Raw genomic sequence first — 288,358 nt, 5'->3', positions numbered from 1 at the left:
TGCATTCATTTAAGGACCAGTTGATGTGTGGTAGGTTGAGGTCTCCGAGGAAGATAATGGGGTATGGGCAGTTGGTTGCCCACGTTAGTAATGTGGATAATTTGTTAGTATGTTCGATGTCGTAGTCCGGGGCTCTGTAGCAGAGTAAGAAGCGAATTGTGGTATTTAGGGATAAATCACACACAATAGTTTCCAGTACTAATAAATCCTGTGCAACTTTGAGGATTTTTAGGTTCAGCGATTTTTTGTAAAATATAGCTACTCTGCCTCCTCTGCGGGATTCATGGTCTGAGCGGAAAACATGGTAGTTTTTTGATGTGATAATGGAGTCTGGGTAGGAAGCATTTAACCATGTTTCGCATATAAAAATTATATCAAAATTGGAGGTGTCAAGTAGAAGGAGGAATTCAGATATCTTGTTGACTAAACTTCTAGCATTTAATAGTTTACATTTGAGATTGGTCTTGTGTTGGGGATTGGTTTTGGGGTGGTCAGAGGAAGTAAGGGGCATGCTTTCCTATTCTTGGTTTGAGTTGCTAGGGTTGGAGAATAGGCTCCTTCTTCTCTGTGGCGATATTGGAACACTGCTATCATGTCTCTGCTGGTCCTTTTTTTCATTAAACTAGCCATGCCCAGTTCTTGCAACCATTTTTCATATGTTTTAGCTTCTAGTCCTCTAATACTCTTTGTCGCTCTCCTCTGCACTCTTTCTAGAGTGTCAACATCTGCCACACAAACTGCCATGTGAACTTCCTTTACAAGGGAGTGACTGCATTACAAGACCATCAGGGGAATCTTTTCAGATCTCGTGTGACCTTTTCATCATGTATCCCAAACTCCACCCTTAAGAAATTAGCATAGTATCTATCATATTGTTTAATGTTCTTCTAGAACAAAAAGGCATGAAGAACAAATAGAGAAATAAATATTGAAACAGCTCTTCACAATATCTATATCAGTGGTGAAATCCTCTGTGGGTTGCCACCAATTCGCTGCCCACACATGCATGGTGCACGAATGCGCATGGGCAACAAATGCCAAATGCATTTGCACACATGCATAGTACACACCACACACACAATGCACAAGCATGCACAATCCACACAGCAAAAAAACTCCATATGCTTTGGAATAGTTAGTAAAAATGCTTAAAAGTTTTTTTTAAAAAGTTCTAAAGATAGCTGTGCAATGCGCAATCGTCAGGACTTAAAAAAAACACCTTTTAAAGCATTTTTTAAAAAACTACTGGTTAAAGAGAATGGGCCCAAACCGGTAGCATTTCATCCTTGATCTATATCCTTTCAGATACAATGTTTTCCCATTGTCTGCTCTTCTCCAACTGTTCTTCATCATTTTTCCCTGTGAGACCCATTATCATCTTAACTGTTCTTTGGACTTGTTCCAATTTGTCATTGCCCTTTCTAAAATGTTATGTGCAGAATTTAATGCTATATTCTAAGCTCAATCTGACCAATGCAGAATACAAAAAAGGGGGACTATATTTAATAATTCTGCTGATGCTGTAAAGGATTGTATTTGCTTTAAAAAAAGATCTGATAAAAGAAATGTTTAATTTGATGTAAGGCAGCATCTTATGTTTGATCTAATATAAAGCAATATCTTATGTTTGCATAAAGGCCTGACTTCAGTTACTAGCCTGACAACATTTATCAAGACTAGCACAGAGACAGATTGCTAATGCTTTGAAAAGATTCCTTATCAGAGTTGTTTCATTGCTCTCCTTTTCATGAAACCAAAGATAATATTACAATTACCCTCTTAAAGAGAGATTGAAGTGATAGAGTTATAACTGTAGTAATTCAGTTAGGAATTAATTTTCCCTGAAATTTTTCTATTTTTGTTTTCTTCATAACTTGTAAGTGAATTTATTAAATAATCAGGGCAGATTTGTGCCAGCTCTGTTCTGCATACATATAAAGAAAAGTCCATTTCCTTCATTACCATGAAAATCTTACCACAAGGAATGCCAGGCATCAGCAGCATTGTCTTACCTTGGATAAAGTTCAGAGTCATGATTCCACCATCAGAAAAGTACAGAGTAAACTTGAGGTTCATGGGACATTAGCAAGATTCAAGCCATTGCTCCACAAGAACAAGCCAATCAAGTCAAATTTGCTACAAAGCATTACATTTATTGTATTTATTATTGACCAAATTTATACACCATCCCCATCTCACTATTGAAGTGATTCTCTTTAATTTAAGGTATAGGGTCTCCTGCTTGATCTGAAAGAAAGAAGACTCTACATTTATGGGAAATTGTTAGGAAGAAAAAAAATACAGCCATGAATAACAGAGATCTGGTCTGCTGTCCTAGGAATCCAGGCAATGTTTGAAGATGACCAAGACAATGTCTAGAACAGGGGTAGGCAAAATTGCTCTTCTGTGACATGTGGACTTCAACTTCCAGAATTCCTGAGCTAGCATGATTGGCTCAGAAATTCTGGGAGTTGAAGTCCACAAGTCAAAGAAGAGCCAACTTTGCCTAACCCTGGTCTAGAACTATATTCCAGTTGCGGCAGGACCTGAAACAAACATTTCATTTTAGAAAACCATCCAGTGTTATTGAACTGGAGTGTTATTATTATAATATGAACTTATAATTCATATTATAAACAATGGGTCAAGATTAATAGCACAGATTATCACCAATTGCAGAATATTTGGTGACAGGTATCACAACTAATGATGGCGCAATCAGCCACTGAATTTGTGATTATCTTTTAACATGGCACAATCACAATTTATTGGATAATTTTCTTTATGAAATAAGTGAAAGAAACCCCAATTTTTGGTGCTATTTCTTCACTCATACCACTAGGACTCATGTAAAACTGTTAAATCTCAGTGGCAAGTACAGTATATGAAAAAAAAATACATTAAACAATCGAGCACTTTTTGGAAAATGCAAAAGTTTTCAAGAAAAAGAAAGAATATTTTTTCTTATACCTGCCAGTACATATGCACATGTTTAATTGTGTGTGAAGGTCTATGTATGGTTCTGTATTTTGTCATACCAGTTTCCCTCCCTCCCTCCCTCCCTCCCTCCCTTCCTTCCTTCATTTTACATAGTCAACCATCTCACATCTATTATATTCATGACTAGGCAAAGAAGATTTGATTTGCCTATATAACAAGGGAAAGGGGAGAAAGTATAAGTACTGAAAAAATAAAAAGTGACATCTGGACTTTAAAGGACAAACAAGGATACTTGAAGAAATCAAGCAAGATTTAGTCAAGTTAGAACTCCACTATGGAGGAAGCTGTGGAAAGAAAGAAAATGCAGATAGTTTTAAGATCAGCTGCCATATTCCACCTTATCCTTCTTCTGAGATGCTTAGAACAGACATTCATTTCACCATGATCCAAACAAGTAGATTAGAGATAGTGATCATATTTATTTATTTATTTATTTATTCATTCATTCATTCATTCATTTATTTGTTTGTTTAGTTGAACAAGTATAGTATTGTAGTTTGTGTAAGCATAACATAAGTAGTAAGTAATGATAAAAGAAGACAATAGGACAGTAGGACAGGGACAGTAGGCACAATGGTGCGCACACTTGGACCAACATGATCTTTCCCATTAAGTAGAAACTGCTGTACACACCCACATTTAGGCATTTTACTTCCTTATTCAGCTTAAATCTATATAGGCAGTCTGGCTAAGAAAATAAATGCTGATATCCTACAATAAACATGGGATTATTTAGAGTCATCACTAATCTAATAGTCTTCCTTTTGCAGCATTTCATGGTTTGGTCATACATTATTTCATTGATTGCATCACATATATGTTATAGGGCCATGATGGCAAACCTGTGGCATGTGGAGTACATTGGTGGGCACACAAACTCAGGTCCCGCGTGCTGTACACGTGCATGATGGACAGCTGATATTTTTTTTATAAAAGTAAAATTTATTTAAGCATACAAAACACAAACAAACTCACACAGAAAAGAAACAGAAAACATTAAAATAAAAGTTGGACCTTTTTGTGATGTGCCTACAGTACAAATCTAATGGCACTTATTTACTATTACATAAATTATATTTGCATATGTACATCGAGTTTTAGCAAATATCTTATTCAGGTATATCTTTTGGTTTTCCTTTTGTGACCGATTCTCTGACATTTACTTCCCATATTATCTAATATTTATTAATTCCCAGATTTTATTTTCATTTTCATTTTCTCCATCCAGTGATAAAACCTACTCCGATAGTTAATGTACTCTTGCTCATCTATATTTTGTATTTCTTTGGTTAAACTATCCATTTCTGCACACAATGTGATTTTTTTCAATTATATCTTCTCAATAGGAACATTTCTGTTTTTCCAATGTTATCCAGCTGATTTTTAGACCTTCTGGGCCCATGGAGTTGGGAAAGAGTCTGTTTTCAGCCTCCAAAGTGTTGTGTATACTCCCTTGCAGCTTGAGGAATTTTCAGATTCGGATGATGAGTGGGATTTAGAGATCATAAGTTTCCATGTTCTACCAAAAGTTAGCAATGTTAGTGAAGACCACTGAGCTAATGACATAGACATGAGTTTGGGTGACTCAAATGGGGGAGATAATAGATGGAGGGATGCTTGTTTCAGACACTTTCAGAGACACTTGGAAGAAAGAGGGAGAAGATATTAGAGAGTAATTAATTAATTAATTACCTCACATCTGGGTGTAAAATGGAAGAGAAGCTACATTTGTTCAATCTTACAATCTAAAGATGGTTGTGTCCAGGACTTTCTCCGGAGCATAAGCTATCATTTGTGATTTATTAGTTGTTTTTTTATGACTCCTGACTAGCCCTGATTTGCCCATAAATTTTAGAATGACTTGTGGAATGTTTTTTATGTTACTGCCAAGCTTATCTACTTAATTGCTGAGATAGAGATGAAGAGAGAAGAAAACTGTGGGCAAAGTTGATGTGTTAAAAGGAGAAATAAAGAAACAATGAGACACATTGAGAAACCATTTATTCCAAGTATTATCTGTATGAGACAGAAATCAGAACACAAAGTAGGTGGAGAAGGCCCAGGCTTTTTTACTCTCCCCAACCTCCAGAGCCTTTCTGGGATCCTGGGGAAGCCAAAATTGACCTTACCCATTCCTCCAAAGGTTTTCTGGAGTCCCTCCAGAAATGTTCCATTTGTCATTCCCCAACTTGAAATGATCCATTTCCCATCTTGAAATGGGCCATTTCTTGTCTCCGGAGGGCCTACAGAGGTGGGGTGGGAAGGCCATTTTCGGTCTTCCCAGGATCCTAGAAAGGCTCTGAAGCCTGGGGAGAGCAAAAAAACCAGAACTTCCGGTTCAACCAGAACTTGGCAAATGGAACATTTCTGGCCTCTGGAGGACCACCGGGAAGGTGGGAAAGGCTGTTTCTACCTTCCCCAGGCTCCTAGAAAGCCTCTGAACCCTCAGGAGAGTGAAAAATGGGTGTGCCATCATGTGCCAGGAGTGTGTGTTTGTGTGGGGTTACGCATAAATGTGGTGGGGTGGGTGCATGGAGTTATGGTGTGGCCACGCATGCATATGACCTCCCCTACATACATTTCCTCTCTTTTGACATGCGAACCAAAAATAGTTCACCATCACTGTTATAGGGAAATGACTCTATTGAGTATACAATTAATAAACCTACCAAATCAATATTCTCAGCAGTTTGTTGGAGGACTGGCTGAAAATATAAAAATATGTACTTCATAAACTAGAGGTTGTCCTTGGTTTACACCCATTGCTTATTGACCGTTCAAAGTTGCAACAGCACTGCAAAAAGTGACTTATAAACAATTTTCACACTTATGTATTTATGAGGGTTGCAGCATCCTGTGCTTTTATGTTTGTGATTTGCAAACTTCAATGGGGGAAACCAGATTCACTTCATGGCTGTATGTTTCACTGAACTACTCCAGTGATTCACTCAACAACTATGATGAAGTAATACATAACATGGAGTGTGAACCACTTAAGAACTATCTTACTTAGCAATGGAAATTTGGGACTCAGGTTTAATTGTAAGTCAATGACTACCTATACACAATGTACATTTTTGGGTATTTACTAAGTGTCACATAAAAGCAGCTGTTCTTTATAAGTCAATGCTTGTTTATTGAGCAAAAAAAAATCCAAATGTGATTGATGAAAAAGCAATAATATCAATCTGGTCAACTGGTTTCCATCAAAGTCATGTGATTTACTTCATATCCAACTACATATTTTAACAAAGATATTATTCATATCAAGCATCCATTAAAACTGGATATTTTGGCAGGTATGCAGTATTGTTACATGTGTATGAGAGATGGAAGGACGCATGTTCTGCTACTGCATGGAAAGCATGTAAAACACTAAGAATTTATATACATTTAAATAAGCTTTCTTTAGTTCTGTGGCTTTCACAATTTATGCGGACACACCTGTCACTGATTTCATCCAACTGTCACCAGCACCAGCTTTATTGTTAGGCTGTTTTGCATCTTCTCATTTTTTCTTATTTTATTCATAAAAAGATTGTTTCAAAATGCATTTCGAATCATTTGTTTCTCTTACAGGAAAACCATTACAAAAGAACCCACTAACCTACATACTATATCCCATCGAGCATTTCATAATTGACTTCCAGTTTTTAAGAGCAGTGCAATTTAAAGAAGCAACTAGTAAGAGCTCTCATTTAAAAATCCACCACATCATAATGAGTATTACAAGGTCTTCTGCAGCCACTTGGAATAATGGCACAAGCCATAACATTTGCATATAAAACATAATGGCATAGCATAAACATCCTTAAGATGAATTCATATTACTGAATCAATTCTCTATTACTAGAGAGAATTAAATAAATAGTCTACTATTAATTACTTAGATAAAGACTAATTATTTAGGCTGAAATGTTGTGAGTATTTCAGAGTAACAGATAACTGTCAACTCTAGGGCTTATTATTTGCTGTCCTTGAAAGCTGGATAGCTAGTCGAAAAGGAACCTATATATCAATGATGGTTAACCTTTTCTGGACCAAGTGCCCAAAGTGTGCACTTGAATGCAAAGTGTGTGCAATACAATGCATGCACGGCCCCTGGGCATGTGCCCCCCTGCATGCCCACTACCCCCCGCATGCACGGCTGAGACCCAAAGACCAGCTCACCATGGGACGCATATGCGCATGCATGGCAGAGCTGAGCTGGCATTTATTTATTTATTTATTTATTAGATTTGTATGCTGCCCCTCTCCGTAGACCATGCCCATAGAGAGGGCGCTGCGTGACATCTCTGGCATGCGTATGCCATTCATGTATGTTTATGAATCTACATTTTTTTCCTCAATGTTAGTGGCATTAGATGGATGCCAACATGCTGCCTTAGAATATTTTATTTTTTTATTTATTGTTAGAGTTGAAAGGGACCATGCAGGTCATCAAGTCCAACCCGGTCACAATTCAAAATGTTTGTCATCACCTCTAAAGCCCTTCATTGCACTGGACCAGGGTATCTATGAGACTGCCTTCTGCTGCACGAATCCCAGAGACCGGTTAGGTCCCACAGAGTGGGCCTTCTCCGGGTCCCGTCAACAAAACAATGTCGTTTGGCGGGGCCCAGGGGAAAAGCCTTCTCTGTGGCGGCCCCGGCCTTCTGGAACCAAATCCCCCTGGAGATTAGAATTGCCCCCACCCTCCTCGCCTTTTGTAAGCTCCTTAAAACCCACCTCTGCTGTCAGGCATGGGGGAACTGAGATATTCTTTCCCCCTAGGCCTTTACAATTTTTGCATGGTATGTTTGTTTGTATGGATGTTTGGTTTTACAATAAGGGTTTTTTAGTTGTTTTTTATTACTTTTGTTAGCCGCCCCGAGTCTACGGAGAGGGGCGGCATACAAATCCAATAAATAAATAAATAAAATAAATAAACAAACCACCTGCCTGAGCAGGAATCTTAAAGCACCCCAGCCAGTTGGCAGTCCAATCTCCTCTTGAAAGTGTCCAGAGTTGGGGAGTTCACCACCTCCGCAGGCAGATTGTTCCAATAACATGAGAAGAAATTAATTGAAATAGCAAATCCATCCACATTGCTGCTCTCATATTTCTAAGACATTTACGCCTGTGAGGAAGGCAAAGTCATATGATGAAATCATATTTTTCTCATAACAACTTTCTACATTCTTTAAAAGTCCATGTCATGGAGAGCATTTGGCTATTTAATGAACATTATAGACTGAACATTAAAGTGCAGAAGATCCAACCTGAAATATAAATGGACAGCAGACTCGGAGCTTCAGCTAGGAAAGGAGGCACATAGTATAATTATAAATAAATATCCTTGGTATTTATGTACTGAACAGGCTTTTAATGAGACATACTCTGTTGACAGAGAATGGAGAAAAACACCCATACACAAAAACTCTCTCATATATAAATATCTTTCTCTCTCCTTCTCTCATCTCCCCCCACTCTCTCTCTGTGTACATATTACGTTCAGATTGCTTACCTTTTCCTACCAGTGTGTTCCTTGTGCCCAGTGCAGAACACCACCACCTATTACCCCCACCAGACCCAAACCCACACCCACCCTACAGACCAAATACAACCACCACCCAGAAGCCAAACCACATCAGCGCCCTAACTGCTGCATCCCCCTCTGACATTATTATTATTTTTATTATTATTATTATTTATTAGATTTGTATGCCACTCCTCTCCGCAGACTCAGGGCGGCTCACACAATTGTAAAAACAATATACAATAGCAAATCTAATAATTAAAATATCTAAAAAGCCCCTTATTTAAAAACAAGACATGCACACAAAACAAACTGACAAACACCATAAACACATGACCAGACCACAAACTTGCAGCCAAACCAAAACCCAAGATGTTACACCACAGAGACGCATTACAAAACAGCTGAGTAGTCTGTAGGCTCCAACTACTCAGGATATCACCCCCAATCCACAAACATCAACTGATCAGCATACATCAATTACATAAATGACCCCAGGTGTTACCCCACTAACTCACCAGGAAGTTTCAACACAGCGTGCAGCTGCTGAACCAGCACTCCACACCCACCCACCAGTATTTATAGAGGGAAGGCAGCTCAGATTACGCTATGTTCACCCTAGAACAAGGCCAAAAGCACCAGCCTGAAGATGACGAGTGGGATTTGTCGAAACGTCACCAGGAATCTTTGAAACTTACATGTGAAGAAACCCAAATATGCCAAGACCTTCATACCTGTACCCATTAAAAACTATAAGCACACACACACACACACACACACACACACACTGATAAAAAAATAAAGGGAATACTTAAACAACACAATATAGCTCCAAGTAAATCAAACCTTTGTGAAATCAAACTGTTCACTTAGGAAGCAACACTGATTGACAATCAATTTCACAGGCTGTTGTGCACATTCAGCTTTGTACAGAGCAAAGTATTCAATGAGAATATTTCATTCATTCAGATCTAGGATGTGTTATTTGAGTGTTCCTTTTATTTATTTTTTAGCAGTATATATAGTTTTGTATATGGAGTTTATATTTACAAATTTATAAATATAAAATCAATCCACTTTTATATGAAATAATCCTGTATTGTGATTGGCACTGATAAGAATGAAAGCCATTAAATCTCACACTTTTCTTGGTTTCCATCTGATCTATGAGTAGATTGTTACTAATATAGACGTTCTGGGCCTCAGCAACCATTCCAGCTAAAATGCAACATTCCCAATTATTTGTTTAGTTACGTCTACTCAAATGACACTTATTACAACTTAATTAACTGCTTGACCACACTAGTCATTTTTCTATGACTAAGTAGACATTATCTCAAATTATAAATTATTGTAAACATCTCTGGAATTCTGTGGTCTTAAAGAAAATACAATTCAGTAAAGGCTGTAAACTTCTTTTCTGTTGCTTGGAATTTTAATCAAACCTTTATCAGGACATCAGCAGCACCCTTAATGTAGTCTAACATCTAAAATAAAATCAGCATCATTGGACTGTCTTCATTCCTCAAAGTTATATTAATAATACTTTATAGCAATTACTATTTTTGACATTTATTTATCCTTTATGAATGGGTGTCAGAGTGCAACTTTTATCTATTAATAGATGACAAGAGATGAACTATTCTGTAGAATATTATGCATAGCTACATAACAATAGCTTAGTAATTTGAATTTCTTCTTTATGTTTTTAATTCTTTAACTTTTTATCTGTCCCACTTTTGGTCTGAATCTCTAACAGAATTTCAATGTACATGATGAAATTTTATGGCCTATTGCTTTCCGGTTCAGCATTTCCATGACTAGGAAGCATAGAAGTGTTTAACCTTGCTAGAAACAGAGCGTGAATGAAAGAGAAAGTGATGGAATCAGTGGATCACTGTAATGCGAAGAGTCCAAAATAATTTGAGGCCCTTTGTGTTATGAAAATAGGTTGCACATTGTCCTAACATAAAATTGACCTTTAAAAAATTTCTACTGAGCATATGTCAGCATGGCTTCTGTTATTGATCACCATGTAACAATTTTCAAAAAAAAATTGTTCCCAGTTGTTAAGTGTGTTTTCCTGATTGTTTGTACCATAAATGAATAGAAAAAAGTTATTCCCTGTAAACTTTGCTTTTGTGGTCAGCACAATGATATTTTGAAATTGATCTATTTTTAAGGATATTCGCAATATTTCAAGATACTTAAGAAGCTTCTGTATTTGTGAGAACTATCAAGAAGTTTCCAGAACTGTCCAGAATTATCTAGAACTTTCTGGGACTGTACAGAATTGTAGGTAGCTGTATAAATACAGTTATATAGGGCCACTATAGCCCTTCCTGAGAGACAGGATCTAATTGATTGGGATTGCATAGTAAGTGGGCAATGGCCATCACAGACAAAGGGGAATTGACCTAGACAGACAGGTGTGAATTCAATATCTATTCAGATTCTGATAATGACAGTATTCACACTTCAACACACACCCATTATAGAAGGAGCTTAGGAATGTAAATGTATATATTGTGTGTTACTCTGGTACCGGGTGATCAATCTTGCTCTGCTGAATCCTCAGTACACTCTTGTATTTTAATGCTGCATGGAATAAAGACCATTTTTATCAAGTGTGGAGAGACATTCTTTTTCCTTACAGTACACAGCAACTTAGTCAATTTAGATGGCATCAAGAGGTTGCATACATCCAGCAAACACATTTTGCTATGAATGTAGCCAGTTTATAAAGACAAGAGCAAAAAAGTACTCTGTGGAAGCATCTGCTAAGATGTGTGAGGCCTACAAAGCATTCTTCGGCATGCCTGTTGGTGACCAAGACAAACCATGGGCTCCTCATTTCACATGTGAGCACTGCAAGAAAACTCTTGAAGGTAAGTGGATAAATGCTAGCAGATTAACTGTGTTAATATTGTAAATATCACTAGTCATTAGTGTGAAATAGGCCTAAATCAAATTCTCAATCAGGTCAGACACCGAGGAAGACGTTGAAGATCATGATTTCTCTTCATATGCAGATGAGGAGCAGAAGCCATACTACCCTAACCAAAAAGACCTCAACGATCTGATCAGAAACCTTGGTCTCACCAAGTCCGATGCTGAGCATCTGACATCAAGGCTCAAGCAATGGAAATTATTAGATGAAAGCATCCAAGTCACAGATCAGAGGAAATGAAAACATGATGGGCGACTATATTTGGGGATTGATTCGTGAAACTGATTTTCACTATAGTGATAAATCTTGAAAAACCGCACACTTCTGAACAGTTTTTGGTAATCTGTGTAAATTAGCAATGCATATAGTGTTCTTAGTCTGACTGTATAAATGAGAAGATGCAAAATTGTCTGTTTCTATAGTAAAAATACATAATTTTCATTGCTGTGGTCACAAAAGCAAAGTTTATGATGAATGTAAGTAATTTTTAATTTGTTTTAGACATAAGCAATTGGAATATAACATTTAAAAGCTGGGAACAAAATTTGTGTTACATAGTTTGTGTATTATGGTATAATTAACCATGGTTTATCAAATAGGTCATAATTGGCTGGTTTCAGACAATTAAATATGGACAGTGGTGTGTACATATCAGTGGTGGGTTGCTTCCGGTTCAGTCCGGTTCTTAGAACTGATAGCGCTGGCGGTGGGAGGCTCCATCCACCTATGCAGGACACTTCTGTGCATGTGCATAAGTGTTGCGCATATGCACATGCACAAACCAGTTGTAAAGGGTTTGAACCCACTACTTTTATGTGTGTGTGTGTGTGTGTGTGTGTATGTATGCATGCATGTGGCCTGTTAAGACACCAAGACTTGTTGCTTATATCCTTAAGATTTTTATTAATATGGATTGTTTCTTCATTGCTTATTTGACCCCTATGACAATCAATAAGTGTTGTACCTAATGATTCTTGACAAATGTATATTTTCTTTTACGTACACTGACAAAATATGCACCAAAGACAAATTCCTTGTGTGTCCAATCACACTTGCCCAATAAAAAATTATATTGTATTGTATTGTATTGTATTCTATTCTATTCTAAAGACAACACCCAACAAGTCACATCATGCCTTAGTGCAATTCTTAGTAATGCATAATATGTTAAATTACCCAAGAAACTAAATTCTTGGAAGCCTAGAGATTGTAGTTGTAGACATAGGGAAGGAAGAATAGGTTTGCCTCATTTAAATTTCAAGCAGCTGCTCTCACAGGATATGGATCAATTCTTGGAATACACTGAGATTAAATAATATAGCATTTAATTAATAGAATGGGATATAATCATTTAAACTCATTTTCAGATGCATAGAATCTGAAGTTGCAAACAGAGTAAATAGCAACATCAGCTATGAACAGTTATGATCCTAAGGCATGCTAAAGAAAGATATATATTTCTTTATATCTCTAGTGCTCTAATGCTATATACATTGGGACTATAAGTACCAAAATTCCCAGCCTATTATGGGGAAACTGTAATCTAAATGTCAATGGATTACAAAATGTTGGACCAATAAAATCATGAATATTTGGAAATTCAATGGAAAGGAATTTGGATGAAGCAATCTCTCAGCTAATTTTGTTCTTACTCAGAATATTACATGATTGGCTACTTTTCACAGAATGAGGCATGAAATTGGTTTTTCATGGAACCGTGGACTTCAAGAGACCTGAAAATTACTTAGATCAGCTTCTTGCATTTACCATGTGAATTCTTGATGAAAGACTAATGCTCATGATTATCATCTAACTTATAATGGATTTTAGATATAAATTATTATCATAGAGACAAAACATGAAAGATAACCTAAATCCTTCAAAGGTATGGTAGATCTATAAAGTAGATTTTCTTTTTTCTCCTTCCTCCCTCCCTCTCTCTCTCCCTCCCTCCTTTTTTTCCTTTTCTTTTCCTTTCTTTCCTTTCCTTTCTGCAGAAGTGGAGAATAATATTTTCTTTAGAGTCTATGTGGCAGCTATTTGTTCTATAAATATGAATGAATAGAGCGTTAATTCCAAAATAGCTATTTGATTAAATTATATGCTAGAAAAATATCCCCCCCCCCAAAAAAAAGAGTGGTTATCATACTTATTTAATTTATTTATAAAAACACATCACGTGTAATACTCCAACTAAAGTTATAGCTTATGGTTGATAAATGCATACAGACCCATGCAAAACTTTATTGGATTTCGGAAAAGTATAAAATACAAAAAACACAGAAAAAGATTTAAAGGGAGAAGGTATGGAAAATGGTAACTTCAGACTTTCTTTGATGCAGATAAAAGCAGAAAAAATAAGAATCCTTTGAACTAGAATAAACCATAACACTCATTACTTCTAGACTAATAAACAGTTCTGTTCATTAAATCCCAAGGTTTCTTTCAGTTTCAAGCTAAAAGTCCAAAATGGTTTCCATGTAGTTGTGAAATTAGACAAAGTCATTTCTTTGTAATTTATGAACATTATGAACACCGTTGGAACACACAGTATTCCAAGTGTGGCTTCACTAGTGCAGTATAAAGCAGTATCTTGTGATTTTAATGCTATCCCTTTGTTGATGCAGCATAGGACTGTACTGGCTAGCTCATAATTAAGTGGCAGTCCACTAGGTTCAGGATATCTATTTCACTCTTACAGTTCTTACTATTGAGCCAACTACTGCCTATTTTATACACATGCATTTGAATTTCCTTCTATAGTTGTAGGATCACCCCTCAACTGCATCTCGTTAACTAAGGCCCAATTTAATTTAATTTAACTTATTACATTTGTATTATTATTATTATTATTATTATTATTATTATTATTATTATTATTATTAATTAGATTTGTATGCCGCCCCTCTCCGTAGACTCGGGGCAGTTCACAGCAATGATAAAAACAATATATAATGACAAATCTAATAGTTAAACTCTAAAATAACAATAATACATTTTAAAAAGTCTAAAAAACAAGAAACCCCAATATATTAAAAAACATACATATAGTCATATCATACACAGAAAACTACTTAGGCAGACTCGGAGCGGCTCACAACAATCACAACAATATACAAATCCAATATTTAAAAAGAAAACACAACATTTAAAAAACCCATCATTAAGAACCATACAATACAATCATACCATTCATAAAAGCAATATGAGCTCAGGGGTATCTCAGTTACCCCATGCCTGGCGACAAAGGTAGGTCTTGAGTAACTTTCAAAAGGCAAGGAGGGTGGGGGGCATTCTAATCTCTGGGGGGAGTTGATTCCAGAGGGCCAGGGCCACCACAGAGAAGGCTCTTCTCCTGGGGCCTGCCAGACAACATTGCTTAGTCGACGGGACCCGGAGAAGGCCTCTGTGACACCTTATTGGTCACTGGGATTCGTGCGGCAGAAGGCGGTTCTGAAGGTATTCTAGTCCAATGCCATGTAGGGCTTTATAGGTCATTACCAACACTTTGAATTGTGACCAGAAACTGATCGGCAGCCCGTGCAGTGTTCAATGATTCCTTGAATCTTTGAATCTTGAGTCTATCCTCCAAAGTGTTAGCAATTGTGCCATCTGAAAATTTGATAGCAGCCTCCTGGGATCAAAAATGGGCAGGCGGGGGTGGGTGGGTGGGTGCTGCATCACCATGTCCCATTTTGGGCCTAGTAAGTCTCTCTGTTGTTGCAGGGGTTATGTCTTTCTTGTATGCAGCTTTATTCCTCTTTAGCATTCATCTTCATTGTTTTGTGATGCATTCCTTGTTTTTTTTTGCTCCTGTTCCTGTTGTATATATGTATTTATATTCTCAATGGCTAATGTAGTATTTTAACTGCATTTTGAAACTACTTCAAACACCTGCAGCCTCCTGAGACCAAAAACGTACCATGGAAGGTACTTTCCCCCTCCCCTATCCTCTGAGCATGCATGTGCATCTTCTGCATGCGCCTCATCCCATCCTGAAAATTAGCTGGCTGATGGGAGGCCCACCCCACATGAGCAGTGGGGCTAAGCTGGGTGCCAGTGTGCCAGCAGTATTACATGTAGCCATTACATGGGGCTACCTCTGAAGAGTGTTCGGAAACTTCAGATCATGCAGAATGCAGCCGTGAGAGCAATCATGGGCTTCCCCAGGTATGCCCATTTCACACCAACACTCCGCAGTCTGCATTGGTTGCCGATCAGTTTCCGGTCACAATTCAAAGTGTTGGTTATGACCTATAAAGCCCTTCATGGCATCAGATCAGAATATCTCCGGGACCGCCTTCTGCCGCATGAATCCCAGCGACCAGTTAGGTCCTACAGAGTTGGCTTTCTCCGGGTCCTATTGATGAAACAATGTCATCTGATGGGACCCAGGGGAAGAGTCTTCTCTGTGGAAGCCCCGACCCTCTGGAATCACTCCCCATGGAGATTAGGATTGCCCCCACCCTCCTCGCCTTTTGCAAACTCCTTAAAACCCACCTGTGCCATCAGGCATGGGGAAATTGATTCCCCTGGACCGTTTCTGTTTTATGTATGGTTTGTCTCAGATGTATGACTGTTTTTATATTAAGATATTTTTAAATTGTTTTTAACTATTGGATTTGTGATGTTTTCTTGTTGTGAGCCGCTCCGAGTCTACGGAGAGGGGCAGCATACAAATCTAATAAATAAATAAATAAATAAGTTAACCATCACAGGTATAGTATAATATACTATTATAGTAATAATATAGTCATAAAATATTCTATTATAATAATATAAATGATTCTGTGTGTGCTTCAATGCTTAGATGGCATAGAAATTATTACTTGAACATAGATCTTTTTAAAATTTATATTTTATTGTGTTTTATTAATCTAGATGAAATATTGCTAATCCATGTATGATCTGCCATATACTAAATAAATAAATAGAGCAATAGTTCTCCAAATTCAAAATATGCAATAGTTTAAAATGATAGAGTAATATGTAGTAAAATGTATCTCCTTGTAAAGAAAAGTAATTCATTTTAGGCTGATAGTGTTAGACAAGAAAAGTTATTTTAGTCATTATATTTTGAGCATGAAACTGCAGTCCTTGGGTTTTGCAGTATGGCAACTGCCACACCGACAAGCTAATTGAAAGCCTAGACTGAGTTTTGATAGTTCACCTATCTTGCCTATCCAAGCTGGATCAGGATTAAAGAATAATGTAACCCCTTCTATGCTGTCACATCCTTGTAGGGCAGGGATGCCAAACTCGCAGTGCCATGGTGGCATCATATGATGCATCAGAACTCCCCCCTCTTGCTAAACTGGGCAGGGCTGGGGCCAGCACATGACACACCTGGCCTGTACATCATGAATTTGACCCCTCCCCCATTCCCAGCCAAAAGTTACAAATCATGGATTAGAGAAACTGACTATGAATACAATTTAACAGAGGCAAAGTCTGTACAAGTTCTCCATTTAAGAAATAACAATTGAATACACAAAAATAAAATGGAGAATACCTTATATGATTATTATTTTATAATGAAGGTATATGTGGTATGTTATATGGTTGTAACAGTGGAGAAAAATAAAAAATATTTTGGAAAGAAAAAAGATAGACTGGAATGAGGAAAGGCAACAGAGGTGACCAAAGACTAGGAACTAAGTCCAATGAAGACAGACAGAAGAAACGGAGAATGTTGGATGGGTTGGTCAGGAAATATCCCTGAAAAGATGTTGCATGGAAGACATCATGTCTCTCTATCATTCTAGTGTGCAGGTCATGGAAGACAAATTCCTGCTGAATGTTAGGGAACAAAGTCCTGACAATCAAAACAGTTTGCCAGTGAAATAAATTACTAAGGAAAAGGGAAAGTTCCACTTCACTGGATGCATGCCAGCAAAGGCTGGAGAAACATCTGTCATGGATTTTTCATCTACTTCCTACATTGAACCCAGTGACCTAAATAACCTCTTTCAATTCTGTGATTCTACAATCTTCAGGGTCACAGAATCTCCAGTCTTGTGGTTGACCAAGGGCCGATGTGTCAAACTGAAATGTTATTGAATTTTTACATGTTCCCTGAAAGTATAAAGTATCTATAAAGACATTCTCCAGCTTTGAGATTTTCATTTCTATAACACCCACCAAGACTAATTGTACTGTGCACAGACATTCTTTCCTTCATTATTCAATTCCTCCATAAAATGTTCCACTTCTCCTGAGTTTATCTAAAAGCCATTGCTAACACTCGTTTTTAGGTTGGGGATGGGGAGATACCTTACTTTTAGTTTTGGCACCTGTTGTGGAGAATGCTGCACTATACACATTTTATGAATCTGGCTGCACATCAAATTGTCAGTCTACAGCAGCATATCAAAAAAGAAGAAGAAGAAGAAGAGGAGGAGGAGGAGCAGGAAGAGGAAGAGGAAGAAGAAGAAGAAGAAGAAGAAGAAGAAGAAGAAGAAGAAGAAGAAGAAGAAGAAGAAGAAGAAGAAGAAGAGCAGCAAGTGAAGCAGTCTCTCAAGCTTTTAAGCTAGGTGTCACATAGTATTCAGTTCATAAAACATGCTTTAGATAGAGTTATGGTGATTATGCCTTATCTCTTTCAACAGATTCAGTGTTTAATGTCAGCATTATAGTGGGGAATAATTTCAAAAAATGTTTTCTACTTACAAAACTCATTGTTTTTAATCAATGTTCTCCAGCCTGAATGCCAAACATGTATAGATGCTACAGGTCAATATGATATTATATTTCCTCTAATAAATGTAGAAGGTATCAGAGCTTTCCTTCTAAACCAGTTCAAAGGCTAGACCATCCAAATTCTCATCTGCCAATCTGATAAATAAAGTTATGTTGTCTCTCTACAATCATAGTTCATGATCTAATAAAGAGTATATTTGCTAGTTTCAGATTATCACTGATGATGTTATCTAGTGTTGAAAGAAATATTCATTTGGTTCAGTTCCAAGACACTGAAAACATGGAGGCTGTTTGGAAAGAGGGTTTAATGGTGAACATAACCAGCAAGCACATGGTCCTGCTGCACCTGACCACATGGAGTGGAGAGTAAGGGTTATTTATACTCTCCCTTTGGCCATGGCCTTCATCTTCCTGTTCCTGTGCAACAAATTTATTTCATTGGTTGCAGTCACTCCCATGGTGCTAAGTGAGGTCATGTTTATCTGAATCAAGTTTGGTTGAAGCCTGGAGGGTAATGCAATGCCCCCAGATGATCTTGTAATGCAGTGAGTCCTGCTGCTAGATAATCCTATCATGTCCTGGAGGGTCTTGTCTTCATCCCATCACCGTGGAGCTGAAAGTCTTTTGTTTTGTAAATAGACTGGCCCAGTCCTTCTCAAAGGGCACAAAATATCTGCTGTGGGAAGGGTACCGAACCTCTAAGTTTCTGTCTTTAGAAATGTTTCTACTTTAGGGAAAATACAATATTCTGCCTTTTAAAATATTTTTTCAAAATATTTCATTCTTCTACGATGGGTAAATCCCCACACTAGTTGGATAATGAAATATCTGCAAGAAAACAAGCAAGCCCAGAGAGTACCAAGGATCCCTCAGTCATGCTGGTATCACATACCATATTTTTTAGAGTATAAGATGTGCCTTTTTATCCCTAAAAGAGGGTCAAAAACAGGGTGTGTCTTATATTCTGAATGTAGCCCCACTCACCCATCAGCTCCCACCCTTTGGAGGTTTTCGGCCTCTGCATTTTTTATTGGTTCCAGGTGGCAGGGATTCTAACTTCCACTCAAGGCCAGTGGAAGATAGGAACTTATTTTGGAGAAGTTGGTGCTGTACAGGAGGTATAAGGCAAGGTGACTCACCACTTGGTCTGGGGAAAAAAAGCATTTTCAGGCAGCAGCACTGTGATCCCCTCTCCGATTCCAAAATGGAGCACGTGGAGACCAAAAAAGAGCATTGTGTTTCAGGCAGCAGGCAGTTCTGGCCATGACCACTTCCCAAAAATTACAAAAATGGGGCATGCAACCAGAGTTGCCCCCCGCCCAAAATGCAATGCTCTGTTTGGTCTCCGCATGCTCCCTTTTTGGAATCAGGGAGGGGATCGTGACATTTCTGCCTGGAAACACTTTCCTTCTCAATTCTAAAAGTGGAGTGAGAGCGTTTTGGGTGGCAGGCAGCGCCGACTGTATGCCTCGATTTTGGAATCAGGGAGGAAAGTGTTCTAGAGCTGCAGCTCTGATTGGAACCACCCATGCCTAAAATGCAATGCTGTTTTTTTGCCTCCTCATGCCCCGTTTTTGGAATGGGGATGGGTAGGCAGTGGGTGGTTCTGGCCAGCACTACAGCCGTTAAACACTTTTCTCCCCATTCCAAAAACAGGGCGTGAGGAAGCAAAAAAAATAGCATCACGTTTCAGGCAGTGAGTCTGACCAGGGCTGTAGCCCAAAAACACTTTCCTTCCCGATTCCAAAATGGGGCATGCAGCTGGCACTGCCTGTGCCCAAAATGCAATGCTCTTTGTGCATCTCCACATGCTCTGTTTTTGGAATAGGGAGGGAAATGATTGACCTGAGTACACAAACCCTGAAATAGTAATCAAGATATTGAAATAACTTGGGTGTTCCGGCACAAACTGCCCAGCAGTTCATCACACATCATCAGCAAAATCAATAAATAAAAATCTCCAAATCAAGGTCTCAAGAAAACCAATTTGAGGAATCAGGTGGGAGAATCGTGAATCTCTGTGGCTCTTGTGTCACTTGGGAGTTGCTCTCTGCAAAGGTGCAAGCAGCTTGCCCAGAAGTCCGGCAGTGTGTTCATGAGATGGCAGCATTTGGAAGGACTGAAATGTTGCCTCTCTATCAGACCTTGCTGCAAAGAAAGGCCAGAATTATAGGAAGGAAGATGGTGAGGGGGCATCTCGGGAATGGAGCCTTTACTCCACTCACTCCAATTAAACGCCCATAATTGTTTTATTTCCTTGTTTTGCTCCTCCAAGGGGTGTCCTATATTCCAATGCATCTTATACTCCAAAAAACACGGTAACTAATTTGCATTCCTCTTTCCTCTAACATTTAAAAACCTCCATGCTTAGTGAGCAACCCTAGATCAACTTTTCCATTTCAGATAGTACCAGGAAGCTGAACTAGAAAATACCATACATATTTATAGAGATTAAGGAAGATGACCTCAATAAATATCTGTTATCAAAATGAAACATGTGGATTAGGTCCAAACAAGAAGGTATGTGCCTACAACTGAGGAAGATGCCACCCTAATTCCCATGAATATTAACAGGTGTGTGAGATAGGGGAAGTAAAATACAGTGGGGCATGCAAGATTCTGTCATTATATTCCATATTAATAAAAGTAGTTTTAGCTTTCTTATGGGGTTGATTTCTTGGTTTAGTCTACAAAATAGGGCTTAAAAATTGCTAGTCTCTTTGAGTGGATTTTAGCTAAAATATTGCAGGGATAGACAACTTAGGCAAAAAGTTTAAAATCAAGCAAAAATCGTTATCTATCCTAGATGAGAACTGAAATTTGTTATTTTTTCATAGTAGTTAATGCATCCTATACTATTTCAATTTTCTTTGGATCTATATTATTTTATTGGGATTATACTATAATCCCAAGAAAATACTGTAGACCCAAAGAAAATTATTAATTTGTGGGGAGAAATGCGGGAAGTGTTTCAATAATGCTTTCTTGACGGTGGAATATAAAGGTATTTCATTAGAAATTCTAAACTTCAGTTTAGCAGATGGACTTGAATCTGGGGTTGCCTAGTCCTATTCCAAGAATTTAATTTATTTCACAGGAAAGTTTATATGCACTTAATATAATAGTAATGGAAATGTACAACATAGAAGTAATTATTTGGGTATGATTGTCTCAGTCACCTTATGCTCTTTCTCTGATACTGTCCTGATTTAGACCCTAATTATGTACAAAGGCATAAATGGATCACTGTTATCATTTGGAAAGGATAAAAGATTAGAATAGCCCATTTTTTCTCATTTTCACTCTTCTCAAAATTGAATGGATAAAAGTGGATATTCTGGGGAGTCAATGACATTGTTGCCATTTGCAATCAATTTAGAGAAGATACTTCACCTCACAGTACTACTGCTTTCTTTCAGAAGATTGCTTCATTCATACCTTATAATGCTAAAGTGGTTTATAATTAAGCACAGTTTTACCCATTTGATAGTTCTTTTTCAAAGTCATTATATATTCAAAAGGTTCACACAGCCAGTGCACAAGTGCAATGATACCAATGGCTCCCATCCTTATGGTCAGCTAAGTTTACAAGCCTTTTGTCCTGCCTTTCTACTAGTATTAATCTTCTCAGGCTGACTAGGTGAATATTGTTTAATTTTATAACATGCTATTGCACTGCGCTAATTTGTTATGCATGTTTCATTCTGCGTAATTTCCATTCCTTCTGTCAGGCTTAATTTCTCCTTAATTGTAGTCAAGAATCTATTTTCTCCAAGATAATCTCAGCAGTGTGGTCAGAAGTTCTTCACATCCCATCACCTCATCTCATATCAGGGATGAAATAGAACATATTATGCATGCCAAACATATGTTCTACCAATGTACATATTGTATTCCTTTCTTATTAATGTCTCTCTGATCCATACTAGTTGCTTTGAAATTTCAAAAGTCTTGTTTTATTTATGAGAGAAAATGTGTAGGAATTAGAGGTGGGATTCAGCCAGTTCAGACCGGTTGAATGGTGAACCAGTAATTGCGACCGGAAGGTGGGCCCACCTATGCCCAACCATGTCCACCATCACCCCACACCCACCCATCCAGGCTCAATCCCATCCTATATCACTTTGTTTTTTGGTGCGCGTGAGTGAATTGCAGTTGCCATTTGTTGATGCTGAATGCCTGCATGGATGGTGTGCATGAGTAAATTGCCATGTTTTTTGACACAACGTGCATGTGTGTAAGGTGTGAGTGATTCTGGGTGAACCGGTTGTTAAATTATGTGAAGCCCACCTCTGATATGAATGAAGTTTGTGTTCGGTCTCAGAAATATAAACTTCTTAGTTGAAGTTTCTAGGAATAAAAACTAATCTGGAGCTGATTATTTTCTGACTTGTCTCGTTCTGGCTAATGATTAGAACAAAATGTTTAGATGTTGCTGTTAAGAATGAACTATAATTAAATGCTCACTTGAGACTGAGGTACAAGAATTCATTGGCCTGCAAATAAGAGGCTTTGAACCATTTCTTCCCATCTAATCATTATTATCACATTATTGTCTGTTCTTTTCAGGTAAAATTATCTCAGGGAATGAACGGATCTTGGAAACAGAAAAAGGCAGAAGCCAATTGTTAAAGCCCAAGTAAAGAACCCAAGTAAAGAAGTAGAGAACAAGAATTCTGAATGGTCAGATTGTAGATATTTATGATACAGGAAAGATCTAAGAGATGCAGAATAATAATTCCCAAGAAGTCCCATATTAGAGAACCTTCCCAAACCTACATTCCACACTCAAGTCTTTGGTGGATGATCGCAATCCTAAATTTCTATACCAGTTATGATATAAGAAAGAACAATGGGAACTACCTTTTTTCTTAACTTTTCTGCATTTTCTTTCAATTCCGCATTCTTTAAGAAAACTGAAAATTCCTTAGCTCTAACTGAGATTACATGGGCTTTAAATAAAACTTTGTCAGCAATCTTCTTTAAAATATTACATCTATTCAATGGATACGGGACTAAGAAGACATCTTCTGCAATTAAGATTTGAACAGCTAATAATTTTATTTCCTAGAATTTAATAATACAGACATTCCCATTGCCAGCAGTTTTTTTAAGTTCACAATTATTTGATGAATGTTCATTATGTCATCAAAGAAAGCTTTCTCAGTGATGTAAAAAATCTAATTCTATTTCAAAGTAGTTTACTCTGAGGTACAATTCCCATTAATCCTACAGAATGATTGATTTTCTATTTTTATTACTATTAGCAATTCAGGACATAATTCAATGCTCATAAAGAATTATGATGCTATTATAAATTGAAAAATCTACCTTGATATTTTTTAATTTGACATACTTGGAACACCTGAAGTTAGAAACCACCTTCCAAAAATAATTCAGTATGTTGCGAAAAAAGATGTATTTTTTTCAGTTGAAAATTAAAGACTCTGGACTTTTAGGAAAGATTTGGTGAACTGTAGATGGTTCATAAAAGTGGAAGAGATGGTTGTGGAAAAGTCCAAGGAACTGGTCAGGGAGACCAGTTGCTATCTGGAACTTTTCCAGATAAGGAAAAGATGGGAACACAAAGTGCTTTTTCAAAAGGCAACTGCACTTTGAAAAAGCACCTTTGGGACAACCATCACCTGGATGACTAAGAATCTCCACAGACAAAAAGAAATTGCCTACATGTAGTCTAGGTAGCTGCTCCTCATGAGGAGACAACAAGACAGCAATTTGAGCATCAGGAAATGATGCAAACAGCCAACTTGCCTGAAAACTGAGCACTAGAGAGAATTAAATATTTTAAATAGAAAAAAATATAAAGCCTGGTGCCAATTAATCAATGCCAATTAATACTGGATCTTACAAAATGACATAAACATTATAACTTCAGAAATATAAAAAGAGATCTTTGAAGAAGCCATAAATTTGTGACTATTGTGTCAGCACTATTGGTAATAATTTCTGCTTCTAGGTATGGACCAGGGGTGTCAAACTAGCTCACTCCAGCTCCACAGAAAAAAAAATCATGAAACTTCATATGATGGCAACCACAAATTTTACATTAACATCAAAAAGATATTAATGGAGAATGACAAATGTGGAACAAAGACAAGGCAAAGAAAGTGCTAAAATTGGAAGTATATATGACAGCCCAAGAAAATGATTTGGAGAAAGATATCCCAAAGGTGCCTTTTTTAAAGAGGCATCTGGAGATGGTTCTATAGATGAGGGTTATAAAGCCTAAAATAATCTGTGCTATGGCATAAAGTAGAATTAAAGAGAAATCAAATCCTACAAAATATTTGACTGAATTAAAGATTAAGATTGACATTTAACAATGTTCTGGTAACATTTATGGATTTTTTTTGCTGAAACCAGGATTCAAAAATTGTTGTTTTATAGATTTGCTTATAAAAAAGGGATGGGATGAATCATGCCTGAAGACCTTACTGAGGACGAGCGATGAATTACTTAATTTGCTTTTAGGTGGGACTAAACTGTTATACATTTCTTTTTTTTGTTATATTCTTTCTTTTCTTTTCCTTCTTTCACTTTTTCCTGTACTCTTATCCTTTTTAAATTCTGTTTTCCTTCTGTAAGCATAACTTGTATAAGTTTTTACTATTGTAATTATAATTATTATAACATTACATTTAAAACAAAGGTCCATGTTCTGGAACATCCATACAAATTGGCCTTCCCAAATGCCCCTTTCAGTATGTTGTGCAATTGATTTTAAAAAATCACTTGGGCTTTTAAGAAACCACATTAAAATTTAAGCATGGGAACTCTCAACTTATGTGAAAAATATTTTGGTAATGGCCATACCTTCCTGGCGGAATCCTAATAAAAATTCTTCAGCTTTTCATTCAAATGTACTATAGCCTTAAAGAGCTACTTAAATATATTGCTTTCCATCTGGTATATAAAGCTGTCTTTTTCATATTTTCTAAGGAGTCAGGTGCAACATATCAAACTATTGAAATCGAATGTTATGGATTCCCATTGGCTTCAGGCACAAGGGAGGCCAATCAGAATACTGCTTGGCATTGGTGCGATACAGGGATATAACGATATATCATTCAGAGCTCATTCAGATCTTTGACATATGTTCTGTGTTTCTTCCAAAGCTGTTGTTGATATATACTTCAATTTTATTGTTTCCATATATTGCAGAACATCACAGTTAGAAACATAGAAACATAGAAGTCTGACGGCAGAAAAAGACCTCCTGGTCCATCTAGTCTGCCCTTATACTATTTTCTGTATTTTATCTTAGGATGGATATATGTTTATCCCAGGCATGTTTAAATTCAGTTACTGTGGATTTATCTACCACGTCTGCTGGAAGTTTGTTCCAAGGATCTACTACTCTTTCAGTAAAATAATATTTTCTCATGTTGCTTTTGATCTTTCCCTCAACTAACTTCAGATTGTGTCCCCTTGTTCTTGTGTTCACTTTCCTATTAAAAACACTTCCCTCCTGGACCTTATTTAACCCTTTAACATATTTTAATGTTTTGATCATGTCCCCCCAGTAATAGAAGATAATTTCATTTTGTTAATACAAACCAACATTTCTCTTGTAGCCAGCTGAATTTAGGTACTATAGGAAGTTGGTTATGAAATTTTCCTGACACATTGTCAAAATAATATTATAATGTGTGCTGCTGTCCCATTGTCCCCTGGTTTCAAGTGATGTGAATTTAGTAGGTGTCAATTCCTACTAGTGGAGCAGTATATAGTAACTTTTCTTAATGGGTTTAGAATTATTGTGGCTACTTGGTGAATGTATGGTAGGAAAAATAATATGTTCGTATCAGAGGTGGGCTGCTCCTGGTTTGTAGCAGTTCTTTAGAATCAGTAGCGGGAATTTCCCTCTGGTTGCTGAACTGGGAGTGATTGCCAGTTGGCCATTCTTCCAAACCAGCTTTAATGTCTTGTTTTTTGCTTCTGCGCATACACAAAAGTTTGGTTTTCAGTACTGGGCATATGTGCACATTCATGTGGTATGGCCGTGTGGCAGGCAATGTGTGCATGCCCACATGGGGAAGGAGGAAGCAAACCGGTGGCAAGGTAACTTAGAACCCACCCCTGGCTCATATGATCCTCGTTGCTTACAAGTTATCATTTCAAACAAAGGAAAAATGTTACTTTTAGTAAATTAAGAAAGACTACAGAAAAAAAGCAGAAATTGACAAACCAGAGAAAACCAGAGACTGGCAATCCACTTCTAATTCAATTCATCTCTTAGGGACCTTTTATCATCTATGTTGGACATGTGCTAAAGGGGAAAAAATTAAAATGGAATATGATTCATATTGTAATATAAATTTTGTTTTGAAAATTGAGATAAAAATGAAATCAGAATTTTTTCCCTTTGGGTTTAATGGAAAAAGAACTAGAGAAAAAATAGGAACTTTGTTATTACCATATATATGTTGAACAGCAGCAAAATTATTGTGTGCACAAAAATGGAAGGGCATTTTGATTTCTGCTATGGAGGACTGGTTGCAGAAATTGATGGAGATGGCTGAAGTGGCAAAACTTTGAGAAAATATTATTTTACTGAAAGAGTAGTAGATCCTTGGAACAAACTTCCAGCAGACGTCATTGGTAAATCCACAGTAACTGAATTTAAACATGCCTGGGATAAACATATATCCATTGTAAGATTAAATGCAGGAAATTGTATAAGGGCAGACTAGATGGACCATGAGGTCTTTTTCTGCTGTCAGTCTTCTATGTTTCTATGTTTCTTTGATTAAAGAAAAGAACATAAGCACTTCTGAACTTTGTGCTTCATGTGGAGAAGAATGAAACACAGGCTTTGGGCTTTACCAATTAGACCAATAGATCTTTATAGAAATGGTTTGCTCATATTATTGTTCATATGAAAAAGCAAGAAGTTGTGATTTGACGTTAATGCCTTATTTTACTGTAATAGAGACTGTCTGCTTCTCTTTTTAAAAATCTTTCCTCACCTCTTCTTCCCCTTCCCCTCTCCCTGCTTTCCTATTTACTTTGTATTTTGTATTTTACATTACTTTATAAGTCAATAAAAATGTTAATTTATAGAAATGAAAATAGATTAATTTTACCAGAGAATTAATTGGCTCCAGTTTCCAAGATACAGCTTCAGGTCAAAATTGCATCAAAATAATTCAAAATTACAAGGGTGATTTGCAATTATGTTCTATAACTTTTGTAGAAAATATGATATAGCAGTGAGAATAGTGCCACACCAATCATTATAAATGTATCTTTTTAGTTATACCAATAACACAACTTTCCATTCATTTATTGGTTTTTCATGTAACATTTTCATGCTTTTTGCATGAAAAACTGACAAACACTAACATCAGATTAAACAACAAGGTTCCATCTTTATTTGGTTTGTAAACTGCGCTATTTGATTTTTTTTCTTGTGAACTTCAATAAGATCATTCCTGGGGAGATTGCAGCAGTAATCGCCAAGTGGGGTGGACTCCATGTCCCTTGGTATCTTTTCTCCATGCCTGAAATATCCTGATGGAATCTTTCCCCACATAAATCACTCCCTGCCCCACAGTTTAAAGGGAAATGGTTTAAATGCTAGTGTAAGAAATGAATTTTTTGTGACATGTTTTACACAAAGTACTTTATGGGACCTATAAGCAAATTTTCCAGGCTGTTTTCCTAGTTATCTGCCTGGCTGTTCTCAAAGTGAAGATAAATTTATATATTTCCATGTGGTACCATTTTCATTGTTCTATTATAGTTTATCAAGAAGTTACAAGGCATCATGATCGTGTAGATACCTCCCTCCCTTATAGGCAAATATGCTTGCCTTTCTATAAATCTTTATTGTGAAATATCTTAAGAACTTTAGCCAACCAGCATTTTTTATTACCTGTTTTCTAATGCATCTAATCAAAATATGTAAAATTAACACATTTTATCTCAGAGGTATATTTCTATATCTGTAGATCAGTGTATACTGTATATACTGATAAACATATCCCTTTGTCCCATTAGATCTTGTTGTAAGTGACAAAGGTGTGACGAAGCCATCACGACCCCATGGACAACATTCATCCAGACCTTCCTGTTCTCTAACATCCCCCACAATCCATTTAAGCTCATGCCAATTGCCTCAGTGACTCCATCCAGCCACCTTATTCTCTGTTGTCCCCTTCTTCTTTTGCCCTCACTCATTTAGACTCTTCTCCAGTGATTACTTCCTCCTCATTTGGTGGCCAAAATATTTCAGTTTCATCTTCAGGATCTGGCCTTCTAATGAGCAGTTAGAGCTGATCTCCTCTAGGCAGTGAAGGGCTGCCGTTTTTGTAACTACCCCACTGTGGGTATGGCTTATGCAGGATCCCCTGCATTTTCTTTCAACATCTTTCAGTGGAAATTGGGTGCTCTGGGGTGGAGCTCCATTTTTGCTACCCCAGTGCGTTCGCCACTATCTGGGCAATAGCCCACCCCTGCCTCTAGGGCTGACCGGTTTGATCACCTTGCAGTCCAAGGGACTCACAGGAATCTTCTCCAGCACCCTAGTTCAAAGGCCTCAATTCTTTGGCACTCAGCCTTTCTTATGGTCCAACTTTCACAGGCATACATTGCAACTAAGAAAACTATACACATTTTGTTGGTAGGGTGATGTCTCTGCTTTTTAGCATTAGATAGTTAGGTACTTCTATCTAATATCCATTAGAAAAAAGTGGCTAATTATTTAAAATATGGTGGAATCATCATCATCATCATCATCATCATCATCATTATTATTATTATTATTATTATTATTATTATTATTATTATTATTATTATTAATTAGATTTGTATGCCACCCCTCTCCGAAGACTTGGGGTGGTGGAATCATTGCTGGGGGGGGGGGGTGTTTAATGCTTTAAACAACTGCTTTGCTTTGTATTTACAGCTTGAGCAACTTTTCTACCTGTTAGTGTTCTTTTTTTCTTTTCGGTTAGCCACTAGAGCTTTAACAACCTGCAGCACATGTATTGAATGGAATCACACTGAACAATTTTAATAGATTTTACATCATGAAATATATGTCACAAAGGTCATTACTGTGTGCTGTGCAGGCTGCACTGGACAGTTTACTATCAAATGTGTAGATTGATATGGAAGGAGATAGCTCTAGTGAGTCCCACTGAGCCTTTAACAGTGTCATTTTTCTGTGAGATTTCCGAGACAGAAACTTTGTAAATGAAAATGGAAGTGACTAAGGCTGTGAATGAACTCATGCTGGGCACAGTTTGACCTTGATGCAATTTCTGTCATTTTATACAATACTCACAGACCAATCCAAGAAAGAGTTAAGATACTCCAAGATTTCTTCTCCCATTGATTAGAACTGAGTTTGAATTCAAGCAGTGAAGCTTAAATGAATGGCACTACCAATACAATTGTTATTTTTCTGAGGTAGGTTTGGTTTTGTGCATCATATCTCTTATTGGCAATTTATTATACTGCTACACCAATTCGCTATCAGTCAGTAGATTATATATATTATATATGAAGATATCATGATCTCTGGAACTTTCATAAATTTATTTCCTTAGCTTTCGTTAGCCCCTGTTAACATCATCAGTGTAAAATCACCACTGAAGATATTTTTATGTGTTGCTTTTATGTGTTGCTGATCAATTTAGTCATTGAGTGCATGAAGGGCCCACACCCTTGTCTCCCCCGCCCCGGTAATTAGCATTGTTGTTTTTGCCATAGTCATGCTGACTGATGGTGGTGCAGTTTCTGTAGCCTCCTTCCCTATTGTGTATTGCTTGGGTTTTCTCTCTTTCATCGTCAGAGTGTAAAATCACTGTTGAAGAAATTTTTATGTGTTGCTTTTATGTGCTCCTGGTCAATTTAGTCATTGCGGGCATGATGGGCCCAAACCTTTGTCTTTTCCCTGTAATTAGCTTTGTTGTTTTTGCTGTAGCCATGCTGATAGATAGAGGTGCAGTTTCTATTGTGTATTGCTTGGGTTTTCTCTCCATGGGGCCGGGGGGGGGGGGAGAGGAGGGTTGATTCCGATTTGTCAGGTTACTTTGAAGGTAGGAAGGGTTTAGTAGAGACTGATAGCTATGAAGGAATGAAAATTAATCAACAAACCTGTTACAAGATCATGGGCTAGACAAATGAATTTAGGGGATGCAATGAATGTGCCTTAGAGGGAGAGGACTAGAGATGAGGGTAAGGGAGCTGGGAAAAATGCCTTCAAAGTAATAACTGACAGATAGGCATCAAACCCCTTCTGGAGAGAAAACCCAAGCAATGCACAATAGGGAAGGAGGCTACAGAAACTGCACCTTCATCAATTCAGCATGACTATGGCAAAAACAACAAAGCTAATTACCAGGGGGGGAGAGAGAGACAAAGGTGTGGGCCCTTCATGCACTCAATGACTAAATTGATCAGCAACACATAAAAATTTCTTCAGTGGTGATTTTACACTCTGATGATGTTAACAGGGGCTAACAAAAGTTAAGGAAATAAATTTCTGAAAGTTCCACACTCTTATCTTTTTAAGAATTTCAAGAATTTAAATAATAAAAAAATAATTTATATAAAAAAGGTTTATTATTGTTATGTATTTTTTTAATTGTACGTCATAATGAATTGTTTTGAAAAGGTGCCTATATAAATTGTTTCAATTAATTAAATAATCTGAGTTTTTCCTCAAGCTTAATGGATTTACAACCTGTCTTTATCACTTATATCCATCTGTGAAGTTCCATTACATCATGTGTTCAATTACCTTGATAGATGCATATATTTAGATGTATTTCCACTTATCCATGACAGGCTTCCTATACTGATGGAACTTGCTTAGTTATTCAAAGAATAAATTTGGATTTGGAAGGGTAGAGATTTTTTTCATTATGATTGTCCCTGTGATCAAGCACTAGGTCTTGGTGGGAGGAATGGTGTAGTTTGATTTTTTGTGGGGTGGAGGGGGAAGAATAGAACTGGGTTGAACTGCAAAGGCCACTTAGCATGTTAGGGAGATGAAAGCTTGCATGCATCTGTGACTTCACATTTTGCCAGTATCCTTCTACAAATGGCTGTATGACTGTAACTTTGTTGCTTGTATCCTTACAATTTATACTGACTGGTTCCTAATATGATTTGATTTCTTATTTGTATCTGGACTATCGTTAACTGTTGTATCTTATGATTCTTGACAAACTTATGTTTTCTTTTATGTACACTGAAAGCATGTGCACCAAGACAAATTCTTTGCGTGTCCAATCACACATGGACAATAAAATTCTATTTTTCTATTATTCTTCTGTTTTTTTTAAAAAAGTCCAAAAATTGCTGTCAAGTATTCAGAAAGGATGAAGGATGACACAATTCAGACAGACAGATGCATCAGTTTTTATGCAAAGCACAAAAGGAGCCTTGCCTTTTAGAAAGGAAAGCATTCTTACTAACCTTTTTTATTCTCTGAACGAATCAGCTATTCACATCATTAAGTTGTAGACAAAGAAGCACCAATGGTAAGAATAGTCTCCATCCCACTCTGGCTATATTGATTTTTTTTCCGCCCAGAGAAAGGTGACGTCCAATATTTCGTATAATCTCACAACAGAAAAGTAGCTAGAATAACTTGATTAAAGTTAGGGACATTTTGTGCAACGCTCCTTACCTGGAGACAAAGCAGCTGCCTTTGATTGAAAAGGAAGTAGTTAGTACAGATGATAGGTAAAAATATATCTCAGTTAGGAAAACCATTCCTGGAAACTGGAACTGCTGTAATTTCTGTTTGTAGCCATACAAACCAGGCATTTATAAAATATAGGGAAAACAATGACTTACAACATCTGGTAAATCTTTCAAAATGTCCATTCTGTTCCTTCTTGTTTTGGAATAGCTCCCAAATTATAATGAATGCACCAAGTTTAGTACTATGTTTGGGATGTGTGAAATTTGTTGCTGAATACCCTTAATATCTCAAGCTTATTGTTCAGTAACTTCTAGAAGTAGACTTAATATAAGCTGTAAATGCTGGTCTGCTCGCCATCTGCACCATAGTTATATTTGTAAATAAAGAGAAATTAAAACAGGCATTTGAAATCTCCAGTGCAAAATCAACCTTGTTAAATGGTGCCCCTAAACTTCCAAAGTTGATTATGGGAAACTGCATGTGATATTTGCATGCATAGAATTAACCAAGGCTGGATAGAAGATCTGTCTTTCTAACTGTTTTCCATCAGTACATTTCTACTTCATTCACAGTGTTTGAGCAGTCAAAGTAAATCAAGTTCATGTCTACATTACTTAATGAAGCTGGCAGAATAATCATGGCACACATACAACGACTAATAACCTATGAGCTCATTTCGAGTATTTTAAATGAAGCGTCTCTCTTTAATGTAAAGAATTTGTGGAAAGCTATGGAAATTGTTTGGACAGATGACTAATGATAATAGGACTTCCTCCCTTAACATCAAATTACTTGCCTATTAGAATAGCAGCAGGGGTTAGTTTGGATATAGGTATAGATTGCAACAACAGAAAATAACATCTTTGCATTCCTGGGAGAAACAGTTAACCCAAGTTGCACCTAAGTAGGAAAAGATGTAAAATCTACCTAAAACATTATTTTGGTCCAAAAGCAAATTAACATTTTTTTTCCTCCTGCTCATAACAGTCAGTCACCACATAACCTTTCTTTACAGACTTATACTTCCTCGAGGCTCAGCAATTAACTTTAAATGATAATTACATGGGATAGAAAAGTGGATGAAACACGAGACGTATTTGTGTTTTAACCCATTTATAACTTACTCAAGGGGTGCCTGATGTATATATTTCCTTCCTACGTTTTTTTGTGTTTGGTTAATTGTTTTCAGTAAAGCTGCACGTGTATTTCCTTTGGATGATACATAGAGTGTATAGTTAGATATCCTAAACATTTTATTTATTTATCTATTTATTTATCTATTTATTTATTTATCTATTTATTTAGAAACATAGAAACATAGAAGACTGACGGCAGAAAAAGACCTCATGGTCCATCTAGTCTGCCCTTATACTATTTCCTGTATTTTATCTTACAATGGATATATGTTTATCCCAGGCATGTTTAAATTCAGTTACTGTGGATTTACCAACCACATCTGCTGGAAGTTTGTTCCAAGGATCTACTACTCTTTCAGTAAAATAATATTTTCTCATGTTGCTTTTGATCTTTCCCCCAACTAACTTCAGATTGTGTGCCCTTGTTCTTGTGTTCACTTTCCTATTAAAAACACTTCCCTCCTGAACCTTATTTAACCCTTTAACATATTGAAATGTTTCGATCATGTCCACCCTTTTCCTTCTGTCCTCCAAACTATACAGATTGTGTTCATTAAGTCTTTCCTGATATGTTTTATGCTTAAGACCTTCTATCATTCTTGTAGCCCGTCTTTGGACCCATTCAATTTTGTCAATATCTTTTTGTAGGTGAAGTTTCCAGAACTGAACACATTCATTCATTCATTCATTCATTCATTTATTTATTTATTTATTTATTTATTTAATTTGTATGCCGCCCCTCTCCGCAGACTTATTTATTTGTCAAACATATATTGGATAGTAGTAGTTTGTATAAACATAAATAAAAAGTAACAATAAAAGAAAACAATAGGACAGTAGGACAGGGATGGTAGGCACGCCCCTTACAGACCTCTCCACATCTTAAAAATGGAGAGAGGTTGGTTGTAGACAATCTAAGGTTAAAGTTTTTGGTGTTTGGGGAAGAAACCACAGTCAGGTAGTGCATCCCAGGCATTGATCACTCTATTGCTGAAGTCATATTTTCTGCAGTCGAGTTTGGAGCGATTTACATTTAGTTTGAATCTATTACGTGCTCATGTATTGCTGTGCATGAAGGTGAAGTAATCATTAACAGGAAGGACATTTTAGTATATGATTTTATGAACTACATTTAGATCAGATTGGAGGCGACATAGTTGTAAATTGTCTAATTCCAGTATTTCAAGTCTGGTGGAATAACATGGGAGAAAGAAACTTTTTCCATCAGAAAGTGGGTCTTAGGATGGCAAGAGGCAATAGATAATAATTAGTATCAGTCTTAGATCTTGCTGACTTTCTGCTTCAAACAACTACTAAAATTAATGGGCAGATTTGCTAATCCAGTCCATTATGTTCAGTGAAGGGCTACCAAAAATTTTACAACCACACTGTGGGCGTGGCTTATGCAAGATGCTCTGGGGTGGAGCTCCATTTTCACTACCCCATTGAGTTCCTCCCCCCCCCCATCCAGGCAGTAGCCCATCCCTGATTGTGTTTCACTTTTTGTTTCTCTCTTTGTTTCTGTGCTGTAGTTAGAATTGAGTAACCATTAGTACATTATCAAAGATACTGTATAGAGAAAAATCCATTGTTGATGCTTGTGGTAATACAACTTGAAGTCTATTTCATACTTGAAATGTTCTCAGTTAATCACACTTCTTAAACCTGACTGTCAGAAGAATAATTCCAACTCAAGCCAGGGCTGTGCAAGAAAAAATAAAAATGATATCCAGACAAAACATTTATTCCTAAAAGTAAAATAGTCTGCCTTTAGGGGAAGGCAGCAGAGAAAATGGGATATAGCAACAGATTTTTATAGGGGGAGCTTGTCTGGGATGAAGTGACTACATGCTGATTCCATAATGCCACTTGGTGTGTGTGTGTGTATTCCTGTGAATATGCAATTCCTCTGGGATATTTAATTTAATTAACTCTATTTTTCCAGACCTTAATCCTTTGATATGTGGATTAGGTCTAGGTAATTTATTTGGGGGGTTGGTAATTTTAGTTGATTAACTTAATTTCATTTTAACTGTCAATTATCTAGTGGAGATACTGACTCAGACCATTGTGGATTATATTAGTATTTAAGGGAAGAAGGAAACAGTGTAAAGAATAAAATAAATTTGGATATAAAACTTCGCAAATGACTTCCTCCTCTGTCATAACTCAGTTCACCACAGTTCAATATCTATCTGAAGAAGAATTCTATTGCATACAAAAGTTTGATTTTACATTTCACTTTATATCAATAAAATTATTGTCCCTTTTAGAACTTTTGAAATTGCTTTTTTTAAAAAAAGTTTATTAAATATTTACACTAAAATCATACAACTACAATACATATAATACAACACAACGTACACAAAAATTTAAATAGAGAAAAGAAAAAGGATGAAAAAAGAGAAATAGATGTAAAAGAAATTAAGAAAAAAAGAAAAAGAATAAAGCACTCTGCTTTATCAATTACATTTTTGATATCGCTATTTACATTTGAACTACTCTATGAGTAGTAAATTCAATGTGCAGCTTAAGTCTAGTACATTTCCAGTTCTTCATAACATTTTATCACTCATATATCTATCCTTCAATGGTATAATGGTGCAATGATATCTTAGTATGTGTAGATATTGTTTAAATTTATTACTTTTAAGTTTAGTATTGAGGTTCCTAATTTGGATTTAAATAAGTTAAAATTTTGTTCTAGTTTGTTATTTTTTTTTTGGCAACCCAGATATACCACCTGTCCCAGCTTTTATGGAAGTCTTCCATGTCCTTGTCTTGTAACTCGTAGGTCAGCTTTGTCATTTCGACCACCTGGTAAATTTTATTTATCACACTATAGATTGTGGGTGGGAGCTCCTCCTTCCATGATTGGGCATACATGATTCTGGCCGCTGTAGTGATGTGTAGTATTAGATGTCTATCGTGTTTTAAGAAGTGTTGTCTGAATATTCCTAATAAAAAAAGTCCTGGTGTTATTTTTATTTCCTTTTTGGTGATTTCTTCAATCATATTTTGGATTTCCCCCCAAAATTGTTTGACTACTGGGCACGTCCACCACATATGATAATAAGTGCCTGGTTTTCCCTGGCACTTCCAACAGATGGGGGAGATTTTTGGGTACATTTTAGACAGACGGGCTGGGGGAAGGTGCCATCTGTATAACATCTTATATATGTTCTCCTTATATGGGATTGAAAGTGTCATTTTATAATTATTTACCCAAATTTTTTCCCATTCTGGTAAATTTATCGTATACCCGAAATTTTGCCCCCAGGCTATCATATTACCTTTTACTTCCTCCTCAGCAAGTTCTTGGTAAAGCAAATATTTGTATATTTTAGAGATTTGTTTATCATCTGTGCCCAATAAAATTTTATCAAATATGCCAATTTTTTGGAATCCTTGCCTTTCCCTGTCCTCTTTATATTTAGATCTAATTTGCTAATATTGGATCCAGTCCAATTTGATCCCTTTATCCTGAAGGTCCGATTTGGAAATTAGTGTGTCATTTTCATTTAATAATTGGTCATAAGTTATCTTATTCTTTAAAATCATTGTTTTGGGATAAGTTATGGCCTCATTCGGTGAGAGCCACTTTGGTGTTTGCAGGTATTGGGACTTTTGCACTGATTGCCACATTTCTATTAGGTTTTTTCTCATAAAATGCTGCTTAAAATGTGTAATTTACCCTTTTTCCCAATTAGGTAGGAGTGCCAACCAAATTCCAGGTTATAGCCTTCCAAGGCTAGTATTCTTTTGTCCCTTAAGATGATCCATTCTCTTATCCAATTCAATGATGCAACTTTGTAATATAGCTTCCAATCCGGCACTCCCATCCCTCCTCTGCTCCTATGGTCCTGTAGGTGTTTGTATTTTAGTCTGGCTTTTTTTTTTTGCTCCAGATAAATTGATGGGTGAACTTCTTTAGTGAATCAAAAAATTTCCTGGGTAATTTTATTGGTATTGTCTGATAGAGAAAGAGAATCTTAGGGAGTATATTCATTTTTATCACTGCGATTTTTCCAAGGAATGAAAGTGGGCCCACTTATCCAAATTTGTTTTTGTCGTTTCCAGAATTTTTTCATAATTGTCTTTGTATATGGTACTACATTTGGCTGTGAGAACTATTCCCAGATATCTTACCTTTGGAGCAATTTGGATTTCCATTTCCTTTTCTAGTTCTAGTCTTTGATTTAAAGTCATATTTTTAACTATTATCTTAGTCTTATTTTTATTTAGTTTTAACCCTGCCACTGCTCCAAAGTTATCTATTTCTTTTAATAAGTGTTTGCCCGATACCAATGGGTCTTCCAGAATGAATACCATATCATCCGCATAAGCTTGTAATTTGTATTCTTCGTTTTTAGTTTTTAATCCTTTTATTTTCGAATTGTTTCTTATCTTAATCAACAGTGCTTCTAATGCTGTTATAAAAATCAGTGGTGCCAATGGGCATCCTTGCCTTACCCCTTTTCTAATTTGTATTTCCTCGGTCATTTCTTTATTAATTATTATTTTGGCTTTTTGCTGAGTATATATTGTATTAATTAAACCCACTAATTGATCTCCAAAGTTCATTCTTTGTAACTGCAGTGTGAAATATCTCCAATTAATTTTATCGAATGCTTTTTCCGCGTCCACAAAGACAAATGCAGCTTGTCTTCCAATCTGTACATCATAATATTTGGTTACATTCAGTATTGTTCTAGTGTTATTTTTGATTTGTCTGTATGGGAGAAAACCGCTTTGGTCAGTGTGGATAAGTTGATTTAAGATTGGTTTCAATCTTTCAGAGATTATTGCAGCTAAAATTTTATAGTCAGTATTAAGGAGGGTAATTGGCCTATAGTTTTGGATTAGGGATTTCTCAGATTCACTTTTGGGAATTAAAGTAATGTATGCGTGCTTCCAGGAGTCTGGTATTTTCCCGCCCATTAAGATGTCATTAAATAATTCTAACATGTATGTCTCTAATATTCCTTGTAGAGTCTTGTATAACTCAAAAGGTATCCCATCCGGTCCGGGGATTTGTTGTTTTTTTGTTTGCCAAGAATTTGCCTGAGTTCAGTTATTGTAATTTTTTCATTTAGTTTTGTTTTTTGGTCTTCAGTAACTTTTGGTAGTTCTATTTGTCCTAAATAGTCATTAATTTTACTTTCCTCCACCTGTTCTTGGTCATATAGGTTGGAAAAAAATTGTTCAACTATAATTTTTTTGTGTGATTCCTCTGTTTGTCTTTCCCCCTGTGAGTCAATTAAACCTTCAATGTATCTATCTGATTGTTGAGAGGCTAGCTTCCACGCCAGCCATCTCCCAGGCTTGTTGGCATTTTCGAAAAAGTTTTGTTTTTGGGTCCTAATTTTTTGTGCCAATTCCTCCTGGTTATGCAAATTCACCTTGTGTTTTATCAGATTCAGTTCTTTTAATATGTTTTGATCTGATGGGTTTTTATGGAGTTCTTCTTCTAAAGTGGTAATTTTTTGAAAATTTTTTTGCATTTCACTTTTCTTTTGCTTATTTTTGCCCGTTAAGTATGATATCGATAAGCCTCTGATATAGGCCTTCGTAGTGTCCCATAGGTTGGCTTTATTTGTTTCGCCATTATCGTTTATTTCTAGGAAATATTTTAATTCCCTTTCCATCTTTAGTGTATAATCCTTTTCCTTAATAATAGATTGATTTAGTGACCACCTTTTCCTAGTAAATTTTTTCTGCTCCGTCCATTTTAGCCAAATTGGATTATGATCCGCCCAGGTATTAGGGAGGATCTCTGATTCTGTAATATTTTGAATAAATTCTTGGTTAGCCCAGGCCATGTCTATTCTTGACCACGACTTATGTGGGTATGAAAAATATGTGTAGTACCTCTTATTTGGGTGGAAGGATCTCCACGTGTCTTTTAGTAGGAATTCTTCTACCATTTGTTTGAAAGTGTGTGGAAAAAATTTTCTAACTTTTTTCTTATTATTACTTTTGTAATCTTTTTTTCTATCCGCTATCGAGTTGTAATCTCCGACTATTACAAATTTTTTAAAGTCAATATCTAATAAAATTTTGTGTATTTTAGCATAGAATTCAGCCTGTTTTATATTTGGCGCGTATATTGAGATTATTACTGTGGGGGTGTTCCCTTTGTTTATTTGTATTGCCAAGATTCTTCCTTCTTCATCAGAATATAGTAATTTGGGATTTAATCAAGGTTTAACATAGATTACAGTTCCACGTTTCTTAACAGGGGCTAAAGATGCAAAAAGTTTCCCTAGTTTTGGACATTCTAAGACTGAGTGCTGATCTTTCTTGATGTGTACTTCCTGGAGACAGGCTATATCTGGGTTGCTTTTAATTAATTTGTGCCATATTTTATTCCTTTTCTTTGAAGCATTTATACCATTGATGTTTATGGATATTAGTGATAGTTCTTCATCTATAGTTGTTTCCTTAGTTCCGCTCTTTACCTCCTGCTCTGGACCTTGTAGTTGCCCCTTCTTTGCCATTGATTGGTCGTTTGTATCTGATCTCAGGTTCTTGTATATTCTCATCCAATATCGATTCCTCTCTACTCTCCACCTCCTTTCTCACTCTTCCCCCTAAATCCTGTGATTCAATTGTCTTGATATTTTGATCTAAAAAGTTTTGAGCCTCTTCAATTGTGTTAATCCTGTGTTTTTCCCCTAAGAGGGTGACTAGAAGGCCTTCGGGGATAAGCCACCTAAAGGAGATTTTATGTCGGTGTAGTTTAGATGTCAAAATTTGATATTGTCTTCTCTTTTCTCTAATTCGCCTGGGCATTTGCTTTAGAACTACAGTATTACCTCCTTTCCTTTATGTATTATCGGGTCATCTTTGGCCAAGTGGTATATCTCATCCCTCGCTGTTTTTTTAACAAACCTAACATGAACTTCTCAAGGTAATTTATTCCTGTGAGTGTAACCAGTGTACACACGATATATTTCGTCTATTTCCTTCAATACCCTTCTAGCTGTTGAACCCGTTATGCCCGCTATTATCTCCACCATTGTATCTGCTATGTTTTCTTCCTTAGTTTCTGGTATGTTTTGAAATCTTAAGAAAAAAGAGGCTTTTTCAAGCTCCATATTTAATAAGGCCTCTTCCATGTTTTTGATGGCTGACATTGTATTTTCTTCTGTTTCCTGCAATTTTGCTTCCAACTTTTCATTTTTCTGCTCTATCTCCTGTATCTTTTGTGCGTTCTCAGAAAGTGCACTTTGAATAAGCTCAATTTTCCCATCAATCTTACCTACTCTGTCTTCCACTCTCTGTATGTCTTTTTGAATTTCCCCTCTTACATTCTCTATATTCCCCGCCAGTTTTTCACAATTTTGGTCCAAGGATTCTTGCATTTTTAATATTAGCTCTTGCAATGATGCAAGTGTGGAAGACTGGGAAGCCATAGCTGTCACACTTTCTGCCCCTTTAGAGCTCTGGGGGGTTGTAGGTTGGGGTGTTACAGGTTTATTACCACCTTTGAATTGAGAAGTATTTGCTAAAGGCCTTGACATTTTAAATATACTTAATACTCACAATATCACAGGTTGTACTATCAATTTGCCCACCAGGTAATTGAGCAGTCAAGTAGTCAAATAGTCAGTTAATCAGTTTCTATAATTATTCAATATGATTAATAAAAATAGCTAAACAATTAAGTTTGTTAATTAATTAATTGGTGGATTTGAATTAATTGGTTGATTTAAATAACAGTCAATATCTATTCACTCTAATCAGTTCATCAAATGTTATACAGTTATCAATTTACTTAAATTTATAAAATCTTTATAAAATCTTCATAACAATAATTTATTTCCAAAAATGCTTTAAATAGTACTCTGGTATTTGAGTTTATATTCTTAATTAATTAGCAAGTATTAATTGAATCTTAAAAAAACCTTTACACATAAGATTCAGAACTTATATCCAATTTGTCTAATACCAATATTCCTAAATGTATAAATGTATAAATATATAAATATGTAAGTATGTAAATATCAGAATCTTATATTATATTATTATTACTATAATATATTACTAAAGTATAGGAAAGAGTAAAAAAGGTTGAAGTAAAGATCTAAAGTATATTAGAAGAGGATTATAAAGTCTATAATTATATTGGGGACAAGATATTTTAGGACAATTTTAAATAATTTCTTTTTCTTCTGTCTTCTGTCTTCTATCTTCCTTCTTCAATATTTATTTATTAGTCAACTGTTTAATAATAGTCAATTATTTAGAAAGTCTAAGAATATTATAATAGGAAGAGATGAATTAATTCCAATATAGGTAGTCAATAATCAGGAGTATAATAGAAGATCTTCAAAGTTTATGATATAGTCAGAGACAGAGAGAGTCAGAAATATGTATCAAACTTTTGGCCTCTTATATTTATAGTTCCAAAAGCTGTTCAACTATTTTCAACGAATCAAATATTTCAAACTTGTTTATGCTGAGTTACCCTTGTGTCAGCACCGGCTTCCAGTTCACAAAGTTCGTTTTGATGGGCTCCAATAGCCAAGTATCGTTCCTTCTCGCTCCTTCTCGCAACTTTCCAAAACTTTCGCAAACTTTCACCAACCTCCACAAACCACCTTTCACTTTCACTTAATCTGCTTTTCTCCTGCTGCCAATCTAACCAGATGTAATCCTCTCCAACACAAAAGCCGGGTACAGGGGAAAGTTCCAACCAGGTTCCACCATTAACACTAACTCGCCCGATGTGATCCCCCGACCTCTCTTCCTCACTCGGTAATGGCCGCCCCCTTATGATCTTGCTGAGTCACCGAGTTGGTTCTTTTCTTCGCAGCAAGGAAGTACGTTCACCACTGCTCGCCACCGTTCAGTAAAGACCCTTCTCACTCTCACCAACCATCATACCATCCAATGCGATACCCAAATTTCTCGATACTCGATCTATGTTAGCTGCTCTTCTGGCTTCCTACAGGATGTTGGGCAGCCACGTCTCCAGATCGGCACAGGCCGATCTCTTCAGCCCCGGGCCCGGGCGTTTCTCCGCTCCCCCTGCGGGCTGCCTTACCGCTACGGGTGCACGGAGACTTCCCCTAAAAGTTGCTCATCCCTCCAGGCTGCAACTGCCTCAAATGGCGGACTTAGGAGCTGAAATGCAGAGATCGATCTCGAGAGCCCTCGAAGACCGCTCCGCCACGACGTGACGTCAAACCGGAAGTCTCTGAAATTGCTTTTTTTAATAGCCCAGACAGACATATACAGTATCTTCCCTCTTATACTAGTAATCTTCCAATTACACTAGTTCTTGTGATCTAGATATCTTGAAAAGAGAAGTTCTTGTGATCTAGATATCTTGGAAAGAGAAGTAATTAATGTGTATAATGATAGGTAGAATGTATTTTGCAATCCTATTTCCATTCTAAACTCTCGAGTTCAAAAGCCTTTCCCTGAGTTCTCATTTTAATGTCAAATATGAGCAAGATTACTTTGCTGAAATAACATTAAAATGAAAGACAATAACAGTGGAATTATATTGGTCCTTTGGAGCACTCTGATAAATTAAAATCATTGCTGGCAATAGGAAGCCATTCTAAGAGGTGTTTATTGATCTTCTTTGGGAGGGTTTCTCTGACACACTCTCCCTAGCTCATTGTAGGAGATGGTTAAGATCCTCAGCCATTCTAAGCTTGCTCTTTGCCTAATTTTCAAAGTTTTTCCTATGTCAGGAAATTTCATTGATGGAAAAAGCAGGCAAGAAAGTCCTGCCAGATGATCATACTTAAATGCAAAAGCAAAGCTCTCTACATGGGGCTACCTTGGAAAAGTGTTCGTAAACTTCAAATTGTGCAAAATGCAGCCGCGCAAGCTATCATGGGCGCACCAAGATTTGCCCATGTCTCTTCAGCACTCCGCGGACTGCATTAGTTGCCAATTGGTTTCTGGACCCAATTCAAAGTGTTGGTTATTGTTGTGGTTCCGTCTGAGGCCCCTCAGGGAACGGCTGACCTTCTGTCGGTTTCCAGCTCAGAGGGAGAGGCTGAGGAACAGGAGGTGCAGACAGACGAGGAGGAGGAATCCCAGGCTGAAGAAGAGGGAGGACAGCCAGAGTCCCACCAGGGGGAGCTCTCCCCAGCAAGCAGCCTGGATTCCTTAGAGGAAAATGCACAAGCCATAATTGATCTGCGACAAAGAAGAGCTACTCAGAGAAGAAATCAATTGGCTAAGTACTTTCAGCATTAACGAGGCAACAGCTGGGTTTGGGTGTGGTGCTCTTGGGAAAGGCTAAAAGGCAGACCCACCCTTCCTGGCTTGTGGAGTTTTATCTTTGAGAGTCGTGGGACCTGGCTGTGAACTTTGGCGTCTTGGAATCCTGGTTTGTGCCTTTGACTATTGAAACCTTGGGGGGGGGGGGGTGCCAGCAAGAAGCTTGCTGTATTGTCTGGACATCAGGACCCTGCTGTAACGTATTATAGCCTGTCTGTTGGGAAGAACAGGTTTTCCTCTGTGCTTATTTTTTCCAGCTATAAAATACTTTTGGCTTTTACCAGAGTGTCTGGCTGTTTTTTCCAGTTGGTGTTGAGGTCTGGGGGAACCCAGACAGAACAGTTATGACCTATAAAGCTCTACATGGCATAGGACCAGATTACCTGCAGGACCGCCTTCTGCTGCACGAATCCCAGCGCCCAGTCAGGTCCCACAGTGTTGACCTTCTCCAGGTCCCATCAACTAAACAATGTCATTTGGCAGGTCCTAGGGGAAGAGCCGTCTCTGTGGGGGTCCCAGTCCTCTGGAATTAACTCCCCCCAGAGATTTGCACTGCCCCACCCTCCTTGCCTTTTGTAAGAACTTGAAAACTCACCTATATCGGCAGGCTTTTTAGTTGTTTTAGTATTGTATTGTTACATGCTGTTTTTATCACTATTGTTAGCCGCCCCGAGTCCACGGAGAGGGGCGGCATACAAATCCAATAAATAAATAAATAAATAAAATAAATAAGGCTTGCAGCCTCTGCCAAGTAAATGTATTGAATGTGACAGTATGGTTGTGATTGTTTGTTTTTAAATGACTAGTTTTAAGATAATTTTTATAGTAATTATTCTATTAATTGGCTTAGTAATGTTTTATATTGTATCTTTTTATTTGTTGTGAGCTGGCACACAAGCTGTTGCCCTATATCACAGCTCCAACATACATGTATGTGCCAGCCAGCTGATTTTTGGCTTGCACAGAGGTTCTGGGAGGGTTTTTGTTGGCTTCCAGGGAGTCTCCAGGGGGTGGGGAGGGCATTTTTATCCTTCCCCAACTCCAGGAAAGCCATTGGAGCCTGGAGAGGGCAAAACACGAGCCTACTGGGCCCACCGGAAGTTGAGAAAGAGGCCTTTTCTGGCCTCCTGAGGGCTTCTGGTGGGCTGGGGAAGCTGTTTTCGCCTCCCTATGCATTGAATAATGGGTGTGGGCACTTGCACAGGCATAAGAGTGCACACTCAAGCTCTGTCAGCACCAGAAGAAAATAGATTTGCCATCACTGTTCTAGGGAAAGTTATTAAAAGGAAAATGGAGGGAGTGGGCATATGTCAGGCAGTCCACCTCCAGTCTCAGTTCTAGAAGACCTTATTTCTGTTTGTTTCTACTGCCATATATTTTAGCCTGGGAAATTGGGAGGGGTTTTTTTTCTTGGAGCAGTAGAAACCTAGTCATAACAAAATCCTTTACACAAGGACAAATGCTTTCACCTGCATGGAGACTGTATACAGTTGAATGTGAAGATTTGATTGGACCATGTGATGAGCTTGTGGGTTTGGGGCAGGGTTGTGAACTTTCAACTAGGTGGGGAAACCCTGGGAACTTTCAGATTCAGGCTTCTCCAGATGTGCCAACATGACATCTCTGATAATTTGGAACTTTGAGAAACTTCTAGCCTTGGAGTTTTATTTCATTGGGGGTGTTTCCTGGAACACTGACATCTGGTATAATAGCAGTGAAAAAAGCAATGGACACAAAATAAAGAAGAAAAAATTGAAATGAGCTGGAATTGGTTTAAGAATAGCAGAAAGCCTGATTGTGTATTTTCAAGTTAACATTTACATCAACTGAACTTAAATTACTGTAAGTTTAAAGCGATTGAATGAACTATTTAAAAAAAAACTTTATTTAAATTGTTTCTGTCTGAATGAACTATCTAGGGGCACCAGGGAAAAAGTAAATGAATTAAATAATAAGAATAAAATTGGCCATTGTTGTATCCTGAAATGGCTACCTTGTAACTCTGTAAATAGTTTGTTCCTCTTTCCAGCGCTGTCTGAGCCCAAGCAGGAAGTCGCTCCTGATTGGCTCAGACGCGGCCGGCTCTAGCTTTGGCGGGAACCGCAAAAGTATAAAAGAAGCGGTTTCTCCAGGCAGAGTCAGTCGGTACTCGCTGAAGTGTCACTTTACCTTGCTGAGCTGTCACTTGTTCTCTGAGCTGAATAAAAGTACCGATTGCTCAAAACCCTGTCTCTGGGTCTACTTCACTGGCGACGAACGAACGGAAGAAACTTCGCGTGCAACATGGACAAAATCCAGATCGGCCAGGCTCCGGAACTCTTCGATCCCGAGAAAATGACATGGGACGAGTACATGGCCACCTTCGAGATCTTCCTCGAGGCGGCGGGAATGCAGGACGCCGGAGCCGATCGCAGACGGGCTATTTTTCTCAACTACTGCGGCGCAGAGATCCGTAGACTTGCCCAAACTCTCACCGAACCAGAACAAGCAAGAACCACAGCGTGGGACGTACTTCAACAGAAACTAGCGAGCCATTTCAAACCAACCAGACCAGCCATGGTTTACCGGCATCAATTCCACATGATGGCTCAGAGAGAAACCGAGTCGATCAGCCAATTTACAACGCGGCTTCGAACGGTACTTGCTCAATGCAAGTTTAAAGACCCGGAAGCTCGCCTCACCGACGCCTTGGTTTTCGGCATGAAGAGCAACACAGTGAGAAATAAACTCCTCACCGAAGAAGAGCCGACTCTACAAACCGTAATTAAATTAGCGCAGACCGCGGAAGCAGCCGACGCAGCGGCAAGAGAATTAAAAGAGCACGGAAGGCGAGAAATCATTGCCAAAATCGACGCCGAGTCTCCCAGCGCCGTGGGAACAGACGACCTCAGCCAGCCAACTAGCAACGGGGACAACTGCCTCCTCCTGCAAGACCAGCCGAGACACCCTAGAGCTACTCACCCAGCCCCCTGCGCGGGCTGCCGGGGAAATCACCAGCGCCATCGATGCCCCTTCCGAGATGCTACTTGCCGCCGTTGCAACCGGAGAGGCCACATCGCCATCGCATGCAGGGCAACGGCACCAGAAGAAACTTTTGCCACACAACAATACCAGCGACCTCAAAACCAGCCCCCCCAATCGCGAGAAAGGAGACCGTTCCGCAACTCGGTTCAAAGGAACTACTCAACCGCTAACCGCGACTACAATAGAGGTAACTCTCAATTTTCCGTGAATAACACGGCAACCAAAAAGGGGGCTAAAATTGTTATCTCATTGTTACTAAATAACCAGCCTTGCTCAATGGAGCTGGATACGGGCTCGAGATATACCATCATGCCCTGGGAAAAATTTAAACTATATATGCCTAATGTGTCTAAGGCTGACCTAACTCAAACCTCTTTGGTGATCAGAGACTTCCAAGGGGGGGTAATCTCGGTCCTGGGAACAGCAAATGTACCTATTGCATTTAAGAATGTTAAATGTACCCTTCCCATGCTTATTGTGACGGGGGCCAAACACTCCCTGCTGGGTCTAGCGTGGATGGAACCGTTGGGGATCGAAATTTCGGGTGTGTGTAATGTAAACTGTGATAATATGCCTAACTTTGTGAAAGAGTTCCCTGAAGTGTTCAGCCCCACCTTGGGATTGTATAAGGGACCCCCTATATCTTTCTCTATTGACCCCAAGGTCCCACCGGTTAGACTGAAACCTCGCAGGGTCCCCCTTCCGCTTCTCCCCAAGCTAGACATGCAGCTGGACAAACTCATTAGTCAAGGTATTTTGGTCCCTGTGGAACAGGGGCCATGGGAAACTCCCATAGTGACACCCCTGAAGCCAGATGGCTCTTTAAGAGTTTGCGCTGATTACAAATCAACCCTGAATAAGGCACTCCAACACCACCCCTACCCCATCCCGGTTGTGCAACAACTCTTACACTCCCTGGGGGAGGGAAAAAGGTTCGCAAAGATCGACCTGGCACAGGCTTACCAGCAACTTCCGGTCGATGAACAAACAGCAAACGCTCAAACGATTGTAACGCACAGGGGGGCTTTCAAATGCACGAGGTTACAGTTTGGGGTAAGCATAGCCCCAGGAATATTCCAGAGCATCATGGAACGCCTATTGTCAGGGGTAAATGGGGCAATTCCATATTTTGATGACATTTTAATTGCAGGGGAAAACCAGGAACAAGTGAACAAAAGAATAAGGGAAGTACTTAAGAGGCTACAGGACAAAGGGCTACGAATCAAGCCTGATAAATGTGTCTGGGGAACTAACAGTATTGAATTCCTTGGGTATAAAATAGATAAAGAAGGTATCCACCCCACAACAGAGAAGCTGAGAGCAATTAGAGAAGCCCCAGAGCCACGAGATAAGAATGAGTTGCAGGCATTTTTGGGCCTCCTTAATTTTTATTCCGTTTTTTTAAAGCAGAAGGCAACAGTAGCAGAGCCTCTCCATCGTTTACTCCAGAAGGAAGCCCGCTGGACATGGGGGAAAACTGAACGTGAAGCTTTTTCTCAAATAAAAAATTTATTAACTTCGAAAAGTGTAGTAGTCCAATATAGTGCTTCACTACCCATTAGGCTCACCTGCGACGCTTCGCCGTACGGCATAGGAGGAGTCTTAGCTCACGTTCTACCTAATAAGACAGAGGCCCCAATAGCATTTTTTTCAAGAACCATGACCAGCACAGAGAGGAATTATAGCCAGTTAGACAAGGAGGCTCTAGCATTAGTGGCAGGGGTGAAGAAGTTTCACAATTACATTTTTGGAAGAAGCTTTGAGCTAGTCACTGACCACAAACCCCTACTAGGCCTGCTAGCCCCCAACAAGCCCACTCCACCTTTTATGTCTCCAAGACTAATCAGATGGGCTCTTTTCCTCTCAGGGTATCAGTATGAGCTCACCCACAAGGGGGGGAAGGAAATCAATCATGCAGACGGCCTCAGCAGATGCCCCATAGCAGACTTAGTGGAAGACCCTGTTCCTTCCACAGATGTGCTAATGATAGAACTCGAGGAAAACCCACTAACCACAGCAAAAGAGGTAGCTGCACACACGCAGCAAGATCAAATCCTTAAACAAGTGGTGAACTGTGTTCTAAAGGGATGGCAAAATGATATTGTTAAACCTGAATTGTGTGAGTTTAAAAACAAAAGGCTTGAATTATCGTATGTAAAAGGTTGTTTGCTGTGGGGGGATAGAGTGATCATCCCCAAACGCCTAAGGGAAAAGGTACTCAAAATGTTACACGTGGGCCATCCTGGGATTGTCAGGATGAAGAGCCTAGCAAGGGGGCATTTATGGTGGCCAGGGCTAGATGCTGATATTGAAGGTTGGGTTTCAAAGTGTGACCCGTGCCAAGAGTCAAGGCCCAGTCCCCCCAAAACAACTCCGGCTGAGTGGGAACAGCCTGCTGGTCCTTGGTCTAGGATCCACATTGATTTTGCTGGCCCAGTGGGGTCTCAGTATTTTTTAATAGTGGTTGATGCCTTCTCCAAATGGTTGGAAATAATAGCAATGAACAACATAACCACAAGTGCCACTATCAAGGTATTGAGCAGACTGTTTGCATCCCATGGTTGCCCTGATCTCTTAGTGTCTGACAATGGGCCACAGCTAACAGCCAGGCAATTCGAATTATTCCTAGATGGCCTAGGGGTCAGGCATGCCCTCATCTCGCCTTACTCGCCCTGGGCTAACGGGTTGGCAGAACGTTACGTACGGGTGGCAAAGGAGGCATTGCACAGGTCAGGCCCTGGGGATGTGCAACAAAACTTGGACCAATTCTTACTAACCCAGCACATTACCCCTAACTCGCACACACATGTAAGCCCTGCAGAGTTATTGATGGGAAGGAAGTTGAGGTCACCATTAGACAGGTTAAATCCAAGGTTCTGTGTTAATAATAACCAAATGTGTATGAAACCAGAAAGAGAAATGTATTTGGGACAAAATGTATATGTAAAATGTTTTGATGGAAATGTAAACTGGATGAAGGGAATTATTGTTAAGCAAAACGCACCCAAGACTTATGTTGTTAAACTAGAGGATGGTCGTTTGTGGAAACGACACATAGACCACATTCGGAAACGAGCTGAAAATCAATTGCCACAACCCGCTGACATGGACTCTCCCCCTTCAACAGACTTTAGTACATTGCCCGAACTAAGAAACACGCAAAGAGACTTATCGGGCCAGGGGGAACCATCCAGCGACGCCGAGCCATCCTCGTCCTCCGAAGCCTTCGTTGGGCCTGCCAGGCCAAGTCCGCCGCACCGGGAGAACAGCCGCGAGCCATCCTCCACAGTCAGTGGCGAAGGAGAAATTGAACTGCGCAGGTCAGCGCGAGAGCCTCGGAGGCCTCACCGATTGGACGACTTCGTCACATGGCTTTCTTGATGGATGAGTCCAACTATGAGGGGAGGGGTGTTGTATCCTGAAATGGCTACCTTGTAACTCTGTAAATAGTTTGTTCCTCTTTCCAGCGCTGTCTGAGCCCAAGCAGGAAGTCGCTCCTGATTGGCTCAGACGCGGCCGGCTCTAGCTTTGGCGGGAACCGCAAAAGTATAAAAGAAGCGGTTTCTCCAGGCAGAGTCAGTCGGTACTCGCTGAAGTGTCACTTTACCTTGCTGAGCTGTCACTTGTTCTCTGAGCTGAATAAAAGTACCGATTGCTCAAAACCCTGTCTCTGGGTCTACTTCACTGGCGACGAACGAACGGAAGAAACTTCGCGTGCAACATGGACAAAATCCAGATCGGCCAGGCTCCGGAACTCTTCGATCCCGAGAAAATGACATGGGACGAGTACATGGCCACCTTCGAGATCTTCCTCGAGGCGGCGGGAATGCAGGACGCCGGAGCCGATCGCAGACGGGCTATTTTTCTCAACTACTGCGGCGCAGAGATCTGTAGACTTGCCCAAACTCTCACCGAACCAGAACAAGCAAGAACCACAGCGTGGGACGTACTTCAACAGAAACTAGCGAGCCATTTCAAACCAACCAGACCAGCCATGGTTTACCGGCATCAATTCCACATGATGGCTCAGAGAGAAACCGAGTCGATCAGCCAATTTACAACGCGGCTTCGAACGGTACTTGCTCAATGCAAGTTTAAAGACCCGGAAGCTCGCCTCACCGACGCCTTGGTTTTCGGCATGAAGAGCAACACAGTGAGAAATAAACTCCTCACCGAAGAAGAGCCGACTCTACAAACCGTAATTAAATTAGCGCAGACCGCGGAAGCAGCCGACGCAGCGGCAAGAGAATTAAAAGAGCACGGAAGGCGAGAAATCATTGCCAAAATCGACGCCGAGTCTCCCAGCGCCGTGGGAACAGACGACCTCAGCCAGCCAACTAGCAACGGGGACAACTGCCTCCTCCTGCAAGACCAGCCGAGACACCCTAGAGCTACTCACCCAGCCCCCTGCGCGGGCTGCCGGGGAAATCACCAGCGCCATCGATGCCCCTTCCGAGATGCTACTTGCCGCCGTTGCAACCGGAGAGGCCACATCGCCATCGCATGCAGGGCAACGGCACCAGAAGAAACTTTTGCCACACAACAATACCAGCGACCTCAAAACCAGCCCCCCCAATCGCGAGAAAGGAGACCGTTCCGCAACTCGGTTCAAAGGAACTACTCAACCGCTAACCGCGACTACAATAGAGGTAACTCTCAATTTTCCGTGAATAACACGGCAACCAAAAAGGGGGCTAAAATTGTTATCTCATTGTTACTAAATAACCAGCCTTGCTCAATGGAGCTGGATACGGGCTCGAGATATACCATCATGCCCTGGGAAAAATTTAAACTATATATGCCTAATGTGTCTAAGGCTGACCTAACTCAAACCTCTTTGGTGATCAGAGACTTCCAAGGGGGGGTAATCTCGGTCCTGGGAACAGCAAATGTACCTATTGCATTTAAGAATGTTAAATGTACCCTTCCCATGCTTATTGTGACGGGGGCCAAACACTCCCTGCTGGGTCTAGCGTGGATGGAACCGTTGGGGATCGAAATTTCGGGTGTGTGTAATGTAAACTGTGATAATATGCCTAACTTTGTGAAAGAGTTCCCTGAAGTGTTCAGCCCCACCTTGGGATTGTATAAGGGACCCCCTATATCTTTCTCTATTGACCCCAAGGTCCCACCGGTTAGACTGAAACCTCGCAGGGTCCCCCTTCCGCTTCTCCCCAAGCTAGACATGCAGCTGGACAAACTCATTAGTCAAGGTATTTTGGTCCCTGTGGAACAGGGGCCATGGGAAACTCCCATAGTGACACCCCTGAAGCCAGATGGCTCTTTAAGAGTTTGCGCTGATTACAAATCAACCCTGAATAAGGCACTCCAACACCACCCCTACCCCATCCCGGTTGTGCAACAACTCTTACACTCCCTGGGGGAGGGAAAAAGGTTCGCAAAGATCGACCTGGCACAGGCTTACCAGCAACTTCCGGTCGATGAACAAACAGCAAACGCTCAAACGATTGTAACGCACAGGGGGGCTTTCAAATGCACGAGGTTACAGTTTGGGGTAAGCATAGCCCCAGGAATATTCCAGAGCATCATGGAACGCCTATTGTCAGGGGTAAATGGGGCAATTCCATATTTTGATGACATTTTAATTGCAGGGGAAAACCAGGAACAAGTGAACAAAAGAATAAGGGAAGTACTTAAGAGGCTACAGGACAAAGGGCTACGAATCAAGCCTGATAAATGTGTCTGGGGAACTAACAGTATTGAATTCCTTGGGTATAAAATAGATAAAGAAGGTATCCACCCCACAACAGAGAAGCTGAGAGCAATTAGAGAAGCCCCAGAGCCACGAGATAAGAATGAGTTGCAGGCATTTTTGGGCCTCCTTAATTTTTATTCCGTTTTTTTAAAGCAGAAGGCAACAGTAGCAGAGCCTCTCCATCGTTTACTCCAGAAGGAAGCCCGCTGGACATGGGGGAAAACTGAACGTGAAGCTTTTTCTCAAATAAAAAATTTATTAACTTCGAAAAGTGTAGTAGTCCAATATAGTGCTTCACTACCCATTAGGCTCACCTGCGACGCTTCGCCGTACGGCATAGGAGGAGTCTTAGCTCACGTTCTACCTAATAAGACAGAGGCCCCAATAGCATTTTTTTCAAGAACCATGACCAGCACAGAGAGGAATTATAGCCAGTTAGACAAGGAGGCTCTAGCATTAGTGGCAGGGGTGAAGAAGTTTCACAATTACATTTTTGGAAGAAGCTTTGAGCTAGTCACTGACCACAAACCCCTACTAGGCCTGCTAGCCCCCAACAAGCCCACTCCACCTTTTATGTCTCCAAGACTAATCAGATGGGCTCTTTTCCTCTCAGGGTATCAGTATGAGCTCACCCACAAGGGGGGGAAGGAAATCAATCATGCAGACGGCCTCAGCAGATGCCCCATAGCAGACTTAGTGGAAGACCCTGTTCCTTCCACAGATGTGCTAATGATAGAACTCGAGGAAAACCCACTAACCACAGCAAAAGAGGTAGCTGCACACACGCAGCAAGATCAAATCCTTAAACAAGTGGTGAACTGTGTTCTAAAGGGATGGCAAAATGATATTGTTAAACCTGAATTGTGTGAGTTTAAAAACAAAAGGCTTGAATTATCGTATGTAAAAGGTTGTTTGCTGTGGGGGGATAGAGTGATCATCCCCAAACGCCTAAGGGAAAAGGTACTCAAAATGTTACACGTGGGCCATCCTGGGATTGTCAGGATGAAGAGCCTAGCAAGGGGGCATTTATGGTGGCCAGGGCTAGATGCTGATATTGAAGGTTGGGTTTCAAAGTGTGACCCGTGCCAAGAGTCAAGGCCCAGTCCCCCCAAAACAACTCCGGCTGAGTGGGAACAGCCTGCTGGTCCTTGGTCTAGGATCCACATTGATTTTGCTGGCCCAGTGGGGTCTCAGTATTTTTTAATAGTGGTTGATGCCTTCTCCAAATGGTTGGAAATAATAGCAATGAACAACATAACCACAAGTGCCACTATCAAGGTATTGAGCAGACTGTTTGCATCCCATGGTTGCCCTGATCTCTTAGTGTCTGACAATGGGCCACAGCTAACAGCCAGGCAATTCGAATTATTCCTAGATGGCCTAGGGGTCAGGCATGCCCTCATCTCGCCTTACTCGCCCTGGGCTAACGGGTTGGCAGAACGTTACGTACGGGTGGCAAAGGAGGCATTGCACAGGTCAGGCCCTGGGGATGTGCAACAAAACTTGGACCAATTCTTACTAACCCAGCACATTACCCCTAACTCGCACACACATGTAAGCCCTGCAGAGTTATTGATGGGAAGGAAGTTGAGGTCACCATTAGACAGGTTAAATCCAAGGTTCTGTGTTAATAATAACCAAATGTGTATGAAACCAGAAAGAGAAATGTATTTGGGACAAAATGTATATGTAAAATGTTTTGATGGAAATGTAAACTGGATGAAGGGAATTATTGTTAAGCAAAACGCACCCAAGACTTATGTTGTTAAACTAGAGGATGGTCGTTTGTGGAAACGACACATAGACCACATTCGGAAACGAGCTGAAAATCAATTGCCACAACCCGCTGACATGGACTCTCCCCCTTCAACAGACTTTAGTACATTGCCCGAACTAAGAAACACGCAAAGAGACTTATCGGGCCAGGGGGAACCATCCAGCGACGCCGAGCCATCCTCGTCCTCCGAAGCCTTCGTTGGGCCTGCCAGGCCAAGTCCGCCGCACCGGGAGAACAGCCGCGAGCCATCCTCCACAGTCAGTGGCGAAGGAGAAATTGAACTGCGCAGGTCAGCGCGAGAGCCTCGGAGGCCTCACCGATTGGACGACTTCGTCACATGGCTTTCTTGATGGATGAGTCCAACTATGAGGGGAGGGGTGTTGTATCCTGAAATGGCTACCTTGTAACTCTGTAAATAGTTTGTTCCTCTTTCCAGCGCTGTCTGAGCCCAAGCAGGAAGTCGCTCCTGATTGGCTCAGACGCGGCCGGCTCTAGCTTTGGCGGGAACCGCAAAAGTATAAAAGAAGCGGTTTCTCCAGGCAGAGTCAGTCGGTACTCGCTGAAGTGTCACTTTACCTTGCTGAGCTGTCACTTGTTCTCTGAGCTGAATAAAAGTACCGATTGCTCAAAACCCTGTCTCTGGGTCTACTTCACTGGCGACGAACGAACGGAAGAAACTTCGCGTGCAACATGGACAAAATCCAGATCGGCCAGGCTCCGGAACTCTTCGATCCCGAGAAAATGACATGGGACGAGTACATGGCCACCTTCGAGATCTTCCTCGAGGCGGCGGGAATGCAGGACGCCGGAGCCGATCGCAGACGGGCTATTTTTCTCAACTACTGCGGCGCAGAGATCTGTAGACTTGCCCAAACTCTCACCGAACCAGAACAAGCAAGAACCACAGCGTGGGACGTACTTCAACAGAAACTAGCGAGCCATTTCAAACCAACCAGATCAGCCATGGTTTACCGGCATCAATTCCACATGATGGCTCAGAGAGAAACCGAGTCGATCAGCCAATTTACAACGCGGCTTCGAACGGTACTTGCTCAATGCAAGTTTAAAGACCCGGAAGCTCGCCTCACCGACGCCTTGGTTTTCGGCATGAAGAGCAACACAGTGAGAAATAAACTCCTCACCGAAGAAGAGCCGACTCTACAAACCGTAATTAAATTAGCGCAGACCGCGGAAGCAGCCGACGCAGCGGCAAGAGAATTAAAAGAGCACGGAAGGCGAGAAATCATTGCCAAAATCGACGCCGAGTCTCCCAGCGCCGTGGGAACAGACGACCTCAGCCAGCCAACTAGCAACGGGGACAACTGCCTCCTCCTGCAAGACCAGCCGAGACACCCTAGAGCTACTCACCCAGCCCCCTGCGCGGGCTGCCGGGGAAATCACCAGCGCCATCGATGCCCCTTCCGAGATGCTACTTGCCGCCGTTGCAACCGGAGAGGCCACATCGCCATCGCATGCAGGGCAACGGCACCAGAAGAAACTTTTGCCACACAACAATACCAGCGACCTCAAAACCAGCCCCCCCAATCGCGAGAAAGGAGACCGTTCCGCAACTCGGTTCAAAGGAACTACTCAACCGCTAACCGCGACTACAATAGAGGTAACTCTCAATTTTCCGTGAATAACACGGCAACCAAAAAGGGGGCTAAAATTGTTATCTCATTGTTACTAAATAACCAGCCTTGCTCAATGGAGCTGGATACGGGCTCGAGATATACCATCATGCCCTGGGAAAAATTTAAACTATATATGCCTAATGTGTCTAAGGCTGACCTAACTCAAACCTCTTTGGTGATCAGAGACTTCCAAGGGGGGGTAATCTCGGTCCTGGGAACAGCAAATGTACCTATTGCATTTAAGAATGTTAAATGTACCCTTCCCATGCTTATTGTGACGGGGGCCAAACACTCCCTGCTGGGTCTAGCGTGGATGGAACCGTTGGGGATCGAAATTTCGGGTGTGTGTAATGTAAACTGTGATAATATGCCTAACTTTGTGAAAGAGTTCCCTGAAGTGTTCAGCCCCACCTTGGGATTGTATAAGGGACCCCCTATATCTTTCTCTATTGACCCCAAGGTCCCACCGGTTAGACTGAAACCTCGCAGGGTCCCCCTTCCGCTTCTCCCCAAGCTAGACATGCAGCTGGACAAACTCATTAGTCAAGGTATTTTGGTCCCTGTGGAACAGGGGCCATGGGAAACTCCCATAGTGACACCCCTGAAGCCAGATGGCTCTTTAAGAGTTTGCGCTGATTACAAATCAACCCTGAATAAGGCACTCCAACACCACCCCTACCCCATCCCGGTTGTGCAACAACTCTTACACTCCCTGGGGGAGGGAAAAAGGTTCGCAAAGATCGACCTGGCACAGGCTTACCAGCAACTTCCGGTCGATGAACAAACAGCAAACGCTCAAACGATTGTAACGCACAGGGGGGCTTTCAAATGCACGAGGTTACAGTTTGGGGTAAGCATAGCCCCAGGAATATTCCAGAGCATCATGGAACGCCTATTGTCAGGGGTAAATGGGGCAATTCCATATTTTGATGACATTTTAATTGCAGGGGAAAACCAGGAACAAGTGAACAAAAGAATAAGGGAAGTACTTAAGAGGCTACAGGACAAAGGGCTACGAATCAAGCCTGATAAATGTGTCTGGGGAACTAACAGTATTGAATTCCTTGGGTATAAAATAGATAAAGAAGGTATCCACCCCACAACAGAGAAGCTGAGAGCAATTAGAGAAGCCCCAGAGCCACGAGATAAGAATGAGTTGCAGGCATTTTTGGGCCTCCTTAATTTTTATTCCGTTTTTTTAAAGCAGAAGGCAACAGTAGCAGAGCCTCTCCATCGTTTACTCCAGAAGGAAGCCCGCTGGACATGGGGGAAAACTGAACGTGAAGCTTTTTCTCAAATAAAAAATTTATTAACTTCGAAAAGTGTAGTAGTCCAATATAGTGCTTCACTACCCATTAGGCTCACCTGCGACGCTTCGCCGTACGGCATAGGAGGAGTCTTAGCTCACGTTCTACCTAATAAGACAGAGGCCCCAATAGCATTTTTTTCAAGAACCATGACCAGCACAGAGAGGAATTATAGCCAGTTAGACAAGGAGGCTCTAGCATTAGTGGCAGGGGTGAAGAAGTTTCACAATTACATTTTTGGAAGAAGCTTTGAGCTAGTCACTGACCACAAACCCCTACTAGGCCTGCTAGCCCCCAACAAGCCCACTCCACCTTTTATGTCTCCAAGACTAATCAGATGGGCTCTTTTCCTCTCAGGGTATCAGTATGAGCTCACCCACAAGGGGGGGAAGGAAATCAATCATGCAGACGGCCTCAGCAGATGCCCCATAGCAGACTTAGTGGAAGACCCTGTTCCTTCCACAGATGTGCTAATGATAGAACTCGAGGAAAACCCACTAACCACAGCAAAAGAGGTAGCTGCACACACGCAGCAAGATCAAATCCTTAAACAAGTGGTGAACTGTGTTCTAAAGGGATGGCAAAATGATATTGTTAAACCTGAATTGTGTGAGTTTAAAAACAAAAGGCTTGAATTATCGTATGTAAAAGGTTGTTTGCTGTGGGGGGATAGAGTGATCATCCCCAAACGCCTAAGGGAAAAGGTACTCAAAATGTTACACGTGGGCCATCCTGGGATTGTCAGGATGAAGAGCCTAGCAAGGGGGCATTTATGGTGGCCAGGGCTAGATGCTGATATTGAAGGTTGGGTTTCAAAGTGTGACCCGTGCCAAGAGTCAAGGCCCAGTCCCCCCAAAACAACTCCGGCTGAGTGGGAACAGCCTGCTGGTCCTTGGTCTAGGATCCACATTGATTTTGCTGGCCCAGTGGGGTCTCAGTATTTTTTAATAGTGGTTGATGCCTTCTCCAAATGGTTGGAAATAATAGCAATGAACAACATAACCACAAGTGCCACTATCAAGGTATTGAGCAGACTGTTTGCATCCCATGGTTGCCCTGATCTCTTAGTGTCTGACAATGGGCCACAGCTAACAGCCAGGCAATTCGAATTATTCCTAGATGGCCTAGGGGTCAGGCATGCCCTCATCTCGCCTTACTCGCCCTGGGCTAACGGGTTGGCAGAACGTTACGTACGGGTGGCAAAGGAGGCATTGCACAGGTCAGGCCCTGGGGATGTGCAACAAAACTTGGACCAATTCTTACTAACCCAGCACATTACCCCTAACTCGCACACACATGTAAGCCCTGCAGAGTTATTGATGGGAAGGAAGTTGAGGTCACCATTAGACAGGTTAAATCCAAGGTTCTGTGTTAATAATAACCAAATGTGTATGAAACCAGAAAGAGAAATGTATTTGGGACAAAATGTATATGTAAAATGTTTTGATGGAAATGTAAACTGGATGAAGGGAATTATTGTTAAGCAAAACGCACCCAAGACTTATGTTGTTAAACTAGAGGATGGTCGTTTGTGGAAACGACACATAGACCACATTCGGAAACGAGCTGAAAATCAATTGCCACAACCCGCTGACATGGACTCTCCCCCTTCAACAGACTTTAGTACATTGCCCGAACTAAGAAACACGCAAAGAGACTTATCGGGCCAGGGGGAACCATCCAGCGACGCCGAGCCATCCTCGTCCTCCGAAGCCTTCGTTGGGCCTGCCAGGCCAAGTCCGCCGCACCGGGAGAACAGCCGCGAGCCATCCTCCACAGTCAGTGGCGAAGGAGAAATTGAACTGCGCAGGTCAGCGCGAGAGCCTCGGAGGCCTCACCGATTGGACGACTTCGTCACATGGCTTTCTTGATGGATGAGTCCAACTATGAGGGGAGGGGTGTTGTATCCTGAAATGGCTACCTTGTAACTCTGTAAATAGTTTGTTCCTCTTTCCAGCGCTGTCTGAGCCCAAGCAGGAAGTCGCTCCTGATTGGCTCAGACGCGGCCGGCTCTAGCTTTGGCGGGAACCGCAAAAGTATAAAAGAAGCGGTTTCTCCAGGCAGAGTCAGTCGGTACTCGCTGAAGTGTCACTTTACCTTGCTGAGCTGTCACTTGTTCTCTGAGCTGAATAAAAGTACCGATTGCTCAAAACCCTGTCTCTGGGTCTACTTCAGCCATGACAATGTCTGCTGAACTGATTAAAAATGCTTTATTTAATGGAAAGTGGAACTGAGAGCTTTGTTTTTAATACCAGCTGGAACAGTGTACCTTTTAAAGTCTGTAAAGAAGATAAGGAGTTATAGAAATCTTTCATCTTGTTTTAGTGTTAGGATATTTTTTATTTTTTATTATTTTACCTGTCAAGAGAATGATGGGGAAAAATGAACAACAAATACAAAGAATGGAATAAAAAGCAGAATCAACAGAAAAAAGAGTGGGAAAGATGGATTATAGATTTAACATCAGACAAAAACCAGGGAAAAAACAATTATTTATTTAGGAATAGATCGAGCAGATTATTTTTTTAGATTTCAAAATATAGAAGAAGAGAAAGGGGAAAAATGTTGGAACCAATGGAGGATACCAAAGAAAAGATATTAAATGAGATTGAGGGAATATTTAAATTACACACCAGATATGCAATGAGACACAATTTACCAAGAGAGGTTCATGTAAGATTTACAAAGAAAGCAACAAGAATAGAGATCTTACAGATAGCAAGGAATAATCCAATAAAATACAAAGGGAAAGAGATAGTGGTGCAGAAACAAATACCAAGAAGATTTATGAGAAAAGGATATCAGTTTTTGACAAAATGCTTAATTAGAAAAGGGGTGAATTTCAGGTGATTTATACCAGAAGGAATATTGGTGAATTGGCAGGAACAAAGACACAGATTGGATTTGTTAGAGAAAGCTGATTTTTTTTTAATGATCAATATCTAGGGTCACATGAGGAAGAAAGACCGAGGGAGGAAAGAGAGAGTAGGTATTCAGCAGAGAAAGATAAACAAACAAAAGAGATGGCCAAGGAATGAGAAGAAAAAGTAATGAAGCAGTGGTTAGGACAAAGGAGGCTAAAGATCAAAGAGAGGTAAGAATGACCAGATCAGCAAAAACAACTAACACGTAACTATGGAAGAAGAAATAAAAGCAATATAGATAAATATTAGTGGACTAAATTTGGCAATAAAAAGGTGAATGACATTTAACAAATTGGATAAATTAAAAATGGTTATAATATGTTTACAAGAAGTTCATATTAGAAAACAACAACAAAAACTTTTGGAATGTTCAAAATTGGGAGAATTATACACCGCCTTAACACATCAAAATAAGAGAGGAGCAGCAGTGTATATCAAAAAGACAATAGAATCTATTGCCTATTTTGCTGTGAGCCGCGCCGAGTCCGCGGAGAGGGGCGGCATACAAATCTAAATAATAAATAAAGAAATAAAGAAAGAAGATGAAAGTAATAATCAACCATAAAACTAGTACTCTTAGCGGCAATATATGGCCCTAATGACAATCAAGAAAACCTATATAGAAAACTAAACAGAAAAATAATAGAATTTGAATATGAATATATATATATATGTTAGGTAATTTTACTACAATAACAGAATAAGATTTGGATTATAAAACTATAAAGACAGATAAGAAGCCTAGGAAAACTCTTCAAAAAACTTTCTTCACAATGGTGGAAGAATTAAGTATTCAAAATGCTTGGAGAAAAATATATCCAAAGGGAAAAGAATATACATTTTACTCAAATAGACATATGTCATGGTCTAGAATAGATATGATGTGGAGTCAACTGATTTATTAGCTAATATAAAAGATATAAATATTGAATCAAGCACATAGGCAGATCACAATCTGATTATAGTTACATGGAAGGGACAAAAAAAGAGGTTAAGATGGACATTAAATCAAACAATATTAAATGAAAAGGAGTTTCAACAAACTATTGAGAAAGAACTAGTATTCATTTTCAGAGAAAATAAAAAGAAGATACTTCATTACAAAATGTGAGGGACACAACTAAAGCATGTATCCGAGGACTGACAACAACTTATTTGGGAAAAAGAAATAAAGAGACAAACTAAAAAAAAATTGGAAGAGGGATATAAGAAATTATAGATGGAATTACAGAAATATACACAAAATAAGAAGATTAAAAACCAAATGGACTTGAAAAAACATTAACTAGAATTTAATTGAAAAAGAAGATTTGGCAGTTAAAATAAAGACTTCCAAACAAAACTTTTTTTGAAAATGCAAATAAACCAGGAAGATGTTTGGCATATAAAAGGAAAAACGAGAAAGGAAAATAAAAGTTCATGAATCAATTAATGGATGAGGAAGGAATTGTATGTTATCGGAACAAGGAAAAGGAAAAAATAATCCAGAATTACTTCGAGAAGCTTTATCAGCAAGAAAAAGTTGCAGGGGAAAAGATAATACTTAGAAAAAAGCAAAATTACTTAAGAAAATGTATCAACCTTAATATTTGCTGCTAGCTTGTCAGTCAAATCCTCAGGAATAAGGCTGGAGAGAAGTGATGCCTTTTAGTTTTTAGACATAATGTGTGAAATAAAACAACTCGAAGATTTTTCTGACATTGCTGCATTTGACACAGATGGTACTTACTTGATCTATTTGATCAAGTACAACATGAATAAACGTGACAATACCTTCCATTTACCAGACATCTGGAAACTAGGCCTAATCAATAAACGAATCCCAGCCACAAAAACTGATACCAGACCCAGAACAACAGAGGAAGCCACCACCAATCAGCTCACCAGACCCAAACGCATACCCACCGAACACATAGCCAGACCACAAACTCGGAGCCAAACCAAAGTCCAGGATATTACACCACAGACATACATTACAAAACAGTTGACTAGTCTGCAGGCATCAACTGCAACAACTACTTAGGATGTCAACCTTAATTTGCAAACATCAACTAATATGCATACATCAACTGGGTCAACTATTCAAGGTGTTACCCACCAACTAATCAGTTTGTTACAACACAGCCAACCAACCTGCTTGCAGCAGCTGAGCTAGCACTCCACACACACACCACCAATATTTATAGAAGGACGGCAGCTCAGACCGCGCTTTGTTCGCCCAAACACAAAGCTGAAAGCACTAGCCTGAAGATGAAGAGTGGGACCTTGTTGAAACATTGCCAAGATTCTATCAATCTTAAAGACCTGAATACACCAAGACCTACCTAAATACATACATACATACATACATACATACATACATACATACATACATACATACATTTGTTTTCATAGGTTTCAATGGGTATATATATATATATGTAGATTGTTATGAGTTTGGGTTTTTTTCCCATGTAATATTTTGAGTGTCTTTGTGATGTTTTGGCAAAATCACATTTTCCATCATTAGGCTGAAGTTATTGGATTCTGCTGCTCTGAGTATAGTTTGTTTGCAACTGCTGTTTTTTTCCTTTTAAATAGTGATGGGGATGGACTTCTGTTTCAAATGTTTCAAGTAGATTGGGTGGCTGTGTTGTAATGTCCACAGGAAATAAACTGAACTCACAACAATCTATATACGTGTGTGTGTGTGTGTGTGTAAAATAAAAGGAAGCAGTGTGCTCCCTCCCATATTTGGGTATAGAAGAAAAAAATAACTTATAACTTTTCTCTGGTATGTTCTGCCGGGCTCTATGGTATGAGTCTCCAGAAAATTCAAGGGTACAAATTTCAGACACACACACACTTGAAAGTTCAAAAACAATATTCTTTATCACCAAAATTCAAAAGAAACAAAGCACCCTTTTTGTATTGCAAAGAGCACTTGTCCCAAAACAACCTGGTAGTCTGTACAATCCCTTTAATCAGTCCTTAAGTACTTAGCTAGCAGCAGTGAAGGAACATCACAGCCCTCCTTCTGCTTTGGTTTCAAAGTCGTGAAAAATCAACAAAGTCCGGAAACAGCAAGGCACAGTCCTAAAGAACAACGATCAGATAATCTTCCACAATGGCCAAGCCAGCACACTGCTATTTATATCAGCAGGTCTAATTACTGGAGCCCCACCCAAACACAGGTGGCCTCTCTTATCTCCTGCAATATTTCTTCAATTGGTCTCTTTGATGCATAATTCTGCGCATGCGTGGGTCTAACACTTTCTCATCCGAATCAACTGAAGATAATGGACATTGGCTTCCTGGGCTGTGTGCCAAGCCCCCCTCTTCCAAGTCACCCCCTCCTTCTTCTTCGTCCGAGGAAACTGCACTACCTGACTCTGTCAGCAATAAAACAGGCCTATGACATGTTGATGTTTCCTCTGCATCCACCTCCACATTCCTTGGGGCAGGAGCTGGGCCAGAGCCAACATGGTACAAGCTGAGAAGAGGAGGACCTGTGGTCTAGAGGTTAAAGCTACTGCCTTACAGGCAGACTCCCCAGGTTCAAATCCTGGTAAGGGTATGTCTAGCTGATGAGAGCAAAAGAAGCTAAAGGGCATGCATGTGCACCAGCGTGCCTTCCGTCCCCTGTCCTAATGTCCTAATGTCTCTTTTATGTTTATTCCAAATGTTCTTCTTATCTTCTAGTGATGTATATTACTCTAATTTATCCTCTAAAATCTATATTATGTACTAGACAAAATAAATAGAAAGATATATATATAGGTGGGTAGGTAGGTAGATAGATAGATAGACAGACAGACAGACAGACAGACAGACAGACAGACAGACAGACAGACAGACAGACAGATCTATGCTAGTCTCCTTTCCTTTTCATTATCAGCAAAAATATATAACACATATAGAATATAGTTTGTTCGCTATAAAAACTTAATTGCCTTTGATATGGCCCCTGGAGGGGTCAAGAGGCAAAAAGGAAGCAGTATGCTCCCTCCCATATTTGGGTATACCAGGATCATTTGACAGAAAAAATATATTAAAAGGTGATGAGAGTGTCATAAGCTCAAAATAGATCTATACTAGTCTCCCCTCCTTTTCATTAGCAGCAAAAATATGTGACACACACACAAATATAGTTACATATTTTTGCCGATAAGTGAAAAGGAAGGGAGACTATTATAGATCTATTTCGACCTTGTTGGGTCTTATTTTGTACATATTGTACCCCTTACACACACACACACACACACACACACACACACACACACACACACAAACACTACTGTCAATTTTGAATACATAGTGGAAAGAGGAATTTTCTTGTAGTTTCTTCTTGTTGCTGCTTCTGGTTCAGTCAAGTGTAGCCAATCAACCTATTATTGAAGCAGCCTGTCTGTCTTAATCTGCTCTGTTGTTGTCAATAGATCATTGTCAGATCAGAGCAAACAAATAAGATCAGCTTATGCATGAGCATTAGCTTTTAAAATCAAAATTAATCATTAAGCAACATTCGATATTCTAGAGACAAATTTCTTTTTAAATTCAAAGAATTCTATTACAGTACTTCTAACATGAAACAATAAAATAGTCCCCAAAGGGGAAAAACATTAAAAAGCTTCTTCTCTACTGACCCCTACTAGACTTTTCCACTCCTGACTTGAAGGAAATTGCCCATTAAAAATAGCAAGGCAGGGAAACTTGGAGGTTGTCTGCAATTTCTAATGGATGTTTGGCTTTTTCAATGTCATTTTAGACTATGAAGTCAACCTTTTGTTATTAGCCTTGAGGTCTGAAGTTAAAAGTTTCTACAGTTCCAGAGGGCAACTGGGCTTTCTTGGGGGTTTTTCTTCCTTTTGAAAACATTTAGCTTCTCATCTAGGAATCTTCTTCAGAGAACTAAAGAAGCTTCTTGGACGAGAAGTGAAATGTTTTCAAAGGGAAAAAAAAAAAAAACACACCAAGAAAGTCAAGTTGACTCAATCATGACCGGGATGATTGAGAACCTCCATGGTCAAAATTTCTGGAGGAAACTCAGTCTAACCTTGTTTTAATTTGGTTTAAGATGGCAGGTATGCTACCACTGTTCCCAGCAGGGCTTCTCTTGTTCCAAACTTGATGGATACCCATTTAATGCATCCATCAGTCAAATATCTCAGCTAATTAGTTATGCTTCTACTAAACTACAGCTGCATACATTCACAAGTGTAGTCCATTTTCTTTTTTCGATAAGTTTTTATTTTATTTTATAACATACAAAAATGTCAATTTTCATAATCAATTTAAATTTGTGGGCCAACCATATGAACCTAGTGAGCGAATTTAAAAGCCACTGTACAAACATATAGTACAGTATTTCCATTATCAGTTTAAAAAACAACAACCTTAAAATCATGATCAGCAGAAGAATTCATTTTACCTCAGCTCAAAGTTTCCATTTCAAGATCTCCCCAACATTGCCAGACCCCCAGGCATTATTACCGCTAGTATTTCCATGGTATTTTTTGTCACTAACCATACACCAATACTGTCAATTTGTTAAAATTTCAATAATGAAAAACTTTTCTTCAAATGGACTCTGCACCTAACTTGTGAAATTTTGATTTCCATTACATTCAAGATTCCTGAATGCAATCCAAGTTAATGGGGAAAAAAGAGGTAGAAATTTTGCCAACATTTGGTTGCTATATTTCTCAGCTTGAGTTCCATGAAAAGTAGTCTGACACAATTGTCATCAAAAGACTTTGCAAGAAATCAATTTGTATTTTAAGCCTATGATCCACAGCTTCTTGCTATTGTTTCTATAGATGGTTGATAATAGCTATCAGTATGTACTTCCCAATATCATGAAAATAGAAAGACATATAATTTAACTCAACTGCAAAAGAACAAGTCTCCATGTTAATAAAGTACTATTGTACAAGCTCATCTAAGAATGTTATGATTTTTTTCTCTCCATTGATACTTTCTAGAACTGGATATTGAAAAGTCGGAAAACATTTGCAGAAAGGCTACTAGATATGGGCTTCAGATGGACTCTAGCTGGACAATAAATAGTAACTAAGCATTTGTACTTTGTTATATGTTGAGTTCTTGTTTGGATTTTTGTAACTTTGGCAACTTTCCAGTGATAAACAAATAATAAAATGTTAATGTGTTTTATACACAAATAAATCGTATCTGTTCCAAGTATTGTCTCAGGTCCCTGGGGTTTCTTCTAGTATGAATGGCCATGCTAAATTCTTATTGTTCAGTCACTAACAGATATCTGACTCTTTGAAACTCCATAGGCTATTCCTGTAGGTTCAGACCGGTTCTATAGAACTGATAGCAGGAATTTCCCCCGATTCACTGAAATGGTAATGGTGGCCGGCTGGACACACCCCTGAACTGACTCTCTTGGTTGGGCCATAGGCTCCACCATCTTGTTTTTTGCTTCTGAGTGCATGCAGAAACTGTTGTTGTTGTTGTTCTGCTTATGCACAAAAGCTTGGTTTTTAACACTGTACACGAGTGTGTACACATAAGGAAGCACTGGCAGCGAGGTAAGCCAGAACCCACCCCTGCACACAGTGAAGGGCTTCCAAAATTTTTACTACCACACTGTGGGTGTGGCTTATGCAGGACACCCTGCCTTTTCTTTCAACATCTTTCAGTGCAAATTGGGTCCTCTGGGATAGAGCTCAATTTTTTCTACCCCACTGCGTCCCCCCCCCCGGTCTGGGCACCAGCCCACCCCTACCTGCACCATAGTATGTCAGAGGTCCTCCACTAATATTTTGTTCAAAATATTTCCTTTCTTTAAAACCTTAGTTCAAAACATTCATTGGTTTTTGTGATTGATTACTTCAAACAATATTTGAGGCATATTTAGAGTTTCCATGTGCAATTCAGATATCTTATGGACTTATCTAGGCAGAAATTCTATATTATCCAATCATTCCAGGGAATCTCTACTGTGATTTTTATCCATAGTGTGTTTTTCATCACATATTAATTCTGTTGATGGTATAGCATTTTTTTTTGTTTTCTGTTATATCATGATCCCGTAATGCCTTTATTTTAATTTATTAGAAAGAAATAAAGGCAACATGAAATAATGTTTCAATGACAGATAAATAGATTCTATTGGAATGCAAATCATGACAATGGTAGTGCAAATATGATTCAATATTTTTTTAAAAATCCAAATTATTTCTATTCTTGCTCCAAGCAAACACAATGAGCATTATTTCACCATGCAAATCCTTCCACAAATTTATATCACTGAGGTTTAAGGCAAAACAATTTCACTTTATGAATAATATTCTTTTATAGCTGAACAATATCAGTTGAATAATTTATTCATTGAATTGTATTGCATATTTCTAATAGTGAATGATTGCTTATTCATCATAAACATGCTCATACTTAATAAATAACTTAATATCACTGCATATGATTAAATATAAATAATGTATTTATGTTAGACAATATATTTCATACATTGTGTGGATTCTATATTTACTTTGGGCAACCATGAGACAAATACAGATTTAAAATGAATAATAAGCAATTTTTGTAAACAATTGTCTCCACATTTAAATGCTCTGACAAAATGATTTCTTTTTTTAACAAATAATGGAAATATTGCTGCGTCTCTTGAAATTCATTACCCATTTACCCTACTAGAATAATAACCCAGTAGGCAACAGTAATATAGATGTAGTTTTAGGTGACAATATTTAGAAAAAGGCTGGCAAATAAGACCTGGGGGGGAAAAGGTATAAAATAAGACAGTGGGAGTATAAAATAGCAGGTTGTCATGAACGCATAATCAATATTCTTTCTGAAGATCCACTGACAAAGTTACTTTCTTGGAATACAATTATGGTCCATTTCAGCTATTTATGAAGCAATTTGGTTCATACAGGTCTGATTCTGTATTTCCTTACTTCAAACAATACTTGAGGCATATTTAGTGTCTCCACATGTGATATACCCTTTTGTTATAAAGTGGATAATGATAAAATACTCACTTCAGATTCATGATATCTCAGATTTAAAAAAATAGGTTTTAAGTAGAAAGTTTTTCAAAATTATTTACCTCAGTCCTTCTAAGCAGACCTCTTTCTGTTTCTATCTTTCCATGTTACATAACCTTGGGTCACATCTGATGGTGCTCTCTGGGTAACAGTAGCAACATCTTTCCAAGCTGATATGCTGTTACAGAGGCCAGCCATCAGGCAGTAAGAGTAACAGTCTGGAACAACTTAGTCATAGCATCGTATCTTCACTGTAGGAAGTAAAAATGGAAGCAAAATTTAAAAAGGGCCAATAATTGAAAAATTGTAAAGTGGGGCCAATTTACAGGAGGTCCCCAATTTACAACAGTTCATTGACTGACTGTTCAAAATTACTGGAAAAAGTTAACTTATGATTGTTTTTCACAATTACAGTCTTTGTAGCCTCCCCATAGTTACGTGATCAAAATTAAGATGCTTGGCAACTGACTCACAGTCATGACCCTTGCTGTGTCTCAAGGTCACATGATCACCTTTCACCATCTTTTGACAAGCAAAATCAATGAGAAAACCAAGTTTACTTAACAACTGTGTCAAGAAAGGTCCTAAAATAGGGCAAAATTCACTTGACAAATGTTTCACCAGTTGTGGTCATAAATCAAGGACTACCAGTACTTTGGGAAAATAGATTTGGTAGGATCTACCAAAACTCTGTCACTTGTCAAAAGATGGTAACATGGCTGTTTTGTAAAGCTGCTGCTCTATAGTCTATAGAGACTTAAAGCAGTTCAGGAAGGATTGGATATTATATGGTCCTAGCTCTTTAGCAGGTAAAAACAACAGAGTTGGAAGGGGCTTTGGAGTCTTCTAGTCTAGGCACCTGCTTAGGTAGGAAACTCTACACCACTTCATACAAATGGTTAGCCAACATCTTCTTAACTTCCAATGCTGGAGCATTCACAACTTCTGGAGGCAAGCTGTTCCACTGATTACTTATTCTAACTGTCAGGAAATTTCTCCTTAGCTCTAAGTTTATTTTTTTATTTAATTCAATTTCTATGCTGCCCAATCCCAATCCTATTGCTTTTTGTTATATTCTCAAGTACTTTGGAGAATAGGTTGACTTTCTCTTCTTTGTGGCAACCCCTGAGATATTGGAACACTGCTGTCATGTCTACCTCAGTCCTTTTCCTTAAACCAGACATATCCAATACCCGTAACAGTTTTTCACATGTTTTAGCCTCTAGTCTCGTTGAAGTAGACCCAGAGACAGGGTTTTGAGCAATCGGTACTTTTATTCAGCTCAGAGAACAAGTGACAGCTCAGCAAGGTAAAGTGACAATTCAGCGAGTACCGACTGGCTCTGCAGGGAGAAACCGCTTCTTTTATACTTTTGCGGTTCCCGCCAAGCGAGAGCCGGCCGCGTCTGAGCCAATCAGGAGCGACTTCCTGCTTGGGCTCAGACAGCGCTGGAAAAGAGGAACAAACTATTTACAGCGTTACAAGGTAGCCATTCCAGGATACAACACCCCTCCCCTCATAGTTGGTCTCATCCATCAAGAAAGCCACGTGACGAAGTCGTCCAATCGGTGAGGCCTTCGAGGCTCTCGCGCTGACCTGCGCAGTCCAATTTCTCCTTCGCCACTGACTGTGGAGGATGGCTCGCCGCTGCTCTCCCGGTGCGGCGGACTTGGCCTGGCGGGCCCAACGAAGGCCTCGGAGGACGAGGATGGCTCGGCGTCGCTGGATGGTTCCCCCTGGCCCGATAAGTCTCTTTGCGTGTTTCTTAGTTCGGGCAATGTACTAAAGTCTGTTGAAGGGGGAGAGTCCAAGTCAGCGGGTTGTTGCAATTGGTTTTCAGTTCGTTTCCGAATGTGGTCTATGTGTCGTTTCCACAAACGACCATCCTCCAGTTTAACAATATAAGTCTTGGGTGCGTTTTGCTTAACAATAATTCCCTTCATCCAGTTTACATTTCCATCAAAACATTTTACATATACATTTTGACCCAAATACATTTCTCTTTCTGGTTTCATGCACATTTGGTTATTATTCACACAGAACCTTGGATTTAACCTGTCTAATGGTGACCTCAACTTTCTCCCCATTAATAACTCTGCAGGGCTTACATGTGTGTGCGAGTTAGGGGTAATGTGCTGGGTTAATAAGAATTGGTCCAAGTTCTGTTGCACATCTCCAGGGCCTGACCTGTGCAATGCCTCCTTTGCCACCCTTACGTAACGTTCTGCCAACCCGTTAGCCCAGGGCGAGTAAGGCGAGATGAGGGCATGCCTGACCCCTAGGCCATCTAGGAATAATTCGAATTGCCTGGCTGTTAGTTGTGGTCCATTGTCAGACACTAATAGATCAGGGCAACCATGGGATGCAAACAGTCTGCTCAATACCTTGATAGTGGCACTTGTGGTTATGTTGTTCATTGCTATTATTTCCAACCATTTGGAGAAAGCATCAACCACTATTAGGAAGTACTGAGACCCCACTGGGCCAGCAAAATCAATGTGGATCCTAGACCAAGGGCCAGCAGGCTGTTCCCACTCAGCCGGAGTTGTTTTGGGGGGACTGGGCCTTGACTCTTGGCACGGGTCACACTTTGAAACCCAACTTTCAATATCAGCATCTAGCCCTGGCCACCATAAATGCCCCCTTGCTAGGCTCTTCATCCTGACAATCCCAGGATGGCCCACGTGTAACATTCTGAGTACCTTTTCCCTTAGGCGTTTGGGGATGATCACTCTATCCCCCCACAGCAAACAACCTTTTACATATGATAATTCAAGCCTTTTGTTCTTAAAATCACACAATTCAGGTTTAACAATATCATTTTGCCATCCCTTTAGAACACAGTTCACCACTTGTTTAAGGATTTGGTCTTGCTGCGTGTGTGCAGCTACCTCTTTTGCTGTGGTTAGTGGGTTTTCCTCGAGTTCTATCATTAGCACATCTGTGGCAGGAACAGGGTCTTCTACCAAGTCTGCTATGGGGCATCTGCTGAGGCCGTCTGCATGATTGATTTCCTTCCCCCCCTTGTGGGTGAGCTCATACTGATACCCTGAGAGGAAAAGGGCCCATCTGATTAGTCTTGGAGACATAAAAGGTGGAGTGGGCTTGTTGGGGGCTAGCAGGCCTAGTAGGGGTTTGTGGTCAGTGACTAGCTCAAAGCTTCTTCCAAAAATGTAATTGTGAAACTTCTTTACCCCTGCCACTAATGCTAGAGCCTCCTTGTCTAATTGACTATAATTCCTCTCCGTGCTGGTCATGGTTCTTGAAAAGAATGCTATTGGGGCCTCTGTCTTATTGGGTAGAACGTGAGCTAAAACTCCTCCTATGCCGTACGGCGAAGCGTCGCACGTGAGCCTAATGGGTAGTGAAGCACTATATTGGACTACTACACTCTTAGATGTTAATAAATTTTTTATTTGACAAAAAGCTTCACGTTCAGTTTTCCCCCATGTCCAGCGGGCTTCCTTCTGGAGTAAACGATGGAGAGGCTCTGCTACTGTTGCCTTCTGCTTTAAAAAAACGGAATAAAAATTAAGGAGGCCCAAAAATGCCTGCAACTCACTCTTATCTCGTGGCTCTGGGGCTTCTCTAATTGCTCTCAGCTTCTCTGTTGTGGGGTGGATGCCTTCTTTATCTATCTTATACCCAAGGAATTCAATACTGTTAGTTCCCCAGACACATTTATCAGGCTTGATACGTAACCCTTTGTCCTGTAGCCTCTTAAGTACTTCCCTTATTCTTTTGTTCACTTGTTCCTGGTTTTCCCCTGCAATTAAAATGTCATCAAAATATGGAATTGCCCCATTTACCCCTGACAATAGGCGTTCCATGATGCTCTGGAATATTCCTGGGGCTATGCTTACCCCAAACTGTAACCTCGTGCATTTGAAAGCCCCCCTGTGTGTTACAATCGTTTGAGCGTTTGCTGTTTGTTCATCGACCGGAAGTTGCTGGTAAGCCTGCGCCAGGTCGATCTTTGCGAACCTTTTCCCTTCCCCCAGGGAGTGTAAGAGTTGTTGCACAACCGGAATGGGGTAGGGGTGGTGTTGGAGTGCCTTATTCAGGGTTGATTTGTAATCAGCGCAAACTCTTAAGGAGCCATCTGGCTTCAGGGGTGTCACTATGGGAGTTTCCCATGGCCCCTGTTCCACAGGGACCAAGATACCTTGACTAATGAGTTTGTCCAGCTGTATGTCTAGCTTGGGGAGAAGCGGGAGGGGAACCCTGCGAGGTTTCAGTCTAACCGGTGGGACCTTGGGGTCAATAGAGAAAGATATGGGGGGTCCCTTATACAATCCTAAGGTGGGGCTGAACACTTCAGGGAACTCTTTCACAAAGTTAGGCATAATATCACAGTTTACATTACATACACCCGAAATTTCGATCCCCAACGGTTCCATCCACGCTAGCCCTAGCAGGGAGTGTTTGGCCCCCGTCACGATAAGCATGGGAAGGGTACATTTAACATTCTTAAATGCAATAGGTACATTTGCAGTTCCCAGGACCGAGATTACCCCCCCTTGGAAGTCTCTTATCACCAAAGAGGTTTGAATTAGGTCAGCCTTAGACACATTAGGCATATATAGCTTAAATTTTTCCCAGGGCATGATGGTATATCTCGAGCCCATATCCAGCTCCATTGAGCAAGGCTGGTTATTTAGTAACAATGAGATAACAATTTTAGCCCCCTTTTTGGTTGCCGTGTTATTCACGGAAAATTGAGAGTTACCTCTATTGTAGTCTCGGTTAGCGGTGGGGTAATTCCTTTGACCCAAGTTGCGGAACGGTCTCCTTTCTCGCGATTGGGGGTGGTGGTTTTGAGGTCGCTGGTATTGTTGTGTGGCAAAAGTTTCTTCTGGTGCCGTTTCCCTGCATGCGATGGCGATGTGGCCTCTCCGGTTGCAACGGTGGCAAGTAGCGTCACGGAAAGGGCATCGATGGCGCTGGTGATTTCCCCGGCAGCCCGCGCAGGGGGCTGGGTGAGTAGCTCTAGGGTGTCTCGGCTGGTCTTGCAGGAGGAGGCAGTTGTCCCCGTTGCTAGTTGGCTGGCTGCGGTCGTCTGTTCCCATGGCGCTGGGAGACTCGGCGTCGATTTTGGCAATGGTTTCTCGCCTTCCGTGCTCTTTTAATTCTCTTGCCGCTGCGTCGGCTGCTTCCGCGGTTTGCGCTAATTTGATCACGGTTTGTAGAGTCGGCTCTTCTTCGGTGAGGAGTTTATTTCTCACTGTGTTGCTCTTCATGCCGAAAACCAAGGCGTCGGTGAGGCGAGCTTCCGGATCTTGAAACTTGCATTGAGCAAGTACCGTTCGAAGCCGCGTTGTGAATTGGCTTATCGACTCGGTTTCTCTCTGAGCCATCATGTGAAATTGATGCCGGTAAACCATGGCTGGTCTGGTTGGTTTGAAATGGCTCGCTAGTTTCTGTTGAAGGACGTCCCACGCTGTGGCTCTTGCTTGTTCTGGTTCGGTGAGAGTTTGGGCAAGTCTACGGATCTCTGCGCCGCAGTAGTTGAGAAAAATAGCCCGTCTGCGATCGGCTCCGGCGTCCTGCATTCCCGCCGCCTCGAGGAATATCTCGAAGGTGGCCATGTACTCGTCCCATGTCATTTTCTCGGAATCGAAGAGTTCTGGAGCCTGGCCGATCTGGATTTTGTCCATGTTGCACGCGAAGTTCTTCCGTTCGTTCGTCGCCAGTGAAGTAGACCCAGAGACAGGGTTTTGAGCAATCGGTACTTTTATTCAGCTCAGAGAACAAGTGACAGCTCAGCAAGGTAAAGTGACAATTCAGCGAGTACCGACTGGCTCTGCAGGGAGAAACCGCTTCTTTTATACTTTTGCGGTTCCCGCCAAGCGAGAGCCGGCCGCGTCTGAGCCAATCAGGAGCGACTTCCTGCTTGGGCTCAGACAGCGCTGGAAAAGAGGAACAAACTATTTACAGCGTTACAAGGTAGCCATTCCAGGATACAACACTCGTAATCCTCTTTTTTGCTCTTAAGAACATAAGAACATGTTCTTTGCTTTTGTATATGCTGTGAGCCGCCCTGAGTCCTTGGAGAGGGGCGGCATACAAATCCAATTAAATACTCAAAGGAATCCTGCCTGCCTCAACCAACATAGAGGTGGCACATGGACATCCATTTCAATAACCACCAATACACTTGGCATCCATGAATCTGTCTAATCCTGCCTTGAAGCTATCAAGGCTAACAGCTGTCACTAACTCTTCTGGTAGTGAATTCCATAAACCAACGACCCTCTGTGTGAAGAAATATTTCCCTTGATTTGTCCTCACTTTCTTACCTATGAGCTTTAGGGAGTGCCCCCTTGTCCTAGTATTGTGTGATAAAGAAAATATTTTTTCTCTATTCACCTTTTCTATCCCATGCATGATTTTATACACTTTGATCAAGTCACCCCTTAAAGAGTCTTCTCTGGACTCTTTCAAGAATTTCCTTTTTGCATTGTGGCAACCAAAACTGAATGCAGTATTCCAAGTGTGACCATACCAAGGCATTATAAAGTGGTATTAACACTTCACGTGATCTTGATTCTATCCCTCTGTTAATGCAGCCTAGAACTATGTTGGCTTTTATGGCTGCTGTGGCACACTGCTGGCTCATATTTAAATGATTGTCCACTAGGATTCCAAGATCCCTCTCACAGTTACTACTGTTGAGCAAGGTATAATGTACCTGTGCATTTTATTTTTCTTGCCTAATTGTAGAACCTTACTTTCTTTCTCCTTTGAATTTCATTTTATTAGATAGTGCCCAATGTTCAAGTCTGCAACATGCTTCTGCATCTTGAGCCTTTCTTCTGGAGAGTTGGCTATTCCTGCCAATTTGGTGTTATCTGCAAATTTGACGAGTTCCTCATTTATCCCCTCATTCAAGTCATTGATGAAGATGTTGAAGAGTCTAAACAGAGCCTTAGGCTAGTGTACTGCATGTTTCCCTCCACGTAGATGCAGTTCCATTGAGCACTATATGTTGAGTATAGTTGGTCATTCAATTTTGAATCCATCTGTTGGTATAGCGGTCTAACCCATATTTTTCTACTTTATCTAGTAGTTGGTTATGATCTACTTTATCAAATGCCTTACTGAGGTCTAAGTAACTATACTGCTCAAAAAAATAAAGGGAACACTTAAACAACACAATATAACTCCAAATAAATAAAACTTCTGTGAAATCAAACTGTCCACTAAGAAGCAACACTGATTGACAATCAAATCCACATGCTGTTGTGCACATTCAACTTTGTACACAACAAAGTATTCAATGAGAATATTTCATTCATTCAGATCTAGGATGTGTTATTTGAGTGTTCCCTTTATTTTTTTTGAGCAGTATATATTGACAGCATTCCTCTAGTCCACTAATTTTGTCACTTTGTCAAAGAATGCAGTATCATTAGTCTGGCATGATCTGTTTTTGACAAACCCACATTTGCTTTTGGTTATTACTTTGTTTGCTTCTATGTGTTTATTTGATTCATTGCTTGGTTATCTTTTCCAGAATCTCCCCTGGTATTGAGAGAAGATTCTAGAAAAGATAATCAAGCAACAAATCAATACAAGATAACAGACAGTCTAAAAAATACCCTGATAATTAACATAATGTCAGTGTTCCAAGAATAGTTCCGCATCAAGCAACACTCCAAGGCAGGTAGCTTTCTCAAAGAATAACTTTATTGGAAATATCATTTTAGTGAAAACCAACTCCAAAGGGTCCCTTGGTTTTCACCTAATTAAAAGTGAAAAAAATTTCCCTCAACCACAAACAATCAGTCACATGGCCCAGTCAAGGTGCTGTCTGCCAATTTGGTGACTCCCTCTCCCAGCCAGGTGTGAGAATGTCCTTGGGTCCTGATAGAAAGTATATTATTTTCACTGTACAACTCCAGCTATCTCTAATCCCCTCTTCCCATCCCTCAGCTCCAATATGACAGCAATAAAGCTCCAAGATGGCTTTGGCCAGGCCAGCTTCAGAGTTGACACATTGCTAGTGCATAATAAGGTTCAGGAGGGAAGTGTTTTTAATAGGAAAGTGAACATAAGAACAAGGGGACATAATCTGAAGTTAGTTGGGGGAAAGATCAAAAGCAACATGAGAAAATATTATTTTACTGAAAGAGTAGTAGATCCTTGGAACAAACTTCCAGCAGATGTGGTTGGTAAATCCACACTAACTGAATTTAAACATGCCTGGGATAAACATAGATCCATCCTAAGATAAAATACAAAAAATAATATAAGGGCAGACTAGATGGATCACGAGGTATTTTTCTGCTGTCAGTCTTCTATGTTTCTCTCCATCCAGGTATGATTTAATTCTTAAATGTTCATCAGCTTTAAAGGTAAGTTCTCTCTTGTGTTGATTTTATTTCCTTAAAATAAACCAATGCTGTCTGCAGTAGAAGTTACCACTTTGGTTCACCAATTCTTCGTAAGTGAAAACAAAATCCATAGAACATAATTACAGATCTCTGGATTGGAGCAAATGAGTCTAAATTGACTTAAATGCCAGCTTTGGGGCTTAATCAGAATGTGCAACAGGTTAACAAGGCAATTAAATTTATTCAGAGCATCATTTTAATCCAGCTGCCCCCAAAGAAAGGATCCCTCAGAGGAATAAATATATTGTTCTCTTGTTAGGGGCCTATGCTTCATTAAATATAATCATTATTCTTAATTTGCAGCTGACAATGTTGCAGTTATTCGACCAAATCTGTGTTTTTTTTAAATAAAAAATTTGGGTCAAATTCTCTTCCAGGCTATGCTATTGCATGCTTTATAAGTTTTGCAAATTTATTCCTGTTCTTGAATGAATGAATACGCACACAATTACATACACTTCTCTACATTGTCAACTAAAAGAAAAAAAAGTAGTAGAAATATTAAATGAATTACCTTGAATAATAAGTTGATTTACTACATTGGCAATGGGAGATTGACAGTCCAATATCCATCCTAACATGAGATGAAATGACCATTCACATAATATACTGACAGCAATATGCTAAACATTAATTTATTCACAGTGTCCAGGTCACTGTTTAATATAACATTAAAACAAATTTCCAAATTTCATTCCCCCATTATAACAGATAAACTAAGATGTTTGGGGATTAAAAATTGTGTGTTACTACAACTGCTAGATGGAGACAATGTTCTCTATCTAAAACAAATTGCAATGTCACTATTCTTGGATTATCATAAATTATGCCTGAGACATATGAAAAATGAAGTGAGAAATTGCAAATGTGCAGATATAATAATTTTTGGGGGTGGGAAATGAAATCCAGCTTCTACAGCAGTGATGGTGAATCTATGGCACCCATACCACAGATGGAATGTAACATCTGAGGGCACAGAAGGCATTGCCCTATGTCAGCCCCAGAGCACATGGACATTATTATTATTATTTATTAGATTTGTATGCCGCCCCTCTCCGTAGACTTGGGGGGCTTACAGCAATGATAAAAACAATATATAATGACAAATCTAATAGTTAGAATCTAAAATAACAATAATACATTTAAAAAGTCTAAAAAACAAGAAACCCCAATATATAAAAACATACATACAGTCATATCATACACAAAAAACTACATAGGCAAGGGGTGATATTTCAGTTCCCCCACGCTTGATGACAGAGGTGGGTTTAAAGGAGTTTACGAAAGGCAAGGAGGGTGGGGGCAGTTCTAATCTCTGGAGGGAGCTGATTCTAGAGGGTCAGAGCTGCCACAGAGAAGGCTCTTCCCCTGAGTCCCGCCAAACGACATTGTTTAGTTGATGGGACCTGGAGGAGACCAACTCTGTGGGACCTAACCGGTCGCTGGGATTCGTGGGGCAGAAGGCGGTCTCGTAGATACCCTGGTCCAGTGTCATGAAGGGCTTTATAGGTGATGACCAACACTTTGAATTGTGACCAGAAACTGATAGGCAACCAATGCAGACTGCTGAGTGTTGGAGTAACATGGGCATATTTGGGAAAGCCCATGATTGCTCTCACAGCTGCATTCTCACAATCTGAAGTTTCCGAACACTCTTCAAAGGTAGCCCCATGTAGAGAGTGTTACAGTAGTTGAACCTCAAGGTGATGAGGGCATGAGTGACTGTGAGCAGTGACTCCTGGCCCAAATAGGGCTGCAACTGGTGCACCAGGCGAACCTGGGCAAATGCCCCCCTCGCCACAGCTGAAAGATGTTTCTCTAATGTTAGCTGTCGATCGAGGAAGACGCCCAGCTGGCCAGCTGATTTTCAGCATGCTTTTTGGCCATGCTTTGCATCCTGAATCTTGGGGAATGGCAAAAAACAGCCAAATGTGGGGAGAGGATATTGCATTATGGGTATACACTATTGCACATGTGTACACCCTTTTGGCACCTGAGCCAATAAAGGTTCACCATCACTGTTCTACAGTTAGACATTTACTTTTAGGGAGGACATCCTGTTAAAGTTTGTGAGGAAGGCATTTCATCTTTGTATGTGTGGCAATCTACATGATGGAGAAAAGAAATAAAGTGAAAAGATGAAATACTTGGTGGATCAAGAGACTTATGAACTATCTTCCATTTTCCGTTGTCCAGGGGTAACAAGTGTAGATCATGAATTTCTACTTTTCCTAGACTATTTTAACAAATTGGGGCCACCATGTTGTTGTCGTTGTTGTTGTTGTTGTTGTTGTTGTTGTTATTATTATTATTATTATTATTATTATTATTATTATTAATTAGATTTGTATGCCACCCCTCTTCGAAGACTCGGTGTGGCTCACAACAGTAATAAAAACAATATAGTAGTAGAACAAATCTAATATTAAAAAACATATAAAATCCTATCATTATTTAAAAAAACCAAACAGCACATTCATACCAAACATAAAACAAAGTGTAAAAAAGCCTGGAGGAAAGGTGTCTCAACTCCCCCATGCCTGGTGGTATAAGTGAGTCTTGAGTAGTTTATGAAAGACAGGGAGGGTGGAGGCAGTTCTAATCTCCGGGGCCACCACAGAGAAGGCTCTTCCCCTGGGGCCCACCAAACGACATTGTTTAGTCAACGGGACCCAGAGAAGGCCAAGTCTGTGGGACCTTATCGGTCACTGGGATTTGTGCGGTAGCAGGCGGTAATGTTGCAGACATTACTGCATATTTAAAAAATAGCATTCTTTTGCATAAGTCTGCTTGGATAAAGTTAACTATCAGAAGATAGAAGACAGAAAATATATGAATCCGATCCTGTTTGGAAGAAAAATAGATCCACTTCTACCTGACTGCAGGTGGATTGGTGCAATTATATAGTCTTTGTCCTTTGATAATACAATCCAATTGTTCACTATTTTTCAGCCTGTAATTATCTGATATATCTTAACTTGCATTCCTGCAGAATTCAACAAATTCAACTGATAACAAAATTATAATGACTGAGATCTGCCATTTCATTTTATCACCTTCCTTTTTAAAAAGTGTTATTCCTTCAATTCTTAGAAATAATTGCAGAACAGCAAAGATCAGTGTGAAATCTGACAAGCTTCAAATGTAAATGAGTAATTGCATAGGAGATGTTTTGAGCAAGACAGCAGTGATTTACTGCATTGTCTATTCTGACATAAAACTATACACTATAAAGAAAATAAACTGCAATATGTAGGTTCATGAGCAGGAGGAAATGAAGCATAACTAGGGATAAGAAAAAAAGAACTAAAAGTATCTAAAGGAAAAATAGGCAACTGCCAGCATTAATTGCATATATTGCTTATACATAAAAGTCAGAAGCATGATAAATAGTATTTGTAAGATATTAACTCTCATTGATTCTAAATGCAAGTCTGAATTTAATATATTGCTATTAAAGTTGGAGGGCAGAAATATGTTATTGCTATTGCATGCCTGTCCTTAAGGTCAAAGCTGCAAAGTCAATGTGACATTATGATGCTACTAAATATTGACCAAATCCTATTTCAAACTATACATAGTTTTCTCTTCTTAAAAATTCCAGAGAATGAGTAGACATTTGGTAGGAAAAAAATGACATTTTGAATTTTTTTTAGTAAAACAGGGTTCTCCAAGTGGTTGAGGGATGATAATAATAATAATAATAATAATAATAATAATAATAATAATAATTTATTGGATTTGTATGCCGCCTCTCTCCGAAGACTCGGGGTGGCTCACAACACAATACATAATGTACAAATCCAATATTAAAAAACAGATTAAAACCCTTATCATAAAAATTAATCACACAACCCAAGCAAACCATACATAAATCATAGTAGCTACGGAGAATATCAACTTCCCCAAGCCCGGTGACATAGGTGGGTTTTTAAGAGCTTGTGAAAGGCAAGGAGGGTGGGGGGAGTTCTAATCTCCAGGGGGGGAGTTGATTCCAGAGGGCCAGGGCCACCACAGAGAAGGCTCTTCCCCTTAGTCCCTCCAGACAGAATTGCTTAGTTGACGGGACCTGGAGAAGGACAACTCTGTGAGACCTAACCGGTCGCTGGGATTTGTGTGGCAGAAGGTGGTTCCGAAGGTATTCTGGCTGTAATGACTGTTGTTGTTAGTTTAAACAGTATTTATTAGATCATTTTCATATAATTTTATGGGTTGATGAACAATATGAAACTTCATGTAGGATATCAATGAGTTGAAGAGTATGTGAAGAGTATCTCCTGGTATATCAATGGCCTTCAATGGCCTTGAAGGTCAGGAAGAAGACATGCTTCCAGGGCAACATTCAGATAATGAGACTTAAGCCGAAGGCTAGAAAATAATTTGAGAAAAATGTTCAGACAGTTTAATTTATGTCGGAAAGATCTTAGAAAGCTGGGCTAAGAGATACTGCCAAAGGAATGGTCAGAAAAGCATAATTTGCATCTGGATAGTAAGGGGAGAAAGAAGTTCTGAAGAAACTCTTGACCAGGCAGGAAACAAAAATAGATGGGCTAAATTCTATTTAATTGTAAAGCTACAATAAAAAGAATCTTGCAAGGGCTGAAAGCTCAGTCCCTGCCCCATCTCCTTTATAGTCTGAGAAACAAAGGAGCACCTCTTCTTAGTCTCTTGTCCCACCAGCTGCAGGATATGTTTTCTCTTACCTGACTTTCATGGCTCATTCTCCTAAGGTCTATCGTACCATTGGAGACAAGACTCTCCCTTGTTTTCACAAAGATAAATTCAGACGTGAAACATAATGTTAGGGGTGTCAAACTGAAAGCCTGTGGGCCAGATCTGACATATGGGATGCCTAAATATGTCCCGGGATCCGGCCTGGAGATAGCAAAGGAACAGCCTGTGGTGCCTCTGGCAACCAGAATTGTGTGACTCCTGCAGCACTTTGCCCACCCCTCCCTCCGGTGCTTCGCTTACAGCCTGGATAGCTTCCTGTAGCATTTTGCCAGCCAAAATGGGACAGGGGTCCCTTGCACCCCATTTTGGCCAGCAAAGTGCTGCAGGAGGCATCCATTCCATCTCTCCCCCTCCACTGGTCAGCCCGCAGAGGAGAACTACAATGCTGACCTGCCCCACAAAGAAATCCAGTTTGACACCCCTGCTCGAGCTTTTAAAATAAAAGTGCTTCTGACTTACACGATGAGGGGTTTATTTTCCATCTAACCTACCTTATAGGGTTGACAGTCAGGGAGGTCCTGCTTAAAATTCCCCATCATCAGTTTAATTTTATGTAAACATGTGTGCTGCTAGAATTTTGTTGTGTTGATATCTAATTTCTTGGATACAGTCCTGGGGAGATAGAGGTCAATAAATTGGGTATTACGTTACCCAACTCTGTCACAATGCATTCTTTCAATTAACTTTTGTTGAGGGCAGACAGCAAGGAGGAAAACTTGCTAAACATTGTTTTTTGGCTCATTTTAAATTGTAACGCCCTCAAATTGCCTTTGGCCACATTAGCCTTTTGCTAATGCGGCAATTCGACAATTTATTTAGAAGCTAAGGAAGTTAAGGAAGCTTATTCTCCAATAACTCTGATTCAGATATCAGTCTTAATTCCACTTAGATGTTAAAAGATCATACTCTGTGTCTTGCTCCTGGTTTCTGCATATTTGCAATTGAGAGACTTCACTGGGCCTGTAGTTAGTGATATTGATTTTTAGAACATTTGTAATTTACCCGTTTCTCTCTTTCTTGGTAGTATCTAATTGCTCTTTAAATCAGAGAAGTATTTCATAGGGTGTTTTTTTCCCCTAGCAACATAGTAATAGAACTCAACTGAGTTAACTTGAAACTTGACAAGGAATGAACCTGACCTTTTAGAAGAGATCATTTTAATTTATTCCTGCGACAAGGCTTGTACTCCACAAATGTAGATTTCCAGCAGCATGCAATGGAACGTAAAATAACAGAGGAGGGCAAAACATCTAGATAATCCAAACTCTATGAACAGGAAACCAATGTATACACAACAACAACAACAACAACAAAGTGGGTCACTGGAGGAACTGAACCTAACTATATCGAAGTAATGAGATACAAAATGAATGTTTTACAGACAAATTCTAAATACAGAGGCAGCCCTACTGAATTTAGTGTGATTTTCTATAGTACCCGATGTATGTAGAATTATGAGAAGACATACCGGTATATATTGGAAATATAAGCTTATTTTTCCTAGATCAATTTTCTTTTTTAAAAAAACCCCTAAATACAGCTTTTAACATATGATAATTGCCATAGCATTTATACACATTTGCTTGAATTATTATTTTATCTATTTCCCATTCCACATGAAATGTTAAAACACAAGTTTTAACATGGTTTAGTTAAAACCATGGGTCAATTATATATATAGAATTGACATCTTCATCAATGATCAATTATCATTTTCTTCTTTGCCATTTCATCCACTCATTCTTCCTTCTAAAAGAGTCAATATTGACAACCAAAAAAAATGCAAGATGTGTGGTTACAGACAGCATGATATAAGTAGGGGAATTCTGCCCTTGTGGGTTAGATGTTCCCTCTAGCATATTTCACCAATCTGGAGAATGTCAAATTGTTAAAAGCTGCCATAGGGCACAACACTGTTGGCATGACAAGCTGGTTATATTGTACGTTATTGTCTCAAATGCTACTTTCTCTAATTATTTAATTTTTTAGAAAACAACTACGAAATATAGGCCTAAGTATAGATTAACCAACATCTGATTCATTTCGAGAAGGGCGGCATAGAAGTCAGATAGATAGACAGACAGACAGACAGACAATTTGGACTCAGAATTGATACTATTGTTCTACATTATGGGAGGGAATTGCTCTTTTAGGGGTCAGTAAAACACAGCTAGATAGTGCAATTATTAATAACTGGATCTCTCTTCTTATCTTGCAGGAATTTGGACTCTTTTCAGAATTACCATACCACTGGTTCTCTTTGCACTGATGTCATTATTTCTCTTGCTACAATATCTCCATGTCTGTAAATAAGGGTATCCATGTAATAGCTTCTCACCCACAAAAAAAAGTCACATATGCCATACTATGAGTCTAATGTAACAGTCCACTTTTTATGCACTAAGTGAAATTTGTTTGCATTTGCATTTGACGTAAAGGGCCAACAATGTTGTGACAGTCAGTCAACTATCCATAAAGGTTATTTTTCTCATTTACCTACTGGCTTTATTAGTAAAGAGTTTTAGAGCAGATGGTCTCTAAAGGATGGATCTCTGCTATAAATAAATACATATAGGTATGTAAACCTACCTTTTAGATCCTTTCAGAGTGATGATTTATTTTTTGTAAAGTATAGTGAACCATCTTGCATACATGGAAGTAATAGATTTAACGGGAATTACATCTGACTAAATTTGGATAGGGCAATTCATTTTATTCAGAATAGAATCATTTGTCAGATCTAGCCTTCTGATCAAAGTGAGAATATTCAAAAGTGTTAAGTATTTGATTAAAGAAGCCTAATCCCATTAAACTGTTCATTAAAATCGCAGAGTAAAGCTACTGAATGTTTTAAAAACCTTGCACGTATTGGTTTCAGTGATAACATAAAATGGATGATTTTATATTTGCTATCTCCTTCTCTAGGGCAAGCTTATCTAATCTGAATGATCTGAATGAGACACTCCAAAAAAATTGATAGGGAAATCTGCATCTGCCATCACCCTCTGTTCAGAACAGCACTCCAAAGCAAATTACAAATACCGTAAGAAGCAGATCTGTAGTGCTCCTAATATTTTCTCCAGCTTCTTTAAGAAGTGATCTCCAAATAAATGCTAACTCTATTTTTATAATAAAAAGATGCACTTGCCTCTGAGAAATAAATCATTTTTGTTTTGTTTTGCAGTGATAAATAATGTCTCTGTTTCTTCTTTGAGTATGATGTGTAAATCAAAAGCAACCATACTAATGGTTTGGGGTTAAGATAAAGATTGGCTCATGATCTAGGGCTACATCCTGAGAGTTATGCAAAGGCTAGCAATTTTTTTTTTTTTCAGAAACATCTCACAAGACAGGCCTAACAACATGTTAATGCTGAAAGATTTTGAAATATACACAAGTACTGGGGTGGGGGGAGGATTTCTACAAAGACAATAAATAATCCTGTTTCACTCTGGTAAATTTACCTAGATTAAAAAGAAGCAACCTGTAGCCTTGTGAGAGGGAGGAGAAAGGAAGGAGGGGAGGAGGGAGGAGGAGGGAGAGACAAAGAGACAGAGAGATAGGAGAGAGACAGAGAAACAGGAGACAGAGGGAGGGGGGGAGAGAGAGGTTGTAAAGATTCAAAATGAACAAAAGGTATTGATGACTCCTTGATTCTGCTTATTAACTGTCTCAGTATGATACAGGACATCATAAATCAATAAGCACATTTCTTGCTTATTTTTAGATATGTGCTGACTGCTGCTACATATATTAACCCATGGTTACTATAGAATTATGGACTTCCATGTTCAAGCACACCCTTAAGCACCAATCCACTAGGTGGCTTTAGTCCTGTCACTCTTGTTCAGCCAAAGTTATTATGACTCAGTTACTGAATATATATAACTGGAAACCCTGGAAGTAAATAAGGTTACCCACCATCACTGTCACAGCTCTTTATGAGGGCTGTGCACAAGTTTCGGCAAATGCTTCACTGACAAAACATCCTCCTTGAAGCACCTTGTCCAGACAGCAAGGTGCTCTGCTGTGAATCATCAAGTGGAATGAATAGGCTAGATCAATCCAGCTAAGAAACTGTCTTCAGGTCGAATGAATGAAATGCAAAGCATTGCTGTGGGAGGAAGTTCTGACAAAGACAAGATTGGAAATACACAAGAAGGTAAATTAAGAGTGACTGGAAGACAAGAGGTTTTTACTTGCAAGAACCTACAACAGTTGCATACCCGTTTTTTATTTTAATGCGGTTGTTACATTTGAAAGAAGCAAAATAAAAATATCCAGCAGCCACATCGGAGTATTTGATTACTTCAGATTTTCCATGAATTAGAGAAAGCAAATGATAAATGTTATTTCTTGTCACATTCAGGAAAGTTACACTTTCAAATAACAATATTAAATTATACTTGCAATTTAACTTTATCTACTTCCAAGCCTGACAGAGGGACCAAATCAGCATTGCAATAATGATTGGAAGAGATATTGAGGAATCCAAATATAAGGAATCAAACTATGGTTCTTCAACATGTATATGCGTGTATGGTTACTAACACAACAGGTTAGTAATAATACTTGGATATAAAGCATTCTCTATTGGATAAAAAAGGATGTTGAACCTCTAGAAAATTGTAGAGAAGAGCAAAAGTGATAGCGGGTGGCAACTGAACTTTATGATGAGCAGTTGCAGAAAAAGGGAATGTCTTGTGTAATGAATAGAAAGACTAGAGCTGAGATGATATCGGTCTTGCAATATTTGAGAGGTTGTCACAAGAAGAAGGGATCAGCCTATTGTCCAAAGCACCTGAGGGCAAGACAAGAAGTATGAAAGCTTAACAAAGAGAGATCCAACCTAGAATTAAAGAGAAATTTCTTGACAGTGAGAAAAATTAATCTTTTGAATGGCTTGTTTTTCAGAAGTTATGGATACCCCATCAGAAGTTTTTAAGAAGTTATTGGATAGCCATTCGTCAAAATGGTATAGGGTCTCTTCCTTGAGCAAGGGACTGAACTAGCAGACCTCCAATGTCCCTGTTTAGAGTGTGTTACTGCAGGCTCCTTCTGTTGCCTGCCAGCTGCAATTTGGCAGTTCAAAGCTGCCAAATCCAATGTCCCTGCTAACTTTTTTATTATATGCTGTATTCTGAATAAAATTAAAAGTTTATAGATTCTTCTCCATATTTAAGTGTGAGCATGGTGGCACAGTGTTTAGAGTGTGTTACTGCAGGCTCCTGCTGCTGCCTGCCAGCTGCCTGCCAGCTGCCTGCAATTTGTCAGTTCAAATCTCACCAGGCTCAAGCTTGACTCAGCCTCCTATCCTTCTGAGATGGGTAAAATGAGGGCCCATAATTGTTGAGGGTAATATGCTGCCTCTGTAAACCACTTAGAGAGGGCTATAAAGCACTGTAAAGCAGTATATACAGTAAGTCTGAGTGCTATTGCCATTTATATTCAGGTAATTCTTATTTATGTTGTTCCCTTTGCTTATTCACATACTGATCAACTCACTTTCAACAATTGCTTGTTTCAATGAACATAGCATTTTAGCTTTACCTTGAGCTGCTCCCCCTCCTTCTCCCTCTCCTTCTCCTCCTCCTTTGTCATCCTGCCCTTTTGCTTCTTATACAGGGACTCTGCTTCCTTTTATTTACTATTCCCTTCTCAGTCTTAAAAAACCCCACTTGTTCTTTAATTTCACACTACGCTGTCAACATACAATTCAATTTTCTTTTTTACAACGCACAAACCCCTAAATGAATTGTAGTACTAGGAGTCAGCCATCAATATCCTATTTGCAACACAGAGACCCACCCTGGCATCCCAAGATTGTGTTACTGAGACTTGGCAATAAAATAACTCTGTATTGATGGTACAATAATGTTCCATTTTCCAAGTGTTAAGGTGCTTTTAAGGGTCATAACTGGGCAGATTGAATTCTGGGAGAAATTTTGCTCCTATTACCACTGAAATGGTGCTGAGCTTTGAGTTGCTCAATTATGTAAGCTGTTATAGTACAATCCACTAACTATATTTCACCACATTCTCTATGAAGTGAAAATGGGGAGGAAAAATGCAGGAATCGGACAATGTTTTCTGCCTCTGAGTGAACAGCATAACTCTTCTGCTCAGAAGCTGCTGCATAAACCAGGAAAATATGCTGGCTGCTTTAAAAGTTGGCAGAGGTTCTGTTTTCTTACCTAGTAAAATGCAACACTTTTAGGAACTGACCTGAACCACAGCATGGCTTTACTCTACTAAAAAGTATGTGATGGAAATAGCTGCATTTTTTTTAGATTACATAGAATTGTTCTTTACCAAATGAGCTGTAGTTTGAATTGTGTCATGAATTGTGACAAAGAGCTTTTCAGTCAAACTACAGTATATACTATAATAATAGTGTGCCCTTATACTTTACTATGAATGGAAATTTACTCTAGATATACACATGTAAACATGAACACCTATTGTCTATGGCGATTTTCAGTAATCCAGGTCATAGCTTTTCCCGAAGGTGCTTTTTCAAGATGCAACTGGACTTTCTGGATTTTTATTTTTTATTTTGAAGATGTTACGCTTCTCATCCAAGAAACTTCTGCAGTGCTCTCTCTCCCTCCCTCCCTCCCTCCTTCTCTCTTCTCTCTCTCTGTTCTGTCTGGGTCACTCCGGAAGCCAAGACCAACCCAAAAAGAGAAGCCAGACACACCGGTAAAAGGCAAAGGCAGTTTATAAAATTAAAAAACCCCCACAGGTAACAGAAAATGTCCTTACAAACAGGAAAACGCTGTATCTTCAAAGATCCCACGAAGGCAAAAGTCCATGCAGCAATACTGGATTCTTGCTGCCAAAACAAGGCTGTAGATAGCAGACCTATACCCCCCACGGGTCTTCCAAACTGCTGGGCCACAAGCCAGGAACAGAGACGCCGAGAACAAAGCAGGACACCGTAACTCCAATCTGATAACACTCCACATGGCTTCAAGGGCTTGCCTGCTGTTATGTCCAGAAGTTTGCACTAAATTCTGTAACTAGGTAAAGTCTAAACATGAGTTGTTAAGCAAGATTCACTATGTACAATAAGGATTGTTTACCTGCCTCTCATTGGCTGCTGTGGTTTGGCGCCAATCTTAGAGAGCTGTCAGGCGTCGCTTGTTGCTGGGCGAAAATGTATAAATATAAGTGCCTCTGGTCTTACGCGGCTTCTGTCAGGCACGCGCCAGAGTGAAAGTTTTCCGCGGCTTGTTAGTCTCCTGTTGAGAATAAACCATTGAAGTTAGAAACCGTGTTTCTCGGTCATTTCACTGGCGATGAGGGTCTAGAGGCGATTTTTTCTTTACGGAAAAATCATCATGGCAACCCCTTCGATAATACAGCCGCCTGAACTGTTTGACCCTGAGAGGTCAACTTGGATTGCCTATATGGCAAAATTTGAAATTTTTCTTGAAGCCGCCGGCATGAAGGATGCGGATGACAGCCGGAAAAGGGCTTTGTTTCTAAACTATTGCGGCACACAAATTTTTGATTTGGCCTGTACTTTGACCGACCCTGAACCTGCTAATTCAGTGCCATGGCAAACTTTGAGGGAAAAGTTGGCAACTCATTTTAAGCCGACTAAACCTGCGAGAGTTTTCAGACACCAGTTCTCCCGAATGGCTCAAGCCGAGGGGGAAACTATTAACCAGTTTGCCACCCGCCTCAGGACCATATTAGCGAAGTGTCAATTTGAAAATCCTGAGGCAAGATTGACAGATGCCATTATCTTTGGTATGAAAAATGTGTCCATCAGAAACAAACTGCTTGCAGCCGAAGACTCTTCCCTTCAAGATGTCATTAAGGCTGCTCAGACAGCAGAAGTTGCGGAAGCCGCTGCAGCTGAATTGAAGTCTAATGACAAGCTGTCTACTGTGTGCAAAATTGCTGCGGCTCCGCATTCCCACATCAATCTTCCACATGACTACAACTCCTCTGATTTCGACGCGTATGAGGACTACTGCTGCCAGCTTCGGGGACCTCCTGCCAGACAACCTCGCCAGCCCTTCCCAGTCTGTGCCGGATGCCGGGGTCAACATCCACGGTCCAGATGTCCCTTCAAGGACGCCTTCTGCCGCTGCTGCGACAAACGAGGCCACATCGCCGCCGTCTGCCGAGCCACACTGCCCGATGACATCCCCTTCAATCAGGACCTGCTGCCTACCTTTCCTACTCAATGGTCCTACCGCCCATTCAGGCAACAAGGACGAGGAAGCCGGAGGCCGTGGAACAACCGAGGTAACCGCACACACACAGACTGTGCCACCTACCCACCTACCCCTAATAAAATTGTTGTCCCTCTTTTGCTAAATCGCCACCCATGCCACATGGAGCTAGATACGGGCTCCAAATTTACCTTAATGCCGTGGCATAAACTGAGACTTTATATGCCTGACTTATCACGGGACTCTTTGCAACCGCTGGACATTACAATCAAGGACTTCCAGGGACACCCGATCAGGGTTCTGGGTAGCACTAGGGTGCCGGTAACGTTTAAAAATGTTCACCATCTGTTACCTATTCTGATTGTTGAAGGGGCTAATCATTCCCTTTTGGGTCTAAATTGGATGGCTCCCTTAGGGTTAGCTGTTACAGGTCTTCACAAACTGACTTGTCTGAAGGTACCTGATTTTGTACACGAATTTCCTGAGGTTTTTAAAGACGGGTTAGGTACATAAAAGGGCCCCCCAATTTCTTTCTCCTTAGATCCTGCTGTTCCCCCCCTTCGATTGAAACCTCGCAGGGTGCCGCTGCCACTAATGGATAAATTGGATGCCCAGTTACAAAAACTCCAGGCTCAGGGAATCTTGGTTCCTGTCGAACATGCCCCATGGGAAACCCCTATTGTAACCCCCCTAAAGCCTGACGGATCCCTGCGGGTTTGTGCGGATTACAAATCTACCCTCAATAAGGCGTTACAGCACAACTCATATCTGATACCTGTAGTGCAGCAGTTGCTGCATACCCTGGGGTCTGGGAAAATCTTTGCGAGGCTGGACCTCGCTCAGGCATTCCAGCAGTTGCCCGTCGATGATGCCACAGCCCTAGCGCAAACGATTGTAACCCACAGAGGCGTCTTTAAATGTACGCGCCTGCAATTTGGCATTAGCGTAGCCCCGGGTAATTTCCAGCGGCTCATGGAATGCTTACTGTGGGGAATTAGGGGGGGGGTCCCCTATTTTGACGACATCTTAATTTGTGGGGACACTCCAGACCAGTTGCACTGCAGAATCCGACAAGTTCTGACCCGATTACAAGCTAAAGGCTTACGGCTTAAACCAGAAAAGTGTATGTGGGGAACCCCCTCGGTAGATTTTTTAGGATTCAGGATAGATGAAGCAGGGATACATCCCACTGAGGAGAAGATTAGAGCCATTAAGGACGCCCCCGCCCCCACCTGTAAGACAGAGCTGCAAGCCTTTCTAGGGCTATAGAATTTTTATTCTGTTTTTTTGAAATAGAAAGCCTCCGCAGCTGAGCCGCTTCATCGACTTCTCCACAAGGGAGCGCAATGGGAATGGGGTGAGACAGAGCGACAGGCTTTTAATGCTGTTAAAAACCTCTTAACATCGCAAAGTGTTGTGGTCCAGTACAGTTCCACGTTGCCCCTTAGGCTTACATGCGATGCATCCCCGTATGGGGTGGGTGGGGTCCTAGCCCATGTATTACCTAGTGGCCAAGAAGCACCAGTGGCCTACTTTTCAAGGACATTGTCCCTAGCAGAACGCAGTTATGCGCAAATAGATAGAGAAGCATTAGCATTGGTGGCTGGGGTGAAAAAATTTCACAACTACTTATTGGGGAGACCATTCCAATTGGTCACAGACCATAAACCATTGCTAGGATTGCTAGCCACCGGGCGGCCCACCCCTCCTTTTATGTCCCCCCGCATGTCCAGATGGGCTATTTTTCTGGCAGGCTACGATTATATTCTTGTGCATAAGGGGGGCTCTCTAATAAATCATGCAGATGGGTTGAGTCGCTGTCCACTGGGGCAGAGGGTGGAGGACCCAGCCCCTGCAGGGGATGTCCTCCTCATTGACTTAGGCACACCATCCCTTGTGACTGCTAAAGAGGTGGCCATTGAAACCAAACAGGACCAGGTGTTAGGGAAAGTCCTGCAGTACATTCTGAAAGGGTGGCCACCAAATGGAGAAGACCCCTCAGTGGGTGAATATAAAACTAAGAGGTTGGAACTCTCAGTGATGCACGACTGTATCTTATGGAGTGACAGGGTGGTTATCCCCACTGCTCTGAGGCCACAGGTCATGCAAATGCTGCATCAAGGGCACCCAGGGGTGGTCAGAATGAAAGCCTTGACCAGAGGATAGTTATGGTGGCCAGGGTTGGACAATGGAATAGAAGACTGGGTTGCCACATGTAGCCCATGTCAGGAGACAAGGCCAAATCCCCCCAAAACCACCCCTGCACAGTGGGACACTCCCCAGGGGCCTTGGTCAAGGGTGCATATTGACCTGGCTGGGCCGGTGGGCAACAATATGTTTTTTATTGTGGTGGACGCATACTCCAAATGTCTAGATATACTGTTATTAGGGTCCACCACATCTACAGCTGTGATACATGCACTAAGGAAACTGTTTTCAACTCATGGGTGTCCAGATGTCCTGGTCTTGGACAATGGGCCCCAGTTTACTTCCAGGCAACTAGAAATGTTCTTAGCCCACCTGGGGGTCAGACATGCCTTGGTATCGCCCCACGCAGCTTGGGCTAATGGGATGGCAGAGAGATATGTCCGTGTGGCCAAGGAGGCCATCAAGATGTCATCACCAGGGGACATACAGGAGAGACTGGATACTTTCCTACTCACACAGCACATCACGCCAAGCCTAACAACAAATAAGAGCCCCACCGAGCTGCCTCAGCTCGGTCATGTTCCAGCCGTGAAAACTCTGCACCAACGACACCCGAGGAACCATCATCTTCTGTGGACACCCAGGTCCTCAACGAGCCTTGCAGATCAGAGCAAACACCCAGGAGGCCTGCCCGTTTGGACGATTTTATTACTTGTTTGTCTGAATAAACATCTGTAAAAAATCCAGCCAGAAGGGGGAGGGGTGTTATGTCCAGAAGTTTCCACTAAATTCTGTAACTAGGTAAAGTCTAAACATGAGTTGTTAAGCAAGATTCACTATGTACAATAAGGATTGTTTACCTGACTCTCATTGGCTGCTGTGGTTTGGCGCCAATCTTAGAGAGCTGTCAGGCGTCACTTGTTGCCGGGCGAAAATGTATAAATAGAAGTGCCTCCGGTCTTACGCGGCTTCTGTCAGGCACGCGCCAGAGTGAAAGTTTTCTGCGGCTTGTTAGTCTCCTGTTGAGAATAAACCATTGAAGTTAGAAACCGTGTTTCTTGGTCATTTCACCTGCCTTTTTAACCCTACTAAGGAGGACCACACCCAAGCCCAGCTGTTCCTAATTCAGTGCTGATAATACTTCTTTAATTGCTCCTTTCTTTGATCTGAACGTCTCTGTCGCATGTCAATGACGGCTTGTGCTTCATCACCTAATGACTCCAAGCTACTGGCTGGGGAGAGCCCCCCCCCCGGGGCTCTCATGCTGTTCTCCTTCGTCCCATTCCTGACTTTCCTCTCCCCCGTCAGACTGTTCAGCCACCTCCTCTTCGCTGTCATCCTCCTCCGGGCATGGAGCCAGCAAAGACGCACCTGCACCCTGATCGGCCTCAGACTAAACCATAACACTCTCTCTCTCATCTGAAGGGAGGAGAACCAAGCTCCAAAAATCAAAATGGCAGGTGCACATAATGAAAGCTCCCATCCTTTAAAATGTGCACATCACATATCACACTAATGTTAAAATTGAGTTTCAATTGTTTAGTTCTACCCACTATTCTGACTTTTTGAACTTTCTCCACTCGTGTGTGTCTCTGTGTGTATGAGCTTGTTATTATTAGTATTAGTAATACAATTTAGTAATTGTATTACTAATTATTAGTAATACAAGTATTAAATTATAAAAATCACAATATTGTTATGATTAATAATATAGTAACATTGCTATTATAAATTAAAGTTGCAGTATTACAATGCTAGATAATTGCCTAAAAAATAAAGCACTCATTTCAAAATTTGATTTCCAACTGTTCTATTACAATTATTCCTTACTTGGAGCTTAGATGACACTGAATTTGGGGTGGGGGATGTCTTATCCTTCTTACTGAATGTAAGATAATAACAGCAATAGCACTTCATAGTGCTTTACAGCCCTCTCCAAGCAATTTATACAGTCAGAATTGGAATTATTATTATTATTTATTAGATTTGTATGCCGCCCCTCTCCATAGACTCGGGGCGGCTCACAACAATAACAAAGACAATGTAAGAACAAATCTAATAATTTAAAAACCACTAAAACCCCCATTATTAAAAGCAAGCATACACACAAACATACCATGTATAAACTGTATAGGCCCGGGAGAGATGTCTCAGTTCCCCCATACCTGACGGCAGAGATGGGTCTTAAGAACTTTACGAAAGGTAAGGAGGGTGGGGGCAGTTCTGATCTCCGGGGGAGCTGGTTCAAGAGGGTCAGGGCCGCCACAGAGAAGGCTCTTTTCCTGGGTCCCGCCAAATGTGAATTCTTTGCAGGAAAACTCCATTTTTTCTATTCTGTAAATAATGTAAATTCTCAGTTTATAACTTTTATGTTGGAGACATGCCTAGAATCAAATAAGAGACCATTTGACCTTAAGAATACCTAGGAAATAATACTTATGTATTCCTAAGTATATTTACTCAGAATAATCTTCCTGAGGGAGGGAACATGGTCAACACCATGGCAACACAATGGATTCTTCAGCTCCCAAAGAAACATTGAATCCCAGCTGATTTGGGGTCTTTCTTGACCTGAACTGTTCTGGAGGAACAGTGGATAAAGAGACATGACCTGACACTAACAGGGAAAAGGCAATTTCCCTGGAGAGTCAATTGAAGCCTCAGAAACTATGGGCTGCTATGAAGCAAGGGCAGTCACACTGAAAAAAGCAGGAAGAAGAAAATGTGGATTGTCAAGGTGTGAAGATTGTTTTGATCTAAGTATTGTGCAGGAGTGGCAAGGCAACAAGGTGAGTGATTGACCAATTTACAGATAAAAGGAAAATGAAACTTTACATTGAGACTGTAAGAGAGCCTGGACCTGAAATTAACAGCTAATTGGCAACTGGGAACTACAAAGAAGGGGGTGAGGGAATGGTAAAGCCCAAAAGGATTGTGATGGTTACAGTTGGATTTGGTGAAAATAAAGAGAATAATTAAAGAAGAGAATGAAAAGTAAAAGAAAACATTTTATTTTTAGATTTAAAGAATTTTGAGAAGTTTTAACAGAAACTGATATACGTTTATGGGAAATTTGAAGATTCCATCTGCTGGTGGAAAGAGAACATTATAATAATTTGATGTTATATAAAGGAGGAAAAGGGGAAAAAGAAAAATGATGTGTAGCTGTGGTTTGACCTACCATTTGTTGGGGGTCAGGGGAAAGGGAGGGTCTTGCCTTCTCTTTCTGCTCAAGATCCCCATGGACAATTGGTGGGTCATTGTGTGATGCAGAATGCTGGATTCGATGGGCTTTAGCATGGTTCAGCACGGCTCTTCTTATTGACCTTGCTTACAGAAAAATATTTTCAAAACTGAAAATCTTTAAGAAATGATTGCTTTGAACTATAGAATTTGGTCTTGTCTTAAATTTAGTGGAAGATAATAAAACTTTGACTTGGAAAGGAGCAGAATAAAACTGGACATTTGGATTACCCTGGTAATCCTTGATTTAGAGAGATTGTGTCTTCAGTTGCCTCCAATTGAGGCCTGGAATCACCCTGTTCACAGCTGCCCAGAACATTATGTATATTGAGGAGCCAGTTTCTATCTTCATTTTACAGGAAGAGCCATCCACTAGCACAGTGATGATTAAGTTTTGATTGTTCTGAGTGCTTGCTTGGCCTGGTCTGATTTGCTCCAGATTGTGAATGGTAGTTGGCTCATTGATCTGGCCCTCTTCCTTCTGGTTTTGGCTCATGTGGCTGATAGTTATTCCCTGTGTCTCTGGCAGGAAAACATGGTGCCTTGCATGACTGTGCAATGTGGCTTGACTTACTGCACTGTCAGCAAATGGCTTTGCAGAACTGACATTTGGGGGTGCACCCTTCACCACAGCTGTAGCATGGCTTGGACTTTTGTGCCTTGAATCCCTGGCACCGATCTGTTCTGCTGCTTTTTTGAGAGCTGCTATGTAATCATTGATGGTTTTGCTGTCTTGCTCTGAGCATTGGCAGAATTCATGCCAGCTGATCACCTTGGAAGGCATCAGAGAATAGTGAGTCTGTAGTAATAGTTGCAGAGATGACCACACTAGCAATTCTATGGGTGTTGGCTCCACCAGGGATACATGTCAAAAACTTTGTTCCCACAATGGCTCAGGAACATCGCTCACTTGCTGTTGTCTGAGAGGCATTGCAAGTTGTTGGCTTCTAGGAAGCAGCAAAATCTCATCATGTAGGACTCCCAATTCTCCTTGGTCAGGTCGAACAGAGTCAGTGGGTGAAAGGATGACATGGTGACTTGCTAGTAGCTTGTTTGAATATCATGCCTAAAATGTCTGATGCTTCCTTCCGGCCAGGCTGGATTGCTCCAAAATTGCTCTTCAGTATCCCATCTTCATCGCCAATGTTGAGTTTTTGTACTGAAGAGTCGCATAATGACAACAGCTCTTTATTGAGAATAGTGAGAACTCCAGCAACAGCCTAGCCAGTGGCTTCTGTTTAAATAGGGAGCTCTGTCTGTGAAGAACCAATCAGTGATTAGAAATCTCCTGCTCAATAGAGTGGATCTGTTTGAAGACTTACTAGCTAACATGCAAATCTCAGGACACAACAGCACTGCTGCCTCAAATTTAGTTGATTGTCCACTAGGACTTCCAAGATCTTCCTCACAGTTACTGTTATTAAGCTACATTTCACTTAATACGAGGAGCTCCGGGAGTTGAAATTCCAGAAGAGACGTCTAGAGAAGCAATGGAGGAAGAGTAAGTCTGAATCCGATCGAACACTTGTAAGAGCTCATATTAAGACTTATAAAGTGGCGCTCAAGGCAGCAAGATGTGCGTATCATGCCGCCATGATTGCATCAGCAGAATCCCGCCTGGATGCTCTGTTTAGGGTGACCCGCTCCCTCCTTAACCAGGGGGGAGTTGGGGAGCCCTTGCAGAGAGCCCCGACCCTCTGGAACCAACTCCCCCCCAGAGATTAGAATTGCCCCCACCCTCCTTGCCTTTTGTAAGCTTCTTAAAACCCACCTCTGCCCCCAGGCATGGGAGAACTGAGGTACTCTTTTCCCCTAGGCATTTACAATTTTATGCATGGTATGTCTGTATGTATGTTTGGTTTTATAATAGGGTTTTTAACTGTTTTAATATTGGATTGTTATATGCTGTTTTTATTACTGTTGTTAGCCGCCCCGAGTCTGCGGAGAGGGGCGGCATACAAATCCAATAAATAAACAAATAAATAAATAAACAATGTCGTTTGGCGGGACCCAGGGGGAGAGCCTTCTCTGTGGTGGCCCCGACCCTTTGGAACCAACTCCCCCCAGATATCAGGGTTGCCCCCACCCTCCTAGCCTTTCGTAAGCTCCTTAAAACCCACCTCTGTCGTCAGGCATGGGGGAATTGACATTTACCCTCCCCCTAGGCTTATAAAATTTATGTATGGTATGCTAGTATGTATGATTGGTTTCTAAATTGGGGTTTTATAAATTAATTAAATATTAGATTTGTTACATTGTATCATTATTGCTGTGAGCCGCCCCGAGTCTGCGGAGAGGGGCGGCATACAAATCTGATAAACAAACAAACAAACAAACAAACAAACAATATGTATGTATACTTTTGATTTTTCTTGCCTAGGTTATTCAGATGGATAACTGTTAGACAAAACATCAATGATTGCATTTCATCATAACATTTAGCAATATTCTTTGTGATGGTTAAGTCAAAAAAATGTTTAGTGGATAGTTTGCACACAAACTTTTAAAAAGGCATTTGCTAAGTGCATTGCCCTTCCCACCCCCACCCCTCAAAAGCCCTTTACTAAGTATTATTTGAATCCAACTTCAGTATTCTCTTTTACCAGAAAATGACATTTCTGGCAGAACTAAACCTCTCTCCATTAACATCTCTTTGAGCAACCTCAGAGGTTTAGAGGGCATCCAAGAGATGTAGTTGAGAAGAAAGAAGGAAAACAGTTATTGTAAAAAAAAAGTCTATTCACCTTTCTTAGGTTACTAATGTTGCTCTTTTGATCCTCTGGCACACTTATCTATATTTATTTCTAACATCTTGGGTTGCCCCCCCCCCCCCAAATCATGCTGGCAGCATTGTTGATGAATAATTAAATATACATAAATAAAGAAGAGACAAAATAACAGTATTTGCATACAACTCGAGGTCTGGCCTTCCCTGACCTCCTTTACTCACAACAGTATACCTTATGCAACCAGATTTGAAACCCTGGGCTTAGAAAGCTTAGAACTACATCGCCTTCAGCCTGACCTAAGCACAGCTCATAAAATTATCAGCTACAGCATCTTACCTGTCAACAATCGCCCCAAACTTGATTGTAGAAAATATGACTTTACCAACAGAGTGATTAATGCCTTAAACTCACTACCTGACTCTTTGGTTTCAATACCAAACCCTCAAAAGGTTACCTTTAGATTGTCCACTGTTGACCTCACCCAATTCCTAAGAGATCAGTAAAGGGTGTGCATAAGTGCATCAGCATGCCTACTGTCCCTGTCCAATTGTTCCCTCTTATCAGTACCCATTATATACAGTATATATAAACTGTTCTGTCAAAGTCTCTGGAAGAATCCTCCCAAAAATTCAGATACAAATTTCAGACACAAACACGTTTGAAAATTCAAAACAATGTTCTTTATCATGAAAATTCACTTAAACTAAGCCCTCTTTTTGTATAGCAAAGAGCACTCATCTCCAAACAAACTGGTGATTGGTACAAGTCCCTTATCAGTTCTGAGATACTTAGCTTGCAGCTGTGAGGCAATTCACAGTCCTTCTTTCACAAAGTGAAACACACTTTGCTCTGCTTTAGTTTCAAAGCGGGAAAAAAGCAACACACCAAGATCAAAGTCAGTAAAGCAGTCACGAAACACAATGATCAGATAATCCTCCACAATGGCCAAACCCACACGCGGCACTTTATAGCAGCCTCACTAATCACCACACCCCACCCAACCACAGGTGGCCTCATTTTCTTTGATAATAATCTCTCAGTTGTTGCTGCCTATGCATCGCTCTCCACATGAATGGCTGTATCATTAACTCTTGTTCTGAATCCAAGGAGGAGAGAGATAATTGATCTCTTTCTGAGCTGTCTGCCACACTCTCCTCCTCCCTGTCACTCATGTTTTCTTGGTCAGAGGAGCCTTCATCAGCAGATTCCACTGGGAGCAAAACAGGCCTGCGGCATGTGGATGTCTTCCCCACATCCACAGTCCTTGGGGCAGGAGCTGGGCCAGAGCTAACCACAATATAAACAATGTTATATCTATGTATATTACAAATACATACTTGACAAACAAACAAATAAATAGTTGCCTTTAGCCACAGATGGCAGCGTTTGCTTTTGGGAATAGGATTAAAACTGCTGTGGATATCATGACAAAATGGAATGTAGGACAAAGTTTGCATTCTGTTTGAAAATCTCATCTGGGAGAGTTGCTTTTCAATCATTCTCAGCTCGATCTGATCCCTCTTGCATTTCAATACAGAGCTCTCTATGGGACCCTTTTGTTTTCCACCAGAACTGGTTTTTAATTTGAGAAACAGCCCTTTGAGGGAAACTGTTAAGTATACTATTCCTATTAGCTAAGTTTCCTAATTCCTTTGTAACATTTTAACAATTTGGGTACCGGTTTTCTAACAAGTAGAAATGTGTAAGAAGCCTTTCCTTTCACTTCCCCAAATTCAATAAATTCAGAACACGCTTCCAGTTTCCTTCCTTCCTTCCTTCCTTCCTTCCTTCCTTCCTTCTTTCTTTCTTTCTTTCTTTCTTCTTTCTTATGCTTCTATTCAAAGCAAAGAAGATTTTTACATTGGGCAGTAAATGTACAAGCCTACAGAAATATTTATACAGATATATTAACACAAGAAGAAATTTATAACAATTGAACTCAATAAATACATTCATTTGGCCAGCTCCTAAGAGGCTTGTACAGACAATGTGGTTGGTATTTTCACCCTCTGTATCAGCGAGCTATTTTAAAGGCTAAACATATTTTTCACACAGTTCCTCAGAGTTAATTCCCTGCAAAAGTCTCACAGACTTTTCCACTCTACACTTTCTTCTTCTTCTTCTTCTTCTTCTTCTTCTTCTTCTTCTTCTTCTTCTTCTTCTTCTTCTTCTTCTTCTTCTTCTTCTGGCATCTCCTCCTTGATGATGTGGTTCCAACTGATGTTGGATATATATATATGACGGTCTTGGCATATTCGGGTTTCCCGTGTAGGATTTGGAAATTTCTGGTGATGTTTCGACGAGGTCCCACTCATCATCTTCAGGCTGGTGCTTCTGTCCTTGTTCTAGGGTGAACACAGCGAGACCTGAGCTGCCTTCCTTCTATAAATACTGGTGGCTGGGTGTGGTTTGAAGGCTCAGCAATTGCCTGCTGTGTAGAAACTTCTATGCGACATTTCGGTGTATACATATACATATACATATACATATACATATACATATACATTACATATACATATACATATACATATACATATACATATACATATACATATACATATACATATACATATACATATACATATACATATACATATACATATACATATAACACTATATATAAGGAAGAAATGGCAGTTGCAAACATTCCATATTTACAACAGCACGAAGCTTAAAACTTCAGCCTGATGATGGTGAATGTGATTTCACCGAAACGTCGCATAGACACTCAAAATATTACACGGGGCAAAACCCGAACTCAGAACAATCTACATATATATATATATACTGCACAGCTCAGAAATCTAGTTTTTTAAAATGCAGGCTTTCTGTGCTTTGCTAGTGTTGGCATGATATGCCATAACATATTCCATTTTTTAAAATCAAGCTGTTTTGAAGCTCACAAAATAATAATCACTGTTTCAAATATCTCTCTATGCATGGAGGAGCAAGTTAGGACAAGAGGAAGTTATGGTTGTTGGAGACATCTCCATGGTAGTTCCTCTCTATTTCTAACAAGCAAGTAAAAATGAAAGCTTTCCTAGGAGTCTCCATTGGGATAGTCCACTCTCATGTGCCTGACTAATGGATTTCTAAAAGTTAGACTTCTTTTTTCAAATGAAGGTCACCTGTAGCTCAAAATGCTCAACTAGGTTAATTTTATTTATTTGTTATATTAGGAAAGCAACCCCATTGATAGTCCTAAGACGTCCCAGCCTTCAAAGGTTAACATCTACCATATTTTTGGAGAATAGGATGTACCTTTTCCTTCCCTAAAGCAGGATGGAAGTTCAGGTGCGTCTTATATGCTGAATGTACCTTTTTTCAAAGCTTTTTTTCTCCAGCCCTAGTTAGGTGCTAACGATCTTCCCAGCTCTTATCTCACAGGTTCTTTCATTGTTACTCTTTTCAGAGAATGTTTTCCAAGTTCTAAGTCTTTGCAGGGTTTTTTCATTGCTCTAGCTTGCTCCAAATGTTTCTTTTCAGCCCTAACCAGGGGCCAACGATGTTCCCAGCTCTTACCCGCTTGCAAGCCCTTTCACTGTTAATCTCTGTCTAGAATGTTTTCCAAATCCCAAGTCTTTGCAGGGGGTTTTTCATTGCTCTAACTTTGTAATTCTTTTTATTGGTCTCCTTGATCCAAATGTTTCTTTCCAGCCCTAACCAGGTGATAACAATGTTCCCAGTTCTTACAGGCTTGCAAGCTCTTCCATTGTTACTCTTTACGAAGAACGTTTTCCAAACCCCACGTCTTTGCAGGGTTTTTTTCATTTCTCTAACTGTTTCTTTCCAGCCCTAATTAGGTGCTAATGATGTTCGCAGCTCTTACTGGTTTGCAAACTCTTTCATTGTTACTCTCTCTGAATAAGGTTTTTTAAAGCCTGAACCAGGGGATAAAATAATGTGCTGAAACTGACCAGACTAAAGATACTAGCCAGATGAATATCTGGTAAGCAGATTCTTTCCCCTATTTTCCTCCCCAAAAACTAAGGTGTGTCTTATACTCCAGTGCATCTTATACTCTGAAAAATATGGTATATCTAAATCTGTTTGCATATGCCAACCAATAGCAAAGGGTTTTAGAACCCACTAATGATTTATACCCCTTGAAAAAAATCTATTTCTTTGCTTATTGATTTGCATTTACAAAATTATTCAGCAGCTTAGCAAGAAAACAGCAATAAAATATAGATTAAAAAAATACTAAAATTAAAGTCATGAATCCATCAAATGGGGCAATAATGTACCAAATGACAAATTCAACCAAATAGATGAACATCAGGATCTTCACTGAGGATGAAAACGTGAATCAAAATGTTCTCCATAAGATTCTTGACTTCATCTGAGAAGTCACTACAATGAGAAGGCCCTGTCTCAGGTTGCCATATAGGACATGTCTGACCTTGTCAAGAGAGAAAGTATGGAAAAGTAAAGCTGATTCATGATACAGATCCCCAGGCATAATGGAATTTATATTTCAGAAGAGCATATTGAAACTAATGATCTCCAAGAGCAGTTCTTCCATCCAGAGGCCTTTGGAAAATGCCTTAATGATGTCAAATAATGATATACATATTATTAAATCCTCAGGTCAGTGCTGAATTCATGCATTTATATTCCAATGTCTGATCCAAAAATATGTCAGTCTTTTGGGACTGTCAGAGAAACCATAAGTACTAACACTCTGGTTATCTAACACTTAACAGCAATAGCACTTAGACATATAACATTTTACTGTCAGAGGTGGCTTCCTCCCGGTTCGTACCGGTGCTATAGAACTGGTAGAAAACCACTGGTGACATCACAGAGCTGGTTCTGTCAGAGCCAGTCCATGAATGTCGCCATCTTTTTTTGGAAATTATTTTTCAATTTAAATTTTTTTGGGGGGGAAATTTTTCGCCTGGTGCACCAGTTGCGGCCCTATTTGGACAGGGAGTCATTGCTCACAGTTACTCATGCCCTCATCACCTCAAGGTTCAATTACTGCAACGCTCTCTACATGGGGCTACCTTTGAAAAGTGTTCGGAAATTTCAGATCGTGCAGAACGCAGCCATGAGAGCCAGCGTGGGGCTTCCAAGATTCGCCCACGTTTCCACAACACTCTGTGGCTTGCATTGGCTGCCGATCAGTTTCCGGTCACAATTCAAAGTATTGGTTATAACCTTTGAAGCCCTACATGGCATTGGACCAGAGTACCTCCGGAACCGCCTGCTACCGCACGAACCCCAGCGACCGATAAGGTCCCACAGAGTTGGCCTTCTCCGGGTCCCATCAACTAAACAATGTCATTTGGCGGGCCCCAGGGGAAGACCCTTCTCTGTGGTGGCCCCGGCCCTCTGGAATCAACTCCCCCCAGAGATTAGAATTGCCCCCACCCTCCCTGTCTTTCGTAAACTACTCAAGACTCACTTATACCCGCATGGGGGAGTTGAGACACCTTTCCACCAGCCTCTTTTATACTTTGTTTTATGTTTGGTATGAATGTGTTGTTTGGTTTTTTAAATAATGATAGGGTTTTGTATGTTTTTTAATATTAGATTTGTTCTACTATAATATTGTTTTTATTATTGTTGTGAGCCACCCCGAGTCTTCGGAGAGGGGCGGCATACATAACTAATAAATTATTAATTATTATTATTATTCTGAGAATGCTCAGAAGGTGAGTTTCCAGCACTGCACATGCACTGCCATCTTTTCTTTATTTGGGGGGGGGAGATTTTTGGCACTGTGTATGTGTGTGCGTATGGCCATATGGTACACGATGCATGCACAGCCACATGACATGGGAGGAAGTGAACTGGTGGCAAGGTAAGTTAGAATCCACTCCTGTTCACAATGCTTTACAGCCCTAAATTGCTCTGAGTGAATTTCTTTCCAGCCCTAACCAGGTGCTAATGATGTTCCCAGCTCTTACCGGCTTACAAGCTCTTTCATTGCTAATCTCTGTCAAGAATGTTTTCCAAACCCTGTCTTTGATTTTTTTTTCATTTCCTATTTGCTCCAAATGTTTCTTTCCAGCCCGTACCAGGTGCTAACAATGTTCCCAGCTTTTACTGGCTTGAAAGCTCTTTCATTGTTACTCTCTGCCAAGAATGTATTCCAAACTTTGTCTTTGTAGAGGGTTTTTTTTTTCATTGCTTTACTTTCCAGCCCTGGGAAGAATATTTTCCAAGACCTAAGTCTTTGTAGTTTCCCCCCCCCCCCCATTTTGGTATAACTTGTTCCAAATGTTTCTTTCCAGCCCTAACCAGGTACTAATGATGTTCCCAGATCTTACCGGTTTACAAACTCTTTCATTGTTACATTGAATAAAATTTGTTTTAAGCCCTTAAACAGGGGATAAAATAATGTGCCGAAGCTGACCAGACTAAGGATGCTAGCCAGATGAATACCTGGTAGGAGGTTTGATAAATAACAAGAAATAAATAAAGCAAAACATTTATTGTAAATTTATAGTAATTGAAACTTGCAAGTCTGAAAATAAATCTCCTTTCTTTTATTTTTCCACAAAACCAGGGCTGGATCTCCTCTGAGATTCTTCCCACACCTACTTTTCTTCTGAGGACTGAGCTACCTTTTGTTGTCTTATCAATAGCTCTTCTTCTTATCTCCCAAGGTCATTCCCACATGCTGTTATAATAAATCATGGATTTTACACAATGACATACAATTTGTAGCATTGTCCCATTGCTTCTCTTACAAACACCATCTTTTTCTCAACCAGTTCCTCAAAGCTGCTTAAAACAGCTATGCAATGATGGCCTAATAAGCCACAAACATAAAAAAGCATAAAAAGAAAAATGACAGCCAATAAAATGTCTGGTAATAAGATGCTAACATGTGCACCTGCAGCTGCAAACCAATTTGTTACATTCATCTTTAATAATTAGAGATTACACCAGATTTTAAATTTGGTAAGGTGACTTTGCTACTGAAAATCAATCCACTTATTTTGAATCCACTTATTTCAACTTGGACATAACTTCAGGGTACTCTTGGTCCTTGCCTCTTCTATCATTCCTAGGACATCAGTGCTCTTTCCCCTAAACCTCTCTAAGCTAAAAGTAGGAACATAAATAAACAGTCAGAATAAATCCATAAATAAAATGTACCTTGGGAAAGATGGAGCGATCACTCCCGGACAATCATTTCTCCTTAGCTGTAAATATGTCAACCAATGTTTCATTTCATGCTGACAATTAGGAATGAGGCTGGGAGCTATGGTTTTGCCCAAAGCATAAAAGAAAACTTCATCCCTGAGATTTACAATAAAGAAGACTTTTGTGCCCTTTGGTATCTGGAAATAAAATTCTGGCCTCCACAAAGAAGGAACTACAGGAAAACAAACAAGAATCAAATTGCTTTTGTGTGTTTCTACTGCTCTTCTAAAATGGCTTGGCATTCATCCAGAACACTTAGACAGCTCAATGTGTTTTCTGTGAGAAGCAGAAATAATTATTTGATTCATATTAATGCTGTGCATAGCATATTACTTTTAATCAGTAGACCTAAGGCTTGGATATCTCAAATATTTCAGACCCTTGGATTTCTTTACACAGCAAACCCTTAACAAACAGACATTTTATCTTGCCATGTTTTTTTAAAAATTCTCAAACCTCTTTTTCTTCTTGCTTTTGCTCCTTTTTGCAATATTGTGGTGAACACATAATGTTTCTTCAAATAAAGGTCTTAGCCTATGAAGGTAATGAAACAAGGAGCCTGTATTTAACATTAGACTTTAATAAAGAAAACAAATTCCCATACCTAGCAAGAATAAAAGTATTGTTTATTCAACTTAGAGTAAAATCTACCAGCAAATGTCTTTTTATCCTGTTTATAAAATTTCCCATTTTCCAAGCAAAACTGGTTTAAGATTAAAAAAATACTATAGTAAAATATTGAGATTTTTAAAAATGTTTACTATGGCAAACATTTATTGTATGTTATTTTGAAATAATTGTGTTAAGACCTGGAACAAAATTAAGAAGCTCATGTCAACATGGGCTAGATTAAAATTGTCACTGTTGGGGATAATTTCTGTAGTAAAAGTGAATGTTTTGTTTAGAATGATGGTTTTGCTTCAGATAATACCTATTTGGACAATGGATATATCATTCATGCAATGTAAAAAAGCTATATCTAAATTTTAAAGGAAAGGAGAAAATATGAATTAAATATAAAGAATGTTAAAACAATGTTATAAATTGAAAGGAAAAGATGAGGATCGGAGATGGTATTCTGCCAGTTCTGACCAGTTCAGGCAAGACAATAGTGGCGACTGCCTACCCACCCAGCCCGCCTGGATATAATGCTGTCCTATTTAGCCATGTTTTCGAGGCTGGGTGCATAAATGCTTCTTTGAGCAGGGGGTCCTTTCCAGATCCCTACAAGGAAGCAATTGTGTGCCCCCTCCTCAAGAAGCTTTCCCTGGACTCAGCCATTCTTAACAACTATCGGCCAATCTCCAATCTTCCCTTTATGGAGAAGTTTGTTGAGAAGGTGGTGGCGCTCCAGCTCCAGCGGTCCTTGAAAGAAGCCGATTATCAAGGCCCTCAACAGTCAGGATTCAGCACGGAAACTGCTTTGGTCACATTGATGATCTCTGGGGGGCCCGGGACAGGGGTTTATCATCTGTCCTGGTGCTTCTCGACCTCTCAGTGGCTTTCGATACCATTGATCATGGTATCCTTCTGCACCGGCTGGAGGGGTTGGGAGTGGGAGGCACTGTTCTTCAGTGGTTCTCCTCCTACCTCTCCTGTCGGTCACAGTCAGTGTTAGTGGGAGGTCAGAGGTCAACCTCTAGGTTTCTCCCTTGTGGGGTGCCTCAGGGGTCGGTCCTCTACATGAAATCGCTGGGCAAAATCATCCAAGGACATGGTGTGAGGTATCATCGGTATGCGGATGATACCCAGTTGTACATCTTCACCCCATGTCCAGTTAATGAAGCAGTGGATGTGATGTGCCGGTTCCTGGAGGCTGTTGGGGTCTAGATGGGTGTCAAGAGACTCAAACTCAACCCTGATAAGATGGAGTGGCTGTGGGTTTTGCCTCCCAGGGACAATTCCATCTGTCCATCCATCACCCTGGGGGGGATCATTGATCCCCTCAGAGAAGGTTCGCAACTTGGGTGTCCTCCTCGATTCACAGCTCACATTAGAGAAACATCTTTCAGCTGTGGCGAGGGGGACATTTGCCCAGGTTCGCCTGGTGCACCAGTTGCGGCCCTATTTGGACCGGGAGTCACTGCTCACAGTCACTTCATCACCTCGAGGCTCGACTACTGTAACGGTCTCTACATGGGGCTACCTTTGAAAAGTGTTCGGAAACTTCTGATCGTGCAGAATGCAACTGCGAGATCAATCATGGGCTTCCCTAAATATGCTCATGTTACACCAACACTCCGCAGTCTGCATTGGTTTTGCCTAAGGAAGATGCCTCAGACCAACTGTTGTATTTGTAAATCATAATTTACTCTTTTTTTATTAGTTATTTCAATTGTATAAGGCCAACCGCTATAGCTATGTTACCCTGGTGAAATTCAATTTTTTACACGTTCTGTGTACGTGACTTGGTGAGTGTGGTGTGGTTTGGTGGGCATGGCTTGGTAGGGGTGGCAGGGGAAAGATACTGCATAATCTCCATTCCCACCAAACTTCAGGGGAAAGATACTGCATAATCTCCATTCCCACCCAACTTCAGGGGAAAGATACTGCAAAATCCTCATTCCTTCCCCACACTTGGGGGAAGGATATTCCAAAATCTCTATTCCCCACTCTAGTGCCAGCCAGAGGTGGTATTTGCCGGTTCTCTGAACTACTCAAAATTTCCCCTACCAGTTCTCTAAACTACTCAAAATTTCTGCTATGGTCAGAATTTGCTGTATTTCACCCCTGCTTCACAGTGGTAAAGAAAGCATTGGTATAATAATTACAGTGAAATATTCATGAAATATTTAAAAGCATAAATAATTAAAACCCTGGGGTTTTGTTTGACTGTTTTGTTTAAATAATAATTTAAATTCTGTGAGATTAAGGATAGTTTCTTCAGTTCAACAGGAAGATAAGGATCAGGAGTGGCTACTGAGAACATTTCTTGCCATCAGTTGAACAAGGTCACTGGCAATCAGTGAAATACAGTGATACCTCTACTTAAGAACTTTTCTAGATAAGAACCGGGTGTTCAAGATTTTGGGGGCTCTTTTTAAGAACCATTTTCTACTTAAGAACCCAAGCCTGGAAAAATTTCCCAGGAAATTTGAGAGTGGCACAAAGGCCCAACCAGTTTCCTGCCATTCCCCCTTTAATGAGTAGTAGGTACCCCCCCTGTCGCCCACCTGGGTTTCTCTCTCTGGCACAATGTCTGGGAGGCAGCCTCGTGTCAGGTTTATGGGAGGTGCGTGCTCCTCCTCGCCGCCTCAGAGTCCCTCTTTTTTAAAAAAACCTTAAAGTTTTGGAATTTTTTTTATTCCGCTCACCCCACCTTCTTCCTTCGGCAGCGACTGTTCTCCTCCTCTTTTTCCTCCTCCTCCTCCCACCCAAATTCCGAGCTTTTATTTCTTTCCTAATGGGTTTGCACACATTATTTGCTTTTACATTGATTCCTATGGGAAAAATTGCTTCTACTTAAAAATATTTCTACTTAAGAACCTGGTCACAGAACGAATTAAGTTCTTAAGTAGAGGTACCACTGTACTCTTAATTCAGACATAATTATGAGGAGTGTTCTTAAGCTTTTGCTATTGCTTCAGTTTACAATATCAGAGTACTGTATATTTGTTCTTTTTTGAGGAGTTCAAACCAACTATTATTTTCGCCATGACTGGATTAAATTTCCTTCATTCCATTTATTATGTAATAGTAGGCAGACCTTCAAAAGGACATTACTATTCCCCAAATGAGAAACAGTGATCTATATAGTACCCAACTCCAATTATCCTCATAGGTTTCCACGGTGGATTCATTTTGACATTGAAAAGCATTTTCCAGGTTGAATATTGCTTACCAAAAACATCCTTTGAAATCTATCTGTGAAGATTCTCTGTGTAACAAGAAATGGAGAAGAAACAAAAATAATTGATAGCTTAGAGATCAAGAAGTCCTCCTATAGTAATGTGCCTTTCTCTGACCCTCAATCAAAGCCTGACTCAAACTGACCAAGGCAACCTCAATACTGCTGGTCATTCTGAAGCCAGATTGAAATAGGCTACGTGCGTCAAGCATAATAACAAGAACTCTGAGTTCAATGCTCACTCAAGCATTGTAAATTCCATTCAGCCAACTGCAATCAGAAATTCAATGTAGTATTTTCCATCACTCGAGAAAGTTGAGGGCAGACAGTGGAGAGAAAAAGCACACATATTTAAAGGATTAATAAGAATTTGCGCTACTGTGACATAATTGCAACATCATGTTGATTTATCTACTCTTTGCAAAAAGCAAACCACTTATATGCTTTCCTGTCTAGAAATTACCTATTAATTTAATCGGTAACTTCATGCATCTCACATATGGGTACCACAGTTAACCCACAGTATATTTGTTAAACTTTGGATACTGTTAATTTCTTCAACATTTTGTTAAATGTAGGGGAGCTTTGAAACCATGAAATGACTCTTAAAATGCTTCCCTAGCTTACCACCTAAATATGTTATAGATAAAACCATAATGTTTCCCATTGAATAAAGAGGTGAAAACAGGATGAAAAGGAGATCTCATAAGTATAGGTCCTTACATGAATAGGGCATCCTAGAAAATAAATGAAGGTAGGTCAGTCTTCAAGCTTAGGTAAATGGCAAGTCCTTTCATTTCCAGAGTGATTTTCATTTTTAATGAGCATGTTGAAATTGGTTTCATGAGAAATACTATTAAAACCATGCCATCAAGGCACATCCTTATCATTTTTAGTCAGATTGAACATGGCTTCACATGAATATTCATGGCAAAAGCTCTGTAATTCTCACTTTCTAAACCCTTGCCTGGATGGTCAGAAGCTCAGCTTCCACCACTGTTCGGTGTCAAGGGCAATGCAGTTTTCTCTGACCAAACCATCATGACAAGCCAAGAAGATTCAGCTGTCACTTTCTAATGAGCAAGCTGTTTTGATACTTGTTGCATGTGGGTGGATAAGTGTGTATAACTTCATATATACTTCTATTTCTTCCTCTCCTGTTTTTATACAAGTGACATATATTAAGATAAACGCTATTTACGTGCTTAAATCATTCTTGTCCATTCATCCCTTAAATGTTTCAGCTTGGAGGTTCTTTTTACTTGCCTATTTTTAGATTTTAAGCTAAAAATTAAAAGAAAGATACAATATTGTATTGCAGCTTGACGAAAAAGAGAACAGCTCCCTTGCCAGTTTAACTGAGACTAAACATTTGTATTTCAGTTTGTGGACTGTCCATGCTGATTGTACTGAACTAAAAAAAAAATAAAGAGCATGTATAGTGAAATTTCCTTTGACAAAAGCTTGACTCAGATAACTTTATGGCTGTATAGCTTTCTTAGCAACATGAAGGTGATTTACCATTGCCTTTTCTCAGTGGGTTTATTTTTTAACATCTCAGTGCAGCCTTTAGCTCTGAGATTTTCTGATAATCTCCTATCGAAATTCTAACTGGGTCTGCTAAGCTTTTTAAGAACAGCCAGGATTGGTTAGGTTCTGTCACCAGCTGTTGGAACGATCAACAGAGAGCTCCTGAGGTTCAGCCAATACCTAGAGATAAACAGGCATTGGAAGGCTAAATCTGGAATGCAGGGCCATGCAGGTAACCAATACGTATACATAATTCAGTCAGGGTTGAGAATTAATTGGAAATAGCAGTCTGATTCTAATGTCTTTAGCCTGGATCTAAAGATCAAAGAATCCCTTCCAGCAGTGAGAAGACTAATCTTCTCATGGAAAGGATGCTTGGAAGATTGACGCAGGTTTTCATACCCAACATCAATTCAATGGTGTGTTGAGCTTCCAGGCTTTTAGGCTGTTTTCTATGTATTTGATATCCTAACATTTTGCTATCAACTATTACTAGCATCTTCAGAGGGTAAAGTGGTTGGTTCTGCAGCATCTAGGCAGAAATAGTATGAATTCAGTATTTAAACCTCTTATAAAAATGTGTATATAAATAAGGGTATTTATAAATGCAAAACGGGGTGATTTGGTGTAATGGATTTGTGATTGAGAAAAGAACAACCTATAAATTATTCCAGGCACTTTTATCATCCCAAAAATTAGCTATATGTTGTAGTTTCTCCTCCCTTTGCAACAGAATTGATAGTCACATTTCACTAAAAAATATTGCTCTTTGAGGAACATGTTCTACCAAATGAAAGCAATGCCTGGTTTCCGGTCACATTTCTTGAACAAAGCAAAGATAAATAACATTTTTAGAACCACGTTAGCACACACTGCCATGCTGGGTACAAAGTAATTCTTCAAATGGAATTACTTTGTTTAACCTTGTAATAGAAACAAACTGTTCGTTTATCTCAGATGCCTGGCCTTGTATTGAGGCTGTGCTTGGTTCAATCCCAGTTCACAGAGGCTAATAATAATTTTAAAAGCTCATAGCAACACAACATGTAGGGGAAGGAGAAATTACAAATTGGACACAATTTAACAGGATAACAAGAAAAAGAAATGCAATCAATCAGAACAGAGCTGGAAGGGACCTTGGAAATCTTCTAATACAGCTCCCTGCTCAAGCAGTGATGGTGAACCTATGGCATTGGTGCCACAGATGGCCCATGGACCCATATCTGCTGGTACACAAGCCGTTGCCCTGGCTCAGCTCCAACATGCATGTGTGTGCTAGCCAGCTGATTTTTGGCTCACACAGAGGCTCTGGGAGGGCGTTTTTGGCTTTCAGAGAGTCTCCCCCAGCTCCAGGGAAGCCTTTGGAGCATGGAAATGGGGAAACACGAACCTACTGGGCCCACCAGAAGTTAGGAAACAGGCTGTTTCCAGGCTCCAGTGGGCCTCTGGAGGGCAGAGGAAGCTGTTTTCACCCTCCCCAGGCATTGAATTATGGGTGTGGGCACTTGCACATGTGCGATAGGACGCGCACACACTATTTTGGCACCCAAGGAAAAAAAGGTTTGCCCTCACTCCCCTATACCATTTCAGACTAGTTACTTCTTTAAAACTTCCATTAATGAAGCACCCACAATTTCTGAAGGCAACATGTTCCACTGGTTAATTGTCATCATTGTTAGGAAATGTCTCCTTAATTCCAGGTTTATTCTCTCCTTGATTAGTTTCCATCCATTGTTTATTGTCCTTCCCTCTGGTGCTTTGGAAAATAAGTCCTTCTTTTTTCTAGACTAGCCTTACTCAATTTTTGCAACCATTCATCATATGTTTTAGAAGTTTATGAAGCTGGTTCCAGAACACCAGACCTGCCACAGAGAAGGGCCTTCCCCATGGCCCCGCCAGTCAACATGGTTTGACTGACAGGATCCAGAGAAGGCCAACTTTGTGGGGCCTTATCTGTCGCTGGGAGCTATGTGGCAGATGTAAGTCCCAAAGATAGTCTGCATGTGGTAGGGCTGTATAGGTGATAACCAACACCATTACCAAATTTTTGCAACCATTCTTCATATGTTTTAGTCTCCAGGCCTTGCCTGAAAACAAAGAACTTAAGGCTCTTTAAACCTGTGGAGAGTTGAAAATGATCCCTTTGTCTTGAGGAAATTTTGATCAAATCACTCCATTGAATCACATCCTCATCTGCTTGGAGCAGCAAATCAAATGAGGATGCTTTTAAATGCTTCATAGCTTTCTTATGGACTTCACAGATGCAGTGATCATTTATGGTGTTAATACAAGCAGTATGCAATATTACACCATAGTTTCCATATCTGTACAATGCTGAAAAGGTCAAATGATGTAATGGCTTTCTGATTTTGAAGTAGTCCACGAGTGAGGTTTAACACCTCATTACATTAGCTGATTCCTTTAGAGGGGTTTATGACAATTTGCCATGGCCAACTCGCCACAGCCAACTTCCACAGCCCATTTGCCACAGCCAACTCACCATGGGACAATTTGCTGTGGGACAAGAATTACACTAATATCAAAGAAATTGTGGGATAGAATCATCAAATAAAGGATGCAAAAGAAGGGACAGAATGGAATGTCAATGACAAAAATTTAAATATTTTTTAAAAAATTTTTTGAATTGAATTGTTCAATTGTCCTGCATTGAGTTGTCCCATGGTGAGTTGGCCATGGTAAGTTGTCAGCAAACGGAGAGTTGTTTGTGATGAGTTGGCCGCAGAGAGTTGGCTGAGGCAAGTTGTCCCATTCCACCCTTAGGGTGGCAAGTCTAACATTGTTTTGGATTTATTCATTTTCTCAGCTCTCATTTCTATTTACTGTGTCTAGACACAAGCCATAACTTTGTTCCTTATTGTGCTAATGAAATGATGTACTTCTCTAATGATTAATACAACTAGGAGTTCGATGCAGTTTTGAGCACTCTCTATATCAATTCAAGGTGGACCATTCAGGTAGGCATCTTGAGTCAAACCTAATATATGGATAACACAGGTTTTATTCCCTCAGGCGTGAGAAAATGGGTGCCATGTTAATACTGACAAACAATGGTTCCACATTAATTGCTTTAAAAGTAGAGGACATCAAGTTATGAATGCCAGCTTCTTTCTCTGTAATCTTTGTATATATACTCACTATCACTTTGTATATATACTCACTTTGTATATGTATACTATCACTTTGTGTTCGCCCTAGAACAAGGACAGAAACACCAGCCTGAAGATGATGAGTGGGACCTCGTCGAAATGTCGCCAGAAATTTCTAAATCCTACACAGTAAGAGACCCGAATATACCAAGACTATCATACTATCACTTTGTATATATATTCTGTAATCTTTGTATATATACTCAGCTCCTGAATTCTTTATTAACCAGATAGTGTCAGCAAGCCACAATCTCGACAAAATTAGTAATTTGAAAGTAGGCCTGCCCAATTTGTTTGTTTGTTTGTTTATTTATCTACTTACTTACTTACTTACTTACTATTATTTATTTATTTATTTATTTATTTATTTATTTATTTATCAAATTTATATGCCACTCAACCCCCAAAAGACTCTTTGTGGCTTCCAGCAAAAATCAACATTAAAAACAATATAAATACTTAATTAAAATCCAAATGGAACCATACATACCTTGCACTATCACTCATGGCCAGATCTAAACAGTATCACATTTAACCATGCTGTTCTGTTCGGGTCGTATGTGACCCGAAACCAAGTTTGAGTCTCTGTAAAACATTTTCCCTGCATATCTGAAACTTGAAATTCCATGAGTTTTCATCATTTCAGGGGTTCTCTCTATGAGAATTTTTTTTTGGGGGGTGGGGGGTTTCTTTCTTGCTGAAAAAAAAAACCTCCCTAATGTTATGTTCCCGGGTCTATTTGACCCGGACTGCAAATTGATCATTTTAGGTACTTATATTTGGTCTTTTTGAAAGCTTTTTTCACCTGGAAACAGGTTTGAACATTTCTGCACACAATGATATGAAATTTGAAATGAAAAAAGTAAATCTTATTGGTTTATTTCGTGGATATAATGCATGCCCCCCCCCCGTTTTTGTGAATTTTTGTCAATTTTTCCAGTTCAATTTTTTCAATTTTTCCAGTTCAATTTTCATATCATTATGTTCAGAAATGTTCAAGCTACCAATCCCACACCAACTTTAATAAAATAGAATGGATTTTGCTAGCAAAACTATCCATAAAGTGAAGACTATTTCAAAAAAACGGAGGGGCATGCATTTCATCAACAAAATAAACCAATATGCATCAATTTTTCCAGTTCAATTTTCATATCATTATGTTCAGAAATGTTCAAGCTACCAACCCCACACCAACTTTAATAAAATAGAATGGATTTTGCAAGCAAAACTATCCATAAATTGAAAAAATTCACAAAAACGGGGGGCATGAAATATATCCGCAAAATAAACCAATAAGATTTACTTTTTTCATTTCAATTTTCATATCATTGTGTGCAGAAATGTTCAGACTACTTTCCAAGTGAAAAAAGTTTTCAAATTGACCAAACATAAGCACTTCAAATGAAGAGTTTTTGGTCCGGGTCGTATGTGACCCGAACATAACATTAGGAAGTTTTTTCGAACAGAACAGCAGGGTTAAACAATGGCCTCAGGCCTGCCGGAAGAGCCAGGTCTTAACAGCTTTGTAGAAGGCCATTAGGGTGGGGAGGGTACGGATCTCCAGAGGAAGCTGGTTCCAGAGCACCAGAGCAGCCACAGAGAAGGGCCTTCCCCACGGCCCTGCCAGTCAACATGGTTTGACTGACAGGATCTGGAGAAGGCCAACTTTGTGGGCCATTATCAGTCGCTGGGAACTATGTGGCAGAAGAAAGTCCCAAAGATAGTCTGCAGGTGGTAGGACTATATAGGTGATAACCAACACCATTACCAACTTTGCTAGCATCCAGCAATCAGAAACAACAAAAATAGCACCCCACCATATGCACATTTTTCAGATTCACAACAAGATTGTTTTACAGGGGAAAAAGGAATGAATGATTAGAAGTTAAAATAAATTGTGAAAAAATAAAGCAATGGGAAAAGGTCCCTGAAGAAAATAAAATATAGGCAAAAACTTTAAAATGTAAAAATCCTGAAAAAAAATATTGGTAGATCTCATCAGTAGCAAGAAATAAATGTCAAAAGAACAGAAAATGGCTTTGAATAAGAGTATGCTTTGCCCCTTTTGTCATGGAGAGTGGAGAATTAAGTACATGAGGAGAAACATAAAAGTATGTTGACTGCACTGAGAATAGTGTACTTAAGAAGTGAGTTCTGTACAGGAAAACAAGAAGAAATTGAGCCCTGGGGGAAAAGATGCCTGGAATGAATGTGGATTGAATACAAAAATGAGTGACCAGTACAAAATAAATACACTGAGTTGGTTTGGTGATGTAGTGAAAATGAGTGAACCAATTCTATAATAGATATAAGAAACAAAGAAGAATATATCAAGATAAAAGGAAGCTCAGGAAAATCAAGGTTGGTTGATGTTGATGAGAAAATACAAAAGCAAATATTAACTATGAAAAAATGTTTTTCCTTTCTAATATTGTATACCAGAGGTAATCAAACTTGGCAACATTAAGACTTATGGAATTCCCAGAATTCCCAGCACAGCTGGCTGGAGAATTCTAGGTGTTGAAGTCCACAAGTCTTAAAGTTGCCATGTTTGGGGACCCTTGCTGTATACAATTGCTTTTTATTCCGTTACTTATGCTTTGCCATGTTCAAGGCAGTGATCAGGTGCCGAGGCAGCTTGGTTCTTTTGGATCAAAAGAGTACGAGCTTGGGGACCCAACGGGGAAGCTTAGGATTTGTTCTGCCGGCGTGTCTCAACCGCCTGTAATTACAGGGTAATTAGTCCAGAAAGACACACACCACATGATAGAAGGAAAACCCAAAAGTCTTTATCAACAGAAAAACAGAAACAGCTCCCTTTTTAAATGTCAAAGGGATTTTCTGGTACAGACAAGGCACAGGTTAAATGCAATACAAATTCTCACCCAAGAACTGGGAAATTGAGTCCAATTCTAAAGTCCAGAAAGTCCACACACAATCTTGAACAGCAAAAACCACAAACCTGACGAAACTATGAATCAGATAAACTGCCATGAGGCTAAAACAGCAGGCTGTTCTTTTATCTGTAGCACTAATTACAGCAGCCCCACCCAACCACAGGTGGCCTCATTTATCTCCTGTAATAATCCTTCAGTTGTTGTCTCCTATGCCTCACGCTACGCATGCGTGGATGTGTCATAAATTCTTGTTCCGAATCCAGGGATGATAAGGATGATTGATCTCCTCCTGGGCTGTCTGCCAAACTCCTCTCTTCCAAGTCACCCCCACCTTCTTCTTCTTCTTCTTCTTCTTCTTCTTCTTCTTCTTCTTCTTCTTCTTCTTCTTCTTCTTCTTCTTCTTCAGAGACTTCACTACCTGCCTCTGTTGGCAATAAAGCAGGCCTATGACATGTTGATGTTTCCCCTGCATCCTCCTCCACATTCCTTGGGGCAGGAGCTGGGCCAGAGCCAACCACAACAGTATTGGTAGAATTTAGCTACTTAAAATTCAGTATCACCCCTCCACCCCCCCCCCTAATGTGTCCAGCTCCCTTCTTTGCCATCTTGTCTCCTTGATTCTATCTGTTAATGGTTTTATTTCTGTGTTTTAATAATGATGATTTTAATGTTTTATATTGTAAGTTACTCAGAGTTGTTGGATACAAGACAGGTGGCAAATAAAATTTATAAATAAATCAGACAATAAATAGATTTTAAGTTTTATTATTAACTCAAACAAAGAGATTTAAAAGCACAACATAAAAAGTACACATATACCAACTAAGATGAACTGCAAATCTCTTACAAGCTTCTCAGGAGCTCTTTACAACAGCAAAGATACCCTAAAAATGGCCAATTTCCACAGTACCTGCTGCTATGTTTTGTGAAGTAGCTCCCAACTTAAAGGTGAATACTAGTGTTTTTTAATGGCTTCCTGGCCCTATATCTGTGGTGCAATATGCAAGACCTGACCTTGGTTGGGTGGTACATGTTTCAATATTCTCATATCAGAAAAGCTTTGCAGCTCTGTGAACAGCCCCTCCACCCCTTCTCCTTTATTCAGCAAACAAAAGTGAAAAACAAGCAGAATGAGCTACAAACATTTAGACTTGTCTTAATGCAAAGTAGGAAATGAAACTCATTGCCAAGTCCTTAAAATAAAAATGGCCTTCCACATTACCACCACGCCCTGTCTGTTTTCTAATGAAATCATCTTGTGCAAAATAGAAGCAAGTATGATTCAATAGGAGAAAGTCAGATATTATCCCATTAAAATATTTCTTCAGGGTTTTCTCAGTGTGATTCTTTTTCTAAGCAAAACAGAGAGCTGGAAACCCATTTTGCTCATAGCATGTGATCTAAATAAACACACAATCCTAAGTCTGAACCAAATTATAATTATGTCCATGTTCCAGAGGCATGTCTCATAATAACACTTGAAAAGACAGAAAGATGAATTGGCGCTGCAGGTTATGGCTACCCAAATGCTTCCTTTCTGCGGGAAGTAACTATATCAACATGACTCCCTAAGGAGCACTCTGTCCATTGACAATGTCTACTAATAAAGGAGCATGCAAGGGCTCCCATAAGTAGAGCTTCGGCACTGCAGAAAAGCCTCCTCATTTATTGCTACAGAGAAAGTAACATCAAATAGGACATTCCTAACCTTCACAAATGCCAGTTAAAATTGCAGGATCTGACACAGAGAGAGAAGCAGCTTTTCATCTAAGCACCTCAAGCTGTCACAGAGCTATGAACAGTTAAACTTGGGAATCTTCAGAGAGATGATTAAGTTTGGCACAGTAAACGCCGTTATTTATTTACTACCTACAGGAAGACCGAATAATGTACAATATTCCAGCTATTGGACCCCAACTCCCATTAATCTTAGTAGACCATTAACAAGGGAAGGCTGAGTTGAAAAAAAAAAGCTACCTATTGCTGATTTTGCCAGAGAATCTGGAGTAGAGTTGGAAATTTTCAGATATTTCCACTGGGGCTTCTAAAATTTTGTGAATACACCATATTGTTGAAATATATCAGCTATGACAGAGATATATGTGATTTTTGAGAAAAATGGAGAACCAAAGTAAATGCCTTTTATCTGGCTTAACTTCTGGTTTCCCCCAAATAAATGGTGGGATATAAATAGAATATAAATATGAGTCGATATAAATAGATGATTTTTTTCAATGGGAACTGTCTACCTTCTCCACCAACACCTAGTGGTATTGTTGGCTTCTCTTTCCTCCCTCCTTTAAGCAACGGTGACAAAGATAATCTATTGTTATTGTTTAGCTAAATTAGCTAGCCACCAATACTTTGATTTTCCTATCAGGTCCAAAAGGCTGCTATATTCTATGGCATTTCAAGAAAAGGATGATAATAATTAGTACCAGGGAAATTATTTTGGTCCCGGTTTCATTTTGTTTCCTCCATAATACTTTGGACTACACAACCTCTGATTTCTTACGGGGCAGGGGGAATAAATTTCAGCAGTAATCATAGGTATCAACCTCTCTTTCTTGTTGTCACTAGAAAATGTTCTCAAGGAGAAAGAAAAGTGTGTAACCTAAATTATATGGGTTAAACCCTACACATTTTCAAGGCTATTTTAGAGATGGGTAAGGCTGTCAAGTTGGATTTCAAACAGCTTCCATTTCCAAACTAAAGTGTGTGATTTCTTTTTAAATGTCAGGACCAAAATTAGAGTGCTTTATGAAGATTTCTCCTGGTATTCACATTTGTATATATGTTCCTCTATTATGTTTGTTTTTCAATGCACTGTTCTGTAAAAGCAAATATTTATTGTGATAATGCTCTTGAATATATATATACACATGTATTTTTCATACATATTTCCAGTTTGAAAACTGCCCCACAATTTTCACAGACTGAAACTATTTATATGAAATTGTAAAGCTTTTATTTTTTTTCCTCTCTCCTATCTATTTTTTACAATTGCGTATCCATTTATTTGGGACACTCATGCTGAATTCAGCAGGACTTTCTGCTGTGTAAACTTAATTGAAAAGCAAGTAACATTGGTATAACTTGGCTATGTAACAAATAATGACAGATGATCCATCTTTTATCCCGCAGGCAAAATCAATAGGAAGCATTAATGGGTGAATCTGCAACTGTTCAACCTGCAATCTGAAGGGTTTATTGCCATCACAATTTACTACAAGTAAAAATCAGGATTAGGAAAACAAATTATGGAAAAATAACACAAGGGTCTAAAATACTAAAAAATCCTTTATCATTTGGATGTTCCAAGAAATGTAAGTTAACGAAAGAAGTCAATTCCAGCTACAGGGAATAGTGTGGCAGCAATTTTCAGGAGGATGAAATAAGAGTGTAAAAGACATAAAACTAGCCAAACATATCGAGCATACAAAACATAGGTTTTGAAATTCTTTCCAAATCATTTACAAGCTGTGGACATAAAGGGCATCTGGTTTTTTTTCTTCCTGTAATGAAGTAACATAGAGGCCACCAAAGTTATTGCCTATGAAATGGGCAGCAAATAATTTTCATAAATAAATAGGAGATAATGATAGACTGGCATGTACATAGATAGATGATAGATAAGTGTAGAGACATTGGAATAGAAATGGGAACTTTGGATTTTAGTCCCAACTTAGGCACAAAGCTACCTGGATGACCTTAGGAAGAAGGACAGGGAAACATGATATCCAAAAAATTGTATGGAATTGCTCAACCAGAAATGAAAACTGGCGAAAGTGGAAATATATGTACCGAGATGTTTGATCTTTTTTTGGTATTTGTGTGTTATATATGCAATTTTTAAAACTACACTGTTCCCTCGCTTTTCGTGGGGTATGCGTTCTGAGACTGCCCGCGAAAGTCAAATTTCCGCAAAGTAGAGATGCGGAAGTAAATACACTATTTTTGGCTATGAACAGTATCACAAACCTTCCCTTAACACTTTAAACCCCTAAATTGCAATTTTCCATTCCCTTAGCAACCATTTAGATTATTACTCACCATGTTTATTTATTAAAGTTTATTTAACGAAAGTTTGGTGATGACATGTGATGTCATTGGGTGGGAAAAACCGTGGTATAGGGAAAAAACCCGTGAAGTATTTTTTAATTAATACTTTTGAAAAACTGTGGTATAGACTTTTCACGAAGTTCGAACCCGCGAAAATCGAGGGAACACTGTACTTAATAAAAACTATTTTTTAAAAAAGAAAATGAAATAATATGATGTATATATATTCTGTATTTGCTGTCCCTCATATCTCCCTAAATAACTGTTTTTATTTTATTTTTATTTTATTTATTTTATTTATTTGTCAATCAAGTATAGGATAGTAGTTTATATAAACATAACATAGAAAATAATGATAAAAGAAGACAATAGGGCAGTGGGAAGGGTTGATAGGCACAATGGTGCACTTATGCATGCCCCTTACAGACCTCTTAGAAAAAGAATGCTTTACTTCACAGTCCTAAACCTGATCCAACCCACTCTAAACTTACTTTTGCTGGATCTTTCACCAAACATAGTCTGCATCTGGTACCTTTTCAACATTATTCTGCTGATTATGAGAGGGACAGAGACCTTAGCTTCTGTAGTTCTTTCCAACACACTGGTTTTATTTTCGTTCTTGTTGTAATGTAGTTTTTTACAGCTGTTTGTTTGTTTGTTTGTCAAATACATATCGGTAAAATACATAGATATATTCTGCTCCAAAAAATTCTCCAGGTGACTTGTAAGCTTTGTAAGGATAGAGAGAATGAAAAAAGAATTATAAAGCTCACTTCCACATCAGCCAAGATAATAACTGTATGCCTGGTTGTCAGAGTAATGGGGAAGTCATGGTTATAGGCAACCTGTGCTTGCTGAAATCTTGTCTAGATCTCCACCCCTATGGAGATTAGAAACTCTGCTGGCGTGAGAAAATATACCAGGTTAAAGGATGCATTATTTTTTCCTCTGCCGATGATATTTCCCTGCAAAGATGCTGAAAGTGGCACTTATTTACCAAGCTGACACATTTCCTGTAAATAACATTCAGATGATTTATCCCAGATTGCATTCTTGTCATACAGCAATCTGCTTCAGGGATTACACATGTATATGGCTCTGGCTGCTTATAAGTTAATAAAAATACTGGACAGCAAAGCTTCAGGAAGCTCTGGACATAAAAATGAAAATACCCATCCTTCTTTTCTTGCTCCAGGCATTTAATGTGCAAAGTTATAATTGTTTATTCTACTAAATAAATAATCCCATTATAAATTCATAAAGCCTATTATAAATAAATAATTGTACATCTAATGCTGTAACGTGATTTTAGCATGCTTGTAACATTTATTTTGTTGATTTTAACTCAAAATCACTTAACTTTAATCGGAGCTCAATTTTAACTATATTACTGTGAATCCTTGGAGTTTTATGGTGATAGAAATGAATGAATGAATGAATGAATGAATGAATGAATGAATGAATGAATGAATGAATGAAGAAATTGTTGATCTTATGTAAAATAAAGGGAGACTTGGTCCTGACTTTCTAATTCCATTTTCTGTACAGGCTTTTCATAAAGATATTTAGAGCCCAGCTGCCTCGCTGATAAGAGAGATACAAATGGGTACATGGGTCTTGCTTTGCAGATCATGACTCTTAACTGAGTAAAAATGAATACATTTTTCCTCATATCTTGGCTCACTTTCATTTGAGTCAATTGGAACTGACTCAAGGTGAAGATTTGGCTTAATTGTTGCAGGAATCATTATTTTAAAAATTAGAGAAAATCACAGTCACCGAAGAGGGAAGGAGCAAATGAATCATCATTATTTATCATCATGATTGTATGCTCTTTTTTATGTGATTGCAATACAAGAGGTATCATAATCAGCATATTTTAGTAAATCATACTTAAGAGGAACTGTTTAGAACTGGAGTAGTTTAATACTGTTGGGACTCTCTTTGGAAGGATAAATTCAAACAGTATTTTTTCCCCAGATGAGTTGGATTGCAATAGTCACAATGATTGGAAATTCTGGGGGGAAATCTAGATTACCACTATGTAGGTTATAATAAAAAAGATGGAGTTGAGTGGAAAAAACTTGGAACAGCTGGACCATGATTAACTGTAGCAAATTCTTAACTTATTCATTTATCTAAGAACATCAATATTGTGTTGTTGTTGTTGTTAGTTGCAAAGTCATGCCCAACCCATCACATCTTCATGGACAGCATTCGTCCAGGCCTTCCTGTTCTCTACCATGCTCTAGAGTCCATTTAAGCTGATGCCTACTGCTTTAGTGATTCCACCAGTCACCTCAATCTCTGTCGTCCCCTTCTTCTTTTGCCCTCAATCTTTCCCAGCATTAGGATAATCCACTAATCCTATTGATGAGAGTAATTTGTTATGTTCACTTTTACAATGAAGACTCACACTGTTGGTCCGTTCTTTCATTTTTCCATCATAGCCCTAAATTGGACTACCAATCTATTTAAGTATGCCAGATATTCCAATTTCAACACTGGCCAAAGGTCTAGAAATGTAGCTGAAACCTTCTGCTTATCAAGGATGCATTGTTTTGTCTAAGACCCTCCAATCATATGAATGTGATGAACATTCTACTGTAAATTTTTCCTGGGTTAGTCAGTGCAATTGAACTATGAAACCCATTTCACTTCTAGTTCACTGAATCATTTCCCCGCTAAAATTTCCATAATTTGATTTTGCAATTGTTGGATATTCTGGATACAAATAAATAGCCATATAGATCTGTCCCTCTTTAAAACAAAAACAAAAACTTTCTATTTGTTTTTCCTTGTCCATGCATGTCCCTGACTCAAAGCTTCCTTTTCTCAGTTATTTTCTATCTTTGAAGCTCCCAGGCTTTCTGGCTGCTTTGTCTGACCCAAGAAGAAATGGTCTTCCTTAAAACTTGCACAAGCCAATAAAAATGGAAGACTGCATTATGATGTTCTATATCTTTCAAATTATGCCATGTACTTTGAAATGATTTTGATTTTAAGACTTTGATGCCAGTCTAATCCAAACCCACTCAGTTTTTAAGAACTGAAAGAGCCATGGGTGACAGAAAAGTAGACAAACATTTAGTTGCTCTTAATTACTATTTATAATTCTACTGCCAGCAGTATCTTCGCACATAATAAATGACTCCAGGAACTATGTTAAGTAGGGTTGTGCATAACACTTGTTGGTCAATTACTTCATAAATTATGTATGCTAACTAAATTAGAAAATCTTTAGTTTTCCATTCCGTGTAAGCCTCCTTTTTTAATATACATCAAATTCATTCACAATGGCTTAAGTTATTCATACAGAGCAGCAGTATGTGGAGACATTCTTCTCCAGTCAGGGTTCATTTTGGCATACAAATATAAATACTTACTATATTTCTTCAGGTGCAAGAGATTTCAATGCACATATGGATAAATTGATGGGGACTTTAATTCCAGTGCTGGAGTTGTCTGTGAGACAAATGTCTTTGTTCCACTAGGGCAAAAAAATCTGCATATTAATTAAAAGAGTAACAATACCGAATGAATACTGCAAAGTTAATGTTATCCTGGGGCTTAACTGTCAAAAAGTTTGGAAATTAACTTGGATAAAGTCAAGTTATTTGTGGTTTATTAAAACACGCTCTTAAACTTCCTAACTAGAATGCATAATGCATCCTGCTTCTGGTACAGGTACAATTAGAAACCAAATGCATGCTAGAATAGACCAAAATCATATATACAGTGTTCCCTTGATTTTCGTGGGTTCGAACTTCGCGAAAAGTCTATACCACGGTTTTTCAAAAAGATTAATTTAAAAATACTTGGTGATTTCCCCCTCCCCATACCATGGTTTTTCCCCACCCGATGATGTCATATGTCATCGTCAAACTTTTGTCCACTTTTAATAAATATTTTCTTTAATAAACTTTAACAAATAAACATGGTGAATAATAATCTAAATGGTTGCTAAGGGAATGGGAAATTGCAATTTAGGGGTTTAAAGTGTTAAGGGAAGGCTTGTGATACTGTTCATAGCAAAAAATAGTGTATTTACTTCCGCATCTCTACTTCGCGGAAATTCGACTTTCGCGGGCGGTCTTGGAACACATCCCCTGCGAAAGTCAAGGGAACACTGTACTGTGATTCTGCAATATTCAGTTGTCATATAGAGAATCTACACAGTATTGGACTTACTGTAAAACTTGGGGAACCTCATATGTTTCCCTCTACTGTCTGTCAATCAATCTGGTGGCCAAAATAAGGAGGAAAGTACCAAAAATGAACAGTGTTATGGAGGGGGGGGAGAGAAAGTACTGTTATTTCATGCAGTGTAGGATACAAGCTTTGTTAGTCTATGGTAGTAAAAAATTGAGAATCTGCTAATATCATTTGAGCTTAACCAATTTTATCAAAAGGCATAAGCTTTTGTGAACTATAACTCAGAAGGGTAGTGGAGTGGGCAAACAGGGTGATTATGCAGATGGAGATTACTTGTGAGTGTTCTGTCGGGCTCTATGGTAGACTCCTCACAAAAATTCACAGGTACAAATTTCAGACACACACACGTTTGAAAATTCAAAACAATGTTCTCTATAATGAAAATTCACTTAACCTAAGCCCACTTTTGGTATAGCAAAGAGCACTCATCTCCAAACAAACTGGTAATTTGTACAAGTCCCTTATCAGTTCTGTGATACTTAGCTTGCAGCAGTGAGGTAATTCACAGTCCTTCTTCTTTCACAAAGTGAAACACACTTTGCTCTGGTTTAGTTTCAAAGCGGGGAAAAATCAGCACACAAAAGGTCAAAGTCAGTAAAGCGGTCACGAAACACAATGATCAGATAATCCTCCACAATGGCCAAACCCACAGGCTGCTCTTTATAGCAGCCTCACTAATTACCGCAGCCCCACCCAACCACAAGTGGCCTCATTTTCTTTGATAATAATCTCTCAGTTGTTGTTGCCTATGTATCGCTCTCCGCTTGCGTGGCTGTATCATTAACTCTTGTTCTGAATCCAAGAAGAAGCTAGATAATTGATATCCTTCTGAGCTGTCTGCCACATTCTCCTCCTCCCTGTCACACTCATGTCTTCTTGGTCAGAGGAGCCTTCATCATCAGATTCCACCCGGGGCAAAACAAGGCCTGCAGCATGTGGATGTCTCTCCCAATTCCACAGTCCTTGGGGCAGGAGCTGAGCCAGAGCTAACCACAACAGTGAGACAGACTGAAAGTATTTATCAAGCAACTATATGGCATGTCAACCCATTATGTTTCTTCAAATCAGAAATCTTTCCATATATCTAAGTACAACAGTCAATTGCTCAATCAACTTGGTAAAGTTCCTTTGTTCAGAGCAGAAGAGAAGTGAGCACTCTGCAAAACCAGAGCTGCAAATGCTGCAACAATGGTGCCCACACGTCTGCCCAACATGTGGAAGAACATTTTGTGCCTGTATAGGCCTTACCTGCCACCTGAAAACACATTGCACACAACCCACAACCCATTATATGTCAATCTCCTCTTCAAATGCAATGGACGAAAATCATCATCAATGTGGTGCTCAGGATGTTAAAATCCTTTGCTCTTACTTTGCCTTATTTTGAGTCTGTTGATCTATTTTCAATGGTTTCAGATGATGACAATGTCATCAATGAATCTTACAGTAACTAAAGATGGAATTTCAAAGAAGAATTGAGAAAACGTTGTTCTCAGCCTTGAAGATATTGGCACATTATAGGAGTTCCTGGAGAGCTATGGTGAACTTAAAAATGAGCCAGAAATTCGTAGCTGCAATATCAATTCTGTAAGTAATAAAATCTGCTTTTATGGATAGACTATGTCAAAAATATGTTAATGAAGGAAAGAGAGAGATGGAACAAATATTTGACAAGATAGAAAAAATATTGAAGACCGAACTACAAATGACAGGCAACAGAATGATTTGGAAAATGATACTTTACTGGATGTACAAAAAACCCTGGTGAAGTTTATAAAATTAAAAGGGAAATACAAATGATAAAACAAGGGAATGACCTGGAAAATGTTTTCTTATATTGTTCTACAAAAGAGGCTTGTTAAAGCTCAGAAGAAATCTGTGTGATGGGATAAAGAAATCCTATGGCAATACTTGATTGGATTGAATTATAGATTAAGACTTAGATGTGAAAGTAAGAAATATAAAGCTGGTTTACTTGATCTCTCTCTCTCTCTCCTCTCTCTCTCTCTCTCACACACACACACACACTCATAATCCTTTATGGACTTTTGTTGACACCATTTTTGAAAACTTTATATTTTATGGATTTGCTTATAGATAAATGATAAAGTATAGGAAGAAGAGTTATCTTTTGTGATCCTATATGGGGTGTGAAGAATTATTACACTTGTTTATACTCATTGAAACAAAAGTTGGAAATTACTTTGTTATATAATTCTTTTTTCCTCTATTTTTATTGTTTTTTATTCTCTTTCTTTGTTTAGTTTATATTCATTTTTACTACTAGTATACTAGTTTTTACTAATGTAATTAAAATTCTTAATAAAATTTATACTCAATATATTGACACAATATATTATATCAATATATTACATTCATGGCTATGCCAGTGATTTCAGGAATATTGTTGTTGCCAGATAACATATATCTACAAATGGCTCAGCAAACCATCAGATTTCTAATTCCTTCCAACAATTCTGTTTATGATCAATGATATCTTGCTTCCCTCAGTTTCCGGTAAACAGCAACCAGGCTGTAGCAGCACTGGAAGAAAGAAGTGATAAATAGTATGTTGTGACCGTGTGCATCTGACCTAGGTCGCAATTATCTAAGGGAACATCCCTTCCATTATTAATCTGTCCAGATATTTATCTACAAGAAAATATGTGTCGAAAAGTGCTTGAATCTTAGGTATTACAATTACCAATTGCAAGAAGAATCTTACTCCAACTGGAATGGTGTCTCAAAGAGATGGAAGAGTCACAAATCAGTTGTATTAACTTCTCCTACAACAATGAAAATGCTATATAGAACTAGAAGCATGGATTTAGAAATGGGAAAGGAAATTCTAAGCTTTAGGGGAAAGAAAACTTTCAAAATACACCTTGCAATTTTACCTATGGACATACTTTGTGTGCTTAGGATGATTGAAAATTTAATGTAATATAGCACACCTTATATTTTAAAGAACCAAAGTTTTGTATCATTCATAATATATGATGAAAGAAGGCTGGAATAAAGCTAAAATAGATTAGATAGAATTCATCCACCTGGAAAGAAGAGAAAGGCATGCCATATCAGCTGTCTAGATTCTAATTCTTTTTCAAAGACATTCTTCTCAGCCATTCAATCACATGTTAGATACACATGACTTTCTGGCACTAATTTGTGCACGAATCTATCAGTGTGCTAGTTAATGCGTGATTCAATCAGCTTCATCCAGTAGTATCTCTTTCCTCTTGCAGTCAAGCAAACCACAAGCATCAGCAAATATTCTGAGACCTGGTCAATTCTATGAACATAATAAGCTATAGTGGAAATCTCCTTTTTATATTCATTTTAATAAATTAAATTATGGGTCTATTATTCCACAGAAGAAAACTTCAAAAAAGCATATAGGATATGCCTTTATCAGTTTATTCTTCGTAATGTTCTTGGGTGACACTATGCAAACTATTCTTTTTAATTAACTGTATTAGTTCTGAGTAACGTGTAAATCATTTGAATTCTTAAAGTTATATTCTAATTGTCCAACCAATTTCATTCTAAGATAATTGCAATAATTGGATGTGCAATCATGAGGTTAGGAAACATGACAACATTAATGAAGGCTGCAAGGTTTAACATTTACTTGGTTCCTATCAACCAACATTGCTGCCTCCAATATAAGCAATCTTTCTCCTTTCTTCAATAACTACCAGAGTTCAGTTTCCAGAATTATGATTTAGTAAAAGTTGAAAGACCCAGTCATGGCAGACTAATATAAGTGATGGTTGGTGATTTAAATTTTAATTATTGCATAACAAGTATCACAGCAAGTAAAGCAGATTATTTGATCTCATTGTTTAGAAAATTTATGACAATTCATGTTTCTAGTACAGATAACTAGACAAAATTAATGAGTATCAGTATTAACCAGGTCTAATATCAAAATCCCTACAGGAATGTACCATTCATTGAAACCTGCCAAAATAAGCCTTCTGTAGCAACAGAAACCATTGTGTTTCTTTTATATCATCACTTATTTGCTTATCAGGTAAGAACTTTTACTTACTTACTTACTTACTTACTTACTTACTTACTTACTTACTTACTTACTTACTTACTTACTTACTTACTTATTTGATTTGTATGCCACCCCTCTCCGTAGACTCTGCAGTGAGCTGAAAGTTGGAAAAGGTAACTGATGGGAGAAGCAACCCAGGCATCATTATTTTCTGATTGGAAAATAAAGGGTTAAAACTGCTGCACAGAAAAGGAAATAAAACTAAAAATACATTAATTTTCAACCATGTAGTAACTAATTTAGACAACTTTGGGATGGTGAAACTATGGCCCTCCTGAACTATAATTCCCAGCAATCTTTGTCAGCTTGGTCAGTGATGAAGGATGCTGGGGCATGTAGTTCAGCAATATTTTAATGGCATAGAGATTCTGTTCAACTCCATAGGCTGTCTTGCATAACCCTTTATATTGCCAAGTATGGTATTCATCAAAGTCTAATATAATTCTCACCTCATATTCTTATGTTGGGAAAGATACTGATTTAGCAAGAATTTTTTATTGTAATAATTGGAAATAACATGGGCGCCATACAAAAAATTTTTTGGATAATACTTAGAAAAGCTGCACCTTGTCAACATTTCCATCTCTTAACGGCAAAAGACCATACTACTTGTACCATGGTAGTATATTACAGTATCCCATTTTCTTCATGCATATCAACCTAGGGTTTTGGGAAGAACTCAGTGCATATGAAGGTCAATACCAGCTAAAGAACTGGCAGCTTTTCACATTTTGTGTGTATAATAATGTATTGATTACCCATGAGATTATATCAGAATACAAAATACAGAACAACAATACCATCTGTTACAAAATAGCGTTAAATGTAGAACTAAAAGGAAATGTAAATCATACTTTGGTGTCATCCCTACAATCTATCCATCAGATCCACATATGTTGTTAACTAGATGCAAACAATGTATTATTGTATTATTGTAATTGCACATGAAATATGTTATTTTAATATGCAACCAAAATTATAAAACAATTTCTTTCTCATACAGTTAACATTCATGTAACATATATACTATCTCGTTCTCTGGAGCTCTACAAGTACAAATACTGTATAATCATCACAAGCAAGTTGGTCAAAATTTCCATATTTAATTATTGTGTCCAATTGCTCAAATCTTGTTTGATTAAATACTCAACTCAGATGTTTTGACACTTATATGTGTAAATATTTGCAGTTTGGAAGATGTGTTTATAGTTACTCATCCATCCACCCATTTAACTGCATATCTTGTCTGAGTTTCTATATCCCAAGTTCCTTGAGTGAAATTTATTAATTTATTTATTTATCATTTATATTTATATGTCACCCACTCCAATAGGACTCAGGGTGGCTAACAATAATTACTAAAAACAGTGAAAAATACAACAATAGTGATGACCGATGTGGTTGTTATTTTTGCTTTGATATGGTCGATTGACTAATCAAATAAAATTGAATTGATTGATTGATACAACTATAGCAAAATAGCAATATTATAAAAAACCCATAAGAAATAAGCTTAAAAACCATACATATACACACACAGTCATTCTTAATTCCAGGCCTTCTAGGAAAGTCAGGTGTCAACGACTTTCTGGATGACCGGTAGGGTGGATATAGTACGGATCTCTTGGGGCAGTTGGTTCCAAAGGGCCGGAGCCACCATAGAGAAGGCTCTCCCCTGAAGTCCCACCAGCCAACAATGTTTGGTGGATGGGACCCAGAAAAGGCCAATTGTGTGGGCCCTTACTGGCCATAGCAAGATAGGAAGCAGGAGGTGGTCCCGCAAGTAGTCTGGCCTGAGCCATTTAGGGCTTTAAAGGTGATAACCAACACTTTAAATTGTGTCTGGAGACTAAATGGTAACCAATGCAACTCACTTAAAGTTGGTGTGATATGTACGTATCTTGGTACACCCGTAACTGCATGCACCACTGCATTTTGCACCAACTGAAGTCTCTGAATGCCCTTCAAGGGTAGCCCTATGTAGAGTGCATTGCAATAGTCAAGTCAGGAGGTGATGAGGGTGTAAGTGACTGTGAGGAGTGCCTCATGGTCCAGATAGGGCTGCAATTGATAGACAAGGTGAACTTGTGCAAAAGCCTCCCTAGCTGTAGCTCAGGGATGTTGTTTGAGCCTCAGCTGTGGATACAAGAGGATACCCAAGTTGCGGAACCTGTCTGAGGAGTGAATTTGGCTATTGCAATGTACTCTACATGGGGCTACCCTTGAAGAGTGTTCAGAGAATTCAGCTGGTGCAAAATGCAGTAGCACGTGCAATTACGGGTGTACCTAATACATTAGTTCATTTCTACGCGAGCTTCATTAGTTGCCAGTCGGTCTTCAAGCACAGTTCAAGGTGTTGGTTATTACCTTTATAGCCCTAAATGGCTCAGGGCCAGACTATTTAGAGGACTACCTCCTCCATCATACCTCCTTGAGGACAGTAAGGGCCCACAGAGTTGGCCTTCTCCAGCTCCCGTCCACCAAACAATGTTGGTTGGTGGGACCTCAGGGAAGAGCATTCTCTGTGGCCGTTCCAACCCTATGGAATCAACTTCCCCCAGAGATTCGCATTATCTCCTCCCCACCAGTTTTCCGGAAAGCTGTTAAAACCTGGCTTTTCCAGCAGGCCTGGAATTAAGATTGATTGCTGCAAGTATGGTTTTATGATACATGTGATTTTAGCTATTGTTTTTTATTAGTATTGTATTTATAATCTGTTGTTAGCTGCTCAGAGTCTGTTTGGAGTGTGCGGTATATAAATGCAATAAATGATATAAATGAATAAATGAATGAATGAATGAATGAACGAACAAACAAACAAACAAACAAGGGAGGGATGTTCATCCTGCACTGCAGGCAGCACATGACACTTGGTGCGAGAACAACAGGTCCCCGTAGAGGCTGTGGGATGACTGTGGAAATTGGACTGAGTGAAGAGAGTATTACAACCAGGGGAGGTATCATGCTTATGGGTCTCTATCTGATTGCACTGGAAACAGCTTGGGCCCTATCTCATTCTTGAATCTGACCTCAGAAGACAGAATGTTGGAATGGAGATAATCCCAGAAGTGGTCTCCACAAAGGCCTTGCAGCAAGCCAGAGGATAAATTTCAGTCAGAGTCCAGAATGTTACCAACTTCCCTGTGAGGTTGAAGGACCAGAGGTTGGGACAAATGATCCCAGCCATCCCAATTGTCCTGCCTAATAAAAGAAAAAGGACTGAGGGTGAGGTTTCACCAGATCAATTCTACCCAAAGAACACACAGCTTTCCCAAGAGTGGTGGGAGTGGGCTAGAAACCAACTTTATAGGTGGCAACACTTGTTCTCTAAAGATGAATTTGATGTGGTGTGTGCTACGAGCAATCAATCAATTTACAGGAAGATAAGTCATTCTGAGAGACATCTCGGCGTATTCAGAGAGCATCTAGCTGAGTTGAAGAGAACTGGGGTCATCTGAAAATCTTGAAGTCCTTATGCTTCTCCCATAGTAAGAGCCTGGAAGAATAGTTGGTTACTGAGAATGTGTATAGATTACTGTACCCTCAATCAGAGAACCATTCCACATCAGTACACTACTCATCGGACTGAAGATGCCCAGCATTGTTTATCAGGAGCAAAGTGGTTTAGCGTGCTGGATTTGAGAAGTGGTTACCACCAGATTCCTATACATGCAGAGAGATACTCCAAAGCAGGAAAATATGGACACATTTTCATTTTCACTGATACTAGGCAGTCCTGCCTAGCATGCCTGCCTCATAAGTACATGTTTGAGCACTTATAGTGAAAGATAGGGGGAAAACTTGGGAAAGGGCAAATATATATGCTTATTTATCTTCACTATGTAGCAATAGCATTTAGACTTATATACTGCTTCGCAGTGCTTTACAGCCCTATCCAAGTGGTTTAAGGGGTCAGCACATTGCCCCCAACAATCTGGGTCCTCATTTTACCAACCTTGGAAGGATGGAAGGCTGAGTCAACCTTGAGCCTGGTGAGATTCAAACTGCCAAATAGCAGGAAGCCGGCAGTCAGCAGAAGTAGCCTGTCATACTGCTCTCTAAACATTGTACCACTTCGACTCAATGTTGCATATCATTTACTTTATAGCTACTATATATAGATACCAGTATTGCAACATTATCGTCCAAATTTCCTTCCTTCTATTTTTATTCCGCTGCTGTACATTCAGTAAAAATCCCAAGGTGCTTCATGATAAAGGATGTCTTTTATTATATAGCTTTATGGGGTGTAATTAGTGATAACAATGAAATCTATAATTACCTCATTTAGTAAGTGAAGTTTTCCAGCTCATAATGCTTGGTTGTATTATCTATCAAACACTATTTTTTCCACAATTTCATTTCAAGCTTTAGAAGTTAAATGAATTCTATGAATTATATACTGATAAAACCATTAATACCTCTAACCAACAGCCTTTTGCTTTAGTGGGCAACTGAGAAGAAAACCTTTGCAATAGGTAAACTAAAGTCAGGATCTACCTCTTCCCAAATTATGGAGGAATCTTTCACCTTTTTTTATACCTGGTAGTCCCATACTTACACTTTAAGCAGAAAATGAAAAACACAAATAATTTATTTCCTAGGAATACTAATTTCTAATGTGAAATTCACTGCTCAGGGGAAGATTCATGCAATGCTTCATTTTATTAATGAATTTTATTATTTCTTCTCATGGTTGACATTACAAGTTGTGGTCCTTAGTCAATTTTCTGTTTGTTCTTTAAAACACACATATATACCCCCCCCCCCAAAAATACCCCTTCTTTATGAACTTTAAAATTATCCTCTTCATAAAAGTAGAGGCTTAGAAAATTGAGACTAACAGCTTGTGTTCCAAACTAGTTTCTGTCTCTAAAGCTTTGGTTCAATGCTCAGAAAGGCAAAGGAATTGAAATAATGTTTAATCTTCTACTTACCACACAAAACAAAGTCTTTAGATTTACCCAGAAGCCCACACTCTGTTGTTTGCTACTCTGTGTACAGACTTGGAGATATATTTCTGATGATGAAAAGACACAAAGCAGTGCTGGTTCTTACTAGCCTCAGGTAAGATTAACTGGATCAACATCTCCCTACTTTCCAAATCCTAGATGAACACTGCTATCCATAATTCCATTTGCTGGCATTAAAATGTCAATTCCTCATGGAGTGCTCTCAGGACAACACATGTCAATTCTTTCTTATAAATACAAGTTCTATGTCAATCATTAGAGAATTCAAGAGTAACTTGGAGTGGGGGGAAATATCACAGCTGGCTCCTTTTATTCTGCAGTGAAATAATCTTGCAGGGGGGGGGGAGGATGGGAAAAGAGAACCTTAAACCTCTAGCATTGTCACCTGCTATAGTTGTGTTAATGCAAAAAAACCCCAAAACCCCATACCACCCATAAATATTGCAATAACTTCACTTATTACAACTAATGCATACAAAGCCATAAGCAGCTTATCTGAAAGATCTACAGCAAAGTCTAAACAGATGGAAAGAAAGATAAAATCAATAGTCCCTGTCCAAATCAGCTTGCTCTCTAAAAATCAGTAAAGCTGGCTCGGGGTGGGGATGGGGGGCAGGTAAACAAATGGAAAAATAAAGAGGATAGTAGTGTAATTAAGAACATTTTCAAATTCCCACAACGCTGTCTGCAGCTTATCCATAACTGCCACTTTCTTTCTTTTTTTAACTCTCTAAACATTAAGAATAAGGAGCAAATAGGTCATTTATTAATTGCTCTAACTTGATGTGGCGACATTCTGGAAGAATGTAAATCCTGCCATCTCTACTCCGCACAAAATAGCTGAATATAAAAAAGTTAAGAAAACAACCTGTGTAAATTCAAGAGGGAAAAGTCATAATTCTTTCATCTGCTTTTCAGTTTGAAAGACTTGCTAGGAAGCTGAAGATCATAAACTGGAAGGTAAAGTGAAAAAGAATTTCACATGGTTTGTCCATTAGTTTTATTAAAACTGCAATTTAAAAAACAAACAAACCAAAACAAGCTTTATTACGATGAATGATGGAATGTATTTTTATGATGACCATGATCACGATTTATCACTTAAAGCTTTTATGTACAATGAGAGCTTATGCACTGAAGACAAATTCTTTGTGCGTCCAAATACACAGGGCTGATAAAGAATTCTATTCTATTCTATTCTATTCTATTCTATTCTACTCTACTCTAGTCTACTCTACTCTACTCTACTCTACTCTACTCATTTCAAATACAGTATATCAGAGCCAAATATAAACTGGCTTTAAAGCTAATTCTAAAGATTCCATATGGGACTATCTTAGAGTGAAAAGATAATGGCCAATATAATAGATGAGACATCTTAACTCATGTAATTGTTGCTACTGTCTTAACTTGTCTGTATTTTACTGAAGGCACCTTTGATCATAGAAATGCAAAATAGTGCTTCACCAATTTTGGAAATAATTTTTATAGACATGTTATGTCCTATGGTGGAGTATTAGCTATTTTCAGAATGGCATGAGATAAATCAAACTGTTTGCCGCCCCGAGTCTACGGAGAGGGGCGGCATACAAATCCAATAAATTATTATTATTTATTAATTAATTTAAGGACATTAGCAACTTAACCAAAAAGTGTAATTTATATTTTGTTTTTAAATAAAGTAACAATAATCAGATTTCCAAAGGCTATAAATGTGAGGACTGGTTGCAAAGTTACTTTTTTCTCAGTGTTGAAATTGCAAATGGTCACTAAATAAAACAGCACATAACAATATATAGCATTCCTTTTGAGAAAAGTGTATATGGTTATTAGTAAACAAGAATAAATAAATAAAAGTGTGGTCAGACTAAATTAAAATAGGAAACATCTTAACCAGGGGAATAAACATCTTTGAGTTAAATGCTCAATATTTTCTGTTCTTTTCTATAAAATTTATGAAACTTAGTCCTGATACCACATTAAGTTCAGTGCCATGGTCCAAAGCTGTTGGGAATCAGTTCCTTTAATTTTAAATATTTTCCCTTATATTCTACTTCTTTCTTCAGAAAATAAGATGGTTGACACTTTTCTAAATTTTAGCAGCAGCAGAATTCTGATCGTTTGTTCTATTGTTACAGCAATATATTCTGGCAGCTAAGATATTTTCTTTCCATTTTGTTCCCACCTGTGGGGTATATAAGTGTTCACAAGGCTGACAAGTATTCTACAACTGAGATGGCCCAACTGTCTTCTTTATTTTATTCTCCTTGCTCCTTCCTCATTCAATCCTAGCCTGTGGGGAAAGTGCTAGAAAGCCAAATGAATTTAGTGAACAGTGTTAAATCAAGGACTGTCAAGAACATCATGATAGACAGATGAGCTGTCACTTGCTTTGGGAGTTCAAGCCAGAGCAAAAGATATCAGTACTTGGCCCTGACAGAGCCTTGACACACTCCTTGGAACTTTATATTAAGTTCTTCCTTCAAATTCATTATTTTCATATGTAATATTTAATCTCCAGAGAACTTTTCAGAACATAACAATTTTTCAAGTTTAGCTTCATTGTCTGAGTAAGCTCCTGCCTAGGAGGCACCTTACCTTTAAACCATGACAGTTTCGATAGGTGTGCCTACAAGGGTTGGATATATTTCAAAAAAGAAGAACTGCTTTAAAACTCTCACACGAAAAATGCTTCTCTGTTATTCATTAAAGCCTTGGAACTTGTGTGACAGTGCTGCTGTAAAGAGTCAAGTCATAGAACTGTTAAAGTAGCAACATCTTTCTCTCCAGGTTCATGAAAATTGAAATTAGTTAGGCTGTTTTTAATGAAAAACAGACAATTGCTGTACTGGATGAATTTCGAGGGACCTTTTCATAATCCTTTTTCTGCATCTGCCTACAAGAATTTTACTTATGAAATGAGTAAGTAACTTAAATCTTTCAATTATTTTGGACCACAAAAGGGCAGTGGATGATATGAATTTAAAACCAAAACATTGTATGCTTAAAATGTAGAGGAAGGGACGCTATTTCTAAGATGAAAGCAAAGCCATCACACTTGGCTAAGGTATACTGCACTTGTCATTTTGAAAAAGGCACTCCAACATTTTCTGACCCTTGTCAATGTATGTGAGATGTGGAATCCGTTATTTTTCTTTTAGCATTTATGCTTTTGTGCATAAAGGGATGCTGTCTGTAGATATTAGTATTCTGTACTAGAATTGGCAAATTAGCATCTTACAATTATGTATTATTATAAATTCATCCAAGCTAGAAGCTAGGTCTGACATGTATATGTTATCTTGTTATGTAAAACTCAATACAAATTGAAAAGACATACAGAGATAAAACAAAATGTACAAACAATAGCATCTCCAAAAGAGTCATCCAGGTCATTCGAGTTCCAGGAAGCCAGAGCCTGCAGAAAGCCTCTTGTCTCCATTGGCAGCTCAATGGTGCAAGCACAGCACCATTAGGACAAAAAGTGTATGTAAGCAAGCATTGTTTCCCTGGGTAATATATTCCAGTGATGCAGTCACAGGGAAAGCCACAGTTGTTCAGTTTGACTTCTACCTCTTGTTGGTCTGTGATCTGTCTACCATTTCTGTTTGACTTTCCCCCAATGATATCCCAAACCAAAGTTGTCTTATAGCCTCAAGAGAAAATGAAACAAGTTTACTATTAAGACTCATTCAGTCCCAGCTCACCAATTTCCAAGTTGACTGTTTTCTCCAAACACATTTATTTCCCCTGGCTATTGTGTAGCCTTTTTCTTGTCACTATTCTTTCCTTTTCTGCCCTTAAGCTGTGGAAATATATGGACCAAGTCAAGATCTTCTATCAATTGCTACGGTAAAGTTTCTCCACTGTCTTGTGACCATTTTGTCCACCTACTCTCCTAAATCTGACAATTCTTTTGGGAGATCTCAAGAACATATCCTGTATCCTGCTTGGTCAGAAACTCTTAGCTTTGATTAATTTACAGTCTTTGCAGTTTGATTGGTACCCATTCAGTGAGTGAATCGCTTCCTGATACTCATTACTGTAAAGGAGAAGATCTTCTAAATCTCAAGTTTAGTCATAGTAACACCATATGATATACTGCTTTTCCTTTAACTTGTCTTATTGAAACACACTTGTTTTTCTCTGATACTTCTCTATATAATTTGTTACATTTTTCTAACAATATATACCACTGTGTCTTAAATGTTTTGCAAATAATAGTAAATAGTATTATATGTAATATATTCATATTATTAGCTTTGGACATGGTTCTCATGTTCATTCTTTTATTGTTTTTACCAGAGGAACGTGAAGATGGAGGGAACTGTTAAGATATTCATGAACTGGAAGAGCCATGTTAACGAGGTCAGCCAATGAATAGGCATAGCAACTAAGTCCGCCAATGGGAGTTAAACACTTCTGAGTCTGTGCAGAGAAGAGAAACTGAAAATAGCTTAAAGCTGGGCATGATTCCAGGTCCAATCTGCCCACTCTTCACTCTCCTCTCTGTACTGTCTCTCCACTCTGTGCTTGTCTGCTGCTGAAATGAAACTAACTATTTTCTGCTGTCTGTAACTGCTTCAAAAAGAATTCTGCTAATGGTATTGGAAATTCACCTGTTATCAAGTTTATAAAGAAGTTATTGCATCCAGCTGAGTCAGTTATCTCTCTGTGTTTCTGGTTTTGATTTTTTCAACAAACTTTAATAGGAACTGCCTTCAAAACTTACAAAGAAGCTGCCATGTTTGTTTTCCTCTGTGAAGACAAACCTCAATGACAGGGTGATTGTCCTCCTATAAGTGAATGTAAAGGGTCTGGAAGCAAAACTATCTTCCTCTACCCCAGGGGGGTTAAACTTGCAGTCTGCAGATCAGATGCATCATATGCTGATTTAGTGAAGGGGGGAAAGTCACAATACATCACATAACAATAACATGAGGCAACGTTGCAAGTTTGAGACCCATACCCTATGGCCTATGCCATATTATGAAAGGAGATAGAATATTCTCCTTCCTAAGCTTTTTCTCTCTCTCATTGCTAAGCTACTGGGGCTGCCTGCCTGTCTTGATTGTTTCATAGGCAGCACCTCTTCAGTCATTCCTCAGGGTCATCTACCCAGTCCATTACAGTATTTTACAAAATTGCTCCATTTCATTTAGTTACTGACCTTTTCTCTAAAGTCTTCCAATCCTCTTTTAGCTATGTAGGATACAATAAAGCTCCCACAGCCACTTTTTTTTTTAAAAAAAGTGATTGACTAATCAACCAAAAGTGCAAAATCCTGCAATTAACTATCATGTTCTTGATTTAATGCACATAACAGGAAATGTACATTAAGGACACTTTTCATCAGCATTTATCCATGACTACTATATGATAGCCGAGGGTTTTTTTAAACCCTCCCTTTGCTTTCACCTAATGCAGGGGTCCCCAAACCTGGCAACTTTAAGATTTGTGGACTTCAATTCTGGGAGTTGAAGTCCACAAGTCTTAAAGTTGCTAAGTTTGAAGACCTCTAACCTAGTGGTTGATACATCAAAAACCAAAGAGCTAACCCAGTTTCATGGAAGCCAAAGTGCTGTGCACACCAGCTAAAGGCCTTTTGTGGAATGGATGGTATTTGGGCTGGGCTGGGATTTCAACAAGTCAACCTCCACACATAGTCCTTAAAAATGCTGTGCATCAGAGGTGTATGGATAGCATGGGAGTGACCCATTTCATGTATGCAGTAATGATTTACTATGAGGAAAGGAAGATTTAAGGTAGTAGGATTTTCTTTCAGCTCTTGGATGGAAGGATAACATACCCAAACACCTGTGTATTTGTGACCTTAGCCATCACAAGTCTCTTGAAAAGCTTTGTGAGAAATGGAGAATGCTACATTTCAGGTGTCTGCTATTTGTCAGCACTTTTAGCATACTCAGGTGGTAAAGCCTGAGGTTCTGTAATGTCCTTTTCTTTTTCTGGCCCATTTCTCTGATATTCTCTCTCTTCCTCCCTCTCTCCCTCCCCTCCCTCCCTTGTAACTCTTGCCTTCACTTAACAAAGAAGTGAGGAGTGGGGAGAGGAAAAAAAACCCCTTTCATGTTCTTTCCAGGTGAATATGCCAAGACACTGCGGTGTGAAACTTTCCAAAGTGCTGATCTCAGATTTTCAGTTTTCAGCACGCATGCACACACACACATCCTCCAGACAGAACTATTTTTCTCTTTGAGTTCATGTCCATCATATTTGACATTCTTGCTGTCCTCTGATTCCCTCCCCACTTATCACCTCTTCTTTCTCATGCAGAGATGGTAGATTCGTCATTCTAAGTGCGGTATTCTTCATTTATAGAAGCCTCAATTCTGCATGGTTGTTGGAGTCTCTATCCACCAGCAAGTTGGTCTTATGATTGCACAAGCAATCCCTTCTAACAATGGGTGAAATCCAGCAGGTTCTGACAGGTTCTGGAGAACCAGTAGCAGAAAATTTCAAATAAAAGGCAAATATCACCTTTGACTGGCCTAAAAGTGAGGAGGGATTGGAGATTTTGCAATATCCTTCCCCTGCCATGGCCACTAAGTCATGCCCACCCAGCCGCACCACATCCACCAAGCGATGGACACCAAGCCACACCCACAGAACTGGTAGTAAAAAGATCTGGATTTCACCACTCCTTCTAACCATCCTCTATCCCCTATTTAAATATTTTAAAAAAACTACAAATAGAAATAATTCTTTATTGTCCAAGTGTGTTTGGACACACAAGGAATTTGTCTATATGGTCTCAACGACACTGACATAAGCCAGTGAAAGTGGTCCCAGTGTTATTTGGCATGCTGGGCGCAGCGCCAAAGGATCTCAGTGGACATTTGAAAACCATCAGAATTGACAAAATCTCCACCTGTCAATTGCAAAAGGCTGGGATCGGCAAACATAATTCGGCAGTACATCACCCAGTCCTAGGTGCTTGGGAAGCACTCGACTGGTGATGAAATACGAAATCCAGCATAGTGATCTTGTTTGCTGTGTTGTATTGACATCATCATCATCATCATCATTATTATTATTATTATTATTATTATCATCATCATCATCATCATCATTATTTATTAGACTTGTATGTCACCCCTCCCCGGAAATGAAAGCTGTAAGAGCTCTCAACGATAATAATTTAGGTACTTTATTAAAGAGGTTAATTTTCAAATGAGAAAGATTTGGAGAGGAATGGCTCTACCACAAGGAAATTCTGAAGTATGTATCTGGGGTATTTTGGGACTCTTCTTTGTTAGAGATGTTTGAATAGAATTTAGATTCATACATATACATATACATATACATATACATATACATATACATATACATATACATATGCATATGCATATGCATATGCATATGCATATGCATATGCATATTTATTTATTATTTATTTATTACTTAGATTTGTATGCCGCCCCTCTCCGAAGACTCGGTGCGGCTCACAACACGTGGAAACAAATCATAAATAATCTAACAAATTTAAAAATAAAAGATTTAAAAGACCCCATATACTAACAGACATACACACAAGCATACCATATATAAATTAAACATGCCCAGGGGAAAATGTTTCAGTTCCCCCATGCCTGACGGCAAAGGTGGGTTTTAAGGAGTTTACGGAAGGCAGGAAGAGTAGGGGCAGTTCTAATCTCCGGGGGGAGTTGGTTCCAGAGGGCCGGTGCCACCACAGAGAAGGCTCTTCCCCTGGGGCCCGCCAACCGACATTGTTTAGTTGACGGGACCCGGAGAAGGCCCACTCTGTGGGACCTGATCGGTCGCTGGGATTCGTGCGGCAGGAGGCGGTCTCGGAGATGCATATACATATACATATACATATGTATATATATAAGGAATAGCAATTAAGATGCTGAATCATGGCAGAGAAGACCCAGTTTCAAGTCCCTAGAAGTGCAGCAAAGTTGACTGAGAGACGTCAGGCTAGTCTACTTCTTTTTCTCAACCCAACCTACTTTCCAGTGTTGTTCTTGAGAGAAATATTGATAGACAATTGCTTTAAATTCCTGGAGTTTTGATATATTAATCAGGTCAATAAAGTAAAAGTAGACGATTCAAAGTAGACGATTATTAAACAATTACTTAGTAAATGCTTTCTGGAAGCTTGCCCAACATTATGCCCTTTAGACCAGGGGTGTCAAACTTGACTGCATTGAGGGCCACATTAGGGTTGTGTTTGATCTCTGGGGACCATGTGGGTATGGCCAAGGTGGATATGCTTTCTGTCACTGAAAACTGAGCCTGGGAGGACCACTCCCCTGAGTTCTGTTTTCATGGGCAGAGGCCTACAGGCCTTGAGTTTGACATCCCTTCTCTAGAAACATTGGTACTACAATAGGTATTGCTAAGAATTGTCGGATTTGTAGTCCCTACACATTTCCAAGGGGCCAGACTGAGATAATAGGATTGACAAATAAGACAAACTCATGTTTCTTTCAAACTGTGGTTGTGATACTTGTGGGGAGTGGATTACATTTTAACTCCCATTCCTAATATACATTATTTTACCTTCCCTAACACACAACTTACAATATGGTGATCCTCCTTAATCCCCTATAAAGAAGAACTCTGCAGTGATTTTTTCCCCAAACTTGTTTCATGATTGATTTTTTTCTACAATTTTTATTACATTTTGACCGAGAGAGAAAAGCAATACTTGATTCAGTAAGCAAATTTATGTCATATAATTCTGCCTGATGAATATTCGAATAGGCTGAATGTAGGCATATCATAATGAAAAATACAACATTGCCTTTTGGTTCATATGCTATTTCTGCTGACAATGCAAGGTTGGAAACAAGAATGAACAAAATGCATATAATTACTGATAAACTACTCTACTCATAATGAGATTTGTTTCTGAGATAATATACATAGGTTGCAGGTAAATAACTAGCTTTTAGAGGGAAAAATACCTTCTGAGGAAAGGGTTAATTTGGGAAACTTTCAATAAGTTATAATAGACCATATAACAATCATCCAGGTCATCCAGTGGAACGGCTTGCCTTCAGAAGTTGTGGGTGATCCATCACTGGAGACCTTTAAAAAGGAACTAGATATCCATTTGTCTGAAATAGTATAGGGGCTTCTGATTGAGTAGGGGGTTGGAGAAGTCCTCTAAGTTCTCTTTCATCTCTTGTGACTAGTGATGGGTGAACCCAACGGTGTTTGGTTTTGGCAAGTTCGGACAAACTTTAAGCAAAATTCGGCCGAACCTGAACCAAACCCAAACTCGAACGAGGAATCCCTCCCACGAAGAGATTCCAGGGGCAGAGCTTTGACGTCATCTGCAGGTTGCTAAGGATGCCAAGGTGATCACTTCCTGGATTCCATGGAATCCAGGAAGTGATCACCTTGCCGTCCTTAGCAACCTGCCGATGACGTCAAAGCTCCGAACGCCAAACACGACCCTGAACTTTGCCCCTAAGTTTCAACAAATTTCAGGTTTGTACCGAACAGCGCAAAATTCGGTATGGACCCGAATTGTGTGAGTTCAGTTCGCCCATCACTACTGGTGATGATGATGATATCAATTATGCATTAGAATTAGGGGCTCAAAAATGCTATCACAACATTTCCGTAAAGCAAATAGGAGTTCTTCATTAAGAAGTGCGGTGAGCCTATTTGTCTGCAGCTAACATAAATCTACATTACACTTTTTGTTGATGGCTAATGAATAACTACCAAATATCATCCTACATTGATTTACTCTGTATGTGTTGTTGGAGCTCCAGTGGCAAAGGCCTGTATATTCAGTGTCACACATTCACAGGCATATTTTAAAAGAGGAAAATTAATTGCACTATATGCTAATACAACAGAATGCAGAAAATTACCACTAACAATAAACCATGTTTGCATAATGTTATGCAGAAAGACAGTCTGTTCATTATAAGCGTGAACCGGCAGAAGAATAAATTGCTTTTCTTACTCTGACTTCTCAAGTCATGCAACTGTACCAATTTAGCCAAAACGCCCTTAATTACAGCACCTGTGTAAGGCTCACATACTTTGAGAAAAGCTTTGGCAGATTACAAGGGAAATTCAACAGAATGAAAAGTTTAATCACCAGTGAAATGTGAATGAAATAGATTCTGCACATGATGGAGCTGTCACAGGCAAAATGTTATTAACTTGATTGTTAGAGCGGATGCTTGTCCTTGTGTTCTTACTAAACCAATGACAAATATAGCTAAAAGAAAAGGAAAAAAAACCTCTGTCAAATACCCAGAAGCCTTGACTACAAAAAGTTTTTTTAAGCAAAATATGGCTCCGAGTTCAGTTTCAAGATTGCTTCTCCCCGAAGATCTGAGTTTTGTGGCTTGTGGTATCAACAGGAAAATAATACTTGTCTGTCCACTCTCCGCTGCCAATTTTGGATAGATATGGTTATTGCATATTTTCATCTTTTTATTTACATTCATTCTTCTGCAGCTGCATACTTTCCCTTATTTACAAACTGGGAAGCTGCTACAATATTTCTTTTGTTACTGAAGTGTGTCATTTGGTACCAGCCCCACCTTATACTGACTTCTTTCCACTGCTTGTGAGAAAGTAAGTCACTTTTTTACAGCTGTTTAACAATCGCTAAATAAATGGTTGTAAATTAACTACCTATACAGAGGTGCTGTAAAGCACTATGAAATGATATATAAGTCTAAGAACAGAACAGAGCAGAACAGAATAGAATAGATCAGAAATAGAATAGAATTCTTTATTTGTGATTGGACACACAAGGAATTTGTCTTTGGTGCATATGCTCTCAGTGTACATAAAAGAAAAGATACACTTGTCAAGAATCATGAATTACAACAGTTAATGATTGTCATAGGGTACAAATAAGCAATCAGGAAACAATCAATATTAAAATAAATTGTAAAAACACAAGCAACAAGTTACAGTCGTGCAGTCATAAGTGGGAGGAGATGGGTGATAAATGATGTTATAAATGATTATTTATAAATGATGCTGCTATTTGCCATTGCCTTTTCCAAAAATACTACTTTTTTCCATAATTGCTATTGTTCTGGACTTTCCAAATGGTCTACCATTTAAATATTTACCAGGGCAAAGCTATGTAACTTTCATAATCAGCCCAGCCTAGATATTAGATCAAGTCGTTACTAAGGTCATAGAGTAGCATACAAACCTATACTGCAGCTATTCCACTATCACTGAAATATAGTCTGCTTTTCATCCCCCTTTATATTATTATGAATTACTATTTTCCGTTTCCTATATACAGACAACTCTAATCTGCATAGCTACAATCAGTTGCGTGGTATTTCCAGCTTTTGCCTCCCCCCACCTCTAAAGGTTATTCCAATTCTCTGTCCCTCAATTCTTGTATTGTTAGCTTTTCATTAAAGTAAACCAAGGTAGCTCAGTTGAAAATACTGGAAGGATTATAACAGTTTTTGCTTAATAGTTTGCATGTCTTCCATTCAACTTCACCTCATTCCTAACATTCACATTTTTTGTACTTTAGTAGATTGCTGTGTTACACGTTGGCAATTCCTTATTAGTACCCAATTTAAGTTAGATGCACAATTGGAGAATATATATTTTCCTTTATGACATTATTCATAGAAATTGTGTATTTTTGAGAGGGGAAAAACACATTTTCTCCTAACTGTGTTTTCTTCTTTATGAATAAAAGAAACGCCGAGTCTCCAAATGTCATCCTGCCCATGAAAAGAGAAAAGAAAACAAGCTTTGTTATCCTGGCTGAACATAAGGTCTGAAGACAGCAATAACCCAAACTCATCTAAATAGGAAATAGTGGGATCCCCCACCCCCCACCCCAGTTTTATTTATATGAAATTAATTTGTCAGTTTGATGAAAAGCACTATGGATAGACAATGCGGGGTTATGAAAAATATTCAGGAAAAACAATTTTGTAAGTATACGTTAGGATTGATGTTGGTCCATCATTTTCAAAGAGGACCTTGACATCTTGTGGGAGATGTCAAGTCTTGGGTTTTATATGCTTCTTTTTTATAGTAGATTTGTCTCGCTATAATATTGTTTTTTATTACTGTTGTGAGCCGCTCCGAGTCTACGGAGAGGGGCAGCATACAAATCTAATAAATAGATAGATAGATAGATAGATAGATAGATAGATAGATAGATAGATAGGTAGGTAGGTAGGTAGGTAGATCGATCGGTCAATTGATAGATCGATAGATTGATAGATCGATAGATCGATAGATCGATAGATCGATAGATCGATAGATCGATAGATCGATAGATCGATAGATCGATAGATAGATAGATAGATAGATAGATAGATAGATAGATAGATAGATAGTCAGTCTTGTGTGCTCTTGGGCCTAAATAATGGTGATTAATACAACATATGTTTTCTACATAGTGATTAATTAAAATAATTTTTATAAAAAACCCGGTATCGAATTCTTTATTCTTTATTGGCCAAGTGTGATGGGACATTCATTGTTCTAACTATCAGGGATTTTCTCCTTAGTTCTAAGTTGCTCCTCTCCATGTTCCCACACATTGCTTCTTGTCTTACCCTCAGATGCTTTGGATAATAGCTTGACTCATCTCAGATAATTTAGGTAACTAATTTATTTATTTATTTCATACACCAAATTTTTAATCAAGAAACCCAACTTACAAACACACACCCATCGATGGTGTCCCACTTTACTAATGTGAAAATCTGGTCACCTTATCTGAAAGAGAAACTTCTGTCACTGCCTAGGATTGAATTCTTAAACTTCGGAGTGTGAGGTGAGCATCTTTACCTTTAGGCCAGGGGTGTCAAACTGGATTTCTTTGATGGCCAGATCAACATTGTGGTTCTCCTACATGGGCATGCAGAAGGAGGGAGAGCAGGATGGATACTTCTTGCAGCACTTTACCAGCCAAAATGGGGCATATGGGGCCTATGTGCGATCCATGCACACCTCATTTTCACCCACCATGGTTTCTTGCAATGCTCTGATAGCCAAAAACATGAAAAGAAGCATCCCAAAGCTCCCGTGTGGTCTATTTAATGCTGGAGGCCTTGGCCCATTTTCTGCCTATTTTTGACACCATGGGCTGGTCTTTTGATATTCCCAGGCTGGCCCCATGGACTGGATTTATGCACCCTGTCGGCTGGATTCAGCCCAAAGGCCTTGAATTTGACATTCTTGCTCTAGGTCAACATGCCAGTGGATTGACTAAACTTATAATCCCACCAAAATGTCATGATTCTTGGTACTGTGCAAGATGTGGCGGAAGAATCCAGAGTAGGAATAGTAGTGCCAAGCATGCAAGAGAAGGCTTTTGAAAAATGAGTTTCTTCTGTAAAACTTAGTGCCAATGTTTTGTTTTGTTTTAAAGCCAACAATCTGGAAAGAAAATCTAATAAACTGTCACAATGGATATAATCATTGCCCTTCCTCTAATGCAACATCTTGGAAGCAGGTCTTAATGTATCTGTCAGTCTTGTTTTTCATTCCTCTTAATTCTATCCTGCAGGCACAAACTTGTGTAGAAGGTGCTTAAATGTGTTAATTAAAGATGCCAGCCAAGCACCAGTGCTTAAAAATGAAGCTGCCAGTGGTATGGTCTCCTTTAGAAAGATAGATTGATATAAAACTTCAACCAATTGCTCTTTAAATCCTGCTGCCACTAGCTATTGAGTTGCAAAATAACAAGTAACAGAAAGGGGGGGATCTAAAAGATACAAGTTTTATGGAGATTGTGTCAGTTAATCTCTATTTTGATAGAGTATCTTTTAAAAATTATTATAATTTAAATTATGTTCAGGAAATGTACATTAAAGGTTCCCCAGGGAGCAATAAGTGTAGCCAAAATACTTGAATTAATAAATACTCCAGAAAGAACAACTTTCACTTCCCTCCAACATGCTTTATTTAGATTTTGCACTTAAAGAGAGAGAATGTTTCTGATTTTGGCACATAATCCCAAGTCAATTCTAAGTGCTTCCCATGCATAGTCACTTAAAGAAGCTATCACAAGGCTTTGCTTTTCAAATAATCATCATAAATAGTAGGCTCATGTTCCCTTAGAGAAGGAATGTCAAACTTGCGTCATCTTGGAGGTGTCATGTGATGTATCCCCTCTTCACTAAACTCGATCCACAGCTCACATTAGAGAAACATCTTCCAGCTGTGGTGAGGGGGGCGTTTGCCCAGGTTCGCCTGGTGCACCAGTTGCGGCCCTATTTGGACCGGGAGTCACTGCTCACAGTCACTCATGCCCTCATCACCTCGAGGCTCGACTACTGTAATGCTCTCTACATGGGGCTACCTCTGAAAAGTGTTCGGAAACTTCAGATCGTGCAGAATGCAGCTGTGAGAGCAATCATGGGCTTTCCCAGAAATGCCCATGTAACACCAACACTCCGCAGTCTGCATTGGTTGCCGATCAATTTCCAGTCACAATTCAAAGTAAAGCCCTTCATGGCACTGGACCAGGGTATCTAAGAGACCGCCTTCTGCCGCACAAATCCCAGTGACCGGTTAGGTCCCACAGAGTGGGCCTTCTCCGGGTCCCGTCAACAAAACAATGTTGTTTGGTGGGGCCCAGGGGAAGAGCCTTCTCTATGGTGGCCCTGACCCTCTGGAACCAACTCGCCCCAGAGATTAGAACTGCCCCCACCCTCCTCGCCTTTCGCAAGCTCCTAAAAACCCACCTCTGCCATCAGGCATGGGGGAACTGAGATATTCTTTCCCCCTAAGCCTTTACAATTTATGCATGGTTTGTTTGTTTGTGTGTATGTTTGATTTTAGAATTAAGGGTTTTTTAGCTGTTGTGTATTGGATTTACATGCTGTTTTTATTCTGTTGTTAGCCACCCCGAGTCTGCGGAGAGGGGCGGCATACAAATCCAATAAATAATAAAATAATAATAATAATAATAATAATAATAATAATAATAATAATAATAATATAATAATAATAATAATAATAATAATAATAATAATAATAATAATAATAATAGGTATGGGTGTGGTCAGCACATGACACATCCAGCAGGGTTCAGTAAATATACAGGTCCTCAATGTAAGACAGGTTGGCAGCAATTATTTTTTCTGCAGTTCTGATTATCATATCAAGTCTGTGTTGGTCTTGCTGGGTTGTAGAATCAAACCAGACGGTAATAGAGGTGCAGATGACAGACTCAATGATTCCTCTGTAGAACTGTATTAGCAGCTACTTGGGCAGTTTGAGCTTTCTTAGCTGGTGCAGAAAGAACATTCTTTGTTGTGCTTTTTTGATGACGTTTTTGATGTTAGGTGACCTATTTATTTATTTATTCATTCATTCATTCATTCATTCATTCATTCATTTATTAGATTTGTAGGTCTTGAAATATGATAGAACCTAGAATTTTGAAGGTCTCTACTGTTGATTCTGTGTTGTCTAGTATTGTAAGAGGTGGTAGGATGGAAGAGTTTATCCTAAAGTCTAACACCATTTATATGGTTTTGAGTGTGTTCAGTTCCAGATTGTTCCAGTCATGTATATTTTCTTTTATGTACACTGAGAGTATATGCACCAAAGACAAATCCCTTGTGCATCCAATTACACTTGGTCAATAAAGAATTATATTCTATTATACTGGATTGGGTCTCTCCCTGACACTGTCAGTTGAATGAGAATACAGTGGTACCTCTACTTAAGAATGCCTCTACTTAAGAACTTTTCTAGATAAAAACTGGGTTTTCACGATTTTTTTGCCTCTACTTAAGAACCCGAGCCGGGAAAATTTTCCCAGGAAATTTGAGAGCCAGTTTCCTGCCATTCCCTATGAGTTTCTCTCTTTGGTGAAGTGTATGGGAGGCAGCCTCGTGCCGGGTGTATGGGAGGTGAATGCTCCTCCTTTCCGCCTCAGAGTCCCTCTTTTTTTTTTAAGCCTTACAGTTTTGGATTTTTTTTATTCCCCTCACCTCACCTTCTTCCTTTGGCAGCGACTGTCCTCCTCTTCTTCCTCCTCCTCCTCCCACCCAAATTCTGAGCTTTTATTTCTTTCCTAATGGTTTTGCATGCATTATTTGCTTTTACATTGATTCCTATGGGAAAAATTGCTTCTACTTACAAACTTTTCTACTTAAGAACCTGGTCAGGGAACAAATTACATGCTTAAGTAGAGGTACCACTGTATATATTTTCCAAGTTTATCCAAAATCATCTTCTCTTTACCTCATAGTGTACACACATACACTTGAGAAGTCTTGAGGCTCTGACTTTGCAGTACATCCTTATTCATCTTTATTGTTATATTTCCTGGGGTAAATATATGCTGTATAATGGCCGTAACAGTCTCAGGACCAAGACATGGAGTGTTAAGCACTGAAGCTGGCAGTTAAAACTGTGATCATTTCATTGACTCAGGTCCATTAAGAAACCATTTGCTTACTTAGTCTAGCTCTGCAGCAATGCAATTAAATTGTTCCTGTTTGGCTTTTCCTCATGCTCAGCTATGTCACATCCTATGGCTGCTTGCCACTTTGGGAATCTTAAAACTGAAAAGCAATTTATATGCTTTTTAGCAAAAAATATTATGACTGGCAATTAATGACAAATTTCTGCCATTTGAAAAAATGAAAGATCAAATTCGTTTAATCTTTACCCATAACCACAAATTATATATATGGGCCGAGAGGCAAATAAGGAGCTGTGATGTTCCTTCAATACACCAGGGTGATTCGGCACAAAAATATGTAACCCTTCCCTGGTGCAGAGCTGAAGGGATTGGATATTGTAGCCTAGAGGATAATTCTCTGCCTTTCAAGGCAAAGGTTGCAGGTTCAAGTCCCAGTGGGTATGGCTAGCTGATGGGGCCAAAATAAGGCCGAAATAGATCTATCCTAGTCTCCCTTAATTTTCAAATTCAGCAAAAAAAAACATGTCACACACACACACACAAACACACACACATATATATATTTGAAAACTTATCTTGGTTGGTAAGCCACTCCCACCCAGTCACATGACCTTTAAGCCACCCCCAGTCACGAGTCTGTGGAGAGGGGTGGCATACAAATCTAAATAATAATAATAATAATAATAATAATAATAATAATAATAATAATAATAATAGTTGTCAAGTCACTCCTACCTGGTCACATGGCTGGCAAGCTACTCCTACACGGTCACATGACCATCACACCCACAAAATAAGCCATGCCCACAGTGTAGCAGTACAAATTTTGGTAGCCCAACACTGCCTCCAAGTGATTCAGTTTTGCAGACTTTCAATATATCCACGTTCATTTAAAAATTAGGCCTAGCGGAAACAGCTTCAAAATTGTACATTTCAATAGGTCCCTTACTTTGTGGTGATTTTTATAAAATGTTGATTAGTCTGAATATTGAACACAGTGATGTGTTAATAGATTTTATATGTGTATATATTTGTGAATGTGTGCATGTACACATAGACTGCAAATATATCAAGTGCTTTCCTTTCAGTAGTAAAGCTGGATGGAAACTGAATTTTGAATCATTATTTGCAAAGAAGGACATGGCTGAACTTTTTTTTCCTTTAGGTTGGTTTAGGTTGCTCATTGTCTTCATGTTCCTTACATCTCCCCTTGTTCTCATACAAAATGTGACTACGCAAATATTCTGTTTTGCAATATTTAATATGTAAATATATTGAGATCGATCCATGAATGTTTCATTTTTTAAAATGTACTTTTGGTCAGGGAGGATCTTGGCCACAGTGTCTGCATCCATAAGCGTAAGCCTTTAAATTGAGCAAATGGAATTGAATATATATCTCAGCTATTCAACTAGCAAGCTCTTTGTAACTTTTTCAAATGTTCCTTGCACTCAACCTGTTTTTGTCCCTGAGAAATAGCAAATATTCCTCAACTTGCACTTTGATTGCTGACTACATGAATGTCTTAGGCCTCTTCAAAACAATGACAAAGACATAGTCACCAGAGAATAATAAAGTTCTGCTCTGTTATTGTTTTAGCATTTAAAAGGAAGGCATCCTATGCATTACTTCAGTGTAAAAGCTTTGTTAAAAGCATACCTCACGCACCTGGAATCAAATCTCAGTGTGACACCTATGAGTCCTTTTCACTTCAAACTATGTTACTGAGTTATTTTTAAAGGCTGAAAATTTTCTTGAATTATGCAAACAGATCACTTACCCACCATGTTTTATCTTTCAAAAAGAAGAAAAGATGTAAAGTAGATTTCCTACTACTATTACTGCTGTGCGTACACACACACACACACATAATGCCAAACTATTATAAAATCATAGCTTTACAGTTGTAAGCTTTACATTTGTTCTGGAGAAACTGAAGAGGATACTGAACAAGGATTACAGTAAAGGCCTTTAGATCACATTCACTTTATGCCTGGATAACATTTCAATAAACTTGTTCCTTCTGCTTTAAAAGATCATGTTATGCCCTTATATACACATTTACATGAACCTTTATTACCAGACAGCAGGCAGATGTGCCAGGAGGTACAATGTTGTTTAAATAGCAACAATATAAATGAGCTCACTAGTGGACAGGGAGGGGGAAAAAAACCCTCTGCAATTTGCTCAATGATGCTGCAAATGAAGCATTTCTACTTTACCAACGTTGCCAACTTTCATTTGTTTACCAGAAACTAATTTGTAGAGTTATTGGCAATATCAGTAATTGTGGTTTTGTTCTATTAAGTGAAGAAGCCAATGTCCATTTCAGTGGCACTATGAGTTGCTCCATATAATATTGTTGGCTGCTGTTTTTTTTCCTTAGGAACTGTAAAATATATTAGCAATTGTAATATATATGTATATATAAAATCCCAGTAAGGGTATGGCTAGCTGATGAGGCCAGAACAAGGCCAAAATAGCGCTATACTAGTCTCTCTTAATTTTAAAAAATTCAGCAAAAACATATGATATATACGTGTGTGTGTGTGTGTGTGTGTGTGTGTGTATCACATATTTTTGCTGAATATTTAAAATTAAGGGAGACTAGGATAGCACTATTTCGGCCTTGTTCTGGCCTCATCAGCTAGCCATACCCTTACTGGAATTTGATCCTGGGGCTTCTGCCTTGTAAGTAATTAAAGACCTCTAGGCCACCAGATCTGATCCCTTCAGCTTTGTATCAGGGAGGGGCTGTATGTTTTTTTCTGTTGGTTCACCCTGTAATAAGGAACATCACAGCTCCTTTTTTGCCTCTAGGCCCAACCTATCAGATCCAACAGAAAGAAACAAATTTCTGGGGGCAATTGATTTCACAGGGGGAAGCCACCACAGAGAAGGCTCTTCCCCAAGGTCCTGCTAACCGACATTGATTGGTGGATGGGACCTGGAGAAGGCCAACTCTGTGGGCCCTTACTGACCACAGCGAGATATGAGGGAGGAGGCGGTCCCGTAAATAGTCTGGCCCTGAGCCATTTAGGACTTTAAAGGTAATAACCAACACCCTGAATTGCATTCGGAGAATGACTGGATGGATGGATAGATAGATAGATAGATAGATAGATAGATAGAGCTTTCTCCTGCAGATTAAGCCAGTATATTTATGTGCCCAGTGAGAAGCTACAGATTTACCTGCAACAGCCTAAAATGACCAATACAAAATGCATCAGTCCCAGACCTCATCATTGGCAAATTAATCAGTGAGGTGTTATAGAATGCTTGCATGGTAAAGCACTGTGGAAGAAAAGAAACACATGTATTAAAACAAAAAAAGTTTCACAATAACTATAACAGCTCTGCTCTGGGCTCAGTAGGTGAGACACTAAGGGGAAAGAGCATTTCGATAGAAATATATAACATATGTTGCCTAAGAAAGAAGGCAAAAAGATTTTCTAAGTCCTGGGAAGCAAAATAATTTTCAGAAGCAGCTCAAGCAGATGTCTCCTTGATTTTCAGAGGTATAAGGGGGGAGGTGTAACACAATCAGACTTGCAGTAGTCTGCTTTTGTAGACAACCGCAAAATGCAGTTCTAATCTTTTGTTGAGTTAGTTTTCTAATTTAGTCTACCTAGTGGAGTTGACAGGAGGAAATAAAATTTGCATTGTGAGGACAAGACGTTTTTGTGCCCTTATTAGTAGAGATATGAGGTTGAACCATAAGGCAATTTAATTTAAAACAAAAAGTGAGATGCCAGGCTATGTAAAACCTAGACCGAGCTGAGGTTTACACCCTCTGTATGTTTTGCCCAAACAGACTTTTAGAGGTTTCTCTGCAACAATGTTTTTTTTTTTTAAAAAAAATCCATTTAAAAAGTATTAACATGTTTTATGGGGGAGGGGACATTGGGTGCCTCCTGCAGTCCTTAAAAATCTAACAGTGCAGTGGATACAGTTGATTATAACATTTTGCAAACCAAATTAGCCTCCTAGTGTTTGATGGTTCAATCTGAAATGGATCGCTACATATGCAAATATAAGAGCCAGTTGTCTTGATTTGAAATTACACATTTTCTTAATGGTATCAGGACTGCCATGCTATGCTTTCTTGATTTGACGCAATTGTTTTGTTAATGTACATAGACACAAATAGTTGCAAATGCTAACTGATGTTATACATTTCTATTATTCTTCAAACATGAAACTTTTAAAAACTGAAAATGGATAAGAATCTCTGTGTGTGGCTCAGTGTTTAAAGGCACGACACTCACAGAAATGCATGCATGCCACAGATGGGTTCTTCCCAGTTTGGACCAGTTCAACCCACTGGGACATCATCATGATGTCATGGAACCAGTTCGGTTGGTGCAAGTCTGTGGAGGCTGCCATTTCTTTTCTCTTTTTGGGGGAGGGGGATGTTAATTATTTGGGAGGATTTTTTTTTTTAAAAGCCTGGTTTTCTGAGCATGTGCACAAGCCAAATTTCTGGCACTGTGCATATGTGGTTTATCATATTTTCTACTTTTTCTTTGGATTTTTTTTAATTTCATCACTTCGCATGCATTGGGAGGAAGCGAACCAGCAGCGAGGTAGGTTAGAACCCACCCTTGATGCATGCATGCATGCACACCCACAGATATGCATGTATACATGCATGCATGCACAAAACCATATAACAGTAACAAGATGGCAGAAAGGGTCAGATAAACAACGCTTGCCATGCACATACATGGGGCTCCAACTACCCTAGTCCACGATTAGAGTCAGATCTTTAAGGCCATTTCAAATGCCATCCAGTGGCAGCAAGAATTTAGGGTCAGTTTCCATCAGTTCTCCCAAAATCCCACAATAAAAGAAAGATGGGAATTATTTTACATTGCAAACTGTAGGAGACAGTCAAAGGATAATGAAGCCCCCAAATAGCCTCCCTTTCAATTTGAAGTACTCCGTTATATATTCACTTGTAAAATCCCAATATTCAATCATTTTAGGCTTATACAGAAAGAAATGCCTTTACAGCTTGGTAGATATTGAAGGAAATTACTACAGGTCAATACTTGTAAGGAACCCTGCTTCTGTTATTTGTTCCACTTGCAAATTCAATCAGTAACTCAGACTCAACGGCAACATTGTCTATGAGCATAAAAATTTCCATTTGGTATCTATGAAGCAAGTATGTAAGAGAATCTTATTGAAAGATTGGTTAGATTAAATATCTCAAATGTTATAATAGCTTTGAAAGTATGAGGAAGATATAGTAGATTTTTTAAATTCAGGCAGAACTGAGGAACTTTTGTGAATTTGCTGAGGATGAGGGGATGGATAAACAGCTCTCTGAATAAAAACCTTCATTTTTTTTCAAAGATAAGAAAATAATGCTTCATGCTGTAATAAGTTTAGTGACCTCTTCTTTCAAACTCTAACTGACGTCGATCAAAGGAAGATTGCAGACTTTGGCATCTTTTCCTTTTGTAAGAAAGGAAAACTAGGGCTGGATCACATAGGTCTTAAATTAATAGTAGGCCTCAAAATTGCTATATATGATAGAGTTAGCAGAAATGATTGCTTAAGAAAAAAGTAATATTTGCATTTTTCTGTGCTAATGCAATTTATAACATATATTTGCAAAGAAAGGAGGTTCAGGAGTTATTTTGGATTAAGGACATTCAGATGTTGAGAAATGGGAAATTGAAAATAGCAGATGGTAGAAGATTTCACATGTACACGTAAGTACTGTATGTGTTATCTGTAATCCTCCACAATGGCCAAACCCACAGGCTGCTATTTATAGCAGCCTCACTAATTACCACAGCCCCACCCAACCACAGGTGACCTCATTTTCTTTGATAATAATCTCTCAGTTGTTGCTGCCTATGCATCGCCCTCCGCATGCGTGGCTTTATCATTAACTCTTGTTCTGAATCCAAGGAGGAGCTAGATAATTGATCTCCTTCTGAGCTGTCTGCCACACTGTCCTCCTTCCTGTCACTCATGTCTTCTTGGTCAGAGGAGCCTTCATCAGCATATTCCACCAGGGGCAAAACAGGCCTGCAGCATGTGAATGTCTCCCCAACATCCACAGTCCTTGGGGCAGGAGCTGGGCCAGAGCTAACCACAACAGGTAGTAAGCTGTGAAATCCGTGTAGAGAAGTATAAAAGGAATGTCTTGAAATCAGTTTGGGACCATTGATTCTTTGCTGCACCTAACTGTCATCTCTGGACCTCATTGCAATGGGTTATTGATGCAAGCAATGTTGTTATGGCTGTTCATGTTCCAAATTGTTCATGAAATAAACCTCTGAATCTTAAAGTAAGAATTAATCTTGTAAATGAGAGCTGACAAAAAATATGACAGTAGTGAATTTTGAAGAGATTAAAGCATTCAGTATCTTACAGCAATTAATTCTGTAAGGAATTGAGTTAGTGTTAGTGAAATTGTCTCCGTCCACAAAAATCACTGCTTAACAGAATACCCAGGGAAAATTAACATAGCATAGATATTTCATAAAGTTAAATGAAATTGTAATAAGAATGTTCTTAAACATTCTGCCATTGCTTGTCAAGCAGTCTACAACTTCTCATTTTACTTTCTTCACATTAGGGCAGCTCAAAACAGAGGCAGGATAAGGCCAGAATTCTCATCATTTTGTAATCTAATAGCAAATTGACTTTTTATTATTTGCCATGAAATTGTGTCAATTCTTAGATTTTTCAATGACAATCAGTACCTTGAGCCTTCAGGCTTTCCATCAATGCACTCAATGTCATTGTAACTTGAATGTATCTACCAGATGAGTTGAGCATCCTCTTCTCTTTTCATCCTCCCTTATCAGTATCAAAATTTTTACAGAGGTATAGGGCTTTACAGAACGTGTTCAAGATAGAGCAATTTGAACCAGATCATGTGTGTCCTGAATGTTCAAAAAAAAAAAGGGGAAAAAAAGAATAGGATATATCAAGGTCTTTCGCCCACCCCATCCTCAAATTTTCAACACTTCCATATTTCAAAAAACTCCTCAACAGGTTGGGACTCCATGGAATTTGCCATTGTTGCATGTGTTCTGTTATCACATATGTTGTGAAAACATGCTGTATATTATATTACATTACATCCTCATTGTGATTAAAATAGCTCTCTTGATGCAATTGCTGTGGTTTTAATAAGTGTTGAAAATTATATCTAATTAGGCAAAGACTTTAGTTTCTGGTTGTATAGTCTGTAAAACAGGTTACAGGTGTTTATTGTATTAAATGAGAACCTAATGTATACAACAGCAGAGGAATCTCTGGCAAATTGGGATTGTTAGCTTGCCATGATCACTCTAATGCTCTGTGGCAGCCCAGCAAACTTGGGTTGCAAGTTCTTTTGGATTTTGAAGTACCTAAGATTTTATTCCAAAACAAGGTAAGAAAATTATATAATAACACAATATGAAACAAGTAAGGGATAATAAAAAACATTGGAAAATATAACAAAAAGACAGCTGTTGTGAGTGGTCCACATCTGGATCAGCTGGTCATGGATTTTGAGGAGGATGAACTGGGGCCGTTTTGGTATCCTACGCCAGTATTTTGCCAGATGAATCTGAGAGTGATAGCAAAGGGGAATTGGAACCTGTGGAATCTGGGGAATCTGGGGGACCATCAGAGACTGTAGAAACGCCAGCTATGGTAATGTCTGAGACAGAGGAAGAGGGGGACATTGGGGATCAGGAAGCCTTGTTAGATGCAAGAATAAGGAGGTTCAGAAGCAGACATGAATATCTCTATAGACAGGGGTCTAGAGATTGAATATCTCTATGGGATATTTGGCCACTCCTTAACAGTATATAAAGAAAGGCTGATGGGAAAGGGGGCGAGGCAAGACAACGTTCAGCATGAATGCCATACTATGGGAGCTGAGGGTTGTGGCATTTCCAGTGGATTCCCTTGCCTGGGTTTTGCTCAAATCTTGAAATTTCCCTGAGATGTTTGTGTGAGTACCCTGTCAAAGTAAATAAGGCAATTAAAGGAAGATTTATGATTCTTTTGCTGGCAATCTTCCCAGATGAGGCCAGCATAATCTCTGGCTAATGAGGGAGATGCAGCCAAGATCAAATTCCAATACATAACTCTTGTATTTCTGAACTTTGTGTAAAAAAATAAGATACTGGCTTTGTTTTTGAATCACTGCATGTATTGGTCATTATTTCTAGCAATTAATGAGTCCAGACAGGGCAGAAGCAATCAAAGAATAGTAAAAAAAATTACAATGCCAATAAGCCAAAGAACTAAAGAGCCTATGCCCCTTCTGCATATGTTCCCAGTCAGGGAATCCCCAAAGCGATTACAGCCTACAAATCCAGCAAGCATGTATCCACCCTCCCAGTTAAGTGTGCATTGACATTCCATTCCATGACAGTTTTCAGTTTTTGACTACATTAATTCCGTTCTGACCTACTATGGTATCATTACATCTGGTTTTGAAGGTCTTGTTGAAACCCCCAGTATAACCCTTTAATAACAAAAACAAGTGCTTATTTATTTATTTATTTATTCATTCATTCATTCATTTATTTTTATTTTTTATTTTTTTATTTTAGGAAATTTATATAACCATCTACAGGTACTTACAGTGACTCTTACAAGTGATAAAACACAATATAAAAGGGAAAAAACTAAAAGAAACCACCCATCCCCGGTCTCTCCTGGTGACAACACACATTCAAATGGAGTCATTTGATGGGCTCCATCCCATTCTAGGTTCCCCATGTCCATTGGCAAATCCAAGTCTTCAGGGCCTTATGAAAAAATGTCAAAGTGGGGGCCAGTCTAACTTCTTAAGGGATGATATTCCAAAGGGAGGGAGCCATCACAGAGAAGGCCCTTCTCCTGGGTCTTGTCAGATGTATCTCCTTAGGGGACATGACCCACAGCATTCCTTGTCTCCCCACTCTACTAGATCAGTTGAATGTGACCAGCAATGGAAAGTCCATTAGATAATTTTTTCTCGAGCCACAAAGGGTTTTAAAAGTGACAACCAGCACCTTGAATTGCACCTGGAAGCAAATTTACAACCAATGCAGCTCCTACAGGAGAGGTAAACGTGCACACCAAAGTCTGTATAAAACCATGTGGGCTGCTGCATTTTGAATCAATTGGAAGTTCCATATGCTTTTCAAGGGCAGATCCCTATAGAGTGTGTTACTTAATTGCTCAATTCTATATTCTATATTCAATTGTTGCATGAAAATATAGCTATCGTATACTTAAGGAAACAGGTACACGCCACTAATTCATCCTCACCAATTGTTTAGTAAAATCACCATATTACAATCAGAAATTATTATTATTATTATTATTATTATTATTATTATTATTATTATTATTATTATTAATATGCAATTTATATTTCACCCATGTCCTTAATTTTGATCTTGTTTCTCTATTTTGCCCAGTTGTCTCTTTAAGACCTTTCATATTTAATCACAGATTTTTTTTTTCAGAATGAAAGTTTATTTTTAGAATGAAGTTCTTTCAGGTTTGATTCTTGTTGGATTCTAGCTGTTGTTTAATGATGAAAGAAAAGGAGAAGACACAATTTAATTCTCTTTTAGAAAAAAAATCTTTAAATACAACCAAGTTATAATAACTTATCCACAATTTTAACTGTCAACTCTTTCTTTTTTAACTTGAGAAAATCCTGTTATTGAGAATGAGATTGTGCTAGGTTTATTTGTTTTTTAGAGAATGATATGGGAGGATTTTGACTAGCTGATTGAAGTTCTACTCAGAGAAATTAGCTATGTCTTAGCTAACACAAACTTTTGCTATAGTTGTAGGACAGATTAATTACTCATCTTGTCTCCTGACAATTTGATATGCAGCTAATCCATTGTTCTGTGTACAACATCTTACAAATTAGTCTAACTCAGTAATATAGGGAAACTTTCTTTTCCACAGAAAGGTAATTATTTAAAGCTTAATTGCTTCTTCTTTCCCCCAGAATTAACCCTTTCCTGGGGTTACTGTCTCTTGTCTGTTTTTCTCAATTGCTGTTATATTTCTACTAGTTAGATTTTTATCCCACCCTCCCATAAATCAAGGATAAAACTAAGATCAAAACAATCATTTCATTGTCAAACTTGTTTAAAACAATTATATTTAATTTGAAGTCTCTAAGCCAATAATAATGTTCAATACAAAGGGATACAGCAGATATATAATAGGTTCCTTTCTAATTTGTGTCAGCAAATGTAAGAACAAAGGTTTTTTTTATTAAAAAAATCCAAAATAATACTGCCACTCGTCGTAATTTAGTGTGCCCCATACTTTCAATTTTGGTATGTGAGGTATAGCATGACAATTTCAATACAATTTAATGAACTATTGTTCTTAGTAGGTTAGACCACCCTTGGTTTGAGAACTTCCACTGGACTAGAGCTATAGAAGTCTAAAGTAAGGACTTTCAATCGAACTGCTCAAACCTGAGAATAGATTAGAGCAGGGGTCTCCAACCTGTTGGACCTCAGGGACCACCAAATTCAAAATTTTAAATCCTACAGGCCACTGAATGAGGGAGCTCAAACCACCTTTTAGGCCTACCTGCCTGTTTCTGTGAAGTCCAGGCAAACAGCCCAGAAACCTCTTTTGTGTTCCTTCTCTCAAGCAGGTTGGTCAATCTAAGTGAAGGAAAATAAAGAGAGACAGACTGATGGTGAATTGCAGATGTTGGTGGGAAAGTCAGTTCCATATTGCAGAGTTGTAGCTGTAGTCCCTTCCCTTCTCCCCCCCCCTTCGCTTCCCCCCTTTCCTTTCCTTTTCTTTCTCCTTTCCTTTCCTCCTTTCTTTTCATTCCCTTCCCCCTTTCTTTTTTCCTTCCCTTCCCTTTCCTTCCATCCCCTCCCCTCCCTTCCCTTTCCTTCACCTGGGTGAGGAGCTGCTTCTTGTCTTCTGTCACTTGGGGCTCAGAGCAGCAAACCATATCCAGCAGAGAGAAGCAACCAGAGTGAACCCTAGCTTTGTTGTCCATCGCAGATGCTAGAATGACCCTCTTTAAACTCTCATTTCTCAAAGAGCTTGGCCTAAGTTTCCCATGCCGCTTGAGCAAGTGCTCCTCAAGAGATGAGAGTTTGCAGGGAGACAATCTAGCATCTTCAATGGATAGGAAAGCTAAGATTGACCTCAGGTGCTTCTCTCCACTAACAGCCAACCAAGTTAACTGCCTGAAGGACCCAGTCTGAACCCAGGAGTCAAAGTTCTGAAGCACGAGCAGCACAGGAACTTCAGCTGGGCTCATTGAGAGAAATGCAAAGATTTCTTTGGAGACCACCAAAAATTTCTCATGGAACACCCGTAGTCACGGACCATCACTTGGTGACCACTGGATTAGAGAACCAAATTAGGTGCCTGCTTTTCAACTGACATTATTCAAAGAGATAAATGAAAAGAGATACATGGAAACTTAGGCCAGTCTTTGAAGATATACATACTGTTTGGAGGACTTTCAATAAACAAGGATAAAACAAAACCAGAGGTTATTTCCACCTTTTCAATAGGATTCCTTTTCCCCCTTTGTTTTCTATTAAATTAAATTAAACAAAATAATAAGAAATAAAATAGGTTGTAAACTTGACTGGATAATTGAAAATCTAATTCTAGTTGTTTTGCCTCCACTACTTGAGAAAGCAACTGTTTTGAGCCCCGACACTTGGGCTGTTCAGAGCTGGCATTGCAAAACCCTTTAGCCCTGGGAAGAAACAGTTAAAGGATTTCATATTCAGTGAAATAATCTGTCTTCCATTTTCATAATCTGCCTGCCAAGTTCATTTTTTTCCCACTCAGTTCTACAAAAAAATCGATTGCATAGAAAGAAGCATTGAGAAACGGCAATGGAATCATTCAGGGGTTTTTATTTTCCCAGAAGCCCTTTGCATGCAATATTGCAGAAAGAATGGGCCATGTAAATCAAACTAAGGGATTCTACTTAAGAAAGCAGAGAAAATAAACATATCAAAGGGAAAGAAAGATTTTTATTAGCATTTTAGATTGTATGGTCCTAGATAGCTGTTAAGGCTCATGTTAATGTGTTTAATAATTTGAGATTTTGCATCTCTGAATGAAGTGAATGTGTTTAGCACTATTTATACAACACACAGGGGAATTGTGCACTAGTTTCTCCCTTTCTATTATTGTCCTCAACTTTTTTTCTCTGTGTAAGAGATGTAGAGAATATGGCAAGCTACTCTATTTGCATAGGTTCATGGACTGTTAAGAATTCTATTTTTCACAAATTGTCTATTTGGGGGGGGGAGCATAGGGTGAAACTGGTAAACCCTGTAACTTACCAAATTAGCATCCAATATCAGGAATAAATGCAAACAGGTAGGATTTTTCTTGTGATATTATAATACATGTTGCATTACTTTTGTATTGTCATGGTTGACAGTAGATACATTATGCCAGGTCTCTTCTGAAATTTCCTCTGCTTTTTTCACCAGTTTTCATTCAGTATGATGAGGTAGCCAAAGTTTCTGATCATGCCAACTTATATTGTGCAAAGATCTATACTGCTGTTAAATTTAAGGGGGTGGGGAGATAATTATAAGGCAGACACATATCTTCTCATTAGTGTTAAAGTTTTGGCAATAAATGCATTACTAATTTAGGGACACAATTTAGGAATTCATTGTACTTTATCCAGAAGCTGATGGGATAATTTTATGAACTATTGATGGCCAGCAATATCTCTTCACTGCCAAAAATGCTTCTGTGGATTGAGAAGGTTCTTCATGACTTACAATGCCTATAAAGCTTCTGCTCAGGCAATCTCACACTACTCACAAGAGCCTACAAAACTTTTGCCAGACCCATCCTAGACTACTGCTCATTTGTCTGTAACCCATAACACATCTCAGACATCAACGCCCTTGAAAATGTCCAAAGATATTTCACCAGAAGAGCCCTTCACTCCTCCACTCAAAACAGAACATCCTACGAAAATAGACTAACAATCCTGGGCCTAGAAAGCCTGGAACTACGGCGCCTAAAACATGATTTGAGTATTGCCCACAAGATCATATGCGGCAACGTCCTACCGGTCAATGACTACCTCAGCTTCAACTGCAACAACACAAGAGCACACAACAGATTCAAACTTAATACGAACCGCTCCAAACTTGACTGTAAAAAATAGGATTTCAACAATCAAGTTATCTAAGCGTAGAACTCATTACCTGACTCAATAGTGTCAACTCCTAACCCCCAACATTTCTCCCTTAGACTATTCACGATTGACCTCTCCAGGTTCCTAAGAGGCCAGTAAGGGGCGTACATATGTGCACTGGTGTGCCTTTCGTCCCCTGTCCAATTGTCTTTCCTTTCTCTCACTTATCATATATATTTTCTTCCTGTCAGATGTCCTCTCCTCTAAGTTCACTTTTACCCTTATATATGTTTATTTTTCTTCCTATGGATTTGTGTATTGGACAAAATGAATAAATAAATAAATAATAAAAATAAATAAAGGGATTAAAAATAAGGATTATAATGAATTTAGCATGGTCATCCTTATTTTATGTTATGCAATTTATATATCAGTTAATCAGTTTAATACGACTTCTCTTTCACATGAAACATGAAGAACCCACATATCTGGATATACCACTTCGAGATCTTAGAGATTAAAATGGGATATAATGAAATGACAATAAAAGCACAACATGCAAAAATTCTACCATTTCTCATATTGGTGGCAGCATTTTTTTAAAAAAAATTCTCAAGCCTATCAATATCTACAGAATACTTTATTTGCAGAAAATGTACTTTCTACAGACAGATTTAGAACATAACAAGTAGCAAAATGAGGTTTGGCATAGCCTGCTAGTTTCAATAGCTGGAGCAGTTTGTGGTGCTGAAGGCAGTGAAATGTGCTCATAGCAACAGATTGTGAAGTGTCCACAAGTTGAAAGTTGGCAGAACAGTATTTTCATTTACTAAAGAATTTAAGAAATATAATTCAGCATGCATCTAGTAGCGGAGCATATCAGTATGGAGTTATCTAAATCCTGTTGTCAGAGCTTAATAAATACAGTCAATAATTCACTCATGTCTGGGAGCCTCCATTTGCAAGCAGAGGGTGGATGGTTACAAGATGACACTCAAACAGATTACACTTTGCTGTTTAAACTACTCATAATGTAATTTAAATCCTAACCACTGTGCACATTTGCATACATTTTCTATTCTTCTGCCTTGTTTAGTCATTCATTCATTCACTTCATATAATTACCCATTCAACACAAGGAGGTCAACAAAAGTTAAAGCAACAAAAAAAAACATTGAGAAAACTACGAGGCACCACAGTTGAGGCAGCACAAATGTGCACGATCAATAAACATTTAAAATAAATTCAGCTTCCTGGGGAAAGCCAGTTTTTAACATTTTAAAGTAGAAGTAGAATCTCCAAATTCCATCTCTGGTTGGCCCTGCCAACCCTGCCCTGCCCCTCCCAGGAGTCTCCACGCAGTCCATTTTGGATGTGAGGTAAGTATAGGATTGATGTGGAGGCTCAGGGAGTGGGGAAAACGGGCCTCCTGGAAGTTCTGGGCCCATTGCTGGCCTCTAGATGGCCTTCAGAGCCCCTGGGAGGCAGTTTTCACCCTCCTAAAAGTTTGAGGAAAGCCTCCGGAGTCTGGGGAATACAAAAATGCCCCCTCCCCTGCTGTGGTGCAGGAGGACGACTAGGCCACACCCAACATGACCATGCCCTCTCAGCAACCAGACAGAGAACACTTTGCTGAAATTTGAGAAGCTCACCACTGACCATATCCCATATGTGTATGTGTGTATACTGATTCATGTTGTCCTAAGGTAGTTTACATGCATACTACATAAAGTACTCTCTTCATTCATACATAGTGCTCTCTAGTATTGGCAGTTCTGTGTTAGCAAAAACTTCAGAAGAGAAGGATTTAGGGGTAGTGATTTCTGACAGCCTCAAAATGGGTGAGCAGTGTGGTCGGGCAGTAGGAAAAGCAAGTAGGATGCTTGGCTGCATAGCTAGAGGTATAACAAGCAGGAAGAGGGAGATTGTGATCCCGCTATATAGAGCGCTGGTGAGACCACATTTGGAATACTGTGTTCAGTTCTGGAGACCTCACCTACAAAAAGATATTGACAAAATTGAACAGGTCCAAAGACGGGCTACAAGAATGGTGGAAGGTCTTAAGTATAAAACGTATCAGGAAAGACTTAATGAACTCAATCTGTATAGTCTGGAGGGCAGAAGGAAAAGGGGGGACATGATCGAAACATTTAAATATGTTAAAGGGTTAAATAAGGTTCAGGAGGGAAGTGTTTTTAATAGGAAAGTGAACACAAGAACAAGGGGACACAATCTGAAGTTAGTTGGGGGAAAGATCAAAAGCAACGTGAGAAAATATTATTTCACTGAAAGAGTAGTAGATCCTTGGAACAAACTTCCAGCAGACGTGGTTGGTAAATCCACAGTAACTGAATTTAAACATGCCTGAGATAAACATATATCCATCCTAAGATAAAACACAGGAAATAGTATAAGGGCAGACTAGATGGACCATGAGGTCTTTTTCTGCCGTCAGTCTTCTATGTTTCTATGTTTCTAGTAAGTGTGAATATAATTTGAAGGGACCAGATTTTAACATTGGTAAAGAGGGACACTCTCTTGTTTCTCTCTCTTTCTCTCTCTCTTCCCCCCTCCCTATTTCTTTCTCTCTCTCCCCTTCCCTCCCTCTCGCTTTCTTTCTGTCTCTCTTTCTTCCTCCCTTTCTATTTATTTATTTATTTGATTTTTTATGCCACCCTTCTCCTTAGACTCAAGGCAGCTTACGACATGTTAGCAATAGCACTTTTTAACAGAGCCAGCATATTGCCCCCACAATCCGGGTCCTCATTTTACCCACCTCGGAAGGATGAAAGGCTGAGTCAACATTGAGCCGGTGATGAGATTTGAACTGCTGACCTACAGATCTATAGTCAGCTTCAGTGGCATGCAGTACAGCACTCTACCTGCTGTACCACACTGGCTCAATGCTGTTTCTCTCTTTCTCTCTCTCTCCCTTTCTTTCTCTTTCTCGCTTCCTTCTTCTCTTTTTTCTCTCTTTCTCTATCTTCCTCCTTCCCTTTCTCTCTATCTCTCTATCTCTCCCTCCCTCCCTCTTTCTTTCTTTCCTCTCCTTCTTTCTTTCTCACTCTCTCCCTCCTTCCCTCCCTCTCGCTCTTTCTTTCTCTCCCCTCCTTCCTCTCCTTTTCTCTCTCTTCTTTCCTCCCTTTCTCTCTCTCTCCTTCCTTCCCTCCCTCTCACTCTGTCTCTCATTCTCTTTCTCCCTCCCTTTCTATTTCTCTCTCTTTCCCTCTTCCTCCCTTTCTCTCTATTTATCTCTCCCTCCCTCCCTCTTTCTTTCTTCCTTTCTCTTCCTTTCTCTCTCTTCCTTCCTCTCTTTTTCTCTCTGTCTTTCTTTCTCTCTTCCTCCCTCCCTCCCTCTCTCTATCTCTCTTCCTCCCTCCCCCATTTTTTCAGAGAGGCTGGGATCAGCAAAGGGGCGATTGAGAGTCTATTTTAAGATGGTGCCGCACGGTGTTGCTGAGTCGGAGGAGGGTGGAGGAATGCCACTGGATGCAGGACAAATTATCAAAAAGTGGGATTGTCCTGCCAAAAGCTGGATGTCTGGTCACCTTAATATAATTGCAACTTGAAAATTGTTTCAAAACTGCATAACAAAACAGATAATGAAAGGTTTTCAGTTGCAATTGAGGCTATGAAAAGTGTTCACTTTTTACCTGACATTTATTAATTACTTTATTTTGCAATATTTGATTTGTTATGTGTCACCAAGTAATTTCTAACTCTTAGCAACCAGATATATACCTTTTCTCCATGTCAATCTATCCCTAATCTGCTCTTTTAATGGTACACTCTTTCTCAGTGTGAGTGCCTCCTTGCTGCTGATTGTCCTCTTCTCCTCTTCTGCTTTTCCAACATTAGAGACAACTAAGTCTTCAGATAAGGATAAACTGGGCCTACTCATTTGTGTCTCAGGTAAGATATCTGGGCTGATTTGTTTGTTTCTTGGCTGACCACAGTATTCTCAACAGTCCTCTCCAATACCAAAATTCAAAAGCGTAAATATCCTGTTGTTCAGTCTAACTTTTGCTTCCCTAAAGTATTATGCAATACCATAACTTGCGCTACTCTGATCTTTATAGGTATAGAGACATTTGAATATATTTTCAAAGACTTTCAAGGCTGCTCTAACAAATGCTAGTCTATGGCATGTTTTTGTTGACTGCTTGTTTCTTTCATTTTACATATTTATCCCATCTTTATTATTTTTATAAATAACTCAAGGCAGCAAACATATTTAATACTCCTTCCTCGTCCTATTTTCCATAGAGTAAGGGAAAAATACCTGTGAGGTGGAAGCTTTCCAGTATTTAATATTTTCATTGGCAATTCTAAAACTGGTTATTTTTCCTGTTGTCATTAGTTTGTTCTTTTTTTATATTTAATGTTAATTATGATGTGTTTTTTTCACATTGCCCCATTATTTTTATAACTACACATTCTTTGTATTTTCAGCTGTCAGCATAAGGCAAGTTATTGATGTTTCTACCTCCAACTTTAACACCTTGCTCTCTTCTTCCAATTCAGCTTCCTTTAATTTATATTCAGCATATCATCATTATACCCGCTCTAATACCAATCAAAGGCAATTTTAGCTAAATCAGCCTGTTAGTTTGTCACTTTTGTATAACAATAGCTTAAAGTCTATCAGTAGGTATAGCAACCACACCAATTATTAAATCATTCCTTATTTAAAATGAACTGAGAAATATTCAGATTGTTATGCCTTTTTTAACAGTTCTCTGTGTGAAAGTAAAATAATTCATTAATGAGAAAATTACTTCATTCTTTCTAAACAGCTGTAACAGACCCAATATACTTGAAATAACCCCACAGGTTATACTATAAACAGTACGTTTTCTACCAGGGTTCCTCCTATTGGACCAAGATGTATGAAAATAAAATTCATTCTCTTTCAGAGTTGATTATTCTCATTTATTATTCAAATTCATTTAATTTACCAATGATTTTTTTAAAAAATCCTTTGAAAATTGACAGTAATCCACTGTATTCTCTGCAACTGACATATTTTATTAATTTTTGAGTGCAATCTTCTTTTATATAAGCTTCATTAATACAACAGAGTCAAACATACTTTTGTTTCCTTTTTTTCCTGCAAATGCCAATATTGATGAATGTTTTGCAGCCATGTATAAATTCTACTGTAGATGGATAACCATTGATGTAGCTACCCCACTACTGGTATCCATGTTATCCATTGTAATCCATTAGAGTTGGTGGTATTTCAAAGCATCTTTCAAAGCATATATATATAGAGAGAGGGAATTTGCAAAGATATTTATTGGAGCATGGAAAATGGGCAAATACGCACATAGATGTTGCTGAAAAATATTTATTTTGGAAGTATTTTCTTCTCATACTGAGCATTCTCTAGGCAATTTTTATTCAAAAACTAATACTATCAATTACCAGCTAGCATACCCTATGTATTTTGCTATAATTCATGTTGCATCTCGAAATGTTGTGGAATATAAAAATAGATGAAGAATACCTATTTGAATACCCTCAAATTTAGTTGGTACTCATTGGATATATGCATGCAATTTTATTGTGGTAATGATCTGTTATGATCTTATTTTTTTTCTTTAAATATTTCAAATCATGCAAGATAATCCTGCTTATGTTATATTTTCATTCTTTCTCCAGCTCTCCCTCTCACTGCCCCCCCCTCTCTCTCCCACCAACCCTTTCTCTCTGCATTATCAATTACCTAAGCAAGTACATGCCTGCCATTTTTGGTCACCAATTTTAAAGGTACTGTTTCATCACTAGAGAGGATGAAAAGTCATGGTCTCCCAACAGGGATAAATATATTCCGGTGCCTTTATTACACCATACTGGCTCTCTTAGAAATCCCAGGCTGTTATTTTACATTACTTTTAATAAACAAAGGTAGGACCTCAAAAACAAAGTCAAGCTTAGTACCGGGAATAATACATGCATTGATGGGAATAAGGAGATTGCTGACCATTTCAATAGCTACTTCTGTTCAGTTTTCTCAAAAGACACCTTACAAAATAATACTATAGAGGGATATAGCATTGCTTCCAGCTGTACGGATTCAGCTCCAGTGATCTTAGAAGCCGATGTCTTAGAAGAACTTGAACGATTAAAGATAAATAAGGCAATGGGTCCAGATGGCATCCACCCCAGAGTGAACTCAGATCTGTCATTGCTACCCCCCTGACTGATTTGTTTAACCAATCCCTGTTAACAGGAGATGTTCCTGAGGATTGGAGAGTGGCCAGTGTTGTGCCTATCCACAGGAAGGGCAGTAGAGAAGAAGCTGGTAACTACAGGCCAGTTAGCTTGACATCAGTTATAGTTAAAATGATGGAGACTCTACTCAAAAAGAGGATAAATCAGCACCTAAAAACAATAACATATTGGACCCAAATCAGCATGGCTTTACTGAAGGCAAATCATGTCAGACTAATCTCATTGATTTCTTTGACTATGTCACAAAAGTGTTGGATGAAGGTGGTGCTGTGGATATTGCCTATCTGGACTTCAGCAAAGCCTCTGATACATTTCCACATAAAGAGCTGATAGATAAATTAGTGAAGATTGGACTTAATCCCTGGATAGTTCAGTGGATTTCAAGCTGGCTGAAGCGTAGACATCAGAGAGTTATTGTTAATGGCGAGTATTCTGAGCAGAGACAGGTTACAAGTGGTGTGCCACAAGGGTCTGTTCTGGGACCTATTCTTTTTAATATGTTTGTGAGTGACATAGGGGAAGGTTTGTTAGGGAAGGTTTGTCTATTTGCCGATGACTCTAAAGTGTGCAATAGGGTTGATATTCCTGAAGGCATCTGTAATATGGTAAATGATTTAGCTTTACTAGATAAATGGTCAAAGCAATGGAAACTGCAGTTTAATGTTTCCAAATGTAAAATAATGCACTTGGGAAAAAGGAATCCTCAATCTGAGTTTTGCATTGGCAGTTCTGTGTTAGCAAAAACTTCAGAAGAGAAGGATTTAGGGGTAGTGATTTCTGACAGTCTCAAAATGGGTGAGCAGTGTGGTCGGGCAGTAGGAAAAGCAAGTAAGATGCTTGGCTGCATAACTAGAGGTATAACAAGCAGGAAGAGGGAGATTGTGATCCCCTTATATAGAGCGCTGATGAGACCACATTTGGAATACTATGTTCAGTTCTGGAGACCTCACCTACAAAAAGATATTGACAAAATTGAACGGGTCCAAAGATGGGCTACAAGAATGGTGGAAGGTCTTAAGCATAAAACGTATCAGGAAAGACTTAATGAACTCAATCTGTATAGTCTGGAGGACAGAAGGAAAAGGGGGGACATGATCGAAACATTTAAATATATTAAAGGGTTAAATAAGGTCCAGGAGGGAGTGTTTTTAATAGGAAAGTGAACACAAGAACAAGGGGACATAATCTGAAGTTAGTTGGGGGAAAGATCAAAAGCAACATGAGAAAATATTATTTCACTGAAAGAGTAGTAGATCCTTGGAACAAACTTCCAGCAGACGTGGTTGGTAAATCCACAGTAACTGAATTTAAACATGCCTGGTATAAACATATATCCATCCTAAGATAAAATACAGGAAATAATATAAGGGCAGACTAGATGGACCATGAGGTCTTTTTCTGCCGTCAGTCTTCTATGTTTCTATGTTTCTAATATTAGGGAATTAGCTTTCATAGATACTAGTCTTCAGATTCATTCACCAAATCATCTTTCTTTCCAATATTATGTTATTTGCAGTTTGTGGCATGGAAAGATCCAGCTATAGCAAAACAGAGTTTGCCTCATGTCGCGATTGCAGATCTCTATGCAGATAATTATGCAAAAAAAGTTTCTTTTGGGGCATAATTATCAGAACCTGAACATGTTGATGATGAAAAGTGTAAAACTAGGGTTAAGACTATATTGTTGCTTTGTGATGAGATATTTACTGCTAACAAAATCCAAAATCTTGTTGTCATCAATTAATGTTTAAGAAGTTAATTATTAGTGTTCAGACTAAAATATGTTAGTTTAGGTGTTTAGGTGATGGTTTTTTAAAACCTCCAGTGGTGGGTACCTACAGTGCCATGATGGCAAACCTATTGCACTTGTGCCACAGGTGGCACGTGGAGGCCTCTCTGCGAGCTCACAAGCTGTTTCCCCAGCTCAGCTCCACCACACATATGCGTGCACCTCCTATTGGCCAGCTGATTTTTGGGTCTCTGCTACATATGTGGGGGGGAGGGGAACAAAACAGACTGTGAGGGTTGCACATGCATGCATGTGGGGTGGTCACACATGCATACATAGGGCAAACAGAGCACCGGAGGTCACATGCACATGCGTGGGAGGCAGGGCATGCAGGGGGTGTTGTGCATGCATTGCATTATGAATGCAGGTGCATGTGCAGGGGTGGGCAGCAGGCAGGATGGGATGGAAGGCAGTTCCACCTGCGGAAATGAAGATGTGTGAGCAGCTCCAGCTGATCGGCTACTGTCACTTCCTGGATTACCGGTCTCGGCTTGACTTTCCTTATTTTCCCTGCTGCTGCTGCTGCGTCTGCGCTCCTTGCTTTATTCCTCTTTCCTCCTTCTTGGCCTCGGACAACCTTCCCCCTCTCCTGCCCGTCTCCCCTCCACCCTCATGTGGCCACCTCCTGCCTGAAGTGCAAGCAGAAGGCATGGGTGGCAGCAGCGCTGGCAGCATTTATGCTTCTGCAGCACCCGTTCGCCTAGCTACCCAGCCTGAGGGGTGACCCAGGAAGGAGAGCATGGGAAACGGGAAGCAAATTGTCACCACAGCGAGTGACACTGGTAAGGTTTGTAAGTTGAGGACTTAACAGTTCACTTGAACGATGATGATCGTTCCCACCTGCTCACATGGCTGGCAAGCCACTCCTGTCCAATCACATGACTATTAAGCTACACCCACAAAATAAGCCACACCCACAGTGTGGCAGTAAAACTTTTGGCTGCCCATTACTGCACACGCTCATGCACACTGCTACACTGTCACACTCTTTTGACAAGCGACGACAAAAAGGTTAGCCATCACTGCTATAGTGTATCATTAGTTAAGAGACTGATTCATAGCAAAGCAGGTAGAAAGATGATAGAGAAGTACTGGAATTCTTGTAATCCCATCCCTGTCTTCTCAACAAATTTTGCTAAAGAAATTTGGTATCGAACATGCTTAGAAAATACTTTTGGTTCAGGCAGATACAAAACCTGGGGACTTGGGATCATTGTAGCTCAGGATGTATTTGGTTCCCCTATGCTCAGGCTTCCACCAACTCACCAAGTATGGTATCTTCATTTATCACTTTGACAATAATTATGCCCATTTATCATTCTGGCTACTGAAATTGCCAATTTGGATCTTCTTCTCCTATGTCTCTGGCTCTGCTAAAGCAAAGCTCCTATTTTTGATAGTTTGTAAAATGATACAATAAAAGACCTCATCTATTTTTATATTTTAAAAACTTGATTCCATTATTAGCGCTCATAGTGCATATAGTTGAGATGGAATATCTAACAGAGTCTGGAAAAGCAGAGGAGGAGGAAGACCATTGTAAAAAAGACACCTCCGCTCCGGGAAGGGCGGAAAACATGAGAAAGAGAATCAGAGCAACTCTGCCTTAATTACATGAGATATAAGATGAGTAGAGAATTGCTTTGGCAGGCTTTCAAGATTAATGTCAAGGTCTATGAGGCTGGCAAACTCAGGAGATAAGACTCACTTGGATTTCTGGAAAGATCTTTATTGCTAGTATGGTAATGTAACATATTCGTGAAAGCCTGTTTGAGCAATTCTTTCCCTCTATCCCCTGCCCTCAATTTATATGTTTTACAATGTCCCTTTTTAAACTCTGAATTCTTAGTTTGATAAATATCCCACCATAACAGCTCCAATGTCACAGAAAGGGCACTGCCACATATTTATGTAGTCCTTCTAGTTTCTTATTTCAGACCATAATTTGATTATCAGGTGGTCTTTTGAATCCTTCTTGAAAAATTAGTTCTTGATGGGGTTTTTTTTCATATATTTCCAAAGAAAGGTCTCTGGCAGTCAAGAAGCCTGCAAAATTCTCATTAATCATGTCTAGGATGCTCCCATAGAGGCTAACCCATTTTTGCAATCTCTGGCCACTTTTAAATATTGTCTTTGGATTAATTTGGTGAAATGGTATTAACAAGATTAGTAGGTATGATTGGAGAACAAAAATCTTGGTTAACAGCTGGAGATAAACAGATTTCGATACCTGGTTTTAATTCCTGGGTCACACAGTGATGCAAATTAACAAGAACAATAGGACCATTGGCTATACTGATCAGGATAAAATGAAATTCATAATAGATTATGTGATGACCAGGGAAAAGGCATAGAGGCCACACAGCGAGATGAGAGTTCGAACTCCCCTTTAATGCTCCAACTTTCACCCAAACACTCCCACATTCATGGCAAGTCCCAGAGCAAAGCGTTCACACACATACACAGTAGCCTCTGGCTATAAGCAGTCCAGTAAAGCAGAAAAACAGGGAAATGAATGCACAAAACAAGGATCAAGGCACTGAATCCATGAAGCAAGGAAGACGCAATGAATCTACAAAGCCAGGAGGAAGCAATGAGTTTATAAAGCAAGGAAGAAGGCAAGCAATCCTGCAAATACCAGACATCTGCAATGGCACATAAAACTCCACAAATTCAGCATTGGCGCCTGACCAACACCCCTCCCCATAGTGTCTCCTTAAATCTCAGTCCCCAAGTGTGTCTTGTGAAGAGGAATGGGGTGCTCTCCTCCTGAGTTGTTGGATCAGCCTCAGCTGTTTCTGCCTTCTCTCCCCTCGCCATGCTTGGGGATCAGAAGGGGGCAGTCCTTGCCCATAGCCTGAGCTCTGTCTATTCTTATTTCCACTGCTTCCCCTCTCTTGGTCATTCTGCCCCCATTCCTTACTGCTAGCAAGCCATCCCAATCCTGATGGGCCCCGGGCTTCCAGCTCTTCTTCACATTCCTCCAAAGCCAATAAAGCCGCCCCCTTGATCTCTGTTGGTTTCAGAGCTGGCTTGTTCTCCTCTGCAGATTCAAGTTTTGACAGGAGGTGTGTGTGGGGGGGGAATGACAGATTATCCAAACTGTGCTTTGAAGAATGGATGCTTAATATGCACATTTCGGCAGCCCAACATTCAAATGCCATCTTACGTACACAGATTTTCCATTCAGTTCTGGGTCCAATCAGATCTGAAGACCAATAAAGGATCTTGGACATGGCTGCCATATTGCATGTGTTAAGTCTTTGAAGTGATTGGCTCAACATAAATCAATCTCCCAGAAATAAAAGTTTTTAACATCTTATATGCCTCAACATCTTAGAAGAAGTTTCTTTAGAGCACATTTTGAAAAACTAGATCCTATGCTCAGATATGGGAGGACATTTCAAAGACTACCTAGAACAGATTGAGATTAGCTGTAGCATTGTAGCATTGATAATTTATTATGGTTTTCTTTGTATTAGTATTTTTAAGGGGAGGTATATGGTCAGACAATAAATCAATAAAGTTTCTTTATGGTCAGACAATTAATCAATAAAGTTTCTTCTTGTTGCAGTTTAGTACTCAGTTGCCGAAATAGACAGATAGACAAGCTCCTGACTCCCAGCATTGGTTTGTAAATATCCTCACTGTGGTCCTTTGTAGTCAAATCACAGTTATATAGGAACTAGTTCTCATTGATGCTCTGTGAATGATCCTACTTCCCATATGTACATTTTGTGCAGCTATGATCTACAGATCTCTACATTCAAAAGCAACATGAAAGAAAAATAGGGCACTATTCATAAACCTTGATTACATTTTTATAAGTTGCTATTGATCAATACTGTTCACCTAAAATATGAGATAGTGTTGTAGCCCTTATCCGAATCTGTAATATGTTTAACAACAACCTAAACTAAATGTGTTATGTTATTTATTGTAATATTACCCTAAATTGAAGCATGGGTATCATAAAATTAGCTTCATTATGGAGTTGGACTGATGGAACAGGATGATTAAATACATTTGAGTCAATGCAATCCTAATTTCCATTAACCTTTGGATGTGGTATAATGTGAATTTTCTAGGGGAGACTATGTAGCAAGACCATTTTTCTGCCAGAAAATTCTTCCAGAATTTGCATGATGCTATTGTTCCAGTTTTCTTTGAACTGAGTCACCTGATCGTATAGAGGAAAATTGAGAATAAAGATGTTAGATTTGATCTTCCTGAAACCAACACAGGGAACAAACACAGGGAAGATTAAAGGTTGAAAATTCAGCATCAAAGATCAGACAGTTACCAAAGAAGCAAAAAAAAAAAAAAAGCAAGAGGAAAATCACAATATGCAGAATGTGAATGTAGATGCAACACAGGCACAAAATATAATTCCATATATTGTTACTCAATGCCGCTGTTGTACATATTTGTGTTTATTTCTTATACATTTATATAACTATCATTTTTATATACTATATATTGTATAGTATGAATAAAGAAAAAAGGTATGTGTATGAATACAAATATAAATACAAAAGAATACAAGGAAGGAACAACTAGGTGGAGCTGATAGGAATTATTATTATTGGGGTACCATGAAGGCTAAAAGTAAGGATAAGATGAGATTGGAAACAAATTAAAAAATATAATACGTGATATGAGGATATGAGGATATGTCTAACATAAAAGAAAAATAAATTGGGCAGCTGATCTGTTATGTAGAGAACATAGGAAGTAGTAGGCTTCTTTTCTAGGGGATTGAAATAAATGAGTTATAATATCCTTTCCAATACATGTATTCTGTAATTCCGTGATTCTATTATTTATTATTTATTTTATTCAATTTTTTGCCACCCTTCTCCTTAGACTCAGGGCAGCTTAAAACATGTTAGCAATAGCACTTTTTAACAAAGCCAGCATATTGCCCCCACAATCCGGGTCCTCATTTTACCCACCTCGGAAGGATGGAAGGCTGAATCAACCTTGAGCCGGTAATGAGACTTGAACCGCTGACCTACAGATCTACAGTCAGCTTCAGTGGCCTGCAGTACAGTACTCTACCTGCTCCTTCTTTTTTGTGGCAACCCCTGAGGTACTGGAACACTGCTATCATGTCTCCCGTGGCCCTTCTTTTCATTAAACTAGCCATGCCCAGTTCCTGTAACCGTTCTTCATATGTTTTCGCCTCCAGGTCCCTAATCATCTTTGTTCCTCTTCTCTGCACTTTTTCTAGAATCTCAATATTCTTTTTGCATCGTGGCGACCAAAAATTACATTTTGAATCTTATTTGCAGCTTGTTACTGAGTGCCTATGCTACATAAATAAATCCCCATCATGCATATATACTTAAATTAATCTATACTTGAAAGAGAAATTCTATTTAATTGCATTCTTAAGAACTTTAAATGGAGATAATATCACCAACTTTAATTGGATTTCTAGTATTTTTGAATCAATCATATTATTTCAGTTCTTATTGATGTTGTCCTATAAAGCTAGAAATTTCCTAACATGTTTTATATAGCTTTGTATCTTAGCATTTGTCCCTTTTATTAAATCTGCTGAATGAGAGATAGGGAGAAAAAAGAAGAAGAAAAATTAATTAAACTTGGTAATTTATTTCAGAAATCATAAGAGTGATTAAACAAACTTAAAATTGTTTTAGAAGAAAAGGGGAAAAGCTTCCCAATATCAGCACATAATTGGTTTTATAAAATGTATCACATAATTGATTTTAGTAAAATAAATTAAAGTGTGAATTAACTTGAATGGGATTATGTTAAAGAATTTTTATTTTTCTGAAACGTTTTGAAAAAAAATAAAAGAGGAAAACAGTGGTTACTTTTTGACTTACTTTTTAAAAGATGTATGCATTCAGTTCCTCTTAGAAGAAAACTTAAAGTATTTAATACTTGACAAAATAAAAAATAACAATAATTTTCTGGGCTATGTTTAGAGATGTTGATTTCATTACAAAGTGGTTTCTCGAGATGTGGCTAATTAAATATATTTAATTCAATATATTTATACCAAATGAAGAAATTGAAGGTTAACTGTTTTTATCTTATTAAAAGTTGGTTATATTTTGCTATGATCCTACCCTATTTCCAACACAGGCCTGATCTATATTAAGCCTTCTGCATAGGCATAATACATTTGAATTAATGACAACAACAATGACAAAAAGTATTGCTGTTAGGTGTTTCACATAGTGAGTAGGCTGATCATACTAAGCAAGATAGATAAACTTTATATATAACAGCTACATTTAGAGTCATAATCTGGTATTAGAAATCCTATCAATTGTCTCCATTATAGTTTTTCCAGGTTGCTTATTTTTGTCCATCCTTGTTCTCATTCCCAGAATTGTAGGAGCTGGAGAAAGAAAGGACAGTGAATTTAACAGACCATGTTTTTATGAGACAGCTACCTAGCTTACTTGTCCTTAAGAGGTTTGTTGGACATTGGCAGAAGAATGTTTACTACTAGCTGAATCAAGCTGCATGTGGACAAAAAGAGAAAATGAGTCAAAAATTATAATAAATTGAAACAGGCTAAATTCTGAACAATCAGGTTTTGGTTCTTTTGCCATTCCTTCTAATAATCTTTCTCCCCAATCCCTGATTCTATATTCCAGAGTTCTCATGCATGGTCTGTTGCATATACAAAGCAAGTATTATCAAAATATTTTAGGAGCTGTGGTGGCACGGTGGTTAGAATGCAGTACTGAAAGCTAATTCTGCCAATTGCCAGCAGTTCAAGTCTGACTGGCTCAAGATTGACACAGACTTCTATTTTTCCAAGACCAGTAAATTGAGGATCCAGATTGTTGGAGGTAGAATGCTGATACTGCAAACTGCTGAGAGAGGTTTGCAAAACACTATGAGCTGGTAGATAAATCTTAGTGTTATTGCTATTTATTTGTTTGTTAGTTAGTGTTGTGGTTCAGCCTGAGGCTGCTCAGGGACCGGCTGTGTCTCTACTGGCTCCATGCCCGGAGGAGGATGACAGCGAAGAGGAGGGGGCTGAGCAGTCGGACGGGGGAGAGGAAAGTCAGGAATGGGACGAAGGAGAACAGCATGAGAACCCTGGGGGGGGGCTCTCCCCAGCCAGTAGCTTGGAGTCATTAGGTGATGAAGCACAAGCCGTCATTGACATGCGACAGAGACGTTCAGATCAAAGAAAGGAGCAATTAAAGAAGTATTATCAGCACTGAATTAGGAACAGGTGGGCTTGGGTGTGGTCCTCCTTAGCAGGGTTTAAAAGGCAGGCAAGCCCTTGAAGCCATGTGGAGTGTTATTAGTTGGAGTTACGGTGTCCTGCTTTGTTCTCGACGTCTCTGTTCCTGGCTTGTGGCCCAGCAGTTTGGAAGACCCGTGGGAGGTGTAGGTCTGCTATCTACAGCCTCATCTTGACAGCAAGAATCCTGTATTGCTACATGGACTTTTGCCTTCGTGGATATATTTGAAGATACAGCGTTTTCCTGTTTGTAAGGACATTTTCTGTTACCTGTGTTTTTCTTGAATTTTATAAACTGCCTTTGCCTTTTACCGGTGTGTCTGGCTTCTCTTTTTGGGTTGGTCTTGGCTTCCGGAGTGACCCAGACAGAACAGTTAGTTAGTTAGTTAGTTAGTTAGTTAGTTAGTTAGTTAGTTAGTTAGTTAGTTTATTTATTTATTGTACATAAAGATATAACAATGTTTATATAGATGATACCAGTAAGAGAGAAACATTAGGACAGAGGATGGTAGGCACACTTCTGCACTTATGCATGCCCCTTACTGACCACTTAGGAATCAGGTGAAGTCAACAGTGGGTTTTCTAAGCGTAAAGTTTTGGGGGTTAGGTTATGATACTACAGAGTCAGGTAGTGAGTTACAAGCATTAACTACTCGGTTACTAAAATCTATTGCTGTTATGTTGTAGAAGGTTGCATACAAAAATACAAACATGAGTATTTCTGTGTATGGATTTATTTAATGATTACACAGAGGATAAGAACATTAAGTTCAGGAACAATGCCTGAAGGGAACTATGGAAACAATGTATTAGTGAAGATCTGCAAAAAAAAAAAAAAAGATATATCAGGAACCAGCATAGCCATTACTTTGATTAAACAAGAACTTTGTAACTTCTTCAGCTTAAAGAATTTTCCAACTCAGTTTAGACTGTAGGAGGGTTGATCACTAACACACTATAAACAATCATTACATTCCTGCAAATATCCAAGTGAAGCGCCATCTGAATTCAATTGGCTCTTAATAATAATAATAATAATAATAATAATAATAATAATAATAATAATAATAATAATAATAATTATTATTATTATTATTATTATTATTATTATTATTATTATTATTATTATTATTATTATTATTATTATTGGTTCAATTTAACATTGAACTTAGTTGACTAGATTCTTGTGCATAGGCTTGAATAAATCTTTTATGCTGCAACCTAATGATTAGTCCTGATTCTTTGCACCTGACAAAAGAATAGAACAGAACAGAAAATAATAGAATTTTTATTGGCCAAGTCTGATTGGACACACAAGGAATCAAATTTGTCTTTGGTTCCTATGCTTTCAGTACACATGAAAAAAGATACATTTGTCAAGAATCATGAGATACAACACTAAATGATTGCCATAGGGTACAAATAAGCAATCAGGAAAGAATCAATATTAATATAAATCATAAGGATACAAACTACAAGTTACAGTCATACAGTCATAAGTGGGAGAAAATGAGTGATAGGAATGATGAGAAGACTAGTAGTAATAGTAATGCAGTCTTATTGAATAGTTTGAGTACCTCCAGAACCGCCTTCTACCGCATGAATCCCAGCGGCCAATAAGGTCCCACAGAGTTGGCCTTCTCTGGGTCCCGTCGACCAAGCAATGTCATTTGGCAGGCCCCAGGGGAAGAGCCTTCTCTTTGGTGGCCCCAGCCTTCTGGAATCAACTCTCCCTGGAGATTAGAATGGCCCCCACCCTCCTTGTCTTTCATAAATTACTCAAGACCCACCTATATCGCCAGGCATGGGGGAACTGAGACACCTCCCCTAGGCTTTTATATTTTATGTTTTTGGTATGTATGTGTTGCATGGTTTTTAATTGTTGGGGTTTTATATATTGTTCTCTTTTAATATTAGATTTGTTGCAATGTTATATTGTCTTGATTATTGTTGTGAGTCACCCCGAGTCTTCGGAGAGGGGCAGCATACAAATCTAATAAATTATTATTATTATTATTATTATTATTATTATTAATTATTGATAGTGGTGAGGGAATTATTTGTTTAGCAGAATGATGGCGTTCAGGAAAAAAATGCTCTTGTGTCTAGTTGTTTTGGTGGGCAGTGCTCTACAGCATTGTTTTGATGGTAGGAGTTGAAACAATTTATGACCAAGATGTGAGTGGTCAGTAAATATTTTCATGACCCTCTTTATGACTCTTTATGACTCATGCAGTATACAGGTCCTCAATGAAAGGCAGGTTGGCAGTAATTGTTTTTTCTGAAGTTCTGATTATCCTTTGAGGTCTGTGTCTGTCTTGTTGGGTTGCAGAACCAAACCATATAGTATCAGACTCAATAATTCCTTGATAGAACTGTATTGGCAGATCCTTAGGCAGTTTCAGTTTCCCGAGTTGGCACTGAAAGAACATTTTTGATGTTAGGTTTGGTAGGGAAGGTTTGCCTATTTGCCAATCACTCTAAAGTGTGCAATAGGGTTGATATTCCTGGAGGCGTCTGTGATATGGTAAATGATTTAGCTTTACTAGATAAGTGGTCAAAGCAATGGAAACTGTAGTATAATATTTCCAAATGTAAAATAATGCACTTGGGGGAAAGGAATCCTCAATCTGAGTATTGTATTGGCAGTTCTGTGTTAGCAAAAACTTCAGAAGAGAAGGATTTAGGGGTAGTGATTTCTGACAGTCTCAAAATGGGTGAACAGTGTGGTTGGGCAGTAGGAAAAGCAAGTAGGATGCTTGGCTGCATAGCTAGATGTATAAAAAGCAGGAAGAGGGAGACTGTGATCCCGCTATATAGAGTGCTGGCGACACCACCAAAATTGAACACAAAACTGTGTTCAGTTTTGGAGACCTCACGTACAAAAAGATATTGACAAAATTGAATGGGTCCAAAGATGGGCTACAAGAATGGTGGAAGGTCTTAAGCAGGAAAGACTTAATGAACTCAATCTGTATAGTCTGGAGGACAGAAGGAAAAGGGGGGACATTACTGAAACATTTAAATATGTTAAAGGGTTAAATAAGGTTCAGGAGGGAAGTGTTTTTAATAGGAAAGTGAACACAAGAACAAGGGGACACAATCTGAAGTTAGTTGGGGGAAAGATCAAAAGCAACATGAGAAAATATTATTTTACTGAAAGAGTAGTAAATCCTTGGAACAAACTTCCAGCAGACATGGTTGGTAAATCCACAGTAACTGAATTTAAACATGCCTGGGATAAACATATATCCATCCTTAGATAAAATACAGGAAATGGTATAAGGGCAGACTAGATGGACCATGAGGTCTTTTTCTGCCATCAATATTCTATGTTTCTATGTTTCTATATTTCTATTTTAGATCTTGAGATATAGAATATAGAAATTTGAAGGTGTCTACTGTTGGTACAGTATTACCCCATGATAGATGCATGCATACTGCTACTCACAGGATTCTGAAAGTCAGGAATTAGAGATTGGGAAGGGATTCACAGATGTTAGAATGTATGCTTTATAGTAGTCTGAATATGAAACATACTCATAGATTAGATTATCTGAATGGAAAACTGGAGGTTCTATTTAGACCTTGCAATAGATAGTCATAATGTTCCATTTTTGATCCCCTCATTCAGTGCAACCAAATGTCATTAATAATAAAGGACAATATTTATAGCTCAGGGTTGAAATGATGGGTCCCTGCTGTTCTCTCAGTTTGGTTATTTTCTTGCAATGAAACATCTGCAAGAAAGAAATTCAAGCCCAGAAACCCCTCAAAATGTTATCATTTTTATAGAACCCCCAGTTTCCCATTCAGTTAATCTAATTTCTGAGCACAGTATGTTTATATACACAGTATGTTTACACACACGCACACACTTTCCCCACTTTTTGTTTGGAAAAGGTAGAGTCAAGGTCTTCCCTTCACTGCCAGAATAGCACATTTTTTCTTTAAAAGATTGGTTACTGATAAAAATTATTGCTGTTTCAGTTCCTCAGTAAAACGGGTGACCTTTCTCTCTATTAATAGATATCCTTGTCCAGTATTCTCACTTAACATAAAGTTCTTCAAATAAAGGCATATAATTTGCTGATGTCTGGCAACTAATAAAGATGACATTCGCTGTAAAGATAACATTAGCTGTTAAAATAGTCAAGAATGCATCCTAAAACAAAGTGAACTGAGTATCCAAAATTAAACTTTGACAAACTGTATTAGTGGAAAAAGTATAAAGGGTTAAGGTATTACTCTTCCATTAAAATCAATAGAACTAAAAAGTGCTTGACTTTGGCTGAATTATGCCTTTGTCCTGTTTGGACTTGAGATCATTTAAACAGTAAGAAGAAATATTTCCACTGAAGCAAGTAATATAAACTTACATTAAATGGTGAAATTTTAGCAATACTTACTTCAATACAGTAAAATAATTAATGAATAATGATGATAATGATGATGATGATAATAGTAGTAGTAGTAGTAGTAGTAGTAGTAGTAGTAGTAGTAGTAGTGAGTAGACTATTGTAAAGAATGTACTGCATGCCTTGGCAAATTTTCAACAGAGTTTTATGGAAACTGAATATTTTGTTTGTTCAAAGACAGAATCAAGTTATCAATAATAAAGACAATGAAGATTTGGAGTATTGTTTGCTTTGTTTGCATCTATTTCTGAAAGGGATGATTATAAGAATATTACATATTGTCTGAATCATTACCATTTTCCCATTTCGATCCTTTTATTGGCCTATCTTCAAATGATTTGACAGACTCGCATCATTTCCTTCTAATTGTATTGCACAATGAACTTGAGAAATAACTTATACTTAGGCTAAGAGAAACCTTTGATGTGCACTGCACAAGAAATCTTCCTATTATTCTCAGCAACATTATTAAATGTTCATTGCTGGGAGAGAATGATCACTCAAAGCAAGGTTGCTCAGATACATAGCTACTACTGCTCAAATAGCTGTAAGCTGAATTGAGATATGTGCCACTTGTTTAAAAGGAAACCGGTTCCTCCTGCCAGCTAGTCCCATCTCTCACTGTCTCTATAGCTTCAAAAGCATGATACCAGCTGGATTCCTCAGCTGATATGATGCTAACAGCTGAAGAATCTGTAGTCCCCAAATGTTTCCATGGGTAGGCAACATTCTTCATTTTTCTTCCTTTGAAGATTTCCCCCACCCCCCCGGTATAGTTTCTTTCTGCCTCTCTGGAAATAGATAATTGAGAAGAAACACGAAAAAAACAAGTGCACTAGAGTGCCTTCCGTCCCATCCTATTGCTCTCCTATATCTCCTATACCTTTCTTCTATTCCTATATCTCTTCTTCTATTCTTTCATTGATATGTTTTATTCCTATATCTTCTCTTCTATTCTTTCTTAGATATATTTTACTATCAGTATATCCTCTATAACCTTCATTATGTATTTTACTATGTGTATACCTACTAAACCCCTCATTGTTTATTGGACAAAATCAATTAATCAATCAATCAATAAAAAGACATTGCATGTTCAGAAGGTGAAAAGGATCCCACCAGAAATTTTGCAACCTTTTAAAATCTAAAAGGAATAATGACACTCATGTCACATGAAAGAAAATATCTTTCAGTCTTTGTTAAAATGTGGATAAAAAAACCAGGACAATTTTGGATATCTAATATGTTTAATTAATTAAACAATATCTATCTCATCCTCTATCTCAAAACAGTAACTCTACACAATCACAAAGCAGGTCGTATCTTTTTGCAATTACATTCTAATTACCACCGGCTCTCACCCAGGGAAAAACAAATGGCAGCACACTAACTAACATCTCCTCACTGACCTACAACCCCAACCCAAATTCTTCCTGTCCATTATCAAAAGTTTATTTATTTATTTTTATTTATTTATTTTGTCCAATACACAATGAAGGTTATAGACGTTATACTCGAGTAAAATATATTAGAGAAAGAATAGAAGTAAAAATTTAGGAATAGAATACAGTAATCCCCTGATTATCGCGAGGGTTCCGTTCCAAGACCCCTCGCGATAATCGATAACTCGCGATGTAGCGGCACGTAAGTAAAAACACCATCTGCGCATGCGCGTCCTGTTTTCCATGGCCGCACATGCGCAGATGGTGGAGTTTGCGTGTGGGCGGCGGGGAAGACCCCTTCGGCCGCCCAACAGCTGATCTGCTCCGCAGCGCGGCAGCAGCGAGGAGCCGAAGATGGGGTTTCCCCGTTGCCCAGGCAAAGGGAAAACCCCAAGATCGCTTGCCGCTTGTCCGTTCGCCCGCCCAGGCAAAGGGGAAACCCCAAGATCGCTTGCCGCTTGTCTGTTCGCCCGCCCGCCCGGCTGCTCGCTTGCAGCGCGGCAGCAGCGAGGAGCCGAAGATGGGGTTTTCCCGTTGCCCAGGCAACGGGGAAACCCCAAGATCGCTTGCCGCTTGCCCGTTCGCCCGCCCGCCCGCCTGCTCGCTTGCCGCTTGCTTGCAGTGCGGCAGCAGCGAGGAGCCAAAGATGGGGTTTCCCTGTTGCCCAGGCAACGGGGAAACCCCATCTTCGGCTCCTCGCTGCTGCCGCGCTGCCGAGCCGCTCGAGAGCAAGAGGGGGAGAGATAGAGAAAGAGAGAGAAGGAAAGAAAGAGATGAGAGAGGGAGGAAGAGAGTGTGAGAGAGGAAGAAGCAAGATAGAGAAAGAGAGAGAGAAAGAAAGATGAGAAAGGAAGGGAGTGACGTCATCGGGTGGAAAAATCGCGATATAGCGATTCGCAATGATCGGGATCGCGAAACTCGGGGGATCACTGTATATCAATTAGAGAATAGAAGGATGAGAGTAGTATAAGAGGATTAGAATAGAAGAATAGGAGATATGATATAGGAGATATAGGAGAGACAATAGGACAGGGGATGGGAGGCACACTAGTGCACTTATGCACGCCCCTTACTGACCTCTTAGGAATCTGGAGAGGTCAACTGTGAATAGTCTGAGGGTAAAATGTTGTGCCTACCAATAAACATCCTTCCTTCTTTTGAATATTCTTCATGGACACTGTCATGAAATAGCTTCTTAATAATTTTGCTGGGCTTTCCACATTTGAGAGTGACAAAATTTACCTCATTATGCAGATAAACAACAAATCTCTTGGTTGTATGCATAATAGAACCTGTAGACATCACATTATGAAAGGTTTGATTTATTTATTTATTTTAAAGTCATTTTTACCAGTAGTTATTTTCAAGAGATAATACGAAACTGGAAGGGACCCCGAAGATATATTCAGTAAAAAGGGCAAGTACAGCACATCAATAAACGCAGCCTTTGTTCAATATAACACAATTTTAAAAGCTTCCAAGATACCATTATTATAAAATCACAACAGTGAAATTCTTCTATTAAAGAGAAAAATAGAAAGTTCCGAAAAGTTTGCTTACATTTTTTAGGTGTGTATTATGCTTAAAATACAAAATAAGGGTACACAGAAAGAAATGTTTTCAAAACAAGGATGGCTGTTGGCTATAATATTATTTGGCTGTGGGAGATGGAGTGAGCTGTACTTGTGGAATGTGGTCTTGGTGTCTCTAGTATTGGATTCACTATTTAGAGTCCAATTTTCTTTTCTAATGGCTGGTCACTGGATTTTAGAGGTTCAGATTTTTGGCTGCTGCTACTGAATGACAAGTCAGGCTGTAATAAATCTTCCCCATCCCTTATCCATGACTTAATTGTGGATCAGACAGATAGCTTGGCATATATAATTGAGTTCCTAGTCCAGTGTTGGCAAAGCTTTTCAACATTGAGTGCTGAGGAATGCCGGAAACTGGAAGAGCAGGTCCCCAGTGTGAACTCGCAGGAGTGCCAGAAACCAGAAGAGCACACCAGGAAGCTGAGCTTCCGGTCACCTGGTCTTCCAGTTTCTGGCACGCATGCACTTATGAAAATTGGCCTTCTCCGGGTTCCGTCGACTAAACAATGTCGTCTGGTGGGACCCAGGGGAAGAGCCTTCTCTGTGGCGGCCCCGACCCTTTGGAACCAGCTCCCCCCAGAGATTAGGATTGCCCCCACCCTCCTTGCTTTTCATAAACTTCTTAAAACCCACCTCTGTCGTCAGGCATGGGGGAATTGAGACATCTCCCCTGGCCTATATAGTTTATGCATGGTATGTTTATGTGTATGTCTTGCTTTTAAATAAGGACTTTTTAGATATTTTAAATATTAGATTTGTTATTGTATATTGTTTTTTACTATTGCTGTGAGACGCCCCAAGTCTACGGAGAGGGGCACATACAAATCTAATAAATAATAATAATAAATAATAATAATAAAATTGGCTGGCTGATGCACATGTGCACTCTGGAAACTGGAAGCTCAGTTTGTTTATTTATTTATTATTTATTTATTGGATTTGTATGCCACCCATCTCTGCAGACTCATGTGCATACATGCCAGGGAATTTCTTTTTCAGTTTCCGGTGCTCTCACTTGTGCAAAGACCAGCTGGCCGGCATGCATTTGTGCACTGGAAACTGAAAAAGCTATGGGTGATGGCTGGCATGCCAGGAGAGATGGCTCTGCAGGCCACTTCTGTTCAATGTGCCATAGGTTTGGCCTCATGGTCCTAGTCTCTATTGGTTGGGTTTCCACTCTGAATATCAAGCATCTTAGTAGCTAAGATCACTGAGCCAGGTAGGAACATAGCTACAATTAGTTGAGATACTGTGATGACTTTTAAAGGTGCTGTCCCACAGATTGCCAGATGTGACACTATTTAGAAAATTGGGCTACAGGCACCATGTGGAATTGTTTCTTTTCCCTGCTACATAACAAATCCTTGTCTAGCACGACAGTGGAATCTCATAGAGTTATGATCCTAAGGAATTCCTTCTGACTTCTTTGGATATGGATTCTGATATCATTCAGGAGTTCATTGCTACCATGGCCACCATGAATCTGTTGACTGTTTCCTAAGTTAATTTATTTAAATGAATTAAATTAAATTGTACCTTATGATTAGCGCATGCATATGCACCAAGACAAATTCCTTGTGTGTCCAATCACACTTGGCCAATAAAGAATTCTATTCTGTTCTGTTCTAATAGCCCAAGACATAACAGTGCTATCACGGTGGATCTGGGTTTTTTTCTTGGGGTAGTAATGATATCATTTGGTTTTAAGTGAACTACCACCACATCCTTTCCATGGAAACATCATTTTCTAATTGCTTTGGTGTGTTCTGGTACTTTTCCATGTTGCAGAGATAGGAATTATTTGATCAGTATCATCCATGTCCTTGATGAGCCCAGTTGAATTATGGAGGAAATTTCCAGTTGTTTCTGAAGTATTATGCACCACCCAGAGTTGCTATAGAATTGGATGGCCTTATAAATCAAATCAAATCAAGACTATGCTGATCTTCACAATTTTTTTCCAGTTTGTTCTTGTCTCATAGCTTTCCTTCTTTCTTTGTTGTGTCAGTTCTTTTCCCAAGGATATAAAAAAGATAGAATACAGCCATGATAGGCAGGCACTTCATTTAATTTATTTTTCAGTATCAGCTCAAAATGCCAGTTGATGATTTAACATATATACTTCAGCTCTCTTTTTCCCTTTTTCTACTTAGGGTAAATGTTAGGGTAAGCTAGTGATATAAGGATACACATAGAGCATTATAGGATTCAGATATGATGTAATAAAAAGATGCATATAAAGAATGAAAAAGAATGAAGATTAAAGAATGAGGTTATTATGTATATCACTACCATGGAAATATATGTCACTGAAAATACAGTACTAAAAATATACTGTCACTTTTTAAAATTTGACTTGCAGTTTTGGGGGCCATTAAAGATGAGAATGAGAGCAAATTTCTCAAACAAATGGAAATCTTCAGACAAAATTAATGACAAATTTGGATCAAGATACTTAAGATTCTTGGAGACCAACCAGTGGGGTGTTGAAGACAGCAACCAGTCCATGTGCCTCAGGTTGCTCATCCTTTATTATATTATATAATAATATTAACATGTAAATGTATGAGAATTGTTGCATATCAAGAGTGCAACCAGGTCCTCTGTTTAGTTGAAAAAAGTTGGTTGAACCATCTGACAGCTCCCTATACAAGGGAAAGCTGTCAGACTGGCTCTCTCTGGATTTTGTAAATAGTTGGAATAAAGAGCTGTTGTATGAAGTTAGGACATTGTAGCAGACAACTTTGTGTGCTATGCTTAGGACAGAATGTAGGTGGCATACTTCTAGGCAATACAAGCCCAAAATTTCAAGCCTGGTGGCATAAAATATTATGTTGTGAACAAAGGAGTGGTTGTGCTTGTGGCATGCTAGTCAAGTTGGGCCAAAGTTGTCTGGTTTTTGTCCTTACTATTTACAAGAGATTGTTGTATGTAATGTGGGTATGATCTTCTTTCCAACAATCATGGCTTCTTGTCATTTGAATTGGTTCCTTAGGCCCCTTATAGTCCTGAAATCTTGAAACTGGCAGGTTTAAATTTCTAATAAAGCTTAATTGCTTTGAATGCTTATCAAGGGATTCATGGTTGGTAATATCTCCTCTGACAGATTTCTCCACAGCTGCCTGGATTAAGTTGCCAATTGTTTGGTACAAGACAGCTTTTATTGACTGATTTCAGATCCACCATTTTACTGATGGGATGCCTTATGACTGATTACTAAAGTTCTCAGTAAATTTTCCAAAAAAAACCCCACCCATCCAAAAATTACCTGCCTTTTCAAAAGTGCTCTTTATGTATTTTCATTCTATTCTTTTCTTGTTTGTAATCCTTATCAGTTATAAAAATAATCTTGATATATTGAAATAGTTAAGGGATCAAGCAATTGGTAAAATAAAGTCCACCTATTTTTTTAATAATATGGTTTTAGGATGCAACTAATATATCATCCCATATAGGCAATATATATAATAGACACTATCTGCAAAGTAATAAAATATAATTGTTTGTAGTGATTTCTGCAAATATCAGACAATGTCATAGGCCAATATGTACAGGAATGTTTCCAGAATGATTATGGATTTTGTTGGCATTTAAGAGAAAATTCCATAAAGCTAGTACCACAACAAAAAGAAGCTTCTTTGTGGTTGATGCCAACAGAGTATTTTATAGAATGTCACTCAGAAAACCTGACATGTGGGCAATCTATATATATGAGCAAAGGCATATTGGATTGTTCAAATATCTTTCACTCAAGTTATTTAGGGTCTTGTAAATTCATTAATCCTAATCTTTAAATTTATGTTTTAGCCAAGAAGTTCAGTTGGCAATAGTGTTGCATGAGAAGGATATATATAATAAATATAATACAGTGAGTTTGTCACTCTCTGTTTTCTACAAGATGCAGCTTCTGGATCATACATGATTGGCCCTGAGAGAACCATTTTAGAGTAATTAAAATGTGACATTATCAGTGGATGGATCATTATAGTTAAATAATAACTGTCCAGAATAATCATGGCTAGCATAATAACCACAGCTAGAAAAGAGTGTTCCTTGGCAGTGTGACCATTTGTGCATTCAACAATAGCGTTTGTGACTTTAAGAGTATGTTTAGACTGTGTATCTGCTTTCCCAAGAGTAATATTTACTTCTCAGTTAGCATGCCCCCTAACAAACTAAAGTTTTTAATTACAGTAGTTAAAAACATTTACATTCCATGAAAAATGTTGGGTGGGCTAACTCTAGAACATGCCGCGTGGAACTGGCCATGGGGGAGACGGGCAGCTTCCCTTACTTACAAATCGCATCTGTGGGTCTTTTCCTTCAATTTTTTTGCCTCTTTTCCCTTTGACTGGTGTTGCACTGGAGGGGACAGAATTGTCTGAACTGAGGAAATTAAGGTGGTTGTGGGGAATCTATCTCTGCCTATCAGCATCCATTGGTATTTGGTTAGCGTCCTATTAGTTAGAGCAGGGGTAGGCAAGGCTGGCTCTTCTATGACTTGTGGGCTACAACTCCTATAATTCCTGAGCCAATCATGATTTGTGGACTACAACTCCCATAATTCCTGAGCCAATGAGGAATTCTGGGAGTTGAAGTCGACATGTCATAGAAGAGCCAATTTTTCTTCCTTTGAGTTAGAGAGCTAGAGAGTTGAAGGGTGTTTGGAAACTCAAACAGTATTTGCTGTGTGAGCAAGAAGGAAACAGGAAGGAGTCTCTGTGTGGTTTAGCTCAACTGTTCTGTAGTAAATCTGCTTGCTGCTGTGAAAGAAAAAGCAAAAAAATGTTTTTATGCTACATTCCCTGCTGTCATTTTTTTTTGTTACGTACATTTCCCCAGTGTATTTTTAAATGATTTGAACTTTTTTTTAAAAGCAATTACTTTATTTATCTTTGACAAATATTCCTTTTTTAAGGTGCATCTATCACTAATTGTTTCTTTAAAAAGAAAAAAAGAAAAAAGATAGGGAAGAATTTTGTTGGCGAATGTTTGCCATTATGTGCTATCCATAGATATGGCTATTTGTGTGCAGTTGTGGAGTGTATTAATTTGGATTTTGCAAAGATACATCCATTTCAATCTGTGAAAAAATTTCATTGACATGTTTAGTCAAGGATCGGTAATAGGAAAGAGCCTGAGGTGAGCCAAACGACATGTACAACACAGACAACAGTGTCAGAAAACAAGATATGTACTAGGCCCAAAGGACATGGGAACATCAGAGATGTAAGAAAGACTATTCTTTAAACCAGTCTCAGCTGCAACAGGAAGCCTGTAGGGTTTCTTTTGGTAAATGATACCAACCTCTGACAAGGAGAATAATGGAAAGTAGTCTGAGTCCTTTATTACAAATCATGTCTAAACAAATTTAATGGTTCTCACTTAAGTTCTTAATTAACCATGACAACTGTCAATGCTTAGAATGTTGAAGAAAAAGGGTTGCTGGATCAGAGGGGAGCAGCAGCTTGAAACCAATGGGAAGACCTTGATATGGTAGTTCTATGAGATGGAAGTTCCATGGTTAAATAGCATACTAGTTAGTACTTTCATTGTCTCTCATTGTCATTTTCAGATTGTTTGCAAGACAGCAGCTTGTATGGATGTGTATAGTTCAATGTAATTTTGTCATTTGTTTGTTTGCTTGTTTGACTTATATGCCACCCTTCCAGGGCAGTTCACAACCAATAAAAACAATACAAAAACAATTCTAAAGCCCAATTATAAAACTATTCTAAAAACCCAAGTTGTAAAACCATAACCACACTCATTCCCATTCAAAACCATATAATTGCACTCATTCACATCACAGTCACGCTAACGGCTGGAGCAGAGTGTTAAATAATAATAATAATAATAATAATAATAATAATAATAATAATAATAATAATAATGTGAAGCAAACTAAGGACCAGTACAGAAAAACTGTAACTCAATGTCGTATGGACAGTTGGCGGAACAAAGCATTGCATGGACAGTTCTTGGATAAGATTGAAGGCAAAGTGGATAAAGAAAAGACCTGGTCATGGCTTACAAGTGGAACACTCAAAAAGGAGACAGAAGGACTAATACTGGCGGCACAAGAACAGGCCATTAGAACAAATGCTGTCAAAGCCAGAATTGAATAATCAACAGACGATCCAAAGTGCAGACTCTGTAAAGAAACAGATGAAACAATTGATCAAATACTCAGCTGCTGCAAAAAGATCGCACAGACTGACTACAAGCATAGACCTGATGCTGTGGCACAGATGATCCACTGGAACTTGTGCCGGAACTACCATTTACCAGTGGCAAAGAACTGGATCATAAGCCTGAAAAAGTGATAGAAAATGAACAAGCAAAACTACTGTGGGACTTCCGACTTAAGACTGACCGAATTCTGAAGCATAACACACCAGACATCCTGATTGTGGAGAAAAAGAAAGTATGAATCATCGACTTCGCAATCCCAGGGGACAGCAGAATTGAGGAGAAGCAGCTAGAGAAATTAGTGAAATATGAAGATCTAAAAATTGAGCTGCAATGACTCTGGCATAAGCCAGTGAAAGTGATCCCAGTGGTAGTTGGCACACTGGGCTCAGTGCCAAAGGATCTCAGCAGACACTTGAAAACCATCTGAATTGACAAAATCTCTATCTGTCAATTGCAAAAGGCCACTTTACTGGGATCGGCAAACATAATTCGCCGCTACATCACGCAGTCCTAGGTGCTTGGGAAGCGCTCGACTGGTGATGAAATACGAAATCCAGCATAGTGATCTCGTTTGCTGTGTTGTATTGACATAATAATAATAATAATAATAATAATAATAATAATAATAATAATAATATTTTAGCTGTTTACACTATTAAAGAATATAAGTGGCATAGAACTGAGTTATAATACAGTTCCTGGTGTTTTCTGAGCATAAGGTGTTTTTTTTCCTTTGCAGTCCTTTTATCACCAAGCTAGGTAACTTCATCAGTTCAGGAAGGATTGCAGTTTTCTTGCCTTTTATATGCGATGAGTTATTATTATTATTATTATTATTATTATTATTATTATTATTATTATTAATTAGATTTGTATGCCGCCCCTCTCCGAGCTCAAAGGCTCTAGGCCTGCCAGCAAAGGTGAGTTTTTAAAGCCTTCCGGAAGGCCAGGAGAGTGGCAGAAGCACAAATCTCCAGGAGGAGTTGGTTCCAGAGGGTCGGAGCTGTCACAGAGAAGGCCCTTCCCCTAGGGCCCACCAGGCAGCCTTGCTTGGCTGATGGAACCTGGAAAAGGCTGAATCTGTGGGCTCTGATCAGTCGCCAAGATACATGAGGCTGGAGATGGTCCCATTAGCAACCTGGTCCTAAGCCATATAGGGCTTTATAGGTAAAAACCAACACTTTGAATTGCATTCAGAGACCAATAGGTAGCCAACACAGCTCGTGGAATGATGGAGATACATGGGCAAAACCTGGTAAACCCATGCCTATGACAGCTCTCGCGACAGCATTTTTGACTAACTGCAGTCTCCAAACGTTCTTCAAAGGTAGCCCCATGTAGGGAGCATTGCAGTAATCGATCCTCGAGGTGAGGGCATGAGTGACTGTAAGGAGAGACTCAATGTCCAAATAGGGCCACAACTGGTACACCAGGTGAACCTGTGCAAATGTCCACCTCACCTTCATTCTAAACTCAGCTGTGGATCTAGGAGGACTCACAAGTTGCAAATACTCTCTGAGGGCATCAAAAGCTCCCCACCCCAGGGTAATGGATGGACAGATGGGGTTGCCCTCGGGAGGCAAAACCCACAGCCACTCTGTCTGGTTGGGTTTGAGCTTTAACCTGCTAATACCCATCCAAACCCTAACAACTTCCAGACACCGGTACATCACTTCCACTGCTTCACTGAGTTGACACGGGGTGGAGATGTACAGTTGTGTGTCATCAGCATATTAATGGTAACTCACCCCATGTCGTCGGATGACCCAGCGGTTTCATGTAGATATTAAACAGCAGGGGTGAGAGGATGAACCCCATAAAGGAGGGACCTAGGAGCCGACCTCTCACCTCCTGCCAACACTGACTGCGACTGACTGAAGAGGTAGGAGGAAAACCACCATAATACGATGCCTCCTACCCCCAACCCCTCCAGTCGGCGTAGAAGGATACCCTGGTTGATTGTATTGAAAGCCATTGAGAGATCAAGAAATATTAGGATATAAGAATGACCCCTATCCTGGGCCCACCAGACATCATCTGTCAGTGCAACCAAAGCAGTTTCCATGCTGTAGCCAAACCTGAACCCAGACTGTTGAGGGTCGAGATAATCTGCTTCATCCAAGAACTGTAGGAGCTGGAGCAACACCACCTTCTCAACAAACCTTCCCTAAAAAGGGAAGGTTGGAGACAGGATGATAGTTGTTTAAAATAGCTGGATCCAGGGAAGGCTTCTTGAGGAGGGGCACACAATTGCCTCCTTTGAGGGAACCAGAAAGGACCCCTCCCTCAGAGAAGCATTGACAACTGCCTGAATCCAGCTTTGTGTCACCTCCTTGCTGGCCAAAACTAACAAGGAGGGACATGGGTCCAATAAACAGGTGGCAGAGCTCACAGCTCCTATGGTCTTGTCATTTCATCAGGTGCCACCAGGTCAAACTCTGCACACACTACAGGACTACAACTGTTCCCTGTCACCTGCATTCCAGTCAGAGTCCAGGTTCATCCGAATCTGAGTGATTTTATCTGGGAAAAACTTATTTAAATCCTCAACACTGCCCTGCAAGGTTTCGTCAAAAAACCCCTCATGTCAAGGAGGGAGGGAGTCACCCTAAACAGCGTGGCTGAGATTCCACTGATGCAATCAAGATGGAATTATATGTGCATCTTGCAGCCTTGAGCACCACTAAATAAGTCTTAATATAAGAACTTAATATTCGATCATATTCATGTGCTTGTATGAAAAGTGTGTATATAACAAAAAGTGAAGTACACTTGTCATGTAGCCTCTGTGGCATGAAATAAATTCTCTGTCTCTGAGTAGATTGTATATGAGCCATATGTAGTTTATAAATAAGTAATGTAGTTTATAAATACTGTATTTATCAGAAAATAATGCTAGTTCCATCCCTCCAACAAATAATTTATCTATAACGTGGGAAGGTCATCTTAGATTTGCTGAGAATACAGTAAACATAAATATAAGGTGGCAAGGAAATGAAGTTTTCTGCCTATATTTTTTTGGGGGGGAAGAATGATCCTAAATTATGGGTTGTCTTTCTTTTCGAAAACTGTGGTACTTAATTTATTACATTCTTAAATTATTTATCTTCTTCCTGATCAGAATCAAATTTTGGACATTAACAACCAAGTGCATTGCCATAAATTTCACCAGTGCAGAATCTAAGTTAATTTATGTGTCTCTGCAAAGTGATAGTATTTCCAGTTACAAAATTCACTTACATTATGGCAGTGATTCTTAGATGAGGATACAACATAGGAAAACCAAAGCTCTTGACACCTTAAAGTATATAAACTCTCTTCAACTTTTAACTGATTTAATTGTGATTTCAATAAAATTATATATAAAGTTGATACATTAGTTCATTTAAGCAGTTTTGAATTTTTAGTAGTTGTTTGCTTATGTAATCTCTCTGATAATTTTGTACATTTTACTTGTCCTGATATTGCAGTAAAAAAAAAGATTTTCACTTTAATTTGGTCCATTAATTTCCCTCAGTCATTTGGATAGTGAGGTACTTAGCAAGCCACTGACACAGTTGGAATGAGATACTGTTTCTGAAGCACCTCAGCTGAGTGCTTATTCTAAAGTTTAAGACTTTCATTAGAAATATACTAGACTACCCATGAAAGATTTATGTTCTCTGAATAGAGTATAATATAACCAGAAATATCGGCGGTGTCTTCATAAATGATCCAGCTTTCTAAAAGCCACATTTGAAAAGATTAAAGGTCCACTGTCACTTATATTTTTAATATCATTAGCAATGAATTAAAAGCAATTATTGGCTAATCACCATATGAGTCAAATCAGATGTTTTATTCCAGATCTATAATTCCTAATAAAACCAATGTTTGCAATGAGAATAGTCTTTGATCATGCAAGGAGATAAGGGCAAAGTTAATAAAATGTTATTGGTGGCATCTCAGAATAGCATATCTTTTACTGTGTGGTCTTTCTTTCTTTCTTTCTTTCTTTCTTTCTTTCTTTCTTTCTTTTATGCCGGGCTTCATGTTACGAGCCCCAATTAAGTCACAAGTGTAAATTCAAATGCACACGCTGTTGTAAAGTAAACAAAGAGTCGGTTTATCAAAACAAAAATATTGTACACACGCATTTTAATCAGCCAAAGTGCTCTCCCACAAACCACAAGCCTGGAATGCTGTAAAAAGTAAAAACAAAAGCAGAGCAGATAAAGGCAGCTGTGAAGACGTCATTGTACAAACTGTACTTAACTGTGAAATATTCAAAAAGTGTTTGTAAATCCTGGAGCAGCCAAAACCAAACAACACTCGTCTCTCACCAAACGGATTATCTCCCATGCAAGCTCTCAGCGACACTGGCAATTTATCAGCAGCCCCATTAGCCTAATTGCCCCAGCCACAAGTGTTCTCCATTATCTTCTATAATACTTGCGCAGTTGTTCCCTTCTCGTCATAAACCTGCACCTGCAAGCATCTATGAATCCCTCTTCCTCCGAGTCTAATAATGACTCACTAATGGGGTCATTAGCTAATGGGCTACCTGTAACTACCTCATCATCCGATTCTGCTTCATTCCCAGAATCTACCCTTGACACAGAATCTTCACTGTCCGAAGCTGTTGGCAGTAAAACTGGTCTCTGATAACGTGAGGATTCTCCCAAACCAACACCCACAGTCCTCGGAGCAGGAGCGGGCCCAGAGCCAACCACAAGCCTTTCTTTCTTTCTTTCTTTCTTTCTTTCTCTCTCTCTCTCTCTCTCTCTCTCTCTCTCTCTCTCTCTCTCTCTCTCTTGTGGAATTTGCATCAGGGTGAAGAATATGAATTCAATAGCAATAATAGAATTGGAGTTGGAATGAACTACAAGAATATTCTACTCTAATCTTCATCAATGTGTGGGCACCCCAATTAAAATACCATTAAGAATTTGAGATTTAAACTTTTTATTAAAAAACCTCCAGGAATGGAGAATCTACAACAGTAAACTGTTCCACTATTGTATAGATCATATTATCAACATTTTTCTTATGCTTAAATAAGATCTACGTAGGTGCAACATGTATGCTTTATTTCTAGTGCTGTCTTCTAGAACCATTAAAAATAATTTCTAACTATCTTCCCTGTGTCATCTGTTTATATACCTGAAGTGCATATTCCCCTTCATACTATTTTTCTCCAGATTCAACATCCCAAGTTCCTGTCCTATCCTTTTATCCTAAGACACTCTTCAATTCCTGGTAACATGTTTGTCACTCTCCTCTGAATCTATTGTAATTTGTTAATATCCTAATGTCCTCTGAGGTCAGTTGTTTGCCAGCAAGAGATGGGGAGTGCTTTCAGACATGCATTGTGTAACATGGTTTGGGTTTCACCTCTGGATTACTTGAATAGCTGGCATTAGTCTTGCATGTCTTAAAAATTATTTTTATGGTACATTACAGGTACCAATTCCTGCTGACGTGAATGTGGGTTTAGTTTAATCAGATTTGTATGCCGCCCCTCTCCGCAGACTCGGAGCGGCTCACAGCAATAACAGTACAATGTAAAACAAATCTAACCCTGCTGTTCTGTTCGAAAAAACTTCCTAATGTTATGTTCGGGTCACATACGACCCGGAACGAAAACTCTTCATTTGAAGTGCTTATGTTTGGTCAATTTGAAAACTTTTTTCACTTGGAAAGTAGTCTGAACATTTCTGCACACAATGATATGAAAATTGAAATGAAAAAAGTAAATCTTATTGGTTTATTTTGCATGCCCCCCCCCCCGTTTTGTTTTGTTTTTTCAATTTATGGATAGTTTTGCTTGCAAAATCCATTCTATTTTACTAAAGTTGGTGTGGGATTGGTAGCTTGAACATTTCTGAACATAATGATATGAAAATTGAACTGGAAAAATTGATGCATATTGGTTTATTTTGTTGATGAAATGCATGCCCCCCATTTTTTTGAAATAGTCTTCACTTTATGGATAGTTTTGTTAGCAAAATACATTCTATTTTACTAAAGTTGGTGTGGGATTTGTAGCTTGAACATTTCTGAACATAATGATATGAAAATTGAACTGGAAAAATTGATTCATATTGGTTTATTTTGCACATAAATGGGCCCCCATGCTTATACTCAAATAGGCTTATACTCGAGTAGGCTTATAATCGAGTATATAACAATATGGTCTTATATTCAAAAATAAACCAATAAGAATCATTTTTTTCAGTTCATTTCTATTTTTCTTATGTTCAGGATTGTTTCAAAAGGATATTCCAAATATTTCTAGCCAAATATGTATAAAAAGTGACAATAATGGCACACAGCAAGGCCGAGGGGGGTGGCCCTTTTGTGGCAAAAATAAACCAATAAGAACCATTTTTTTCAGTTCATTTATATTTTTCTTATGTTCAGGACTGTTCAATTTAGTATATCAAACCTTTTGGGGGGAAATTCCTTAGGGATTTGTAGCCTTAAAAAATAGAAATTGACACGAAATTCAGAAACGATGGGGGGAGGGGCTTTTTGATCAAAATAAAAATATAAGTCTCAATTTTTCCAGTTCAATTTTCATATCATTATGTTCATAAATGTTCAAACTAGTTTTCCAGTTGAAAAAGTTTTCAAAAAGATCAAATTCAAGTACCTAAAAAAAATCATTTTGGTCCGGGTCTATATGACCCGAACAGAGTAAACGTGACTTTTTTTTTGCCCAGAAAAAACATTTTTCCCCCACCCCCACAAATATTTTTTTGATGATCAGCATTGTTAAATTGAGTAAATGAATGCCTAAGATTTTAAAGAATATTTCGGATTTGGAGCATAAAAAAATAAAAAGTGAAAATGGATGCAAGCAGCCGAGGGGGGGGGGCTTATTTCTGATGTTAAAAATCCAATAAGAATCATTTTTTTCTGTTCCTTTATATTTTTCTTATATTCAAAAATGTTCAAGCTACCAATCCCACACCAACTTTAGTAAAATAGAATGGATTTTGCAAGCAAAACTATCCATAAATTGAAAAAAAAATCACAAAAATGGGGGGGTCATGCATTATATCCGCAAAATAAACCAATAAGATTTACTTTTTTCATTTAAATTTTCATATCATTGTGTGCAGAAATGTTCAGACTACTTTCCAAGTGAAAAAAGTTTTCAAATTGACCAAACATAAGCACTTCAAATGAAGAGTTTTCAGTCCGGGTCGTATGTGACCCGAACATAACATTAGGAAGTTTTTTTGCCCAGGAAAAACTAAGCCCCCCACCCCCCAAAAAAAATTCTCATAGAGAGAACCCCTGAAATGATGAAAAGTCATGAAATTTCAAGTTTCAGATATGCAGGGAAAATGTTTTACAGGGGACTCAAAATTGGTTTCGGGTCACATACGACCCGAACAGAACAGCAGGGTTTTTAAGTTAATTTAAAAAAAAAACACCACAAATTAAAACCAATCATACATACTAGCGTACCATGCATAAATTTTATAAGCCTATTGGGGAGGGAACATATCAATTGCCCCATGCCTGACGGCAGAGGTGGGTTTTAAGGAGCTTACGAAAGGCTAGGAGGGTTGCTGGGGGGAATTAGGAATTCCTTCCTTTTTTTATTATTCTCTCTTTTGATTGGGGGTAAATGTAGTTTATCTCTATGTGTCTCTTAATAGCTGATTTGTCTGAATGCCAACCTTCCTGGACCTTCTATAACTTTTCCATTAGTCTTGGTCTAACATCTCAGTTTCCAGACAAAACTGGTTGAGTTTATCCATGTATTGTGAGATTAAAGAGTTTTTGTTATGTTTTCTCTCAAACTCAGAAAGCAATACCATAAGCTGTGCTGAACAGATATTCTCTTCTTTTGTAACCACTTATAATTATTAATATCCTTCTGGAAATGAGATGCTCAGAAGGATAGCACCGTAGCACTCATCTTTCCCACAATGTTGCTTTAAATGCAGTCAAAAATTATGCTGGTCCTTCTAATAGCTCTTGATTCTTGTTCATATTGTTTTCAATAATCTTAACTGTGACCTTGTCCAATGTAGTGCTTCTAAGTCCATCCAGTCATATTTTATGTGTGTCCTAATTTTCTTCACTAAAATATAATATTGAGTCAAAATATATTTCTCTTTACCAAAGGATATCTTACTCCTTCACAAATTCAGATTAGACTAAAACCTGTTCTGTCATTCTGGATGTTTGCCAAACTTCCCAATATTGTCTCTAATAAGCAAATTAGTTCATGACTAAAAATGTAGAATGATACTGGTTCTCAAAAAATTCTGCAGAAATCAACTGATAACTGTTCTCTAATTTAAATACATTAATGCCTATTATTTGAGAGTGGTTAGCTAGCTTGTTTTGAATACTTAGAGAGATCATGTTCTGAATATGCAATATATTCTACTGAAATAAGTATTAATTAAACATGACTCAGATGTTCTAGCAACCTCTATTGGAAAATATGAAGAACCAAGTTAGCGGAAGATTATTGTAGAAAAACTCTTATTTATCTGATTACTCCACATTAACATAATGGTTCATAATCATCAAATCTGTCTCCATAAATATATGAACCAATGTTATATTATATTCCCATGGTTAGATAGCGCTCAAGAAAAAAGAATTTATGGTAGACAGTCTGTAATATTTATAATACGTCCCTTAGTTAATTTTCTCAACAAGATACCCACTTTATCATGATAAGATTACATGCACAAAAGACATGGTAGAATTGTGTTAAAATTATGTTGATGTGAGTGCATATGAACTTGTGCACAATAATGAGTGCAAACCTGAAGCACATAGCTGAATATTTTTTATTCTTTCACATGAAACAAAAAGTCAAATCCCTTTAATTTGGGGTTAATTTTTCTGGTCCGTTGAGCATCTGGATTTATCTGTTTCTATTATAGATTGTGCTGAGACCATTGTTTTGTAGAATTATGTATGTTTATCTTTTAAATTGCATTTTTAATGGAATTGGCATTTTTGGTTGAAGGGTGACCTAAGCATCTATTTATATATCAGAATCTTCAGGTTTCATCTATGGGGTTTTTTTGCTAAAGTGTTGCAAACTCAGTTATATGTTGAATAGAGATGCCAGGAGCTGTTGAAGTGACTAAGAAACACAATGTGTTTGCATCAGTGAAGAAGGGTAGATGGTTGAGGTGACATTGAAAGAAGGATGTCAGTTGATCACAAAACCCCGCCATAAATGTGGTCTTCTATTAGAAGCCACTCTCTCAAGGAGAGTTACTTACAGTCAGTCCATTATTCTCATTTCTGTACCTAATTGTATCAAGCGAAGCTTGACTTGAGTCCAGAATGTTACCTAGTGTATTAGCTTCCTGCTTTTAATGCCTGCATAACATGTATTCTACCTTTGCAGCACTTCATTAACTTTTACTTCCTTATTGATCTATAAAATATGGTGGCTTGTGTTTAGTTTTAAACCTTTAATGTACAATTTCAGGATCAGGGAGTTCTGACTTTGTAGAAAATGTCTTGGCTCTGTTGACTAGGTGCATGTTTACAGAAAGGGTTAATAACAGAATGTATATTTTTATGTTCTGAAGAGCACAACTTCTTGATTCCAGCATTTACTGGAACAATAAAGGAACTTTGTGTGTGTGTGTGTGTGTGTGTATGATATGACTGTATGTATGTTTTTTATATATTGGGGTTTCTTGTTTTTTAGACTTTTTAAAATGTATTATTGTTATTTTAGATTCTAACTATTAGATTTGTCATTGTATATTGTTTTTATCATTGCTGTGAGCCGCTCCGAGTCTACGAAGAGGGGCGGCATAAAAATCTAAATAATAATAATAATAATAATAATAATAATAATAATAATAATAATAATAACAACAACAACAACAACAACAATAATAATAATAATAACAATAACAACAATAGCCCTCCTTATCTTTCGTAAGCTCCTCAAAACCCACCTCTGTCGTCAGGCATGGGGGAACTGAACTACCCTTTTCACCCTAGGCCTATACAATTTATGCATGGTATGTTTGTGTGTATGTTTGGTTTTAATAAGGTTTTTTTATTATTTTAAACATTAGATTTGTTACATGCTGTTTATTACTGTTGTTAGCCGCCCCGAGTCTACGGAGAGGGGCGGCATACAAATCTAATAAATAGATAGATAGATAGATAGATAGATAGATAGATAGATAGATAGATAGATAGATAGATAGACAGACAGACAGACAGACAGACAGACAGACAGACAGACAGACAGACAGACAGAGATAGAGAGATAGAGAGATAGAGAGATAGAGATAGAGAGAGAGAGAGAGAGAGAGAGAGAGAAATAAACTTTAATGTCAATCTATTTCCCATTCTATTAATTTGCTATAGTGAGACACATAGTTTTCCGATCTCCCAAACTGAATTCTTCTAATCAGGGAACCAATCGTATATATGAAGCATTTCTCAACTTTGACAATTGTCAAAGCAATTTTGAGAACAGTTTATTGGGAAGAATGGAATACCATGGAAAATAGCAATAAGAACATAAGAGAGTGAGAGGGGCGTGAGGGAGGTGAGAGAGACGAATCAGCACCACAGCAGTCCTGCCCCCCCCCCCCAACAGACCCAGGACGCTGTCTGGTGCAGAATCATGCTGCGCAGAGACCGAGAAATAAAGAGACCGAGATGGGTGAGAGAGAGGTGAGAGAGAAAAAATCAACACCACAACAGTCCTGGCCCCCAAACAGACCCAAGACGCCGAGAAGCTATATGGTGGGAGCGCTCAGCATCAGAAACTCTGTCGGATGGAGGGCCTACCCAGACCAGCTTCTGCTATGAGGGAGAGGGTTGAGAGAGGAAGGTAGAGACTGGGGAAAATGCTGATGAAGCTGGTGGACTCTGTTAAAGCCTCATGGAGTCCGTATGCAGACTGTGTGACACCGCGGAGGTGCTCAAGAATGGGAGGTTCTGCCCAACAACTACGGAGGCATTGGAAGGTGACCAGGGAGACCAGCGGAAATTGGGGGGGGGGGGTTTCCATGGAAATGGAAGAGCTAAAGACAGAGAAAGATCAGGAGTGCCGGCCAGTGGCAGCAGTTGGCACAAAAGAACCTGGGGAATAGAAATAGTAAACCCAGGACTCAAGACATTCCCACTGAATTTGAATAACTCCAGAACTGACCTTTTTTAGAACTTAGGTGCTACTTGACTGATTGATTAATGAACTGGACTATCTCCTGCATTCTAAACATTTTAAAAATATTTTTAATGTTCTTAATAATTAATTTATATATTTTTAATATTGATTAATATCAATTAATATCAATTTTTAGAGTAAATTTTAGAGTAAATTGGGGGGGGTCTTTTAAATTTGATGGATAATTGGGGCGGGTGTGATAATATGCATGAAATGAGTGATTGGTATGGGTGGGATTGGTCGGGGCGGGTGGGCTTTTGGTATGGATGAGATGAATGGGAATGGTATGAATGACTTAATTAGCCTACCTGACACTGGAGAGGTGGGAGGGGAGGGGGCACTGATCTCTGGGGTGGCAGAGGGTCGGAATATTCCAGTGTTGCTGGGGAAAGGCAGATATGGCAAGAGCCATGGAGCTAGCCATTCCAGGGGAACGAGAGATAATTTCTTAATAACGATCCCTTGTTCCGGCTCCGTGAGCTCAACCCAGGGCACTGGTGATGAGTGTAATTCTGGCCCTGGGCTCAGGCTGCTGCTACTCAATGCCAGGTCAGTGGTAAATAAAGCTCTCCTCATCCGGGATTTGATTCTGGATGAGGAGGCCAACCTGGCATGTGTGACTGAAACCTGGCTGGGCCCAGAGGGAGGAGTTCCTCTCTCTGAAATCTGCCCATCCGGGTTTCAGATATGGCACCAGTCTTGACCCCAGGGAAGGGGGGGAGAGAAGTGGCTATTATAGCCAGGGAGAGCCTTTGCCTGCGTAGACTCGTTGCTCCAGAGATTGCAGGTTGTGAGTCCCTCCTGGTGAAGTTGGACTTAGGGGTTCAAGTGGGCTTGTTCCTCATGTACCTGCCTCCCAGCTGCATGTCAACAGCCCTGCCTGTGCTGCTGGAGGAGGTAGCCAGGCTGGTGGTGGGGTTCCCCAGACTTATTGTCTTGGGGGACTTTAACCTGCCATCGCTTGGCAAAACCTCTGGACTAGCGCAGGAGTTCATGGCCACCATGACAGCCATGGACCTGACTCAAGTAGTACAGGGTCCAACTCACGAGGGGGGACACGCACCCGACATGGTATTCATCTCTGAGCAATTGAGCGATGGTCTGAGACTAAGGGGCTTAGAAGTGTTGCCTTTGTCATGGCACCATTTTCTATTGCGGCTTGACTTCCTGTCTCCAATCGTTCCCTGAAGGGAGGTGGAACCGAATAGGTGGTTCCACCCCAGATACCTGATTGACCCAGAGGGCTTTCAGAAGGCACTTGGGGTTATTCCAGATACACTCATCCACAGTTCAGCAGAGTCACTTGCTGAGGCCTGGAACAACGCTGCAGCGGAGGCTCTCGACCGGATTGCACCGCTGCAACCTCTCCACCGCACTAGACCCCGTACAGCTCCATGGTTCAACGAGGAGCTCCGGGACTTGAAACACCAGAAGAGATGTCTAGAGAAGCGATGGAGGAAGAGTAAGGCCGAAATCGATCAAACACTTGTAAGAACACATATTAAGACTTACAAAGTGGCGCTCAAGGTGGCAAGATGCACGTATCATGCCACCTTGATTGCATCAGCGGAATCCCGCCCGGCTGCTGTTTAGGGTGACCCGCTCCCTTCTTTACCAGGGGGGAGTTGGGGAGCCCTTGCAGAGTAGTGCCGAGGACTTTAACAAGTTTTTCGCTGATAAAAATATGGATGTGTTTCATTAATGGTTTCCAGAATACTTGATTTCAGTTCCCTATTCTTAACTAACAGAAAACAAAGACCCTCAAGTCTAGATGGCAGCAAAGATCTTTTTGCCACCTTTAATGGTTAAATGAATTATTGCAGCCCAGATCTGTCTCCTTTATTTACCTTGTACCTCCTTTAAGATCTCATGGGAATGTTTTCCTTAGTGTTCAGTAATCACTACACTATTTGCTCTACAGTGTTCTGAAAGAGGACAGCTCCATGAAAAGGAAGTGATGACCTAGTTGTGATATTTCTCCCTGTACCTTTGCACAAGGGTCAAACAAAGCTTGTGTATTTGGAAAGTCAGATAAAGCTGATCAGTTTACCCACCCAGGCTTTTGGCTCAATTTATACTGCTGTAATTTCTAATTTATTTTGTTATAGATTACCTCTGTTACAAAGCTAGTAAGTTGTTTTATTATTTTAAAGATATGGTGTATCTATAGTTTTTTTAAAGGGTAATTTTAAAAGATCATTGTGCATATTTTTAATTATACCTTGTACTTTATTTTTTTTACTGAATTGTCTTCCTCACATCTGATGATTTATATTATGGAAAATACGGAATAAAAATGTATAAATAATGCTTTTAAAAGTGATCACTGATTTATCTACAGTTTATTAATGTATGCATTTATTAATGTATGCAGTGCATGCATGTATACACAGTCATATATACATATATTGTCATACATGTCTGTGTGAATTATGGGATTTATTATGCAATAGTTCAGATACAAATCTGGTAACACCATTCTCAAATTATTTCCAGATTATTACATGAAAGATAGCAATTGAAATGCACAATAAAAACTGTTAGGAATAGAAAGGAAATGAAGAATTGAAACACAGATAATTCAAGGTTCAAGTTTGAGCATCAAACATAAACAGAAATATGATAGAAATTGTTTTTTCTTAGATAACTTTCTCTCAGAATATTGCATTAGCACAAAAGTATCTAGCATTAGTCGCATCTATTCAATATTTTAATGCAAGTTTCTGAATTGAAATGTAATTGAGAGTTTATAAATCAGATATCTAGTTGGTATCGTTGATGGCTTATTTTGGCTTTAGGGCCCAGAACTTTTGAAATGATATCACAACAAAATGAATAGAAATAGAATTGTAAGTGTTGAATTTTGCAGCTTCAATTTATGCCTAACTTTATAGAGGTAACAGGTCGTTCTTGTTTGTTGCACCTATGAAAATTGCTAGTCTGTATTTTATTGGACTAGACAGATAAGTCTAAGGATAGATAAGTATTGCATTGTGCGTAGCACAATAAATCAGAAGCTTCACAAATGACTGCATTTTGCTGATTCAAATAACCTTTTACTGTATAAGTATAACAAAATATTTCTACAGTGCCACATGTTCTTTCACAGACTGCATGGCAAGAGATGTTTTCACAACAAAATTGTTGCTATTGCTCTCCTATATCTCCTATATACCTTTCCTCTATTCCTATATCTCTTCTTCTATTCTTTCATTGATATATTCTATTCCTATATCTTCTTTTCTATTATTTCTTAGATATATTTTACTATGAGTATCTCCTCTATAACCTTCATCATGTATTTTACTATGTGTATATTGATATATACCCACTAAAACCCTCATTGTGTATTGGACTTTTATATCCTTTCTTTATATATAATAACTCATGTCTATCCTCTTCAATATGTATTGTGCATTGGACAAAATAAATAAATAAATAAAAATAAATAAAAAATTGTGGAACTGACTAAACCATGCCCTTCCTCAGTTTCTGGACATGCTTAGTCAACACTTCACTTTGATTGGCCGACTGACTCACCAGACAAGATTCATTGACTAACTGTTCTGATTGGCTCTTCCAGTCAGGAACAAATCTCAATAATAAGTAATTTTGTTTGATCAGAAAATCATGGCAAATCTCAAATGTGAAGTAATATTTTCACAGTCAGCAGACTCCAGTATGCAAGGATCCATCTAATGAAGAATACCATGTCAAGTTGGAGATCAGACCTTCAACTGCCAGTAAATCAGAGGCTCCAGATAATATTGTGCAAAATAATATGGAGCAATAAGAACCTTGAACATTAATAATAATCTTGAACAGTATAAATCAGGGGCTCCAGATAATATTGTGCAAAATACTATGGAGCAATAACAACCTTGAACATTAATAATAACCTTGAACAGTATAACAATTTATCCTTATCTAAAGTTTTATCTTGGGGTACACAAAATTAATATTTTCATATAAAATCTCCTGGAATCATATATGCAATAAATAATACATTGTCTCTCCCAATAGTATTATTTCTCTTCAATTCAGCTGAGATTTCTCATTCAAAATAACAGTGAATAATGCTGATTCTGGACTTATGTGTAAAAGTACATAAATAATTTAAAATGATATTGTATTCATGCATGTTTTAATGTCAATAAAAGATGCAAATTATCAGGCATTTTCAAATTCCACATGGCTTTCATTACACCTTTTTTTAAATGCCTATTTAAAAATATGCATTGCTGAAAAGTAAGGACAACATTTTAGTTTTTGCTATTCAAAAAGAACTGTAAGGAAAGTTTTATTACATTCATCCTTTTGCTATCCTTTCGCTAACCAAAAATAGCTGTTGAATATGAATATATGTAAAAAAAAAATCTTCTTACCCTTATGGGTGGTATGTGTCTTCCTCAATTTCAAGTCCTCTACCAGAGACCCAGGGGGTTGAGGGTTCTGCACAGGATCTTAGTTGTTTCTAACACACCACTTTTTTGGACAGAAACCTCTGATGTCTTTCCTTGGATCTGTTCGAGCCACTGTCCCAGTTTAGAAGGCCCAGTCCCAAGTAGTCATACCTCCACTGGTACCTCTTTATTCCTTTCGAATTCATTCTTTATGTGCTGATACTTCTCTAGTTTCTTATATTTCTTCTATCTGTCACTTGGTACCACTACATCTATCACCATATTCTCCATATATCATATTGTTCTGTCGGGCTCTCTGGTACACTCCTCCCAAAAATTTACAGGTACAAATTTCAGACACACACACGTTTGAAAATTCAAAACAATGTTCTTTATAATGAAAATTCACATAAACTAAGCCCTCTTTTGGTATAGCAAAGAGCACTGGTCTCCAAACAAACTGGTAATTTGTGCAAGTGCCTTATCATTTCTGTGATACTTAGCTTGCAGCTGTGAGGCAATTCATAGTCCTTCTTCTTTCACAAAGTGAAACACACTTTGCTCTGGTTTAGTTTCAAGGTGGGGAAAAAGCAGCACACAAAAGGTCAAAGCCAGTAAAGCAGTCACGAAACACAATGATCAGATAATCCTCCACAATGGCCAAGCCCACAGGCTGCTATTTATAGCAGCCTCACTAATTACCACAGCCCCATCCAACCACAGGTGGCCTCATTTTCTTTGATAATAATCTCTCAGTTGTTGTTGCCTATGCATCGCTCTCCTCATGCATGGCTGTATCATTAACTCTTGTTCCGAATCCAAGGAGGAGCTAGATAATTGATCTCCTTCTGAGCTGTCTGCCACACTCTCCTCCTCCCAGTCACTCGTGTCTTCTTGGTCAGAGGAGCCTTCATCAGCAGATTCCACTGGGGGCAAAACAGGCCTGCAGCATGTGGATGTCTCCCCCACATCCACAGTCCTTGGAGCTAACCACAACATCAAATATATGGACTAGTGATTAATGCACCATCCTGGAAAGTGAGAGTCTATGAGTTCCTGTCCTGTGTTAGAAAGAAATCCAACTTGTGTCAATGATTTTCTCTCATCCCTAAGAAGAAGGCAATGGCAAACTACAATGATCCCTCATTTATCGTGGGTGTTATGTTCCAGGACTACCCTTGATAAAGGAAATTCTTTGAAGTATCTACTCTATATTTATTTAAATATTTATACACTATTTTAAGGCTTTATAAACCCTCCCCCACACTTTTACGCTATTCCCTTAATAACCAGATCCACACTGTTCTGTGCATGTATTGTACCTTTACACTTACTGTAAAATGCTTTGAATTCCTAAACCTACCTGATGAAATGATGCTCCATATGAAATGGTCGAGTGTAGGAGCAGACTCAGAGATGGGGAAGCTGCGCACAGACGAAAAGTAAACAACACGCTACTGTACTGAGCTAATCAGGCTCTGGGATACAAAGCAGCACTCTCTGGTTGGTCACTTCTCCATCAATCAACAAATCATGTGTTGTTTACAATCTCATGTAGGCAAGTAGCATCTCTCAGATCGAGTTCCACAGAAAACCCAAAAAGGAGCGAAAATCCACGATTTATTTTTTCCATTAATATTTTATTTAAAACCCTGATACACCGAGTTCCCGAAAGGTGAACCTTGAAGTGGCAAAGGATCACTGTACTTTTGAAAATTTTATCAAGAAACCTGCAGGAAAAATATCCAGGCAGTCTCAGAGAATCAGACACAAGTGAATGCAAAGGGGGGGGGGGGGGAGAAGCCTTGTGGAAGAGAGGCATTAGAATTAAAAGTTCTATTAAGTCTTCTGTAGAGCCTGCAGAAAAAGTAAATTATGATCAGTAATAACAAGAGCCTTTAGTTGCCCCAGTGTCAGGAAAATTGAATCATAATAAGATGACGCATATCTGTCCATTGTAAACTAGTCTTGGGATCATCTGTGCTGAATACTAACAAGTTATTATTGCAATTTTTAAATCAAAAACAAGAAATCTCAGGATGTTTTCACAATGCCTGTTTTTTTTCTCTAATCAGAGCTGCATACATTCTTCAATTCAGTGTTGATTCTTCCCTTAATTTTCTGTCACTGCCATTTATACTAGTCCAATTTTTGTGTGACACCCTATATAATTTTGCTTCTGAGAATTTGCAAGACCGTCACAATTGTTGCATTGTTATGACATAACAACAAAAGAAACTTCAAATGTCACTAGATTAGACATCTGAATAAATGACATGAAATAGCATTGAGATTGAAGAAAGGAGAACATTTCAAAAATCAAACTAGTATTACAAATAATAAGAATGTGCTTGGAAACTTGTCAAAAATAAGAGGTGGTAGCAACTAAGTTTCTAAATCTTTGGAGGATCTCAGAAAGCTATGAAGTATTAAACAGGATTGGCTACGTAGTTCAGAGGTCTTCAAACTTGTCAACTTAAAGACTTATGGACTTCAACCAGAATTCTCCAGCTAGCTATGCCATCCTAGCTGGAGAATCCTTGGAGTTGAAGTCCACAAATCTTAAAGTTGTCAAGTTTGAAGACCTCAGACCTAGTTAGAAACAAGTTTCTGAAAAGAAAATGGTAATCCATTCACCACTTCCATTCTGTTGCCAAAAAAGACACCTGATCAGTTCTATAATTTTATCACAAGCTGAACTTGATTTGCAAGACTTTGCCTTTAGCTCCGATAATCAGAGAAAGGGACTACAAAATGTTTGAATCCTATTTTTCAATTCCAGATAGTGACATTTAAGCAAAGAGTTTTTCTTAACAATTGATGGAATCGGTCTCCAGTTCTGCCATGACCCTCAAGATTTTATTTGTAATGAAACAATTATCACTGTGTTAATTCACTTAGCCAACATCTTCCTGCTTACTTTGAGGATTACCTAGTCACAGAGAGTGCCTATGGAGATTCTCAGTCATCCAAGTCATAGTTGTGGGACTTCGTTTTTCCTTGAAAATTTTTCATTTCTCATCCAAAAGCTTCTTCAGTTCTACTGTTTACTGTTGTCTTAAGTTCTTTAAACATTAATAAACATAGCTCTTGACTTTTGTAATTCACTTCTCAAGGCATTTGTAGAATTTCCCACTTTACCATTACAGATATGGCACAGATGGGTTTGGATTTATTCTTTGGCAAGCTGGATGACTGCACAATATAAACGGACAGTTATTGACTTAACGTCTGATTTCACAGAGTAGTTAAAAGATTCAGCTTGATATTCTCCCTACGGGAATAGCAGTATTCACCTGCTCAACATGATAAGGATATTAGACAAAACACAGAACTATTATTTTTAATGGAAAAAAGCAGTATGTAAAAAAAAACCCAGGAGGAAGTATAAAATATTTTAAATATCTTTTGATTTTAATATCTATGAACATACTGCTTATTTTGAATCCTTTTATAGAAACCAATTTTTCTTTGTTTCCTTGGCCTACCACTGAATTTTAGAGAAATTCAGATTATCTTGTGAGTTATTATGTATGCGTCTTTAGGTCTAAAAATTTGTATAGAAAACGCTATAAGAAATATACAATAAAGTTTCATTTCTTGTTGACATCTTCCTGGTAATAAACAGATTGCTTTATCTATGTCATAAGGATCTATTAAAACTCATTTTAATTGTATTCCTACTTTAAAACAGCCTTCCCCATTCTAATAGCCAAAGATGATAGAATTGGTCCTCATATGGAGGATACCAGTTGGAAGAAAACTATTTATTATTATTATTATTATTATTATTATTATTATTATTATTATTATTAGATTGGATTGGATTGGATTGGATTGGATTGGATTGGATTGGATTGGATTAGATTAGATTAGATTAGATTTATATGCCGCCCCTCTCCGAAAACTCGGGGCGGCTCACAACAATAATAAAAAACAGTACACAATAACAAATCCAATGCCCACCAATCTAATTACAATTTAAAATTAGTAATTTCATAAAACAATCCCAATATATATAAAAAACAGGCACACAGTCAATCAATCAACAAAACAGCATGGGCAAGGGGGAGGTGTTTTAGTTCCCCCATGCCTGACGGCAGAGGTGGGTCTTAAGGAGTTTACGAGAGGCAGAGAGGGTGGGGGCAATCCTAATCTCAGGGGGGAGCTGGTTCCAGAGGGTCGGGGCCCCCACAGAGAAGGCTCTTCCCGTGGGTCCCGCCAGACGACATTGTTTAGTTGACGGGACCCGAAGAAGGCCGACTCTGTGGGACCTAACCGGTTGCTGGGATTCGTGCGGCAGGAGGCAGTCCCGAAGATATTCTGGTCCGGTGCCATGAAGGGTTTTATAGGTCATAACCAACACTTTGAATTGTGACTGGAAACTGATCGGCAACCAATGCAGACTGCGGAGTGTTGGAGTAATATGGGCATACTTAGAGAAGCCCATAATTGCTCTCGCAGCTGCATTCTGCACGATCTGAAGTTTCCGAACACTTTTCAAAGGTAGCCCCATGTAGAGAGCGTTACAGTAGTCGAGCCTCGAGGTGATGAGGGCATGAGTGACTGTGAGCAATGACTCCCGGTCCAAATATTATTATTATTATTATCATCATCATCATCATCATCATCATCATCATCATCATATTATCATTATTATTTATTAGATTTGTATGCCGCCCCTCTCCGTAGACGGCTCACAGCAATAATAAAAACAATGTACAACAAATCTAATATTTAAAAATATCTTAAAACCCCTTATTTAAAAGTTTGGATTTATTCTTTGGCAAGCTGGATGACTGCACAATATAAGCGGACAGTTATTGACTTAACGTCTGATTTCACAGAATAGTTAAAAGATTTTAAATTGAGAACTGGTATTAGAATTTAGAATTTAAATTGAGAACTGGTATTAGAAAATCTTCTCACTAATCTTTCATTAAACTATTTTCACATGATATACCTAAATGTTTATAAATGGCTTACTTGATAGAACAATATGAACAAATGCTGGCTCCTATTAAAATTATCTATATTTTTAGTGCTCTCTGATACATATGCTAAGAATATCAGCACAATCCCTCTGGTTAGCAGTGGACATTATAGCCTGTAACAAGGTTGCTGCCAATTGAAAAGGAAAATAATATAATTTTGAATTTATCCAATCACATATGGGTCACCAACCGTCAGGGACATCATTGAGGCAAGGCAATATAGAGTTTCCATTTCAGATGCTTTGGAAAATCTTCATTTAACAATAAATAAATAAATAAATAAAATATATCAACCACTAAAAATATATCCCTTGGATATAATCTACCTGTAACTAAGATAACTCATAGTTCTGGAAGTAATGGGATGTAGACATGTTGTTTTGTTTTTCTGATGGAAAACAACAGCTGTCTCGTACATTTATGTTTTAAGGGCAATTTGCAACATGTTCAGAAACAGCTATAAACCAAGGATTTCCACTTTTGAGTTTAGACGTTTATGTCCAGAAAGGGCTTCAAGTTATGACCCATTTTTTTTTATTTTGAGTCATTTAATTAAATCAAACAAATAATATTTTATTGGCCAATTATTTTCCTCCTATCACATGTAGGATTACAATTTATTGACAATATTTGAAGAGATGTGGATGATAGTTTATGATCAAAAGGTCTGAGCTCATAAGCTCTGTTGGACATTCTAGCTTTAGGGACCAGCAATTATTCAGAGAAATCTGCAGTATTAGCCACTGTAAAACAACTATTTTATCTGGGGAAGCAATGATGGGTCTCATAACTTTCTTTTAAGCCACATGGGCTTTCTATTTATTTCAATGATCGTGTTCTTTGTATACTACAAATAATAATAATAATAATAATAATAATAATAATAATAATAATAATAATAATAGAAACGTAGAAACATAAAAACATATTAACATAGAAACATAGAAGATTGACGGCAGAAAAAGACCTTATGGTCCATCTAATCTGCCCTTATACTATTTCCTGTATTTTATCTTAGGATGGATATATGTTTATCCCAGGCATGTATAAATTCAGTTACTGTGGATTTACCAATCACATCTGCTGGAAGTTTGTTCCAAGGATTTACTACTCTTTCAGTAAAATAATATTTTCTCATGTTGCTTTTGATCTTTCCCGCAACTAATTCAGATTGTGTCCCCTTGTTCTTGTGTTCACTTTCCTATTAAAAACACTTCCCTCCTGAACCTTATTTAACTCTTTAACATATTTAAATGTTTCGATCATGTCCCCCCTTTTCCTTCTGTCCTCCAGACTATACACATTGAGTTCATTAAGTCTTTCCTGCTTAAGACCTTCCACCATTCTTGTAGCTCGTCTTTGGACCCGTTCAATTTGTCAATATCTTTTTGTAGTTGAGGTCTCCAGAACTGAACACAGTATTCCAAATGTGGTCTCACCAGCGCTCTATATAGCGGGATTACAATCTCCCTCTTCCTGCTTGTTATACCTCTAATATTATTATTATTATTATTATTATTATTATTATTATTATTATTTATTAGATTTGTATGCCGCCCCTCTCGGAAGACTCAGGGCTTTTCTACACCTCCATATTATGCAGTTGCCATTATTTGAAGTAGAGAATACTACCCTATTCTGTGGCCATTGTTCAAGTAAACATCAATCCTATTGACCTCTCCCTATGGAATGGAAAAGAGAACATTACCATGTATTTTATCTCAGGCAGAAAATTGTCTTCATACTTCTTGTTATCAGTTTATTTGTTTTTTAAGAAATTTCTTATTGGAAGATGGCTATCAGCCTAGGAGAGATGGCTACAATGAATTTGCTTTAGATTACATATTTCTTGAAGATTTCTATCAATCAAATGCATTCCCCTTACTTTGGAAACATGTGGATTGAAACCCTTTTATTCAATTTTTAGGGTAGCCTTGGGCACATTGTCCCTTTCAACTCATTTTATTGAGTACAGAGTAATGACAACAAATAGGAAAAAATAATTTTCAGAAATTGTTGTTCTTAATTGGAGTAACGATACCTCATATTGTGCAACTAGATGGATATGACTAGTTTGGCATTCAAAACACATGTATCTTCATTAAGTCAAACTAACAGTCAAAGCACAATAACATTATTTTAGTGGCATATAATTTTACTTTAATTTAAAATACGGGACCGCAATTCATGTTAGTACATGGAGTTTAGGGGATTAAACTTCCTTGCCCCAACATAAGTCCTGAAATCTTCTCCATCCATTAGTATTAAAAAGAAAAAGGATTTCCATGAGTATGCAATACTTAAGAGAATTGAGGTTATGCATATTTGCATATTGTCAAACCCCATATACATGGCAAACCTAAGAAGCAAAACCATACTGATTTCAGAGTGGCATCTTTATTGTTACTTGGGGTAAAAAGATAATAAGACAAACTTTCCAAACAGACTTAAAGTAAATCAGCTAATGCAAAGCCTCTGCAATGCTTTCTTTCTTCCCACACAAACAACTCTTGTCTGCATCCCAGCATCTCATGCATATGGAGACATTAGCATAATGTTAGGAAATGTCCGTACATGTATTTTATGATCCACTAATGTTATCAATACTTCATCATTTAAATTTGGGGATGAAGTTCAAGTTCTTTGTTGAGTTTTTCAATTTTTTTACGATATCAACTTTCAAGACAGGTTTTGAAACTACAAGTTTAAAAAAAGATTCAATTAGTTATAACTTAAATGTTATGCTTCAGTTCATTTAGAGTTCAAACAACAGGAAAGGGGTTATTTTTCTTTTCTTTGGCCATTTTAAATGTCACATCTTTTTCAAGACCAGGGGTGAAAAACAGTAGAGCTCTTTCACATCATTCTATTCTGAAATGAATGTAATTTGATTGCTAATTCTATTTACTTTTGAAAAGAGATGATGGCTTGTAATTATTTGTGGTAAAATTCATTAGCTGACACTTTATTCTTTTGGTTGGTGGGTGTGGGGGAGAAACTATGCATGTACCTGTACTGGTTCTCCTACCTGTAAGACTATTTTCTGACTCTTAATTTTCTTCTCTAATTACATCTTGATTGTGGGGTAAATTCTTTTAGCTTCTGCAAAAGGGAAATCATTGTCTTTTTATCCTCTCTGTGGGGAATTGATTCCACTTGTTTGTGTGGCAGACTGAATGAAATGATTCCTAATTAGCATATATGAAATAATCATTGGTCTATCTGGAGTCATAATTAATGCATTAGACAGAATTTACCGAATGTCAAGGAGAAAGATATTAACACAAATTAGGTTATTTTTGATGGAGAGAATACTTTTCCAGAAAGAATGTTTACTAAAATTGAGCAACAACAACATATCAATTTACTAAGAGTCATTACCATGCATGATTGGAAACATTAACTTTTGCAACTGATCTTCATTTCCTGCTCTTCAAAACTGTCCCCTTGTTAAATCTTTCTGACATTTAAAAACACATCATATAAAGCCGTTATTGAGCATGGGAGGGGGCAAAGGAGGGAGAGACTACTCAGAGGAACCACTGCTTGAAACTTTTTCAGTATAATTTGTTAGTTTATGTGTGGCAATAAAACAGCATGCAATCTGATTAGGTAAAGCCGAGTTTCAATTTCATAAAAGGGCTGCTTTAGCTTCAAATATAATCCACAGTCAAAAGCAAATTAATATGATTATAGCCACCCCATCAATTAATGTGAGGAAATCACCCTTATTTGTTAGGCTAAGTAAAAAGCCATGACTATGCAATTTGAACATTTTCATTTTTTATTCTAAATATGAGCTGATACTATAAAAGTAGAATATGTTGGGGGCAATTTAGGAAGGAGTAAGTGGAACCTAGCTTTTGAATCCAGAACAGAAATTACTTGCAGCTCACTTTTTTCATTTCTTAATATCCATCTTCTGAATGTTACATGTCTCTTCACTATATTGCAGGAAAACATTGAATATATATTGATTGAGTCTATAAAAAGGAAATCTGCTTTCATAACATTATGATGTACATATCTTTAGATTTTCTTTCCATGTAGAAGGTTTACACATTCAGTAGGTTTCCTCTCTGCAGACACGTTTCCCAATGTATTGAGAGCATAGCATATGTATAACAATGATATTGTTATAAAATATGCTATAAAATATTCCAATATTTTTTATAATTTAATGTTTATTATATAATTTCCTTGTGTATAAACATGGAAAACACAATTCTCACAGAGGCCTGAGGCAAAACCTCACTTCAGGAAAACACCAAAGAATACTTTGATAGAGGCCTTATAATAAGTATTTGTGTTACAGGGAAAAGGTTTTCTAGATTCAAGGTGTGAAAATAAATGGTAGCACAAGAGTGCACCTCCAAATATTTAGTGTAAAAAACAGAAAACAGGAAGCAGAAAATGAAATTATCTGAAGCAACATTAATACTTCTGGCACTTGCCAAGGCAATTGCCCTTGATGTATTCTATTCTCATATCTCTTCTTCTATCCCTTCCCTGATATTTACTACTACACGTTTTTATTCTCTTTAACTTTCAATTTGTATTGGACAAAATAAATAAAATAAATAAATAAATAAACAATTCTCTGTGAAATTTAATTTCACTTCACTTCACTTCAGAAGGATTCCATTTTCCATTTCAATAAAAGATCTAAACAACAACTACGACACACATCTACTTAAATGAGTGTGGCTGCCAATACAATCCTGGATGTTGGGGATTTTGGGGAGGGCATCCTAGATCAAATAAGCAGGTATAATCATATTTAAGTGAATGATAGTTCAGGTTTCCTTCACATCTGCCACCCAAATGCCAAGAAACCTAAAGGGAAATAAAATGGAATCAAAAGCACAAAACTATTCTCTCTTCCTTTTTGAACAAACCAAACTTTCAGACAAATTATTAATTTCATATTAATTTTATATAGCCCTATACCAAACAACTCAAGATAAATTCATTGTATATAATTGCCTACAATATGCAATATCTGAAATGGTTTTCTTTGAAATATTTCACATTTAAGTAAAAGAACCTTTGATACATTAATATTAATTTGTTATATATTAATAAGATTCAAAATGATATGAATATTTTACAATAATATCCTTAATATTTATTTATCTGCAATTTACAAAATGGGGTTATGCCACCCCTATGAAGAAACCCCTAATAAGAAAATGATATACTTGTAGTGTATTCTGGCATCGGACCAGAATATCTGCGGGACGCCTTCTGCTGCACGAATCCCAGCGACCGATTAGGTCCCACAGAGTTGGCCTTCTCCAGGTCCCGTTGACTAAACAATGTCGTCTGGCGGGTCCCAGGGAAAGAGCCTTCTCTGTGGCGGCCCCGACTCTCTGGAACCAGCTCCTCTGGAGACTGGAAATGCCCCCACCCTCCTTGCCTTCCGTAAATTCCTTAAAACTCACCTCCGCCATCAGGCATGGGGGAATTGAGGCATTCCCCCCCTCTCCCCCGGGCCTATACTATTTATGTATGGTATGTCTGTGTGTATGTCTGGCTTAATAATGGGGTTTTTAAATGTCTTTTAAATTTATTAGATTTGTCATGAATTGTTTAATTGTATGCTGAGCCGCCCCGAGTCTACGGAGAGGGGCGGCATACAAATCTAATAAGTAAGTAAGTAAGTAAGTAAGTTAGTAAGTAAGTAAGTAAGTAAGTAAGTAAGTAAGTAAGTAAGTAAGTAAATAAATAAATAAATTTATACAATTTATGCAAGTATCATGGAAATATCAAATTAGAATTCCCAACTGAATCTGCAATAATTTAATTAAGGTATAACTGAAAACATATGAATTTTGCGCATTCATATTAGAAGCCAAAGAAGACATTTTGGTTATTTTTAAATTATTGATTAGTTTCTGTTTCATAAACAAATGAGATACAATGAACTACATTTCTATTTTATAAATACACGGTCACTTGTTTTCTAACCTGGTGCCTAAATCATTTCCCAAGAATTATGGATTTACCAAAGATGGTGAATAGCAAGAGTGGTGTACTTCAATGCTTCAAAAAACTGTACAACCATAGATTTACAGATTTGGATTATCAATTGCATTTCTTGAACCAAAATAGCAACATTTTTATCACCAAATGAACTTTAGTATCAAAAATAGTAAGAAGCACAGGCTGTATATGGGAATGCATGTTTAATTAATGCAAACTATAGAGGTACAGAGGAATTTGCAGGTGCTTCAGTCAGTTTGCGGCGCAGGCGGAGTAATAGTCGGACACAAGGTGTGGGTATAACGGGGTCACTTTTATTCAACAACTTAATTCTTAACTTATTAACTTGTTTAAAACCTTAACCCCACATGACCTGCAGGGTGCAAGATCAAATGGGGGCGGAATAACATGCCCAATTCAGACAGCAACCCTGGGGCGAAAACTCCTTGAAACTGGGTGCGGGTCATATTGAACTACACCTACCCCCTGCACCCTTACTACGCCACACCTGGCGTGTGGGATGGCTCGCTACAGGTCTACGTTAAACTCCCGCCAGCGAGCCACAGGAGCGACTCACTCCCCGGACCCAAGCCGGTCGAGCCCTGTAATCCAAGAAGGAGCTCGCCCCTCACCTCAGTAGAGGTGCCCCAAAAGGAGCTCACCAGTTGCTATTTATTTTATTTTCCGCCCCCTATCGGCCCCCCCCTCCCCCCCCCCCAGTGACCCTAAGGGGGGGGGCACTAGATGGTGGGGCCACCCCCTAACCACACTCCCACGCACAGAGTGGAGTAGGCGAAAAAACAATCGCAGCTCGTCCAATTCTGCTGCGACTGCAAAAAATTCCTACTCGGCCCCCCGGAGGGCGACCCATCATATGCACCATGTAACAGAGGGAGGGTGGGTGGGTGCCTCACGATGCTCCGGGCGAGACTGCTGTGCCACAAGTCAGCCCCCTTATATAGGGCTGCCTGCCCTCGCCCGGCCAATCGGTGCCCACGCACCGTACCACGTGGTCACGGCACCCGACGTGGGTGCCGTGACTCCGCCCCCCAACATGGCGGCCTCCATACCCCCGCCGATCGCCGCAACCCCCACCGGCCGGTAAGTCGGCTGTGGGAATTGCGGCGCAGGCGGAGTAATAGTCGGACACAAGGTGTGGGTATAACGGGGTCACTTTTATTCAACAACTTAATTCTTAACTTATTAACTTGTTTAAAACCTTAACCCCACATGACCTGCAGGGTGCAAGATCAAATGGGGGCGGAATAACATGCCCAATTCAGACAGCAACCCTGGGGCGAAAACTCCTTGAAACTGGGTGCGGGTCATATTGAACTACACCTACCCCCTGCACCCTTACTACGCCACACCTGGCGTGTGGGATGGCTCGCTACAGGTCTACGTTAAACTCCCGCCAGCGAGCCACAGGAGCGACTCACTCCCCGGACCCAAGCCGGTCGAGCCCTGTAATCCAAGAAGGAGCTCGCCCCTCACCTCAGTAGAGGTGCCCCAAAAGGAGCTCACCAGTTGCTATTTATTTTATTTTCCGCCCCCTATCGGCCACAGCAGGGGGTGAAATTTTTAATTTATTCCCCCTGCTCCCCCCCCTGCACATAAATGTGCAGGCACCTCTGCAGGTCGGCTATAAATTTATCGTTCCCACTATCGGTCAAATGAACCCCGTCCTGCCTGTACAAATCTGTGAGGGATGCCCTGATGTCTGGATGGTCTATCACTCCACCCCCAGCCTGAACCACCCACTTCCTAACCGCTCTGTTTACCCTCTTTCTAGCCTTGTCCACTGCGCTAGGACTTCTAGCCTGCCGCCAACTCCTCCTGGGCAGGATGTTGGACCACCACACACACGTATCTGGCCACCGCTCCCAGATCACCTGCAAACTCTCCCATATGTGCCACAGCAGCTCTACACCTGTCATCGCCCCTAGATCATTCCCACCAACGTGCAATACCAAACAGCCCGGCACCCCTCGCACCCTTCCACTGTCGAACAACAGCGGAAGAACTTCCCGCCAACGTAGGCCTCGTCGGCCCAACCACTGCACCACCGCTCGATCGATCTCCAAACTCGTGCCGGGCATCATCTCACGGGCCCTCCGCTCGGCCCAGTACACCATGCTGTGGCCACATATCAGGATCCTGCGGCGCCGGTCAAGTCGTCGGGCTAGAGAAAGGGAGGAAGCAGAGCAGCGTCAGACTGGCGGCCCGGCGCCTCCCCCCCCCGCCCCGCCCCACTCACCTAGGGGCGGATGTACGTCCGGAAGGCCCCAGATCTCCAGCGGCCCACTGTCTTTATATCCAGCCTGCTGAAGCCTTCGACTGCTGCCAACGACGCTGCACCTATTCTGAATGAGTGAGTCCCGTAACGTCTGGGATCTAAGCCCAGCCTAGCAAGCGCCTTGGACGTAACAGCCCAAAACTGGTACCTGGTCAGGGGTTCACCGGACGCGTGACAAAACAAAAAACCCGGCTCTACACCCCTGTGGGCCCAATACGCCACCAGAGCAGCCACCGGGCACACCCGCCGGTTGGCAGCCCGGGAAAGTTGGACCGTCACACCTCTACCCCTCTGATCGGTCTTGGACCGCCGAAGCCTCAAGGACACCGAGCTACGACCTAACTTGATATCCCTAGTGGTGAACGCCTGGCCGGAACTATCGGCTCTAGAAGCTGCTAGGACCTCGCTGACCCGAAAGGCCCCGAAAAACAAGGTCACCGCCGCGGCGTGGTACAATGACGCCTCATAAGCAGAGCGGCAGAGCCGACCCCACAGCTCGTAAAGCCCCATCAAGTGGGTGAGCTTGAGGGGACGCCTGCTGTCACCCCGGGCCTGACCTTTCTCCCTGATCCAACCCTCTAATGTCTTTCTAATCCTGAAATCCCCTGTGGTGTCCGCAAAGCCCCGAGACTTGGCGACGAAGGCCAGGCCTGCCAACTTGCCCCTAATCGTCCGGGCAGACAACCCACGGCGGCGGTCAAGTGCGCAAAATTCAAGGAGGTGTTCGACCGGGGCCGGCCAGAGCTGATCGTATCTCCTATCATGACGGAAAGCCCAAAATTCCCTACCTGCCCGCTGGTACGCTCTCCTGGTGCTGGGAGCTATGGACAAATCCATGGCCTTGCTTACGTCGGCCCTCCAATCAGCCACAGATGCTGTGGGGCTGCTTCCGGGTACTCCTCGGCCTGTGGGGCAAGCAGCCGGAACCTAGCCAACTGCCCCCTGGACAGAGCGTCAGCCACCCCGTTTCTCACCCCCGGAACATGATGTGCCCGGAAAAGCATATTGTTGGCAAGGCATCTCCTAACCATATGCCGGACCAAACCCATAACCCGCTCGTTCCTAGATGAAAGCGTATTCACTACATGCACCACCGCCATATTGTCGCACCAGAAGTGGACTGTCCTACCGGCAAAACTGGATGCCCACAACTCAATGGCCACGACTATTGGGAATAACTCCAAAAATGTCAAATCCCTACAGATAGCCCCACCGAGCCACTCCTGCGGCCAGTCAGCCCGAAACCATTTGCTTTGCCACACCACTCCAAAGCCAGTCGTGCCCGCCGCATCGGACTTCACTTGGAAGTCAGCTTTCAGCAGCATATCCTGCCTCCACAATGACACACCGTTGTATCCGTCCAGAAACCCTTGCCACACCACGAGGTCCTCCCTAACACTCTTTGATAACCTGATCCTGTGGTGCGGTTTTGACACTCCAACCGTTGCCCTGTACAATCTAAACATAAAGGCCCTTCCTGGCGCGATCACCCGACAGGCAAAATTTAACAGGCCGGCCAGCTCCTGCACCTGTTTCAAAGTCACCTTCCGTGCGGCTCGTGTGGCCCTCACCGCTTCCTTGAGTCTAGTCAGTTTGTCATCGGGTAGCCTACACGTTTGTGCAACGGAGTCCACCTCGATGCCTAAAAATGTCAGTTTGGTTGAAGGCCCCTCGGTCTTTTCGTGAGCCAAAGGTACACCTAAATCCGCGCATAAAGCCTGGAAACCCATCATTCCCTGCTGACAATCGTCGGAGCCCGCCGGCCCCGCGAATAGAAAATCATCCAAATAATGTACGACAGACGCAAAGCCCGTACTCTTAACATGTGCCCACTCCAAAAATGAACTAAACTTCTCAAACAACGAGCAGGATATAGAACAACCCATTGGCAAGGCTCTATCAACAAAGAACCCGCCCTCGAACTGGAAACCCAACAAGTCGAAATCCCCCGGGTGAATGGGCAAAAGCCGGAAGGCCGATTTGATATCACACTTCCCCATCAGCGCCCCCACTCCGCACGCCCGGACCATCGCGACCGCCGTCTCGAATGGCGTGTAGCGCACCGAGCAGAGCTCCTCGGGAATGTGGTCGTTCACCGATTCACCAGGGGGGAACGACAGGTGATGTATAAGCCTAAACTCACCCGCGGCCCTCTTGGGCACCACACCGAGTGGGGACACCTGCAGGAAGGGCAGGGGTGGCTCCGCAAAGGGGCCCAAAACCCGGCCCTCGCGCACCTCCTTCATAATTTTGTCCCGCACAACGTGGCCCATTCCCGCCACAGACCTTAAATTGTCCGCCATGCATGCCCTGCGCGGCCCCCCGTACGGGATCCTGAAACCCGCGGTAAACCCTGCGAGCAGGAAATCTGCGCCCTTCTTGGGGCGGTAGCCGGTGAGCCAATGCTGCAACCTGTCCAATCTAACGGGGGTTGGGCCCCTTACCTTGAGCCCCCCCAGGCTGGGGTTTGGCGGGGGTCCCAGCGTCCTTGGAGCCGGCCCCACCGCGCCCCCTGTAACAAGCGGAGGTCGGGTGTCTGCCACTACATAAGGAGCAGGCGTGGCGAAAACGACAATATGCCCTGGAACAGGCCCCTCTAGCGCCGTACTCGTAACAGTACGGCTGACCTCGAAAGGACGACCCAGCCGTGCTGCGTTGACCGGAGGCCGGGGTCGCCGTCCCCACCGCCGGGCGGGGAAGAGTAGCCTCCTTGCCCGTGGTTAAAAGCAAATGACCTGTGGGTGTCCGCCCACTGGCCGGAGTTGACGCCTGCTGCGTGGCCTGAAGCCACAAGTCGTTATGCCGCATATCCCACGGCCAGTGCCTGTTGTGGGCGGCGAACCTGCGAAAATCCTCGTCATATCGCTTCCAAGCCTCGCCCCCAAACTCCTGATACGCTCTCAGAATCATGTTCATGTACAAGATGAGCTCGTGTGTCTTATGGACATCATCTTCTACCACCACAGAGTGGTAGGCCAAAAATGCATACGCCCACGACAGAATTCCCTTGTCCATTTTGGTGCCTTTTGGGTCCTCCGACCCCTTCTTGCCCTCCTTATCCTTCTCCTTCTTTGACTTGGGCGGTAGCAAAATCTGAAACATGTCCACGTAAGCACCCCGCCAAATTTTACGTTTGAGGGACTGGGACATGTGCATACTGAGCGGAGTGTCTGGTAGGCCCGGCGCGAAAGGATTGTCGCTGTCAAAAGAAGTACTGGTAGACCCCGAGGTGGTTGACCCCGAGCTGTCCCTAGAGGTATCCCTCTTCCGTTTATGCTTCCTAGCCACAGTCTTTCTACGCCCCCTCCTCCAGACCTGCGCAGCTGTGCGGGAGCGCCATGTCCTGTGACCCCCCTGTGTCGTGCGTTTTGAAGCCCGTAGCCGGCCACGAGGCCCTCTTGGGAGGGACCACCGGTGCCTAGGCACAGGGCACTCACCCCAGTGAGAGGAGTCGTCATCCGCCTCCTCAGAGCCGGATACCATCCTGCTGGCCTTCCTCCGCTTGGTCTTTGACTGCGCATGCCGGTCCTCGTGGGATCTCTGCGGGCTCCCAGCCGACTCCGAGGAGCTCCGAGCCCCATCCGCGCCAGCGGCTGGCGTGGCCGGGCCCCGACGAGACCTGCCCCGCTTCTTTGGCCTCTCTTCCAGTTTCTCGAGTAATGAAGACAGTATACGTGAGGAAACAGAAAGCGAATCCCTCTCCCCCTGCCCCCTTCTGGCAGGCCGTGATGCAGAAGCCTCTGCTTCAGAGAAACCCGATTCCCTACCACTGAGAGGCCCCTCTTCAGCGCTGGACAACTCCTCTGGGGCCACCAGTGGGTCCACGGGCGGGGCCCGGCCCGGGCGGGGCCCCCTCGCCCCCACTGCCGCTCCCCTACGGCCCCTCGAGCGCCCCCTGGGGGTCGCCACCCCCCTGGGGCCTTCCTCACTCTCCTGCCTCCTGGCAGGCCCTGCCCTTGGGGCTTCACTCCACGCCCGCTTGGGCGCCCTCCTTCTTCCAGTGCGGCGGGGCTCAGTGGGAGGGGCCCCCGGCCCTCCGGCCTGCCCCCCCGAGGCCCGCCGCCGCGCCCCCGAGCGACCACGTCCGCCCCCCGCCATGCCTCCCTGTTCAATTGCGCCTCCAAACCCTGTGGGGGGTGTCGCCGAAGCGAGCTAAGGCTCCAGCCGCCGCTCGCGGCTCTTCTGGCCTCGAAGGCCTGACGCTCCGGCGCTCCTTGGCTGCGCACGCGGCCTCCAGGCCTGTGACGCAGCTCGCTGGGGGGAAAGGCAGCAGCAGCCTCGCCTCACGATGCTCCGGGCGAGACTGCTGCGCCACAAGTCAGCCCCCTTATATAGGGCTGCCTGCCCTCGCCCGGCCAATCGGTGCCCACGCACCGTACCACGTGGTCACGGCACCCGACGTGGGTGCCGTGACTCCGCCCCCCAACATGGCGGCCTCCATACCCCCGCCGATCGCCGCAACCCCCACCGGCCGGTAAGTCGGCTGTGGGAATTCTCATACAACTTGTTTTGCACACAAGATTAATAAATGCTTAGCATAATGAACCATTTTAAAAATAATGATTTCATAAACAAATCAAAATAAAAGATTAAAAATTCAGGGCTAAGCAATATTTTAATAATCCATTTTTAATATCCAAAACTTTTAAGTCTGAGCTTTCAGAATCCAATCCCAAACTACTGCAAGTCATCAATACACTCTTTCATTAGGTCCTATAATGAATAAATCCTTACTCATGAGTAGAACTTTGTTCCCAAGAAGTTCTTGGTTAGATTCCTTAAATAAATAGATCCATCTGGGATGGGTAGAGCAGTGGCTCAGTGATTAAACCGCTAGGGTTGTCAGCTGGAAAGAGGTGAGCTTCTATTACTTGTCCCAGTTCCCACCCACCCAGCAGTTTGAAAGCATGGAAATGAATGTAGATGAATAGGTAACACTTTGGTTTGAAGGTAACGGTGCTCTGTGATATCATGCTTTGTCAACAATCATGAGGTACAACAATCATGAAGTACAACACTTAATAATTGTCATAGGGTACAAATAAGCAATCAAGAAACAATCAATATTATTTTAAATAGTAAGGATACAATCTTGTTGCTTGTATGAATTCACTTTATGTTTGTGGATTTGTTAAATTCACTTTATCTTTGTGGGTTTGTGGGGAGGCAGAGAGAGAAATTGTGTGTGTGTGTGTGTCTCTCTGTGTGTGTATTTCTGTGTGCATACATTTTTATATGATCTAAGTATTGCCCACAAAATTATATGCTGCAACGTCCCGCCTGTCGTCGACTACTTCAGCTTCAACCACAACAACACAAGAGCTCACAACAGATTTAAACTTAATATTAACTGCTCCAAACTTGACTGTAAAAAATACAACTTCAGTAACTGAGTTGTCGAAGGGTGGAACTCATTGCCGGACTCTGTAGTGTCATCCCCAAACCCCCAACACTTTACCCTTAAACTATCCATGGTTGACCTCTCCAGATTCCTAAGAGGTCAGTAAGGGGGGTGCATAAGTGCACTAGAGTGCCTTCCGTCCTGTGCCCTATTTGCTCTCCTATATCTCCTATACCATTCTTCTTTCCTATATTTATTCTATTCTTTCACTGTTATATTTTATTCCTATATCTTCTCTTCTATTCTTTCTTAGATATATTTTACTATGAGTATATCCTCTATAATCTTCATTATATTTTTACTATATGTATACCCAATATAACTCTCATTGTGCAATGGACAAAATCAACCAATAAATAAAATAAAATAAATAACCATATATATACAGGAAGATCTTTTCAGACAAAGGAAAACAATTGGCCATTGCTTTCCTTGAACAGAGAAAAGGAAAGGATTGTCCAAATAGAAGAATAAGGTAGAGCGCTGGCCAGATTGAATTTGTGTGGTACTGCCAAAGTGTCTCAGTCCAGACTGGATTTTCTTAAGCCATCTTAAAACCAAGCTCACATGAACACAGAATTGGAGCACCTTTAAATCCGAATATACCCTGCATCCTTGAAGGTGTTACTTGCATAGACTGGCAGGAGCTTATCTTCCTTTTCAGAATGAGTTAGTAAACCTAAAAATGTTTATATCTTCTTCTGAAGAAGACAGACTGATGTTGGGTCTTATACCAGTCAAAGTCTGCCATTTCCTCATTTCACATCATCGTTGGCAAACACTATTTCCCAGACTCTGTTTTAAAGATAAGAACATTGGTTTGCTAATGCATATGCTGTGAGATGTGCTTTCTTGCATGAATTATTGCTTTTCTCTGCATGTATATGCAAAATAAATGTATGTGTACCTTTTGAACTAAGATGAGTATCTAAATTAATTATTCTGTATCACTTGAGAATTCAAGAGCTTGTTTGAGCTAATTATTTGTTACTTAGAAACTAGAAGTATCTATTTCTCCGAATGAGTGAATTAACAGTGCATACATTTGAACATTGAACTTCTGAAAACTTCCAATATACTGTACATATGAGGATGTGTGGTTACATATGTGCAAAGAAGGAACATTTTGCCAATACTTTTAGTTAGACATAGTTAGTTATACCTGCACTAAAAGATATAAAGGTCTAGAGAATGTGAAAAGAAAATTGGGAAAACAAAATGTGGATTATTTCCTAATATCAATTTCTTTTGAATTAGACTGAATTGCACTGTTAAAATGCAATTAGTATCAATAAATGAGCTATATTTCAAAACATACCAATTCAAGAAAGAAATTGATATTTGAAACAATTGGAAAACCTATTTAAAACAAGCAAAACTTAGGTTTTAAGAATCAATAAAATAAGACAACTATAAAACCATGAGAAATAGAAGAGTTAGACAATGCTGGCATGCTTAATGGGTGTGGGTGCACGTTATTATTATTATTATTATTATTATTATTATTATTATTATTATTATTATTATTATTATTATTATTAATTAGATTTGTATGCCGCCCCTCTCCGAAGACTCGGGGCGGCATAATAGTGAGACTAACTTGTCTGATATCCATGATGAACCTAAAAACTTAGCCTGCTTATCTTGTGTAAACAAATAACTCTCATTAGCCCATTTTAGATGAGTATGATGAAAATAAATTCAGTAATACTGAAACAGGATAGCAAAAGAGTGCAGTGTATCAAACAAATCTTAAGCAGAGGTTTTTGTTTATTTTTGTCTGACATTGAAGCCTCACCTTCAATCTCAAAATGGTCAAGAAATTCTCAGGTAGCATTGACTGTCAATTTTGTATACTTCAGTAAGCATTTTGGGCACCAATCGTAGCAGCATTCATGCCCTTAGCTTTCAGGTTGCGGATAGTTCACATTTGGAGGGAAACAGAATGAGGACACTCATCTCTAACCTTCACCACAGTGCCAGTCAATGATCTACAGACCACTTGTTCTCTTGCGGTGACTTCCCACTGCACGATAGTAATACCAACTTCCCCCATGAACATTTCCCATGAGAACTATATGCCTTGTAACCTTACTTTCTGGATGTTGTGGTTAGCTCTGGCCCTGCTCCTGCCCCAAGGACGGTGGATGTGGGGGAGACATCCACATGCTGCAGGCCTGTTTTGCCCCCGGTGGAATCTGCTGATGAAGGCTCCTCTGACCAAGAAGACATGAGTGACAGGGAGGAGGAGAGTGTGGCAGACAGCTCAGAAGGAGATCAATTATCTAGCTCCTCCTTGGATTTAGAACAAGAGTTAATGATACAGCCACGCATGCGGAGAGCGATGCATAGGCAACAACAACTGAGAGATTATTATCAAAGAAAATGAGGCCACCTGTGGTTGGGTGGGGCTGTGGTAATTAGTGAGGCTGCTATAAATAGCAGCCTGTGGGTTTGGCCATTGTGGAGGATTATCTGATCGTTGTGTTTCGTGACTGCTTTACTGACTTTGACTTTTTGTGTGCTGATTTTTCCCCGCTTTGAAACTAAACCAGAGCAAAGTGTGTTTCACTTTGTGAAAGAAGAAGGACTGTGAATTGCCTCACAGCTGCAAGCTAAGTATCACAGAACTGATAAGGGACTTGTACAAATTACCAGTTTGTTTGGAGACGAGTGCTCTTTGCTATACCAAAAGAGGGCTTGGTGAATTTTCATTATAAAGAACATTGTTTTGAATTTTCAAACGTGTGTGTGTCTGAAATTTGTACCTGTGCATTTTTGGGAGGATTCTACCAGAGAGCCCAACAGAACACTGGATAACCCTTGTATATATAGTTAAACATTTGTCTCCCCTCTATCCCATCCATAGTGGTCATGCTGTCCAATTTTGAAGCGATCTTTTGTTTCGAAAAAGTTCATTTCTTGTTTGAAATCCTGCAGGAGTGACCTTGGTGGATTCTTGACTCACACGGTGTGTTCCTGGATCATCTCACTCTTTCTTATTCTTCCCTTCCCTCAGTTCTTTGGCAAATTGAATAGCAATAAGTTTTCAAATGGTTCATATTTGTATCAATATTTAAAGAACATCATTTAAGAACATATATTTAAAAATACAACCCCAAAAAAAGAGGAAAAGAAAGGAAGGGGAGATTAAAAGAAGTGTATAAACTGCTTCAACAACTATTTTCAAAGTAACATCAAATTAGTATTATGTATAAAAATAATAAATCAATTAGCAGAGGCAACTGATACAACAGTCATCAATTAAAATGGATAATATGAGTCTCTATCTCTTTTAAGACAGTCTACCCTTATTACAATGAAACAGACAATATCTAGTATTTTAAAGTATCATGTTGAAAAATATCCTAAATTTTGGGTGTGATATAAATTGATGTTTGAGAATTATAGTCCACAAATTATTTCCAGTGAAATTCCACATCAGAATTGTTTTAATACAGAGTTTCTTTTTACATTGGTGCATACTCCTATAGCTTAGTTTGACATTCATCTAAAGAAGGAATTATATTTAATTTCTAGAAGCACAGAATATCCTAGCAGCTGTTACCATATACAGAGCCTCCTGTGTTTACACTGTAGCAAAATAGAGCACAGTAATGCTTAGCAGAAAAAACAGCTGGCAGGAAAGAAAAACTAATAGGAATTGTTTCATTTTATGATGAATCGACTAAAATGTAGTTTCATTGTTGTAGCTTCATTACCCAGTCTAGGTTGGGATAATTGAAATCTGCCTTTATTTTAAAAAATCATATATAATATTTATATATTGAAATATTCAATATCATTTCAATATAATCATCATTAGTTTGATTGTATGAGTTATACTATATTCTTAAATCTAATTTACGGTACATTTGGAGTCAGATATTGCCATTCATACTCATTCTACGCAGAAAGAAGTTGCTTATCCAAGGCCTTCCTTCCCACTAGCCCTGATTGTCTGTAATCGTTTCCATCTATTTAAATGCGGACATCCTTGAATGACAGAGAGATTTCACTTTTCTTTCCCATCAATTTATTTTCCATTGCCTGTTTTAACCACCTCAATTGGTTTATAAGTATGATTGTTCTGGTACCTTGTCAAGATCCATCTTTATATTTTAGCATTCTTTAAGAGTGGTAACAACAGATTGTACTGATTGAAGAAGGGCTCTAGTTTAGTATCAAGGAATGCTTTCTAAAATACTCATTGATTGCAACCTTATGCCGTATGATGCAATCTTATGCCACTTAGCAAATACGTAGAGATATAAGATATAGTAGCCAAAGTGGGAGAAACATTCCACCTTAAATTTTGCCAGCATCAGCTTCCGGGGCTTATGTCATGGATTTGTTTTTCACTGCCACCATTTATTCTATTTTATTTATTAATTTTTACAGCCATGTCCCTGACAAAGTAGTCCTGCCTGACTTATACATTTATTATTATAAACATATTATGTAAAGCATGAATATGTTTGCAAAAATATCCCAAAGTGAAATTGTATTTACAGTGTATCTACAAGAACCTTTTAATCTTTTTGTTATGTAGATGGGAATGCCTATCAAAATCAAAGTAAAGGAATGTGTGATTTTGCAATATCACTATCACCAGGAAACTCTCTAAGCAAATAGACCCATATCTGATATCAAACATTAAACAATGGAGAAACCAACTTAAATTCTCTAAGCCTCTCTGGATATCCCTGCTAGTTTATAGAATTAGCATAAAACAGAGGATTAGAAATAACTTTTAAGCTTCAGTCGTACTAACAGTTTCTTATTCAACTCTAAATATTCCTAGCAATGTGTAAAGGAATATAAAATAAAAACACCCTCCCCTATTCCATTTGGAGGCTTTCTGGAAGCCAAATATGCCCTCCCAGAACCTCTGTGTGAGCCAAAAATCAGCTGGCCAGTACACACATGCATGCTGGAGCTGAGCTAGGGCAACAGTTCGCATGCCAGCAGATATGGCTCCGCGTGCCACCTGTGATTCGCCATCACTGCCCTATACCATTTCAACAAGTGGCTGTCCAATTTCTTCATAAAAACTTCCAGTGATGGAACATCCACAACTCCTTAATTCTTGATTAGTTTCCATCCATTGTTTCTTGTCATGCCTTCTGGTACTTTGGAAAATATGTTGACCCCTTCTTTTTTGTGGCACATTCTTCTTTTTTGTCACATTCCTCACATTTATGACCTTCACAGCATCACCATGATCAAAATTTGGGTGCTAGTCAGACAAATGTATTTACAATGGTTGTAGCATCCTGAACTCATATTATTGTCATCTGTGACCTTTCCAGAGGGAGTACAACAAGCTGAATCAATGGGAGAAGCCAGATTTATTTGGCATATTTTATGAAACATGGACTGCACTTAAGAACCATGGCCAAAAGATAATAAAATTGGACTCAACTCACTTAATAAGCACATTGTTTAATGACAGATGTTCCAGTTCCATTTGTGATCATAAATCCAGGACTTCTGCGTTCCAGGATCAAATAGTTATCCTGACTCTTATACAGTGAAGGGCTACCAAAAATGTTACTTCCATACTGTGGGTGTGGCTTATGCAGGATGCCCTGCATTTTCTTTCAACATCTTTTAATGCAAATTGGGTGCTCTGGGGTGGAGCTCCATTTTCGCTACCCCACTGTGCAGTAACCCACCCCTGCTCCTATACCATCAAATTGAAATCTGGAGTGAAGATACTAGCCAAGAGGCAATATCTCATACCTACTCAAAAGTTAGTCATTTTTTAAAAGTGTTTTTGGCAACATTCTGAAGAAATATTTTATTCACTCTTCTACATCTCCAACATCTCCAAGAATGTTTTTTTTAAATCCATAAAATATAATTTCTTGAGATCTGTGCATGGTTATACGTTTCTTCAGTCTGTAATTACTAGGAATCCCTATCTACTGCTTCTTATTCACATCTGCTGGATCTATTTGAAAAAGTACACACTTACAGTAAATTGGACTTGAGAGAAAATTACAATTTGATCCAAATGAATGAGGGCAATGAATATTTAACAGCTTTTGACACTAGGTATGACTACTTTGAATACACAGTAATGACCTTAGGAACCCTTCATTGCCCTGCAATCATCTTCAGATTCATATTTTTAAAATCTGATATTATGGGCAAATGTGTAACTGGTATATTAGATAATCTCTGTGGGTTTTTTTAGGAGATGCATCTTTGCACAAAATTCATACAAGAAATAATTTAGGATGACCTTGTAATCGCATACTTTTGCCAAGCTGGAAAACATGCGTTTGCTCTTTCCCAATTGAACTATTACAGCTATTGACTAACTATGGACCGAATACAAATGAATCCTGAAAAAGTGCAATTCATTCTCATATGGCAGGCTTCTAAAAATGGGAAGGATAGCCAAAGCTTTCTGGGCATTTACCAAGCTTTATAGAAAATTTGTCCCTAATTTTGCAGAATACATAAACTATGTGCTCAGTTTCATTTTAAAAGGCCTAAATTCAGATAGTCTGTTTAAGAGCAAGTAAATTCAAATTTCAGATCCGCCTAGACTCTGTCCCTCTTCTATTATGCAAATAAGTACCTCTGATTTTGTCAGGTTTCAGATAGATACTACCAGACAAATCTGCACAAAGACTCTCCTCTTTCTCTATGACTGAAAGACAATTATTTCACAGAGAGGATTTATATATTTCCCTTCCATTCACACACACACACACACACACACACACACAAATGGCAACTGATGCTCAAAAAGTTCTGGTGGTAAAGGGTGGGACCAGATGTTAAGGACTATGTGCCATCATTTCACTCCTGTTGTCGGGTGAAGGTAGTCACTGCTAAACCATCCAATTTACTTCTATCTGTTGGCTTACCTCCTAGAACATGGGCACAGTTTCCTGTATTTTATTACCACTCTTCCAGTTGTACTGGTTTGCATGACTGTTGGTAGGAATGAATTGTTTATCAAATGCCGATTTTATTATTTTTTCCAAGGGTCAGCTCTTTCCAAATCATATTTTTCAGAACAGAAAGCTTAGCCAATCATTTGCTCTCAGATAGTCTCAATTTAAATTCAGGTTTTGAGAAGTCTTTTTTAATTTCTTGGACATTCATCTTAAGTTGTCATCTCTTCAACATTCAGCATTGCATAGAAAAATCAGAGATGACAAATATATTACTTGAATATTACTTAACACTGCTAGGTCTTTTACCAGCAGGATACTTAGACTCTATATTACTCTCCCTTGAAAAGATGAATAGGTAGGTAAATAGGTAGATAGGTAGGTAGAGATAGATAGATAGATAGATAGATAGATAGATAGATAGATAGATAGATAGATAGATAGATAGATAGATAGATAGATAGGAGAAAGGATAGAAAGGAAAAGGAGAGGGGAAAGGAATAAAGAAAACTTATGACCACAACTGAGCCCAACATTTTGGTTGCTAAGTAAAAACTTTGTTAAGTGAGTTTCACCACATTTTACAAGTTGGCCATGCCCACTCGGTCACCGGACCACCAAACCACACTCACCTGAAGCCATACTTACCTAACCTCTAAGCCAGAGCCATTAAATAAGCTATACCCACAGAACCGGTAGGGAAATTTTTTAGATTTCACCACTGGCTTATTTTCCCCAACAATCTGGGTTCTCATTTTATCAACCCCAGAAGGATGGAAGATCAATTCCACCTTGAGTCTGGTGACATTCAAAATGCCAAATGGCAGGCAGCTGGCAGTTTGAAGAAGTATCTTGCAGAACTCTAACCACTGTGCCACCATGGCTCTTTTTGAAGATCATTGGCTTTGTCCTGTGTGGATTTTAAATGTACTTTCTACCTTTTCCATCCCTTTGTTATCCTTGCAAGCATTTTCAGTACCTTTATTATAACAGCAGGAAACCCATCACTTATATTAACCAACTGGATTTCTCTTTATCATGCTGATGTAGGAGACAGAAATGAAAGCTTTAAAAAGAGTGTGGCCTTCTAGGCACACAGACAAACCTTTGGGCTTGTCTTGACAAATTGGTCCCAATGGTCTGATTCTGGCTATAGTTTATTTGGCAGAAAATGACATGTTGTATAAGGATGATACAACTCTATACATGTTGCCTGTTTACATTTCTTTCTTCCTGATTTGTATATTGATGTAGACTTCATGGAGCATGGCCTTTTAAGTAAAAATCTTTAAAATTGAACATTTATGTGTGGAAAGTGCCCTGAATTCCAGAGGTGCTATTTTAGAGAAACACAATTACATAGTTATTCAAGTGTATAATTGTTCAACTAATTCCATTCATTGTTAGATGAGGACACAGAGTACACACAAACAGACACAAACCTTTAGCCCTACTTGCAATTTTTTATATTGCTGAACTAAGAACTCACATTTGCTGTTTCTACAGCTCTCTTTTTGTTTCTTCGAACATCATATTTTGCAATCCCCCTTTTTTTGACATTTTCTAATCAGGTTGTCTACTTGTTTTGCAGGGGAAACAACAGCGGAGAAACCAGCTTCTTAAACAATTTGTATTTGCTGCTGTCCTAAAAAGTCTTTATGGTGGCATCAGCAGACAACGATCTTTCTGAAAATATATGCAAACTGCTGTAAGTGCTGTTTCTCTGCTCTTTGCTGACATTTTTGCCCAGTGATAAATGCAGTAGCACAAGAAGGCCAATCCAAAAAGGTCAATGCCAGAGAACCGATTAGTGTGGCATCTGCTTATGGAGACACATTCCTGTGATGGAATATACAATTCGGTTCATTTTTCTTTGGGGCTTCTAGGCCATTAAATGTGGAACAAAAAGGAGGTTTACTGTTGTCTTCTGGTTTGAAAATTTATCTTAACTATAATTAAAGAGTTAAAGTCGCCTAACCATTGTTCTTTTCTTTAAGGAAGAGCTATTCAGTATAAAATACATCTCGTAGATTATTGGTATTAGGGCCCAAATTCTTCCTGGCTGCAATAAACCTTGAAAGAGGCTTACAACTATCTGCTTCTCAGTTTCTCCTTTTAAAATCTGCCTCAGGTGGATGGAAAGAATATATTCAATCAACTGGTAGAAAAGGATGAAGAATGGCTGGAAGGCTTAATTTCAGAGGTGAAATCCAGCAGGTTCTGATAGATTTGGGAGAACCGTTAGGGGAAATTTTGAGTAGTTTGGAGAACCGCCAAATACCACCTCTGGCTGGCCGCAGAGTGGGGTGGGAATGGAGATTTTGCAGTATCCTTCTCCTGCCATGCCCAACAAGCCACATCATGCCCACCAAGCCGTACCCAAAAACTGGTAGTAAAAGAAATTGGATTTCACCACTGCTTTCTATCTTTCTGTTCTCAACCTTTTCCTAATCTGGCTCTTCCCTAATCTTACTATGTTCTCTTTAGGAACAAAATCAGATGGCTGTAAAGGTAAGAACTTCAGGGTGTTTAAAAACCAAACATAAACTTATTTCTGAGACACAAACTTATTATGAAACATTGATTGGAGGATGATTGTGCTTTTGCTGCATAGATCTCCTGTTACTAATTGTTACAATAGTGGAATCATTATAAACATGTCAGTTTGGATAGGGCTAAAATGTGCTGGTTGAGCTAGGTAGTACCTAACTAGCTTTGACTGATGAAAAATACTAAATAGGCATGGCCCTGGTTAGAACCAGAGTAAAGATTCAACTCCTGTTGTCACAATGGCATCATGTGACATATCATGACTTTTCCCCCCTTTGCTAAACCGGGCATGGGTGTGGCCAACACATAGCACATATTTATTTATTTATTTATTGGATTTGTATGCTGCCCCTCTCCATAGACTCGGGGCGGCTAACAACAATGATAAAAACAGCATGTAACAATCCAATCCAATACTAAAATAACTAAAAAAAACTTACTATAAAAACCAAACATACATACAGACATACCATGCATAAATTGTAAAGGCCTAGGGGGAAAGAATATCTCAGTTCCCCCATGCCTGATGGCAGAGGTGGGTTTTAAGAAGTTTACGAAAGGCAAGGAGGGTGGGGGCAATTCTAATCTCTGGGGGGAGTTGGTTCCAAAGGGCCAGGGCTGCCACAGAGAAGGCTCTTCCCCTGTGGGCCATGAGTTTGACAGCCCTAATATGGCTGATTTCATGAAATACAGCATACCTCTCAGAAATTAAAGGCAAAAACCACTCCTATAATGACAGTTCATGGATATATCCATGTAGATCACATTTATCTTGAAACAAGAGTAAAGATAGCCCTTGCCCCCTGAGTGAACTTATGGATATTGAACTTGCAGTCAAAACAGGTGTGGGTAAGGGAAAAACAATCTTTGGTCTTTACTAAATGGACTTTGGTAGTCTTCTAGTCCAGCCACCTTTTCTTAAACACCTTCAGTGATTAAGCACCTACAACTTTATTAGTACCTAGAACTTCTGAAGGCAAACTGTTCCATGAAGTTTCTCCTTAACTCTAGGTTGGTTCTCTCCTTAAGTAGTTTCCATCCATTGTTTCTTGACTAGCCTTCTTGTGCTTTAGAAAATAAGTTGATCCCTTCTTCTTTGTGGCAACTCCTCAAATACTGGAATACTGCTATCATGAAAGGCAGAAAAAATATAATCTTTTTCCTGGCTCAGCTGATAAAAAGGAGCACAGCCTGTGGCTTAGAAAGTAAAAGCACTGCCTAGCAAGGCAAAACAGCCCAGGTTTGAATCCTAGAATGGTATGGCTAGCTGACAAGAGTATATTTAGTTTATTAATTAGAACTTGAATGGACAGTTCAAACAATGCAGTCGAGCTGTGGCTCTCTGAAGCCATTGGTGTAGTGCCTTGATACTCTCTTTATTTGCCAATGAAATATCAGTGGCAATCTAAGAAAAGGAACCTTGTGTTAAGCCACAAAGTTCACAATCTGAATCATTTCCTTGCCTCTCCTCCCCCACCCTAGTTCAGACACACAAATAATGGTCCCTGTTGTGGTTGGCTCTGGCCCAGCTCCTGCCCCAGGGAATGGGGAAGTGGATGCAGGGGAAAATTCAACATGTCACAGGCCTGTGTTATTGCCGACAGAATCAGATCAGAGTTTAGTTTCCTCGGATGAAGAAGAAGGTGGGAGTGACTCGGCAGAGGAGGGCTTGGCACACAGCCAAGGCAGTCATTCTCCCTTATCTTCTATAGCTTCAGATGATGACATTTTGAACCCACACAAGTGCAGAATTATGCGTAGAAGAGACCAAGTAAGAACATATTACAGGAAATAAGTGAGGCCACCTGTGTTTGAGTGGGGCTTCAGTAATTAGGGCTGCTGCTATAAATAGCATTGGCCATTGTGGAAGAATATCTGTTGCAGTTTTGTCAGGAATCTTGTATGCTGGACTTTGTTGCTTTTTCACGCCTTTGAAACCAAAGCAGAGCAGTGTGTGCGTGTGTCTCCCCTCATTGGAAGAAGAAGGGGTGTTAAGTTTCTGCACAGCTGCTGGCTAGGTACTTAATGACTGCTTAAGGGAAATTGTACAGACTACCGGATTGTTTTGGGAAGAGTGCTCTTTGCAATACAAAAAGAGCGCTTGTTTATTTTGACTTTTGTAATAAAGAACATTGTTTTGAATTTTCAAACGTGTGTGTATCTGAAATTTGTATCCTTGAATTTTCGGGAGGCTCCCATCAGAGAGCCCGGCAGAACAGATCCCTAATACCTCTGATTCTTGATTGGGGAAAGTTTCCAAAAAAGAAAAGAGAGAGGAGGAAAATAAAGAGAAGTTACGTTGTGGAACAATTTTATTCTTATTTATCATGTATGATATTGAGTTTTTACTAGCTGCTTTTCAAAAACAGGAATTTTCCATTAGTAGAAGTTGAAATGTATTTTGCCCCATAGGCTGAATCTGCTGGAACCTTCAAAAAACTTTAGATTAGATGTGTGTTGGTTTTAGAAAACAGGCTAATTTATCTGTAAGGCTCTGGCACAGGAAATAACTTAATAAGTAGATTATACAGCTATGCTATTTACACAGCATTGTAATTATATGGAAGAAAGAAGATAGATTTAGATAATCAGGCATTTTTGAGATCTGGTTCATATAATGCAGGTAATATTTCATAACATCTACATCTTTTCAAATATATCATTTAGCATTTAGAGTTGTTCATTTTCATAATGCATAGCTTTCAAACACTGATGTCTCTAAGAAATCTCTTTACATTATTCATAGTGCTTTAATGATTATTCACACCTCATCTCAAGTTGACTTAGGAAGGCCAGGTATGTAAAGCTATGTTTGGAAAGAAGAAAATATCTCATCTTTTACACAGGATTTTAATTTGAAAGTCAAGAGGGAAGATGATAATTTAGACAAGAGCTGCCATAACAAATACCCAGAGGTAAAAGATCTTCGCATCGTTAATAAGAATGCAGACGTACCGTAGATTAGCGGTTGGTTGCTGCCAGTTGGACCAGGGTTGATACTATAGATTAGTGGTTGGTTGAAGGATTGGTTCTCATGTACCAGTGGTGGAAATTTCTACCCACTTGCTGAAACAGCAGCAATGGCTGGCTGTCCACGCCCCCGAACTGTTCTCCAGTTTCCCCAGACAGCAAAGAAACCTCTATGCATGCACAGAGGCTTCTGCACATGCGCAGAAGGTCATTTACGTGATGTGACAGGGTGTGCATAAGCAAAGTGAGTGTGTGCACACAAAATGTGCACTTCTGTTGCAATGCGAACCAGTAGGGAAGGTAAGTGGAAACCAAATCTTGCAGTAGATGCTATCAATCCAAGGCTATTTCTCCCCTTTTGATCCTTAAGTAATCATACTTGAGTACAAAATATAGGTAGGCCTTCTCAAATATGAAATATTTGTAATGAGGTATTTCTACCAAATGCAAATCTTGTTTGTTTGTTTGTTTGTTTTTAAAAACTCAAATCTGTTGGCTCCTCTGAATGAATACTACCAGCAATTGTAGCATGAGGATAGTATGGGAGGAGGAGAGTAGAGGAAAGGAAAGGAATTCTGCAAATGGTGTGTGTGCCATCTAGAAAATACCAGTAACAGCACATTAATTTCCCCTCAAGTAAACAACTAGCTTTTGTAGATAGAAAAGAAGTGCTTTTAACTTTAGAGGAGGAAGACATTTAAAAAAACAGGGAAAGAAAAGCATGATCACTGTCCCCCTTTTAATCTCCCTCTACCTATAATAATTATAAACTCAAACCCACTAGTGGAACAGCAATGGGAGATGCCTGAGAGAACCATCAGGCTTCACCAGCAAACCTGAACTGCAGTAGCAGCACACTCCATGCGCAGTCCCTTGGTCCATTGGTCACAGCAATCTTGATCTTTTCTCTTCAGCACAGTTCGGAATGGAAATGATTTGCTTTATTGCCCTACCCCTCATCTTTCCTATCCAGCCTGAACCAAGGGCATCTGAGACATCAATGATTCTCACCTGAGCAGATGGGAAAAATAGAAAAAAAAATCAGTCACGATCTCTGAAATAAAAGTCCCATTTCAACAGCTGGAGCAATCTAGAACCCTAAAAACAATGGCACTCAAATGAGCCAATGATTCTTTCATGCCCAGAATGCCCAGAACACAACTATGTTGTTTCAAATTTGAGAAGTTTTAAGCTGGATGCATTTCAGATTGGAACATTTCATACACCCATAGTGGATAGAAATTTAAAAGTAAAGTATTTCAAACAGTGTGCAATCCATGATCAAATTGGGACTGTTCTTTTCATGTTTTGTTGTTAATTCTTTTCCTTCAGGATAAGTTCAAATGAGGCTATTGAAATCTATTTTCCAGGTGAGGCAATAGAAATGACATAAGATTGGGCTCATTCTGTATAAACAGTATGAGATAGTTCCCACTTCTCATCTCTTGCTGTTAAGTTATAGAAAGTCTCTCTTCGTTGTCATTCCTACAAACATGGTTCTTTGTTTAATTTAGTTTATTTATTGTATTTCTATGCTGCCCAACTCCTGAAGGACTCTGGGCAGCTTACAACAGGATATAAAATACATTTAAAAACATTATAAAATATTAAGAAAAACACAGTTAAAATGTCCCAAGCATACATATCATTCAAGGCCGGACCTCATAAAATTGTGAGATCAACGGCCCCTAGCCAGCTGGAAAATCCAGTTATTCAATACTTTCCGGAAGGTAAATAGAGGGGGGGCAGACTGGATCTCAGGGGGTAGTTGGTTCCAGAGAGCTGGAGCAGTCACAGAGAAGGCCCTTCCCCATGGGCCAGCCAGCTGACAGTGTTTAGCTGATGGGATCTGGAAGAAACCAGCTCTGTGATTGCTGGGAACTATGAGATAGACAGTTGTCTCGGATATAGCCTGGCCCTGAGCCATGTAGGGCTTTAAAGGTAATAAACAACACCTTGAATTGAGCCCATCAATACAGGAGGCAGTATCCACAGCCACTCTGTCTTGTCTGGGTTGAGTCTGAGCCTGTTGACAACCATCCAGGCTCTTAGAGCTTCCAGGCACCGGCACATCACATCCACTGCTTCATTGAACTGACATGGGGTGGAGATATACAACTGGGTTTCATCAGAATATTACTGATACCTCATCCCAAAATGCCAGATGACCTCACCCAGTGATTTCATGTATAAATTAAATAGGAGGGGAGAGAAGCACCCTACAAACAAGGGATCTAGGAGTTGACCTCTGTCTTCTTGCCAACACCAACAGTGAACGACCAGAGTGATAGGAGAAAACCCACCACAGCATAGTGCCTCCCAACTCTAGCTCCTTTAGTCACCCCAGAAGGATGCCATGGTCAATAGTATTGAAAGCCGCTGAGAGGTCAAGTAGCACCAAGATAGAAGAATGACCACCAACTTGGGCTAGCCAGAGATCATCCTTCAGTGTGACCAAAGCAGTTTCTGTACTATATCCTGGGCTGAAGCCAGATTGACAAGGGTCCAGATAATCCATTTCATCCAATGACCATAGGTTGCAGGAAGGATCCCTCACTCAAGGATGCATTAACTAAAGCCTGAAACCAGCCTCGTGTTATCTGCCTGCTGGCCGAAACCAGCCAGAATGGACACAGGTCCAACATACAAGTGGAGGAACTCATTGATCCCACAGCCTTGTTTACTTCCTCAAGAGTCACAGGCTCAAATTCATCCCATATAATAAGACTAAAACCTGCCAATGTCATCTTGGTTGGAATTGCCTAATCAGAGTCCCGGTCCATCCAAATCTGAGTAATTTTATCTGATAGAAAATGAGCAAACACCTCAGATTTACCCCGCAATGGCTCCTCCGTTACCTCTACATTAAGGAGGGAATAAGTCACCCTAAATAGGGTGGCTGGATGCAAATCAGTAGATGCAATAAGTGCAGAAAAATGTGAGCATTTTGCTGCTTGTATTGCCACTAAATAAGTCCTAATAAGGGATCTTAAAAGTATTCAGTCAGACTTGAAATTACTGGTCTTCCAACGTGACTCTAGATATCTCTTCTGGCACTTCATCTCCAGGGAGCTTTCCTGGATGCATCGCCATGAAGAAGTCGCAAAGGCGCAATTTGGTCCACTGCCCCCAATGCTGTCCTATTCCAGGCAGCCACCAAGGACTCGGCCAGATTGTGGACAAGGGTGTCTGGTATCACCCCAAGCTCCTTCTGGAACCCTTCAGGGTCCATTAGGCATCTGGGGTGGAACCACGTAATCAGCTCCACCTCCCTGTGGTGGGGAAGTAGCATCCTAAAGTCTAATCTCAGTAGAAATTGATCTGATCATGACAAAGGAAAAGAATCTATACCCCTTAATTTCAGATCATTTCTCCCCTCCCCTGAGAAGAAGTCAGGTCAAGTGTGTATGTGTGTCCCCTCCCCTATGAGTCAGACCCTGAAATACTTGGGTCATGCCCATGGTTGTCATGGAAGCCATGAACTCCTGAGTCACATACAAGGGATCACCAAGTGATGGCAAATTGAAGTTCCTCAACACCATAAGCCTGGGGAACTCCACCACCAACCTGGCCACCACCTCTAGCAGCACAGGCAGGGCTGTTATAATGCATCTGGGAGGCAGGTATATTAACAACAAGCCCAACTGAATACCTGAGTCCAGCCTCAAGATGAGAGACTCACACCCAACTATCTGGGATCCTATGAGGACAAAGGGATCCTATGAGGACAAAGAGTTTTCCAGACAATGACTACCATTCCACCAACCATTTCCTGGAGTCATGGTTGATGTAAAATCTGAAACCTGTCGGGGCAGATCTCTGAGAGGGGAACACCTCCCTCTTGGCCCAGCCAGATCTCAGTTATGCATGCTAGGTCAGAATTGAATCCTTTTTTGACAATAGGCCTGGCATTAAGCAACAGCAGCCTGAGGCCAGGTCCCTGACATCCCAAGTCACCAAATATACAAGAGGGGCTGAAACAAGTAATCTCTTTGAAACTGTGAGTCCTAGTTCCCTGACAATGGCCTACCTCTTGCTTGCCACATCTACATCTCCCAGTTATGACCATAATACTCCGGCTCTCAAACATCCTAGAGATCTTCTACCCCACATCTATGCCCATCCTCCTTACTGGCAGGTCAGGGTCACAGCTCATACCAAGCAGACGTTAAATCTGGGTCCCCATCTGCTTCTGTTTACACACTCATCAGAGGAGGCTACATTCTTTGCCTTTGGCTCACTCATTTTTATTTATTTATTTATTTTGTCCAATACACAATGAGGGTTTTAGTGGGGATATATATATATATATATATATATATATATATATATATATATATATATATATACACACACACACACACACACACACACACACACACACACACACACAGTAAAATACATGACGAAGGTTATAGAGGAGATACTCATAGTAAAATATATCTATGAAAGAATAGAAAAGAAGATATAGGAATAGAACATCTCAATGAAAGAATAGAAAAAGAGATATAGGAATAGAAGAAAGGTATAGGAGATATAGGAGAGCAATAGGACAGGGGACGGAAGGCACTCTAGTGCACTTACTGACCTCTTAGGAATCTGGATAGGTCAACCATAGATAATCTAAGGGTAACGTGTTGGGGGTTTGGGGATGACACTATGGAGTCCGGTAATGAGTTCCACGCTTCGACAACTCGGTTACTGAAGTCATATTTTTTACAGTCAAGTAAAAAACTCCGTCACACCCAATTCATCCCAACACTCTTTCCATACACACATATACACGCAACACCCCTCCCCAAGATAGAACCAATCTGTAAATTAAAACAAGATGATGAAGCAGGATAAATAACATAATACGATAAAATTCATATTATAACTGTAACCCTGGGTGGCTTGAGAGGGTAGTCTATAGAGAAGTGAAATATTAGAAAGAAGAGACCACCCTGATACGGACTATTGTTTGGATCCATAATTGTGGCTTACCAGTGAAACATGTCCTTTCCAACAGGGCCTACAGAATACTGAACTGATTTTCTCCAATGCAGGGAGAACAGGCAGGCTCAAATGGGGGAAACAAACAGGCTCCAGAATAGGCAAACAGTTCTTTTTCCACATTCCAATAAACATGCTTTGCTATTGCTTCCTTATTCATTAAGGGGGGGAAGTGTCAGATTGCAGGCTGACACATAACTGTTCTCCATAGTTAAAAACCACTGCACAGCAACTTGTCAGCCAGCTCACCCAGAGCAGTTCCAGACAGAGAAATCAAATCCCAGATGTATGTCATTGCTGCCTTTTTGGCACCTGCAAGCAGCTGCATTAGCATTTTGTAAATGAGTTTAGTTTGTGTTTTATTGGCAAATCCCGGAATGGCTCAAAAATCAATCTTCCCCAGTATTTGCTTCATTAAACTAGTTCACCAGAATGGACGTGTTCCTTTGTTTCATGTTCCTTTGTTTCATATTTAATGAGATTTAGACTTTTTAGTATTTTAAGATATGGGTGTCAATGGTCATTTGATTATATATTAAAGTTATAACAAAGGATATGTTATATAGCTATGTTCTCCCTCAGTGAGAAAAGTATTGTAAAGTAGTGGGCTAATATGGGTCACTCGGTTATTTCTGCTTCATTCCTTCCATTATTATAAATGGAAATTAGTAAGGGGCATGCATAAGTGCACCAGAGGGCCTTTCATTCCCTGTCCTAATGTTTCTCTTTTACTAGTATCATGTATATAAATATTGTTATATCTTTGTATACCACTAATACGTACTCGACAAAACAAACAAACAAATAAATAAATTAAAACATTTCGTGTGTTATCTGAGCTGGAGATCCTGGTATATTTGGAAATAACAAACCAAAATCAGCAGCATGATAAGGAAATGCAATATTTAATTTCTTGTACTAGTGGAAGGACACACAATGAAGCTTATGGAATCCTGGGATTAGAATGTACGGACCAGAATATCTCCGGGACCACTTTCTGCCACTTGAATCCCAGCGACCAGTTAGGTCCCACAGAGTTGGCCTTCTCCGGGTCCCATCGACAAAACAATGTCGATTGGCAGGACCTAGGGCAGTGATGGCGAACCTATGACATGCGTGTCAGCACTGACACGCGTAGCCATTTTTGGTGACACGCGGCCACCGGAGAAACGGAGCTTTAGGGAGTGCAATTGCCTCCCAGCTGGGTGCGCCTGCGCAGAGCGCAGGCTTGCCCACACGCTGCCTTTGGCAGCACAAGCATGCCTGTCCGGCCGGGGAAGAATCGCCCCGGCCCAACATCAGTTTCAGCTGGGGGGCGGGGCGCCGCCTCCCAGCTGATTGGCGTGGCGCCAAGCGTCGGAGCCCACCACGAATGGTGGTTGGCTCGCAGGGGCCGCTGGGAGCGAGGGGAGGGGTTGCAGGCCTATTTCAGGCCTCCTCCCTCCCCCTGCCCAGGAAAGAGTTGTAAGAAAGCAGTGCATTTGAAAAGCGCGCTGCTTTCTCGGAAAGCAAGCTTTCCTGGCCGGCACAGGGCTTTCCCGCCGCTCCCTCCCCCCGAAAACACAATGGAGGTCCACAGCGAAGCCGAGTGGAGCAACGGGAGGCTCAGGCTGGTGGCGGCAGACCTCCGGGTTTTTTTCGGGGGGGGAGGGGGCAGGAGGACCTTCCTGGCTTTCCGGGGCAGCTGGCTTGAGACTTGTGCCGGTCAGCAAAGCCAGCTGCACGCCGGAGATGTGGAGAGAAAGAAGGGAAAGAGAGGGAGGGAAAGAGGAGAGGACAGAAGGAGGGAGAGAGGGAAGGAAGGGAGAGAAAAGTGAATGAGAGGGAGAGAGAAAGGGAGGAAGAGATAAATATAAAGAGGGAGAGGGAGGGAAATAGGGGAAGGAAGGAAAAGAGAAAAAAGTGGAAGGAAGAGAGAAGGAAAGAAAGGAAGGGAGAGAGAGATAATATAGGAAGGAAGAGAGAGTGAGAGAGAGCAAGAAAGAAAGAGGAAAAGAGTGAGAAAGGCAGGGAGAAATGCAGCGTGTGGGGGGGGGTTGCGCGTGTGTGTGTGCCGCTGATGGTCCGGGAGCTGCAGCGTGTGCGTGGAGAGATGAAGGGAAAGAGGGAGAAATGCAGAGTGTGTGGGGTGTGTGAGCGTGTGCTGCCAGCGTGTGCGTGGAGAAATGAAGGAAAAGAGGGAGAAATGCAGCGTGTGTGGGGGGGTACGTGTGTGTGTGTGCCGCTGATGGTCCGGGAGCTGCAACGTGTGCATGGAGAGATGAAGGGAAAGAGGGAGAAACGCAGGGAGAAACGCAGAGTGTGTGGGGTGTGTGCGCGTGTGCTGCCAGCGTGTGCGTGGAGAAATGAAGGAAAAGAGGGAGAAATGCAGCATGTGGGGGGGGGTGCCGCTGATGGTCCGGCAGCTGCAGCGTGTGTGTGTGGGGGGGCCCGATGCTAAGGCAGTCCGTCCATGGTAGGGCTGCAGGGCAGGCACAGCAGCCCAGGGAGAAAGAGGGAATTGAGATAAAGAGAGAGGGAGAGATGAAGGGAAAGAGGGAGAAAGATAGAAGGAAAGAGGGAGAGAAAGATAGAAAGGAAGAGGGAGAGAATGGGGGAAAGGGAAGAGGGAGGATGAGATAGACAGGAGGGAGAGGGGGAAGTAGGATAGAGAGAGGGAAAAGGAAGGGCTTGGAGAAAGGCAGGGGGAGAGAAAGATAGAAAGGAAAGAGGGAGGGAGGAAAGGGAGGGAGAGATAGAAAGGAGGTGAGGGGTAGTAGGAGAGGGAGAGGGAAAAGGAAGGGCTTGGAGAAAGGCAGGGGGAGAGAAAGATAGAAAGGAAAGAGGGAGGGAGAGATAGAAAGGAAAGAGGGAGGGAGGAAAGGGAGGGAGAGATAGAAAGGAAAGAGGGAGGGAGATATAGAAAGGATAGAATTATGGATGCAAGAACTCACTCATGTGTGATAGCGCACGCCCACACTTACTTTATTTATTTATTTATTTATTTATTTATTTATTTATACTTATATGCCCCCCAGTCCCAAAGGGACTGCCGCTCGGACACTGTACTTTTCCGCCCACCCCGAAAAAAAATTAGAGGGAACACTGCCCTCGCCCCTCTGCTCCCTGCTCGCCTACCAGAACGGTGTTACAGGAGACGGTGCTAAGGTAAACCCTTTCCGGGTTATTAATTTGTAACAAAAAAAATCATGCCGGGCTCGCAAAAAAGAGAGTCTGAAAAAAAAACCCTGCGTGGACGTCACGCCATTTGCTTCCTCCTTTGGTGGCTCATAACTAGATTTTTACAACCCCCCACCCCCCTTGATAAGCTTTTTCTTGAATCTGAACAGTTTGGGGGTTCGCCAAAGAGAGAAAAGTGAACGAGAGGGAGAGAGAAAGGGAGGAAGAGAGAAAAGTGAACGAGAGGGAGAGAGAAAGGGAGGAAGAGAGGAAGGAAGGAAGAGATAAATATAAAGGGAGAGAGGGAGAAAGAGAGGGAGGGGAAGAGGGGAATTAAGGAAAAGAGAGAGAGAAAGAGAAAAAAGTGGAAGGAAGAGAGAAGGAAAGAAAGGAAGGGAGAGAGAGAGAGTGTGTGTGAGAGAGAAGATAGGAAGGGAGAGGGAGAGAAATGATAGAATAAAGGGGAGAAAAAAAAGAGAAATGAGAAAATGATTGAGGCAGAGAATGACAGGAAAGAGAGAGAAAGATAATTATGCATATTTGTTATTTAAACTATAAATATCACAAAATTATGTTTTTTTCTCAAGGTGACACACCACCTGAGTTATGCTCAGTTTTTTGGCGAATTTTGACACACCAAGCTCAAAAGGTTGCCCATCACTGACCTAGGGGAAAAGCCTTCTCTGTGGCGGCCCCGGCCCTCTGGAACCAGCTCCCCCCAGAGATCAGAATTGCCCCCACCCTCCTCGCCTTTCGTAAGCTCCTTATAACCCACCTCTGTTGTCAGACATGGGGGAACTAAGATATCCTTTCCCCCTAGGCCTATACAATTTATACATGGTATGTTTGTGTGTGTGCTTGTTTGGTTTTTATTTTAAATATTAGATTTGTTATATGCTGTTTTTATTATTGTTGTTAGCCACCCTGAGTCTACGGAGAGGGGCAGCATACAAATCAAATCAAATCAAATCAAATCAAATCAACATTATACAGTGTACAGTATAATGTTCCTAATAACTACCATTCTTCTTATTGTAAGTAGTTTGTGAAAAGAAAAATAGTTTTGAAGGATGGAGGGGAACCCTTACGCTAAAACACTAGGACACATCATTTTTAAAAAATCATCAAAATCATTTAAAATTATCTGAAAGCTCCTCTCTCAAACAATTCTGTAAATGGAAATTTCTAAGAAGCATCCTTTCATAGAATTAGTCATACACATAAAAATATAAGGTAAAAGAGTCTCTCAAAACTTTACTCCGCTAATCATGACTGACTATAGAGTGGGTGAAGGTCATTTCCGTTTCAAGACCAGCATTTGCTGAAGATATTTCCACAGTCATATGGCCAGTATTATATTAAAAAGTGCTGTTACCTTCCCATCAAAATGGTATCCATTTATCTACTTGCATTTGCATGCCTTCAAACTGCCAGGTTAGCAGAAGCTGGAGCAAGGGCAGGAGCTCAGCCCATCCATGATGCTCATCTCAAACCTGGGCTGCCGGCTTTCTATTCAAAGCGAGTATTTTATTGTATTCATTTATGTTGTCCAATACACAATGAGGGTTTTAGTGGGTATGTGTGTGTGTGTGTGTGTGTGTGTGTGTGTATGTATGTATGTATGTATGTATATATATATATACATACATACCGAAATGGGACCATCCTAGTCTCCCTTAATTTTAAAATTCCAGCTGAAAACATTTTAACATATATATATATATATATATATATATATATATATATATATATATATATATATATATATATATATACACATATACACAGACACACACACACACACACACACACACACACACAGAAAAATACATGATGAAGGTTATAGAGGAGATACTCATAGTAAAATATATCTATGAAAGAATAGAAAAGAAGATCTAGGAATAGGACAGGGGACGGAAGGCACTCTATTGTACTTGTACTCGCCGCTTACTGACCTCTTAGGAATCTGGATAGGTCATCCATAGATAATCTAAGGGTAAATTGTTGGGGGTTTGGGGATGACACTATGGAGTCCGGTAATGAGTTCCACACTTCGACAACTCAGTTACTGAAGTCATATTTTTTACAGTCAAGTTTGTAGCGGTTAATATTAAGTTTAAATCTGTTGTGTGCTCTTGTGTTGTGGAGCCAGCATGCCACCCTATACACTTACATGGTGAATATAAATTATATTCTTCACACACAAAAAGAGCCGGTGTGGCGCAGCAGGTATAGGGCTGTACTGCAAGCCACTGAAGCTGACTGTAGTCAGCGGTTCAAATCTCATCCCTGGATCAAGGTTGACTCAGCCTTCCATCCTTCCGAGGTGGGTAAAATGAGGACCCGGATTGTGTGGTCAATATGCCGGCTCTGTTTTTAAAAAGTGATATTGCTAACATGTTGAATGAATGAATGAATGAATGAATGAATGAATGAATGAATGAATGAATGAATGAATGGTGCATTATGTGCAGACCTCACCCATCACAGCTTCACAAATGGGGAAAACATCATGAAGCATCATGTGATGGTAGCTTGTCCAAAAGAAGAGTTAATGCAGCAGCCATCGCTATGTGATAAAACCTTCCCCTTCATTTTCCTGCATCAATGCGCATAAAAAGGGATGGGTGTTGGTCATGCAGTCACAGCTATCATCTTGACTTTTTTAAACCTTATCTATGGTTCTGAATTCACAGATAACAAAGAAAATGTGTTTGCTACAAAACTATGCTTCTGTTTTAGAAAGACTTATAATTTCTATAATAAGATTATAGAAATGTGTTCTTTTGGTATCGGATTGATAGAAGCTCAACTGATTTCTCTATACAGGGAAAATGTATCATTAGGATGCACTGCTCCTTATTCTGATTAATCATAACTGGAGTTATGGCTGTTTGGTACTTGAGTACATTAGCACCATACAGTACATCTCATTTTGGAGATAAATTAACATACTAAAATTTCAAAAATATTTTAGAATGAGAATTGCTGCAGACAACAATTGATAAGCACATCATTTATTTTTCAGACTCATCTAAATATATGCAGAATGAATGCCACATGAACATCCATTTAAAGATTTTATAGCATGCAGTTAGCATGTCATTAATTCTTGGCACATTAAAGTGACTTACAATTCATAATGTTCCCTTCTTCACTTGTAAATTAAACTGGTGGAAGCTTTAAAGCACACGGATGCTGGTAAAAAAAAAAAGCTATCACATGCATAACACTTGAAAAGTGATAATGGCTAAAACTTTTTAAAATTATCTGATACATTAATCCTGGTTTTTATCTCCTTAAATCTATTTTTCACTCTACATCTGCAACTAGGTCGTCAAACAACAAGGGTGTCAAACTCAAAGCCTGCAGGTCAGATTCATCCTTCAAGGTGTTTAGATCTCACCTGTGTGGACACACTGAAAACAACAAAGGACCGGCCTGCAGTACCTCTGCCAGCAAAAACAGAGCTCAGAAGGGGTATGTGCTTCATTTTCACTGGGTGAGGCTTACGGGTGTTTGTCGCAACCAAAAACGGTGCTTGCAAGGGCCACATACATCCCCCCAGCTCAATTTTCTTTGGCAGAGGGTTGCAGGAGGCAGCCAAAAATAGAGCTTGGGAGCCTGTTTTTTTTTCTGGCAGAGCACTCAGACCACCATAGGCACCCCAACACAAGTGAAATTGAGCTGGCCACACCCATCCTGGCTATTCCCACTCCAGCCCCCTGAGGTCAAACACAAGACTGATATGGCCCTCAATGGAATTGAATTTGATACTGCTGCCCTACATCTTTCATTCTGACTTTTTGAGTGAGGAGAGAGGGGGATTTAAGATTAATCAAATCCAACAAACTTTGTAGATTTGGAAATTTCTGGTGACGTTTCAATGAGGTCCCACTCATCATCTTCAGGCTGGTGTTTCTGTCCTTGTTTTAAGGCGAACAAGGACAGAAACACCAGCCTGAAGATGATGAGTGGGACCTCATCGAAACATCGCCAGAAATTTCCAAATCCTACACGGGAAGAAACCCGAATATACCAAGACTGTCATACCTGTACCCGTCAAAATCTATGAAAACAAATATATATACACATAGTAAAATGAAGGTTATAAAGGAGATATTCATAGCAAACTATATCTAAGAAAGAATAGAAAAAAAGATATAGTAATAGAATGTATCAATGAAAGAATAGAAGAAGAGATATAGGAATAGAAGAAAGGTATAGGAGATATAGAAGAACAATAGGACAGGGGATGGAAGGCACTCTAGTGCACTTGTACTCGCCCCTTACTGACCTCTTAGGAATCTGGATAGGTCAACCATAGATAATCTAAGGGTAAAGTGTTGGGGGTTTGGGGATGACACTATGGAGTCCGGTAATGAGTTCCACGCTTCGACAACTCGGTTACTGAAGTCATATTTTTTACAGTCAAGTTTGGAGCAGTTAATATTAAGTTTAAATCTGTTGTGTGCTCTTGTGTTGTTGTGGTTGAAACTGAAGTAGTCACCAACTGGCAGGACATTGCAGCATATGATCTTGTGGGCAATACTTAGATCTTGTTTAAGGCGTCTTAGTTCTAATCTTTCTAGGCCCTGGATTGAAAGTCTAGTCTTGTAGGGTATTCTATTTTGAGTGGAGGAGTGAAGGGCTCTTCTGGTGAAGTATCTTTGGACATTTTCAAGTGTGTTAATGTCTGAGATGCGATATGGGTTCCAAACAGATGAGCTGTATTCGAGGATGGGTCTGGCAAGGTTTGTAAGCTCTGGTATGTAGTGTGAGATTGCCAGAGCAGAAGATATGTAGGATTAGATTTACAACTCTTGAAGCCTTCTTGGCTATGTTGTTACAGTGGGCTTTGGCAGTTAAATCTTTTGTTATTAGTATACCGAGGTCTTTAACCGAGTGGGGATTATCTGTGATAATTTGACTATTCAGTTCGTATTTGGAGTTCAGATTCTTTTTCCCAACATGTAGGACAGAGCATTTGCTAGTTGAGATTTGGAGTTGCCATGTGTTAGACCACTCAGAAACAGAGTTCAGGTCTTTTTGGAGGGTAGTTGTGTCATCGGTGGTGTTGAAGAGTTTTACATCGTCGACGAAGAGGACACAGTTGCTTGTGATGTAATTGCAAAGGTCATTGATGTAGAGAATGAAGAGCATTGGTCCCAGTACACTACCTCTTCTCCCACATGTCCCAAAGCTGCTTTTTCAAGAGGCAACTGGACTTTCTGGTTTTTCTTTGAAGATGTTTCACTTCTCATCCAAGAAGCTTCTTCAGCTCTGGAAACCAAGAAAGTCCAGGTGCTTCTTGAAAAGGAAACCTTTGGGACAACCATGACCTGGATGACTGACAATCTCCATAGATACTCTTCTCCCACATATGCTATTGAGCATTTGGGTCTACTAAGACTGGTCTACTAAGGAGTAGCATGACATCAGAAAGGCATGACGTTTACAATGGGGAAATAAATGAAGATGAGATGGCAACCACAAGCATGCAATGAAAACCTCATTCCTTTTTTTTTAGGTGCATCAAAAGATACATTACAAAGGATGATGCTTTGATTACATAGCTGTGGCCATCATCTTGATATTTTTTTAAAAAATAATCCCTCTCCCTGTGGACATTCCAGTAATAAGGGCAGGTCATTATTTGTTGGGCTCACAAGCATTTAGTCCAAACTGTGATAATGTCATGTTTATTGTAACATCTCACAAATGATGCAAATGGTGTTAATTTGAATCAAGCCCATCATGAAATGATGGTTCGAGTTATACAGTGATATCAAAATGTGCACAATGTTACATGTTCCACCTCTTAATCCCTGTGGTGAACCCATGCTACTGCAGTCAGAGAGTTGCCTGGCAGCCATTTGGTATTAGGTCTCAAGGATCATGAACAATATGGAGTCATCCTTCTCCTCAAGTCAATTGGGCTTATGCAGGAAAAGCAGGAGGTTTGTTAAAATGCTCTCCTGTTTGTTTGTTTGTTTGTTTGTTTGTTTGTTTTTTGTAGTGGTAGACTCAAATGCATTTTTCATTTTAGGGGTTCAGGGTTCTATAGAATCTGAAAACCATAATTTAATTGAAGAGACAATTCCTAGTTATAAATAGTCTTGTACACCTTATGTCTAGTATGTAGCTGTATAGTCTTCTCATACATTTTGACTTACTGACACTATCTGCTTATTCCTTACAGACCTTGGTGATTTGTGAGAATGCTGACTTGCATGCCGCCCCGAGTCTACGGAGAGGGGCGGCAGACAAATCTAATTAATAAAATAATAAATAAAAATAAAAATCTGGACGTCATTTTACAACTACAACTTCATTTTACAACCTCTCTTGCTAGATTTAAATTTTAAACTGCTGGAAGGGCCAGGGTCTTGGGAGAAACTCTACTAAAATGGTTATTATTAAAATAATAGCAATCCTTGAGAAGACGTCTCAAAAAGTCACATAATCCTTCTATCAAGCTCTTCCTTTGGCTGATAGAGAAAGCAGAAATAATTGGGTACATTTTGAGACTGCTTTTTGTTTTAATTGACATTAATATTTGGGGGAAAGATCAAAGGCAACATGAGAAAGTATTATTTTACTGAAAGAGTAGTAGATCCTTGGAACAAACTTCCAGCAGACGTGGTTGGTAAATCCACAGTAACCGAATTTAAACATGCCTGGGATAAACATATATCCATTGTAAGATAAAATACAGGAAATAGTAAAAGGGCAGACTAGATGGACCATGGGGTCTTTTTCTGCCGTCAGTCTTCTATGTTTCTATGTTTCTATGTTTCTATGTTTCTATTTGATCTTCTGAGAGGAATATTGCATAAAAATATGAAAATGAAATCTTCTACTTTTAAAGAAACTAGTTTTAAAATGTTCTTTGGAGATTTTAATTCTTACGGAAGATTCTCATGTATTGTTCTAAAAAGTGTTGCCACCTTGACTCACCTCTTTGTATTGCCACAACATTACTGGATTATTTTTCCTTCATACCTTTTCTCCAGAGGATGTAGGCTATTAATTGCCTTATATCAGATGTGTAATGTGGTAAAATTAGGACAGGAACATATGGTAGGAGAGCTCAGTTCTGGAAATAAAATATTTCTTACACTGGAAGTATATAAAGTGCTATTTTTTAAAACTGTTTGGAAGTTGAATCATGGCAATGGGATGTGGTTTGAAACTTATCCAACGTGGTTTGATACTTATCCAAGCAACATCTTCAGTCAAAATCAAAAAGAAAAGCCCAGTTGCCATGATTCAACTTCCAGATAATCCTACCTACCTGACTGAGAATCTTCATTGATTTATTAAACTGCATTTAATTTAATTTTATTTATTAATCATATTCATGTGGCCATACATGTCACAAAAAGCAAGTTTGGAAATATAAATATGTAATATAACATACTGCAACTATAATTATGTCTTGCTTCAGGGCCTTAAGGGTATGCTTGCCTTAAAAAATAAATGAAGCTGTTCTTTTCTCTGAAGAATAAGTGATCAGCAATGTAAATGACAGTGCTGTAATTATCTTTGATTAGCATCTATGCTAACTTTCAGAAAATAAAGTGGAAGTTGATTACCAATCACTAATGTATGGCTTTGATGTTCACCATAATTCCACTCATGAATATACATTAATCTGATGCATGATTTGTTACTTTTCTCTGCAAGTGATAAGCATTCAATCTTTTCTCCCCACTCCTTCATATTTGCAATGGAAACATTTTAAAAGAAAATAGAGATGGGGGAAATGATAATTGCTTTAGTATTTGGTGTTGGTTGTCTGCTCCATGTGAAGCAGGAACTGTGAATTTTATTGACTAAAACTGCAACACTTGATTAAATTGGAAGATGATAAGCATCAATAATAATTTGTATAGGAACACAAAGATGATGCACATGGAAAATTGAATTTCAGGCACAGAATAAGTTTAAAGAATGAGATGCATATTTTTTTTAAGCATCTGCAATTCTTAAAGCCAGAGAATGAAGTGACTGGATGGAATCACTGAAGCAGTAGGTGTGAGTTTAAATGGACTCCTGAGGATGGTAGAGAACAGGAAGGCCTGGAGGAACGCTGTCCACAGGGTCGTGATGGGTCAGACACAACTTTGCAGCTAACAACAACAAATTCTTAAACCACCCATTTGCTTCTTAAAATCACTGCAGTCCAACTGGGAATCCTCAATTTGAGTATTGTATTGGCAGTTCTGTGTTAGCAAAAACTTCAGAAGAGAAGGATTTAGGGGTACTGATTTCTGACAGTCTCAAAATGGGTGAACAGTGCAGTCAGACAGTAGGGAAAGCAAGTAGAATGCTTGGCTGCATAGCTAGAGGTATAACAAGCAGGAAGAGGAGATTGTGATCCCACTGTATAGAGCGCTAGTGAGACCACATTTGGAATATGGTGTTCAGTTTTGGAGACCTCACCTACAAAAAGATATTGATAAAATTGAACAGGTCCAAAGACAGGCTACAAGAATGGTGGAAGGTCTTAAGCATAAAACTTATCAGGAAAGACTCAATCTGTATAGTCTGGAGAACAGAAGGGAAAGGGGGAACATGATCAAAACATTTAAATACGTTAAAGGGTTAAATAAGGTTCAGAAGGGAAGTGTTTTTAATGGGAAAGTGAACACAAGAACAAGGGGACACAATCTGAAGTTAGTTGGGGGAAAGATCAAAAGCAACATGAGAAAATATTATTTTACTGAAAGAGTAGTAGTAGATCCTTGGAACAAACTTCCAGCAGATGTGGTTGGTAAATCCACAGTAACTGAATTTAAACATGCCTGGGATAAACATATATCCATCCTAAGATAAAAATACAGGAAATAGTATAAGGTCAGACTAGATGGACCATGAGGTCTTTTTCTGCCATCAGTCTTCTATGTTTCTATGTTTACTAATGGACTGGTGGCAATTCAATACAGACAAACCACATTCTGAAAACAGGACTCAAAGAATACATTTTGCAATCAAACCTGCTCTGTTAAAGAACATCTCTACCCTACCCACTGGAATAAATGAATGCTTTTTGAAGTTCCGCTTCTCTGTCGGCAAATCTTGATATATTGCCATTGTCCTATGCACCAATTCTGACAACTCCAAACAAAGGGAGTAAAGGGTTGTACAAGGACCTGGAGAAACAACTGCCATCAATGACAAAACTATTATTCTGACTTCAGTACTGGGGGTGGGTGTGGGGGACAGACCTCAACAACCAGAATAGAGATTGAATAACTAAATATCAGTATTTTGCTGCTTCAGTGCAATGCTGATGTTTTGCTGAGCAAATCAGACAAGAAATATGACCAGATAAACTAAATCTACAGGTAGTCCCCTACTTACAACCTCGATCAAATCCAAATTTTATATTTCTAAGCGTGAAGTTGACATGTGAAGTGAAGTCAAGTGTGAAGAACTTGTTAAGCGAGTTTTGCCTCATTTTACGAGTTTTCTTGCCACATTGAGTACGTGAATCACTGCAGTTGTTAAATTAGTAACAAAGTTATTAAGTGAGTCTGTTTCCCCATTGACTTTCCTGGTCAGAAGGTTGCAAAAAGGGATCACATGACCCTGGGAGCCTGCAGTGGTCATAAATATAAAGTTGCCAAGCATCCAAATGTTGATCACATGATCGTGGGGTCACTGTAATGATCATAAGTGTGAAAATTGGTCATAGGTCACTTTTTTCAGTGCTGTTGTAATTTTGAATGTCACTAAGTGAACCATTGTATGTGGAGGACTACCGGTACCTGTATAAGGCTGCATTAAAGAATATTGAAAGTCTGAAAGTAGAAACATCCTTCCCTCCATTTTAACTGCTAGACTTATTAGCGGATGGTTCTTCCTACATTTCTTTCTTAACTCTTAAACAATTGCTGAGTTTTGCTCCTCTTGTTCCAAGGTTTTCTTAGCAGCATCTCCTTTTCCCAGGTTATTCATGCATTACATTCCATGTGCCAAGCATAAAGTGACACACAAAGACAAGGTTCAAATTTTCAAACAAGTACAAAACAATTTTATTGCATTCAGCAATTACACTTTAATTTCACATTCTTGCAAAAAAAAATATTCCATAATTTAATCCTATTTATTTATTTGTTTATTTATTTATTTATTTATTTATTTATTTATTTATTTATTTATTTATTTATATTTATTTATTTATTTTTATTTATTAGATTTGTATGCCGCCCCTCTCCACAGACTCAGGGCAGCTCACAACAATAATAAAACAGTATACAATAAACAAATCTAATATTTTAAAAGTATCTAAAAACCCATTAATTTAAAAACCATTCAACGTAAGCACACCATACATAAAACTATATAAGCCTGGGGGAAATGTCTCAATTCCCCCATGCCTGATGGCAGAGGTGAGTTTTAAGAAGTTGGCGAAAGGCAAGGAGGGTGGGGGCAATCCTAATCTCCTATTATTTACTTCATAATATGTTTCCCATAAAATAACAAATGAACAATAAGCTTTATTTCTCACATTTCTCAGTGATCTGCTGGAAAGCAAAATGCTAGACTCACACTGAACTTTTCTTCATATCCTTTTAATTAGAATTTTACCAAATGATTTCCCAAGCACACTCAGTAAACTAACTCCTCCTTAGTTTTTTAATTCATTCTTGCTTTCATTCCCTTTGAATAAAGGAAGAACAACTCCATTAATCCAATATTCAGGTACAGCCTGCACAGCCTTCACATTCAACACTTTAAACAGGCTATGGTGCCAGTCCATCAATCACACCTATGTATTAACATTTCTACAATGATGCTTTTTATCCCTGCAACCTTTTCAGTTTTCAATATTATCACCTGCAAGACTTCCTTTTCATGATTTTGTTCCCCTCTTGGGCACTAATATTTTGTAACATTTGTCTCAGTTTTTCATTCCAACTTATCACATATAAGTCTCCAAAATATGCCTTCTAACATTCTCTCACTTCTATTTCACCCAAACTCATTTCACCTTTTACCACTTTTATTTTTATTTCTAGTCACTTTGCTGAAGGCTACTCTTTTTTTTTTGCTCTTTTCACCCACATTCAAAACATTTTATTCCAGTCATTTTCTCTGCCTCTTTTAATCTTACTCCTTGTTCAAAAATTCATTGCATTTTTGTCGGTTTATGCAATCTCTTTCTCATCCTATTTTTTGTAATTATCATTTTCATACATATATAACATTTTTCATCTCATCATTCCACCAAATATACTTTTTCAGGCTTCCCATTATGAAACTGTATACTCTGTAACAGTGATGGTGAACCTTTTTTCCTCAGGTGCCAAAAGAGCGTGCATGCACGCTATCGGACATGGGTGATTGCCCACACCCATAATTCAACGCTTGGGAGAGAGTAAAAACGCCCTTCCCCATTCCCCAGAGACTCTCTGGAAGCCAAAAATGCCCTCCCAGAGCCTCTGTGCGAGCCAAAAATTACCTGACGGGCACACACATGCATGTTGGAGCTGAGCTGGGGCAATGGCTTGAATGGCAGCAGCTATGGCTCTGCATGCCACCTGTGGCACCTGTGCCATAGGTTCGCCATCACTGATCTAGGATGTTGCCTAAAGCACAATGCATGGACATAATATTACCATTCTGCAAAACTGCTACATCAGCAATCAGAATATTTTGCCTTCTAGGTTAAGTCTCATACTTGTATCATTTGAATATGTTTAATCTACTGCTGTAAATAAAATTGAATGCATTATATCTCCATAATAAGCATTCTCCAACTTCTGTTCTATCTTATAAATATAAGTTTCACATTTCCAATTCATTGAAGATATATTTATTATTTCTGAATGCATTTATTTCCAGAGACAAAGTCCAAGAACATTATAAAATATTCAGATTATTCCAGAACACAAGAGAAAATAAGTAGAGTTGACAAGCGTGTTTCACCAATGCCTGTCAAAGATCATGAATAAAATTGTGAGCTTTTTGAAATTAAATATCTTTCCTGACAAAAGACCTGCTCTGAAATATAATACAAAGTATTTATCCTCTCCAGATAAAGTGAAGTCCAAACCAGAATTAAAAATGTGGTTGTGCTGGATCTTAAGGTTCAAGCAAATGGATGAAAACATGGACCCAATCTGGAATTACTATGCTAAATTCCAGAATGGAGATAATTGGGAAAGGAATCCGAGAAATGGAAACTATTAGTATATCAGGTAGGGATAACTTTTCACAGCAGCTGATGAATTAGTAATCTCGTATTTGTTTTATCCTCAAATAATCCAGGTGAGTCTACCTTTGAGAATGATTCAAATCCTGCAATCTAGGAGTCTTGAATTCTTCAATTACATTATTTAGTAAATAATATAGTAAATATTTTTATTGGTTTTTTTTTACAATATAACCACACACACAACATAAAACAAGTGCTTTGTGAATTGCGCCCACCACCAGACAAGCATTCATACCCCACCACCAAATTGGGGGTGTTTCTTGTATAAACCATTTTAACCCAAGAGCAAATTATCTATTTACATATTATAAAGTGATTCCAATTTATTCCTTGTAGCTTGGTCTCGGATTCTACTCGCCATATATCGTCTTACATTGTCCCATCGTCCCATCAGTTGTCGCAAATCAGTTTCAATAACCAAATTCATCCTTTTATCCATAATCTCAAATTGAATGTGATACACCATGTGCCGGTACCAATTTTGCATTGTCCATTTTGTCGCATCCTTCCAACCCAAGACTGTTACCGCCTGAGCGCTTTCTATCACTGCTTGTTTTATTTCTCTAAATTCTCCCATCGCATTACTTTTAACTAATACTGCCATTTCCTTAGTAATTATCCATCATATATTTAACATCCTATTAATATCCTCTTGCACTTTTTGCCAAAAATTCTGCACTACCGGGCATTCCCAAAACATATGCATAAACACTCCTTTATCTTGGCACCCATGCCAACAAATACCCTTAACATTCTGCTGAAAGTATGTGATCTGAACGGGTGTGTAATACCACTTATGTAATATTTTCCTTCTCATTTCCCTAACTCTTGTATTCTTAGTTTTCCTTATATTCTCCACTATATTTTTCATCTCTTGCACCTCTACTTGTATCTCACTTTGCCACTTAGATCACATCCCCGTCTGACTACACTAACATCTTATATATATTACTTGCTTGTGCAATAATAATAATATCTCTTTTCTAACCTTGCTCTAACCCAAAGGGCTGGCAACATTTTCAGCATGATGCCCACCTGTGAATTAGGAGTGTCTTTCCAATATTTGGACTGAAATTGCATTCATTCATTAAGAGTGTCTCCTAGATTGTGCTAACTTTCCTAATAGTTATTTATTTTTAAATGGTTGGCAGATTAAAAATCCATATCCATATCATATACTTGTGTTTTTAATTTATATGTATGATAACTATTAAAAAATACTTTGATACTTTAAAAAATTAAACATGAACTAAAACTGTTTTAAGTAAAAATGAAGTTGGGACTGAATTCAGATTAATTGTTGTTTTTTAAAGTGAAAATTTTAACAAGCAACCTGTGATTAAATCAAGCTGCTTTAGAGAGAACCAAGAGAACATCTATTCTTTTATCCAAATTTTGGGTTTCAAACTGAAATGGTATTGTGCCATAGGCAGTTAATTTTCTTTTCTACTGCCTGAAATTCTCTATTTATTACCAAAAGATATGAATTTCTGGCTTAAGAAAATGTAGCAGCTATCCTTTGATGGTATATTATGAGAGAGATAAACCTGCCAATTAGCTATGCCTGATCCATGTTTACAGTCTATTAAATAGCCCAGGCATTCTTCTCCCAACTTAGTGAATGCAAAGTTGAAATTTCTACATGCTCGTCTTGACAACTTTAAGGTGTTCTCTAGGATTTTTTAATGTTTACTCTTGAATCTCATCCAAAGCCAATTTGCTTCCCATCCAAGTACTAACCACATCTGACCCTACTTAGATTTTCAAATTAAATCGTAACAGGTCAAACCCCCTATTGCTTGCCAGCATCACATCAGAATACGGTGTCTGAATTTTTCAGCTTAACTGTTCCTATCAGCATGGCCATCTTGACTTAAAAGGATAGATAGATGATAGATAGATGATAGATAGATAGATAGATAGATAGATAGATAGACAGACAGACAGACAGACAGACAGACAGACAGACAGACAGACAGATAGTTGGATTTATTGGCTGCCTAATCCCCTCCAGACTCTGGGCGGCGTACAGCAATCCAAATAATATAAAAACAATTTAAAACCTCCAAAAATAAAATCATTCATTCACTCCTACTTGGCTGGAGCTGGATCATATTGCTCAACAGCCCCAGGCCTGTCAGCAGAGCCAGGTTTCCACAGCTCTACAGAAGGCCAGGAGGGTGGGGGCGGTGCAGATCTCTGGGTACAACTGGTTCCAGAGAGCCAAAGCTGCCACAGAGAAGGCCCTCCCATGCGGCCCCACCAATCAACACTGTCTAGTTGACAGGACCCAGGGAAGGCCAACTCTGTGGGTCCTGATTGGTCACTGGGAGGTATGCAGCATAAGACAGTCCTGTAAGTAGTCTGTCTCTAAGCCAAGTAGAGCTTTATAGGTGATAACCAACACCTTAAATTGTGTCCAGAGACCAATTGGAAGCCAACGCAGCTCGTGGAGTGTTGGGGTGATGTGGGTGTACCTAGGCACACCCACAACCGCTCGTGTAGCTGCATTCTGGACTAATTGTAGTCTTTGAACACTTTTCAAGTGTAGCCCCATGTAGAGCATGTTGCAGTAATTGAGCCATGAGATGATAAGGGCATGAGTGAGGAGAGACTCCTGATCCAAATAGGGCTGAAACCTGTGCACAATTTCCCCCTTGCCACAACTGAGATATGTTGTTCCAATATCAGTTGAGGGTTTAGGAGGACGCCCAGATTGTGGACCCATTCTGAGGGAGGGTTAATATTTCCACTCCTGAAGCAGGGATGGACAGATGGAACAGTCCTTCAGAGACAATGTGCACAGCCACTCAGTCTTGTCGGGGTTGAGTTTGAGCCTGTTGATCCCCATCCAGACCCTCACAGCCTCCAGGCACTGACACATCACATCCACCACTTCACTGAATTGACATGGGGTGGAGATGTAAAGCTGAGTATCATCTGCATCAGATAGATAGATAGATGGATGGATGGATGGATAGATAGATAGATAGATAGATAGATAGATAGATAGATAGATAGATAGACAGAGAAAGAGAGACAGACAGACAGACAGACAGACAGACAGACAGACAGACAGACAGACAGGGGGAGGCAGGCAGGCAGGCAGGCAGAGATCAGGGGTCTTAAACTGAAAGTCTGCATGCTGGATCCAGCCCATGGGGTGCTTAGATCCAGGCTGTGGGACCGCCCTGGAAACAGTGAAGGACCAGCCTGTGGTGCCTCTGAGTGAAAATAGAGCTCAGGAGGGCCATGTGTAGCTCTCCCAGGCCCTGCTTTTGGCTGTGACCACCTCCTGCAGCTCTCTGCCAGCAAAACCGGAGCCTGTCCCTTTCCCATTTTACCACCCCAGTATCATCATTCATCTGTCTATCGATAAAACACTGAAGAAAGCAATCAAAATATGATCATAGACATGATGGCAACAAAGGTAATATTTTGCCGAATGCTATATAGTATGCATGTCTTCTGAAATATTGATTAAAAAATCACGTTTAATTGCATTAAGGTTTATTGTTTCATCAGGGCACCTACATATTCCATTATTTATATAATTGTGACATCATTGTTTGACTTTTGTGTTCATAATTATTATATTCATACAGTATTTGAATTAAATGAAGTGAATGCTTCCACGCAAAAATGTATTCTAGCATTGAGTTTCATATTTGGAAACCAGAATAATTAGAATAAAGGAGTATTTTACAAAAGCAATTCCCTTTTGGAAGAAACATGAGGGAATTCTGAGCTCAAAATCCAGAGGGTGGGAAAAGATTTGTTACAAGAAGTAATTTAGAGATACCTGTAGAACAAAGGCAAACAATAATACAAATCTATGAGAGATTTAATCTTCCTTGTTTTCTGCCATAGCTTTTGAACTTCTTTTCCTGTTAATTAAACTTTATTTTGTGGTTCTGAATAAGATTTTATCATCTGTCTTGTAAATTACTTTGTCCGATATTATTAACAAAAAGGAAAATAAATGTATCTTAGAAGTTTGATCTGCAGTAGAAGATTGATTAAAGAAGGGTCATGTGATGCAAATAAAAGCCAGATGTAGATATGGAAGCTATTCCTCAAATACTAATCTAAACAGAAATTTATAACTGGTAAATAAGACCCTATTCTTATATAGATCCATGTAGCCAAGAACAACATTTATCATTCAATTCTAGTTCATTCTGAATTTCTATTTTTCATCAGGGTTTTTTTTTTTAGAGTCCTTTTATAATTTCCTTTCAGACCTCTTGACCTTTTTCATTTTTAAATCCAACAGATTATATGAACTGTTCTCTAAATTAATATTGATGATTACCTTAAGCAAAATGGATTCATTTTGTTTTAGGGTACTGATCATCAATTTGTGTTGTGTATGTATATCCACTCACACAACACATATTGCAATTCATTATTTCTCTATTAATACTTACTATTTTGTATTTCTTAAAAAATAATGTTACCTTTAACTATCCAGCTAATTAGGCATATTAAAATATTAATATACTAAAAACTTTGTATTTCTAAAAAATAACTTTACCTTTATTTATTTATTTATTTATTTATTTATTTATTTATCTAACATATGAAATCATTACTATACAGATCAATATAAATTTTACACTCTGATATCTATAAGACCCAAATCAATAATAGAGCATTACTCATAGTCTCATTTTGAACCCCATCAAACTGTAAATTACTAAATATTATATTAAATCAATTCAGGCAGGAAACATAGCTTTAACAGGATCAGTTAGGATGGCTTAGACAATACAATGCTTTGTATTGCTCCTACTTTTCCATCACATCTTTTTTTTTCAAAATCTGTTTTCTTTGTTATTAACTCAGCTGACTTATTCTTAGAGAAACTGTAATTGCACGCAGCTCACCTAGAGGCAAATCTTATGTTTAGCAATAAAAAAAATAACCTGAAAGATAGATACAGAAATGGAAACCACTTTCAGATAGATGATAGATAGCTGGATGGATGGATGGATGGATGGACAGACACAATAGTTTGTGAACTTCTAACCACTTTTGGGTTTTTTATGATCATCTTCTATTTTTGAATAGGAATGATTGCCATTCTATTTTACAAAATTACTGTGAAACCATGAAAGCTAGTTGTTGCTGGAGGTTTTTTATTATTATGCTGAAGAAGTTGATAATCTATCTTAGTGGTACTAGCTCCTCTACTCCCATGAAATTTTCTTTCAACCACCACTCTTCCTTGGTTTTTATGTATTCATCAGTTTTTATGAGTTACTATTCTATGCCAGAGACTGAAGCAAGTAAAATGTCAATTTCATTGAGTTCAGCTAATTTTAGCTATAAATTACCAAACTGTTTTATTCAGCCAGACTTTCATTAGGCTCTGTGCCAGCTTGAACAAAGTCCTTGACCTTTTGTAGATTTTTCACAGTCTAGGAAAGATGGCTTCTTATTCATTCTTTTCTCACAGATATAATTTCCTGATGTCGGTGTATAACTAAAAAAGAAAGAAAAAGTAAAATGTCGTTGAGCCTTTGCAAACAATAAAATATACCTTCATCTGCAATTTTCTTTATCTGTCAAGTTCACTTCTATTTCATGAGCTTTAACAATAACATATGGTAGATATTTTTTCTCCACAACTTTCAGACTTCTGAAAATAGTTGACACAAAGAAGCAATGCTGAGATAATGGCTAACAATTTGTCAAGTTTACTGCCTGGTTTCAAAAGATCAGATATATGATTTAATTCATTATAGCAAATGAAATAGATAAAGTTATACATAAACATTTGCTTTTATTAAGAATTGCTTTTATTAGGTTTCAATCTCTTTTCTCCTAATTTTTAACCTCTTATTATTTTGGTAATAATAATGGTATAACTATAGAAAACAGAATCACCTGTTGGAAAACATAATATCAAGCTGTCTTGTCCATCATGCTGCCATGATCCAAATAATTACAACAAACAATAGTCAAAGGGCAGACTTAATGGACCACTACATCTTTTTCTGTTGTCTATTTTCTATGTTACCTGCTACAGAGGGCCACTGAGACATGGTGGCACAGTGGTTAGAATGCAGTACTGAGGCTGTGTCTGCTGACTGCCAACTTCCTGAAATTTGGCAGTTCAAATCTCATCAGGCTCAAGTTTGACTCAGCCTTCCATCCTTCTGAGATGGGCAAAATGAGGATCCAAATTGTTGGGAGCAATACGCTGACTCTGTAAACCACTTAGGGAGGTCTGTTAAGCACTGTAAAGCAGTATATAAGTCTTAGTCTTTTACTATTGCTATCATAACCCCTTTATCCCCAGGAGGAGGAGGAGGAGAAGGAGAAGGAAAAGGAGGAGGAGGAGGAAAGGGGGCTCAATCACAAAAACCTAATTAGAGGGAAACAAATAAATAAATGCTTCATTAATATGTTTACTTTACCTATATCATTCACCATTCATTTGTGTTCAAGCTATAAAACAGAATCAAAGTGTTGTGTTTGGGCCTGGGCCAGCCGTTGCTCCCACAGATGGGAGAGACATGGCACAAAGTGAATGCGAAAGCCTGGCTGACAGCCAGGAAGATGTGGCAGACAGCCAGGAAGACGTGGCAGACAGCCAGGAGGACGAGGCTACTGGTACGCAGGATTCAGCAGACAGCCCAGGGGATTTGGCATGCAGTCCCTCAGACAGTCTTTCGTCCCTGGGTTCTTCTGCAGATCAATATATTGATCTGCGTAGCCAAAGAGCTATGCAAAGAAGGGATAGATTGAAGGAGTATTACAAGTCATTATAATAGCACCTGGGCTGGGTGTGGTTCTTATACTGAGGGCTGGGTGTGGTTCCCTTAATGAGGGCTAAAGGGATAAAAGGGAACAAAGGCCAAGGCAAACTGTGGCTGTTTATCTGTGTTATTTTGTGGTTCCTGCTCTGAAGTTTCTGTTCCGTGCCGTTGGAGTTTTCAACCCAGCTTTTTCAGACAAGTGGGAGGTGAAAACTCTGGGACTTGCTGTTTGCTCCAAAGATTCAAAAGGACTCCTGAAACGTCTTTGCTCATTCCAGGTTGTCTTTGTTTGTTTTTTCCTGTGTTTTTGTATGCGGCTGAAGTAAGCCTTGCCCTATCATTGTTTTTGGACACTAAGAACTTTTTTTGAGTAACTCTTTTTTGTTTATCTAATACAAGTTTGCTGATTAGCAGAGCACGTGTGTGTTTGATTTCTTTTCCTTGGACTGTTATGCATTGCCTGAGCCCAGTCAGGCAGAACACAAAGCAATAATGGCAGCAGAACATTAACTCAAGGGAAGGTTTCCACATGGCAAATGTCTGGCACACAAAAGTGAATGATAAGCAAAACCAAACTAACAAAATCTGGTTCCATAGTTTATGGCTTTAAAATAAATAATGACTTATTCATAGAACTCCATGAATGAAGATGTGACTGCTTTGCATGAAATGTAAACTCAGTTACAGTCATATGTGCTTTAGATGCATGTAGTAAACAACAGATGGAGAGTCATATTTTAACTTGAAATAATACAATACTGTATAAAACATCTATATTTTATATTAAATGTGGAACTTGTGAGCCACACTTCCTTTAATTTAGCATTTAAATTAAATTGCTTGAAGACAGAACCATACATCCTGAAGCCCTCATGACCCATGAAGTTTCCAAAAGTCTTGGATGTCACCTCTAGACACCTTCTTAAAGACAAAGGGAGTTAATTTGAAATAAATGGGCAATAATTCTTTTAATTTAATTTGAGTTAAGTTTAAGTATAAATAAATGTCTTATGGAGGCTGTACCTGCTGTTGCTATCATTATTCTTCTGATTCTGTCCAATTTGTCCTGCTTTGCTTACTTTTCCAGTTTCATTACCAACATGCAGTAATGGGCTCCTACGGTCAGGTATGCAGAACCAGTTAAAAAAAAATGATTTTTTCCCCCTTTTTCCTCTTCTGTCCAGATGAAAAAAGAAACAATTGCTGACTTGAGCTGATAATTTTTATCATTACAATAACAACAACAACAACAACAACAACAACAATAATAATAATAATAATAATAATAATAATAATAATAATAATAATAATGGGTATTTTAGGAATAAATATAATGTGGCAGAACCAGATAATAGTAGAATATAAAAATAAAGAATTGGAGAAAAATTGCAAAATAATTTTTAAGAATTAAAAATTGAAGCTGAAAGATTATGGCATAAACTGGCTATATTGGTCTCGGGGGTTATCAATATCCGGGGTGCTCTACCCAAGAAATAGTGGACCACTCAGGAATGAAAAATCATTTTCCATAGCTGTTCATAACACAAATTCCTTTACTAATTACATCTGGTAATTTTGTGCTGTGAAGCAAATTCACTTCTACCATCTACTTAGTGCTTTATTACGCTTTATTACGCTGGTGTAGCAATATCTTGCTCTTTGGTCAACCTCAGAGTACAAAATTTGCAAACATGACATCGGGGAGACTCAGTGTTGTTGCATGCTCACTTATTTGTTTTAGTTACTTGGATACATAACATCTATTCACCTATCCACCCTCTTTTTAAGCATATATAGTTTGTTTTTTGCAGTAGCACAGTCATTTGTCCATGACTCAATTGTATGAGCCTAATGACTGCAACTGAGTGAAATCATCGTATGATAAAGATCTGATTACTTGTATATCTACACTATTTTATTCCAGAATAATGTAGGAATCACTAAAGTGATTAGTTCTCACTATTTCATTCTGTGACTGTCCATGGCTAGGAATTGCATGCAAATAATAATCTATCTATCTATCTATCTATCTATCTATCTATCTATCTATCTATCTATCTATCTATCTATCTATCTTAAAAAAAAACCAAATACCACTCACTCCACATGAAATCTCCAGAACTGTAAAGCCTAAGAACTTGAAACTTGGCACATATGCTCCTCTTGGCTTCCAGGTGCTCACTAAAAAATGATTTTTTGAAATGACTATCAGATTATTAGTGTTTCTTATGCAGCTTAATTGGTTCCGCCTCCCTGCAGGGGACGATTGGAGCCAGGAAGTCAAGCCACAGTAGAAAATGGTCCGACCATGACAAAGGCAACACTTCTAAGCCCCTTAGTTTCAGACCATTACTCAGTTGCTCAGAGAGGAATATCATGTCAGGTGCGCGCCCCCCGCCCTCATGAGTTGGACCCTGTACTACTTGGGTCAGATCCATGGTTGCCATGGTGGCCATGAACTCCTGTGCCAGTCCAGAGGTTTCGCCGAGCGACGGCAGGTTAAAGTCCCCCAAGACAATAAGTCTGGGGAATCGCACCACCAACCCGGCTACCTCCTCGAGTAGCACAGGCAGGGCTTGTGACACGCAGCTGGGAGGCAGGTACGTGAGAAACAAGCCCACCTGAACCCCTAAGTCCAATTTCACCAGGAGGGACTCGCAACCCGCAATCTCTGGAGTAATGAGTCTATGCAATCTCTGGAGCAACGAGTCCTGATGCTTCCTCCTCGCTAAACCAGGCATGGCCATGGCTAGTGTGTGAATCATCTGGCCTGTGGGCTGGGAGTTTAGACATTCTACTCCCCCGCCCCACCTGAAAAGAACTCTGTTCCAACTGCCAGTTGCCTTATATTAACAGGCTCTGGTGCTAAGGAGTTACACATTCTATATAAATTTTCAAACTTTAGGTATCAATATATCAAGCCCAATCAATTTTGAAGCTTTAACTGTCAATTTGTCAAGCCCGATTACATAGTTTTATAGCAAAGCATGGGTATCCAGCTACTAGTAGAGTGATATAATCTCTGTAAGTAGTATATTGCTTTAATGAAATGCATTTCTCAAAGGTTTGAAGGAAGTACTTTATTTGCACATTTTATCTTTCTCTCTCTGGATAATTTGCATGCTTTGATTTGGCTTTCTTTGAACTTCTGGTATGCTGCATCAAGCTAAAACTGTGTAAACATGTGCAGGCTTCTCCACTTACTTATCAGTATTCTTATTTTAACAGATGAGCAGTACAATATAAGTCAGCAATATAGTAGAAGTTTTTTAAAAAAACATTTATGTGTGAAAGGGCATCAATATTATATTATATAATAGATAATCACAAATACATAGCAGATAGCACAAATAAGAAAGCATCCTCCATTTTGTTTCCTGGCATTCTTGATGCACTTAGTTTTAGGTGTGAAAATAGATTGTTGATGTAGTTGTTGCTTACAGCCTTTCATTTTAGAACATTCCAATGGTCTCTAATTTATATAAAAATTATTACTATATAACTCACCTGTTAACAGAGGAGAGAAAAGATTGCTGGCAAAAGCAGGAAACTGTAATGTTACTGTATGTTTTTATTGTAACCAGTTTGGAAAGATTGAGCTATAGTCTATCCAAGAGAATGAATGAGAAACTAAGTAACAATTAAGATATGGAAATAAAAGACCAAAACTATTTTGTGGCAGCTCTTTTCATGATAACAAAATCTCATCATATTAGCCCAGTTCCACTGGAGGGGGTCTAGTTTTGGGAGTTTGTGTTGTGCTGATATTTGCAGTGACATTTGTTGGCTTGTATTCATAATTCACTCAAATCCATTGTTTTAACCCTGCTGTTCTGTTCGGGTCGTATGTGACCCGAAACCAAGTTTGAGTCCCCTGTAAAACATTTTCCCTGCATATCTGAAACTTGAAATTTCATGACTTTTCATCATTTCAGGGGTTCTCTCTATGAGAATTTTTTTTGGGGGGTGGGGGGCTTAGTTTTTGCTGGGCAAAAAAACTCCCTAATGTTATATTCCCGGGTCTATTTGACACGGACTGCAAATTGATCATTTTAGATACTTATATTTGGTCTTTTTGAAAGCTTTTTTCATCTGGAAACAAGTTTGAACATTTCTGCACACAATGGAATGAAAATTGAACTGAAAAAATTAATACTTATTGGTTTATTTTGCACATAAATGTGCCTCTCCCCCGTTTTTGTGAAAGTTTTTTCAATTTATGGATAGTTTTGCTTGCAAAATGCATTCTATTTTACTGGAGTTGGTGTGGGATTGGTAGCTTGAACATTTCTGAATATAAGAAAAATATAAAGGAACTGAAAAAAATGATTCTTACTGTTTTTTTAACATCAGAAATAAGGCCTCCTCCCCCCTTGGCTGCTTGCAACCATTTTCACTTTTTATTTTTTTATGCTCCAAATCCGAAATATTCTTTAAAATCTTAGGCATTCATTTACTCAATTTAACAATGCTGATCAGCAAAAAAATATTTGTGGGGGTGGGGGAAAAATTTTTTCTTGGCAAAAAAAAAGTCACGTTTACTCTGTTCGGGTCATATAGACCCGGATCAAAATGATTTTTTTTAGGTACTTGAATTTGGTCTTTTTGAAAACTTTTTCCAATGGAAAACTAGTTTGAACATTTATGAACATAATGATATGAAAATTGAACTGGAAAAATTGAGACTTTTTATTTTGATCAAAAAGCCCCTCCCCCCATCCTTTTTGAATTTCGTGTCAATTTATATTTTTTAAGGCTACAAATCCCTAAGTAATTTTCCCCCAAAAGGGTTGATATACTAAATTGAACAATCCTGAACATAAGAAAAATATAAATGAACTGAAAAAAATGACTCTTATTGGTTTATTGTTTTATACTCGAGTATAAGCCTACTCGAGTATAAGCCTATTTGAGTATAAGCATGGGGGCCCATTTATGAGCAAAATAAACCAATAAGGATCATTTTTTCAGTTTAATTTTCATATCATTATGTTCAGAAAGGTTCAAGCTACCAATCCCACACCAAAATAGAATAGTAAAATAGAATGCATTTTGCAGGCAAAATTATCAATAAACTCAAAAGTTTTGATATACTAAATTGAACAATCCTAAACATAAGAAAAATAGAAATGAACTGAAAAAAAAGATTCTTATTGGTTTATTTTTGAATATAAGACCATATCATTTTATACTCGAGTATAAGCCTACTCAAGTATAAGCCTATTTGAGTATAAGCATGGGGGCCCATTTATGAGCAAAATAAACCAATAAGGATCTTTTTTTTTCAGTTCAATTTCCATATCATTATGTTCAGAATAGTACAAGCTACCAATCCCACACCAACTTTAGTAAAATAGAATGGATTTTGCAAGCAAAACTATCCATAAATTGAAAAAACTTTCACAAAAACGGGGGGGAGGCACATTTATGTGCAAAATAAACCAATAAGGATTATTTTTTCAGTTCAATTTTCATTCCATTGTGTGCAGAAATGTTCAAACTTGTTTCCAAGTGAAAAAAGCTTTCAAAAAGACCAAATATAAGTACCTAAAATGATCAATTTGCAGTCCGGGTCAAATAGACCCAGGAACATAACATTAGGGAGTTTTTCGAACAGAACAGCAGGGTTAAATATTCTTCAAATGCAGAAATATTGCTATGCTTCATGAACATATGTTTAGTCTTTTTGTCAAGCCGGTGCAGAAATTGGTGATAAAATACCAGCTCACCACACTATCTGTAGAAGACCTGATGTTTATGGGAACTTAGGAGGGGTGATTTTCATGAGGGAACAGATGCAGCCACAAAGCATACTTTCGAGTGGGTTCAATGCCATCCTGTGTCCACCACCAAGTGGAAGCGGAAGAAGGAGTTGCCTTGCTGACACAACCTGAGTGGGCAACGTGACAAGTTTGTGGGTGGGGGACAAGGGATGTGAATTTTCAACTGGAAGCTGGCATTCGGGTTTCCCAGTGTAGATGCCAGTATGGTCCCAGCAATAAATTGGAACTTTGAGGAATACTTTGACTTGGACTCTGATTTATGTTTAGATGCTACCTGGAATCTTGACATAAAAAAGAAAAAAAATCTGAAAAAATTTACTTGAGAAAAACAAAGTGTGAATTACAGATGCCCACTTAAATATTTCAAACTTCGCCATGTAGGCTGTCCAGGTCATTCTTTCTGGGTCAAAGAATTCAGGTGGCTGGACTACCGACGGAGTAGCCATGATAGCACACGGAAGGTCGGTCTCCTCGTCGCCAATGTAATAACTCTCAAAGCAAGGTTGAATCAAGCAAGGTTTATTTCTTTAACAGGACAAGGAAGTCAATTCAGTCAAGAAGCAATGGAGTATTGAGAGCTTTATACAATGACAGTTCTCCTATTTATACACTCTAGCCCAGCAACAGGCAGTTTTACAAAGATACATTTTAAGCGCCAAAAAAAAGCAACCAATCAACATGCAATAAACAAATCTGAACTTTTGACTTTTACCCTGTCTGGGTATAGAAGCTTAGCTCCACCCCAGTGACATTTATCTGATGTAAAGGCCTTGATAAATTTCCACTGATAGGACATGTTTTTGCATGCATAGCTACATATATGTAGCTTCCCATGATATCCAGAACCAATTCCTAGGGATACAAAAGCAACTGTATATAGAAATATGTTTTAAACCAGGACAGTTGTGAGCCGTGTGTGTGTTTGTTTGTTTGTTTGTTTTATTTTACAAATTACTAATTTAATAGCTGGTTATGAAGATGTTACAATAATTTCTCAGAAAGATTGAGTGTGCTAATTTAAAACAAAAGTAACCAGGAGAGCATCAGAGGCAGTTGAAGAAGACCTTGCCGCTCAAATGCATTAATCTACAGTATGTGCTTTAGCTATTCCTCTTTCTGAAAGATGTAATCTCACAGCAATTCCAATGATCCTGAGATAAGCAGAGTTTTTTGTCCACTTTTCACTAGCAGCAAACTAATGTTTCCAGGCTTTTAAAAATGGACCAAATTGCAACATTAAGTGAACAATTTTTAATACATCTGGCATCTGGCCTGCACTAATAGAGACATCTATTACTGGATAGCCATCACCACGCTAAAGGGGGCTTCCATGGGTGGATGAATCCTCTGAAATTAAATATAACAGATTTTAGATTACTTCATATGTGTTGTGAGTAGCATAATTTATTAAGGGCGAGATAGTATTCATGAAAGTAAAAATCTAACTTGAGCAATGATTAATGGAGATTTACATCTTTAACAGGAAAAAAATGTTTGATTTAAGGAAATACATGATAGAGTTCATTAAAGCTTATTCTAGGTATATACTATGAGTCAGAGATGCAGAGAGCAAGAGCTGGTTGTATGATTATTGCAGTCCCTGAGATCATCAAACTAAGAATAGCCAGAGTGAAGACCCAAGGGATCTTGCGGTAAATCCTTAACTGTGTACACTGCCCCTTGAGGGCTGTAACTTGTGAGATAGCAACAGCAATAACATTTAGGCTTAAATAATGCACTATAGCACTTTCTGGGAAGTTTACAATGTCAGCATATTTTCCCCAAGAATCTGGGTCCTCATTTTACCAAGTTCAGAAGGATGAACCTTGAATCAACCTTGAGTCACATCTGGATCAAACTCCAGGCTGTGGGCATAGTTTAGCTGCAATACTGCACTTTAGCCATGGCACCTACTGGTCTCCTCAAGATGCTGAAAAGTCTGTGACATCAAAGCTGATACCTCAAAATCAACATGTTCACATGGTTTGCTCCAAATCTTAGTCTCCAAGTTAAAATCAAAGAATATAATTTCTGGCATGATCTACACATAAGACAGGGACATTCAGAGTTATGCTTATTCATACTGTCCATCTATTTTCTGTACAGTATATTTTATTATTGCATAGTTTCAGCAGTCAGAGGTTGCCCTTTTTAAAATCAACAAATCAACAAATCAATAAATAAACACTCAATGGCCACAGGACATATTTAGAAGAAGTATAGCTGACATTTCCAGATTTTATATTGAAACCCATCCAGGCTTATTTTGCTTCGCTTCTTCATTCTCTAAAGCTTGTCACAAATTGAGCTGCTAAAATTTGATGACCTAACTTTGGCAGGTCCATGGGTCGTCTGACTGTGTTTAATAAGCAGCTAGTGCTTCAAAGTTTCCTCGGTACATTTTATGGACATTGCAACTTGGTGTCTGTGGAGTTGTTATATTATTGCTTTGATTTAAAGTCTCTTTTTAACCAGGCTATTTCCTGGGAAGATTCCCTCCACTTCTTCCTCATTTGTCACTAAACTTTGGAGTTTTCTACCAAAAGCAACATTATTTCAGAAAGGTCACAGAAGAACTACCATGTACCCAAATTGATAGATGGCTACATTGAATTAAGACAAAATGTTAAGAACAAGATCCAAAATTGATTTCTGTTGCACAAGGGTTCCCTTTCCTTACTGTTTGTTACTCTGGGAAGTCAGGGGTCAATGTAGTGGCCAAGAACCTTATATCAGTGGATTTATTGCCACTCAGTTTGACATCTTAATGAATACAATTTTATAATAAATATAAATAAGGAATGTTGTACTATGTCATCTTAAGAGAAAACAAAGTATATTGATTTATTATCAATTTAATTAGTTTAATATCCAGGACTTCATAATGGTATTAACTTTTCATTCAAATGTTGTCTACAAAATCTATCAAAATTGCTAATATTAGAGAGTTTGAGGGTGTTCATAGGGGAGGGAGCAGAAGCCTATGGAACAGATGTGGCCATTATTATTATTATTATTATTATTATTATTATTATTATTATTATTATTATTATTATTATTATTATTATTTTATAATAGGGATTTTAGTTGTTTTTTATTATTGGATTGTACATATTGTTTTTATTGTTGTTGTTAGCCGCCCCGAGTCTACGGAGAGGGGCGGCATACAAATCCAAATTATTATTATTATTATTATTATTATTATTATTATTATTATTAGTATTATTATTAGTATTATTATTAATTAGATTTGTATGCCACCCTTCTCCGAAAACTCGGGGCAGCTCACAGAATAAATATAGAAGCAAAGCGTACAAAACAAATCTAATACATTAAAAAAACTACAGTTAAAAACCTTATAAATTACTCAATCAGACAATCTAATCACACCATCCATCACATTTATTGATCAGGAGGGCAAGATCAAATTGCCCCAGGCCTGGCGACATAGCTGTGTCTTAAGACTCTTGCGGAAGTTGAGGAGGGTGGGGCAGTACGAATTCTTTATTCATTGGTTAATTTGTATTAGGTCTCATGCTACATTTAAAATGGCTTTGGTGACTGGATAAAATCCATGACTTGCCAGGTGGCTATCCTCTTTATTTTGAATGATGCCATAAATTCAATGTGATGATGGGGTTTTTTTTCTGCAATGTTGTGAGTCACTCAGTGCACTACAAACAGGAATAAAATAAACTTTACAAGCAGAAAGGATTGAAAAGATCATTTCTGAACTTGTTTTTCTAACATGCTTTCATTTGCTAAGAAGATGGCAAGCGGACTCCATAAAAATGTATGACTGACATCTTGCCACCACAGAACAAGTTCCACCAATATGTTTGAAGCACTGCCCAAACAGACCTGCCATTTTGGATAGAAAAGCCATCAAATTTACTGGCTCAATTTAAATCTCCTTCTTTGGCACCTTTTCCAGAGTTGGCTGCATTATTTGTGAATCTGGGCTGGCTTCTACTTCAGACTGAAGTTTTACAACATATGGCTGCTGGTCATTAGCCATACTGGGCTGTAGTAAAATATTGTACTCCTATTTATAATTTCCTATCTAATTTTGAAAGAACTGAAACCTAATTTTGGAAACAAAAGGAAATTTTAAAAGGAGGTAGAATTAAGGAAATAAGGCTAAAAATAATAATAATGTTTTCTTGGACCTGCCAAGGAAATCAGAATAGATATGAATATTGCAACAGACTAATTTATTTGTTGCATTAACTATATAACATTAGTGGATTACACCAACACTCTGCAGTCTGCATTGGTTGCTGATCAGTTTCCGGTCAAAATTCAAAGTGTTGGTTATGACCTATAAAGCCCTTCATGGCACTGGACCAGATTATCTCCGGAACCACCTTCTGCTGTACAAATTCCAGCGACCAGTTAGGTCCCACAGAGTGGGTCTTCTCCAGGTCCCATCAACTAAACAATGCCGCTTGGCGGGGCCCAGGGGAAGAGCCTTCTCTGTGGCAGCCCCGCCCCTCTGGAACCAAGTCCCCCCAGAGATTAGAATTGCTTCCACCCTCTTTGCCTTTCGTAAGCTACTTAAAACCCACCTCTGCCGCCAGGCATGGGGGAACTGAGATACACTTTCCCCCTAGGCCATCACAATTTTATGCATGGTATGTCTGTATGTCTGTTTGGTTTTTATTATAATGGGTTTTTAATTGTTTATAGTATTGGATTATTATTATTATATGCTGTCTTATTATTGCTGTTAGCCGCCCCGAGTCTTCAGAGAGGGGCGGCATACAAATCCAATAAATAACCCTGCTGTTCTGTTCGAAAAAAGTTCCTAATGTTATGTTCCCGGGTCACCCTGACCCGGACCGAAAACTCTTCATTTGCAGTGCTTATGTTTGGTCTTTTTGAAAGCTTTTTTCACCTGGAAACATGTTTGAACATTTCTGCACACAATGGAATGAAAATTGAACTGAAAAAATTAATCCTTATTGGTTTATTTTGCACATAAATGTGCCTCCCCCCCCCGTTTTTGTGAAAGTTTTTTCAATTTATGGATAGTTTTGCTTGCAAAATCCATTCTATTTTACTAAAGTTGGTGTGGGATTGGTAGCTTGAACATTTCTGCACACAATGATATGAAAATTGAACTGAGAAAATTAATCCTTATTGGTTTATTTTGCTCATAAATGGGCCCCCATGCTTATACTCAAATAGGCTTATACTCGAGTAGGCTTATACTCGAGTATAAAATGATATGGTCTTATATTCAAAAATAAACCAATAAGAATCATTTTTTTTCAGTTCATTTCTATTTTTCTTATGTTTAGGATTGTTCAATTTAGTATATCAAAACTTTTGAGTTTATTGATAATTTTGCCTGCAAAATGCATTCTATTTTACTATTCTATTTTGGTGTGGGATTGGTAGCTTGAACCTTTCTGAACATAATGATATGAAAATTAAACTGAAAAAATGATCCTTATTGGTTTATTTTGCTCATAAATGGGCCCCCATGCTTATACTCAAATAGGCTTATACTCGAGTAGGCTTATACTCGAGTATAAAACAATAAACCAATAAGAGTCATTTTTTTCAGTTCATTTATATTTTTCTTATGTTCAGGATTGTTCAATTTAGTATATCAAACCTTTTGGGGGAAAATTCCTTAGGGATTTGTAGCCTTAAAAAATATAAATTGACACGAAATTCAAAAAGGATGGGGGGAGGGGCTTTTTGATCAAAATAAAAATATAAGTCTCAATTTTTCCAGTTCAATTTTCATATCATTATGTTCATAAATGTTCAAACTAGTTTTCCAGTGGAAAAAGTTTTCAAAAAGACCAAATTCAAGTACCTAAAAAAAATCATTTTGATCCGGGTCTATATGACCCGAACAGAGTAAATGTGACTTTTTTTTTGCCAAGAAAAAAATTTTTCCCCCACCCCCACAAATATTTTTTTGATGATCAGCATTGTTAAATTGAGTAAATGAATGCGTAAGATTTTAAAGAATATTTCGGATTTGGAGCATAAAAAAATAAAAAGTGAAAATTGTTGCAAGCAGCCAGGGGGGGGGGGAGGCCTTATTTCTGATGTTAAAAAAACAGTAAGAATCATTTTTTTCAGTTCCTTTATATTTTTCTTATATTCAGAAATGTTCAAGGTACCATTCCCACACCAACTCCAGTAAAATAGACTGCATTTTGCAAGCAAAACTATCCATAAATTGAAAAAACTTTCACAAAAACGGGGGGGGAGGCACATTTATGGGCAAAATAAACCAATAAGGATTAATTTTTTCAGTTCAATTTTCATTCCATTGTGTGAAGAAATGTTCAGACTACTTTCCAAGTGAAAAAAGCTTTCAAAAAGACCAAACATAAGCACTGCAAATGAAGAGTTTTCGGTCCGGGTCAGGGTGACCCGGGAACATAACATTAGGGAGGTTTTTTTTTTCAGCAAGAAAGAAACCTCCCACCCCCCAAAAAAAATTCTCATAGAGAGAACCCCTGAAATGATGAAAAGTCATGAAATTTCAAGTTTCAGATATGCAGGGAAAATTTTTTACAGGGTCTCAAACCTTGATTTCGGGTCTCACAGACCCGAACAGAACAGCAGGGTTAAATCAATAAATAAATTAACAAATATGTCAGTGTTAACAAAGTAGGTGAAATGACTGGGCTTCTTCCATGCTTCTTTTTACATCCTCAATAGGTTAGACTTTGATACCACATTGTTTCAAGCTGAAAAGAAAAGGGAAACTGTGACTTCATGATGAAACCAATTCTGAGATTTGGAGAAAGGCTGAAATTGCTAGTCTAATTATTCATGGGAATGCTGGCTCAAAAAGAGTGACTTTCTGGCAGGTCGGCTGAGTTCTTACTGCACCTGCATTTTCAAATGGAGTCTCCAAGGGACGCTGAGCCCTAAAAACAGATTAGATTTATCTTTACCTCTCAGTAAGATGCATCAAGCATTACTCATTTTACATTCTTTAGGGCAATTTCATACCATTACAACCGGTTGGGCAAATATATCACATACCCCTATGGGATATTTTATATTAGAAACATATTTCTCACAAGTAAGTTCGGTGATTTGGTGGAGAAGCAAGCACCGAAAGGAGACTGAAGCGCAGATGGGAAAGCAGGCTTGTTGCTGTCATTGAAAGTGGCCATAAAGAATGTATTCCTGTGCAGAGCAAATGCCATCCTTTCTGCAAAATACAAGGGTTCTTATCAGGGAATTTCCAGGGAGAATATTGAACTTGTGCCCTCTCTCCTGTTCTTCAAATTCAGCCTTGTGTCCCAAGAGAACCAAACAATCTTATGAGGCTGTGTGAAAGAAAGAACAAGATCTTTCAGTCAGTTTGTGAATGGACTTTTGCTCTCATTTGTAACTGAAAGGGGGGACAGATGGTGATAATGCAGCTAATTGTAATGGGAACGGTGTAAAACAGTCTCGCCAAGCTATTCTAAAGAAAGAAAGGTTATGTGCTCTGTTGTGAGGAAAACAAAGCTTGAGAGGGGGGAAAAAAGCTTCTTTTCCCTGGCATGAATAGCTATAAACAAGGGAGATGGGCTGCTTTTTATGGAGCTCAGCAATGCTATAGCTCTCATTAGCTTTTGATTTTAGCTAATGGGGAAAAGAAGTAAGTAAAAGAGAGAGAGAAAAGAAAGAGAGAGAAAGAAGTTATGACCAACACATCACCCCATAAAGTCACAATATCACAATTCATCAATTGGCTCACATTTATAGAAAGATAGAAGACTGACGGCAGAAAAAGACCTCATGGTCCATCTAGTCTGTCCTTATTCTATTTCCTGTATTTTATCTTAGGATAAAGATTTATGACTGTTGTAACATATTGCAGTCCCCATAATTACAATTTGCAAACCTTCTCAATCAGCTTCCCGCAGTTGGGGAAATCAGATTCACTTAGTGACTATTTGATTCACTTAATGGTCAACAGTGGTAAAATCCAATCCAATCATGTGATGACTCACATTGTTTTCTTGTCCCAACTGTGGTTACAAGTCAAGGATTACCTATAACGCCTTCCAGTTTCATATATGACATGCAAGGTGTTGTGGTTAGCTCTGGCCCAGCTCCTGCCCCAAGGACTGTGGATGTGGGGGAGACATCCACATGCTGCAAGCCTGTTTTGCCCCCGGTGGAATCTGCTGATGAAGGCTCCTCTGACCAAGAAGACATGAGTGGCAGGGAGGAGGAGAGTGTGGCAGATAGCTCAGAAGGAGATCAATTATCTAGCTCCTCCTTGGATTCAGAACAAGAGTTAATTATACAGCCACGCATGCGGAGAGCGATGCATAGACAACAACAACTGAGAGATTATTATCAAAGAAAATGAGGCCACCTGTGGTTGGGTGGGGCTGTGGTAATTAGTGAGGCTGCTATAAATAGCAGCCTGTGGGTTTTTCCCCGCTTTGAAACTAACCCAGAGCAAAGTGTGTTTCACTTTGTGAAAGAAGAAGGACTGTGAATTGCCTCACAGCTGCAAGCTAAGTATCACAGAACTGATAAGGGACTTGTACAAATTACCAGTTTGTTTGGAGACAAGTGCTCTTTGCTATACAAAAAGAGTGCTCTGTTTATTTGCATTTTCAGTATAAAGAACATTGTTTTGAATTTTCAAACGTGTGTGTGTCTGAAATTGTATCTGTGCATTTTGGGGAGGATTCTACCAGAGAGCTCGACAGAACACAAGGACAAAAACATGTTTCTTAAGGAAGAAAATCCTTCTCATTCTCATCATGGTTTTTCCATATCTGAACCAGATGCAGAGATTTGCCAGCATATATTTTTGGGTGGTACTCAAAACACAGAAATTGGATAACAGTTATTTGCTTATAAGACTATGTTGTTGTTTTTTAAATCCATAAATGTTTTTCAAAATCAAGCTCACATCTATAGTAATATGTGATTTTCAATATTGGATAAGCAATACCTACACAATACATCTTTTCCTTTTCTGCAGTCATTGAAGAATTTCTGCAGAAGTTCTAGTATAGGGAGAAAAATTGTTGCTTCTTACGGGTTGCAGCAGGATGAAGAAATCATCGAAGTTTTAATGGAGGGAAGGAGGAATCAAGGCAAGATTTGCACAAGACTCTCCCTCTGTGGCCTTGCAGATAACACACAATATCTAAAGAGAGACTTCAAGGGGAAAAGAAAGATTCTTTTTCATGCAAGCAACATTGATATTCATGCTGTGTATTGCAACTTTCACAAAGAGAAGCATATGCCCTCTTCTAATCAATATCTTCCTTTAAAATAGATAATACTTAAAACTGAAATTCCAGACCTTTTCCCTGGGAGTAAGTTCAGCAGGATTCAGCAAAACTTCTGATTAGTCTAACCTGAAAATTGCCTATTTATCACAACAGCTAAAGAGTGTTCATCTGTTTTTCTTAAGCATAACTATTTTATTAATATCTATCAAGTTAAATCATATATGAATGGAAGTGGAACAACATATTGGTATCGTCGGTCAAGGATGAAGAGGGATCCCTCTGTCAGGCATCATGTTTTGATTGGTATTTCTCCTGTTTTACTCTTTTATAAGAGGAAGCCTTAATATGTCAACAATCAGGAATTGTGGTTATAGAATATATGTCTAGTATAAATCAATGTTGTAAAGTAGACAGAAGAGTCTGCAACCATAGCCCACTTTGGGACCGAAGGAAATCTATTTTAGTTATTCTGTTAAGCACTTCTATCTGAAGTATGAACTATTGTGATCAATGTGATGTAGCCCTAAAATTCTCTCATGACTTCCACTTTTTCCATTAAGCTAATTGAAATTTTGTCTGCTAAGCAAAATAATAGAACAATCTAAGGTGATTGATTCATGGGAAAACAACATTCTCAGGAGCAGATGTTCCATTCTCTTCTGAAATATCACCTAGAATAACTGAATGTGCACTGAATGTAGACAGCTGTCTGCAAAAAAGAATAGCACAATAAAACTGCTGGTGCTTTAAGGTGCTACAGCCTCTGCTTTTGTTTTTATTCCAAAGACTGACTCTGTTATTCTTGTAAAATCTGTGTATTACAAATAGCAATGCAACAGCAGAAACAGAGGACTGACACAGTAATAGGATGAATGGCAGAAAAAAAATGTATACAAATTGCTCTAAATGAATGTAGCATATGCCTTGCAAATACTAAGGCTCCTTCAGATGGTGTTTTACCTTTCTTAAGAAAAACAATTAAAGTAATATCATACATTTAAGATAACATTTACAATGTTTATAAATATTGTAAATATTATAAATAGTTAATGTTGCCCTAAAGCAAAAATACCAACCATCAAGAATAGTTTATTTACGGCTTTTAAATTTATTTCTTAAAAGTATGATATTGAATTCCAGCATATTCAACTATGTTTATGAATTTGATTTACAACACACTTCTCTTTGTTCTCTCCAATCTAATGGAAAGTTAGTAAGTGAGTGAGTTGCTCAGGACTTTGATAATTCATCTATTTGTTCATCAGTAGATAATTATCAGAATGGGATCAAATTTTAGGTGGCAAGGTTGACTTTGAAAATGATAATAAAAGGTTGACTTTGAAAATGACCAGCTTTATCCAGGAACCATGGAGAAACAACCTTGAGCAATTATACACAAACTAGAGTTTTTTTCATTTCCCTTTTATAAGGTATTTTTTCTCAACAATCTATAAATTTCTTACTAAATGGGGTAAAACTAATCTCACAATTAATTTTTTAAAATATATTTTTTTATTTTTCAGTATAATAATTCCATCTTTCATTAAGCATGTTTTATTTGAATACAAATATCTTTGTGTGATAATAATCAACATTTACAACAGTATTCAGTACAGCTCCGAGAGTTGAAACGCCAGAAGAGACGTCTAGAGAAGCGATGGAGGAAGAGTAAGTGGCGCTCAAGGTGGTAAGATGCGCATATCATGCCGCCTTGATTGCATCAGTGGAATCTCGCCCGGCCGCTCTGTTTAGGGTGACCTGCTCCCTTCTTAACCAGGAGGGCTGAAGCATAGACACCAGAGGGTTGTTGTGAATGGCGAGTATTCTGAGCAGAGTCAGGTTACAAGCGGTGTGCCACAAGGGTCTGTTCTGGGTCCTATTCTTTTTAATATGTTTGTGAGTGACATAGGGGAAGGTCTGGTAGGGAAGGTTTGCCTATTTGCCGATGACTCTAAAGTGTGCAATAGGGTTGATATTCCTGGAGGCGTCGGCAATATGGTAAATGATTTAGCTTTACTAGATAAATGGTCAAAGCAATGGAAACTGCAGTTTAATGTTTCCAAATGTAAAATAATGCACTTGGGGAAAAGGAATCCTCAATCTGACTATTGTATTGGCAGTTCTGTGTTAGCAAATACTTCAAAAGAAAAGGATTTAGGCGTAGTGATTTCTGACAGTCTCAAAATGGGTGAACAGTGCAGTCAGGCAGTAGGGAAAGCAAGTAGGATGCTTGGCTGCATAGCTAGAGGTATAACAAGCAGGAAGAGGGAGATTATGATCCCACTATATAGAATGCTGGTGAGACCACATTTGGAATACTGTGTTCAGTTCTGGAGACCTCACCTACAAAAAGATATTGACAAAATTGAACGGGTCCAAAGACGGGCTACAAGAATGGTGGAAGGTCTTAAGTATAAAACGTATCAGGAAAGACTTAATGAACTCAATCTGTATAGTCTGGAGGACAGAAGGAAAAGGGGGGACATGATCGAAACATTTAAATATATTAAAGGGTTAAATAAGGTCCAGGAGGGAAGTGTTTTTAATAGGAAAGTGAACACAAGAACAAGGGGACACAATCTGAGGTTAGTTGGGGGAAAGATCAAAAGCAACATGAGAAAATATTATTTTACTGAAAGAGTAGTAGATCCTTGGAACAAACTTCCAGCAGACGTGGTAGATAAATCCACAGTAACTGAATTTAAACATGCCTGGGATAAACATATATCCATCCTAAGATAAAATACAGAAAATAGTATAAGGGCAGACTAGATGGACCATGGGGTCTTTTTCTGCCGTCAGACTTCTATGTTTCTATGTTTCTATGAGTTGGGGAGCCCTTGTAGAGTAGTGCCAAGGATTTTAACACATTTTTCACTGATAAAGTCGCTCAGATCCGGGTGGACCTCGACTCTGATTGGATAACAGAGTCGAGTGACAATGAGTCAGTCGAGGTGACTGGGGCCCGTACTTGTCCATCTGTCTGGGAAGAGTTTGATCTGGTGACACCTGATGAAGTGGACAAGGCCATTGGAGCTGTGAGTTCCGCCACCTGTTTACTGGTTTTGGCCAGCAGGGAGGTGACAGGAGATTGTCAACGCTTCTTTGGGGAGGGGGTCCTTTCCGGATCCCTACAAGGAGGCACTTGTGTGCCCCCTCTTCAAGAAGCCTTCCCTGGACCCGGCCATTCTCAACAACTATTGGCCAGTCTCCAACCTTCCCTTTATGGGGAAGGTTGTTGAGAAGGTGGTGGCACTTCAGCTCCAGTGGTCCTTGGAAAAAGCTGATTATCTAGGCCCTCAACAGTCAGGATTCAGGCCCAGCTACAGAATGGAAACTGCTTTGGTCGCATTGATGGATGATCTCTGGCGGGCCCGGGACAGGGGTTTTATCCTCTGTCCTGGTGCTTCTTGATCTCTCAGCGGCTTTTGATACTATCGACCATGGTATCCTTCTGCGCCGGCTGGAGGGGTTGGGAGTGGGAGGCACTGTCCTTCAGTGGTTCTCCTCCTACCTCTCTGGTCAGTTGTAGTCAGTGTTAGTGGGGGGTCAGAGTTCGACCTCTAGGCTTCTCCCTTGTGGGGTGCCTCGGGGGTTGGTCCTCTCCCTCCTGCTGTTTAATATCTACATGAAACTGCTGGGCAAGATAATCCAGGGGCATGGGGTGAGGTATCATCAGTACGCTGATGATACCCAGTTGTACATCTCCACCCAATGTCCAGTCAATGAAGCAGTGAAAGTGATGTGCTGGTGCCTGGAGGCTGTTAGGGTCTGGATGGGTGTCAACAGACTCAAACTCAACCCTGGGGTTTTGCCTCCCAACGATAATTCCATCTGTCCGTCCATCACCCTGGGGGGGAATTATTGACTCCCTCAGAGAGGGTCCGCAACTTGGACATCCTCCTCGATCCACAGCTTACGTTAGAGCACCATCTTTCAGCTGTGGTGAAAGGGGTGTTTGCCCGGGTTCGCCTGGTGCACCAGTTGCGGCCCTATCTGGACCAGGAGTCACTGCTCACAGTCACTCATGCCCTCATCACCTCGAGGTTCGACTACTGTAACGCTCTCTACATGGTGCTACCTTTGAAAAGTGTTCAGAAACTTCAGAACGTGCAAAATGTAGCTGTGAGAGCAATCATGGGCTTCCCCAGGTATGCCCATGTCACACTAACACTCCGCAATCTGCATTGGTTGCCGATCAGTTTCCAGTCACAATTCAAAGTGTTGGTTATGACCTATAAAGCCCTTCATGGCATTGGACCAGAATATCTCCGAGACTGCCTTCTGCTACACGAATCCCAGCGACTGGTTAGGTCCCGCAGAGTTGGCTTTCTCCAGGTCCCGTCGACTAAACAATGTCATTTGGCATTACCCAGGGGATGAGCCTTCTCTGTGGCAGCCCCGACCCTCTGAAACCAGCTTTCGCCGGAGATTAGGATTGCCCCCACCCTCCTTGCCTTTCGCAAATTTCTTAAAACTCACCTCTGCCGTCAGGCATGGGGGAATTGAGACATTTGCCCCAGGCTTATATAGTTTTATGTATGGTATGCTTGCATTGAATGGTTTTTAAATTAATGGGTTTTTAGATACTTTTTAAATATTAGATTTGTTTATTGCATACTGTTTTATTATTGTTGTGAGCCGCCCCAAGTCTGTGGAGAGGGGCGGCATACAAATCTATAAATAAATAAACAAACAAACAAACAAATCCTGTTTAAACTTATTTAATTTATCCCAGTGCAACCTCTACAGTGTTTTCTGTCCTTTCTACCTGCTTTTTTTCTATTACTCTTTCCATCTACTACAACACTAAACTCAACAACTGCCTTGATCTCATCTTCTGCAATAGTTCAAATTCTATTAATGGGTTACAAATAAAAGAACCCTTTTCCAACAATGATCATAGCATGATAGACTTTTGTCTCAACATACACTCTTACTCTCTTTGGTGAAAAAAAACAAAACATGCTATAAAGCCAACTTCAAAAGTCGCTACAAAAATTTATGCCAACAAATAAAGACTGAATGCACCACTTATTATATCAATCGAAAGAAAACCTCCTGCACACAAAATCCAACCATGCATTCTACAATTTCATATACAACACAATTAAAGAGATGAGAATCATCCCAGCCCTAAAAGGACCTAACAATAAGGACTGTAATGATGAAACTGATAAAGCCAACCTCTTTAACAAATTCTTCAGCTCAGTCTTTGTAAACAGCAACAACTTATGTCCAATATTTCTTGGTCGAACCACAAATAATCACAATGATTTCACAGAAGACAATGTAGGAAAAGTACTATGCAATCTAAAACCATTTCTATCCATTGGACTAGATGGACTATGGTCTGACTTCTTAAAAAAAACACCTTTCTATTTCCATAGTGGAACCATTGAACATAAATTTTGATAAATCTTTCAGGACCAGCTTCCTACCCAACCTATGATCACTAGCCATTGTCCCTATCTTCAAAAGCGAGACCCCAGCATTGTTGAAAATTACAGACCAATCTCTTTATGTTACATCATCTGCAAAGTCATAGAATCAATCATTAACCAATCCATTACCCTCCACTTAGAGACAAACAGCCTACTCTCACAAACAATTTGGTTTCAGAAAAAAAATTATCCTACAATCTGCAACTTCTAACTGTAAAAAAAATATGGATGACACAACTCAACGAAGGCAAAGCAATAGACATAATTTACATAGATTTCTGCAAAGCCTTTGAATCAGTGGTACATGCCAAACTACTTAAAAAAATAAAATCTTAGGGCATTTCTGGACCCCTGCACAAATGGATTACTGAGTTCCTGTCAAACAGGCAACAAATAGGAAACACTTTATGAAACCTTTTACTTGTTAACAGTGGTGTTCTCCAAGGCAGCATTTTAGGACCACTCTCTTTGTTTTTTACATAAATGACCTTTGTGATAAAATAAAAAAAAATAACTGCATCCTCTTCACAGATGATGTAAAATTATTCAATACCACCGACAATACTACTACCCTTCAATAAAGAACCTTGACTCAGAATGGTCAAACAAGTGGCAATTTCAAATCTAAATCAGCAAATGGTCAGTCTTATATAGCGGCAAAAATCATCAAAATACAAACTAGATGACCATGACCTTGTTGAGTCATCTTCAATGATCTAAGTGCCAGAGCCCACTGCAACAGCATTGCTAAGAAGACATTAAGAGTGGTTGACCTAATGTTGCGTAACTTCTTGCTAGACAATACTTGAATACTGCTCATCTGTCTGGAACCCACAATACATATTGGACATTAACACAATTGAAAATGTCCAAAGATATTTCACAAGATGAGTACTACACTCCTTCATTTGCAACAGAATAATTTATGCCACAAGGCTTGAAATTTTGGGCCCAGAAAATTTAAAAGTCTGCCACCTTCGATCTGACCTAAGTGTAGCACACCAAATTATATGGTACTATGTCCTAGCTGTCAATGACTACCTCAGCTTCATCTGCAACAACATACAAGGTCATAATAGATACAAACTTAATGTAAACAGCTTCACATTTCATTGCAAAAAATTGAACTTCAGCAACAGAGTGGTCAATGTCTGGAATACATTGCCTGACTCTGTAATTTCTTCCCCAAAACTTTGTACAATTTCCAATACTGTGTACAATTGACCTCACCCCATTCCTAAGAAGGCTGTAGGCTGTGCATAAGCCAGTGAAGGGCTACCAAAAATTTTACTACCACACTGTGGGCATGGCTTATGCAGGATGCCCTGCATTTTCTTTCAACTTTCAGTGCAAATTGGGTCCTCTGGGATGGAGCTCCATTTTCACTACCCCACTGCGTTCCCCCCCATCTGGGCAGCAGCCCACTCCTGGCATAAGCGCACCAGCATGCCTACCATCCCTGTCCTAAAGTCCCCATGTATTCGTAAAATATCATATACTCAAAACCATGCTTATACTTCTTATATATTCATATTAATGTTTATATTTTGTCTGTAATCTTACACATGCTTAACTAAATAACAAACAAACAAACAAATAAACAAACAAATAAATAAATAAATAAAAATAAATAAATACTTCCTTTTCCTTTCTTCTTTCCTTTTTCATCTTCTGCTACTGAATTTATTGCATGTGTGATTAGGGTTGAAGCATCCATTTACTTTTGAATAACCACCTATTTAGGGGAAGGAAGATTGAAAGTCCTCTTGTAAAGGTTACTAAACATCCCTTAAAGCATGAATTTTAATTGTCCACATCTTGTTTAGCTGTAAATTTTATTACTTTCATATAATTATATCATATAATTATATGCGCCTGTCAACTAAAGAAAGATCAATTTAACATTTGACATCTCAAAATGCTGTTTATATTAGTCTAGGGTACTGTATACATAATCCATTTACCAAGAACTTAAATATCAGAAATAAACCCCAAAATAAACCATGCACGCAGAGAATAAATCATCACTTTTGTAATTGTTGTTGTATAGATATAAAATATATATTTAACACAAGTAACAGCCTTAGACAATAGATATAATGAAATTTCATTATTCAGTTTATATATATGAATTCTTGCTCAGCAAGGTGAAAACAACTCAGAGGTTTTGACAGTGCCGGGTTTGTCAACATGCTCCCTACTCATGAAACATATTATTTTAAATTAGGTGTTAAGCTAGAATGATTTTTAATTCTGTAAGTTGTATTGTTGGTTTTTCATTTGCTGTTTAGTATTGAGACCAAAAAGGAGTTTGTTATTATATTTAGGTGAACAAGAGTTATAGAAAAAAAATCACTGCCTGCATGATTTATTTTGAATCATCAATCAAATGTTAAAACTTCCAAGAAAATACTTGTATCAATAGGATGAAAGGGGGAGGAGGAGAAAGAGAAGAAGCAGCAGGAAGAGGATGCTTTTGATCTGGCAAAGAACTAACTGAAGGCACTCACACAAGATATTGGTCCAGGGTACAATATGTTTGAAGGGTTGAGACTTGATTCAAGTAATGAAGGGCCTGGGAGCTTGCCCAAGTATTTGTCAACAGCTTCAAAGAGCTCCATAA

The 288,358-nt window shown here is 39.2% G+C and overlaps 1 long non-coding RNA gene across 1 annotated transcript; it reads left to right on the top strand.

Annotated features, from left to right (window-relative positions):
* The first annotated feature begins 132,956 nt into the window (after positions 1-132,956).
* On the top strand, positions 132,957-137,637 carry LOC139157929 (uncharacterized). The gene is made up of 4 exons (XR_011557587.1): positions 132,957-133,083; positions 133,908-133,949; positions 135,780-135,911; positions 137,295-137,637. It is a non-coding gene; the product is annotated as an uncharacterized lncRNA (long non-coding RNA).
* The last annotated feature ends 150,721 nt before the right edge of the window (positions 137,638-288,358 follow it).

The sequence above is a fragment of the Erythrolamprus reginae genome, chromosome 1, assembly GCF_031021105.1.
Source record: "Erythrolamprus reginae isolate rEryReg1 chromosome 1, rEryReg1.hap1, whole genome shotgun sequence".
NCBI classification, from domain to species: domain Eukaryota; kingdom Metazoa; phylum Chordata; class Lepidosauria; order Squamata; family Dipsadidae; genus Erythrolamprus; species Erythrolamprus reginae.
Note: the sequence above shows the minus strand (reverse complement) of the source record. Positions and strands in the feature narration are given on the sequence as shown.